Source organism: Pristiophorus japonicus, chromosome 3, assembly GCF_044704955.1.
Source record: "Pristiophorus japonicus isolate sPriJap1 chromosome 3, sPriJap1.hap1, whole genome shotgun sequence".
Lineage (NCBI taxonomy): Eukaryota > Metazoa > Chordata > Chondrichthyes > Pristiophoridae > Pristiophorus > Pristiophorus japonicus.
In genome coordinates this window covers 203,613,131-203,901,488 of record NC_091979.1, presented here as the reverse complement: position 1 = coordinate 203,901,488, position 288,358 = coordinate 203,613,131, and the positions used below count along the sequence as shown (strand labels likewise).

General features: G+C 48.8%; 2 protein-coding genes across 5 annotated transcripts; one reads left to right on the top strand and one right to left on the bottom strand.

The window, feature by feature from the left end:
- The first annotated feature begins 84,514 nt into the window (after window positions 1–84,514).
- On the top strand, window positions 84,515–144,848 carry atic (5-aminoimidazole-4-carboxamide ribonucleotide formyltransferase/IMP cyclohydrolase). The gene is made up of 16 exons (XM_070874912.1): window positions 84,515–84,670; window positions 118,660–118,786; window positions 120,708–120,784; window positions 121,220–121,286; window positions 128,313–128,401; window positions 130,358–130,509; window positions 130,984–131,140; window positions 132,015–132,140; window positions 133,566–133,673; window positions 134,698–134,783; window positions 135,594–135,683; window positions 136,025–136,153; window positions 137,337–137,429; window positions 140,002–140,181; window positions 141,017–141,172; window positions 144,505–144,848. Exons 1-16 carry the CDS (start codon window positions 84,652–84,654, stop codon window positions 144,622–144,624), a joined length of 1,776 nt encoding a protein of 591 aa, XP_070731013.1. The 5' UTR covers window positions 84,515–84,651; the 3' UTR covers window positions 144,625–144,848.
- Window positions 144,849–146,110: 1,262 nt separating this feature from the next.
- LOC139260078 (fibronectin-like) lies at window positions 146,111–253,134 on the bottom strand. Of its 4 annotated transcripts, none has more exons than XM_070876210.1 (46): window positions 252,830–253,134; window positions 250,805–250,933; window positions 249,220–249,357; window positions 247,049–247,180; window positions 245,480–245,617; window positions 244,425–244,580; window positions 242,887–243,060; window positions 240,877–241,053; window positions 238,777–238,959; window positions 237,672–237,824; window positions 233,611–233,739; window positions 229,803–229,946; window positions 223,557–223,675; window positions 218,843–219,011; window positions 217,590–217,781; window positions 216,143–216,268; window positions 215,956–216,045; window positions 215,085–215,279; window positions 209,224–209,496; window positions 207,802–208,068; window positions 205,680–205,774; window positions 204,415–204,583; window positions 202,000–202,086; window positions 198,447–198,638; window positions 197,148–197,420; window positions 192,989–193,171; window positions 191,669–191,758; window positions 183,358–183,624; window positions 182,260–182,376; window positions 181,120–181,284; window positions 178,572–178,727; window positions 177,362–177,475; window positions 176,010–176,279; window positions 174,012–174,199; window positions 169,114–169,201; window positions 168,191–168,367; window positions 166,925–167,014; window positions 165,316–165,495; window positions 163,681–163,770; window positions 158,798–159,333; window positions 156,800–156,938; window positions 151,428–151,598; window positions 150,579–150,704; window positions 149,370–149,476; window positions 148,261–148,383; window positions 146,111–146,805 (listed from the first exon to the last, which is right to left on the bottom strand). In XM_070876210.1, exons 1-46 carry the CDS (start codon window positions 252,945–252,947, stop codon window positions 146,737–146,739), a joined length of 7,464 nt encoding a protein of 2,487 aa, XP_070732311.1. In that variant the 5' UTR covers window positions 252,948–253,134; the 3' UTR covers window positions 146,111–146,736. The 4 variants fall into 4 exon arrangements, with proteins under 4 accessions (XP_070732311.1, XP_070732313.1, XP_070732312.1 ...); XM_070876212.1 differs by having other exon boundaries at window positions 158,798–159,192; XM_070876211.1 differs by having other exon boundaries at window positions 238,777–238,956.
- Window positions 253,135–288,358: the final 35,224 nt, after the last annotated feature.

The following is a 288,358-nucleotide window of genomic DNA, read 5'->3' as shown; positions in this document are numbered from 1 at the left end:
AATATCATTGACTGTAATACTGATATGGTTGTGGTCTGAGATAGTAATTATCCTTTATTGCGCTACCTGTGTCTACCTGGGGTTTGAAACAAAATGTCGAATCTTTCACTGGGCACCAAGTTTCCTGGTGTACTCTATACCGACTTTCGCTGGTGGTGACACAGTTTGTCCCATTCCCCTTGTACGCAACCTGAGGCAGGAGATGGTTGTGAGCCGTCACTTCCATGATACAGCTTATAGGCTGCCCGTCCATGTACTTGAACCCACAAACCGGCCGGTCGAAAAGATTCAAATGATAGGGGCAAAATATCACATGTGTGCCTCCTCTCTGACATCCCTCCAGACTAGCACCAGTTATTGAGTCTCCCAACTTTACCGCATACTGAGAGGTTTTATGATGTTTCACATGTACCCTGTTTTGAATTACCCCAATGTTTTCCACCCGGTATACCGGTACAGGTCGTTGTGACTGATCCATAACCGGTATTCTAAGCACTATTCCCATTATAGACTGTTTACTCTGACCACAGTTGACCAGGACTGGGTACGCTTCGGAGGCTGACCGTAGCTAACACGAATTCAGGAGGTTATTGTATACAATTAAAGCTTTTAGATGCTTGTTACTGACCCATGACGGTACGTGGCCTTGTTTTAAATTCTCTAAATTACTGCATCCTTCATTTAACAACCAAGCTCCGTACATGACGCACACGTCATTCTGAGCAGCTTGATCTGACGCGTTTCTATCCTCCTTTATTAAAGCATTGATGGTCTGAGCGTGTGTCTCCACCTCAGCTACCATCTTCTTAAAATGGATTGTCATTAACTGGTCTTCCTGTAATTTGTGACCCTCTATGTCACTACCCTCCCCTAGTATTTTCTTTAACTGGTCCCTTAAGGTGTTTACTGGGACTTGCAACTGTGTGTTGTCTACACTATTGACCAGTGATGTCCCTGTATTAAACGCCATAGCCACATCATTCATCAGTCCTCTTTTTCGTCTCCCTCAGCCCATTTGGCTTATCGGTTTGTACACTTCCCCCTGACTTTCGTCCCCGTAATTCTTCTGATAGAATGCTTAAACATTTCTCTTAAAAATTGTTCATATAACTTTTCCGTTTCTGGCGGGCACCACCGGGACGCTTGTAACTCTGTTAAATTCAGAATAACCGCTGCTACTTCGTAATACACACTATGATACAACATTTTCCCTGTTTGGATTAACACCAGCCCATTCTTAGGTCCGGGTGTTAGAACAGGGCATGGAACTTCGTGGTTTGGAATCTCCAGCATTTTAGGGAGAGGTTTTAATCTGCTCCCTTTTGGAGGATTCAAGGTCATTCAAGAATCAAAACCCTGCGTCCAATTCATACCCAACCCAGAATCCTGTCATTGTCATTTAAAAACAATCGGCACACCTCCCCTGCACTTGTTGCTTGATCCAACCACACAGACATAAATCCCTTGTTCCTCCTTTCACCATACCTCCCAACACAATTTCATCCCTTCTTTTGATTCAGTGGTCCACCTGTTTGAACTATTACCCAATTTCTCCTATTCGGTGGATGGATTAATTTTACTCCTGTCTGTCTTCCGTTACATAGAAACATAGAAACATAGAAAATAGGTGCAGGAATAGGCAATTAGGCCCTTAGAGCCTGCACCACCATTCAATAAGATCATGGCTGATCATTCATCTCAGTACCCCTTTCCTGCACCTTGATCTCCATACCCCTTGATCCCTTTAGCGGCAAGGGCCATATCCAACTCCCTCTTGAATATATCGAACGAACTGGCATCAACAAATCTCTGCGGTAGAGAATTCCAGAGGTTAGCAACTCTCTGAGTGAAGAGGTTTCTACTCATTTTGGTCCTAAATGGCTTATCCCTTATCCTTAGACGGTGACCCCTGGTTCTGGACTTCCCCAACATCGGGAACATTCTTCCTGCATCTAACCTGTCCAGTCCGTCAGAATTTTATATGTTTCTATGAGATCCCCTCTCATTCTTCTAAACTTCAGTGAATACAGGCCCAGTCGATCTAGTCTCTCCGCATACATCAGTCCCGCCATCCCGGGAATCAGTCTGGTGAACCTTCACTGCACTCTCTCAATAGCAAGAACGTCCTTCCTCAGATTAGGAGACCAAAACTGAACACAATATTCCAGGTGAGGCCTCACCAAGGCCCTGTACAACTGCATTAAGACCTCCCTGCTCCTATACTCAAATCCCCTAGCTATGAAGGCCAACATGCCATTTGCCTTCTTCACCACCTGCTGTAGCTGCATGCCAACTTTCAATGACTCGGTCTCGTTGCACCTCCCCTTTTCCTAATCAGCTGCCATTCAGATAATATTCTGCCTTCATGTTTTTGCCACCAAAGTGGATAACCTCACATTTATCCACATTATACTGCATCTGCAATGCATTTGTCCACTCACCTAACCTGTCCAAGTCACCCTGCAGTCTCTTAGCATCCTCCTCACAGCTTACACCGCCACCCAGCTTAGTGTCATCTGCAAACTTCGAGATATTACACTCAATTCTTTCATCTGAATCATTGATGTATATTGTAAATAGCTGGGGTCCCAGCACTGAATCCTGTGGCACCCCACTAGTCACTGCAGACTATCAGGCTCCGAGGATTTATCGACCTTCAATCCTATCAATTTCCCTAACACAATTTCCTCACTAATAAGGATTTCCTTCAGTTTCTCCTTCTCGCTAGACCCTCGGTCCCCTAGTATTTCCAGAAGGTTATTTGTGTCTTCCTTCATGAAGACAGAATCAAAGTATTTGTTCAATTGGTCTACCATTTCTTAGTTCCCCATTATAAATTCACCTGATTCTGACTGCAAGGGACCTACGTTTGTCTTCACTAATCTTTTTCTCTTCACATGTCTATAGAAGCTTTTGCAGTCAATTTTTATGTTCCCAGCAAGCTTCCTCTCATACTCTATTTTCCCCCTCCTAATTAAACCCTTTGTCCTCCTCTTCTGAATTCTAAATTTCTCCCAGTTCTCAGGTTTGCTGCTTTTTCTGGCTAATTTATATGCCTCTTCCTTGGATTTAACACTATCCCTAATTTCCCTTGTAAGCCACGGTTGAGCCACCTTCCCCATTTTGTTTTTACTCCAGACAGGGATGTACAATTGTTGAAGTTCATCCATGTGATCTTTAAATTTTTGCCATTACCTATCCACCGTCAACCCTCTAAGTATCATTCGCCAGTCTATTCTAGCCAATTCACGTCTCATACAATCAAAGTTACCTTTCGTTAAGTTCAGGATCCTAGTCTCTGAATTAACTGTGTCACTCTCCATCTTAATAATGAATTCTACTACATTATGGTCATTCTTCCCCAAGGGGCCTCGCACAACAAGATTGCTAATTAGTCCTATCTCATTACACATCACCCAGTCTAGGATGGCCAGCCCTCTAGTTGGTTCCTCGACATATTGGTCTAGAAAACCATCCCTAATACACTCCAGGAAATCCTCCTCCACCGTATTGCTACCAGTTTGGTTAGCCCAATCTATATATAGATTAAAGTCACCCATGATAACTGCCGTACCTTCATTGCACACATCCCTAATTTCTTGTTTGATGCTGTCCCCAACCTCACTACTACTGTTTGGTGGTCTGTACACAACTCCCACTAGCGTTTTCTGCCCTTTGGTATTCCACAGCTCTACCCATACCGATTCCGCATCATCCAAGCTAATGTCCTTCCTTACTATTGCGTTAATTTCCTCTTTAACCAGCAACGCTACCCGACCTCCTTTTCCTTTCTGTCTATCCTTCCTGAATGTTGAATACCCCTGGATGTTGAAATCCCAGCCTTGGTCACCCTGGAGCCATGTCTCCGTAATCCCAATTATATCTCATTTGTTAATAGCTGCCTGTGCAGTTAATTTGTCCACCTTATTATGAATACCCTCGCATTGAGACACAGAGCCTTCAGGCTTGTTTTTTTAACACTCTTTGCTGTAATGTGGCCCTTTTAGAATTTTGCTGTAATGTGGCCCTTTTTGATTTTTGCCTTGGGTTTCTCTGCCCTCCACTTTTACTTTTCTTCTTTCTATCTTTTGCTTCTGCCCCCATTTTACTTCCCTCTGTCTCCCTGCATAGGTTCCCATCCCCCTGCCATATTAGTTTAACCCCTCCCCAAGAGCACTAGCAAACACTCCCCCTCGGACATTGGTTCCGGTCCTGCCCAGGTGCAGACCGTCCGGTTTGTACTGGTCCCACCTCCCCCAGAACCAGTTCCAATGTCCCAGGAATTTGAATCCCTCCCTTCTGCACCACTCCTCAAGCCACATATTGATCTGAGCTATCCTGCCGTTCCTACTCTGACTAGCACGTGGCACTGGTAGCAATCCTGAGATTATTACCTTTGACGTCCTACTTTTTAATTTAACTCCTAGCTCCCTAAACTCAGCTTGTAGTAAGCACCTTCACCCTCCCATGGGGGTACTTCCTTTATATTCCAGACAAACTCGTCTACCCTCTTTCACCCGTACCCTTCGAGTTATGATGTTTACCCTTGGGCAGGACACTGATACCTCCCCAAGTTTACCCTCGATTTGTCTAGAGTACTTGGTCAAATTTGACCCTAACCACCTGGACAACTCCCAGTGTGTGCATAGGCATTTGTGCCCTTATTGCTCCCTATTGCTCCCCCTTGAGTTACGGTGAGGCCGGGTCTCCCCCTCACAGGTTCTCCTTCAGTTGTACACATATGTACATTTACATGATTTAGACCACTGCTTTCCTCTTATTTCATCCCGATGCTTGGGCTTTCGGAGACTTGGGGGTGGAAATGGAGGAGGCGTCCAGGGCACCCTAGGTTGCAGAACCCGACCACTCCGTCTTAATGCTCAGTCCCTTACGTCTCCATCATCATCATCCCACAGCATGGGTGGAAGGCTTACATTAATTAAACTCATCACAGTTCTTTGGGCCTTGACCTGCTTTTTACTTTTCTCTCCGGGGTTGTACAGCTTACGTTGGTTTATGTGAAACCACTTTATTCGTTTTGGCAGCTGGATCGCATAGACCATAGGGCTTGCCTTGTCTACAACGTTATTTGGTTCTTTGTACAACGGTTCAAATGTCCCTACTCTGGCATAATTCCTGACCATTACCTGATCCCCTACCCTCCATTTCTGTGTAACCCTTACAGCAATTTCCAAATCCTTTTCTGCTTCTCGGGGAAAATTATACTGTTTCTGGGGTCATGACCCACATTAGCTCCCTCTTGTCTCCATTCTCTCTTTGCTCTAACATCTCCTCTTACTTTGGGCACTTTCCCCTTTATTTTCTCCTCTTCCCCTTGTCTGGACTTAAATGCTAAAGTCCCCGTCTATCTTCACCTCTGCCCCAGTTACTCTCCCACAATCATGCTTGTGCGTTACAATTGCATCTATATTCTCTCGTACATGCCCTTGATACCTGGCCAGAATGTTATCGACTAATCTTTCTCAGTCATAACTCCCTTTCGGCTTCATCGTGCAGGTGCTGCCTCTACCTGTCTTGTCCCTGGGAATCATTACGATCTCACCCATCCTATCTGCAGCAACTGCCCCCTTGGACAATTGTTCTTCATATCCACTATAGTGTGATGTGCCAACATGCAGTCGGCCTCGAGAACTCCCGAACCGGGCTGTTTCCACTTCATTAAAATGCATTCCCATTTCGTTCTGTTAGGTCCTACCTCTATGGTTAAGGGTTTTGATAATGCCCCAACCTGCTCATTACCTGTAAAACTCGCCAGTGTAAATGGGACTCCGCTGGACCACGGGGTAGTGGTCGGATTCGGTGAGTGGACCACCGTGCTAGAGGCTCCTGTATCTACTAAATACCTTTCCCTAACAGCTTCCACCTTTACATCTACACATGGCCTGCCCCACTCATCATAGATGAGCAGACACAGGTATTCTGGCTGGGCACAACATCAAAGTGGGGGTGCAGACGCATTGGGTCCCTTTTTACCCACTGCAGCATCCAGCTTTCCTTCACTCTTGCCCATAACCTGCTGTAATGCGGCCACTAAAACCTATACTGGGTCGTTGGCTACCTTCCTTTGGACCTTCTCTGCCTCAGTACCCTCGCAACCTGGCTTCCCTCCTCTTGAGAGCCTACAATCTTTGTTCCAGTGTCTCAACTTCCCACAGTTAAAACACTCTCTGGATTGACCCACATTACCTCCCTCTTGTCTCCATTCTCTCTTTGCTCTAACATCTCCTCTTACTTCGTGCACTTTCCCCTTTGGTTTCTCCTCTTCCCCTTGTCTGGACTTAAATGCGAGAGTCAATCTTCTCAATACCCCTGCCTCAGTATTTTGGAGATCGTCTGGGTCAAACCATGCTTCAACCTTTGTTCTGAGCCGTGGTAAACTGTTAGCCATTATGGTTCTCGGCCAATTGATTTCTGGGTTCTCCTATTAAGCCTACCCGTATCAGATTTCCTCCACTAGCCCTTAAATAAATAGGCCACAGTCTATCTGCAAACATATCGGGTGACTTGCTGCCTAGTCTGTTCTCCTTGCAAGAATGGACTCCCTTGACTGTACCCTAATGCTGCCAAGATTTCTTCCTTTAAGCCCTGTGGGGTTCCTCCACCTAACTTCGTGGCTGTTGACAAACCCTGATATAGCTCCCCTTCTAGGCAGAGCAGTGTTAACTTCACTATCTCCTCCTCGCTGCAGTTATTGATACGCCCTATATGCTCTATATTGGCAAAATGAACGGAGGCATCCCCTCATTGCTTTAATTTTGCCACATCTGTCAGCATCTCTTGTAGCTGAAGCGGCATGTATGGGATCACATAGTCACTCTGTAATGGTACCAAACCATCATTTGGTGGGGGTGGACGGAACTTCTGCTGTCTTAAGGGATTCATTGGTTTCGGGAGTCCCGGTGCCTCAGGAGCCAGCGATGCTCGCTTTACTGGGGCGCATTGTCTGACTCCTTCCCCTCTGGGTCCCAATCTTCCTCGCCTTCCCCGGGTGCCATGAGACAAACCATCCCTTTGGCCCTGTCCAACTCTGCCGTTAGCTGGCGGATTGGGAGGATGCCAGCATCACGGGAGTGGAGCGGATGAGGGAGCACAAAGGGTGGCGGCAGCTTGGAGCAGCAGCAGATGGAAGGAGGCTAGCATCGCAAGAGCGGAGCGGGAGCAGGAGCACAAAGGGTGCTGGCAGCTTGGAGCAGCAGCAGTTGGGAGGAGGCCAGCATCGCAAGAGCGGAGCGGGAGCAGGAGCACAAAGGGTGCTGGCAGCTTGGAGCAGCAGCAGTCGGGAGGAGGCTAGCATCGCAAGAGCGGAGCGGGAGCAGGAGCACAAAGGGTGCTGGCAGCTTGGAGCAGCGGCAGTAGGGAGAAGGCCAGCATCGCGAGAGAGGAGCCGGCGTGGGAGTACAAAGGGCGGCGGCAGCGAGGAGCTGCGGAAGTCGGGAGGAGGCTGGGGCATCAGGGGCAGAAAGTAAACAAAAAAGTATAAAGAAATCAAAGTGTGATGTCACAGTTGCCAAGTGGGTAAGTGATTGGCTGGTGGATCAGTGAATATTTTATCTTTTTCCTTTTTCTTTTCTTATCAGTAGGTAACCTTTGGCATTGTTGCCAAATTAAGTTAATTTAAGGGTTAAGTCATGGCAGGAGAACCCAGACCCATGTTATGCTCCTCCTGTGATGTGTGAGCAAAGTGTCCCTGACTACTATGTCTGCAGGAAATGTGTCCTGCTGCAGCTCCTGACAGATCGCATTGCGGCACTGGAGCTGCTCATGGATTCACTCTGGAGCATCCACGATGCTGAGGATGTCATGAATAGCACGTTTAGTGAGTTGGTCACACTGCAGGTAAAGGTTACAAAGGCAGATAGGGGATGGGTGACCAGCAGGAAAAGTAGGGGAAGGAAGGTAGTGCAGGGGTCCCCTGCGGTCATCTCCTTCTAAAATAGATAAACCATTTTGGGGGAGATGGCTCATCAGGGGAAGGCAGCAGCAGCCAAGTTCATGGTGCCATGGGTGGCTCTGCTGCACAGGAGGGCAGGAAAATGAGTGGGAGAGCTATAGTGGTAGGGGATTCTATTGTAAGGGGAATAGATAGACATTTCTGCAGCCACAAACGAGACTCTAGAATGATATGTTGCCTCCCTGGTACAAGGATCAAGGATGACTCGGAGCTGCTGCAGGGCATTCTGGAGGGGGAGGGTGAACAGCCAGCTGTCGTGATGCAGAAAGGTACCAACGATATAGGTAAAAAACGGGATGAGGTCTTACAAACTGAATTTAGGGAGCTAGGAGTTAAATTAAAAAGTAGGATCTGAAAGGTAGTAATCTCAGGATTGCTACCAGTGCCACATGCTAGTCAGAGTAGGAATCGCAGGATAGCTCAGATGAATATGTGTCTTGAGGAGTGGTGCAAGGGGGAGGGATTCAAATTCCTGGGACATTGGAACCAGTTCTGCGGGAGGTGGGACCAGTACAAACCGGATGGTCTGCACCTTGGCAAGACGCAGGGAGGCAGAGGGAAGTAAAAAGGGGGCAGAAGCAACAGGTAGGAAGGAGAAAAACAAGAGTGGAGGGCAGAGAAATCAAGGGCAAAAATCAAAAACGGCCACATTACAACATAATTCTAAAAGGACAAAGAGTGTTAAAAAAACAAGCCTGAAGGCTCTGAGTCTCAATGCGAGGAGCATTCGTAATAAGGTGGATGAATTAACTGCGCAGATAGCTGTTAACGGATATGATGTAATTGGGATTATGGCGACATGGCTCCAGGGTAACCAAGGTTGGGAACTCAACATCCAGGGGTATTCAATATTCAGGAAGGATAGACAGGAAGGAAAAGGAGGTGGGGTAGCATTACTGGTTAAAGAGGAGATTAACGCAATAGTAAGGAAGGACATTAGCTTGGGTGATGTGGAATTTATATGGGCAGAACTGCGAAACACCAAAGGGCAGAAAACGCTAGCGGGAGTTGTGTACAGACCACCAAACAGTAGTCGGGAGATTGGGGATGGCATCAAAGAGGAAATTAGGAATGCGTGCAATAAGGGTACAGCAGTTATCATGGGTGACTTTAATCTACATATAGATTGGACTAACCAAACTGGTAGCAGTACTGTGGAGAAGGATTTCCTGGAGTGTATAAGAGATGGTTTTCTAGACCAATATGTCGAGGAACCAACTAGAGAGCAGGCCATCCTAGACTGGGTCTTGTGTAATGAGAGAGGATTAATCAGCAATCTGGTCATGCGTGGCCCCTTGGGGAAGAGTGACCATAATATGATCTTCATTCTTCATTAAGATGGAGAGAGACACAGTTAATTCAGAGACTAGGGTCCTGAACTTAAAGAAAGGTAACTTCGATGGTATGAGACGTGAATTGGCAAGGATAGACTGGCGAATGATACTTAAAGGGCTAACGGTGGATAGGCAATGGCAGACATTTAAAGATCACATGGATAAACTTCAACAATTGTACATCCCTGTCTGGCGTAAAAATAAAACGGGGAAGATGGCTCAACCGTGCCTAACAAGGGAAATTAGGGATAGTGTTAACTCCAAGGAAGAGGCATATAAATTAGCCAGAAAAAGCAGCAAACCTGAGGACTGGGAGAAATTTAGAATCCAGCAGAGGAGGACTAAGGGTTTAATTAGGAGGGGGGAAATAGAGTACGAGAGTAAGCATGCAAGGAACATTAAAAACTGACTGCAAAAGCTTCTATAGATATGTGAAGGGAAAAAGATTAGTGAAGACTAATGTAGGTCCCTTGCATTTAGAATCAGGTGAATTCATAATGGGGATCAAGGAAATGGCAGACCAATTGAACAAATACTTTGGTTCTGTCTTCACTAAGGAAGACACGAATAACTTCCCGTAAATAAAAGGGGACCGAGGGTCTAGCGAGAAGGAGGAACTGAAGGAAATCCTTATTAGTGAGGAAATTGTGTTAGGGAAATTGATGGGTTTGAAGGTCGATAAATCCCCAGGGTCAGATAGTCTGCATCCCAGAGTACTTAAGGAAGTGGCCCTAGAAATAGTGGATGCATTGGTGCTCATTTTCCAACATTCTATAGACTCTGGATCAGTTCCTATGGGTTGGAGGGTAGCTAATGTAACCCCACTTTGTAAAAAAGGAGGGAGAGAGGAAACAGGGAATTATCGACCAGTTAGCCTGACATCGGTAGTGGGAAAAATGTTGGAATCAATTATCAAAGATGTAATAGCAGAGCATTTGGAAAGCAGTGACAGGATCGGTCCAAGTCAGCATGGATTTATGAAAGGAAATCCTGCTTAACAAATCTTCTGGAATTTTGTGAGGATGTAACTAGTAGAGTGGACAAGGGCGAACCAGTGGATGTGGTGTATTTGGACTTTCAAAAGGCTTTTGTCCAGGTCCCACACAAGAGATTAGTGTGCAAAATTAAAGCACATAATATTGGGGGTAATGTATTGACGTGGCTAAAGAACTAGTTGGCAGATAGGAAGCAGAAAGTACGAATAAACGGGTCCTTTTCAGAATGGCAGGCAGGGACTAGTGGGGTACCGCTAGGTTCGGTGCTGGGACCCCAGCTATTTACATTAATGATTTAGACAAAGGAATTGAGTGTAATATCTCCATGTTTGCAGATGACACTAAGCTGGGTAGCAGTGTGAACTGTGAGGAGGAAGCTAAGAGATTGCACGGTGAATTGGACAGGTTACGTGAGTGGACAAATGCATGGCTGATGCAATATAATGTAGATAAATGTGAGGTAATCCATTTTGGTGGCAAAAACAGGAAGGCAGAATATTATCTGAATTGTGACAGATTAGGAAATCGAGGAAGTGCGACAAGACCTGGGTATCATGGAACATCAGTCATTGAAAGTTGGCATGCAGGTACAGCAGGCGGTGAAGAAGGCAAATGGCATGTTGGCCTTCAAAGTGAGAGGATTTGAGTATAGGAGCAGTGAGGTCTTACTGCAGTTGTACAGGGCCTTGGTGAGGCCACACCTTGAATATTGTGTGCAGTTTTGGTCTCCTAATCTGAGGAAGAATATTCTTGCTATTGAGGGAGTGCAGTGAAGGTTCACCAGACTGATTCCCTGGATGGCAGGACTGACATATGAAGAAAGATTGGATCGACTAGGCTTATATTCGCTGGAATTTAGAAGAATGAGAGGGGATCTCATAGAAACATATAAAATTCTGACGGGATTGGACAGGTTAGATGCAGGAAGAATGTTCCCGATGTTGGGGAAGTTCAGAACCACAATCTATGGATAAGGGGTAAGCCATTTAGGACCGAGATGAGGAGAAATTTCTTCACTCAGAGAATTGTGAACCTGTGGAATTCTCTACCACAGAAAGTTGTTGAGGCCAGTTCGTTAGATATATTCAAAACGGAGCTAGATGTGACCCTTACAGCAAAGGGATCAAGGGGTATGGAGAGAAAGCAGGAATGCGATACTGAAGTTGCATGATCAGTCATGATCATATTGAATGGTGGTGCAGGCTCAAAGAGCCGAATGGCCTACTCCTGCACCTATTTTCTATGTTTTCTATGTTTTTTCTTTACAAGGTCCGTGTTCTGCCCTCTCAAGACCCTGGTTCTGCGCTACCTGGTATGCTATGTTTATCTTTCTTAGCTGTTCTTCTGCTTCTTTGGCTCTCTCTCTGTGCCTTTCACTCTGCTCGATGTGAGCCTGCTGCTGCCTTTTGCACTCGGCGACCTGACACTGCAAATATTCTAGGTGATTATGCGCCATTTCTTCTTTAATACTTTGGTCCTGCCTTTCTTTACTCAAATCTGCCATTAACCACTCTATTACAGCATCCTTATTGCTTATCTCACCTTTTAATTCCCTACTCTCATCCTCCACTTGTCCAACCCTTTCCCTTAACAGTTGCATTTGCTTCTGCAGGCACATGAGCCAAATCGCCTTCTCTTTTGACACTTTGTGGTTATTACTAACTGTCCACTCTGCCACTTTTTCTTGCGGATCCCCAGAGTGCAGCCTTTCTCGTGCCCATGGCTCCGAAATGTCCAGTTTGTTGCATATATATGCAGCTGCCTTAGCCTCCATGGACTTCCTATGACTACTCTTAGCCGCTGGCTCTACCGTGTTTTGCTGCGGAAAGTCCATTTCCAGTGCCTCTGGCTGAGAAATGATCCCTGACTGCCTTGGTCTCTCTGAGACCACCTCGCATTGACCTGCGGTTACTGTTACTCAGGCTTCTCTCTGTGGCTACCCTGGTCGACCCGAGGCGACTCCTGCCTGTCTGAAACTGTTTCTCTCCTCCAGTTGCTCTACCCACCCTTGAGATTACCTTACCCTTCTCTGTGACTACCCCAGTCAACCCGAGATTACTCCAGCCTATCCGAGACTGTTTCTCTCCTCACATTGCCCTGGCCGTCCGTGAGATTATTTCTGGCCTCCCTGAGACCCCTTCGCAGCCTACCTGTGATTATTTTTCTCGTGGCTATCCTAGTCGGCCTGAGCTCTTCGGCTACCCTAGTCGCCCATGAGATTGCTTCGACACCCCTTCGCATCCTACTTGACACCAGCATTAGGGATATTTAGCTGTCCATTTATCTGCCTGTATCTACATTGCCGTACAGGACGGGCTTCTGTGAACTGACCACCTGGAAAGGATAGTTCATTATTTTTCCACATGTTGGGGAGTCCAAAACCAGAGGGCTATAAATATAAGCCTTCTGCCAACGTGATCTGTGAAAACCCGAAACTCGAAATGCTTTATGTAAATTGGGAAGAAATTGGTGTGCATTACACCTGTTTTTGTCAGGTGTTAAACAGGCATAAAGTCTACAATTTAGCAATGAGACGGTCTGCATCTGAACTGTGCAGCCATTGGTTCCACTGATAAACTCATGGCGATCTTTTTTCAGGCATCTATTGGATAAGAAGAAATAATTTTGAAATTAATTAATATTCAGATGTTTTCTGAAAAGCAGTCAAATTACACCTTCCTTATCATTTGAAACACTTCAATTTGATCAGCCCTCAACCTTCTAAATTCAAGGCCAAGTTTTTGCAACCTGACCTCAAAATTTCTCCCTTTAAACCCTGTGAAAATTCTGGTGAATCTGCGTTGCACCCCTTCAAGGCCAATATATTCGTCCTAGTGTTCGGTACCCAGAAGTGAACGCAGAAATCCAGGTAGAATCTGACCAAGGTTCTGCACAATTGAAGCATAACTTCCAAACCTTTTAATTCCAACCTCCTTGAGATAAACGCCAACATTCCTTTAAGATTTTTGATTAATTTTTGTACCTGTGCACTAGCTTTTAGTGATTTGTGTACATGAGCACCTAAACTCCTTTGCTCCTCCACAGCTCCTCGCCATTAAGAAATTAATGGAGTGAGTAGCTTTCTGCTAAACTCACAGCAGGCAAAATTGCCCCTTTTTATCGCTCCTAACAAGACAGTTTTTGTCTGGGGGAGGGGGAGTCGCTACCGCCACCCGGGAAATTGCCCGGGAGTTTGTGGAGGTGCTGCCACAGCACACGTGCCTTGCAGTTAGTGCCCCAGGCTGCGCGGCAACCAGTCACCACCCTGCACTAACCCCTTAACACCCCACATGGGAAATTGCCCTGCGGAACGTGAAGCTGGCCGACGTTTGCTCTCGGGGCAGAGCTTAAAGTAGAGGGTGCCAGCACCCTGGGCCGCCATCTTTTTTGTCAGCTTGATGATGGTGACCGTAGCATGGTCCGAGCCGCCATTGTGCAGCCTGGCACTCCATTTTGGGTGCGCACTGCCCTGGTTGCCCAGTGGAGGTCATCAGAGGCCGATCAGAGTGTGCAGTGGCTCTCCCCTTTAAGTGAAGGGGAGGGGCATTGAGACACGTCAGCACTACACAGGGCATCTGCGTAGTGCTTGACTCCCCGCCCCAGTAGCGCCCCCAAAGAAAGTGGAGTGCGGGAGATTGTGCTCCACTTCCTTTCAGGGGCTATAAGGGCAATTCCACGGTGGGGATGGGACTTCTGTGCCGGGCGCTAAAAGTCCCAGCTCCTGTAACTTTTTAACAAAGTGACTGCTGCCAATGAACCGGATGTGAGCGTCACTGGCAAGGCCAGCATTTATTGCCCATCCCTAATTGCCCTTGAGAAGTTGGAAATGAGCTGTTTTCTTGAACCGCTGCAGTCCGTGTGGTGAAGGTGCTCCCACAGTGCTGTTAGGGAGGATGTTCCAGGATTGTGACCCAGCGATGATGAAGAAACAGTGATATATTTCCAAGTCAGGATGGTGTGTGACTTGGAGGGGAACTTGGAGGTGGTGGTGCTCCCATGCGCCTGCTGCCCTTGTCCTTCTAGGATAGAGGTCGTGGGTTTGGGAGCTGCTGCCAAAGAAGTCTTGGTGAGTTGCTGCAGTGCATCTTGTAGGTGGTACACACTGCAGCCACGGTGTGCCGGAGGTGGAGGGAATGAATGTTTAAGGTGGTGGATGGGGTGCCAATCAAGCGGCTGCTTTGTCCTGGATGGTGTCGAGCTTCTTGAGTGCTGTTGGAGCTGCACCCATCCAGGCAAGTGGAGAGTATTCCATCCCACTCCTGACTTGTGCCTTGTAGATGATGGAAAGGCTTTCCAGCCGATGTGCACCAAAAGCCTCTTTGCATTACTGTGCAATCAATAGTGTTGCAGAGTAAAGGGACTTGAAGTTATAGCACAATTTAGCTTATCTATTTCTAAACACACCCACACCAATTGCAAGTGCCTCAGTTAAGATGTTGGGCGACTGAGCGTTCAATCCGAGAGTCCCAAGGATTGATGGAAATCAGTCTGCCTGCCTGGCTGGCAGTGGCCCTCAGATAAGTCCGGGAAGGGGTGGCTTGGGGCGAGCTATGGTGGTCATGGTGGGACAATCGCGACTGCTGTGGGGTTGGTGGAGCTTTTCTGCTTCTTCTGACTCCGCAGGATGGTTTAGTGCTGAGCGAAACAAGCCCGACACCTGTCCCACTCATTGCCGACTCAATGGGGTCCTTCAAAGGGCGTGAAGCACCTAATTTGCATATTTAAGGGGCCTAGCACCTATTTTCACCTGGAAAAATAAGGCCCCCACGAATTTATCAGTGGGACCAATGCCTGCACAGGTTTGGCGCAGCACCACCCCCGCTCCCCCCCCCCGCCCCCCACCTCCATTGCTAACTTGGTAACTTGGTACGTTCTGCGCCTGTTTAACACCTGAAAAAATGGGCGCAATGCACACCAATTTCTACCTAATTATGTATAAAGCATTTTGAGTGCAGTCTAATTTCACAGATCTCGTTGGCAGAAGGCTGACTAAAAGCCTTCTTTTGGATAAGAATAATTAGCTTTGAGATAAATTAACATTCAGCAAAGCATCTGACGTCTTCTGAAGAGCAGTCAAATTATACCTTCCTTATCATTTATAATTGTACACCCTCATTTTCAGTTATTACCATCAAATTACTGTTCCCACATTACGGGATGGCTGCTGGCTATGGTGGTGACAAGCCAGACACTAATTTACTCAAACTAAACCATAGTAGGACAACACAAGGAAAAGAATAAAGAATGTTGACAGTATATTCGGTTTAATTAAAACATATTCTATTATTAAGCAATTGCTGGCACATTGGAGAATTTGGTCTGAAAAGATTTAAAAATTGAAATTACCAATGTTTGTAACGGAAGTGCAATTAACTTTTCATTGACAGAATTAAATACTTAATTGAACAATTGATTCCCACTCGTCAGCCATCAAGCTTCTTTCTCGTATCTCCATTCTGGAGCAATTTGGATTTGTTGAAGTCACTAACCTTAGTTTCTCAAAATGGATGCTTGAATAATGCCTGGACTACCAATACATAACTAGCTAACAACCTGCATTCATATAACACTTGTAATATAGGAAAAACATCACAAGGTGCTTCACAGAAACTCAGTAAGACAGAAATGAATCCTGAGCCAAAGAATATTGGGGGTGGGGGGTAGGGGGTGGGATTTAAACCATGGTCAAATAGGTGAGTGTTAAGGAGGGTCTTAAAGAAGGAGAGGGAGGTTGAGAGGTTTAGGGAGGGATTTCCAGAGCATGGGGCCTAGACGACTAAAGGCACAGCCACCAATGGTAGGGCGATGGGAGTGGGGGATGCACAAGAGGCATGAATTGGAGAAATACAGAAATCTGAGGGTTGTGGGGCTGTAGGAAGTTACAGAGATAGAGAGGGGCGAGGCCATGGAGAGATTTGAACATGAGGATGAGAACTTTAAATTTGAGGTGTTCGTGGTCCAGGAGACAATCCAGGTCAGCAAGCACAGGGGTGATGGGTGAACGGGGCTGGGGTGCAGGATAGCATACGGGCTGTATCATAAATGACTCAGACATATCTTATGAATTTGAATATCCGGTATCAGAAATGTACAGAAAATTTCTACCGAAGAATGAAAAAGCACATCTAAGCCCATTTAAGACCTGTGAAAGGCAGCTCACAGTATATTTACCGATCAGTGAAGCTCAGGCATGAACACTGAATGCCTCTTTGTACCACATTTGTCTGTGTGCTAGATTTAGGCAGGAGTAACCCATTTATTTTAAACGGTGAATACCTATCTAACAATAGCATGCAATACATGCTGTTAATACCTAGGCTGAACCGATTAGAAAATACACCTTTAGGGAAGCATTGCTAGAAGTCAGTTATTAAATTACCGTGTTTTAGGTGTTTGCTGTGACTTGGTGGAAGCCCTCTGACCTCTGAGTCAGAAGGTCATGGGTTCAAGCTCTACTCCAGACTTTTGAGCACAAATTCTAGGCTGACTCTCCAGTGCCGCACTGAGGGATTGCTGCACTGTCGGAGGTGCCACTTTTCTGATTAAACATTAAACCGAAATGTCTGCCCTTTAAGGTGAACGTAGAAATTCCCGGTTATTTCTTCAGGAGGCCTAAATTTTAAATGTCTGAAGCTGGAATTCAAACCAGAAGACTTGGATGAAGGGACCGAATGTAATGTGGCCAAGTTTGCTGCTGATACAAAGATGGGTGGGAAAGCAAATTGTGAGGAGGACACAAAAAATATGCAAAGGGATATAGACAGGCTAAGTGAGTGGACAAAAATTTGGCAGATGGAGTATAATGTGGGAAAATGTGAGGTTATCCACTTTGGCAGAAATAATAGAAAAGCAAATTGTTATGTCTCAAGCAAAACAATGTGACTGAGTACTGTTGACTTTAGTAAGTGTGACCTTAGTCTCTTTATTCTGACTCCAGAGTGCTGGCACAGCATGGGAGGCCTGCTTATATGCAGTGCTCCCAAGGGATGCTGGGATCTCTTGGGACTCCAACAGATGCGCCCTCTGGTGGCGGTAGAATGCTGGTTACAAGGTGTTGCATATATAACATTACTCCCCCCAAAATGAATAGTACACTTATTTAGAGGGTGAGACGATCTGGGACTTTCTGCTCCCTCGTCGATCGTCTCACTTCAAACACAGGTGCAGGTGAGTTGGTTGGGCCTTCGCTGGGCTGTTGCGCAGCTGGCCTTGCTGGGCAGCTGTGGATGATGAATTCAGCTTCGTGGTCAACCGTGATGTCGGTTGCCACTTGGAGGGTCGAAGTTGATGGTATCCTCTTCAGGTTGCTCGTGGCTGTCTGTGAATCACAGTTTGGTTTGGTCCAAATGCTTTCTGCAAGTTAGTCCATTTGCAAGTTTGACCTCAAATACCCTACTTCCTCTTTGGCTACGACAGTGCCAGCAAACCATTTGGGACCATGTCCAAAGAAACATAGAAACATAGAAAATAGGTGCAGGAGTAGGCCATTTGGCCCTTCGAGCCCGCACCACCATTCAATATGATCATGGCTGATCATTCCCTCAGTACACCTTTCCTTCTTTCTCTCCATACCCCTTGATCCCTTTAGCAGTAAGAGCCATATCTAACTCCCTCTTGAATATATCCAATGAACTGACATCAACAACTCTCTGCGGTAGGGAATTCCACAGGTTAACAACTCTGAGTGAAGAACTTTCTCCTCATCTCAGTCTTAAATGGCCTACCCCTTATCCAAGACTGTGTCCCCTGGTTCTGGACTTCCCCAACATCGGGAACATTCTTCCCACATCTAACCTGTACAGTCCAGGCAGAATCTTATACGTTTCTATGAGACCCCCTCTCATCCTTCCAAACTCCAATGTATAAAGGCCCAGTTGATCCAGTCTCTCCTCATATGTCAGTCTAGCCATCCCTGAAATCAGTCTGGTGAACCTTCGCTGCACTCCCTCAATAGCAGGAACGTCCTTCCTTAGATTAGGAGACCAAACTGAACATAATATTCCAGGTCAGGCCTCACCAAGGCCCTGTACAACTGCAGTAAGACCTCCCTGCTCCGATACTCAAATCCCCTAGCTATGAAGGCCAACATGCCATTTGCCTTCTTCACCTCCTGCTGTACCTGCATGCCAACTTTCAATGACTGACGAACCATGACACCCAGGTCTCGTTGCACCTCCCCTTTTCCTAATCTGCCGCCATTCAGATAATATTCTGCCTTTGTGTTTTTGCCACCAAAATAGATGATCTCACATTTATCCACATTATACTGCATCTGCTATGCATTTGCCCACTCACCTAACCTGTCCAAATCACCCTGCAGCCTCTTCGCATCCTCCTCACAGCTCACACCACCACCCAGTTTAGTGTCACCTGCAAACCTGGAGATATTACACTCAATTCCTTCATCTAAATCATTAATGTATATTGTAAAGAGCTGGGGTCTAGCACTGAGCCCTGCGGCACTCCACTAGTCACTGCCTGCCATTCCGAAAAGGACCCATTAATCCCGACTCTCTGCTTCCTGTCTGCCAACCAGTTCTCTATCCATGTCAGTATATTACCCCCAATACCATGTGCTTTGATTTTGCACACCAATCTCTTGTGTGAGACCTTGTCAAACGCCTTTTGAAAGTCCAAATACACCACATCCACTGGTTCTCCCTTGTCCACTCTACTAGTTACATCCTCAAAAAATTCCAGAAGATTTGTCAAGCATTATTTCCCTTTCATAAATCCATAAGAATGTCCATAGTTGTGTACAAATGCAGGTCATTGACTTCAATATCACGTGACAAATTTGCGCGATCATGGTACATGCTTTGTTGATGCCGCCTGCCCTCGACATGATCGTGGTGATTGTTGTGGATGAGAGAGAGTCTTGTTTTGAGTGCCCTTTTCATGAGCAGTTCGGCAGGGGGAGTGAGTGGGGTCTTGTGCAGTAGCTGAACAGGACTCGAGTCAGGTGGGTCTGCAGGAAGCCTTCCGAAACGCGTTTCAAGATTTGCTTCATGGTTTGGACTGCCCGTTCTGCCTGGCCGTTTAATGTGGGCTTGAACGGGGCAGATAAGACGTGCTTGATCCCATTGTGGGTCATGAATTCCTTGAGTTCAGCACTGGTGAAACACGGCCCATTGTTGCTGATAAGGACATCAGGCAGGCCGTGCGTGGCAAACATGGCTCGTAGGCTTTCGATGGTGGCAGTGGACGTACTTACAGACATTATTACACAGCAATCCATTCTGAGTAAGCATCCACAACAACCAAAAACATTTTGCCTAGGAACGGACCAGCGAAGTCAACGTGGATCCTAGACCATGGTTTGGAGGGTCATGACCACAAACTTAGTGGTGCCTCCCTGGGTGCATTGCTCAGTTGAGAGCAAGTGTTGCATTGGCACACACAAGATTCCAAATCTGAGTCGATGCCGGGCCACCACACATGGGATCTGGCTATAGCTTTCATCATCACTGTGCCTGAATGGGTACTGAGTGTAATAGAAACATAGAAACATAGAAAATAGGTGCAGGAGCAGGCCATTCAGCCCTTCTAGCCTGCATCGCCATTCAATGAGTTCATGGCTGAACATGAAACTTCAGTACCCCCTTCCTGCTTTCTCGCCATAACCCTTGATCCCCCGAGTAGTAAGGACTTCATCTAACTCCCTTTTGAATATATTTAGTGAATTGGCCTCAACTACTTTCTGTGGTAGAGAATTCCACAGGTTCACCACTCTCTGGGTGAAGAAGTTTCTCCTCATCTCGGTCCTAAATGGCTTACCCCTTATCCTCAGACTGTGACCCCTGGTTCTGGACTTCCCCAACATTGGGAACATTCTTTCTGCATCTAACCTGTCTAAACCCGTCAGAATTTTAAACGTTTCTATGAGGTCCCCTCTCATTCTTCTGAACTCCAGTGAATACAAGCCCAGTTGATCCAATCTTTCTTGATAGGTCAGTCCCGCCATCCCGGGAATCAGTCTGGTGAACCTTCGCTGCACTCCCTCAATAGCAAGAATGTCCTTCCTCAAGTTAGGAGACCAAAACTGAACACAATACTCCAGATGGTCACTCTTCCCCAAGGGGCCTCGCACAATGAGATTGCTAATTAATCCTCTCTCATTACACAACACCCAGTCTAAGATGGCCTCCCCCCTAGTTGGTTCCTCAACATATTGGTCTAGAAAACCATCCCTTATGCACTCCAAGATATCCTCCTCCACCGTATTGCTTCCAGTTTGGCTAGCCCAATCTATGTGCATATTAAAGTCACCCATTATAACTGCTACACCTTTATTGCATGCACCCCTAATTTCCTGTTTGATGCCCTCCCCAACATCCCTATTACTGTTTGGAGGTCTGTACACAACTCCTACTAACGTTTTTTGCCCTTTGGTGTTCTGCAGCTCTACCCATATAGATTCCACATCATCCAAGCTAATGTCTTTCCTAACTATTGCATTAATCTCCTCTTTAACCAGCAATGCTACCCCACCTCCTTTTCCTTTTATTCTATCCTTCCTGAATGTTGAATACCCCTGAATGTTGAGTTCCCAGCCCTGATCATCCTGGAGCCACGTCTCCGTAATCCCAATCACATCATATTTGTTAACATCTATTTGCACAGTTAATTCATCCACCTTATTGCGGATACTCCTTGCATTAAGACACAAAGCCTTCAGGCTTGTTTTATTAACACCCTTTGTCCTTTTAGAATTTTGCTGTACAGTGGCCATTTTTGTTCTTTGCCTTGGGTTTCTCTGCCCTCCACTTTTCCTCATCTCCTTTCTGTCTTTTGCTTTTGTCTCCTTTTTGTTTCCCTCTGTCTCCCTGCATTGGTTCCCATCCCCCTGCCATATTAGTTTAAATCCTCCCCAACAGCACTAGCAAACACTCCCCCTAGGACACTGTATGAATGAATGTTTCCCGGCCTTTCTTAGGCAAAACCACGCGATTACCCCACAAAAGACAGTCCGCCTGTATGGACATTTCGTCTTTGCGCCGCTGGAACAGCTTGATCTCTTCATGCATCTCCGCTGGGACGCTGGACCAGCTCCCATGGAGGACACCGTTTTTTACAAGGGACAGTAAAGGATCCTGCCTGGTCCAGGTCCTGATCTGGCGGGCCATAACGGGTGACTTTTCATTTTCAATAGCATCCATCACCAAGAGCAAGTCTGCAGGCTGTGCCGGTTCCACCTCGGTGGTGGGCAATAGTCGTCAACTGAGAGCATCAAATGTGCCTGGCCTGTGGCGAATTACATAGTTATATGCAGACAGCGAGTGCGCCCATCTTTGGATGCGAGCAGAGACATTGGTATTAATACCTTTGCTCTCTGAGAATAGCGATATGAGCGGCTTATGGACAGTTTCTAACTCAAACTTAAGCCCAAACATACTGGTGCATTTTTTTCACCCCGTAAATGCATGCCAGAGCTTCTTTTTCAATCATGCTGTAGGCCCTTTCGGCCTTGGACAAACTCCTGGATGCATAAGCTGTCATGTATTCAACCAGCATTGTAACCCATGTATAATCTGACCTAAGTTGTACACTGTGAGAACAATGACCACTAGGTGGTGAACTTGTGGGAGACACTCCTAACCTGGACCTTCAGATATAAAAGGGGAAGCTCCACCCACTTCCATCACTTGAGTGCTATTGAATAAAGGACAGGTCACAGACTGACCTTCTCTCAAGCATGGGCCTCGTGTGCATTTATACTGTATAGTAAGGACATATCAATGGCGACGAGAAACTGGGATTTAAACCACGCGAGCATGGCCACGAGCAGAACAGACGAGAGGTACTGTGTTAAGGAATGGTTGGGACAGAGATTCAACATTGTTAAAGCAGCACACCGTTCTCCAGGCAAACAAGGGCAATCGGGCATGCCCCAACATTTAGTCGAACCCAGAGCGGGAGTTCGACAGAGACAATGGCAAGCTGAACGGTGATTCACGCCATTGCAAGGGACAATGCGGCCAGTAATGGGGCCATCAACACCTGTTAATGGCGCACTCAAAGACAATAACAGGGGCAGTCAGGGACGATCGACTGGCAAGGGACCTTTTGTTTCCAACAGCAGCTCATGTTGGAGGTGTGGAGACGCACACTCAGCCGGAGTTTGCAGAGATGAGCAAAATACCTGCAGAAATTGCAGAAATGAACGCTGGGGGAAATCGCTGGAAGCTGAAGTTCAGCGATTTCATGTGGAGCACGTATACAGTTCATACACCAGGACGCCACCGATAATGGTGAAAGTGCTCCTCAATGGCATCCCAGTATCAATGGAGCTAGACACGGGGGCCAGCCAGTCCCTGATGGGTATCAAACAGTTCAAAAAGTTGTGGGCATCCAAGGCTAAGAGGCCAAAATTATCGCAGATTGACGCACAGCTACGGACATACACAAAGGAGATCATTCCGGTGCTCGGCAGCGCCACGGTAGTCGTGACCCATAAAGATTCGGAGAACAGGTTGCCACTCTGGGTTGTCCCGGGGGACGGTCCCACACTACTGGGGAGGAGTTGGCTTGCTATCATGAACTGGAAATGGGGCGATGTCAATGCAATTTCCTCTGTGGAGCGAGTAACATACTCACAGATCCTGGACAAATTTGACTCATTATTTCAACCCGGCATTGGCACTTTCATGGGGGCCAAGATAGTGATTCACATAAACCCAGACGCCAGGCCAGTACACCACAAGGCCAGAGCGGTGCCATACGTGATGTGGGAAAAGATAGAAGGCGAATTGGACTGCCTGCTGAAGGAAGGCATCATCTCGCCAGTCAAATTCAGTGACTGGGCGAGCCCGATCATGCCGGTGCTCAAGGCGGATGGGTCGGTCAGGATATGTGGCGATTACAAGGCCACCATCAATCGGGTGTCACTCCAAGACCAGTACCTGCTACCGAGAGTGGAGGACTTCTTTGCGACGCTATCCGGTGGCAAACTATTTTCAAAACCTCAACTTACATGACCCAGGAGCTGGCGAGTGAGTCGAAGAAGCTGACCACCATCACGAAACACAAGGGGTTGGTTGAGTACAACAGATGTCTGTTCGGGATTCGCTCGACCACCGAGATCTTCCAACGAAATATGGAAAGCTGCCTCAAGTCGTTTCCAGGGATGGTGGTTTTTCAGGACGACATCCTCATCACGGGTTACGATACTGAAGAACACCTCCACAACCTGGACTGGGTAGGGCTGCGACTGAAAAAGGCGAAGTGCATCTTCCTAACTCCAGAGGTAGAATTCCTGGGGATGAGGGTAGCAGCAGACGGGATCAGCCCTACTGCGTCCACGATGGAAGCGATCCAGAGAGCACCCAGACCCTGTAACACGACAGAGCTGCGTTCATTCGTGGGGCTCCTGAACTATTTTGGTAACTTTCTTCCCAAATTGAGCACGCTGCTAGAGCCGCTACACGTGCTCCTACGCAAAGGTCGCGAATGGATCTGGGGGGACAGCCAGAAAAGGGCTTTTAATAGAGCACGCAATTTGTTATGTTCCAACAATCTGTTAACGCTATATGACCCATGTAAGAAACTTGTGTTAACGTGCGATGCGTCGTCCTATGGTGTTGGGTGTGTGTTGCAGCATGTCAATGCCAAGGGTCAGTTACAGCCGGTATCTTATGCCTCCAGAAGTCTGTCCCAGGCAGAAAGGGGCTACGGGATGGTAGAAAAGGAGGCGCTTGCATGTGTATATGCAGTAAAGAAAATGATTGGCAGGAAATTTGAGCTTGAGACAGATCACTAACCACTAACATCCCTTTTGGCCGACAACAAGGCCATAAATGCAAACGCATTGGCCCGCATACAGAGGTGGGCACTCACATTAGCAGCCTATGACTACACAATTCGGCACAGACCGGGCACCAAAAACTGCGCCGATGCATTCAGCAGGCTCCCACTAGCCACCACTGAGGGGGCTACCAAGCATGCTGCTGAGATGGTCATGGCTGTTGAAGCTTTCAGAAGCGAAGGCTTACCCATGACAGCCTGTCAGATTAAAGTCTGGACAAATAGAGACCTGCTATTGTCTCTAGTCAAGAAATGTGTCCTGAATGGGGACTGGGCAGCCACGTACAGGGCATGCCCTGAGGAATTTAAACCATTTCACAGGCGCAGGGATGAACTCTCGATTCAGGCTGATTGCCTACTGTGGGGAAACCGCGTAGTCATGCCCCAGATGGGCAGAGAGGTGTTCATCAGAGAACTCCAAAACGAGCACCCGGGCATTGTCACGATGAAGGCAATTGCCAGGTCACACATTTGGTGGCCAGGGATAGACGCAGATCTGGAACTTTGTGTTCGCAGGTGCAACACGTGTGCCCAGCTGGGCAATGCGCCCAGGGAAGACCCCCTTAGCCCCTGACCATGGCCCGCCAAGCCTTGGCCACGCATCCATGTGAACTACGCACGTCCTTTCATGGGAAATATATTTTTGGTTGTAGTAGACGCCTACTCCAAATGGATCGAGTGTGACATTTTAAATTCAAGCACATCCTCTGCCACGGTAGAAAGTCCACGGGCAATGTTCGCCGCCCACGGTCTACCGGACATCTTGGTCAACGACGATGGTCCGTGCTTCACAAGCACTGAATTCCAGGACTTCATGGCAGGCAATGGAATTAACCATGTCAAAACGGCACCATTCAAGCCGGCCTCAAATGTCCAGGCAGAACGAGCAGTGCAGATAATCATACAGGGTTGCTCAGAATCCAAGGGGGTTCCCTACAATGCCGCTTATCATGCCTCCTGTTGGCCGACAGATCCCGACCACACTCGCTCACAGGGGCTCCACCCGCAGAGCTGCTAATGAAAAGGATGCTCAAAACCCGGTTATCCCTTATATACCCCACCATGAAAGAAATTGTCGAGAGCAGGCGCCAGTCACAATATGACTACCATGACAGGAATGCGAGGGCGCGATGTATTGATGTAAATGACCCTGTTTTTGTCCTCAACTACGCTGCAGGGCCCAAATGGCTCGCAGGCACTGTGGCTGCCAAAGAGGGAAATAGGATTCTGGTAGTTAAATTTACCAATGGACAAATCTGCCACAAACATGTGGATCAAAGAAAAAGGAGGTTCAGCATAGAAGAAGCAGAGGAAGAAGCAGAGGAAGAACACGATATAGAGTTCACTCCTGCACAGGTGACCGAACACAGGAACCAAAGGGAGGAGAGCCCAGTCACTGTGGACAGTCCGGACAAGCCTGAGGCACTGCAAACAGCAGACACTCAGGCCAGCGCCCAACAACCGGAGCCCCAACTCAGGCGCTCTACAAGAGAGCGTAAACCACCAGAGAGACTCAACCTGTGATCCCAATAAGGCTTTGGGGGAGGAGGTGATGTCATGTATTCAACCAGCATTGTAACCCATGTATAATCTGACCTAAGTTGTACACTGTGAGAACAATGACCACTAGGTGGTGAACTTGTGGGAGACACCCCTAACCTGGACCTTCAGATATAAAAGGGGAAGCTCCACCCGCTTCCATCACTTGAGTTCTATGGAATAAAGGACAGGTCACAGACAGACCTTCTCTCAAGCATGGGCCTTGTGTGCATTTATACTGTATAGTAAGGACATATCATAAGCAACCGGTTGCAATGTTCCCGATTCGTTTGCTTGTTGTAACACACACCCAACCCCGTACGAAGATGCATCGCAAGCTAGCACTAAACGTTTACATGGGTCATACAGAACAAGCAGTTTGCAGGAACACAACAGATTTCTGGCTTTCTCAAAAGCAGTCTCTTGTGATTTCCCCCAAACCCAGTCATCTCCCTTGCATAGCAACACATATAGAGGTTCGAGCAAGATGATTAACCCGGATAGGAAATTACCAAAATAATTGAGGAGTCCCAGGAACGACCTCAGCTCCATCACGTTCTGTGGTCTCGGCGCGTTCTTGAAGACCTCCGTCTTGGCGTCGGTGGGTCTGATGCCGTCTGTCACGATTCTTCTCCCTAAGAACTCGACATCTGGCACCAGGAAAACACACTTCGAGCATTTCAAACTGAGTCGCACACGATCTAGCCGACTTAGAACTTCTTCTAGGTTCTGCAAGTGTTCGATGGTGTCCCGACCTGTGATCAATATGTCGTCCTGGAAAACCTTGATGCGCGGAACCGACTTTAGCAGACTCTCCATGTTCCTTTGAAAAATAGACGCGGCTGATCACATCTCAAAGAGGCATCTATTGTGCATGAACAGACCTTTGTGCATGTTGATGCAGGTGAGGCCTTTCGAAGATTCCACCAACTCCTGCAGCATGTAAGCCGAGATCAGGTCCAACTTGGTGAACGTCTTTCCTCCTGCCAGCGTCGCAAATAGGTCGTCTGCCTTGGGTAGTGGGTCCTAGTCCTGCAGCAAAAATCGGTTAATCGTTACCTTATAGTCCCCACAAATTCTGACCATGCCATCGCCCTTGAGAACAGGAACAATCGGACTGGCCCACTTGTTGAACTCAACCGGCACGATGATGCCCTCTCCAGCCTGTCCAGCTCGATCTCCACTTTCTCTCGCATCATGTATGGCACCTTGTGGTGGATGGATCGTGTACTGGGAACCAAGTGGATCTGTACCTTCTCCCCAGAGAAATTGCCGATGACTGGCTCAAACGACGATGAGAACTTGCTCAAAACCTAGGCACATGAGGCATCGGCGACGGACAAAAGTGCTTGGATGTCATCCCAGTTCCAGCGGATTTTTCCCAGCCAGCTTCTGCCGAACAGTGTGAGGCCATCTCCTGGTACAATCCATAGTGGTAGTTCATGTACCGTTCCATCATAGGAGACTTTTACTGCTGCACTGCCAATTACAGGGATCAGCTCTTTAGTATAAGTTCTCAGCTTGGTATGAATAGGGCTCAGCTTGGGCCTTTGTGCCTTGTTGCACCACAGCCTCTCGAAGGCCTTTTTGCTCATGATAGACCCGTGTCCAATTCCATGGATACTGGAATTCCGTTCAGTTCAACTTTTAACATGATCGGTGGACATTTCGTGGTGAAGGTGTGTACCCCGTACACTTCTGCCTCCTCAGTTCGAGTCTCTAGTTCAGTTTGATTCGCCATGGATCGGTCTTTCTCTGCAACGTGGTGGTTTTCAGGGTTTGCAGCTCGTCTGCACATTCGCTGGAGGTGTCCCATTGTTTCACAGTCTTTGCATGCATAATGTTTGAAGCGGCAATGATGGGCTCGATGATCACCTCCGCAGCGCCAACAAGGAGTTAATTGCCTCGCATTCACACTTGATGGCGGACTCTGAGTCATCTAAGGTCATGCAGCTGCAGGCATGAACATTCTGCCATATGCATTCCTGCCTGAAAACGACATTATTTTGTGTACAGTACTTGCCGATGCATCTTTATGCTGTGAAATCTGTTTGGTGTTATCGCTGGTGGACATAAATGCCTGGGCTATTGCTATGGCTTTGCTCAGGTTCTATGTTTCAACAGTCAATAGTTTGTGAAGGATAACCTCATGGCCAATGCCAAGCACAAAAAAGTCTCTTACCATTTGCTCCAGAAATCCACCGAATTCACAATGTTCTGCAAGGTACCTTAGTTCGGCGACATAGCTCGCTACTTCCTGGTCTTCAGACCGTTGACATGTATAAAATCGATACCTTGCCATCAGAACGCTCTCCTTCGGATTTAAGTGCCCCCGGACCAGCGTACACTGTTCTTCATTCGATTTGGTTGTTGGTTTCACCGGAGCAAGAAGATTCTTCATGAGGCCATAGATTGTTGTCCCGTAGACGGTGAGCAGGATCACCTTTTGTTTGGCAGCATTCTCATTCCCTTCCATCCCGTTGGCCACGAAGTATTGGTCGAGTCACTCCACAAAGGCTTCCCAATCATCACATTCTGAGAATTTCTCCAGGATACCAACAGTTCTCTGCATTTTCGCGTGATGGTTCGTTATCTTTTACTCATCGCCAGTTGTTATGTCTCAAATAAAGCAACGTGACTGAGTATTGTAGACTTGAGTAAGTGTGACCTTAGTCTCTTTATTCTGACTCCAGACTGCTGGCACAGCATGGGAGGCCTGCTTATATGCAGTGCTCCCAAGGGATGCTGGGATCCCTTGGGACTCCAACGAATGCGCCCTCTGGTGGCAGTAGAATGCTGGTTACAAGGTGTTGCATACACAACACAAATTATAATGGAGAAAAATTGCAAAGTGCTGTACAGAGAGACTTGGGGGTCTTGTGCATGAAACACAAAAAGTTAGTATGCAGGTACAGCTAGTAATCAGGAAGGCAAATGGAATGTTGGCCTTTAGGTGGATAGAGTATAAAAGCAGAGAAGTCCTGCTACAACTGTAAAGGCTATTGGTGTGGCCACACCTGAAGTACACAATTTTGGTCTCCGTATTTAAGGCAGGATATACTTGCATTGGAGGCTGTTCAGAGAAGCTTCACTAGGTTGATTATGGAGATGAGGGGGTTTTCTTATGAGGATAGGTTGAGTAGGTTGGGCCTATACACTATTCTGGAGTTCAGAAAAATGAGAGGTAATCTTATTGAAACTTATAAGATAATGAGGGGCCTCGACAAGGTGAATACAGAGAGGATATTTCCACTCATAGGAGAAACTAAAACTAGGGGACATAGTCTTAGATTAAGGGGCTGCCCATTTAAAACTGAGATGAGGAGAAATGTCTTCTCTCAGAGGGTTGTGTTATATATGCAGACTACAGATATACTCTCTGTGTAGACACTGTACAGTTGCATAAGATGGAGAGTTGTTTACCTGATGTACTGTCAATAAGTTTACACTGTGTATATACAATGCTGGTACTACTAGAGGGTGTAACTGGTGGAGACCGGGGTTTTCTGCCCTGGTGGCAGGGGCCGCTTGGTGGCTACCTCACTTTGGAGTTACGAATAAAGGACCAAAGTCACTACAGTTTGAGTCCAACACATTGCCTCGTGGAGTCATTCATAAGTACATTACAGACATAACAACTGGCGACGAGATTACGGACTTTCACATGATTATGGCTACCTTTGGCACACTAAATGACTTTGCAAAGGGTGATTTCTTCACGGAAAGGCTCAAGCTATATTTTGTGGCAAACGACCTGGCAGGGGAGATGGACGCATCGGCGGAGAAGCGCAAGACTATACTGCTGACCAGTTGTGGGCCCGAGGTCTACCGCCTCGTCAGGGACTTGCTGGCACTCACAAAGGCCAAGGATAAGACATACGATGAGCTGACTGAACTAATTCGAGACTAACTACAACCAAAAGAGAGCATCCTCACGGCCAGGCACAGATTCTACAATCACCACAGACCTGAGGGCCAGGAGATGGCAAAATATGCTGCCAACCTCAGGAGACTTGCGGCACCGTGTGATTTTGGCACGCACCTTAACGAAGCATTGCGAGACATCTTCATTATAGGAATTGGCCACGAGGGCCTCCTTCACAAGCTATTATCTACCGACACCACAGTCAACCTGCAGAAGCCCATTAGCATCAGTCAGGCGTTCATGACCTCGACCTGCAGCACCAAGCAAATTATTCATCCTGTGGACTCAAACCCAGCAAGTACTGTATACAAAATGGTGCCTTTCACAGGCAAGACTGTAGAACGTGGCTCTGCCCAGGGCAGAGAGCACAGACCTCAGGGTTCCAAAACTCCGAGTCCGCCGTGGGTTGCTAATCGAGTAGCACCATGCTGACGTTGCAGAGGAAACCATAGGGCTCACCAGTGTCGGCTTGCTGAGTACATATGCAAAGCTTGTAACACGAACGGTCACCTCCAGCATATGTGTAAAAGAAATACGACTTGCCATCTAGCAGAGGAGTCGGTAGATGACTTTGAATCCATGGAAGTGGACACAGGAGCGAGCCAGTCAGTAATGAGCCAGGATGCCTTTGAGAGGCTATGGAACGAAAAACGACCCGAGCTGGTTCCAGCACAGGAAAAGTTGCGTATCTACACCAAGGAGCTGATCGCAGTCCTTGGTAGCATGGATGTAAGTGTAATCCATAATGGCATAGTGCACAAGTTACCTCTGTGGATTGTTGCAGGTGATGGTCCAACGCTACTCGGAAGAAGGTGGATGGAGAAGATCCAGTGGAAATGGGAACACCTCTTCACTCCAGCAATCGATGTCCTCACCGTGCTCCGAGGCAGAGCAAAACCTCAGCTTCGCTTGGGCTGGGCACCAGAGAACAGACCAGCGCAGCACCTGAGGCACAGACCGTCCATCATGACTGCATGGCAATGATCCGACCGGAACGACCTAAAGTTCCTTCCCGGCTCCAATGACAGGACTCTTTACCCCAATCAAATCCTTTGTTAGACACCATATGTTGGTCCACTTCCTGATCACAACTGAGCTACTGAAAGAAGGCATACTTGAAAGGAATGAATATTGACACTGCTGCATCAGCCAATGAGATGGAGGCAGGGCGGGACTTTGAGAGTTTCCGAACTCCTGACCGAAACTACAGCAAAGTCTCCCGATAAAAGCAGACTTATTTCTCCAGCAAAATGCAGTGAGTGGAGGACAATTACATCACACAAATTATGTGGGTAAAGTCAATCATCACCATTCTGGCCGGGACTTGTGGTGCCACTGTATGCAGCCAAAGTTGAATTGTAGATGAGGGGCAGAAGGATGGAAAAGTTACCTTGCAATTTATAGATAATAAAATACATTACAATAGTGACTACTCTTCAGTAGCACTTCATTGGCTGTGCATCACTTTGGGACATCCTGAGGTTGTGAAAAGCGTGATATAAATGGAAGTCTTTCTGTCCTGTCTTTCTTACAGGAACAGGCCATTTGGTCGAACTGGTCCGTGCTGGTGTTTATGCTCCTCAAACACTCTTCATCTCACCCTATCAGTATATCTTTCTATTCCTTTCTCCCACATGTACTTATCTAACTTCCACTTAAATGCATCAACGCAATTCGCCTCAACCACTCCATGTGGTAGTGAGTTCCACATTCTCACCAACTCTGGGTAAAGAAGTTTCTCCTGAATTCCCTATTGGATTTATTAGTGACTATCTTATATTTATGGCCTCTAGTTTTTTGTCTTCCCAGAAATGGAAACATCTTCTCTATGTTTACCCTATCCAACCCTTTCATAATCTTAAAGACCTCTATTAGGTCACCCCCTCAATCTTCTCTTTTCTTTTAGAGAAAGAGCCCCAGCCTGTCCAATCATTCCTGATAGGTGTAACCTCGCAGTTCTGGTATCATCCTTAGATTCCATCCTTCTCCATGGTCACTGTCTGAGGCAGAACCAGACTGTTCACAACCTTGGCCACATAGCCGCTCCATCACCAAGTGCGTCTATTTCCACCTTCATAACATCACCCGTCTCCGCCCCTGCCCCAGCTCATCTGCTGCTGAAACTCTCACCCATGCCTTTGTTAACTCTAGACTCGACTATTCTAACGCACTCCTGGCTGGTCTCCTGTTATGTCTTGAATAAGGAGTCAGACTAGGTACTGCAAGCTCAAAGTAAGTGTGACCGTAGGCCTTTATTACAGATCTCAGAGTGCCTCTCCAGCCTGTGAGGTCTCCTTATATACAGGTGCTCCCAAGGGATTGTGGGATCCCTTGGGACTCAAGGGGATAAGCCCTCTGGTGGTTAGACATGGTAATTACAGGTTTACATACATAACACCTCCCATCTTGCACACTCTGTAAACTCATCCAAAACTCTGCTGCCTGTGTCCTAACTCGCATCAAGTAGCATTCACCCATCACACCTGTGCTCGCTGACCGACATTGCCTCCCGGTTAAGCAATGCCTCAGTTTCAAAATTCTCATCCTTGGTATCAAATCCCTCCAAGGCCTCGACCCTCCCTTTCTCTGTAATCTCATCCAGGCCCACCATCAACGTTCCCTCGAAGGTGCGCGGGTGCACACCTCGCATCAATCGGGAGGTCCAGCGCAGTCTGCTCACAAGCTGCTGCCGGCAGAAGATACTGCACATGAGTCGTCGCGCATGGAAAAAAAATTTAGAGGGAACATTGCCTACAACTCTCTGAGATCTTTACGCTCCCCCAATTCTGGCCTCTTGTGCATCTCCAATTTTCATCACTCCTCCATTGGCGGCCGTGCCTTCTGTTGCCTAGGCCCTAAACTCTGGAATTCCCTCCCTAAACCTCTCCCTCTCTCTACCTCACTTTCATCCTTTAAGATGCTCCTTAAAACCTACCTCTTTGGCCAAGCTTTTGGCCCTAATATTTCCTTAATTGGCTCGGTATCAAAATTTTTCTGGTAACGCTCCTGTGAATGTTTGACTACATTAATGGCACTTTGTTGTTGTCATGAAAAACTTTACAAAGGAGCCTCGATGATAAGGTTTCATGTAGGGTGTTGTGAAACTTCACACACAGAGGTCCTTAATCATTTTGTTGTGGCAGCCTAGTCTGGAATCCCATTAAACATGGGTTCGTAGTTATGGGAGAAATCAAACAAAAACTTATTACAACTAATCCAAGACTATGAGTGCAGGGCACATCAAAAGTCAGCAATGTTTGGCCATATTACAGATTGGTGTTGCTGAGCATGATTTGTAATGCTTCTTTTGACAAATGAAAACTTGTGAATGTTATTTGAATTGCTACTAGCTTGCCACATCTATTTAATTAAACTATTTTTGCAGTGTGCCGTTCAAAATATTCAAGGGAAACATAGAAACATAGAAAATAAGTGCAGGAGTAGGCCATCTGGCCCTTCGAGCCTGCACCACCATTCAATAAGATCATGGCTGATCATTCACCTCAGTACACCTTTCCTGCTTTCTCTCGGTACCCCTTGATCCCTTTAGCCGTAAGGGCCATATCTAACTCCCTCTTGAATATATCCAATGAACTGGCATCAACAACTCTCTGCAGTAGGGAATTCCACAGGTTAACAACTCCTTGAGTGAAGAAGTTTCTCCTCAGCTCAGTCCTAAATGGCTTACCCCTTATTCTAAGACTATGTCCCCTGGTTCTGGACTTCCCCAACACCGAGAACATTCTTCCTGCATCTAACCTGTCCAGTCCCGTCAGAATCTTATATGTTTCTATGAGATCCCCTCTCATCCTTCTAAACTCCAGTGAATAGAGGCCCTGTCGATCCAGTCTCTCCTCATATGTCAGACCAGCCATCCCGGGAATCAGTCTGGTGAACCTTCGCTGCACTCCCTCAATAGCAAGAATGTCCTTCCTCAGATTAGAAGACTAAAACTGAACACAATATTCCAGGCGAGGCCTCACCAAGGCCCTGTACAACTGCAGTAAGACCTCCCTGATCCTATACTCAAATCCCCTAGCTATGAAGGCCAACATACCACTTGCCTTCTTCACCGCCTGCTGTACCTGCATGCCAACTTTCAATGACTGATGTACCATGACACCCAGATCTCGTTGCACCTCCCCTTTTCCTAATCTGCCGCCATTCAGATAATATTCTGCCTTCGTGTTTTTGCCCCCAGAGTGGATAACCTCACATTTATCCACATTATACTGCATCTGCCATGAATTTGCCCACTCACCTAACCTGTCCAAGTCACCCTGCAGCCTCTTAGCGTCTTCCTTACAGCTCACACCGCCACCCAGTTTAGTGTCATCTACAAACTTGAAGATATTACACTTAATTCCTTCATTTAAATCATTAATATATATTGTAAAGAGCTGGGGTCCCAGCACTGAGCCCTGCGGCACCTCACTAGTCACTGCCTGCAATTCTGAAAAGGACCTGTTTATCCCGACTCTCTGCTTCCTGTCTGCCAACCAGTTCTCTATCCACGTCAGTACATTACCCCCAATACCATGCGCTTTGATTTTGCACACCAATCTCTTGTGTGGGGCCTTGTCATAAGCTTTTTGAAAGTCCAAGTACACCACATCCACTGGTTCTCCCTTGTCCACTCTACTAGTTACATCCTCAAAAAATTCCAGAAGATTTGTCAAGCATGATTTCCCTTTCATAAATCCATGCTGACTTGGACCAATCCTGTCACTGCTTTCCAAATGCGCTGCTATTTCATCTTTAATAATTGATTCCAACATTTTCCCCACTACTGATGTCAGGCTAACTGGTCTACAATTACCTGTTTTCTCTCTCCCTCCTTTTTAAAAAAGTGGTGTTACATTAGCTACCCTCCAGTCCATAGGAACTGATCCAGAGTCGATAGACTGTTGGAAAATGATCACCAATGCATCCATTATTTCTATGGCCACTTCCTTAAGCACTCTGAGATGCAGACTATCAGGCCCTGGTGATTTATCAGCCTTCAATCCGCTCAATTTTCCTAATACAATTTCCAGCCTAATAAGGATATCCTTCAGCTCCTCCTTTTCCCTCGGTCCCCTAGTACTTCCAGAAGGTTATTTGTGTCTTCCTTCGTGAAGACAGAACCAAAGTATTTGGTCAATTGGTCTGTCATTTCTTTGTTCCCCATTATAAATTCACCTGAATCTGACTGCAACGGACCTATGTTTGTCTTCACTAATCTTCACTAAGGAAAGGGAGGTGCAGCTTGAGAGCACTTGCAATAAAGTATCAGGAACATACTATTCTGCGCTATTCTGGTACTAAGATTTGCTGCCTGGTGCACCTCCGAATTGGTACCCAAAAAAGAAAGAAAGATTTGCATTTATATAACCTCTGGAGTTCTCCCAACCCCAACTAGCTCAAGTAACCAAAGCACCCATACAAAATCTATTCCCTTCATCATTTGAAAAACAATCAATCATATCTCCTTGAAGTCTGCGCTTCTTCAATGAAAAAGCCTTTTAACCCATCCAGCCGACAACTAATTCCACAGGTCTATTTTCTGCCAAAAGAATAACTGCCTAACATCTAACCTATGTCAGCTGTGGCACCCCTGCCTCAGAATCAAAAGGTTGTCCCATTCCCAGCAGGCTCTCATTCTGATGGTACAAATTCTCTTTGGCTGTATCCTGAGTCGCACTAAGTCCCATTCACCCGTCACTCCTGTGCTCGCTGACCTACTTTGGCTTCCGGTCTGGCAACGCCTCGATTTTTAAAATTCTCATTCTTGTTTTCAAATCCCTTCATGGTCTCGCTCCTCTCTATCTCTGTAATCTTCTCCAGCCTTACAACCCTCTGGGATCGCCACACTCCTCTAATTCTGGCCTCTTGTCCATCATCCACTTCCTTTGCCTCACCTTTGGGAACCATGATTACAGTCGTATAGGCCCAAGCTCTGGAATTCCTTCCCTAAACCTTTCCACCTCTCCATCTCACTTGTCTCATTTAGAACGCTCCTTAAAACCTACCTCTTTGACCTCAACCCTCCTAATTCTCCTGTTTTGGTTTGGAGTCAGCTTCTGTCTGATTACGCTCCTGTGAAGAGCACGTGACGATTCCATACATTAAATACAAATATAACTTGTTGCCGTCTGCTATATTGATTGTTGCTGAGATCTTCCCCCTGCTTTGCAGGATTACTGCTACAGGTAAATCGAGTAAATTATTCTCCCTCTATTCTCTCTAACATGCTGAGGACAAAAGCAAAAATGCATAAATCTGCCCCTGTCCTCCCTGCAGTCGCTGAAAACAACCCCAGGTGGAACCGTAACACATTTATCACCATGGCCTGTAGTCACCGAAATCGGCAGAAAGAAAAGAAAGCACTTGCATTTATTGCTTATCACAATCTCAGAATGTCCCAAAGTGCTTTACAACCAATGAAGTACGTTTTTTTTAAAGTGTAGTCACTGTTCTAATGTAGGAAATGTGGCAGCCAATTTGTGCCCAGCAAGATCCCACAAACAGCAATGAGATAATGACTAGATAATCTGTTTTTAGTGGTGCTGGATAAATATTGCCCAGGACACCAGAGAGAACTTCGAAATGGAGCCATGGGATCTTTAACCGTCTACCTGAGAATGCAGATAGGGCCTCGGTTTAACTTCTCATCTGCAAGGCAGGCTCACAGGCTCATATCAACCACTGATGAAATGGAATATACTTCTCAACCATGCAAGTCATGTCCCTCATTGGAGGAGATGACGGAAGTTGATGTGGATAAAATGGGGGATTCGACCACCCTGTGGGATAGTGCTTTGCAGCTAGGGTTGCTTGCTTTGCATAGAATTACACAGATAATTACAGCACATCAACAGGCCATTTGGCCCAACGAGTCCATGCTGGTGTTTATGCTCCTCACGAGCCTCCTCCCACCCCTCTTCATCTCACGCTATCAACATATCCTTCTCTTCCTTTCTCCCTCATGTTATCAAGCTTCCCCTAAATGCATCTATGCTATTCGCCTCAACCACTCCATGTGGTAGTGAGTTCTACATTGTAACCATTCTCTGGGTAAAGAAGTTGCTCTAAATTCCTTATTGGATTTATAGTGACTATTTTGATCCCTAGTTTTGATCTCCCCCACAAGTGGAAACATCTTCTCTACATCTACCCTATCGATCCCCTTCATCATTTTAAAGACCTCTATGAGCTTACCCCCTCAATCTTCTCTTTTCTGGAGAAAAGAGCCCCAGCCTGTTCAATCTTTCCTGATAGTTATATCCTCTCAGTGCTAGTATCAGGCTACCGAGGGGCAGCATGCGGTGGCAGCAGATCTAATATTTTTTTCCCTTTAAAGTTGTTTTTGCTAATTAAAACCAATTAACAACAACAACTACTTGTATTTATATAGCCCCACTTTAGAAGAAATTACGGCAGATGAGAGATAGGTTTTAAGGTGTGTCTTAAAGGAGGAAAGAAATGTAGATAGGCAAGGTGGTTTACGGAGGGAGTTCCAGAGCTTAGGGCCTAGGCAACTGAAGACACGGGCACTGATGGTTGAGCGATTATAATCAGGGATGCTCAAGAGGGCAGAATTTGAGGAGCGCAGATATCTCGGGGGGTTGTGAGGCTGAAAGAGATTACAGAGAAAGGGAGGGATGAGACCATGGAGGGATTTGTAAACAAAGATGAGAATTTTGAAATTGAGGCATTGCTTAACCGGGAGCCAATGTAGGTCAGTGGGCACAGGGGTGATGGGTGAGCGGAACTTGGTGTGAGTTAGGACATGGCCTGCTGAGTTTTGGATGACCTCAAGTTTACGTAGGGTAGAATGTGGAAGGCCAGCCAGGAGTGCATTGGAGTAGTCAAGTCTAGAGGTAACAAAGGCATGGATGAGGGTTTCAGCAGCAGATGAGCTGAGGCAGGGGCGGAGAAAGGCCGTACAGAGGTGGAATAGATGGGTTTAGCTATACCGCGGATATGTGGCCGGTAGCTCATTTATGACACCATGGTCAACATGGCTGTGAACAGTCTGGTTCAGCTTCAGACAGATGCTAGGGAGAGAGATGGAGTCAGAGGCTAGAGAACACAGTTTGTGGCGGGGATCAAAGACAATGGCTTTGGTCTTCCCAATATTTAATTGGTGAAAATATCTGCTCATCCGGTACTGGATGTCGAACAAGCTTTTCTGCCAATTTAGAGACTATGGAGGGGTCAAGAGAAGTGGTAGTGAGGTAGAGTTGGGTGTCATCAGATGCATGTGGAAACTTACGCTGTGTTTTGGGATGATGTCGCCAAGGGGCAGCATTGCAAGATTTTGTGATAGTTGGCTTAAAGTTGAATAAATTTTATTGACCAATATGCCTCACGATAAACAATATATTTTCTGTTGAACAAATGTGCCAGTTAAACTTATAAGCTGTTCTGTGGTTTCAAAGACCTGGACAGAACAAATGACTGTAGGGGGTGCTCATATATAAACAAATGCTTTTTTTATCTGGGAGAGTTCCAGACGATGCGTCTCCAATGGTCACCAAATTAGACATTTGGGGCTTAAGGGAGAAAGCATACCTTGGGAATTCTGCAAAAAACAGAATACAAGGTAACGACGTGTGATGTGACCATATGGTTTACTGCTCTTCTGTAAACTCTTATGAATAACTGGACAACCGGGAATTTGTTTGGAGGAACGCCCCTCACAATCCCTGAATGATTGATTGGGAGAAGAGGGAAGAAAAACAACATCGGCCATTTCCTATGCTGGATGAAACATGTACACACAAAAGGATGGCCCAGGTTTTTTGGGGGTATAAAACAGAGCTACGAAAAGACGTCGGGTACTGCTGCAGTTAAAAGGCAACCTGGTCAGTTGCCAGTTGAAGAGCCTCCTCTAGCCACTGCCAAATCAAGCACTCGCTGGTGTTAGCATGTCTGAGTTTTTGCTTACAATCACTAGAGTTTTAAGTAAAAGAATAGACCTGTGCATACTTATTCATAATCCAGGATTACTATGGGTAAAGGTACTATTACATGCTTACTTGTAATCTTTTGTTGATTTTAAGTAAAGATAACTTATTCCAGAAATCTTTACCTTGAGTTATCTGTTCCACAAGTCCGAACTCAATAAACTGTTGGACAGGGCAAGGGATTATTCCACACGACATTCAGCATGTGGATGAGAAATAGGAGGGGGCCAAGGACAGATCCTCGGGGGACACCAGAGGTAACGATGTGGGAGTGGGAAGAAAACCCATTGCATGTGATCTTCTGGCTACGATTAGATAGGTAAGAATATAACCAGGCGAGTGCAGTCCCACCTAGCTGGACGATGTTGGAGAGGCGTTCGAGGAGGATGAAGTGGTCAACCATGTCAAAGGCTGCAGACAGGTCGAGAAGGACGAGGAGGGATAGTTTACTTTTGTCACAATTGCAAAGGATGTAATTTCTGACTTTGATGAGAGTCATTTCGGTATTGTGGCAGGGGCAGAAACCAGATTGAAGGGATTCAAACATGGAGTTCGGGAAAGATGGGCATGGATTTGGGAGGTGAAAACACGTTCAAGGACATTGTAGAGGAAAGGGAGGTTGGAGATGCTAGCAATCACAGTGGGATCAAGGGTTGTTTTTCTGAGGAGAGAGGTGGTGATGGTAGATTTGAAGGAGAGGTGGAACAGTACCTGAGGCGAGGGAATCGTTAACAATGTCGGCAAACATGGGAGCCAGAAAACGAAGTTGGGTGGTCAGTAGTTTAGTGGGAATAGGGTCAATGGAGCAGGAAGTGGACGTCATGGACAAGATGAATGTGGAGAGGTCAAGAGGGGAGATCAGAAAGAAATGGGAGAAAGATGCGAATTCCAGGCTCGGGCAGGGGGGAACCTCAGAGGAAGTTTGGCCCGGTGGGCTGGGGAAGGGAGGGAAGTAGCACAGGCAGCTAATTGGATGGTCTCAATCTTTGAGACAAAGAAGTCCATGAGTTCGTTGCACTTGTTGTTGGAGGTGAGTGAGGTGGAGACAGGGGAGAGTGGTTTAAGAAGGCGGATAGTAAGGAAGGACATTAGCTTAAATGATGTGGAATCTGTATGGGTGGAGCTGTGGAATACCAAAGGGCAGAAAACGCTAGTGGGATTTGTGTACAGACCACCAAACAATAGTAGTGAGGTTGGGGACAGCATCAAACAAGAAATTAGGGATGCATGCAATAAAGGTACGGCAGTTATCCTTGGCGACTTTAATCTACATATAGATTGGGCTAACCAAACTGGTAGCAGTACGATGGAGGAGGATTTCCTTGAGTGTATTAGGGATGGTTTTCTGGACCAATATGTTGAGGAACCAATTAGAGGGCTGGCCATCCTAGACTGGGTGATGTGTAATGAGAAAGGACTAATTAGCAATCTTGTTGTGCGAGGCCCCTTGGGGAAGAGTGACCATAATATGGTAGAATTCCTTATTAAGATGGAGAGTGACACAGTTAATTCAGAGACTAGGGTCCTAAAATTAAGGAAAGGTAACTTCGATGGTATGAAACGTGAATTGGCTAGAATAAACTGGCAAATGATACTTAGAGGGTTGATAGTGGATAGGCAATGGCAAACATTTAAAGATCACATGGGTGAACTTCAACAATTGTACATCCCTATCTGGAGTAAAAATAAAACAGGGAAGGTGGCTCAACTGTGGCTAACAAGGGAAATTAAGGATAGTGTTAAATCCAAGGAAGAGGCATATCAATTGGACAGAAAAAGCAGCAAACCTGAGGACTGGGAGAAATTTAGAATTCAGCAGAGGAGGACAAAGGGTTTAATTAGGAGGGGGAAAATGAGAGGAAACTTGCCGAGAACATAAAAACTGACTGCAAAAGCTTCTATAGATATGTGAAGAGATAAAGATTAGTGAAGACAAACGTAGTTCCCTTGCAGTCAGATTCAGGTGAATTTATAATGGGGAACAAAGAAATGGCAGACCAGTTGAACAAATACTTTGGTTCTGTCTTCACGAAGGAAGACACAAATAACCTTCTGGAAGTACTAGGGGGCCGAGGGTCTAGTAAGAAGAAGGAACTGAAGGATATCCTTATTAGGCAGGAAATTGTCTTAGGAAAATTGAGCGGATTGAAGGCCGATAAATCCCCGGGGCCTGGTAGTCTGCATCCCAGAGTACTTAAGGAAGTGGCCATAGAAATCGTGGATGCATTGGTGGTCATTTTCCAACAATCTATCGACTCTGGATCAGTTCCTATGGACTGGAGGGTAGCTAATGTAACACCACTTATTAAAAAAGGAGGGAGAGAGAAAACAGGTAATTATAGATCAGTTAGTCTGACATCAGTAGTGGGGAAAATGTTGGAATCAATTATTAAAGATGAAATAACAGCGCATTTGGAAAGCAGTGACAGAATTGATCCAAGTCAACATGGATTTATGAAAGGGAAATCATGCTTGACAAATCTTCTGGAATTTTTTGAGGATGTAACTAGTAGAATGGACAAGGGAGAACCAGTGGATGTGGTGTATTTGGACTTTCAAAAGGCTTTTGACAGGGTCCCACAAAAGAGATTGGTGTGCAAAATTAAAGCACATGGTATTGGGGCTAATGTACTGACATGGATAGAGAACTGGTTGGCAGACAGGAAGCAGAGAGTCGGGATAAATGGGTCCTTTTCAGAATGGCAGGCAGTGACTAGTGGGGTGCCGCAGGGCTCAGTGCTAGGACCCCAGCTATTTACAATATACATTAATGATTTAGATGAAGGAATTGAGTGTAATATCTCCAAGTTTGCAGATGACACTAAACTGTGAGCTGTAAGGAGGACGCTAAGAGGCTGCAGGGTGACTTGGACAGGTTAGGTGAGTGGGCAAATGCATGGCAGATGCAGTATAATGTGAATAAATGTGAGGTTATTCACTTTGGGGGCAAAAACACAAAGGCAGAATATTATCTGAATGGCGGCAAATTAGGAAAAGGGGAGGTGCAACGAGACCTGGGTTTCATGGTATATCAGTCATTGAAAGTTGGCATGCAGTTACAGAAGGCGGTGAAAAATGCAAATGGTATGTTGGCCTTCATAGCTAGGGGATTTGAGTATAGGAGCAGGAGGGTCTTACTGCAGTTGTACAGGGCCTTAGTGAGGCCTCACCTGGAATATTGTGTTCAGTTTTGGACTCCTAATCTGAGGAAGGCCGTTCTTGCTATTGAAGGAATGCAGCGAAGGTTCACCAGACTGATTCCCGGGATGGCTGGTCTGACATATGAGGAGAGACTGGATCGACTGGGCCTTTATTCACTGGAGTTTAGAAGGATGAGAGGGGATCTCATAGAAACATATAAAATTCTGACGGGACTGGACAGGTTAGATGCAGGAAGAATGTTCCCGATGTTGGGGAAGTCCAGAACCAGGGGTCACAGTCTAAGGATAAGGGCTAAGCCATTTAGGACTGAGATGAGGAGAAACTTCTTCACTGAGAGAGTTGTTAACCTGTGGAATTCTCTACCTCAGAGAGTCGTTGATGCCAGTTCGTTGGATATATTCAAGAGAGAGTTAGATATGGCCCTTATGGCTAAAGGGATCAAGGGATATGGAGAGGAACCAGGAAAGGGGCACTGAGGTGAAAGATCAGCCATGATCTTATTGAATGGTGGTGCAGCCTTGAAGGGCCGAATGGCCTACTCCTGCACCTATTTTCTATATTTCTATGTTTCTAGCAGTTGAGAATAGTAGCCAGGAATTTTCTTTGCATTATTGAAAATGTTCTGATCAGAGACTCAGGGCAAAATTGGGCTCGATATTGCACTACGAAGCCACTTATGTGTCCAAAATGGCGTTCACTATGTGTGTGCACACTTCCAAAAGGAATTACGCTGGATGCCATATTTGTTAGTGCATGTGCACCCAACAGCTGCCGGCAACAGGCAGAGCATGACGTCAAGCAGTGTCTAACGTTGATTTGATGCAAGCGCTGCCATTTTGGAGCTCGACACTCCCACAGCTGAAAACGACATTAAGCAGCATGAAAGACCTACCACCAGCTCTATTTAAAGGGATCATGGTATATACTTGAATGCAAGGAGTATAGCGAGTAAGGCGGATGAGCTAAGAGCACAGGTAGACACTTGGGAATATGACATTATAGCCATTACAGAAACATGGCTGAAAAAGGGGCAGGTTTGACAGATCAATATTCCTGGCTACAGGATTTTTAGACAGGATAGAGAGGGGTACAAAAAGGGGAGGGGGTTGCGCTACTGATTAAAGAAACTATTACAACAGTGAAGTAGGCTGATATGTTAGAGGGATCATCAAATGAGGCCATATGGGTCGAATTGAAAAATAAAAAAGGGGCAATCTCACTACTGGGTGTGTATTATAGACCCCCAAACAATGGGAGGGAGATAGAGGAGCAACTATGTAGGCAAATTGCTATGAAGTCGAAAAACCATAGGGTAGTAATAATAGAGGATTTTAATTATCCAAATATTGATTGGGACAAATTTAGTGTGAAGGGTATAGAGGGTGCGGAATTCTTGAAATGCATTCAAGAGAATTTTTTTAGCCAGTATATAGCAAGCCCAACACAAGAGGGGGTGGTCTTGGATTTAGTTTTGGGGAATGAAGCTGGGCAGGTTGAAGGTATTAGTGGGAGAGCACTTGGGTGCCAGTGACCATAATTCAGTCAGATTCAAGTTGGTTATGGATAAGGACAAGAATAGGCCTGGAATAAAATTTCCGAATTGGGTAAAAACTAATTTTGCTAAGTTAAGGAGTGATTTGGCCATAGTGGACTGAAAACAGCTACTTGTGGGTAAATCAGTGTCGGAACAGTGGGAGGCAGTTAAGGAGGAGATCTGGAAGGCTCAGGCCAAACATGTGCCCTTCAAGAAAAAGGCTGGGAAAAATAATTCTCGAGCCCCCTGGATGTCTCGGGACTTACAGGGGAGGATTAAGAAAAAAAGGGATGCTTATGTCATATATCAATGGCTAAATACTATAAAATCTTTAGAGGAATATAGAAAGTTCAGAGGCAAAATTAAAAAGGATATTAGGAATGCTAAGAGAGAGCACGAGAGCCAGTAAAATTAAGGAAAACCCTAAGATGTTTTATAAATATATTAAGAGTAAGAGGGTAACTAAAGAAAGGGTAGGGCCTATTAGAGACCATGAGGATAATCTTTGTGTGGAGGCGGAAGATGTTGGTGGGGTTCTTAACGAATACTTTGCATCTGTTTACACAAAGGAAAAGGGCAATGCAGATACTGCTATCGAGGAGGATGAAATAAATATAGTGAGAGAGGAAGTATTAAGGAGTTTAGCAGCTTTGAAAGTAGATAAGTCCCCAGGCCTGGATGAAATGCATCCCAGGCTGTTGAGCGAAGTAAAAGAGGAAATAGCAGAGGCCTTGACCATCATTTTCCAATCGTCTTTGGATCCGGGCATGGTGCCGGAGGATTGGAGGACTGCTAATGTAGTACCCTTGTTTAAGAAGGGAGAAAGGGATAGGCTGAGTAATTACAGGCCTGTCAGCCTAACCTCAGTGGTGGGAAAATTATTGGAAAAATTATGAACGACAAGATAAATCTGCATTTGGAAAGGCAAGGATTAATTAGGGACAATCAGCACGGATTTGTTCAGGAAAGATTGTGTCTGACTAACCTGATTGAATTTTTTGAGGAGGTAACCAAGAGGGTCGATGAGGGTAGTGCGAATGATGTAGTGTATATGGACTTTAGAAAAGCTTTTGATAAGGTCCCACATGGTAGACTGGTCATGAAGGTTAAAGCCCATGGAATACAGGGCAAAGTGTCAAGTTGGATCCAAAATTGGCTTGGAGGTAGGAAGCAAAGGTAATGATTGATGGATGTTTTTGTGACTGGAAGGATGTTTCCAGTGGGATTCTGCAGGGTTCAGTACTGGGACCCTTGCTTTTTGTGATATAAATCAACGATTTAGATTTGAATATAGGGAGTATGATGAAGAAGTTTGCAGATGACACTAAAATTGGCTGTGTGGTTGATAATGAAGAGGAAAGTCATGGGCTGCAGGAGGTTATCAATCTACTGGTCAGATGGGCAGAGCAGTGGCAAATGGAATTTAATTCAGAGAAGTGTGAGGTGTTGCACTTTTGGAGGACTAATAAGGAAAGGGTATGGTTGGCCACTTAATAGTGTAGATGAACAAAGGGACCTTGGAGTGCATATCCACAGATCCCTGAAAGTAGCAGGCCAGGTGGATAAGGTGGTTAAGAAGACACACGGAATGCTTGCCTTTATTGGCCGAGGCATAGAATATAAGAGCGGGGAGGTTATGCTTAAATTGTATAATATTTTGGTTAGGCCACAGCTGGAGTATTGCGTGCAGTTCTGGTCACCGTATTATAGGAAGGACATGATTGCACTAGAGAGGGTGCAGAGGAGATTTACTAGGATGCTGCCTAGAATGGAGAATCTTAGTTATGAGGACAGATTGGATAGTCTGGGTTTGTTCTCATTGGAACAGAGGAGGTTGAGAGGTGACCTCATTGAGCTGCACAAAATATTGAGGGGCCTGGACATTGTGGATAGTAAGGATCTATTTCCATTGGTGGAAGGGTCTATTACGAGGGGGCATAGTTTTAAGGTGGTTGGTGGAAGGTTTAGAGGGGATTTGAGGGGGGTTTCTTTACGCAGAGGGTTGTGGGGATCTGGAACTCGCTGCCTGGAAGAATGGTGGATGCAGAAACCTTCACCACTTTTAAGAGATGGATGGATGGGCACTTAAAGTGCAGTAACCTGCAGGGTTATGGACCTAGAGCTGATAATTGGGATTAGACTGGATGACCTTTTGTTGGATGGAGCAGATATAATGGTAAGTACTGCAGGAAATAGAATACGGCCAGGGTGATCTCCTGGACTAGTTTTGATTGCCTGGATGGGTCAGAGAGGAATTTTCCCAGATTTTTTCTCCCTAAATTGGCCTAGGTTTTTATCTGGTTTTTGCCTCTCCCAGGAGATCGCATGGCTCCGGTTGGGGCGGATTGTAGAATGTTTTAGTATAAGGGTGTCGCAGTTGTGGTGGGGCGGACTGGTTGAGTTCGGTGCTCTTTGCCTTTCTCTCATTGTTCATGGGTTTATATGTAACCTTTAGGGCTGCTGACCAAGGGCCGTGTGGCTCTTTGTCGGTCGGCACGGACACGATGGGCCGAAATGGCCTCCTTCTGCGCTGTAAATTTCTATGGCCCCAAGTTTCCACACGCGGCAAAACAGGCGCCCCTCCGAGCTGGGTGCCCGTTTTTCGCGCCGAAAACGGCGCCTGAAAAAAAAACGCGCTATTCTCGAGCGCTTTGCAGCTTGATGTCAGCTTGGCGCGGCACCCAGGGGGCGGAGTCTACCACTCGCATCGATTTTGTAAGTAGGAGGGGGCGGGTACCATTTAAATGAGTTTTTTTCGTGCCGGCAACCCTGCGCGTGCGCGTTGGAGCGTTCGCGCACGCGCAGTGTGAAGGAAACATTGGCACTCGGCCATTTTTGTAGTTCTTTGTAGCTGTTCAATTTTTAAAATTTTTTAATAAAAGCACATTGCCCTTCCATGATCAGCACTGAGGCTTCTTGCAGCAGTGAGAAGGCTGCAGGAAGCCTCAGAAGTTGAGGCAGCCGTTTCCCGACGGGCCCGACCGACGGCAGGGGGGCCTCCTTCCTGCAGCCTTCTCACTGCCTCCCCCCCGCTGCCGTCGGTCGGGCCCTCACTGCCTCCTCCCCCCCCCCCACTGCCGTCGGGATCGGCTGCCTCAACTTGTGAGGCTTCCTGCAGCCTTCTCACTACCTCCCCCCGCTGCCGTCGGTCGGGCCCTCACTGCCTCCTCCCCCCCCCCCCACTGCCGTCGGAATCGGCTGCCTCAACTTGTGAGGCTTCCTGCAGCCTTCTCCCTGCCTGAAGCATTTTCACACAGGTAGGAACATGGTTTATTTAATCTTTTCTTTGCTTATAAATTTTTATTCAGGTTGGAATTATTTGTATAATATTTGTATAAGTATAACTAAGGATTTATTGTAGAATGTAATGACTTCCCTTCCCCCCCCCCCCCCCCCCACCTCGTTCTGGACACCTAATTTGTAACCTGCGCCTGATTTTTTAATGTGTAGACAAGGTTTTTTCAGGCCTACAAAAATCTTCACTTGCTCCATTCTAAGTTAGTTTGGAGTACGCTTTCACTGTGGAAACTTTTAAATCAGGCGTCAGTGGCCGGACATGCCCCCTTTTGAAAAAAAAATTCTGTTCAAAAGTGAAACTGTTCTACATGACTAGACCTGCAGAAAACTTAAATGTGGAGAATTGCGATTTCTAAGATACTCCGTTCTCCACCAGTTGCTCCTAAAAATCAGGAGCAAATCATGTGGAAACTTGGGGCCGATGTTTCTACATTTCTATGATCAACTACTTAAAGGTTCGTTGCTGGGTTATTTCTTCAGGCTGTTGCTGCAAGTGAGTTTTGAGTGCTTTCTATAGTTGGTTAAAACTTCAATAGTCTACAGCGAGTGGTGTGGCAGGTCCTGAGGTACATTGTTGCTGATTTCAAGGCTTCTGCACAGACCAGTTGCTCCCAGACATGGGTGGATTAGTAGGCATTTCTCTTGGCCTTGAGGATGAATGGGAGAATGAGGAGCGGTCATGCAGAGCTGTTCGAAGAGCAAGGAGAAGGAGGGCAGAAGGGCTCTCAGCAGGAGGCCAGATCCGCAGAGGGTGTTTAGAGGGTGATTCTCCTACCTGAACCTCAGCCATGACCAATGCTGGAGAAGTCTGTGCTTCACAAAAGAGGTCATTACTGAAATCTGCCACCTGCTGCAGCCACAACTTCAACCTCAGAGCAGGTGCCTGTGGCTGTCAAGGTAACAGTGGCTCTGAACTTTTGTGCGTCTGGCTCCTTTCAAGCTGCTGCTACAGATATATGCATCATCTCTCAGTTTGCAGTGCACTGCTGCATAAGGCAGGTCACTGAGGCACTCTATGCAAAGAATGACAACTTCATCTCTTGCTAGAGAGAAGCAGGCAGACCGAGCACAAAGGTTTGCAAGGATTGCAAGCTTCCCATGGTGCAGGGTGCCATTGACTGCGCAGACATTGCTCTGCATGTGACTCATGTCAATTCTGCCATCTACCTAGAATGAAAGGGATTCCACTCCCTGAATGTACAGCTGGTGTGTGACCACAGGCAGCGCATCATGCAAATCAATGCTCAGTATCCTGGCAGCAATCACGATGTGTTCATTCTGCGGCAGTCCTCTGTGCCAGCTGTATGTCAACCACCACAGCAAACCAAAGGGTGGCTACTGGGTGGCATGAAGACATGCCTCATGACTCCGGTGTGCAACCCACATACATGTGCACAGCAGGCATACAACGAGAGCCATGCTGCCACAAGAAATCTGACAGAGCAGACCATTGGCATCCTGAAGTAAGGATTCTGCTGCCAGGGACTGCAGTAGAGGAGCCCTGCAGTACTAGGCTTAACAGGTCTGAAAATTTGCCGTGGTATGCTGCATGATGCACAACCATGCCAACATGAGGGAACAAACCTTGCCACCAGGCGTAAAGCTGAGGAGCGGGAGCATGAGGAGGAGGTGTGGAAGAGGAGGAAGCAGAAGTGCAGGAATAGGAACATAAGAACATAAGAAATAGGAACAGGAATAGGCCATATGACCCTTCGAGCCTGCTCCGCCATTTAATAAGATCATGGCTGATCTGATCATGGACTCAGCTCCACTTCCCCGCCTGTTCCCCATAACCCCTTATCCCCTTATCGTTTAAGAAACTGTCTATTTCTGTCCTAATTTTATTCAATGTCCCAGCATCCACAGCTCTCTGAGGCAGTGAATTCCATAGATTTACAGCCCTCTGAGAGAAAAATTTCTCCTCATCTCTGTTTTAAATGGGTGGCCCTTCTAGTTCTAGTCTCCCCCATCAGTGGAAACATCCTCTCTGCATCCACCTTGTTAAGCCCTCTCATAATCTTATACATTTCGATAAGATCACCTCTCATTCTTCTGAATTCCAATGAGTAGAGGCCCAAACTACTCAACCCTTCCTCATAAGTCAACCCCCTCATCCCTGGAATCAATCTAGCGAACCTTCTCTGAACTGCCTCCAAAGCAAGTATATCCTTTTGTAAATATGGAAACCAAAACTGCACGCAGTATTCCAGGTGTGGCCTCACCAATACTTTATATAGCTGTAGCAAGACTTCCCTGCTTTTATACGCCATCCCCTTTGCAATAAAGGCCAAGATACCATTGGCCTTCCTGATCACTTGCTGTAGCTGCATACTATCTGCTTTATGTAAACTTGTATATTCCTTGTACAGCCACCAGAGTGCCCATCCCCTGAAGTCCCAAGGGATCCCATAATCCCTTCAGAGCACAGGTACTTAAGGAGGCCTCACAGGCTGGAGAGGCACTCTGGAGACCTGCAATAAAAGACTAAGGCACACTTTACTTTGAGCTCACAGTATCCAGTCAGACTCTTTATTCACACATAACAACTGGCGATGAGATACAGATGACAAAACCAATGATGCAGAGAACAGTGGGCATCCTGAAGAAATTCTCAGAGGGAGATGATTGGGAAACCTTCGTGGAGTGACTCAACCAATACTTCGTGGCCAACGAGCTGGAAGGAGAAGCGAACGCTGCTAAATGAAGTGCGATTCTCCTCACCGTCTGCGGGGCACCAATGTATGGCCTCATGAAAAATATGCTTGCTCCAGCAAAACCCACAGAGAAATCATGCGATGATTTGTGCACACTGGTCCAGAAGCATCTGAACCCGAAGGAAAGCATTCTGATGGTGAGGTATCGGTTCTACACCTACAAAAGATCTGAAGGCCAGGAAGTGGCGAGTTATGTCGCCGAGCTAAGACGCCTTGTAGGACATTGCGAATTTGAAGAACATTTGGAGCACATGCTCAGAGACTTTTTCGTACTTGACATTGGCCATGAAGTGACACTTTGCAAACTTTTGACTGTAGAGACCCCAACCTTGAGTAAGGCCATAGCGATAGCCCAGACGCTCATTGCCACCAGTGACAATACTAAGCAAATCTCTCAGCACACGAGTGCTGCTACAAGTACTGCGAACAAAGTGATGTTATTTTCAAATCGCAACGTACAGGGCAGGCCCACATGCCTGCAGCTGCATGTCCGCAGATGTATCAGAGTCCACCATCAAGGGTGATGAATGCAAGGCCATTAACACCTTGTTGGCGCTGCGGGGGTGATCATCATTTGCATTCATGCCGCTTCAAAGGGTACGTTTGTAAGAGCTGTGGAACAATGGGACACCTCCAACGAGTGTGCAGGCGAGCTGCAAATCCTGTTAAACCTGAAAACCATCATGTTGCAGAGGAGGACAGATCCACGGAGGATCACGACGAACCAGAGCCTCAGACCGAGGAGGTAGGGGTGCACACATTTACCACAAAGTGCACCCTGATAATGCTGAAGGTTGAACTAAATGGACTCCCGGTTTCAATGGAGCTGGACACAGGTGCGAGCCAGTCCATTATAAACAAAAAGACTTTTGAAAAATTGTGGTGCAGCAAGACCTCAAGGCCAGTCTTGACTCCCATTTGCACAAAACTGAGAACTTACACAAAGGAACTGATTCCCGTAATTGGCAGTGCTACTGTAAAGGTCTCCTACAATGGAAAGGTGAACAAGCTACCACTCTGGGTGGTACCGGGCAATGGTCCCATACTGCTCGGCAGGAACTGGCTGGGAAAGATACACTGGAACTGGGACGACGTCCGAGTGCTCTCGTCCGTTGATGACACTTCATGTGCCCAGGCCTTAAACAAGTTCCCTTCGCTGTAACCAGTCATCGGGATGTTCCAAGGAGCAAAAGTGCAGATCCACCTAATTCCGGGGGTGCGACCCATCCATCACAAGGTGAGAGCAGTACCGTACATGATGAGAGAAAGGGTAGAGATCAAGCTAGACTGGCTGCAAAGAGTGGGCATCATTTCGCCGATCGAATTCAACGAGTGGGCCAGTCCGCTTGTTCCAGTCCTCAAGGGAGACGGCACCATCAGAATCTGTGGTGATTACAAAGTAACTATCAATCGATTTTCCCTGCAGGATCAACACCCACTACCAAAGACTGACGACCTTTTTGCGACACTGGCGGGAGGAAAGACGTTCACGAAGGTGGACTTGACCTCAGCCTACATGATGCAGGAGTTGGAGGAATCATCGAAGGGCCTCACCTGCATCAACACACACGAAGGTCTCTTCATTTATAACAAATGCCCATTTGGGATTCGATCACCCGCAGCGATATTACAGAGAAACATGGAAAGCTTACTGAAGTCGGTCCCGTGCACAGTGGTCTTCCAGGACGACATCTTGGTTACAGTTCGGGACACAGTCGAGCATCTGCAGAACCTGGAGGAGGTTCTTCCTCCACTCAACTGCATGGGGCTCAGGTTAAAATGCTCGAAGTGCGTTTTCCTGGTGCCTGAAGCGGTGTTCCTGGGGAGAAGAATCGCGGCAGACGGCATCAGGCCCACCGATTCGAAGACGGAGACAATCGAGAACGCACCAAGGCCACAGAACATGACAGAGCTGTGGTCGTTCCTAGGACTCCTGAACTACTTTGGTTACTTCTTACCGGGTCTCAGCACACTGTTAGAACCATTGCACTCCTTACTGCGTAAAGGAGACAAATAAGTATGGGGCAACAGCCAAGAAAATGCCTTTGGAAAAGCTAGAAAATTGTTATGCTCAAACAAATTGCTTGTGTTGTATGATCCATGTAAGCGTTTGGTACTAGCATGTGATGCGTCGTCGTACGCCGTCAGGTATGTATTGCAACAAGCTAATGATTTCGGGAAATTGCAACCGGTTGCTTATGCATCGAAAAGTCTGTCTAAGGCTGAAAGAGCCTACAGCATGATTGAAAAAGAAGCATTAGCATCTGGCTATGGGGTAAAGAAAATACATCAATATCTGTCGGGCTAAAATTTGAGTTGGAAACTGACCATAAGACACCAATATTCCTATTTTCTGAGAGTAAGGGGATAAATACAAATGCATTGGCCCGAATCCAGAGATGGGCACTCACATTGTCCACAACTGCACCATCCGCCACAGACCAGGCACAGAAAACTGTGCCGATGCTCTCAGTAGGCTGCCATTGCCCACCACAGGGGTGGAAATGGCACAACCCGCAGATTTAGTCATGGTTATGGAAGCATTCGAAGTGAGCAGTCACCCGTCACAGCCCGACAGATTAGAACCTGGACGAGCCAGGACCCCTTACTGTCTCTAGTAAAAAATTGTGAGCTTCACGGGAGCTGGTCCAGCGTCCCAGTTGAAATGCAGGAAGAGATAAAGCCATACCAGTGGCGCAAAGATAAAATGTCTATACAAGCAGACTGCCTTCTGTGGGGCAACAAGTAGTGGTCCCCAAGAAGGGCAGAGACACTTTCATCAGTGACCTCCACAGTACTCACCCAGGCATCGAAATGATGAAAGCAATAGCCAGATCCCACGTGTATCCCAGATCCCGGTATCGATGTGGACTTAGAGTCCTGCGTGCACAGATGTAACACATGCTCGCAGTTAAGCAATCCACCCAGGGAGGCGCCACTAAGTTTATGGTCTTGGCCCTCCAAACCGTGGCCTAGGGTCCATGTCGACTACGCAGGCCCATTTTTCGGTAAAATGTTCCTTCTGGTTGTAGATGCGTATTCCAAATGGATTGAGTGTGAGAAAATGTCGGCAAGCACGTCCGCTGCCACCACTGAAAGCCTGAGGGCCATGTTTGACATGCACGGACTACCTGATGTCCTTGTGAGCGACAACGGGCCATGTTTTACCAGTGCCGAGTTCAAAGAGTTCATGACCCGTAACGAGATTAAACATGTTACATCTGCTCCGTTCAAACCAGCATCCAATGGTCAGGCAGAGAGAGCAGTGCAAACGGTCAAGCAGGGTTTGAAGAGGGTAACTGAAGGCTCACTGCAGACTCGCCTAACCCGAGTCCTGCTTAGCTACCGCACGAGACCCCACTCGCTCACTGGGATTCAACCCGCTGAACTGCTCATGAAAAGGGCACTTAAGACAAGGCTCTCGTTAGTTCACCCTGATCTACATGAACAGGTAGAAAGCAGGCGGCTTTAACAAAGTGCATATCATGGTAGCGCAAATGTGTCACGCGAAATTGAAATCAATGATCCTGTATTTGTATTGAATTATGGACAAGTGGCTTCCTGGCACCATTGTGGCCAAAGAGGGGAGCAGGATGTTTCGGGTCAAACTTCCAAATGGACTCATTCACCGGAAACATTTGGACCAAATCAAGCTCAGATTCCCGGACTATCCTGAGCAACCAACTTTGGATCCTAGCTTTTTTGAGCCTCCCAAGATACACACCAGTGGCAACTGACACCGCAGTTGGCCACTAAGCAGAACCCATCACCTGCAGCAGCCCAGCAGGACTCACCACACCAGGCTGCCCAGCAAGGCCAGCTGCACAGCAGCCCAGCGAGGACCCAACAAACGATTCACTAAAACCAGCATTTGCACTGAGATGGTCAACCAGGGAAAGAAAGGCCCCAGATCGACTCACCTTGTAAATAGTTACACAGTTGACTTTGTGGAGGAGTGTTGTTATATATGTAAACATGTCTATACCTTTTACAGCCACCAGAGGGCTCATCCCCTGGAGTCCCAAGTGATCCCACAATCCCTTGGGAGCACAGGTACTTAAGGAGGCCTCACAGACTGGAGAGGCACTCTGGAGGCCTGTAATAAAAGTCTAAGGTCACACTTTACTTTGAGCTCACAGTATCCAGTCAGACTCTTTATTCATACACAACAGTATCCTTTTGTGTTTCATGCACAAGTACCCCCAGATTCCGCTGTACTGCAGCACTTTGCAATCTTTCTCCATTTAAATAATAACTTGCTCTTTGATTTTTTCTCCCAAAGTACATGACCTCACACTTTCTAACATTATACTCCATCTGCCAAATTTTTGCCCACTCACTTAGCCTGTCTATGTCCTTTTGCAGATTTATTGCATCCTCCTCACACATTGCTTTTCCTCCCATCTTTGTATTGTCAGCAAACTTGGCTACGTTACCCTCAGTCCCTTCTTCCAAGTCGTTAATATAGATTGTAAATAGTTGGGGTCCCAGCACTGATCCCTGCGGCACCCCAATAGTTACTGGTTGCCAAACAGAGAATGAACCATTTATCCCGACTCTCTGTTCTCTGTCAGTTAGCCAATCCTCTATCCATGCTAATATATTACCCCCAACCCCATGAACTTTTATCTTGTGCAGTAATCCTTTATGTGGCACCTTGTCAAATGCCTTCTGGAAGTCCAAATACACCACATCCACTGGTTCCCCTTTAGCCACCCTATTCGTTACATCCTCAAAGAACTCCAGCAAATTTGACAAACATGACTTACCCTTCATAAATCCATACTGACTCTGCCTGACCGAATTTTGCTTTTCCAAATGTCCTGCTACTGCTTTTTTAATAGTGGACTCCAACATTTTCCCAACCACAGATGTTAGGCTAACTGGTCTATAGTTTCCTGCTTTTTGTCTGCCTCCTTTTTTAAATAGGGTGTTACATTTGTAGTTTTCCAATCTGCTGGGACCTCCCCAGAATCCAGGGAATTTTGCTAAATTACAACCAATGCATCCACAATCCCTGCCGCTACTTCTCTTAAGACCCTAGGATGCAAGCCATCAGGTCCAGGGGATTTATCTGCCTTTGGTCCCATTGGGCCCAAGTTTCCCTCGTCCCCCCTATAAAAACGGCGGACCTCCGTGGGGTGCGCCGACTTTCTAGACTAAAAAGGGCACCGAAAAGTTATCTTCCAATTCTCCCCGCTCCTCAGGACGTCTTCGGCCTCAGCGTGATGCAGCACATCCAGTGCGGGGCGGAGCTAGGTCACGGTGCTGAAAACAGTGCCGGGACCTCTGCACATGCATGCGAGAGTCTGCGCGTATGTGCAGTAGCTCCTCGCAGCTCGAATCTCTGCGACGCTCTGCAGGCTGTGTGGGAGGGGCCCGAAGCACGCTGCCCCTAGTCCTGGCCAAAGGGGCTCCCTCATCGGCAGCCCGCTGCTTTCCCGAAGGTAGGATTTCTAGTTTTTATTCGTTATATATTGATTGATGGATTGCTTATTACTTTGGTCTTGGTTCTTTAAGTGCAGGGTTACTTCTATTTTTTATTTGTTAATTAATTGCTTATTACTTTTTGTGCTTTGTTTAGTGCTTTGTAAGTCTTGGTGCTAGGTGCAGGTCCTCTCAGCTTCCTTGTATTTTTTTTGTTATTGAATGCTTATTTTTGCGCTTTGTTTAGTGTTTGGTGCTTTAAATGTATTTATGCTTCTTTAATGTTGTTGTGAAGTACTTTACAAGGTCCTCTCACTTCCCTTCACCGCCTGCTATCTCTGGCTACCTGCGTTGATTTCTTAGCTCACCCCAAGGTTTTTCTGTGCGGACACAAGTGGGCACATACGCTGGCCTAAGTTAGTTTGGAGTAACTTTTAGCTGTCTAAACTTACTTAAATGGCCAAAACAGACGTAACTGGCTGGTCAAGCCTCCTTTTGAAAAAAAAAATGATACTAAAAAAAACCTAACTAACTCACTTACACTGGAGCAAACTGGAGAATTGTAATTTTTAAGATACTCCAAAAAAATGTTGATGTTCCAAAAAAAGGGAGCAATTCCTGGGGAAACTTGGGCCCATTATCTTACTGAGTACCACCTCCTTAGTGATTGTGATTGTGTTAAGTTCCTCCCCCCAACCCTATAGTCCCTTGACTATCCACTGTTGGAATATTGTTAGTGTCCTCCACCGTAAAGACTGATACAAAATATTTGTTCAGAGTTTCTGCAATCTCTATGTCCCCATTACTAATTCCCCGGTCTCTTCTAAGGGACCAACATTTACTTCAGCCACTCTTTTCCTTTTTATATACCTATAGAAACTCTTGCTATCTGGTTTTATATTTTGTGCTCGTTTACTTTCACGGTCTATCTTCCCTTTCTTTGCAGGAAGGAAGGCTGCAACCTAGACAGCCCCTTTCTGGCCAGGCTCTATGTGAACAAATAATTAATGAACAACACCATTAGCCTCAACCCCAATTCTCCATCCACCAACTTGCCTCACTCCTTTACTGTTATATATGTAAACTTGTATTTATTCCGTACATCCACCAGAGGGCTCATCGCTTGGAGTCCCAAGGGATCCCATAATCCCTTGGGAGCACAGGTATTTAAGGAGGCCTCACAGGTTGGAGAGGCACTCTGGAGACCTGCAATAAAAGACTACGGTCACACTTTACTTTGAGCTCACAGTGTTCAGTCTGACTCTTTCTCCACACACTACAACTGGCGACGAGCTACAGATAGCGAACCCAAAGATGCAGAGGACAGTGGGCATCCTGGAGAAATTCTCGGAGGGAGGTGATTGGGAAACTTTTGTGGAGCGACTCGAGCAATACTTCGTGACCAACGAGCTAGATGGGGAAGAGAATGCTGCCAAACAAAGGGCGATCCTCCTCACCGTCTGTGGAGCACCAACGTATGGCCTCATGAAGAATCTGCTCACTTCAGCGAAACCCACGGGGAAATCGTATGACGTTGTGCACACTGGTCCGAGAGCATTTGAACCCGAAGGAAAGTGTTCTGATGGCGAGGTACCGGTTCTACATCTATAAAAGGTCTTGAAAGCCAGGAGGTGGCGAGTTATGTCGCTGAGCTAAGACGCCTTGCAGGACATTGCGAATTTGAAGGACATTTGGAGCACATACTCAGAGACTTTTTTGTACTTGGCATTGGCCACGCAACCATACTTCACAAACTTTTGACTGTAGCGACCCCAACCTTGAGTAAGGCCACAGCGATAGCCCAGTAGTTCATTGCCATCAGTGACAATACGAAGCAAATCTCTCAGCACACAAGTGCTGCTACAAGTACTGTAAACAAAGTGATGTTGTTTTCGAATCGTAACGTACAGGGCAGGTCACACATACCTGCAGCTGCACGTCTGCAGATGACTCAGAGTCCACCATCAAGGGTGATGAATGCAAGGCCATTAACACCTTGTTGGTGCTGCGGGGGTGATCATCGTTTCCATTCATGCCGATTCAAAGGATAAGTTTGCAAGGGCTGTGGAACAATGGGACACCTCCAACGAGTGTGCAGGCGAGCTGTTAAGCCTGTTAAACCTGTAAACCACCACATTACAGAGGAGGACAGATCCACGGAGGATCACGACAAACCAGAGCCTCAGATAGAGGAGGCAGAGGTACATGAGGTGCACACATTCACCACAAATTTTCCCCCGATAATGCTGAATGTTGAACTAAATGGACTCCCAGTGTCAATGGAGCTGGACACAGCGGAAGCCAGTCCATCACGGACAAAAAGACTTTCAAAAGATTGTGGTGCAACAAGGCCACAAGGCCAGTCTTAACTCCAGTTCGCACAAAACTAAGAACTTACACTAAAGAACTGATTCCTGTAATCGGCAGTGCTACCGTAAAGGTCTCCTACGATGGAGTGGTGCACAAGCTACCACTCTGGGTGGTGCCGGGCAATGGTCCCACGCTGCTCGGCAGGAGCTGGCTGGGAAAGATATGCTGGAACTATGATGACGTCCGAACACTATCACCTGCTGAGTACACTTCATGTGCCCAGGTCTTAAACAAATTTCCTTCACTGTTCGAACCAGGCATTGGAAAATTCCAAGGAGCAAAACTGCAGATCCACCTAATTCCGGGGGCACAACCCATCCATCACAAGACGACAGCAGTATTGTACATGATGAGAGAAAGGGTAGCGATCGAGATAGTCTGGCTGCAAAGGGAGAGCATCATTTCACCGATCGAGTTCAACGAGTGGGCCAGTCCTATCGTCCCAGTCCTCAAGGGAGATGGTACCATCAGAATCTGTGGCGATTACAAAGTAACCATCAATCGTTTCTCCCTGCAGGACCAATACCCACTACCAAAGGCTGACGACCTCTTTGCTGGCGGGAGGAAAGACGTTCACAAAGCTGGATCTGACTTCAGCCTACATGACGCAGGAACTGGAGGAATCAGCGAAGACCCTCACCTGCATCAGCACTCACAAAGGTCTTTTTGTTTATAACAGATGCCCGTTTGGAATCCGATCAGAGATGGCGATATTCCAGAGAAATATGGAAAGCTTACTGAAGTCGGTCCCGCACACTGTGGTCTTCCAGGACGACATCTTGGTCACAGGTCGGAACACAGTCGAGCATCTGCAGAACATGGAGGAGGTTCTGAGTTGCCTCAACTGCGTGAGGCTCAGGTTAAAATGCTCGAAGGGGTTTCCTGGTGCCTGAAGTGGAGTTCTTGGGAAGGAGGAACGCGGCAGACAGCATCAGGCCCACCAACGCGAAGACGGAGGCAATCGAGAACGCATCGAGGCCACAGAACGTGACGGAGCTGGGACTCCTGAACTACTTTGATAACTTCTTACCGGGTCTTAGCATGTCTTACTACGAAAAGGGGATGAATGGGTTTGGGGCAAAAGCCAAGAAAATGCCTTTGTAAAAGCGAGAAAATTATTATGCACAAACAAATTGTTTGTGTTGTATGATCCATGTAAGCATTTGGTACCAGCATGTAATGCGTCGTTATATGGCATCGGGTGTGTATTGCAACAAACTAATGATTTCGGGAAACTGCAACTGGTTGCTTATGCATCCAGGAGTCTGTCTAAGGCTGAGAGAGCCTACAGCATGATTGAGAAAGAAGCGTTAGCGTGTGTCTATGGGGTAAAGAAAATGCATCAATACCTGTTTGGGCTAAAATACGAATTGGAAACTGAGCATAAGCCACTTATATCCCTGTTTTCCGAGAGTAAAGTGATAAATACCAATGCATCGGCCCACATCCAGAGATGGGCACTCACGTTGTCCGCATACAACTGCACCATCCGCCACAGGCCAGGCACAGAAAACTGCGCCGATGCTCTCAGTAGGCTGCCATTGCCCACCACGGGGATGGAAATGGTGCAGCCCGCAGATCTAGTCATGGTTATGGAAGCATTTGAGAGTGAGCAATCATCCGTCACTGCCCGGCAGATCAAAACCTGGACAAGCCAGGACCCTTATTATCTCTAGTCAAAAGCTGTGTGCTTCACGGGAGCTGGCCCAGTGTCCCATTGGAAATGCAGGAAGAGATAAAGCCGTTCCAGTGGCACAAATTTGAAATGTCTATACAAGCAGACTGCCTTCAGTGGGGCAATCGAGTAGTGGTCCCCAAGAAGGGCAGAGACATCTTCATCAATGACCTCCACAATACCCACCCAGGCATCGTAATAATGAAAGCGATAGCCAGATTCCACGTGTGGTGGCCCGGTATCGATGTGGACTTAGAGTCCTGCGTTCACAGATGTAATACATGCTCGCAGTTAAGCAATGTACCCAGGGAGGTGCCACTAAGTTTATGGTCTTGGCCCTCCAAAACGTTGTCTAGGGTACACGTCGACTATGCAGGCCCGTTCTTGGGTAAAATGTTCCTTGTGGTTGTAGACGCGTACTCCAAGTGCACTGAATGTGAGATAATGTCGGCTAGCACATCCGCTGCCACTACTGAAAGCCTGCCGGCCATCTTTGCCACTCACGGCTTACCCGATGTTCTGGTGAGCAACAATGGGCCATGTTTTACCAGTGCTGAGTTCAAAGAATTCATGACCCGTAACGGAATCAAACATGTCACATCTGCCCCATTTAAACCAGTGTCCAATGGTCAGGCAGAGAGAGCAGTGCAAATCATCAAGCAAGGCTTGAAGTGGGTAACTGAAGGTTCACTGCAGACTCGCCTATCCTGCGTCCTGCTTAGCTACTGCACGAGACCCCACTCGCTCACTGGGATCCCACCTGCTGAACTGCTCATGAAAAGAGCACTTAAGACAAGGCTCTCATTAGTTCACCCTGATCTCCATGAACACGCGAGATTGAAATCAATGATCCTGTATTTGTGTTGAATTATGGACAAGGTCCCAAGTGGCTTCCCGGTACTGTCGTGGCCAAAGAGGGAAGCAGGGTGTTTCGGGTCAAACTTTCAAATGGACTCATTCACTGGAAACACTTGGACCAAATCAAACTCAGAATGACGGACCATCCTGAGCAACCCACCTTGGACCTTACCTTTTTTGATCCCCCAACATAATAGCAGTGGCAACCGACACTACAGTTGACCACAAAGCAGAACCCATCATCCACAGCAGCCCAGCAGGGCCCAACATACCAGGCAGCCCAGCAAGACCAGCTGCACAGCAGCCCAGCGAGGGCCCAACAAATGATTCAACAATACTAGCTTTCACACCAAGACGATCAACCAGGGAAAGAAGGGCCCCAGATCGACTCACATTGTAAATAGTTACACTATTGACATTGGGGTGGGGGGGTGGGGTGGTGTTGTTTTATATGTAAATTTGTATTTACTTTGTGCAGACACCAGAGGGCTTATTCCCTGGAGTCCCAAGGGATCCCATAATCCCTTGGGAGCATGGGTATTTAAGGAGGCCTCACAGGTTGGAGAGGCACTCTGGAGACCTGCAATAAAAGACTAAGGTCACACTTTACTTTGAGCTCATAGTGTTCAGTCTGACTCTTTCTCCATACATATCATTTACCTTCCCTCAGTCACTGACCATCATGTCATCCTCTTTCTCAGAATGCAAGAATAAAAGCCATCACAAAGTACACATTCCAATCCAAATTTATAAATTAAATCATACCGTAGTGCATACAAAAATAATCACCATTGTACATTCCCTTAGTGCCTCTTCCATTTGCCTTTGCCTTTTCTAGTGCTCCAATGAAATGCTGCAGCATGACTGGTGGGAGGCTGCTGACTTTGTGGGGGAGACTGCAGGCTGACCTCAAGCAGCTCTGGGTCTAGAAGGCACAGCTGCAGGCTGTACCACCTCGGCATGGGAGGCAGCAGTCTGGGCTGACTGGCTGACAGGCAACAGCCAGGGCACTGGCGGAGTGGCAGTGGTGGGAGGACGAATGCTGTCATCCTGAGAGAGGACAGCTAGTTCGTGTTCCACGGAGCCACTGCCACGCCACTGGAGTGGCGCCTCAGCAATCCGAGTCATCTTTTGGAGAGCAGATTGCTGTTGTGCTGTAATGTCTCAATGTTAATCTGGTTTCCAGAGCCTTGATGACAGCAGGCTGAGCTTGTATGACCACCGGTCTGAGCTTACGCTGCAGCACCCAGACGTTTGGTGGCTGCTGCTTGTGCTGCAATGGAAGCTGAGACATCGGCCATCCGACACTGCATCGTGGTTGGTTCCAAGGCGTTCTGCTGAAGGTAGCCACCCGTTCCACGCTGGAAAGGATGGGCTCCTAGCTCTGCGCAAAGTCCTGTTCAGCTTGGTGAGGGATTCCTCCATGCTCCTTGACATTGCACGCAAGATTTCAGGCAGGTGTTGTGTTCATACTCTATTTATTTGTTACAGCTCACTGAACGGGCATTAAGACCCTGTGGGAGCTAGTCACAGTTGCTGTACTCCTGCTGGTTCATGCTGGTTTGAGACTCCATTTTGGATTGTATAAAGCTCACGGTTTAAGTTACTTTACTCCTGGCTTAGTTTGTCAGTTATTTACGTGTACACAACACAATTTGGTGACGAGGATGATTCAAGTTAACGTCCCCTCACACCTCACCCTCCCTCTTCCCACCCCACCCCCCACCCCGCCTTTCCCCTCCACACCCAGGGACCCACCAATTCCATAGCCGAATTGGATAAAAAGTTTTTCTACATACATCAGGCGAGTGGGTTAGACGGCAATAACGTAACACCAGCTCTCCGCCGTGCAGACTGATTCCCGGGATGGCGGAACTGACATATCAAGAAAGACTGGATCAACTGGGCTTGTATTCACTGAAGTTCAGAAGAATGAGAGGGGATCTCATAGAAACGTTTAAAGTTCTGACGGGTTTAGACAGGTTAGATGCAGGAAGAATGTTCCCGATGTTGGGGAAGTCCAGAACCAGGGATGACAGTCTAAGGATAAGGGGTAAGCCATTTGGGACCGAGATGAGGAGAAACTTCTTCACCCAGAGAGTGGTGAACCTGTGGAATTCTCTACCACTGAAAGTTGTTGAGGCCAATTCACTAAATATATTCAAAAAGGAATTAGATGTAGTCCTTACTACTAGGGGAATCAAGGGGTATGGCGAGAAAGCAGGAATGGGGTACTGAAGTTGTATGTTCAGCCATGAACTCATTGCAGGCTAGAAGGGACGAATGGCCTACTCCTGCACCTATTTTCTATGTTTCTATGTTTCTATATTTATCCACTGCCTCCGCACCTAAGGCCAACGCAACTTTGGCCAAATCGAAGACACGGAGTCCAAAGACAAAACGGTACGCGTCCCAGAGAAATATTTGTGGCTAAAGAAAAGAATCGTGATGGAAAGGTACAAATTTGGTAAAAGGGGGCAAGGGAACGGTGAACCAATCAAACAGCACATCATTGCATTAACTGAACTGGCCGCTACGTGTAACTTTGGAGCACTCACAGAGGAAATGATCAGGGATGAAATTATTGAGAAAACAATGATCCCCTGCATTTGGGAATGCTTGCTAATGGAGGATAACAAATTGATATTGGGCAAAGCAACTAATTTTCCATCCAAATTGAATCAGCGCTTTCTGATTCAAAAACGATCAGATCCCCTGCTTCCCCCTATGCAGCAGACTGCAGCTACAGCCCATGTGCAAGGCATTTGTCCAGAGCGGAAATCACAGCAGAGACCCAGGGCTAATAATAAGCCACCCACTACAGATTGGGGGCTTAACTTCCACTGCTTTAACTGTGGGGACAAATCACACTCAGCAAAGAGTCCTACTGCCCTGCACGTGGGAAGAAATGCTCTGCATGTGGTAAAATGAACCATTTTGCTAGTGTCAGTCGCTCATTGCAGCATATTCGACATGTGGACAATCCCGATAGTGATGAACCCAGTATGGTTTACACCGTTAGTGGCATTTCACACATCAGTTTGTGAAAATTCAAGGACTGAGGTAAACATTGATAGCATGCCCTGCTGCCTCCTCATTGACCTTGGAGCCAAAGTCTCCATATTGAGCGAGGCTGTGTATGAAACCCACTTCATGCACTGTCAACTACAGCCCATAACTTCCACTCTACATGCGTAATCCGACTCCTGTCATGTATCTTACATTATATATAACTGTATCCTAACATGCTATACATGATTGTAATAAGATATGACCTGTAACCACCAGCATACCTTACCACCAGGCGTGCACTTGCAAGAGACAGGTATATAAGGACAGGTCTCAGGCAAGTGCAGCTTTCCAAAGCTGCGAAATAAAGGTGCAGGTCCAGAGTGACCTTGACTTCACTACATGCCTCGTGTGAATCTGTACTGAGGGGACAGGACTTTACAGTGGGGACGAGTTACGGGATTACAGAATCCACAGAATGGCGAACAACGGATCAGATGAAAAGTACAATGCGGGAGACAATTGGGAGGACTTTATAGAAAGGCTCCAGCAAAGCTTTGTAACCAAAGAGTGGTTAGGCGACGATAAGGCAGACAAGAGAAGAGCCCATCTCTTGACCAGCTGTGGCTCGAAAACATACGCTTTAATGAAGGATCTGTTGGCACCCAAGAAACCAGCAAGCAAGTCGTTTGAAAAATTGAGCACACTGGTAAGAGACCACCTGAAGCCAGTGAGCAGCCTACACATGGCCAGACACAGGTTCGACAACTACAGACGCTGTGTGGGCCAGAGCATACCCGACTTCGTGGCGGAACTTCGGAGGTTGGCTAGTTTATGTGAGTTCTCCGATGAACTGATGAGAGAAATGCTGAGATACATTTTCATTGAAGGAATAGGCCATGTAGGCATATTCCGAAAGCTCATAGAGAGCAAGAACCTGACCTTAGAGGCAGCAGCACTGGTTGCACAGACATTCTTGGCAGGGGAAGAAGAAACGAGGTTGATTTACAATCAGGTACGACAACTAACGAAATATCGGAACAAGAAGTTCACAGCACTAAACAAACTGCTACCCCCACACACAGACAAAACTGGGAGAACAGGCTCTCGACAGCAGGCAGAAGCCATCAAGGGCCACAGGAATGGCCGTTCACACCTCATCAACCCACAATGCGAGCAATCAACTACAAACTGAGAGAAGCTCAAGAGAGATCAGCCAGACGCAGCTCATTCTTTGGGAACACTTTGAACAATGGAACCGGTCTGTGCTGGAGGTGTGGGGGTGGGCACTCATCAAGGGGATGTCAATTTCAGCAGGCTGTTTGCAGAAATTGTGAAAATACAGGGCATTTGGCCCGCATGTGCAAAAAAACGGCAGCTCGGCTGGTATGCGACGAGGATGGGTCGGAAAGCGGTCCAGAAGATGGTGGGGACAGTACCCGGGACACCGATGTACAGCGGGTCAACACGATCAATGGCCACTGCTCCTACAACAGGATGCCTCCTATAATGATGAGAGTCCTACTCAACAGGATATCTGTCAACATGGAGCTGGATACGGGAGCGAGTCAATCTCTCATGGGCGCTCAACAATTTGAACAACTGTGCCCGCATAAAAGAGACAGACCAAAACTCACAAGGGTCAACACCAAACTAAGGACCTATACCAAAGAAATCGTACCATTCCTCAGCAGCGCCATGCTCTCTGTCACACACAAAGGGACAGTGAACTGACTTCCCCTGTGAATTGTCCCCGGAGACCCCTCAGCACTGCTGGGGAGAAGCTGGCTGGCAAAACTAAACTGGAAATGGGATGATGTCCATGCCATGTCATTAGAGGAACGGACCTCCTGCTCAACAGTTATAAAGCGATTTGAACATCTCTTTCAGCCAGGCATGGGCACTTTCAAAGGGGCCAAAGTCAAAATCTACATCACACAGGATGCTAGACTGGTCCATCACAAGGCCAGAGCTGTACCCTATGTGATGAGGGAAAAGATTGAACACGAACTAGACAGGCTTCTGCGGGAAGGCACTATATCACCTGTGGAATTTTGCGACTGGGCAAGTCCCATCGTCCCAGTCATGAAGCCTGATGGATCCGTACGAATCTGTGGGGACTACAAATCTACCATAAACAGAGTCTCCCTACAGGACCAGTACCCGCTGCCCAGAGCGGAGGACTTATTTGCCACATTGGCCGGAGGTAAACTTTTCTCAAAATTAGACCTCACATCTGCGTATATGACGCAAGAATTGACCGAGGAATCCAAGCTACTCACCACCATCAACACACATCGAGGCCTTTTCATGTACAATCGATGCCCATTCGGCATCAGGTCTGCAGCTGCCATATTCCAGCGCAACATGGAGAGTCTGCTCAAGTCCATCCCGGGGACGGTTGTATTTTAAGACGACATACTTATCACGGGCAGGGACATCGACTCCCATCTCCGTAATTTGGAGGAAGTACTACAGCGGTTGGATCGGGTAGGCCGACAAGTCAAGAAATCTAAGTGCCTGTTTCTCACACCCGAGGTTGAATTTTTGGGCAGAAGGATTGCCGCTGATGGAATCCGCCCAACAGAGTCCAAAACAGAAGCAATTCGCCTGGCACCCAGGCCCCGGAATGTCTCAGAACAGCGCGCCTTTCTCGGGCTACTCAATTACTTTGGGAACTTTATGCAGAACTTAAGCATGCTGCTGGAGCCTCTCCACGTGCTACTCAGGAAGGGGTGCGATTGGTTTTGGGGGGACGCCCAGGAACGCGCCTTCAATAAAGCACGCAACCTTCTGTGTTCCAACAGTGTTTTGACTTTCTTTGATCCAGGTAAAAAGCTAGTTCTCACATGCGATGCGTCAGCGTATGGGGTCGGGTGCGTTTTGCAACATGTCAATAGTGCGGGCAAATTACAACCCATAGCTTATGCGGGCGGAGCGCGGGTACAGAATGGTAGAGAAGGAGGCACTCGCGTGCATGTACGGTGTCAAAAAGATGCACCAATACCTTTTCGGGGCCAAGTTCATGTTAGAAACCGACCACAAGCCCCTCACGTCCCTCCTATCTGAGAGCAAGGCAATAAACGCCAACGCCTCGGCGCGAATTCAACGGTGGGCACTCATGCTGGCGTCCTACGACTATACCATAAGGCACAGACAACTGTGCCGACGCGCTCATCAGGCTATCCCTGGCGACCACGGAAGGGTCTGACGAACAGGACTGTGAGATAGTCATGGCAATCAATGCTTTGAGTCCACAGGTTCGCCCATGACGGCTCGCCAAATCAGAGCCTGGATGGCCAGCGACCCCACGTTATCCTTAGTAAAAAGATGTGTCCTAACCGGTGACTGGGCAGAGGCTTGCGATGCCTGCCCCGAGGAATTAAAACCCTTTCACAGGCGTATGCATGAGCTATCACTACAAGCAGACTGCCTGATGTGGGACAGCCGAGTAGTCATGCCTCTGCGAGGCAGAGAGGCATTTGTCCGGGAGCTCCACCGCGAGCATCCGGGGATCGTTCTCATGAAGGCCATAGCCAGATCCCACGTCTGGTGGCCTGGTATTGACGCGGACTTGGAGCTCTGCGTCCGAAGGTGCACCATTTGTGCCCAACTCAGCAATGCCCCCAGGGACGCTCCACTGAGCCCCTGGTCCTGGCCTACCAAACCATGGTCGCGGGTGTACGTAGACTATGCGGGCCCATTCATGGGCAAAATGTTCCTCGTAGTTGTAGATGCATTTTCAAAGTGGATCGAATGCACCATTTTAAACTCGAGCACAACCTCCACCACTGTGGAGAGCCTCGCAACCATGTTTGCAACGCACGGAATCCCTGACATATTGGTCAGTGACAATGGTCCGTGCTTCACCAGCGCAGAATTCCAAGACTTTATAATTGACCATGGCATAAATCACGTCAAGACGGCACCGTTCAAGCCAGCCTCCAAAGGCCAGGTGGAGAGACCAGTGCAAATCATTAAACAAGGCATGCTTAAAATCCAAGGTCCCACGCTGTAGGGTCGCCTGTCGTGACTGCTGCTGGCATACAGATCTCGTCCACACTCATTGACTGGGATCCCACCCCGCGCAACTGTTGATGAAAAGGACTTTAAAAACAAGGCTCTCATTAATCCTCCCAGACATGCACAAAATCGTTGAGGCAAAGCGCCGTAAGCTGACTGAGTACCATGAGAGAAATTCGAGGGGGAGATGGAATGAGATAGGGGACAAAGTGTTTGTACTAAACTATGGCAGGGGTCCCAAATGGCTTGCAGGGATAGTAACGGGAAAGGAAGGAAACAGGCTACTGGTAGTACCAATGGGCAATGGCAAAACCTGCCGGAGGCATGTCGACCAAGTCAAAAGCAGATTTACCAACAACACTGTGGAACCAGAGGCAGACTACAATGTGGAACTCGCACCACACCTGGTGGACAGACAGAGGGAACAACCTGAGGAAAGGACAATCCCAACAGACAGTCCAGGCGAGTCAACAACAATCATACCAATCGAAACAGACAGCCCAGGCAAGATACCAGCAACCACACCTAAAGAAAAACAGACACCAAGGCAAACAACTGAACCACAACTCAGACGCTCCACGCGAGAGCGTAGACCACCTGAGAGACTGAACCTACAAAGACAATAAGACCTTGGGGGAGGGTGATGTCATGTATTTTACATTATTATATATAACTGTATCCTAACATGCTATACATGACTGTAATAAGATATGACCTGTAGCCACCAGCATACCTTACCACCAGGGGTACACTTGCAAGAGACAGGTATATAAGGACAGGTCTCAGGCAAGTACAGCATTCCAGAGCTGTGAAATAAAGGTGCAGGTCCAGAGTGACCTTGACTTCACTACATGCCTCGTGTGAATCTGTACTGAAGGGACAGGACTTTACAACTCCAAAATTTGAGTTACTTGGGGTCATATCCGTCCCGATATAAGACAAGGACATAACATTGGAGAACTTTTCCTTTTATGTCGCAAAGGGACAAAGCCACAAGGGTGTTGACCTTTTTGACAAGCTTGGGTTCAAAGTTTACAACCCAACGGGCACACCTATGTATACGATGGACTTTGACAAGCAGCATTCCTCAATCTTCACAGGGTTTGGAGTGACAACAAAATTCTACCATCATCCCCGTTGACCCTTCCGTCAAACTGGTTACGGAGCGACTTCACCGTCTCCCATTCGCGTTTTGCGACCAAGTATCCATTGAAACTCAGGGAATCATTGAGAGCATCGACTCCTCATCCTGGATCTCAAACTTAGTTATTGCTTGGCATAAAAACGGAGAGATCCACCTATGCATCGACCTGAAAGGGGTCAACAAGGCGATCATCCCTGACAAGTACCCTCTTCCTACCATCGATGAACTGTCTTCAGAATTCCACGGCTCAATAGATTTTACAAAACTCGACATGCGCTGCAGTTACCTGCAAATAACCCTCACTATTATGTCTGTAGTGTACTTATGAATGACTCCACAAAGCAATGTGTTGTACTCAAACTGTAGTGACCTTTATTCCAAACTCCAGAGTGAAGCAGCTGCATGGTGGCTCCCCTTTCATACAGCTCCTTCCACCAGGGCAGGAAACCCCGGTCTCCACCAGTTGCACCCTCTAATGGTGCCAGCATGTACATACACAGTGTAAACCTTACTGATAGTACATCAGGTAAACATCTTATACAACTATACAGTGACTACACAGAGAGTATATCTATAGTCTGCATATATAACGCTAGCGGAGGACCGCATCCGCTCACAGCATTCACGACGCATGATGGTCTGTATCATTATCAACGCATGCCCTATGGACTATCTTCTGCACCCAAGAAAATTGTCACTACTATGCTAGCAGGCATAGAGGGAGCCCTGAATCCGCTTGACAATGTCGTCGTCTATGGACTGACAATTGAAGAACATGACCAGCGACTTCACACAGTTATAACTAGACTTGCTACTCATAACATTACACTTAATGGCGATAAGTATACATTCGCTGCTGGAGAAATAAACTTTCCGAGCTACAGAGTCACAACTTGACAACATTGACGTGATCCAGCGAATGCAGGAGGCTACCAACGTCAAAGAACTTTCATCATTCCTCTGCACTTGCAACTTCTATCTGAAATTCGTCCTGCACTACACACACATTGCCAAAGCACTTCACAAGTTGCTGCGTAAGGACGTCCCTTGGGAATGGACAGATTCCCAGGCTCAGGCATTCACCACGCTGAAGGAGAAAATCACATCCCCTCCTATCCTCGCGCACTTTGATCCGAATGCCACTACGTATGTCGCCATGGATGCATCAGGCACCGCCATGGGTGCTGTGTTCTCGCAATGGATTGATGGCCTGGAATGCCCAGTTGCCTTCGCCTCTCGCAAGCTCTCGTCTGCAGAACGTAAATACTCTACAGGGGAACGTGAAGCACTCCTTGCATCTATGGATGTGACGCTGGCACATCTACTTCTATGGCAAGAAATTTATCCTGCGTATGGATCACCAAGCGCTAACTACGCTACTGGCTGCAACTTGATCTGGGCACAGACCACTACAAATCAGCCAATGGTCAGATCGCCTTCATCAGTATAACTTTGATGTACAATACATCGCCGGCAGTCACAATTACGTAGCTGACATGCTCAGCCACTTGACACCCCTGTTTCGAACTCTGGTGTTGACTTATTCACAGATGACGACACATATGTCACGTCGATCATCACTCAGTTCATTAGAAAGCTTGTCTCCTGCGACTAACTCAAAACTGAATCACAGAGTGATGCTACGCTCCAGCACGTGTGCCACTTCCTCCAGACGGAGTGGCCTAAGCAAATTCCGGAGGAGCTGAAAACATTTGTGATGAATTTTCCATTTGGAACGATGGCTGCCTAGCTCGTGGTGATACAGCAGTAATTCCCAAGTCACGTCAACAGCGCATTCTCTCGACGGCACACGAAGGACACCCTGGCATTGTCCACATGAAGCAGAGATGTCGCGATTCAGTATGGTGGCCTGGGATTGACACTTGCATTGAGGAATTCGTCTCACACTACGAAGCATGCAGTCTGAGTGAAAAGGCCACAGACATCGGACCAGCGCCAATGAAGCACATTCCACGGTTACAAAGACAATGGCAACAACTTGTGTTCGGGTAATTGATGGGATTGAAGGCCGATAAATCCCCAGGACCTGATAGTCTGCATCCCAGAGTACTTAAGGAAGTGGCCCTAGAAATAGTGGATGCATTGGTGGTCATTTGCCAACAGTCTATCAACTCTGGATCAGTTCCTATGGACTGGAGGGTAGCTAATGTAACCCCACTTTTTAAGAAAGGAGGGAGAGAGAAAACAGGGAATTATAGACCAGTTAACCTGACATCGGTAGTGGGGAAAATGTTGGAATCAATTATTAAAGATGTAATAGCAGCGCATTTGGAAAGCAGTGACAGGATCAGTTCAAGTCAGCATGGATTTATGAAAGGGAAATCATGCTTGACAAATATAGAATGTTTTGAGGATGTAACTAGCAGAGTGGACAAAAGAAAACCAGTGGATGTGGTGTATTTGGAATTTCAAAAGGCTTTTGACAAGGTCCCACACAAGAGATTAAAGCACATGGTATTGGGGGTAATGTATTGACGTGGATAGAGAACTGGTTGGCAGACAGGAAGCAAAGAGTAGAAATAAACGGGTCCTTTTCAGAATGGTAGGCAGTGACTAGTGGAGTACCGCAAGGTTCAGTGCTAGGCCCGCACCTATTTACAATATACATTAATGATTTGGACGAAGGAATTGAATGTAATATCTCCAAGTTTGCAGATGACACTAAGCTGGGTGGCAGTGCGAGCTGTGAGGAGGATGCTAAGAAGCTGCAGGGTGACTTGGACAGGTTGGGTGAGTGGGCAAATGCATGGCAGATGCAGTATTACGTAGATAAATGTGAGGTTATCTACTTTGGTGGCAAACAGGGAAGTAGAATATTATCTGAATGGTGACAGACTAAGAAAAGGGGAGGGGCAACGAGACCTGGGTGTCATGGTACATCAGTCATTGAAAGTTGGCATGCAGGTATAGCAGGCGGTGAAGAAGGCAAATGGCATGTTGGCCTTCAGAGAGAGAGTTTTTGAGCATAGGAGCAGGGAGGTCTTACTGCAGTTGTATAGGGTCTTGGTGAGGCCATACCTTGAATATTATGTACAGTTTTGGTCTCCTAATCTGAGGAAGGACATTCTTGCTATTGAGGGAGTGCAGCGAAGGTTCACCAGACTGATTCCCGGGATGGCAGGACTGACATATGAAGAAAGACTGGATCGACTAGGATTATATTCACTAGAATTTAGAAGAATGAGAGGGGATCTCATAGAAACATATAAAATTGTGACGGGATTGGACAGGTCAGACGCAGTTTACTTTGAGCTTTACACTTGAGCCTTGAGCTCACAGTGTTCAATCTGACTCTTTCTCCATACACAACATACTCCATACACAAAGTAAAGTGTGACCTTCGTCTTTTATTGCAGGTCTCCAGAGTGCCTCTCCAACTGTGAAGCCTCCTTAAATACCTGTGCTCCCAAGGGATTATGGGATCCCTTGGGTCTCCAGGGGATGAGCCCTCTGGTGGCTGTACAGAGTAAATACAAGTCCACATATATAACACTGTACTCGTGCTGGTTCATGCCGGTTTGGGACTCCATTTTGGGTTGTATAAAGCACATGTTTAAGTTACTTTTCTCCTGGCTCAGCTTGTCGGTTATTTACGCATACACAACATAAGGCGACCCAGTGCACCAAACATTTGGCTGTGTATACCCATCAGCCTTCTTCCATAGGCTGCATCATCAAAGTGTTAATCTGAGTCCTCTGCAGCAGAGCTCGTGTGTGATCTCACCCTTCAGTGAGCTGGCACCTGCGCTATCCTTGCAGCACACTTGTGACTGGTCTCTCACCACGTGCAGATCCTGTCTCTATGCTGTCTTCTAAATTACGCGCAGTGTCAGTATCTGTGCTGATGGCTGTGAGTGACGGCGTCTTCTTGCTCTTCCTCCACTGCCTGGGCAGGTTGCAGTTCTTGGGTGTCTGAAAGGAAAAAGGGACAAGGGTAGGGTTGTTGTAAGTGGAGAGGAAAAAGTAAGAAGTGGATGCTTATATCATCAGCAGCTTCTCTGTCGTAAAAGATTGTGGGATGAGGGGGAAGTAGGATGAGAGATGGAGGATAGGTATGCAGATACCGAAATCTTCAATCGCTTCAGCCCCGCCAGTGGTCACGGCCTCAACAAATGGCATTCCCATGATGGCCAGCATCGTCTCCTCCATGAGGGTAAAGGCATGCAGGCGCACCTGTTCCCCTCCGGTAGTTCCTGCTACCTCCGGTTGTGTGACAGTGAGTGTCATGCAATCTGTGTGGGTAATGTGACTGGAGCGGAGGTCGGAAGCGGCGAGGAGCGGGGGCCGGAAGCGGCGAGGAGCGGAGGTCGGGACCGGTGAGGTCTGGAGGTCGGGACCAGCGAGGTCTGGAGATCGGAAGCGGAGAGGAGAGGACGGACGAGGCATGAAGGAATGGAGAGGTCAGAGCCCAGAGGTGGAGTAGCGTGGACATGACCAAGGGAAGGCGCAGCACGGGCCAATAGCGAGGCTGTGAGGTTGTGAGGCTCACATTGAATACTATGAATTCCACGTAGAGAGAGGTCCTGTGGCAAGGAGGAAGTAAGGAGGACAGTAGAAGTATGTTTGAGTTTGTGTGTATGTATTGGCACATGCGGTGGAGCCTGGTCTCCAGGCGTCTTGGATCCTCTTGGCACTGGACCAAGACCTTGCTCCATGAAGCCCGTGTGGTGGCTGGTGTGCAATGACCACCCCACGTGAAAAGAATTCATGCACAGGCATCTTCCACCATTTAAAATGAGTTAATCTGTCCCCACCGTCCTCAAAACTGTCCTGAATACGCTAGGGAAAAGGTAGACAGCCCGTACGGCACCGCAGCTATTGCCATTAAAGAAGGCATGCTGTTCGGGGGGGTGCAATGGGTAGTACCGCAACAACACTGCATTGAGTTTCTCGAGCTGGCCCACAAGGTTCCAGGAGCAGGACACCCCGGACCTGAAACCACCTGGCAACGGTGGAACAGACAGGGTGGTGGCCGGGACTCAGGGAAGATGTCCGCGAGTTCTGCTCGGCTGTCTGGTGTACGCTGCCAGCAACCCTGATCCCCAGAAAAGGAAGATATCTGTGGAACATATCAGGAGGGTAGAGGAACCCTGGCAGTTGATTCAGGTCAGTTACATCGGGCCCCTACCCACTGCCCAGGGAGGCTACAAGTACTGCGTAGTGTTGGTGGATGTGTTCACTAAGTGGGTGGAAGCCTTCCCATGCCATACAGCTACTGCGTTGGGAACAGCGAGGATCCTAGTCAGTTCTCCCGATGAGGATTACCCCAGTACGTGGAGTCCGAACAAGGGAGTCACTTCACCAGGCAGGTGATGCAGGAGACCCTTAAGGTGCTCGGCATTGAGGGGAAATGGCATGTCGCCCACAACCCGCAGTCATCCGGGCCTGTGGAGCGTTTAAACCGCACTATTAAAGAAAGGTTACGAAAAGAGATGGGGGACTCACCCAAGAAGTGCGTGGAGGTCTTGCCACTGGTCCTCATTGGGATCCGGGCCAGCCAGTCAAAGAGCACGAGGTACTTCCCGTACGAGCTCATTACCGGCAGAGCCATGTGTACTAGCCCCGGTGCTCACTGAAGGTCAGCTCAGGGAAGCGAGCCGGGACAGCTTTGTCAGGAATCTGTTTGAACACCTTAAACAGATTCACTGGCATGCCACTAACAATATGGGAAAACAGCATCGGAGCAACCAACTGCTGCTGGAGCCCCGCAAACACCATAAATGGGAGATAGGGGATCAGGTTATAGTACGGAACTACGCTCGAGTAGGGGCTTTTGAGGCACTGTGCATAGGGTCGTACCACATTGTCGACAAATCAAATTTTCTTGCACTAAAACCAGTTGTCTGCTGCACTTTGTCACATCCCTAAATAAATCCAAAGTCTAGAACCCAGGGAGTGGGTGCGATTCGAACCGCTCAGAAGGTCAGAAGTAAACCTAACCCCCACACCACCCCCTATACCAGATACTGTGAGCTCAAAGTAAAGTGTGACCTTCGTCTTTTATTGCAGGTCTCCAGAGTGCCTCTCCAGCCTGTAAGGGCCTCCTTAAGTACAGGTGCTCCCAAGGGATGTGGGATCCCTTGGGACTCCAGGGGATGAGCCCTCTGGTGGTTAAACAAGGTATTTACAGGTTTACATATATAACAACACTCCCTCCGAAGTCAATAGTGTAACTATTTACAAGTTGAGTTGATCTGGGGCCTTTCTTTCCCTGGATGATCATCTCGGTGAAAATGCTGGTTTTGGTGAGTCATTTGTTGGGCCCTCGCTGGGCTGCTGTGCAGCTGGCCTTGCTGGGCTGCCTGGTGTGGTGAGTCCTGCTGGGCTGCTGCAGGTGATGGGTTCTGCTTCGTGGTCAACCGCTGTGTCGGTTGCCACTGGTGTGTGGGTTGAGGGGTCAAAAAAGGTAGGGTCTATTGTGGGTTGTTCTGGATAGTCCGTGAATCTGATTGGTCCTGTAGATGAGTCCATTTGAAAGTTTGACCCGAAACACCCTACTCCCCTCTTTGGCCACGACAGTGCCGGGAAGCCACTTGGGACCTTGTCCATAGTTCAACACAAATACAGGATCATTAATCTCAATTTCACGTGACACATTTGCGCTATTATGATATGTACTTTGTTGAAGCTGCCTGCTCTCTGCCTGTTCGTGTAGATCAGGGTGGACTAACGAGAGCCTTGTCTTAAGTGCCCTTTTCATGAGCAGTTCAGCGGATGGAATCCCAGTGAGCGAGTGAGGTCTTGTGTGGTAACTAAGCAAGACTCGGGATAGACGAGTCTGCAGTTAACCTCTTCAAGTTCTGCTTGATTGTTTGCACTGCTCTCTCTGCCTGACCATTGGATGCTAGTTTGAACGGGGCAGATGTGACATGTTTCATCGCACTGCGGGTCATGAACTCTTTGAACTCGTCACTGGTGAAACACGGTCTGTTGTCACTCACAAGGACATCAGGCAGGCCGTGCATGGCAAACATGGCCCGCAGGCTTTCAGTGGTGGCAGCAGACGTGCTTGCCGACATTATCTCACATTCAATCCATTTGGAGTACGCATCTACAACCACTAGGAACATTTTTCCCAAGAACGGGCCTGCATAGGCGACATGGACCCTGGACCATGGTTTGGAAGGCCAAGATCATAAACTTAGTGACGCCTCCCTGGGTGCATTGCTTAACTGTGAACATGTTACATTTGTGCACGTAGATCTCTAAGTCCGCATCGATACCGGGCCACCACACATGGGATCTGGCTATCGCTTTCATCGTTACGATGCCTGGGTGAGTACTGTGGAGATCACTAATGAAAGTGTCCCTGCCCTTTTTTGATACCACTTCCCGATTACCCCACAGAAGGCAGTCTGCTTGTATAGACATTTCATCTTTGCGCCGCTGGTACTGCTTTATTTCTTCCTGCATTTCTAATGGGACACTGGACCAGCTCCCGTGAAGCACACAATTTTTTACTAAGGACAGTAAGGGGTCCTGGCTCGTCCAGGTTCTAATCTGTTGGGCGGTAACGGGTGATTGCTCACTCTCGAATGCTTCCATTACCATAACTAAATCTTCAGGCTGTGCCATTTCCACCCCCGTGGTGGGCAATGGCAGCCTACTGAGAGCATCGGCACAGTTTTCTGTGCTTGGCCTGTGTCGGCTGGCGTAGTTGTATGCGGACAACATGAGCACCCATCTCTGGATGCAGGCCGATGCATTTGTATTTATCCCCTTACTTTCAGAAAAGAGGAATATCAGTGGCTTATGGTCAGTTTCCAATTCAAATTTGAGCCCAAACAGATATTGATGCATTTTCTTTACCCCATAAACACACGCTAATGCTTTTTTTAAAATCATGCTGTAGGCCCTCTCAGCCTCAGACAGACTTCTGGATGCATAAGCAACCGGTTGCAATTTCCCAGATTCATTAGCTTGTTGCAATACACACCCGACACCATATGACGACGCATCACATGCTAGTACCAAACGCTTACATGGATCATACAACGCAAGCAATTTGTTTGAGCATAACAGTTTTCTAGCTTTTACAAAGGCATTTTCTTGGCTTTTACCTCATACCCATTCGCCCCCTTTACGCAGTAAGGCATGCAGTTGTTCTAACAGTGTGCTGAGACCTGGTAATAAGTTACCAAAGTAGTTCAGAAGTCCTAGAAACGACCGCAGCTCCGTCACGTTCTGTGGCCTCGGTACATTCTCGATTGCCTCCGTCTTCGACTCAGTGGGCCTGATGCCGTCCGCTGCGATTCTTCTCCTCAGGAACTCCACTTCAGGTGCCAAGAAAACGCACTTCAAGCATTTTAACCTGAGCCCCACACGATTAAGCCGACTAAGAACCTCCTCCCGGTTCTGCAGATGCTCGACTGTGTCCCGACCTGTAACCAAGATGTCGTCCTGGAAGACCACGGTGCGCGGGACCGACTTCAGTAAGCTTTCCATGTTTCTCTGAAATATCGCTGCGACTGACCGAATCCCAAACGGGCATCTGTTGTAAATTAAGAGACCCTTGTGCGTGTTGATGCAGGTGAGGCCATTCGATGATTCCTCCTGTTCTTGCGTCATGTAGGCCGAGGTCAAGTCCAGCTTCGTGAACGTCTTTCCTCCTGCCAGCGTCACAAAAAGTTCATCTGCCTTTGGTAGTGGGTATTGATCCTGCAGGGAGAAACGGTTGATAGTTATTTTGTAATCACCACAGATTCTAATGATGCCGTCTCCCTTGAGGACTGGAACAATCGGGCTGGCCCACTCATTGAATTCAATTGGCGAAATGATGCTCTCTCGTTGCAGCCGGACCAGCTCGATCTCCACCCTCTCTCACTGCTCTTGTGATGGATGGGTCGCGCCCATGGAATAAGGTGGATCTGCATTTTTATTCCTTGGAACTTCCCGATGTCTGGTTTGAACAGCGAGGGGAACCTGTTTAGGACCTGGGCACACGAAGTGTCGTCGACGGGCGAAAGCGCTCGGACGCCATCCCAGTTCCAGCGTATCTTCCCCAGCCAGCTCCGGCCGAGCAGCATGGGGCCATCGCCCGGTACCACCCACAGTAGTAACTTGTGCACCGCTCCATCGTAGGAGACCTTTACAGTAGCACTGCCGATTATGGCAATCAGTTCTTTTGTGTAAATTTTCAGTTTAGTGCAAATGTGAGTCAGGACTGGCCTCGAGACCTTGCTGCACCACAACTTATCGAAAGTCTTTTTGCTCATAATGGACTGGCTCATGACCGTGTCCAGCTCCATTGACACTGGGAGTCCATATAATTCAACCTTCAGCTTTATCGGGGGACACTTTGTGGTAACTGTGTGCACCGCATGTACCTCTGCCTCTTTGGTCTGAGGTTCTGGTTTGCCATGATCCACCGTGGATCTGTCCTCCTCTGCAACATGATGGTTTGCAGGATTAGCAGGGTTTGCAGCTCGCTTGCACATACATTAGGGGTGTCCCATTGTTCCACAGCCCTTGCAAACGTATCCTTTGAAGTGGCATGAATAGAAATGATGATCACCCCCGCAACACCAACAAGGTGTTAATGGCCTTGCATTCATCACCCTTGATGGTGAACTCAGACATCTGTGGAAGTGCAGCTGCAGGCATGTGGGGCCTGCCCTGTACGTTACGATGCGAAAACAACATTACTTTGTTCACGGTACTTGTAGCAGCACTTGTGTGCTGAGAGATTTGTTTGGTATTGTCACTGATGGTGATGAACGCTTGGGCTATCGCTATGGCTTTACTCAAGGTTGAGGTCTCTACAGCCAAATGTTTGCGAAGTATTACTTCATGGCCAATGCCAAGTACAAAGAAGTCCCTGAGCATGTGCTCCAAATGTCCTTCAAATTCGCAATGTCCTGCAAGGCATCTTAGCTCGGTGACATAGCTCGCCACTTCCTGGCCTTCAGACCTCTTGCACGTGTAGAACTGGTACCTCACCATCAGAATGCTTTCCTTCGGGTTAAGATGCTCCTGGACCAGTGTGCACAAATCACCATACGATTTCTCTGTGGGTTTCGCTGGAGCTAGCAGATTTTTCATGAGGCCATATGTTGGTGCCCTGCAAACGGTGAGGAGAATCGCCCTTCGTTTGGCAGCGTTCACTTCTCCTTCCAGCTCGTTGGCCACGAAGTATTGGTCGAGTCGCTCCACGAAGGTTTCCCAATCATCTCCCTCCGAAAATTTCTCCATGATTCCCACTGTTCTCTGCATCGTTGCGGTGGGGTTCGATATCTGTATCTCGTCGCCAGTTGTAGTGTATGAATAAAGAGTCTGACCAGATACTGTGAGCTCAAAGTAAAGTGTGACCTTAGTCTTTTATTGCAGGTCTCCAGAGTGCCTCTCCAACTTGTGAGGCCTTCTTAAGTACAGGTGCTCCCAAGGGATTGTGGGATCCCTTGGGACTCTAGGGGATGAGCCCTCTGTTGGTTAAACAAGGTATTTACAGGTTTACATACATAACAGTTGGGGTCCTGCCTGCACAGACGCAGGTTAATCACACATGGCGATCCTTACGCCTGTTTTCAGGGGTTATCCAATTTAACCTCACTTTATGTTTTAAGTTTGACCCCATATTTGTCTTTCACTGATCTCACCTGATTTCAGAAAAACAAACCTGAGAACAAGAAGGACTAAGAAGAACAAAGCATTAAAAACCTAAGACTACAATTGGAAAATTGGAATACTGTGCACAGTTCTGGTGTCCATTTTATAAAAAATAATCTAGAGGCATTGGAGAAGGTACAAGAAAGAATAACAAGGTTGATAACAGAACAGAGGTTGTAACTATCAGGAAAGTACGAACAGGCTGGATCTCTTTTCTCTACAATACAGAAGCATGAAGGGTGACCTCATAGAAGTGTTTAAAATTATGAAGGGATTCGAACCAGATGGGAGATGAGCAGAATGTTTTTTAGCCAGCGAATTGTTGTGATCTGGAATGCACGGCCTGAAAGGGTGGTGGAGGCAGATTTAATAATAACTTTTTTTTTTTTTTTTTAAATTCGTGTCCAATCGTTCCAATCGTTCCAATTCTTTGTCAAACGCCAGAGGTCACCCTGCACCAGTCAAGGATCACTCTGCGCCAATGCTCTTAGCCAAAAGGCCTAGAGCCACTGCACCGTTCCTGGAAGTACTGCAATACCAGGTTCGTGCCATGGAGGTGGATGGGTCAGGTCCCCCACACACCTCCGTGGAGGTGGATGGGTCAAGCCATCCCACCCACCTCCTGTTTACAAAAATGTAAGCATATACCTTCCTGACCAGGGAGAAACCACCCGGAGGTCATGGTGGCTGGTCAGGTTAGTTATGCAGATCTTAGCCAAAAGGCATAACTTTCAAAAGGGAATTGGATAAATACATGAAAAGGGAAAGTATTTGGAAACTATGGGGAAATAGCAGGGGTGTGGGACTAACTCTTTCAAAGAGCCGGCACAGAAATGAATGGGCCAAATGTCCACAGTCTGTGATGTATCATTCTATGATTCTATATATGATTCTATGATAGGGTAGACATAGAGAAGATGTTTCCACTTGTGGGGGAATCAAAACTAAGGGCCATAAATATGATAATCACTAATAAATCCAATAGGGATTCAGGAGAAACTTCTTTACCAAAGAGTGGCAAGAATGTGGGACTCGCTACCACAGGGAGTAGTTGAGGCGAATAGCATGGATACATTTTAGAGGAAGAAAGGAATAGGAGGAGAGCATGCCGGGAGATCTCAGAGATGCAGTAATCGTGACCATCTTTAAAAAAGGGGCCAATTCCGACTGCGGCAACTATAGAGGAATCTCCCTGTTGTCGGCCACTGGGAAAGTCATCGCTAGAATCCTCCTCAACCATCTTCTCCCCATGGCTGAGGAGCTCCTCCCGGAGTCACAGTGTGGATTCTGTCCTCTGCAGGGTACAATGGACATGATATTTATGGCGCGACAACTGCAAGAGAAATGCAGGGAACAACACCAACCCTTGTACATGGCCTTCTTTGACCTTACAAAGGCCTTTGACACTGTTAACCCCGAGGGACTATGGAGCGTCCTCCTCCGTTTTGGCTGCCCCCAAAAATTTGTTGCCATCCTCCGTCTGCTCCACGACAACATACAAGCCGTGATCCTGACCAACGATCCATCACAGACCCAATCCACGTTCGGACCGGGGTCAAGCAGGGCTGTATCATCACGTCAACCTTCTTCTCTATCTTCCACACTGCAATGCTCCACCTCACACTCAACAAGCTCCCCGCTGGAGTAGAACTAAACTATGGAACCAGTAGGAACCTGTTCAACCTTCGTCACCTCCAGGCTAGATCCAAGACTGTCCCATTCTCTGTCATCGAGATACAGTACGTGGACAACGCTTGCGTCTGCGCACATTCAGAGGCTGAACTTTAAGCCATCGTCAACATCTTCACTGAGGTGTATGAAAGCATGGGCCTTACACTAAACATCCGTAAGACAAAGGTCCTCCTCCAACCTGACCCCGCCACACAGCACTGCCCCCCCCAGTCATCAAGATCCACAGCGCGGCCTTGGACAACGTGGACCACTTTCCATACCTCGGGAGCCTATTATCAACAAGGGCAGACATCGACAACGAGGTTCAACACCGCCTCCAGTGCGCCAGCGCAGCCTTCGGTCGCCTGAGGAAGAGAGTGTTAGAAGATCAGGCCCTCAAATCTGGTACCAAGCTTATGGTCTGCAGGGCTGTAGTGATACCCGCCCTCCTTATGGCTCAGAGACTTAGACCATATACAGTAGACACCTCAAATTGCTGGAGGAATACCACCAACGATGTCTCCACAAGATCCTGCAAATCCCCTGGGAGGATAGACGTACCAACGTCAGTGTTCTCGATCAGGCCAACATCCCCAGCATCAAAGCACTGACCACACTCGACCAGCTCCGTTGGGCGGGCCACATTGTTCGCATGCTCGACACAAGACTCCCAAAGCAAGTGCTCTAATCGGAACTCCTGCACACAAGCGAGCCCCAGGTGGTCAGAGGAAACATTTCAAGGACACCCTCAAGGCCTCCTTGATAAAGTGCAACATCCCCACCGACATCTGGGAATCCCTGGCCAAAGACCACCCTAAGTGGACGAAGTGCATCCGGGAGAGTGCTGAGCACCTCGAGTCTCATCGCTGAAAGCATACCGAAAACAAGCACAGGCAGCGGAAGGAGCATGCGGCAAACTAGACTCCCCACCCACCCTTTCCTTCAATGACTGTCTGTCCCACCTGTGACAGAGACTGTAATTCCCATATTGGACTGTTCAGTTACCTGAGAACTCACTTTCGAGGGACTGCCTAAAATTATGATGTTTCCACTTGTGAGGGAATCAAAACTAAGGGCCACAAATATAAGATAATCACTAATAAATCCAATATGAATTCAGGAGAAACTTCTTTACCAGAGAGTGGCAAGAATATGGAACTCACTACTACAGGGAGTAACTGAGGCGAATAGCATGAATATATTTCAGGGGAAAGTAGATATGTACAGGAGGGAGAAAGGAATAGAAGAATATGTTGAAATAAAAACAAAAAGTGCTGGAAATACTCAGCAGGTCAGGCAGCATCTGTGGAGCGAGAAACAGTTAACGTTTCAGAACTGGGAAAGGTGAGAGATGTTTAGAGGCAGGAAAAGGGGGGAGGGAAGGAAATAACAAAAGGGAAGGTCTGTGATGGGTGGAAGGCAGGAGAGATTAAAAAACAAAAGGGATGATGGGCAAATGGGGATAATAATGGGACAAGTAAAGAAACAAAAGATGGGCTGAGAAGAGGTGTAAATGGCAATGGCAGAATCACTACTGCTGCTGTGCAAAAAAATAGGAGCAGTGGTTATGATCTGAAATTTTTGAACTCAAGTCTTAAAGGCTGTAAAGTGCCTAATCGTAAGATGAGATGCTGTTTCTCAAGCTTCCGATGAGCTTCATTAGAACAGTGTAGGAGGCCGAGGACAAGGAAAGAAGAAAGACTTGCATTTATATAGCACCTTTCACGATCACTGGATGGCTCAAAGTGCTTTACAGCCAATGAAGTACTTTTGGAGTAAAAACAGACCTTGAACGAACTTTTGGAGTGTAGTCACTGTTGTAATGTAGGGAACACAGCAGACAACTTGCGCACCGCAAGCTCCCACAAGCAGCAATGTGATAATGACCAGATAATCTGTTATTTTTATGATGTTGATTGAGGAATAAATATTGGCCAGGACACCGGGGATAACTCCCCTGCTCTTCTTTGAAATAGTGCCATGGGATCTTTTACGTCCACCTGAGAGGGCAGATGGCACCTCGGTTTAACGACTCAAACGAAAGATGGCACCTCTGATAGTGCAGCACTCCCTCAGCACTGCAGTATCAGCTGAGATTTTTGTGCTCATGTTCCTGGGGTGGGACTTGAACAGAGAGATCAGAGTGGGAGTGGAGCAGAGAATTAAAATGACATGACCGAAAGCTCGGGGTCATGCTAGCGGGTTGAATGGAGGTGTTCCGCAAAGCGTTTGGTCTCCCCAATGTAGAGGAGGACACACCGTGAGCAGCGAATACAATATAGTAAATTGCAAGAAGTACAAGTAAATCGCTGTTTCACCTGGAAAGAGTGATTGGGGCCCTGGGCAGTGGGGAGGGAGGAGGTAAAAGGGCAGGTGTTGCATTTCCTGTGCTTGGATGGGAGGTGCCATGGGAAGGGGGTGTGGTGTTGGGGGTGATTGAGGAGTGTACCAGGGTGTCATGCAGGGACCGGTCCCTTTGGTATGCTGAAAGGGGAGGGGAAGATGCATTTTGGTAGTGGCATCATGCTGGTGGTGGCGGAAATGGCGGAGAATGATCCATTGAATGTGGAGGCTGGTGGGGTGAAAGGTGAGGACAAGGGGAACCCTATTGTGGTTCTGGGAGGGAGAGGAAGGGCTGAGAGCAGAAGGGCAGGAAATGGGGACCGAGGATGCCCCTCCACCGTGGTTGACAAGGCCCTCGACCTTGTCCGTCCCATTTCCTGCACTTGGAAAGCTAAATCATAATCTTATTGCTCATGTTGATAAGAGATTCTGTGCCCTGCAATGCCCACTGATCACGAAATGCCTCAAACCCACCGGTGAGCATCACATGCACCCTCTCCAGGGCCACCCAGGCATGGAGAAGACCACGGAAGAGAGGCAGGCAACCAGAGTGATCCACCACTCATCCATGGGCTGCATCCATCCTGGACCTATTCATGACCACCTTGGCCAAGCCCAGTAGCAGACCCAATAGAAAGTCTGAAGATCAGGAGCATGGAGCTAAAGTGAAACAAGTTGGAGCATGTGACATGGCCTAATGCAGACATTCAGAGGGGATGACGAGAGGTGGGCACCGGAGGGACTGGAGTGCATCATCACGCCCGGCAACCAAATTTTAATTTGATTTTACGTTTTTTAAGTTTAATTTGTTTTAATTGCCGGTGCTTTTAGTGTCCCCCTTCCCTTTTATAGGGGGCACTGGGGAAAATTGTGAATCTAGTGCCCAAAAAAAAACCAAAAAAGAAAAACACAAAAAAAAACAAAAAAAGGGGGGGAAAAAAAAGGGCCTTGTAAATGTCTGGAGTGTCACCCAGGTCGGGTGGCACCGTTTAATGTTTTTATGTTTTGCAGGTAAACTCAAAAGAGTTTCAGAGGGGATGAATGACATGCAGTAAACTCAGTGCAAGGAACTGTAACTCCTTTGTCATGGGGTAGAGTCTTGTGAATTCTATTTGATATTGATAGAAATGGGGCCATCCATAAGCAATTAGATAATGACCCTCACTTAATTGAACCAAATCATTGTAATTCATGGTCATGGGAGGGCAATTAGCAGGATGCAGGCAGACCCTGAGGCATACAAACAGTGCAGTTAATCTCTTGTGCATTATTTGGATTTTGCTGCATAAGTTAAAACTTGTAATAAGGGAGATGGGAACATTGAGGACAGATGCACTGGGCTTGATCCCAGAGTAACAACTTGCATTTATGTGGTACCTTTATAACGACCTAAGGCATAATCAGATGAAATGTGATGCACACAAGGAGCTATTAGGACAGGTGACCAAAAGCTTGGGCAAAGAGGTAGGTTCAGTGGGTAGCACTCTCCTCACCGAGTCAGAGGGTTGTAGGTACAAGTCGCACTGAAGAGCTTTGAGCACAAAATCTCGGCTGACACTCCGGTGCAGTGCTGAACTGTCAGAGGTGCCGTTAAATCGAGGCCCGTTTCTTCTGCGCTGTCAGGTGGATTTAAAGACCCCCACGGCACTATTTCGAAGAAGAGCAGGGAGATCTGCCTGGTGTCCTAGTCAGTATTTATCCCTCAACCAACATCACTAAAAACAGGTTATCTGGTCATTATCACATTGCTGTTTGGGGGAGCTTGCTGTGCGCAAATTGGCCGCCCCGAATCAGACATTACAACAGTGACACTTCAAAAACTACTTCACTGTAAACCGCTTTGGGACATCCTGAAAGGCGCAGTAGAAATTCAAGTTCTAAAAGAAAGACATACACTTATATATCGCCTGTCACAACCACATTTTAGGCTTTCAGGTTTTAATACTAATATTATTCAAACTTAGTCACTCTTCAGCATTGACAGAGTCAGGGGCTGAGCTTTGTGGTGTGAGTGTGGAGTGTGCTCTCTGCTCCCGGCGGGATCGCCCCGCCCCCCTCTGCTCCCGGCGGGATCGCCCCGCCCCCCTCTGCTCCCGGCGGGACCTCCCCGCCCCGCCCCCCTCTGCTCCCGGCCCCGCCCCGCTCCCTGCTCCTCCCGCCGCTCTGCCCAGCCACCAGTAGCAAAGTTTAACGCTGGAGTCGAGCTCCGCCCCGGCAGCATCTTGCCCGGCCCGAACACACACAGGGACGGCAGCTGGAACACAACACGCGGCAACAGTATGGCACCGACCGAGCTGGGTACGGGACCGGCACCGGGGCTGTTACACGGCCCGGGAATTTATATCCGTCCGGCGGGGAGGAGCTTCCACCGGGGATTGCAGGGGAGTTTGTCCAGTACAGGGGGACTGTGGGGGTGGGGAGTTTGTCCAGTACAGGTGGACTGTGGGGGTGGGGAGTTTGCACGGTACAGGGGGACTGTGGGGGTGGGGAGTTTGCACGGTACAGGGGGACTGTGGGGGTGGGGAGTTTGCACGGTACAGGGGGACTGTGGGGGTGGGGAGTTTGTCCAGTACAGGTGGACTGTGGGGGTGGGGAGTTTGCACGGTACAGGGGGACTGTGGGGGTGGGGAGTTTGCACGGTACAGGGGGACTGTGGGGGTGGGGAGTTTGTCCAGTACAGGTGGACTGTGGGGGTGGGGAGTTTGTCCAGTACAGGTGGACTGTGGGGGTGGGGAGTTTGCACGGTACAGGGGGACTGTGGGGGTGGGGAGTTTGCACGGTACAGAGGGATTGTGGGGGTGGGGAGTTTGCACGGTACAGGGGGACTGTGGGGGTGGGGAGTTTGCACGGTATAGAGGGATTGTGGGGGTGGGGAGTTTGCACGGTACAGGGGGACTGTGGGGGTGGGGCGTTTGCACGGTACAGAGGGATTGTGGGGGTGGGGAGTTTGCACGGTACAGGGGGACTGTGGGGGTGGGGAGTTTGCACGGTGCAGGGGGACTGTGGGGGTGGGGAGTTTGCACGGTATATGGGGGCTCTTGGGGTGGGGAGTTTGCATGGTACAGGCGGACTGTGGGGGTGGGGAGTTTGCATGGGACTGTGGGGGTGGGGAGTTTGCACGGTCCAGGTGGACTGTGGGGGTGGGGAGTTTGCACGGTCCAGGTCGACTGTGGGGGTGGGGAGTTTGCACAGTCCAGGTGGACTGTGGGGGGTGGGGAGTTTGCACGGTACAGAGGGAATGTGGGGGTGGGGAGTTTGTCCAGTACAGGGGGACTGTGGGGGTGGGGAGTTTGTCCAGTACAGGGGGACTGTGGGGGTGGGGAGTTTGTCCAGTACAGGGGGACTGTGGGGGTGGGGAGTTTGTCCAGTACAGGGGGACTGTGGGGGTGGGGAGTTTGTCCAGTACAGGGGGACTGTGGGGGTGGGGAGTTTGCACGGTACAGGGGGACTGTGGGGGTGGGGAGTTTGTCCAGTACAGGGGGACTGTGGGGGTGGGGAGTTTGTCCAGCACAGGGGGACTGTGGGGGTGGGGAGTTTGCACGGTACAGGGGGACTGTGGGGGTGGGGAGTTTGTCCAGTACAGGGGCACTGTGGGGGTGGGGAGTTTGTCCAGTACAGGGGGACTGTGGGGGTGGGGAGTTTGCACGGTACAGGGGGACTGTGGGGGTGGGGAGTTTGTCCAGTACAGGGGCACTGTGGGGGTGGGGAGTTTGTCCAGTACAGGGGGACTGTGGGGGTGGGGAGTTTGCACGGTACAGAGGAATTGTGGGGGTGGGGAGTTTGTCCAGTACAGGTGGACTGTGGGGGTGGGGAGTTTGCACGGTACAGGGGGACTGTGGGGGTGGGGAGTTTGCACGGTACAGGGGGACTGTGGGGGTGGGGAGTTTGCACAGTACAGAGGGATTGTGGGGGTGGGGAGTTTGCACAGTACAGGGGGACTGTGGGGGTGGGGAGTTTGCACGGTACAGGGGGACTGTGGGGGTGGGGAGTTTGCACGGTATATGGGGGCTCTTGGGGTGGGGAGTTTGCATGGTACAGGCGGACTGTGGGGGTGGGGAGTTTGCATGGGACAGTGGGGGTGGGGAGTTTGCATGGGACAGTGGGGGTGGGGAGTTTGCACGGTCCAGGTGGACTGTGGGGGTGGGGAGTTTGCACGGTCCAGGTGGACTGTGGGGGTGGGGAGTTTGCACAGTCCAGACTGTGGGGGTTGGGGAGTTTGCACGGTACAGAGGGATTGTGGGGGTGGGGGGTTTGCACGGTACAGGGGGACTGTGGGGGTGGGGAGTTTGCTTGGTACATGGGGTCTGTGGGGATGGGGAGTTGGCCCTGTGTATGGGACTGTGGGGGTGGGGAGTTTGCATGGTACAGGCGGACTGTGGGGGTGGGGAATTTGCACGGTGTATGGGGGCTCGGGGTGGGGAGTTTGCATGGTACAGGCGGACTGTGGGGGTGGGGAGTTTGCACGGTACAGGGGGACTGTTTGGGTGGGGAGTGAGTAGGTTGGCTTTGGGGGTGGGGAGTTTGTCCAGTACAGGTGGACTGTGGGGGTGGGGAGTTTGTCCAGTACAGGTGGACTGTGGGGGTGGGGAGTTTGCACGGTACAGGGGGACTGTGGGGGTGGGGAGTTTGCACGGTACAGAGGGATTGTGGGGGTGGGGAGTTTGTCCACTACTGGTGGACTGTGGGGGTGGGGAGTTTGCACGGTACAGGGGGACTGTGGGGGTGGGGAGTTTGCACGGTATAGAGGGATTGTGGGGGTGGGGAGTTTGCACAGTACAGGGGGACTGTGGGGGTGGGGCGTTTGCACGGTACAGAGGGATTGTGGGGGTGGGGAGTTTGCACGGTACAGGGGGACTGTGGGGGTGGGGAGTTTGCACGGTGCAGGGGGACTGTGGGGGTGGGGAGTTTGCACGGTATATGGGGGCTCTTGGGGTGGGGAGTTTGCATGGTACAGGCGGACTGTGGGGGTGGGGAGTTTGCATGGGACTGTGGGGGTGGGGAGTTTGCACGGTCCAGGTGGACTGTGGGGGTGGGGAGTTTGCACGGTCCAGGTCGACTGTGGGGGTGGGGAGTTTGCACAGTCCAGGTGGACTGTGGGGGGTGGGGAGTTTGCACGGTACAGAGGGAATGTGGGGGTGGGGAGTTTGTCCAGTACAGGGGGACTGTGGGGGTGGGGAGTTTGTCCAGTACAGGGGGACTGTGGGGGTGGGGAGTTTGTCCAGTACAGGGGGACTGTGGGGGTGGGGAGTTTGTCCAGTACAGGGGGACTGTGGGGGTGGGGAGTTTGTCCAGTACAGGGGGACTGTGGGGGTGGGGAGTTTGCACGGTACAGGGGGACTGTGGGGGTGGGGAGTTTGTCCAGTACAGGGGGACTGTGGGGGTGGGGAGTTTGTCCAGTACAGGGGGACTGTGGGGGTGGGGAGTTTGCACGGTACAGGGGGACTGTGGGGGTGGGGAGTTTGTCCAGTACAGGGGCACTGTGGGGGTGGGGAGTTTGTCCAGTACAGGGGGACTGTGGGGGTGGGGAGTTTGCACGGTACAGAGGAATTGTGGGGGTGGGGAGTTTGTCCAGTACAGGTGGACTGTGGGGGTGGGGAGTTTGCACGGTACAGGGGGACTGTGGGGGTGGGGAGTTTGCACGGTATATGGGGGCTCTTGGGGTGGGGAGTTTGCATGGTACAGGCGGACTGTGGGGGTGGGGAGTTTGCATGGGACAGTGGGGGTGGGGAGTTTGCATGGGACAGTGGGGGTGGGGAGTTTGCACGGTCCAGGTGGACTGTGGGGGTGGGGAGTTTGCACGGTCCAGGTGGACTGTGGGGGTGGGGAGTTTGCACAGTCCAGACTGTGGGGGGTGGGGAGTTTGCACGGTATAGAGGGATTGTGGGGGTGGGGAGTTTGCACGGTACAGGGGGACTGTGGGGGTGGGGAGTTTGCTTGGTACATGGGGTCTGTGGGGATGGGGAGTTGGCCCTGTGTATGGGACTGTGGGGGTGGGGAGTTTGCATGGTACAGGCGGACTGTGGGGGTGGGGAATTTGCACGGTGTATGGGGGCTCGGGGTGGGGAGTTTGCATGGTACAGGCGGACTGTGGGGGTGGGGAATTTGCACGTTACAGGCGGACTGTGGGGGTGGGGAATTTACACGGTACAGTGGGACTGAGGGTGGGGAGTTTGCATGGTCCAGGTGGACTGTGGGGGTGGGGAGTTTGCACGGTCCAGGTGGACTGTGGGGGGTGGGGAGTTTGCACGGTACAGAGGGATTGTGGGGGTGGGGAGTTTGCACGGTACAGGGGGACTGTGGGGGTGGGGAGTTTGCACGGTACAGGGGGACTGTGGGGGTGGGGAGTTTGCACGGTACAGGGGTACTGTGGGGGGTGGGGAGTTTGCAAGGTACAGGGGGACTGTGGGGGTGGGGAGTTTGCACGGTACAGGGGGACTATTTGGGTGGGGAGTGAGTACGTTGGCTATGGGGGTGGGGAGTTTGCACGGTACAGGAGGACTGTGGGGGTGGGGAGTTTGCACGGTACAGGGGGACTGTGGGGGTGGGGAGTTTGCACGGTACAGGGGGACTGTGGGGGTGGGGAGTTTGCACGGTACAGGGGGACTGTTTGGGTGGGGCGTTTGCACGGTACAGAGGGATTGTGGGGGTGGGGAGTTTGCACGGTACAGGGGGACTGTGGGGGTGGGGAGTTTGCACGGTGCAGGGGGACTGTGGGGGTGGGGAGTTTGCACGGTATATGGGGGCTCTTGGGGTGGGGAGTTTGCATGGTACAGGCGGACTGTGGGGGTGGGGAGTTTGCATGGGACTGTGGGGGTGGGGAGTTTGCACGGTCCAGGTGGACTGTGGGGGTGGGGAGTTTGCACGGTCCAGGTCGACTGTGGGGGTGGGGAGTTTGCACAGTCCAGGTGGACTGTGGGGGGTGGGGAGTTTGCACGGTACAGAGGGAATGTGGGGGTGGGGAGTTTGTCCAGTACAGGGGGACTGTGGGGGTGGGGAGTTTGTCCAGTACAGGGGGACTGTGGGGGTGGGGAATTTGTCCAGTACAGGGGGACTGTGGGGGTGGGGAGTTTGTCCAGTACAGGGGGACTGTGGGGGTGGGGAGTTTGTCCAGTACAGGGGGACTGTGGGGGTGGGGAGTTTGCACGGTACAGGGGGACTGTGGGGGTGGGGAGTTTGTCCAGTACAGGGGGACTGTGGGGGTGGGGAGTTTGTCCAGTACAGGGGGACTGTGGGGGTGGGGAGTTTGCACGGTACAGGGGGACTGTGGGGGTGGGGAGTTTGTCCAGTACAGGGGCACTGTGGGGGTGGGGAGTTTGTCCAGTACAGAGGGATTGTGGGGGTGGGGAGTTTGCACAGTACAGGGGGACTGTGGGGGTGGGGAGTTTGCACGGTACAGGGGGACTGTGGGGGTGGGGAGTTTGCACGGTATATGGGGGCTCTTGGGGTGGGGAGTTTGCATGGTACAGGCGGACTGTGGGGGTGGGGAGTTTGCATGGGACAGTGGGGGTGGGGAGTTTGCACGGTCCAGGTGGACTGTGGGGGTGGGGAGTTTGCACGGTCCAGGTGGACTGTGGGGGTGGGGAGTTTGCACAGTCCAGACTGTGGGGGGTGGGGAGTTTGCACGGTATAGAGGGATTGTGGGGGTGGGGAGTTTGCACGGTACAGGGGGACTGTGGGGGTGGGGAGTTTGCACGGTACAGGGGTACTGTGGGGGGTGGGGAGTTTGCAAGGTACAGGGGGACTGTGGGGGTGGGGAGTTTGCACGGTACAGGGGGACTATTTGGGTGGGGAGTGAGTACGTTGGCTATGGGGGTGGGGAGTTTGCACGGTACAGGGGGACTGTGGGGGTTGGGAAGTTTGCACGGTACAGGGGGACTGTGGGGGTGGGGAGTTTGCACGGTACAGGGGGACTGTTTGGGTGGGGAGTTTGCATGGTACAGTGGGACGGTGGGGATGGGGAGTTTGCACGTTACGGCGAACTGTTTGGGTGGGAAGTGAGTACGTTGGCTTTGGGGGTGGAGAGTTTGCACGGTACAGGAGGACTCTGGGGGTGGGGAGTTTGCACGGTACAGGTGGACTGTGGGGGTGGGGAATTTGCACGGTATATGGGGGCTCGGGGTGGGGAGTTTGCATTTTACAGGCGGACTGTGGGGGTGGGGAATTTGCACGTTACAGGCAGATAGTGGGGTGGGGAATTTACACGGTACAGTGGGACTGGGGGTGGGGAGTTTTCACGGTCCAGGTGGACTGTGGGGGTGGGGAGTTTGCACGGTACAGGAGGACTGTGGGGGTGGGGAGTTTGCACGGTACAGGGGGACTGTAGGGGTGGGGAGTTTGCACGGTACAGGGGGACTGTGGGGGTGGGGAGTTTGCACGGTACATGGGGTCTGTGGGGGTGGGGAGTTTGCACGGTACAGGAGGACTGTGGGGGTGGGGAGTTTGCACGGTACAGGGGCACTGTGGGGGTGGGGAGTTTGTCCAGTACAGGGGGACTGTGGGGGTGGGGAGTTTGCACGGTACAGGGGTACTGTGGGGGTGGGGAGTTTGTCCAGTACAGGGGCACTGTGGGGGTGGGGAGTTTGTCCAGTACAGGGGGACTGTGGGGGTGGGGAGTTTGCACGGTACAGGGGGACTGTGGGGGTGGGGAGTTTGTCCAGTACAGGGGCACTGGGGGTGGGGAGCTTGCATGGTACAGGCGGACTGTGGGGGTGGGGAGTTTGCACGGTACAGAGGAATTGTGGGGGTGGGGAGTTTGTCCAGTACAGGTGGACTGTGGGGGTGGGGAGTTTGCACGGTACAGGGGGACTGTGGGGGTGGGGAGTTTGCACGGTACAGGGGGACTGTGGGGGTGGGGAGTTTGCACAGTACAGAGGGATTGTGGGGGTGGGGAGTTTGCACAGTACAGGGGGACTGTGGGGGTGGGGAGTTTGCACGTTACAGGGGGACTGTGGGGGTGGGGAGTTTGCACGGTATATGGGGGCTCTTGGGGTGGGGAGTTTGCATGGTACAGGCGGACTGTGGGGGTGGGGAGTTTGCATGGGACAGTGGGGGTGGGGAGTTTGCATGGGACAGTGGGGGTGGGGAGTTTGCACGGTCCAGGTGGACTGTGGGGGTGGGGAGTTTGCACGGTCCAGGTGGACTGTGGGGGTGGGGAGTTTGCACAGTCCAGACTGTGGGGGGTGGGGAGTTTGCACGGTACAGAGGGATTGTGGGGGTGGGGAGTTTGCACGGTATAGAGGGATTGTGGGGGTGGGGAGTTTGCACAGTACAGGGGGACTGTGGGGGTGGGGCGTTTGCATGGTACAGAGGGATTGTGGGGGTGGGGAGTTTGCACGGTACAGGGGGACTGTGGGGGTGGGGAGTTTGCACGGTGCAGGGGGACTGTGGGGGTGGGGAGTTTGCACGGTATATGGGGGCTCTTGGGGTGGGGAGTTTGCATGGTACAGGCGGACTGTGGGGGTGGGGAGTTTGCATGGGACTGTGGGGGTGGGGAGTTTGCACGGTCCAGGTGGACTGTGGGGGTGGGGAGTTTGCACGGTCCAGGTCGACTGTGGGGGTGGGGAGTTTGCACAGTCCAGGTGGACTGTGGGGGGTGGGGAGTTTGCACGGTACAGAGGGAATGTGGGGGTGGGGAGTTTGTCCAGTACAGGGGGACTGTGGGGGTGGGGAGTTATTCCAGTACAGGGGGACTGTGGGGGTGGGGAGTTTGTCCAGTACAGGGGGACTGTGGGGGTGGGGAGTTTGTCCAGTACAGGGGGACTGTGGGGGTGGGGAGTTTGTCCAGTACAGGGGGACTGTGGGGGTGGGGAGTTTGCACGGTACAGGGGGACTGTGGGGGTGGGGAGTTTGTCCAGTACAGGGGGACTGTGGGGGTGGGGAGTTTGTCCAGTACAGGGGGACTGTGGGGGTGGGGAGTTTGCACGGTACAGGGGGACTGTGGGGGTGGTGAGTTTGTCCAGTACAGGGGCACTGTGGGGGTGGGGAGTTTGTCCAGTACAGGGGGACTGTGGGGGTGGGGAGTTTGCACGGTACAGAGGAATTGTGGGGGTGGGGAGTTTGTCCAGTACAGGTGGACTGTGGGGGTGGGGAGTTTGCACGGTACAGGGGGACTGTGGGGGTGGGGAGTTTGCACGGTATATGGGGGCTCTTGGGGTGGGGAGTTTGCATGGTACAGGCGGACTGTGGGGGTGGGGAGTTTGCATGGGACAGTGGGGGTGGGGAGTTTGCATGGGACAGTGGGGGTGGGGAGTTTGCACGGTCCAGGTGGACTGTGGGGGTGGGGAGTTTGCACGGTCCAGGTGGACTGTGGGGGTGGGGAGTTTGCACAGTCCAGACTGTGGGGGGTGGGGAGTTTGCACGGTATAGAGGGATTGTGGGGGTGGGGAGTTTGCACGGTACAGGGGGACTGTGGGGGTGGGGAGTTTGCTTGGTACATGGGGTCTGTGGGGATGGGGAGTTGGCCCTGTGTATGGGACTGTGGGGGTGGGGAGTTTGCATGGTACAGGCGGACTGTGGGGGTGGGGAATTTGCACGGTGTATGGGGGCTCGGGGTGGGGAGTTTGCATGGTACAGGCGGACTGTGGGGGTGGGGAGTTTGCACGGTACAGGGGGACTGTTTGGGTGGGGAGTGAGTAGGTTGGCTTTGGGGGTGGGGAGTTTGCACGGTACAGGAAGACTGTGGGGGTGGGGAGTTTGCACGGTACAGGGGGACTGTGTGGGTGGGGAGTTTGCATGGTACATGGGGTCTGTGGGGATGGGGAGTTGGCCCTGTGTATGGGACTGTGGGGGTGGGGAGTTTACATGGTGCAGGCGGACTGTGGGGGTGGGGAATTTGCACGGTGTATGGGGGCTCGGGGTGGGGAGTTTGCATGGTACAGGCGGACTGTGGGGGTGGGGAATTTGCACGTTACAGGCGGACTGTGGGGGTGGGGAATTTACACGGTACAGTGGGACTGAGGGTGGGGAGTTTGCATGGTCCAGGTGGACTGTGGGGGTGGGGAGTTTGCACGGTCCAGGTGGACTGTGGGGGGTGGGGAGTTTGCACGGTACAGAGGGATTGTGGGGGTGGGGAGTTTGCACGGTACAGGGGGACTGTGGGGGTGGGGAGTTTGCACGGTACAGGGGGACTGTGGGGGTGGGGAGTTTGCACGGTACAGGGGTACTGTGGGGGGTGGGGAGTTTGCAAGGTACAGGGGGACTGTGGGGGTGGGGAGTTTGCACGGTACAGGGGGACTATTTGGGTGGGGAGTGAGTACGTTGGCTATGGGGGTGGGGAGTTTGCACGGTACAGGAGGACTGTGGGGGTGGGGAGTTTGCACGGTACAGGGGGACTGTGGGGGTGGGGAGTTTGCACGGTACAGGGGGACTGTGGGGGTGGGGAGTTTGCACGGTACAGGGGGACTGTTTGGGTGGGGCGTTTGCACGGTACAGAGGGATTGTGGGGGTGGGGAGTTTGCACGGTACAGGGGGACTGTGGGGGTGGGGAGTTTGCACGGTGCAGGGGGACTGTGGGGGTGGGGAGTTTGCACGGTATATGGGGGCTCTTGGGGTGGGGAGTTTGCATGGTACAGGCGGACTGTGGGGGTGGGGAGTTTGCATGGGACTGTGGGGGTGGGGAGTTTGCACGGTCCAGGTGGACTGTGGGGGTGGGGAGTTTGCACGGTCCAGGTCGACTGTGGGGGTGGGGAGTTTGCACAGTCCAGGTGGACTGTGCGGGGTGGGGAGTTTGCACGGTACAGAGGGAATGTGGGGGTGGGGAGTTTGTCCAGTACAGGGGGACTGTGGGGGTGGGGAGTTTGTCCAGTACAGGGGGACTGTGGGGGTGGGGAGTTTGTCCAGTACAGGGGGACTGTGGGGGTGGGGAGTTTGTCCAGTACAGGGGGACTGTGGGGGTGGGGAGTTTGTCCAGCACAGGGGGACTGTGGGGGTGGGGAGTTTGCACGGTACAGGGGGACTGTGGGGGTGGGGAGTTTGTCCAGTACAGGGGGACTGTGGGGGTGGGGAGTTTGTCCAGTACAGGGGGACTGTGGGGGTGGGGAGTTTGCACGGTACAGGGGGACTGTGGGGGTGGGGAGTTTGTCCAGTACAGGGGGACTGTGGGGGTGGGGAGTTTGTCCAGTACAGGTGGACTGTGGGGGTGGGGAGTTTGCACGGTACAGGGGGACTGTGGGTGTGGGGAGTTTGCACGGTACAGGGGGACTGTGGGGGTGGGGAGTTTGCACAGTACAGAGGGATTGTGGGGGTGGGGAGTTTGCACAGTACAGGGGGACTGTGGGGGTGGGGAGTTTGCACGGTACAGGGGGACTGTGGGGGTGGGGAGTTTGCACGGTATATGGGGGCTCTTGGGGTGGGGAGTTTGCATGGTACAGGCGGACTGTGGGGGTGGGGAGTTTGCATGGGACAGTGGGGGTGGGGAGTTTGCATGGGACAGTGGGGGTGGGGAGTTTGCACGGTCCAGGTGGACTGTGGGGGTGGGGAGTTTGCACGGTCCAGGTGGACTGTGGGGGTGGGGAGTTTGCACAGTCCGGACTGTGGGGGGTGGGGAGTTTGCACGGTACAGAGGGATTGTGGGGGTGGGGAGTTTGCACGGTACAGGGGGACTGTGGGGGTGGGGAGTTTGCTTGGTACATGGGGTCTGTGGGGATGGGGAGTTGGCCCTGTGTATGGGACTGTGGGGGTGGGGAGTTTGCATGGTACAGGCGGAGTGTGGGGGTGGGGAATTTGCACGGTGTATGGGGGCTCGGGGTGGGGAGTTTGCATGGTACAGGCGGACTATGGGGGTGGGGAGTTTGCACGGTACAGGGGGACTGTTTGGGTGGGGAGTGAGTAGGTTGGCTTTGGGGGTGGGGAGTTTGCACGGTACAGGAAGACTGTGGGGGTGGGGAGTTTGCACGGTACAGGGGGACTGTGTGGGTGGGGAGTTTGCATGGTACATGGGGTCTGTGGGGATGGGGAGTTGGCCCTGTGTATGGGACTGTGGGGGTGGGGAGTTTACATGGTGCAGGCGGACTGTGGGGGTGGGGAATTTGCACGGTGTATGGGGGCTCGGGGTGGGGAGTTTGCATGGTACAGGCGGACTGTGGGGGTGGGGAATTTGCACATTACAGGCGGACTGTGGGGGTGGGGAATTTACACGGTACAGTGGGACTGAGAGTGGGGAGTTTGCACGTTACAGGGGGACTGTGGGGGTGGGGAATTTGCACGGTGCAGGCGGACTGTGTTGGTGGGGAGTTTGCGCAGTGCAGGCGGACTGTGGCGGTGGGGAGTTTGCTCAGTACTGGGGGACTGTGGGGGTGGGGAGTTTGCATGGTACAGGGGGACGATGGGAGTGGGGAGTTTGCATGGTACAGGGAAACTGGGGTGGGGAATTTGCACGGTACAGGCGGACTGTGGTTGTGGGGTGTTTGCACAGTGCAGGCGGACTGTGGGGGTGGGGTGTTTGCATGCTGCAGGGGGACTGTGGGGGTGGTGAGTTTGCATGGTGCAAGGGGACTGTGGGGGTGGGGAGTTTGCACGGGGACTGTGAGGGTGGGGAGTTTGCGCAAGGACTGTGGCAGTGGAGAGTTTGCATGGTACAGGGGGAGTGTGGGGGTGGGGAGTTTGCACGGTACAGGCGGACTGTGGGGGTGGGAAGTTTGCACGGTACAGGTCGACTGTGGGGGTGGGGAGTTTGCACAGTCCAGGTGGACTGTGGGGGGTGGGGAGTTTGCACGGTACAGAGGGAATGTGGGGGTGGGGAGTTTGTCCAGTACAGGGGGACTGTGGGGGTGGGGAGTTTGTCCAGTACAGGGGGACTGTGGGGGTGGGGAGTTTGTCCAGTACAGGGGGACTGTGGGGGTGGGGAGTTTGTCCAGTACAGGGGGACTGTGGGGGTGGGGAGTTTGCACGGTACAGGGGGACTGTGGGGGTGGGGAGTTTGTCCAGTACAGGGGGACTGTGGGGGTGGGGAGTTTGTCCAGTACAGGGGGACTGTGGGGGTGGGGAGTTTGCACGGTACAGGGGGACTGTGGGGGTGGGGAGTTTGTCCAGTACAGGGGCACTGTGGGGGTGGGGAGTTTGTCCAGTACAGGGGGACTGTGGGGGTGGGGAGTTTGCACGGTACAGAGGAATTGTGGGGGTGGGGAGTTTGTCCAGTACAGGTGGACTGTGGGGGTGGGGAGTTTGCACGGTACAGGGGGACTGTGGGGGTGGGGAGTTTGCACGGTATATGGGGGCTCTTGGGGTGGGGAGTTTGCATGGTACAGGCGGACTGTGGGGGTGGGGAGTTTGCATGGGACAGTGGGGGTGGGGAGTTTGCATGGGACAGTGGGGGTGGGGAGTTTGCACGGTCCAGGTGGACTGTGGGGGTGGGGAGTTTGCACGGTCCAGGTGGACTGTGGGGGTGGGGAGTTTGCACAGTCCAGACTGTGGGGGGTGGGGAGTTTGCACGGTATAGAGGGATTGTGGGGGTGGGGAGTTTGCACGGTACAGGGGGACTGTGGGGGTGGGGAGTTTGCTTGGTACATGGGGTCTGTGGGGATGGGGAGTTGGCCCTGTGTATGGGACTGTGGGGGTGGGGAGTTTGCATGGTACAGGCGGACTGTGGGGGTGGGGAATTTGCACGGTGTATGGGGGCTCGGGGTGGGGAGTTTGCATGGTACAGGCGGACTGTGGGGGTGGGGAGTTTGCACGGTACAGGGGGACTGTTTGGGTGGGGAGTGAGTAGGTTGGCTTTGGGGGTGGGGAGTTTGCACGGTACAGGAAGACTGTGGGGGTGGGGAGTTTGCACGGTACAGGGGGACTGTGTGGGTGGGGAGTTTGCATGGTACATGGGGTCTGTGGGGATGGGGAGTTGGCCCTGTGTATGGGACTGTGGGGGTGGGGAGTTTACATGGTGCAGGCGGACTGTGGGGGTGGGGAATTTGCACGGTGTATGGGGGCTCGGGGTGGGGAGTTTGCATGGTACAGGCGGACTGTGGGGGTGGGGAATTTGCACGTTACAGGCGGACTGTGGGGGTGGGGAATTTACACGGTACAGAGGGATTGTGGGGGTGGGGAGTTTGCACGGTACAGGGGGACTGTGGGGGTGGGGAGTTTGCACGGTACAGGGGGACTGTGGGGGTGGGGAGTTTGCACGGTACAGGGGTACTGTGGGGGGTGGGGAGTTTGCAAGGTACAGGGGGACTGTGGGGGTGGGGAGTTTGCACGGTACAGGGGGACTATTTGGGTGGGGAGTGAGTACGTTGGCTATGGGGGTGGGGAGTTTGCACGGTACAGGAGGACTGTGGGGGTGGGGAGTTTGCACGGTACAGGGGGACTGTGGGGGTGGGGAGTTTGCACGGTACAGGGGGACTGTGGGGGTGGGGAGTTTGCACGGTACAGGGGGACTGTTTGGGTGGGGCGTTTGCACGGTACAGAGGGATTGTGGGGGTGGGGAGTTTGCACGGTACAGGGGGACTGTGGGGGTGGGGAGTTTGCACGGTGCAGGGGGACTGTGGGGGTGGGGAGTTTGCACGGTATATGGGGGCTCTTGGGGTGGGGAGTTTGCATGGTACAGGCGGACTGTGGGGGTGGGGAGTTTGCATGGGACTGTGGGGGTGGGGAGTTTGCACGGTCCAGGTGGACTGTGGGGGTGGGGAGTTTGCACGGTCCAGGTCGACTGTGGGGGTGGGGAGTTTGCACAGTCCAGGTGGACTGTGCGGGGTGGGGAGTTTGCACGGTACAGAGGGAATGTGGGGGTGGGGAGTTTGTCCAGTACAGGGGGACTGTGGGGGTGGGGAGTTTGTCCAGTACAGGGGGACTGTGGGGGTGGGGAGTTTGTCCAGTACAGGGGGACTGTGGGGGTGGGGAGTTTGTCCAGTACAGGGGGACTGTGGGGGTGGGGAGTTTGTCCAGTACAGGGGGACTGTGGGGGTGGGGAGTTTGCACGGTACAGGGGGACTGTGGGGGTGGGGAGTTTGTCCAGTACAGGGGGACTGTGGGGGTGGGGAGTTTGTCCAGTACAGGGGGACTGTGGGGGTGGGGAGTTTGCACGGTACAGGGGGACTGTGGGGGTGGGGAGTTTGTCCAGTACAGGGGCACTGTGGGGGTGGGGAGTTTGTCCAGTACAGGGGGACTGTGGGGGTGGGGAGTTTGCACGGTACAGGGGGACTGTGGGGGTGGGGAGTTTGTCCAGTACAGGGGCACTGTGGGGGTGGGGAGTTTGTCCAGTACAGGGGGACTGTGGGGGTGGGGAGTTTGCACGGTACAGAGGAATTGTGGGGGTGGGGAGTTTGTCCAGTACAGGTGGACTGTGGGGGTGGGGAGTTTGCACGGTACAGGGGGACTGTGGGGGTGGGGAGTTTGCACGGTACAGGGGGACTGTGGGGGTGGGGAGTTTGCACAGTACAGAGGGATTGTGGGGGTGGGGAGTTTGCACAGTACAGGGGGACTGTGGGGGTGGGGAGTTTGCACGGTACAGGGGGACTGTGGGGGTGGGGAGTTTGCACGGTATATGGGGGCTCTTGGGGTGGGGAGTTTGCATGGTACAGGCGGACTGTGGGGGTGGGGAGTTTGCATGGGACAGTGGGGGTGGGGAGTTTGCATGGGACAGTGGGGGTGGGGAGTTTGCACGGTCCAGGTGGACTGTGGGGGTGGGGAGTTTGCACGGTCCAGGTGGACTGTGGGGGTGGGGAGTTTGCACAGTCCAGACTGTGGGGGGTGGGGAGTTTGCACGGTACAGAGGGATTGTGGGGGTGGGGAGTTTGCACGGTACAGGGGGACTGTGGGGGTGGGGAGTTTGCTTGGTACATGGGGTCTGTGGGGATGGGGAGTTGGCCCTGTGTATGGGACTGTGGGGGTGGGGAGTTTGCATGGTACAGGCGGAGTGTGGGGGTGGGGAATTTGCACGGTGTATGGGGGCTCGGGGTGGGGAGTTTGCATGGTACAGGCGGACTGTGGGGGTGGGGAGTTTGCACGGTACAGGGGGACTGTTTGGGTGGGGAGTGAGTAGGTTGGCTTTGGGGGTGGGGAGTTTGCACGGTACAGGAAGACTGTGGGGGTGGGGAGTTTGCACGGTACAGGGGGACTGTGTGGGTGGGGAGTTTGCATGGTACATGGGGTCTGTGGGGATGGGGAGTTGGCCCTGTGTATGGGACTGTGGGGGTGGGGAGTTTACATGGTGCAGGCGGACTGTGGGGGTGGGGAATTTGCACGGTGTATGGGGGCTCGGGGTGGGGAGTTTGCATGGTACAGGCGGACTGTGGGGGTGGGGAATTTGCACATTACAGGCGGACTGTGGGGGTGGGGAATTTACACGGTACAGTGGGACTGAGAGTGGGGAGTTTGCACGTTACAGGGGGACTGTGGGGGTGGGGAATTTGCACGGTGCAGGCGGACTGTGTTGGTGGGGAGTTTGCGCAGTGCAGGCGGACTGTGGCGGTGGGGAGTTTGCTCAGTACTGGGGGACTGTGGGGGTGGGGAGTTTGCATGGTACAGGGGGACGATGGGAGTGGGGAGTTTGCATGGTACAGGGAAACTGGGGTGGGGAATTTGCACGGTACAGGCGGACTGTGGTTGTGGGGAGTTTGCACAGTGCAGGCGGACTGTGGGGGTGGGGTGTTTGCATGCTGCAGGGGGACTGTGGGGGTGGTGAGTTTGCATGGTGCAAGGGGACTGTGGGGGTGGGGAGTTTGCACGGGGACTGTGAGGGTGGGGAGTTTGCGCAAGGACTGTGGCAGTGGAGAGTTTGCATGGTACAGGGGGAGTGTGGGGGTGGGGAGTTTGCACGGTACAGGCGGACTGTGGGGGTGGGAAGTTTGCACGGTACAGGCGGAGTGTGGGAGTGGGGAGTTTGCATGGTACTGGGAGTGGGGAGTTTGCACGGTTCAGGCGGACTGTGGGGGTGTGGAGTTTGCATGGTACAGGTAGACTGGCGGTGGGGAATTTGCACGCTAAAGGCGGTCTGTGGGGGTGGCGTGTTTGCATGGTACAGGGGCACTGTGGGGGTGGTGAGTTTGCATTGTGCACGGGTCTGTGGGGGTAGGGAGTTTGCACGGTACATGGGGACTGTGGGGGTGGGGAGTTTGCATGGTACAGGTGGACTGCGTGGTTGTGGAGTTTGCAAGGTACAGGCGGACTGTGGGGGTGGGGCGTTTGCACGGTACAAGCGGACTGTGGTAGTGGGGAGTTTGCATGGTACTGGGGGACTGTGGGGGTGGGGAGTTTGTACTGTACAGGGGGGCTGTGGGGGGTGGGGAGTTTGCCCTGTGTCTGGGACTGTGGGGGTGGGGAGTTTGCACGGTATAGGGGGACTGTGGAGGTGGGGAGTTTGCATGGTACAGGGGGACTGTGGGGCTGGGGAGTTTGCACGGTACAGGCGGACTGTGGGTGTGGGGAGTTTGCATGGTGCAGGGGGACTGTGGGGGTGGGGAGTTTACACAATACAAGCGGACTGTGGGGGTGTGGAGTTTGCCTTGTGTACGAGACTGTGGGGGTGGGGAATTTGCATGCTGCATCCTGACTGTGGGGGTGGGGAGTTTGCATGGTACAGGGGGACTGTGGGGGTGGGGAGCTTGCCCTGTGTCCGGGACTGTGGGGGTGAAGAATTTGCACGGTACAGGGGGACTGTGGAGGTGGGGAGTTTGCACGGTACAGGCGGACTGTGGGTGTGGAGAGTTTGCAAGGTACAGGCGGACTGTGGGGGTACGGAGTTTGCATGGTACAGGGGGACTGTGGGGGTGGGGAGTTAGTACATTGGCTGTGGGGATTTGCATGGTACAGGGGGACTGGGGTGGGGAGTTTGCACGGTACAGTCGGACTGTGGGGGTGGGGAGTTTGCATGGTACAGGGGGACTGTGGGGGTGGGGAGTTAGTACATTGGCTGTGGGGGTTTGCATGGTACAGGGGGACTGGGGTGGGGAGTTTGCACGGTACAGTCGGACTGTGGGGGTGGGGAGTTTGCATGGTACAGGGGGACTGTGGGGGTGGGGAGTTAGTACATTGGCTGTGGGAGTTTGCATGGTACAGGGGGACTGTGGGTGGGGAGTTTGAATGGTACAGGGGGACTGTGGGGGTGGGGAGTTTGAATGGTGCAGGGGGACTGTGGGGGTGGGGAGTTTGCTTCGTTTGGACGGATTGTGGGGGTGGGGAGTTAGTACGTTGGTTGTGGGGGTGGGGAGTTTGTCCGGTACAAGGGTCTGTGGGGGTGGGGAGTTTGCCCTGTGTCCGGGACTGTGGGGGTGGGGAATTTGCATGATACAGGGGTACTGTGGAGGTGGGGAGTTTGCTCGGTACAGGTGGACTGTGGGGGTGGGGAGTTTGCATGGTATAGGTGGACTGTGGGGGTGGGGAGTTTGCATGGTACAGGGGGACTGTGGGGTGGGGAGTTTTACGGTACAGGGGGACTGTGGGGGGTGGGGAGTTTGCCCTGTGTCTGGGACTGTGGGGGTGGGGAGTTTGCACGGTACAGGGGGACTGTGGGGGTGGGGAGTTTGCATGGTACAGGGGGTCTGTGCGGGTGGGGAGTTTGTACGGTACAGGGGGGACTGTGGGTTATTGGGGAGTTTGGCTGTGTCTGGGACTGTGGGGGTGGGGAGTTTGCATGCTGCAGGGAGACTGGGGGTGGGGAGTTTGCATTGTACAGGGGGACTGTGGTGGTGGGGAATTTGCACGGTACAGGCGGACTGTGTTGGTGGGGAGTTTGCACAGTGCAGGCGGACTGTGGGGGTGGGGAGTTTGCACAGTACAGGGGGACTGAGGGTGGGGAGTTTGCATGGTACAGGGGGACTGTGGGAGTGGGGAGTTTGCACGGTTCAGGCGGACTGTGGGGGTGGGGCGTTTGCATGGTACAGGGAGACTGGGGGGTGGGGAATTTGCACAGTGCAGGCGGACTGTGGTTGTGGGGAGTTTGCACAGTGCAGGGGGATGTCGGGGTGGGGAATTTGCACGGTACAGGGAGACTGGGGGTGGGGAGTTTGCACGGAACAGGGGATCTGTGGGGGTGGGGAGTTTGCATGGTACAGGGGGTCTGTGGGGGTGGGGAGTTTGCATGGTACAGGGGGACTGTGGGGGTGGGGAGTTTGCACGGTACAGGCAGACTGTGGGTGTGGGGAGTTTGCACAGTACAGGCGGACTGTGGGGGTGTGGAGTTTGCCTTGTGTACGAGACTGTGGGGGTGGGGAGTTTGCATGCTGCAGGGGGACTGTGGGGGTGGGGTGTTTGCACAGTATTGGCGGATTGGGGGTGGGGAGTTTGCACGGTACAGGCGGACTGTGTTGGTGGGGAGTTTGCACAGTGCAGGTGGACTGTGGGGGTGGGGAGTTTGCACAGTACAGGGGGACTGTGGGTGTGGGGAGTTTTCATGGTACAGGGGGACTGTGGGAGTGGTGAGTTTGCACGGTTCAGGCGGACTGTGGGGGTGGGGAGTTTGCATGGTACAGGGAGACTGGGGGTGGGGAGTTTGCACGTTACAGGGGGACTGTGGGGGTGGGGAATTTGCACGGTGCAGGCGGACTGTGTTGGTGGGGAGTTTGCGCAGTGCAGGCGGACTGTGGCGGTGGGGAGTTTGCTCAGTACTGGGGGACTGTGGGGGTGGGGAGTTTGCATGGTACAGGGGGACGATGGGAGTGGGGAGTTTGCATGGTACAGGGAAACTGGGGGTGGGGAATTTGCACGGTACAGGCGGACTGTGGTTGTGGGGAGTTTGCACAGTGCAGGCGGACTGTGGGGATGGGGAGTTTGCACAGTGCAGGCGGACTGTGGGGGTGGGGTGTTTGCATGCTGCAGGGGGACTGTGGGGGTGGTGAGTTTGCATGGTGCAAGGGGACTGTGGGGGTGGGGAGTTTGCGCAAGGACTGTGGCAGTGGAGAGTTTGCACGGTACAGGGGGAGTGTGGGGGTGGAGAGTTTGCACGGTACAGGCGGACTGTGGGGGTGGGAAGTTTGCACTGTACAGGCGGAGTGTGGGAGTGGGGAGCTTGCAGGGTACAAGGAGACTGGGAGTGGGGAGTTTGCACAGTTCAGGCGGACTGTGGGGGTGTGGTGTTTTGCATGGTACAGGAAGACTGGCGGTGGGGAATTTGCACGCTACAGGTGGTCTGTGGGGGTGGGGTGTTTGCATGGTACAGGGGGACTGCGGGGGTGGTGAGTTTGCATTGTGCACGGGCCTGTGGGGGTGGGGAGTTTGCACGGTACATGCGGACTGCGTGGTTGTGGAGTTTGCACGGTACATGCGGACTGCGTGGTTGTGGAGTTTGCACGGTACAGGCGGACTGTGGGGGTCTGGAGTTTGCATGGTACAGGGGGACTGTGAAGGTGGGGAGTTTGCCCTGTGTCCGGGACTGTGGGGGTGGGGAATTTGCACGGTACAGGGGGGGCTGTGGAGGTGGGGAGTTTGCACGGTACAGGCGGACTGTGGGGGTGGGGCGTTTGCACGGTACAGGCGGACTGTGGTAGTGGGGAGTTTGCATGGTACAGGGGGACTGTGGGGGTGGGGAGTTTGTACTGTACAGGGGGACTGGGGGTTGGGGAGTTTGCCATGTGTCTGGGACTGTGGGGGTGGGGAGTTTGCACGGTTTAGGGGGACTGTGGGGGTGTGGAGTTTGTACTGTACAGGGGGACTGTGTGGGTTGGGGAGTTTGCCCTGTGTCTGGGACTGTGGGGGTGGGGAATTTGCACGGTATAGGGGGTCTGTGGGGGTGGGGAGTTTGCACAGTGCAGGCGGACTGTGGGGCTGGGGAGTTTGCACAGTACAGGGGGATGTAGGGGTGGGGAATTTGCACGGTACAGGGAGACTGGGGGTGGGGAGTTTGCACGGTACAGGCAGACTGTGGGGGTGGGGAGTTTGCATGCTGCAGGGAGACTGGGGGTGGGGAGTTTGCACGGTACAGGGGGACTGTGGGGGTGGGGAATTTGCACGGGACAGGCGGACTGTGGGGGTGGTGAATTTGCACGGTACAGGCGGACTGTGGCGGTGGGGTGTTTGCATGCTACAGGGGGACTGTGGGGGTGGTGAGTTTGCATGGTGCACGGGGACTGTGGGGGTGGGGAGTTTGCACGAGACAGGAGGACTGTGGGGGTGGGGAGTTTGCACGGGACTGTGGGGAGTTTGCACGGTACAGGGGGACTGTGGGGGTGGGGAGTTTGCACGGGACAGAGGGACTGTGGGGGTGGGGAGATTGCACGGTACAGGGGGACTGTGGGGGCGGGGAGTTTGCACGGTACAGGCGGACTGTGAGGGTGGGGAGTTTGTCCAGTACACTGGGACTTTGGGGGTGGGGAGTTTGCCCTGTGTCCGGGACTGTGTGGGTGGGAACTTTGCACAGTACAGAGGGACTGTGGGGGTGGGGAGTTTGCACGGTAGAGGGACTGTGGGGGTGGGGAGTTTGCACGGTTCAGGGGGATGTGGGGGTGGGGAGTTTGCCCTGTGTCCGGGACTGTGGGGGTGGAGAGGTTACATGTTACAGGGAAATTGTGAGTTTGTGGTGTTTGCACGGGGACTGTGGGGGTGGGGAGTCTGCAGGGTTCATAGAAACATAGAAAATAGGTGCAGGAGTAGGACATTCGGCCCTTCGAGCCTGCAACGCCACTCAATGAGATCATAGCTGAACATGCAACTTCAGTACCCCATTCCTGCTTTCTCATCATACCCCTTGATCCCCCTAGTAGTAAGGACTTCATCTAACTCCTTTCTGAATATATTTAGTTAATTAGCCTCAACAACTTTCTGTGGTAGAGAATTCCACAGGTTCACCACTCTCTGGGTGAAGAAGTTTCTCCTCATCTCGGTCCTAAATGGCTTCCCTCTTATCCTTCGTATGTGAGCCCTGGTTCTGGACTTCCCCAAGATTGGGAACATTCTTCCTGCATCTAACCTATCTAAACCCGTCAGAAATTTTAACGTTTCTGTGAGATCCCCTCTCATTCTTCTGAACTCCAGTGAATTCAAGCCCAGTTGATCCAGTCTTTCTTGATATGTCAGTCCCGCCATCCCGGGAATCAGTCTGGTGAACCTTCGCTGCACTCCCTCAATAGCAAGAATGTCCTTCCTCAAGTTAGGAGGCCAAAACTGTACACAATGCTCCAGGTGTGGCCTCACCAAGGCCCTGTACAACTGTAGTAACACCTCCCTGCCCCTGTACTCAAATCCCCTCGCTATGAAGGCCAACATGCCATTTGCTTTCTTAACTGCCTGCTGTACCTGCATGCCAACCTTCAATAACTGATGTACCATGACACCCAGGTCTCATTGCAACTCCCCTTTTCCTAATCTGTCACCATTCAGATAATAGTCTGTCTTTCTGTTTTTACCGCCAAAGTGGATAACCTCACATTTATCCACATTATACTTCATCTGCCATGCATTGGTCCACTCACCTAACCTATCCAAGTCACTCTGCAGCCTCATAGCATCCTCCTTGCAGCTCACACTGCCACCCAGCTTAGTGTCATCCGCAAATTTGGAGATACTACATTTAATCCCCTCGTCTAAATCATTAATGTACAATGTAAACAGCTGGGGCCCCAGCACAGAACCTTGCGGTACCCCACTAGTCACTGCCTGCCATTCTAAAAAGTACCCATTTACTCCTACTCTTTGCTTCCTGTCTGACAACCAGTTCTCAATTCACGTCAGCACACTACCCCCAATCCCATGTGCTTTAACTTTGCACATTAATCTCTTGTGTGGGACCTTGTCGAAAGCCTTCTGAAAGTCCAAATACACCACATCAACTGGTTCTCCCTTGTCCACTTTACTGGAAACATCCTCAAAAAATTCCAGAAGATTTGTCAAGCATGATTTCCCTTTCATAAATCCATGCTGACTTGGACCTATCATGTCACCTCTTTCCAAATGCGTTGCTTTGAGATCCTTAATTGATTCCATCATTTTACCCACTACCGATGTAAGGCTGACCGGTCTATAATTCCCTGTTTTCTCCCTTTTTTAAAAAGTGGGGTTGCATTGGCTATCCTCCACTCCATAGGAACTGATCCAGAGTCTATAAAATGTTGGAAAATGACTGTCAATGCATCCGCTATTTCCAAGGCCACCTCCTTAAATACTCTGGGATGCAGACCATCAGGCCCTGGGGATTTATCGGCCTTCGATTCCACCAATTTCCCCAACACAATTTCCCGACTAATAAGGATTTCCCTCAGTTCCTCCTTCTTACTAGATCCTCTGACCCCTTTTATATCCGGAAGGTTGTTTGTGTCCTCCTTCGTGAATACCGAACCCAAGTACTTGTTCAATTGGTCTGCCATTTCTTTGTTCCCTGTTATGACTTCCCCTGATTCTGACTGCAGGGGACCTACATTTTTCTCTTTACATATCTATAGAAGCTTTTGCAGTCCATCTTCATGTTCCCTGCAAGCTTCCTCTCGTATTCTATTTTCCCTGCCCTAATCAAACCCTTTGTCCTCCTCTGCTGAGTTCTAAATTTCTCCCAGTCCCTGGGTTCGCTGCTATTTCTGGCCAATTTGTTTGCCACTTCTTTGGCTTTAATACTATCCCTGATTTCCCTTGATTGCCACGGTTGAGCCACCTTCCCTTTTTTATTTTTACGCCAGACAGGAATGTACAATTGTTGTAGTTCATCCATGCGGTCTTTAAATGTCTGCCGTTGCCCATGCACTGTCAATCCCTTAAGTATCATTCGCCAATCTATCCTAGCCAATTCATGCCTCATACCTTCAAAGTTACCCTTCTTTAAGTTCTGGACCATGGTCTCTGAATTAACTGTTTCGTTCTCCATCCTAATGCAGAATTCCACCATATTATGGTCACTCTTCCCCAAGGGGCCTCGCACAATGAGATTGCTAATTAATCCTCTCTCATTACACAACACCCAGTCTAAGATGGCCTCCCACCTCGTTGGTTCCTCGACATATTGGTCTGGAAAACCATCTCGGTGAGATGACTCACTACTGGTCAGTTTACAGAGCTGGTTTTAACTAGCTGCTAATTGCCTCCTACTGGAGAGTGACCTTGTTTTTCTCTGTCTAAACCTGAAAGATTCCCAACTATTTAACTTTTCCCCATTAAATTAAACTGCTACTTACTTAGAAGCTACTGGCAATTGCCACTAACAATTTACTCCAGCCTCCAAATGGTTTGAAGAGAATAACCCTACAGGGGGACTGTGGGGGTGGGGAGTTTGCGGGGGGGCTGTGGGGATGGGTCGTTTGCACCGTACAGAGAGACTGGGGCTGGAGAGTCTGCATGGTGCAGGGGGACTGCGGGGGTGGGGAGTTTGCACGGCGACTGCGGGGGTGGGGAGTTTGCACGGCGACTGCGGGGGTGGGGAGTTTGCACAGCGACTGCGGGGGTGGGGAGTTTGCACGGCGACTGCGGGGGTGGGGAGTTTGCACGGCGACTGTGGGCATGGGGAGTTTGCATGGTACAGGGGGACTGTGGGCGTGTGGAATTTGCACGGTACAGGGGAACTGTGGGGGTGGGCAGCTTGCACGGTACAGGGGTCTGTGCGGATGGGGAGTTTATAAGAACATGGGATGGGGGTAGTGTGCTGACGTGGATTGAGAACTGGTTGGCAGACAGGAAGCAAAGAGTAGGAATAAATGAGTGCTTTTCAGAATGGCAGGCAGTGACTAGTGGGGTACCACAAGGTTCTGTGCTGGGGCCCCAGCTGTTTACATTGTACATTAATGATTTAGACGAGGGGATTAAATGTAGTATCTCCAAATTTGCGAATGACACTAAGTTGGGTGGCAGTGTGAGCTGCAAGGAGGATGCTATGAGGCTGCAGAGTGACTTGGATAGGTTAGGTGAGTTGGCAAATGCATGGCAGATGAAGTATAATGTGGATAAGTGTGAGGTTATCCACTTTGGTGGTAAAAACAGAGCGACATAATATTATCTGAATGGTGACACATTAGGAAAAGGGGAGGTGCAACGAGACCTGGGTGTCATGGTACATCAGTCATTGAAGGTTGGCATGCAGGTACAGCAGGCGGTTAAGAAAGCAAATGGCATGTTGGCCTTCTTAGCGAGGGGATTTAAGTACAGGGGCAGGGAAGTGTTACTACAGTTGTATAGGGCCTTGGTGTGGCCACACCTGGAGTATTGTGTACAGTTTTGGTCTAACTTGAAGGGCGTTCGTGCTTTTGACGGAGTGCAGCGAAGGTTCACCAGACTGATTCCTGGAATGGCGGGACTGACATATCAAGAAAGACTGGATCAACTGGGCTTGTATTCACTGGAGTTGAGACGAATGAGAGGGGATCTCATAGAAACGTTTAAAATTCTGATGGCTTTAGACAGGTTAGATGCAGGAAGAATATTCCCAATGTTGGGGAAGTCCAGAACCAGGGGTCACAGCCTAAGGATAAGGGGTAAGCCATTTAGGACCGAGATGAGGAAAAACTTCTTCACCCAGAACCTGTGGAATTCTCTGCCACAGAAAGCTGTTGAGGCCTATTCACTAAATATATTCAAAAAGGAGTTAGATGTAGTCCTTACTACTCGGGGTATCAAGGGGTATGGCGAGAAAGCAGGAATGGGGTACTGAAGTTGCATGTTCAGCTATGAACTCATTGAATGACGGTGCAGGCTCGAAGGGCCGAATGTCCTGCTCCTGCACCTATTTTCTATGTTTCTATAACATAAGAAATAGGAACAGGAGTCGGCCATAAGGCCCCTCTAGCCTGCTCCGCCATCCAAATAAATCATGGCTGATTTAATCATGGGCTCCGCTCCACTTCCCTGCCCGCTCCCCATAACCCCGTCTCCCCTTATCAGTTAAGAAACTGTCGATCTGTCTTAAATTTATTTAATGTCCCAGCTTACACAGCTCTCTGAGGAGGCGAGTTCCACAGATTCACAATCCTCTGAGAAGAAATTTCTCCTCATCTCATTTCTAAATGGGCGGCCCCTTATTCTAAGATTATGTCCTCTCGTTCTAATCTCCTCCACCAGTGGCAACATCCTCTCTGCATCCACCTTGTCAAGCCCCCTCATAATCTTATACGTTTCAATAAGATCACCTCTCATTCTTCTGAATTCCAATGAGTAGAGGCCCAACCTACTCAACCTTTCCTCATAAGTCAACCCCCTCATCCCCGGAATCAATCTAGTGAACCTTCTCTGAACTTCCTCCAAAGCAAGTATATCCTTTCGTAAATACGGAAACCAAAACTGCACGCAGTATTCCAGGTGTGGCCTCACCAATACCTTGTATAGCTGTAACAAGACTGCCCTGCTTTTATGCTCCATCCCCTTTGCAATAAAGGCCAAGATTCCATTGGCCTTCCTGATCACTTGCTGTACCTGCCTGCGATCCTTTTGTGTTTCATGCATAAGTACCCCCAGGTTCCGCTGTACTGCAACACTTTGCAATCTTTCGCCCTTTAAATAATAACTTGCCCTTTGTATTTTTTTTTCTGCCAAAGTGCATGACCTTACACTCTCCAACATTATACTCCATCTGCCAAATTCTTGCCCACTCACTTAGCCTGTCTATGTCCTCCTTCAGCCTCTATGTCCTCCTCACACATTTTCCTTCCTCCCATCTTTGTATCGTCAGCAAACTTGGTTACGTTACACGCAGTCCCCTCTTCCAAGTCATTAATATAGATTGTAAATAGTTGGGGTCCCAGCACTGATCCCTGCGGCATCCCACTCGTTACTGATTGCCAACCAGAGAATGAACCATTTATCCCGACTCTCTGTTTTCTGTTTGTCAGCCAATCTTCTCTCCATGCTAATCTATTACCCCCAACCCCGTGAGCTTTTATCTTGTGCAGTAACCTTTTGTGTGGCACCTTGTCAAATGCCTTCCTGAAGTCCAAATACACCACATCCACTGGTTCCCCTTTATCCACCCTTTTCATTACATCCTCAAAGAACTCCAGCAAATTTGTCAAACATGACTTCCCCTTCATAAATCCATGCTGACTTTGCCTGACCGAATCTTGCTTTTCCAAATGTCCTGCTACAGCTTCTTTAATAATGGATTCCAACATTTTCACAACCACAGATGTTCTGCTAATTAGTCTATAGTTTCCTGCTTTTTGTCTGCCTCCTTTTTTAAATAAGGACGTTACATTTGCAGTTTTCCAATCTGCTAGGCCTCCCCAGAATCCAGGGAATTTTGGTAAATTACAATCAATGCATCCACAATCCCTACCACTACTTCTCAAGACCCCAGGATGCAAGCCATCAGGTCCAGGGGATTTATCTGCCTTTAGTCCATTATCTTACTGAGTACCACCTCCTTAGTGATTGTGTTAAATTCCTCCCCCCACCCGCAACACTGCTGGAATATTGTTAGTGTCCTCTACCGTAAAAACTGATACAAAATAATTGTTTAGAATTTCTGCCATCTCCATGTTCCTCATCACTAATTCCCCGGTCTCATTCTCTGAGGCCAACATTTACATTAGCTACTCTTTTTCGTTTTATTTCCCTATAGAAACTCTTACTATCTGTTTTTATATTTTGTGCTAGTTTACTTTCATAGTCTTATATTCCCTTTTTTAATCATTTTTTTAGTCATTCTTTGCTGGCTTTTAAACGCTTCCCAATCTTCTGTCCTCCCAATAGTTTGCCCTTGTTTTTAATCGGATACCGTCCTTTATTTCTTTAGTTAGCCACGGATGGCTTTATTTTCCCTTGCACCCTTTCCTCCTGACTGGAATAAATTTTTCTTGAGAGTTGTGAAATATCTCTTTGAATGTACACCACTCTTCATCAACCGTCCTACACTTCAATCTGTTTGCCCAGTCCACTTTACCCAACTCTGCGCTCATATCTTCATAGTCTCCTTTGTTTAAGCTTAGTACGCTGGTTAGAGATCCAACTTTCTCACCCTCCATCTGAATTTGAAACTCAATCATGCTACGATCACTCATTCCAAGGGGATCCTTTACTAAGAGATTGTTTATTAATCCTATCTCATTACACAAGACCAGATCTAGAATAGCCTTCCCCTTGGTTGGTTCCGTTAATACTGCTCAAGGACAGGGGGACTGTGGGGGTGGGGAGTTTGCACGGTACAGGGGGACTGTGCGGGTGGGGAGTTTGCACGGTACAGGGGGACTGTGCGGGTGGGGAGTTTGCACGGTACGGGGGGACTGTGGGGGTGGGGAGTTTGCACGGTACAGGGGGACTGTGCGGGTGGGGAGTTTGCACGGTACGGGGGGACTGTGGGGGTGGGGAGTTTGCACGGTACGGGGGGACTGTGGGGGTGGGGAGTTTGCACGGTATGGGGGGACTGTGGGGGTGGGGAGTTTGCGCGGTATAGAGGGACTGTGCGGGTGGGGCGTTTGCATGGTTCCCGGGAATTTGGGAGATCCGTTACAGTTGTATAAAGATGTGGTTAGACTGCCTGGAGCACTGCGTTCAGTTCTGGGCACGGTATCTCAGGAAGGATATATTGGCCTTGGAGAGGGCGCAGCGCAGATTCACCAGAATGCTAATTTCTTTTTTCAAAAATATACTTTATTCATATAGAATTTTCACAATACATTGGAAAATAGCTCAGTACCTTGCGATCAGTAATTCCATACAATTCGTTTGGATGCTGACAGCAGTTCCATACAGTGCACTTGCGTGCATTTCATTTCAAGGTACACTTCAGTACAATCCGTAAATCACATTACATGTAGTACTGTGCAAATGAGGGTATTACATGGAGCAGATGAGAACAGGTTTACGTTAGATTCCAGGATACATTTCAATACCGATCATGAATCACGTTACATGTAGCACTATGTAGATGAATGCAGTACACAGACCGGAGGGGGATACATTTACATTTCTTTACAAGTTACTAAACAGTGCAGAGACTTTCATTATACATGGCACAACACAGGTGTTTTTCAGTACATGGTGCTCTATGTATACAAGCAGATTAACAAGTACAGCCCGAGGCGGGTCTGATTCCATCCCCTGGGTTTACCGTGGCGGAAGAGCCTTAAACTGTGGCTCTTCCCCATCGTGCCTTTGCGGCGACTGCACCAATCTTTAGTGCGTCCCTCAGCACGTACTCCTGGACCTTGGATTGCGCGAGCCTGCAACACTCGGCCGTGGATATCTCCTTGCTCTGGAAGACCAGCAAGTTTCAGGAAGAATCTGTCGTGGGGAAAATGCTTGAAACTATCATTAAGGAAAAAATAGCGAGCCATCTAGATAGGAATAGTGCAATCAAGCAGACGCAGCATGGATTCATGAAAGGGAAATCATGTTTAACTAACTTACTGGAATTCTTTGAGGATATAATGAGCATGGTGGATAGAGGTGTACCGATGGATGTGGTGTATTTAGATTTCCAAAAGGCATTCGATAAGGTGCCACACAAAAGGTTACTGCAGAAGATAGAGGTACGTGGAGTCCGAGGAAATGTATCAGCATGGATAGAGAATTCGCTGGCGAACAGAAAGCAGAGAGTCGGGATAAATGGTTCCTTTTCCGGTTGGAAATCAGTGGTTATTGGTGTGCCACAGGGATCAGTGCTGGGACCACAACTGTTTACAATATACATCGATGACCTGGAAGAGGGGACAGAGTGTAGTGTAACAAAATTTGCAGATGACACTAAGCTTAGTGGGAAAGCGGGTTGTGTAGAGGACTCAGAGAGGCTGCAAGGAGATTTGGATAGGTTAAGCGAATGGGCTAAGGTTTGGCAGATGGAATACAATGTCGGAAATTGTGAGGTCATCCACCTTGGGGGAAAAAAAACAGTAAAAGGGAATATTATTTGAATGGGGTGAAATTACAACATGCTGTGGTGCAGAGGGACCTGGGGGTCCTTGTGCATGAATCCCAAAAGGTTAGTTTGCAGGTGCAGCAGGTAATCAGGAAGGCGAATGGAATGTTGGCCTTCATTGCGAGAGGGATGGAGTACAAAAGCAGGGAGGTCTTGCTGCAACTGTATAGGGTATTAGTGAGGTCGCGCCTGGAGTACTGCGTGCAGATTTGGTCACCTTACTTAAGGAAGGATATACTAGCTTTGGAAGGGGTACAGAGACGATTCACTCGGCTGATTCGAGAAATGAGGGGGTTACCTTATGATGATAGATTGAGTAGACTGGGTCTTTACTCGGAGTTCAGAAGGATGAGGGGTGATCTTATAGAAACATTTAAAATCATGAAAGGGATAGACAAGATAGAGGCAGAGAGGTTGTTTCCACTGGTAGGGAAGACTAGAACTAGGGGGCACAGCCTCAAAATACGGAGGAGCCAATTTAAAACCGAGTTGAGAAAGAATTTCTTCTCCCAAGGAAGCAGTTGAGGCTAGCTCATTGAATGTTTTCAAGTCAAAGATAGATAGATTTTTAACCAATAAAGGAATTAAGGGTTACGGGGAGAGGGCGGGTAAGTGGAGCTGAGTCCACGACCAGATCAGCCATGATCTTATTGAATGGCGGAGCAGGCTCGAGGGGCTAGATGGCCTACTCCTGTTCCTAATTCTTATGTTCTTATAAGACCAAAGTGCGTCTTTCACCGAGTTGATGGCTCTCCAGCAGCAGATGATGTCTGTCTCGGTGTGCGTCCCTGGGAATAGTCCGCAGAGCACAGAGTCCTGTGTTACAGAAATGCTTGGGATGAACCTCGACAGCAACCACTGCATCTCCTTCCAGACCTGCCTTGCAAAGGGGCAGTCCCAAAGGAGATGGATGAGTCTTGTCCACACCACAGCCAACTCGGGGGCAGAGTGCCGTGTCTCTGAAACCCCGGCTGTGCATGAGGGATCTCACGAATAGGGCCCTTCTCATCGCCAACCAAGCTACGTCTTGGTGCTGGTGTGAAAACCCTGGCGATGAGACATTCTGCCAAACGAGTTCGACAGTCTGCTCAGGGAACCGTCCGACAGGATCCATCATCTCCTCCTTTTGTCGGGCGCCCAGGACCTTGTGTGCCGACCACTGCTTCATGGCCTTATGGTCAAAGGTATTTTTCTTGAAAAACTTTTCCACGAAGGACTGGTGCTGAGGCATGGTCCAACTGGTTGGAGCGTTCCCCGGCAGCCTGGCCAGACCCATCCTTCGCAACACCGGGGACAGATAGAATCTCAGCACATACCGACACTTGGTGTTTGCGACGAAGGGTCTATACACAGCTTGATGCAGCCTCATACAAAGATGGCCATCAGGATGAGGGCCACGTTTGGAACGTCCTTTTCCCCCTTGTCCAGAGATTTGTGCGTCGTGTCTCTGCGGACACGGTCCATTTTCGATCTCCAAACGAAATGGAAGATGGCTCGGGTGACTACCATGGCACAGGAGCGGGGTATGGGCCAGACCTGCGCTACGTACAACCATACCGAGAGCACTTCACTCCTGATAACCAGGTTCTTTCCTGCAATGGAGAGTGAGCGCAGCTTTCACCATCCCAGTTTATGTTTGGCTTTAGCGATACACTCCTTCCAGTTTTTGACGCACGCCCCATCTGCTCCGAACCATATTCCCAAAGCCTTCAGGTAATCTGACTTCATGGTGAAGGGAATAAAGGATCGGTCGGACCAGCTTCCAAAGAGCATGGTCTTGCTTTTGCTGTGATTTACCTTCGCTCCTGAGGCCAGTTCAAACTGGTCACAGATTGTGAGCAATCCGCGGACCGACTGTGGATCCAAGCAAAAGATGGTGATGTTGTCCATGTACAAGGAGGTCTTGACCTGAGCGCCTCCGCTGCCTGGAATTGTCACCCCTCTAATGCCCGCATCCTTCCTGATGGACTCGGCAAAGGGCTCGATACAGCACACAAGCAAGACAGAGGAGAGGGGACAGCATTGCCTGACTCCAGATCTAATCGGAAAGCTTTCAGTTTCCCACCCGTTGATTAGAACTGTGCTACTGATGTCTGTGTAGAGCAGTGGATCCAATTGCGGATACCCTCCCCAAACCCCATCTTGGAGAGCACGTCCATCGGGTACGTGTGCGATATCCTGTCAAAGGCCTTCTCCTGGCCCAAGCTGATTAAACAGGTGTCCACCGTCCTGTCCCACATGTAGGCGATCGTATCCCTGAGTAGCGCCAGGCTATCAGAGATCTTCCTGCCGGGGACAGCGCAGGTCTGGTCCGGGTGGATCACCAGCTCCAGAGCAGACTTGACTCTGTTTCCGATGACCTTCGACAGGATCTTGTAGTCCACATTGAGCAGCGAGATGGGCCGCCAGTTTTTGATTTCCTCCCTCTCCCCCTTCTGCTTGTAGATGAGGGTAATGATGCCTTTCCTCATTGATTCTGACATACTGCCAGCCAGGAGCATACCCTCGTACACTTCCAGCAGGTCTGGGCCCATCCAGTCCCACAGAACCGAATACAACTCGACCAGTAAGCCGTCGCTTCCGGGAGTTTTACCCATCGCGAGGGTCCGGGCGGCCTTTGTCAGCTTGTCCAGAGTTAGCGGATGGTCCAGACTCTCCCGCTCGCTGTCGTCTAAGACCTCTGAGATCGACGACAGGAAAGACTGGGAGGCCGCGCGGTCTGTGGGCTTGATGTTGTACAGCCCGGCATAGAAGGATTTGCTGATCATCATCTTCCATAAGGCTATTGATCACAGAACTCCCCCTGTGTACCTTTTGGAAGAAGAAACGCGAACACATCTCGTCCTCCTTGACGGAGTGGACTCTGGAGCGGAAGATGATTTTGGACAACTCTGAGGCAAAGAGCGAGGCTTGCTGGCCCTTCACGTCTTGGAGTTGCTCCACGACATCGACCCCCATCGATTGCAGTAGGAGCAGGTTTTGCATACTCTTCTGAAGTTGGGACAATTCTCTCTGTCTCCCTCTTGCCTCCTGAACACCTTTGAGGATGTTTGTCTTGATTGTTTCCCACCAGTGCATCGGGAAATCACAGAGAGGTTTTACGGTTATCCAACTTTTGTAATCCCTCTTGAGTTCCTCAACGTTTTCCGGGATCAACAGTTTCACGTTGAGCTTCCATATCCCCCTGCCAACTTTCTGGTCTTCCTGTGGGAGGCAGTCGGCCAGTAGGAGGCAGTGGCCAGAGAAGGACATCGGCGTGACATCGGTGGATCTGACCTCGAGCGTGTGGGACGGATCCGTCTGGTCTCGACCAGGTGTATCTCCATCTGCAGGGTTGCTGAGGACGGATCCATCTGGTCTCGACCAGGTGTATCTCCATCTGCAGGGTTGCTGAGGACGGATCCGTCTGGTCTCGACCAGGTGTATCTCCATCTGCAGGGTTGCTGAAGACGCCGCACAGCTTAGCATCTTTTACCACGTCCATCAGGAGTCTGGACGTGGTGTCCAGTTTGCTGTCAGCTCTGCTGGATCGTCCATCCGCATCGATGATGCAGTTGAAATCATCGCCCAGAACGACCGGTCTGGATGTCGCCAGCAGCAGTAGGAGCTGCTGGAGGAGGGCCAGCCTTAGAGGGGAATTTTTATACAAAACATCTGCTACGAGGAGGTGGCCGTCCACCACCTCCTTAACTTCGGTGATGGTGAAGTGGCCTCCCCGCAGCAGAATGCCCAGGCCGGAGGAACGGCAATCGTTGCCTCCTGACCACCATTGCGACCACTGCCGATAACTGCTGAAGTCTGGCAGGCCGCACTCCTGAAAAAATAGCAGGTCTGCCTTGAACTTGGCGAGGTACCCCAAGGTGGAAACACATCGCGTAGTCGACTTAGTGCTACGCACGTTAACGGATGCAATCTTTAAACCCATTTTTAAATTGGTGATTACAATCCAAACATTACATTTCGAACACTCAGTCCTTTGGCCCTATGGCCTGTTCCTGTATACATAGGTTAGCTTTAAACTCTTCTACTGCACCTTGGCTGAGATATGGGTTGTCCTCTGCCTTGAGGATGCTTCGACCAGGGAATGCCAGCAGTGTCAACTGGGCTGCCCTCACCTGGTGTTGGTTGTTCCTTGTGTGCATCCCCTGTGGTGTCATCGCTCACAGCGTTCTGGATCGAGGCTGCATCTGTTGCTTCGTCGCTCCCAGAGATCCGGAGCGGGGGTGCATTGGTGGCTTCGTCGCTCCCGGACATCCAGAGCAGGGGTGCATCGGTGCCATCACTGCTCCCGGGGTCCCGGAGCTGGACCGCGCTGGTCACATTGGCGTTTTGCCTCTTCTTCTGGTGGTAGTGGGGGCTTTTGCATCGCCCTTCGTAATCGGAAGAGCTGCAGCCACTGCTGTCCGTCGTGGACTCTAGCCGTCTTTTGCCTCTCGTTTCTGCAGGAGGCCTCTTTTCCTTTTCCTTGCGGGGGCCGCCTTCATCTTGGTGACACGCTGCCATCCCTGTTCCTCTTCTGCTTCTGCGTCCTCCTCTTCCATGGACTCGGTGTCTCGGGGGGGAGTTTCACTGCTGGGTGCTAGTGTCTGGCGGCTTGCCGTGGCAGACTTTCCTTCCTCCTCTCGGTCAGTGTCGACTAGGGCGGTGGTTTGTTCGCACAGTGTCTTGGAGGGGAGGGAGGTGTCGGTCTCCTCTGGGGTGTTGCACTCCTCAACTTTCTCCTCACATGTCACCATGTTCTTTGCTGCCTGTACATAGCTGAAATTGCGCTTGGGGGCAGGCCTTATACAGATGTCCAGCCTGACCACAAAGGTTGCAGCACTTGCTCTCTTTGCAGACCTTTGTCTGGTGTGTCCTTCCTTCTTGCAGTTGCGGCAAATGATTGCTTTGCAGCTTGCCGCCACTTGGCCTGCTTTCCCGCAGGTTCGGCACACATTGGGTTGTCCGGCGTGCACCATGTAGCCTCGACTTCCTCCGATGGCAAAGCTGGAGGGAGGGATGCAGGATGGTTGCGCTGGCGTCCACTTTCAAGGTGACCTGGATCTGGCGCTTGCTGGTCCAAATCCCATGGAAATCCTTCAGGTCGATGCTGTTTCCTGCCCCATTGCCATACTTGGCGAGGAATGTCAGCTAATGGGACTAAAAGGTTTAAATTATGTGGCCAGGTTGCATAGCCTAGGCTTGTATTCACCTTGAGTGTAGAAGATTAGATGTCAATCTAGTTGTGGTGTTTAAGATGTTTAAAGGAATTGATGGGGTAGATAAAGAAAAACTATTTCCTCCGGTGCGGGAGTCCAGAACAAGGGGACATAACCTTAAAATTAGAGCTGGGACATTCAGGGGTGATGTCAGGAAGCACTTCTTCACACAAAGGGTAGTGGAAATCTGGTGCACTCTCCCCGAAAAGCTGTTGAGGCTGGGGAGCAATCGACAATATCACAACTGACTGGTTGAGTTTTGTTAGGCAAGGGTATTAGGGGATATGGAATCAAGGTGTTCCCCGCTTCTCCCACACCCCCCCCCCCCCCCCCCCAAAATCTTACTGAGCTGTATAATCCTGGCTCTGCTCTGCGGTTTGAGACATTGACACCAATTTGTATTGCAGCTTTGCTGAGTGTCTCCGATAAGACTGGAGTGGTGGACTTCGCCAGGCGCCTCGTTTCTGCTGGCCTCTCTCTCGTGGCTTCCGGCGGGACAGCGAAGGCTCTGCGGGACGCTGGTCTCGCTGTGAGGTGAGGACCGGGGATGAGAAGTAAGGCAAGGCGTTTGTTCACGCCTGGTTCTGCTCGGAGACTGGCCACGTTGTTCAGGCAGTCCGAGATGCTACACGCAGTCACTGCTTAGAGCAGGGAAGGTTCAGGAGTGCTTAAAGAGGTGTCGAGATAAACCATTGGATTAACATTGGTTACTTCAAATCTAAGCAGAGAGATTCAAATTACCACAAAAGACTGGAATTTTTTGAACAATGCAGAAGACAATTAATAATGTTATTTTGAACTGGGAAAAATAATTCATTTTGCCAATCTTACAATTCGCCTTATTTTTTCTAACAGCCCTCTATATCCACAATAGGATAATACAAGTATAGTGAAGGCTCTTAAGCTACCTGCTCTGTGCTGAAGTGCCCTAATTAATGTATTACTGAGAATATGTGAAATATTTGGAACTTGAATGATGAGCGTTAGCCACAAGTAACTTCAATAGTATCTTTCAATGGGGAATTGGATAAATACTTGAAGGGAAAAAAATTACAGGGCTATGGGGAGAGAGCAGGGAAGCGGGACTAATTGGATAGCTCTTTCAAAGAGCTGGCACGATGGGCCGAATGGCCTCATGCTACGATTCTAAGTATGTATTGGTGGGATCTGTCACGCTACCCCACAACAGCTCATCCGCATTAATGATATATCCCTGTTGCAGGAGACCAGGATAGAATGGGTGACCCTTGCAAAGCAGTCCCCTGCAGTGTTTGTGCAGGGAATCCTGATGTGAAAGAAAGCATCCATTGTGCACAGCCACTGGGCCGTTTTCATGTAAATTGGGTAACTTTTGGGGCAGGGCTAAATTTTCAAGAGTGAGAGCTTACCTGCACTGTCAGAAGTGCCGTCTTTTGGATGAGATGTTAAACCAAGGCCTTGTCTGCTCTCAGATGGACATAGAAGATCCCATGGCACTCATTCTCCCCAGTGTCCTGGCCAATATTTATCCCTCAACCAATATCACTAAAACCGATTAACTGGTTATTTATCACATTGCTGTTTTTGGGAACTTGCTGTGTGCAAATTGGCTACAGCGTTTCCTACATTACAACGGTGACTACACTTCAAATGTACTTCATTGGCAGCTGTAAAGCGATTTGGGACATCCTGACTTCGTGAAAGACACGATAGAAATGAAAGCCTAACCCTCTCCTTATCTCCGTTAAGACTGGGACAGAAGAAATGCTTGCACGTTACTACTGTAAATTAGGGCTGCTGCCTTTTGTGGGCCAAACATTGGTGTTTGAGTTGGTGAGCGCACACTGAAAAGGTACACGAGGACCACAACCGGAGCTACATTCTAGCATTACTGCTGCAAGTTAATTGTATACTTGCCGTTATGTAATAAAGCTGCCTTACTGGGTTTAAAGCAGCTTCTGTACAGTGACCAGTGATGGAAATCGCTGAGTTGACCAGTCTCCCATGTTCACACTAACTTGCTGGTGAAAGAACAAACTGATGATCCTGTGAACTATATTCCCCCTTCACGAGTAAATTCTTTGACTTCCTGTGTTTGACAGAAGTGAACACCAGCCGGAGTACTGGCTGGGTATGTCCTGAGCAGGCAAAGATTTCCCCAAAAGGAAAATTGAGGGAGATCTTGTGACTGCCAGTGAAGTTTGGGATAGTTCTGTGGTCTGCGTTGGTGTCCTGAGGCATCTTTGGGTCCTCCATATTTGATACTGGCAAAATCAGAGTCTGGGCATGATCAAGGCACAGCGTATAATGTGCTAGTGTGTAGTTTTGTTTTTGGCTCTGTTGGTTACATTGTCTGTTGTACACGTACAAGGTCCCTATTGGTAACTGAGCTGGACAAGTATGCCAGCTCCTTTGTCACACAGCGATCCTACTTGTGCAAAGAAATGAAGTTGTGCCATTTCTGTCTCCTCCCAAGGGATGTGTCTGAGATTACTGGGTTTCCTGAAATGTTAGGTGGCCGAGTGAAGACTCTACATCCTGCTATTCATGGAGGTGAGTGATTTAACCGGGTTTTTTATTGGGGGGGGTGGGTGGGTGGCGTCTGTGCTGGGGTACTGAGGGTCATGCCTTGAATCTTTCCGCCCCCAAATGAAGTGTTCTCCAACAATCTAGGCCCACCAATGGAGCTGGAATGCGCTTTGGTGCCAGGTATGAAGCTGCTGAATGTTGTCTTCTGATGAATACAGAGGTCAGGCTTCTGTCGGGGGTGGACTTCACTTCCCAGCCCAGTGGTCAGGGCAAGGAGGAGGATGTGAGATTTCACTTGGTGAACTTTGTGGAGCATCAGTCCCTGATCTGAAATTCCCCCCTCATGTCTTTTAATAAGTGCTGTAAGATGTAGTGTGAAACCAAATAACCAACATCTCACCAGTGTGAGATGGTTCAGAAGTTTTATAAAAAAGTTCTCCACCTTGTTTCTGTATTTAGGTATCTTGGCACAGAATATTCCAGAAGACAAGTCTGACGTTGAAAAACTTGGTTTCAGCTTAATAAGGTAAGACAGGTGTGTGGTCGAGAGCTCTTTGTTTTCATGAGAGATGAGTGCCTGAAGGTATAGGTGACACGGAGTGGGGTCGGGGTTTCACCTGGTGACCCCCAACTGCTGCAGGAACCGACTCAGCCTTGGTGTTGGCAGTTGGAAGGGAGCTGTCTTTTTCCCCTGCTCTCTAACGTATTGACGATGACTTTCTTTATGGTAGTAGCAATTCAAATGTCAGTATCCAAGTTGGATATCCAGGCCACAGCTTCCACTGCAACAGCATAGATATCTTGCAGGCTGCCTGCAAATTTCATCTGAGGGTGGTGCTCAATGACATGCTCCAGGGTCTGATTAGGAGTTTCACCGTCACATGATGGTGATGCTTTAATCTTCCATCTATGAAGAAGGTGGCAGCATCTACCATGACTGGTTCTGAGGTGGTTGATGGGTTGTCCACTGTTTGTGAGGAAGGTTTGATCCTTCAGGTTATACTCTGGGATCCTCCATAAGGAACCCATTCCGTATGTCACAGTTCATCACAGATAGATTTTTAACCAATAAGGGAATTAAGGGTTACGGGGAGCTGAGTCCACGGCCAGATCAGCCATGATCTTATTGAATGGCAGAGCAGGCTGGAGGGGCTAGATGGCCTACTCCTGTTCCTAATTCTTATGTTCTTATGTTCTTATTTTGCTATTGGCTGGAGTGGGGCTGTTGGCCCATCTTGCTGACAGCCCTGCAGTTCCTCACCAGGCTTTTATGTTATGGTGTTGGCTTGTTATTGGTCTGTGGGCCATTGCAACCAGGAACGACCTTGGTCTCGCCTCGTGTGTGCGCGGCTCCGTGGTCACCCCTCTCGCCTCTGAGTCAGAAGGCCGTGGGATCAAGTCCCCCACACCAGGGACTTTAGTACAAAATCCAGGCTGGCCCTCCAGCCTCGGTTTAACGACTCATCTGAAAGATGGCACCTCAGTCAGTGCAGTGCTCCCTCAGGACTGGTATTGGAGTGTTGTGCTCAAGTCTCTGGAGTGGGGCTTGAACCCACAAACTTCTGACTGAGGTGAGAGTTGTCATCATAGGCAGTACCTCGAAGCGAGGATGATTTGCTTCCAAACCAAAAAGGGATGAGTTCACAGATATTTCAATGAAGGACCTAACATTCCAGGTCCCGAACTACATGTTGAAGGGTGGAAGATGCCTGTGCATGGATTTTTTTTTAACGTGTGATGGCCGTTGCACACCAGCCACCACACAGCCTTGTCCAGTGACAAGGATTAACCAAGATGGCTGGAGACCAGCTCTGCTGCACAGACCGAGTGTGCACACGTATCAGTATTTTGCTATCAGTATCAGTGTGGGTTGGCCCGTGCTACCCCTGGGCCCTCGCCTCAAACTCGTGCCTCTCCTGGGCCCTGATCACATCACTCCATGATCTCTCGCCACTCCTTTGTCCCGTCCTCGTCACTCCTTCGCCCCGACCTCACCGCTCCTGTTGTACCTGCCCGCGCTCCAATCAGTGACCTGCGTTTTGGTGACGTCCAATCCAGTCGCGAGGCGAGAGTGCTACCACTGAGCCACGGCTGACACCAAATAATGTGTGTCTTACATTTACACACAGCCCTCTGGGAGGAGAGATTTGTTTTCTGCAGACTATAGCAGCCGATGAGGCTTATAAGGGTTTTGTATCTGACCTGTTCTTTCTGATGGCATCGCACTGGAGTGGGACTGTTCCAGCTGCCCTTTGACCTTCATCCCTGACAATTGGCGTCCTTGAAATCTAGGGACAGTAAGTAAATGTTATATTAGATACACCAGCACAGCAGTGTCTGAAGCTGAGCAAGCAAACTCCAAGATAAGCAAGGGCCGTTTGACCCACTGCAGCTCACCCCGTGAGCATACTGAGATAAAATGAGTGAGCTTTTAGTTCGTCAAGGACAACCAACATGGATTTGTTACCAGAAAATCATGTTTGACAAAGTTACTCCGTTTTCTTTTGGAAGAAGTGATAGAGCAGATAAAGGAAATTTAGTGGATGTGGTGTGTGTGTGTGAAATTTCAGACTGAAAGGAAGAAAGACTTGCATTTATACAGCGCATTTCACAACCTCAGGACGTCTCTAAGCACTTTACAGTCAATTAAGTACTTTTTAAAGTGTAGTTACGGTTCTAATGTGGAAACGCGGCAATCAATTTGCACTCAGCAAACTCCCACAAACCCGATAATAGAAACATAGAAAATAGGTGCAGGAGTAGGCCATTCGGCCCTTCGAGCCTGCACCACCAGTCAGTAAGATCATGGCTGATCATTCCCTCAGTCCCGCTTTCCTGCTTTCTCTCCATACCCCTTGATCCCTTTAGCCGTAGGGGCCATATCTAACTCCCTCTTGAATATATCCAATGACCTGGCATCAAAAACACTCTGCGGCAGAGAATTCCACAGGTTAACAACTCTGAGTGAAGATGTTTCTCCTCATCTCAGTTCGAAATGGCCTACCCCTTATCCTAAGACTGTGTCCCCTGGTTCTGGACTTCCCCAACATCGGGAACATTCTACCTGCATCTAACCTGTCCCGTCCCGTCAGAATCTCTTATGTTTCTATGAGATCCCCTCTCATCCTTCCAAACTCCAATGTATAAAGGCCCAGTTGATCCAGTCTCTCCTCATATGTCAGTCCAGCCATCTCTGGAATCAGTCTGGTGAACCTTCGCTGCACTCCCTCAATAGCAAGAACGTCCTTTCTCAGATTAGGAGACCAAAACTGGACACGATATTCCAGGTGAGACCTCACCAAGGCCCTGTCCAACTGCAGTAAGACCTCCCTGCTCCTATACTCAAATCCCCTAGCTATGAAGGCCAACATACCATTTGCCTTCTTCACCGCCTGCTATACCTGTATGCCAACTTTCAATGACACCCAGGTCTCGTTGCACCTCCCCTTTTCCTAATCTGCCGCCATTCAGATAATCTGTCTTCGCGTTTTTGCCCCCAATGTGCATAACCTCACATTTATGGAGATATTACACTCAATTCCTTCATCTAAATCATTGATGTAAATTACAAAGAGCTGGAGTCTCAGCACTGAGCCCTGTGGCATTCCACGAGTCACTGCCTGATATTCTGAAAAGGACCCGTTTATCCCGACTCTCTGCTTCCTGTCTGCCAACCAGTTCTCTATCCACGTCAGTATATTACCGCCAATACCATGTGCTTTTACTTTGCACCCCAATCTCTTGTGTGGGACCTTGTCAAAAGCCTTTTGAAAGTCCAAATACACCACATCCACTGGTTCTCCCTTGTCCACTCTACGAGTTACATCCTCAAAAATTCCAGAAGATTTGTCAAGCATGATTTCCCCTTCATAAATCCATGCTGACTTGGACCGATCCTGTCACTGCTTTCCAAATGCGCTACTATTTCATCCTTAATAATTGATTCCAACATTTTCCCCACTACTGATGTTAGGCTAACCGGTCTATAATTACCTGTTTTCTCTCTCCCTCTTTTTAAAAAGTGGTGTTACATTAGCTACCCTCCAGTCCATAGGAACTGATCCAGAGTTGATAGACTGTTGGAAAATGATCACCAATGCATCCACTATTTCGAGGGCCACTTCCTTAAGTACTCTGGGATGCAGACTATCAGGCCCCAGGGAATTTTTGGCCTTCAATCCCATCAATTTCCCGCCTAATAAGGATATCCTTCGGTTCCTCCTTCTCACTAGACCCTCGGTCCCCTAGTACTTCCGGAAGGTTATTTGTCTCTTCCTTCGTGAAGACAGAACCAAAGTATTTGTTCAATTGGTCTGCCATTTCTTTGTTCCCCATTATAAATTCACCTGAATCCGACTGCAAGGGACCTACGTTTGTCTTCACTAATCTTTTTCTCTTCACATATCTATAGAAGCTTTTGCAGTCAGTTTTTATGTTCCCTGCAAGCTTCTTCTCGTACTCTATTTTCCCCCTCTTAATTAAACCCTTTGTCCTCCTCTGCTGAATTCCAAATTTTTCCCAGTCCTCAGGTTTGCTGCTTTTTCTGGCCAATTGATATGTCTCTTCCTTGGATTTAACACTATCCTTAATTTCCCTTGTTAGCCACGGTTGAGCCACCTTCTCCGTTTTGTTTTTTACTTCAGACAGTGATGTACAATTGCTGAAGTGCATCCATGTGATTTTTAAATGTTTGCCATTGCCTATCCACAGTCAACCCTTTAAGTATCATTTGCCAGTCTATTCTAGCCAATTCACGCCTCAAACCATCGAAGTTACCTTTCCTTAAGTTCAGGACCCTAGTTTCTGAATTAACTGTGTCACACTCCATCTTAATAAAGAATTCTACCATGTTATGGTCACTCTTCCCCAAGGGGCCTCGCACAACAAGATTGCTAATTAGTCCTTTCTCATTACACATCACCCAGTCTAGGATGGCCAGCCCTCTAGTTGGTTCCTCGACATATTGGTCTAGAAAACCATCCCTAATACAGTCCAGGAAATCCTCCACCGCATTGCTACCAGTTTGGTTAGCCCAATCAATATGTAGATTAAAGTCGCCCATGATAACTGCTGTACCTTTATTGCATGCATTCCTAATTTCTTGTTTGATGCTGTCCCCAACCTTACTACTACTGTTTGGTGGTCTGTACACAACTCCCACTAGCGTCTTCTGCCCTTTGGTATTCCGTAGCTCCACCCATACCGTTTCCACATCATCCAAGTTAATGTCCTTTCTTACTATTGCATTAATTTCCTCTTTAACCAGCAATGCCACCCTGCCTCCTTTTCCTTTCTGTCTATCCTTCCTAAATGTTGAATACCCCTGGATGTTGAGTTCCCAGCTTTGGTCACCCTGGAGCCATGTCTCCGTAATGCCAATTACATCATACCCGTTAACTGCTATCTGCGCAGTTAATTCGTCCACCTTATTCCGAATACTCCTCGCATTGAGGCACAGAGCCTTCAGGCTTGTCTTTCTAACACACTTTCCCCTTTAAAATTTTGATGTAATGTGGCCCTTTTTGCTTTTTGCCTTGGGTTTCTCTGCCCTCCACTTTTAGTTTTCTTCTTTCTATCTCATTCTCCTTCCCTCTGTCTCCCTGCATAGGTTCCCATCCCCTTGCCATATTCGTTTAACTCCTCCCCAACAGGACCAGCAAACATTCCCCCTCGGATATTGGTTCCGGTCCTGCCCAGGTGCAGACCATCCGGTTTGTACTGGTTCCACCTCCCCCAGAACTGGTTCCAATATCCCAGGAATTTGAATCCCTCCCTTCTGCACAACTCCTCAAGCCACGTATTCATCTGCGATTCCTACTCTGACTAGCACGTGGCACTGGTAGCAATCCTGAGATTACTACTTTTGTTTTAGGTGTTGGTTGAGAGATAAGGATTGTCGAGGTTGCCAGGAAGAACTCCCCTGCTCTTTTCCAAAATAGTGCCATGGGATTTTACAAATTCACCTGAGGGGTTTAACATCTCATCTGAAAGACGGCACCTCCGACAGTGCAGTGCAGCAATGCACTGAAGTGTCAGCCCGGATTTTGTGTTCGGGTGTCTGGAGTGGGACTTCAATCCATGACCTTTTGACTCAGGTGAGAGTGCTACTCATTATCACATGGCGAACAATGGGTGAGCAATCAGTGAAGCAAAGTGAACACCGGGCACACTCGAGAGTCTCTGCCCAGGTTAATGGGCGCAGGAACATAGGATCTCTGCTCTGGTTTTAAGGTCTCTTAATGTATACATTGCATGAAGTGTCGAGGTTCAGGTGATTTCCCAACATATATTGGTGTGTCTTTGTACAGAATGTGGAATTATATATCTTCACTTCAAAATTGCTTTGGGTTTGTCTCTTCCCTCATTCCGTCCCCCTGTGCCACAGACCATAGAAGCGCAGAAGAGGCCATTTCGGCCCATCGTGTCCTCGCCAGCCGTCAGAGCCACACGGCCCTTGGTCAGCAGCCCGACAGGTTACATATAAGCCTATGAACAATGACGAAAAGGCAAAGAGCACCCAGCCCAACCAGTCCACCTCACACAACTGCGACACACCTTAGACTGAAACATTCTACACTCTACCCCAACCGGAGCCATGTGATGATCTGGGAGAGGCAAAAACCAGATTAAAAACCCAGGCCAATTTAGGGAGAAAAAAAATCTGGGAAAATTTCTCTCCGACCCATCCAGGTGATCGAAACTAGTCCAGGAGATCACCCTGCCCGTATTCTATTCCCTGCAGTACTTACCATTATATCTGCGCCGTCCAACAAAAGGTCATCCAGTCTAATCCCAATTACCAGCTCTAGGTCCATGACCCTGCAGGTTACTGCACTTTAAGTGCCCATCCAACCATCTCTTAAAAGTAGGAGGGTTTCTGCCTCCACCACTCTTTCAGGCAACGAGTTCCAGATCCCCTGCATAAAGAAGGCCCCCCTCAAATCCCCTCTAAACCTTCCACCAACCACCTTAAAACTATGCCCCCTCGTTATAGACCCCTCCACCAATGGAAATAAGCCCTTGCTATCCACTATGTCCAGGCCCCTTAATATTTTGTACACCTCAATGAGGTCTCCTCTCAACCTCCTCTGTTCCAATGAGAACAAACCCAGACTATCTAATGTTTTTTTAAATAAAGTGTTGGCATGGTCAATGCTTCTCTTTTCCCCTCCATTTTCTCTCGCCACTCCCCAGGCGTAGACCCTTGCTGGGGTTGTCAGCTGCTCCAGTCACGTTTCTTCCTGTGTGGGGCCGAGACGGTGAATATCGACGAGTGATTTGGCCACAGATGGTATAACAGCCGAGATCCATCCCCAAAAGGGCACACCTTGTGGCGAGGTACCGATAGGTACAGAGACCAGTTATCGTCCCTGTTCTTGCCCAGGTTCCCGAAGCACTTTGGTGCCCCTGGACTGAGCTCTGCGAACTGGGCAGTGCCAGCCTCTTCCCCTCATAGTTGGCACCTGCTGACGGGCATTTTTTGTGTGTGCTGTTTGTTTGCTAGAAGGCCCAGCTAATCTTCACGTTTATCCTTTTGTTTCCCTCCCCTCAGGGTTGTGGCTTGTAACCTGTACCCGTTTGTGAAAACTGTTTCTGCTCCAAATGTGACCCTGGCAGAGGCTGTGGAGCAGATCGATATTGGTAGGTTTTAGTTTTGAGTTTTAATGCAATTGGAGACGGGCGGATTTGACCTCCTCTTCAGTTTTTTCATTGTTAATTATCTCCCCTGCTCTCAAGGAAGGACTTGCATTTCTACAGCGCCTTTTACCACCTCCGCATGTCCCAAAGTGCTTTACAGCCAATGACGTAGTTTAGAAGAGACGTCATTGTAATGTAGCAAACATGCCAGCCATTTCGTGCAGAGCATGACCCCACCAACAGAAAAATGACCAGATAATCTGGTTGTGATGTTGGTTGGGTGATAAATATTGGCCAGGACACAAGGAAGAACTCCCTCGCTATTCTTCATATAGTACCATGGGATCTTTTACATCCACCCGAGAGGGCAGATGTGACCTTGGTTTAACACAATCTATATCAGTGGTTTGGATGAGAGGACCAACTGTGATATATCCCAAGTTTGTTGATACAAAGCTAGGTGGGAAGTTGTGCGGAGGATGCAAAGAGGCTTCAAGGGGATATAGACTGGCTAAATGAGTGGGCAAGACCATGGCAAATGGAATATAATGTAGAGAAATGTGAAGTTACCCTCTTTGGTAGGAAAAATAGAAAAGCAGAGTATTTTTTTTAATTGTGAAAGATTGGGAAATGTTGGTGTTCAGAGCGACCTGGGTGTCCTTGTACATGAATCACTGAAAGTTAACATGCAGATTCAGCAAGCAATTAGGAAAATAAATGGTACGTTGTCCTTTATTACAAGAGAAGTTGAGTATAAGAGTAAAGATGTATTACTGTAATTATATAGGGCCCTGGTGAGACCAGTACAGTTTTTGTCGTCTTATCTAAGGAGGGATATACTTGCCACAGAGGAAGTGCAAAAAAGGTTTATGGGATTCCTGGCATTTGGGGGGGTGGGGTGGCGGGGTGGTCGGGGAGAGGTTGTCCTATGAGGAGAGATTGAGTAGACTAGGCCTATATTTTCTAGAGTTTAGAAAAATGAGAGGTGATCTCATTGAAACATAAAAAATAATTTCAGAGCTTGACAGGGTAGATGCAGGGAGGATGTTTCCTCTGGTTGGGGAGTCGAGAACCAGGGGGGTCACAGTCTCAGAATAAGGGATCGGCCATATAGGGCTGAGATGAGGAGAAACCTCTTCACTCAGAGGGCGATGAATCTCTGGAATTCTCTGTCCCAGAGGGCTGTGGAGGCTCAGTCATTGAGTATATTCAAGACACAGATCGATAGATTTTTGGATTAAGGAATATGGGGATAGTGCAGGAAAGTGGATTTTAGGTAGAAGATCAGCCATGATCTCATTGAATGGAGGAGCAGGCTTGAGGGGATGAATGGCCTACTCCTGCTATTTCTTGTTAACATCGCTTCTGAAAGACAACAGCGCCGATATTAACGGGTGGGGCAGGGAGTACGATCCAATCGCAGGGATGGTTAACAGATTAGTTTGGTGGGCCAGGGGTAAGCATTCCTGCTCCTCTTGGCCCACAAGCAGTGCTGTAAAAGCACTGAGCTGTTCCACACAGCAGTCCTCGCCACCCTTCAGCTGCCGGATTTCCCGAGGAACAGGGAAAAAATCTGAGGCACACGGCCTTCTTAAAATATTTACATGAGCAACCCGCCTCCTGAGAGTGGGTTGGTCGCCCATCTCTCATCCTGCCTCCGTTAAAAACGGAAGTGGTGGGTGTCAGGCGGGCTGGGTTTGAGAATGTTTTTATATTTTTACTTCCCGACCCAAACCCACCCATTTATGAGGGTTCAAATTCCTTCCGACACCTTTGACAGTACAGCACCCCTTCAATACTGCAATGGGAGTGTCAGTCTAGACTCACTATAGACGGGTAAACATTAGCTCGTAGAGCCAGTTCAACTTTGTGCGGCATCCTGTTTCGGGGCTGGGTTCACTGAGCCCACGTTCCTTCTTGTGCTGTGCTGAGTGCACCGTGTAATTCTCTGTCCTGAAGGTGGAGTGACACTGTTGCGAGCGGCGGCGAAGAACCAGGCCCGTGTGACCGTGGTGTGTGATCCCGCCGACTACCCGTCTGTCACCCAGGAAATGGAGACGTCGGAGCAGAAGGACACTTCCGCGGACACGAGAAGGGCCTTGGCGTTGAAGGTATTCCGGGTTCATCACATTGCAAACGATTGCCAACCTTTGACCCCCCCCCCCCCCCCCCCGTCAATGTCCTGAAAGGATCGAGTTCTTTTGGGGTACGAGTCCATAACCCCCCCCCCGCCTCCAGTTTGGTTCCTCGCCTCTCCTTCCCGTACCTCATTCCCAAATCCTGTGTGCCAACCCCGTCTCGGAGAGACTGCCTTGCTCTTCTAGGGCCTATTAAAAGCCAAACTTGGCGCCACCTAATAACTCGTGTTTCCCTCAGCTTTTGTGGCTTTTCTCAATCTTGGTGCGATCCTGCTCGGTGCTATTGGATCTCCACCTTTATCTCTAAATTTAAGAACTGAATCCTTAGTGTGAGACATTTTGGTTAAAAATGCTGTATTGCGGTATGCTTTCCGTCATGCTCTGACTAGATTTACTCCAGCTCAGTGAAATGATTGGTTTCTCTTATTCTCCTCCCCCTTTCTCGAGGCCTTCACACTCACGGCCCAGTACGACGAGGCGATTTCCGATTACTTCCGGAAGGAATGCGGCCAGGGAGAGTCGCAGATTCCCCTGAGATACGGGATGAATCCTCACCAGACTCCTGCACAGATCTACACGCAGAGGCCTAAGCTGCCGATCAAAGGTTAGGCGAGCAGCTTCAGGGGTGCAGGCATTCAAAAGAAACACTGTTTGCGGTCAGTAGAGGTCAGCAGTCGTTAGTGAGATAAGTTTCAGTGCGCAGTCACTTTAAGAAAGAAAGACTTGCATTTATATCGTGCCTCTCTCAATCTTGGGACATCCCAAAGTGCCTTGCGGCAACCAATTTGCGCACAGCAAGATCCCACTAACAGAATTGTGATAATGACCAGATAATCTGATCTTGTTGAGGGATAAATATCGGCCAGGACACTGGGGAGAACTCCCCTGCTCTTCAAAATAGTGCCGTGGGATTTTTACATCCACCTGAGAGCAAATGAGGGGCTTTGGTTTCACGTCTCCTCTGAACGACAGCACCTCCGACAGTGCAGCACTCCCTCAGTACTGCACTGAAGTGTCAGCCTGGATAGAAACTTAGAAACATAGAAAATAGGTGCAGGAGTAGGCCATTCGGCCCTTCGAGCCTGCACCACCATTCAATAAGATCATGGCTGATCATCACCTCAGTACCCCTTTCCTGCTTTCTCTCCATACCCCTTGATCCCTTTAGCCGTAAGGGCCATATCTAACTCCCTCTTGAATATATCCAATGAACTGATATCAACAACTCTCTGCAGGTTAACAACTCTCTGAGTGAAGAAGTTTCTCCTCATCTCAGTCCTAAATGGCCTACCCTTTATCCTAAGACTGTGTCCCCTGGTTCTGGATTTTGTGCTCAAGTCTCTGGAGTATGACTTGAACCCACAACCTTCTGGTACCAACTGAGCCACGCTGAGACCATAAAATGTTGGACCAGGCGAGGTTTTTTATTTGATGCTTGCCTGTAATCTCTCTCTCTCTCTCTCTCTCTCCCCCGACAGTGTTGAATGGATCGCCCGGCTTCATCAATCTGTGTGATGCTTTGAACGCCTGGCAGCTGGTCAGAGAACTGAAGCAAGCCCTGGGCCTCCCTGCCGCCGCCTCCTTCAAACACGTCAGCCCTGCAGGTACGGACTGTACTGGCAGTACTCAGTGTGACGTGGTACTGCCCACACCGCTCAAGAAAACGAACTCGACCAGCCCGCCTGTTGAATGCCAGTCTGATGCCCATCGCTGACTTTGTGCCACACCCAATATAAAAGGGCCAAATAATGCATTGTTAATGCACAAATCAGCCAGTAAGTTCAGGGGGCTCAAGAAATATGCCATGAGTTGCAAACCTCAGAACGTTCTGGTTGATTTACGACACTCTGCTGTTTGCTTCACACAAACTGCATCTTGCTATTAGCCCAATGTTTCCTGTAACTTTTTTTGGGGGTGTACTGGCCATTCAAACCTCCGCGCACGTGCGGTTTTTCCATTGAGAAACCAGTAAATGGCCTGTGGGGGAGCTTCAGACAGCTGCGCGGCCTAAAGGGAACCTTGCCTTAGCCTCTCCGGTATTTTTATGAACTGGTTGGATTTACACATAAATTGCCTATTGGACTCACCACAGAAACTTGGGGCTCATAATTAACAGCGTAACTACCATTTTAATAACGTGATAATTGTTACTGCAATGCCAATCAACCTTTCTGGTGTAGAAAGGGAGCAATTTAAACAATTGCATCTCATTCCTACATGCAGTAAATTCTTCTGAGATCTTGAGCATTTCCAACAAAAATTCCTACTTTTCTATTCTGTCTCTCTCAATCCACTCGTTCTTTCTCTTTACTTCTCTTTCTGTACCTGACTTGACTCTCTTATTCACCCAATTTCCTTCTTTCCTCTGTTTCTTTCTCCATCCATTAATCTCCGTGGTTAAGGAGATAGACTGTTGGGCCTGTCGTTCAGAGGTCCCCGATGCCCTCGCCCTGCTATCAGCTTGCACTTCCAGCACGCTATAGTGCAAAATGTTTTGAGCTGGAGTGTGCAGGAGAAGGTGTGACAAAATCCGCACGCTGCAAGATGCCTCGTTGCAGCAAGATCTGGGCCGAGTTTGTTTTGCTGTCATGCGTTCTGTTACACGGTATCTCACTCCATTGCGATCATTTAGATGTAATGGCTCCTCTTTCCCTCCTCAGCCTCGTGCACCTGCTGCCCCGATAGAATTTAATTCGAGCGGGCGCCAGCAATTATTTCATGCTGAATATGGCATTTTTTGTGTAAAGAATATATTGAATAAGAAACATCTCCTCACCTGATATTTAACCTTTAAATATGGTCAGAAGAAAACTGGAAGGGGGGAGGAAAGAGGTCAGCAAGTTTTGTTTTTTTAAAAAAGCAAGCTACCTTTATCCGGCCATTTTGCTCAGTATCCGGTGAGTCTGCTCCAAATGAATTGTTTTTAATTCGCGTGCCTTTTTGTTGTTGAGAATTTACAAGCATTTGAAACTTGAGAGAGGAAAACTATTCAATGTCCGAATGTTGTAGTGTTGATGTTTTGCCACTAGGTGCTGCTGTTGGCGTGCCACTGACTGAGGATGAAGCCAGGGTCTGTATGGTGCACGATAAACACAGTGATCTCACTCCACTGGCTGCAGCGTATGCCAGAGCGAGGGGTTAGTATCTACACTTTCTTCTGCACGCTGCCGGTTTTAAAAAAAATGAAAATGAGGAAAATCAGAGCCATCGGCCAAAAATGCTGGAAATACACAAAGTATCTGTAAAACATAGGAAAGAACATTCGAGCAGGCGTGGGCCAATCAGCCCTTTGAGCCTGTTCCACCATTCAATTAGATTATGGCTGATCTGTATCTCAACTCTATCCGTTTTGTTTCCGCAACCCTTAATACCCATGCCTAACAAAAATCTAACAATCTCAGTTTTGAAATTCTCAACTGACCCCTGGCCTCAACAGGTTTTTGGGAGAGAGTGTTCCAGATTTCCACTACCTCTTGTGTGAAGAAGTGCTTCCTGACATCACCCCTGAGCGGTCTGGCTCTAATTTTAAGGTTATGTCCCCCTGGTCTGGACTCCCCCCCCCCCCCCCCCCCAAACACAGGAGGAAATAGTTTCTCTCTTTCTACCCTATCAACCCCTTTAATCACCTTTAAACACTTCAATTATATCACCCCTTAATCTTCGAGAATTCAAGCCGAGTTTGTGTAATAGGTCCTCATAACCTTTTTGGTCCTGGTATCATTCTGGCGAATCAGAACTGAGGGCAGTACTCTAAATGGGGTCTAACCAGAGCTTTATATAAATGTAACATAACTTTCCCCCTCTTCACATAAAGTACAACGTTCCATTAGTCTTTTAAATCATTTCTTGTACTTGTCCACTAGCTCTTGGGCACGGCACAAGAGTAGCTTCTGCTCCAGAAAATTGAATTAATAAATAATTTTAATTCAGAGGAGTGGACTATTCAGCTGTAGGCGATTGAATATATATTTTATTTTATTTTCTATTCGCCCTCAAGAATCTCAAATGTTCCCCGTTTGCGCTGAGCCACGTTGTTTCGGAAACCTTCTCCCTTGATTGACAGCAGCGACTCTTCGCCCACCCCGGCCCAGGTGTGTGGCGGTTGTAGTTTGAACCGGGTTGCCATGGAAACCCACCAAAGCTGTGCCGTTTGCTCCACAGGTGCTGACAGGATGTCCTCCTTTGGTGACTTCATCGCCGTCTCTGATGTTTGCGACGTTCAAACGGCCCGGATAATCTCCAGAGAGGCGAGTTCGAGAAATAAGGCACTTGAATAGAACTCTTAAATTTGCAGTAACAAAAACTCCAGCAGTTATTTTTGACTTGACAAAAACGAAGGGGGCGTGCGAGCTTTGGTACAAATTGAGCAAAACAAAATGATCTAAACGATTGGCAAAATTGTGCCATCCATATTTATTAGAAAGAAAGACTTGCATTTATACAGAGCTTCTCATAGCATCAGGATGTTCCTAAGCACTTTACACTTCAAAAGTGCTGTTTTAGCTGTAGTTACTGTTGCAATGTAGGAAACGCCGCAGTCACTTTGCACACAGCAAGCTGCCACAAACAGCAATATGATAATGACCAGATAATCTGTTTTTTTAGTGATGTTGGCTGAGGGATAAATATTGACCAGGTCAAATCCCCCGATCATCTTCAAACTTGGGATCTTTTACATCCACCTGAGAGAGCAGATGGGGCCATGGTTTAATGTCTCATCTGAAAGATGGCATCTCTGACATTGCAGCACTCCCTCAGCACTGCACTGAAGTGTCGGCCTAGATTTTATGCTCAAGTCTCGAGCGGTACTGTGAACCCACAACCTTTTGACTCAGTCACGAGTGCTACCACTGGGCCATGGCTGATACTTTCCTATGTGAATGAGAATGCAGGTCAGGAGCTAAATGTGCCATTCCTGGGTAGCTGTATTGACGGTTCAAATTGGGATAAAATAAATGGAAGAGAGGGTTTTATAATTGGGAAAGAGGGTGGGAATCCTGAGTGTGCAGGTCCAGGCGCTTGGGCCTGCTGCTACTAAACTGCTACCTGAATTACAGGTGTCGGATGGAATCGTTGCCCCGGGTTATGAGCAAGAGGCCTTGGAAATCCTGTCCAAAAAGAAAAATGGAAATTATTGTGTCCTGCGGGTAAGTGGGTTAATCCTCTTTTACCCCCCACCCCCACCTTGACCAGTTTGTGTTTGTGATGTTGGTTGAAAGAGAAACATTGGTGAGGTCACTGGAGAACATTTGGAGTGGGGGAAACCTAACTGGCTTCCCCTGCACCCCTCCACCCCTTAAATCCAATGGGCGAATTGTAGCCTGGCTATACTGGTGAACTCTGAACAGGATCAGGCTTTGGGCTCAGTTGCACTCGGCCTGTGTATTTACACGCCGAGCGGTCGAGGGGGTGTGGTGCGCTGCCGTAAACACGGGGATTGCCGCTGCGTTTACCATTCCAGATTTTGAAACTCTTATTTTTCCTGCAGATGGACCCAGATTACGAACCCGATGAGCTTGAAACGCGGACCATTTTTGGATTGCATCTGGCCCAGAAGAGGAACAGCGCAGTTATCAGTCGATCGTTGTTCAAAAACCAGGTCACCTCGTCCAGGGATGTAAGTGATTAGAACGGGTTCGCTCTGATTATTAAGCATGGGATCTTTTACATTCACCTGAGAGCAGGCCTTGGTTTATCGACACCTGCAACAGTGTAGCACTCCCACTGCACTGGAGTGTCGGCCGAGATTGTGCTCAAGACTCTTGGAGTCTCTGAAGGCTGTCCCCTGTGCTTGGTAGGGGTGTGCGTGCGTGCCTTGAGTGTATAAAGTGCCAGAACTGAGGCAGAAAACATGTTCCAACCGTACATCCCGATAGAACTGGTTTAAATTGCCGAGGCAGCAAAATCTGATTGGCAGAAAATGTCGGGTTTCACCAGTGATCGGGGGTGGAAAGCCTGTTTAAGATTCTGCGCGCACCTGCACGGCCTCGCAGTTAGGCCACAATCTTAACCTCTCTTGCCGGCCAGAATGGTGTGAGGGAGCAGTCAAAATTAGGCCGAGTTCACTGACGGGCCTGAGGTCGCTCTCCTGCGCCATTTTATCTTTAAAGTCGGCTGAGGCTCCCGCTTCAGGCAGACAGGGTCCTGTTTAACATTCATCACTCGTGGTGCCACGACCTGATCGTAACTAAACGTCAGGGGGAGTCCTGTACTCCTGGCAGCAGAGCTGCGGTGGGACAGCCTGATCAGCCGTAAGAGTAGGAGTCCATGGGCCTCCACTCCCCTCCTCTCTCCCTTTCCGCACTGGCATTGGCTGCCACAGTCCTTGCCCATCGCTGAGGTTATGTTGAGGACCGTTTTCTTGGTTCCCCGGCATCTGAAGGCGACCGACCCAATTTACCGTTCATGCCCGCCGGTCCTGCCGTCAGTTGTGCCAGTTCTGGAAGGGGGAGAGGACCGGGGGCTAAAATGGCCGTGGGGCCTCAAGCTGAGATCTTCGTGGGAATCCAGCCCAGCACCTTCAGTTAAAATCAAGGCCTCTTCAGCCCGAAAACCGCACACCAGTCTGTGTCCAAATCTGTAGCGGCACACCTCTCCACCTTGAACTCTTGTCTCCTACATCAGTTCTGGATCGGTCTTCCCAAACCAGCCACAACATGGCCATGTTTCTGGGACCTGGCTGTTCTGCACCCAAGCCTTCACTAAGTTATAAGGAGGGTCTTTCAGTTTCTATTCTCAGCCTATTTTCGTGACTCGCCTTTTCTCACTCTCTCTCTCTCTCTCTCTCTCTCTCTCTCCAGCTGCCGGAGTCTGCCATCCGTGACCTGATAGTAGCCAGCATCGCTGTAAAGTACACGCAGTCCAACTCGGTGTGCTACGCAAAGGACGGCCAGGTGAGGGCGGGGGGTGAGACGTGTCTCCGTTCAACTATTGAAGGGATTTTGTCGGCGAGCAGGCTTCACCTCTGAGCTTCTCCGCAGTGACTTCAGTCACGATGCCTGCCTCCCTTCCTGCTGCCCAGTCCCTCGGTCATCACCTCGGGCATTGACATCTCCAGTGCCCTGCTGGCTGGCTTCAAACTTCCTACAAGCTTTAACTCATCCAAACCGACACAGCCCTCACCAAGTCCCTCCACCCCCCCGTCATCCCTCCACCCCCCCCCCCCCCCCAACACCTTCCCCCTTCCCCCCCCCCCCCCCCCCCAACACCTTCCCCCTCCCCCCCCCCCAACACCTTCCCCCTCCCCCCCCCCAACACCTTCCCCCCCCCCCCCCCAACACCTTCCCCCTCCCCCCCCCCCCAACACCTTCCCCCTCCCCCCCCCCCCAACACCTTCCCCCTCCCCCCCCCCCAACACCTTCCCCCTCCCCCCCCCCAACACCTTCCCCCTCCCCCCCCCCAACACCTTCCCCCTTCCCCCCCCCAACACCTTCCCCCTCCCCCCCCCCAACACCTTCCCCCTCCCCCCCCAACACCTTCCCCCTCCCCCCCCCAACACCTTCCCCCTCCCCTCCCCAACACCTTCCCCCTCCCCTCCCCAACACCTTCCCCTTCCCCTCCCCAACACCTTCCCCCTCCCCTCCCCAACACCTTCCCCCTCCCCTCCCCAACACCTTCCCCCTCCCCTCCCCAACACCTTCCCCCTCCCCTCCCCAACACCTTCCCCCTCCCCTCCCCAACACCTTCCCCCTCCCCTCCCCAACACCTTCCCCCTCCCCTCCCCAACACCTTCCCCCTCCCCTCCCCAACACCTTCCCCCTCCCCTCCCCAACACCTTCCCCCTCCCCTCCCCAACACCTTCCCCCTCCCCTCCCCAACACCTTCCCCCTCCCCTCCCCAACACCTTCCCCCTCCCCTCCCCAACACCTTCCCCCTCCCCTCCCCAACACCTTCCCCCTCCCCTCCCCAACACCTTCCCCCTCCCCTCCCCAACACCTTCCCCCTCCCCTCCCCAACACCTTCCCCCTCCCCTCCCCAACACCTTCCCCCTCCCCTCCCCAACACCTTCCCCCTCCCCTCCCCAACACCTTCCCCCTCCCCTCCCCAACACCTTCCCCCTCCCCTCCCCAACACCTTCCCCCTCCCCTCCCCAACACCTTCCCCCTCCCCTCCCCAACACCTTCCCCCTCCCCTCCCCAACACCTTCCCCCTCCCCTCCCCAACACCTTCCCCCTCCCCTCCCCAACACCTTCCCCCTCCCCTCCCCAACACCTTCCCCCTCCCCTCCCCAACACCTTCCCCCTCCCCTCCCCAACACCTTCACCCTCCCCTCCCCAACACCTTCACCCTCCCCTCCCCAACACCTTCACCCTCCCCCCATTATGTTGATTTCAGAATTTACATCCTGTTTTCTGATCCCACTCTGCCTTTCCCTCTCCTGATGTCCCTGAAGCTGGCCGTCTCCTCGCCCCTTGCTCACTCTGCAGCCGGTTGTCCACTCCAGCCCGCAGGAGCCTCCTGCCCAGACCCTTGCACCTTCCCACCTCCTTGTTTTCCAAAACCCTTCCCATTGCTTCCCTACCCCAGCTTCTCTATTCGTCTTCCTGTTGCCAATTCCCCCTCCTCGTTGTAAAGTGCGATGCGACTTCTGTCGTGTGGGGAACCCGTTGTATAAATCCCGGTTATCACTGCTGTTGAGCTTTGGAGGGAGACCAGAGTGGCAACACACTGATTTGTGGCCTCTGCTCTCCACACCTCCAGTTCCAATATTGGGTGGACTGTTGTGGGAGGAGGGGTGTGGAATGATCTGCGGGGGTGGGGGCAAAGGACATAAAACTAGGCCTCAGGGCTGGAACCCATGACCTTCTGACTCTTGAGGGGAGAGTGCAACCAATTGAGCCAATGCTGGCACTTGAATGGGGCCTGTGGGTTAAAATGGCTAGGGTGGGCCTTGCATTGAGATCCCCCCCAAACCTGTCTCAGCCTGAATGGCCCCCAGTTAAAATCAAGGCCTCTGTGTCTAGCCACAAAAAGTCCCGCCAGTCCGTGTTTGAATCTGCAGCGGCACTTTTCTCCGCCATGATCTCTCATCTCCTACATTGAACTCCAGAGCTCCGTTCCAGATGGTCTTCCCAAGCCAGCCACGGTTGTGGTTCTGGGGGCTGATTGTCCTCCTGTGCCCAGCCGGCACTAAAGGGCACAGAATATTTGCAGCCTCGGAAGAATGAGAGAGGGGGAGCGAGTCATCTTCTGTAACCCTCATCCTGATTCTGATTCCTGTCCGGTGCCCATCACTGGCATGGCTCAATGCCTCCCATTGCCCATTAGCTGACATGTGGTGTATGTGAAGAAAGAGCCCTTTGGGTGCTGTACCGTTGGGCTCTAACTGCCCGTGGAGCACAAGTCTGCACCTTTGGGACAGGAGGATGTGGGGTGAGATGCGTGGAACAGCATCTGTCTGCAGTCTGGAGCTGGTTTGTGTTGGCGCCGGGTTCTCATGGTTGTACCCTTGGCTGCTTTCCCCAGGTGGTTGGCATCGGTGCAGGCCAGCAGTCCCGCATTCACTGCACCCGATTGGCTGGCGACAAGACCGATCACTGGTGGCTCCGGCACCACCCCAAGGTGCTGGCCATGAAGTTTAAAGCGGGCACCAAGCGGGCCGAGATCTCCAACGCCATCGATCAATACATTGGCGGAACGATGGAGGTAAACGCGGTGTCTGCGCTGACCCTGGGTCACTGTGGTGGGGCGGGGGTGCTGATGATTGCGTTGCTCCACTGATGGGAGGCACACCTACTTCGGCGAGAGTCTTATCCTGCTTGAAGGCCTCTGAAGTTCTCGTACCTCGGCCTAGTTAATATCGAGACGAGGGCACAACCATAAGACTTGATTGCTCTGTATGAAAATGCAGCTTTTTTTTCGAATATTGCCTTTTTGCCAGTAGGTTTATGTTTAGAAAACAACAAGCGTTGTGTTTTTGTATCCTCTGAGTAAGAAAGATTTGCATTTATATAGCGCCTTTCACAACCTTGGTCCCAAAGCGCTTTACAGCCAATGAAGTACTTTTTGAAGTGTAGTCACTGTTGTAACATAGGAAACATGGCAGACAATTTGCACACAGCAAGCTCCCACAAACAACAACGTGATAATGACCAGACAATCTGTTTTAGCAATGTTGGTTGCGGAATAAATATTGGTCAGGACACCGGAGAGAACTCCCCTGCTCTTCTTCAAAATAGTGCCATGGGTTCGTTCACATCCACCTGAGAGATCAGACAGGGCCTCAATTTAACATCCGAAATACGGCACCTCCGACAGTGCCGCCCGCACTCCCTCAGTACTGCACTGGAGTGTCGCCCTAGATTTTGTGTCTGGAATGGGACTTGAACCCATAACCCTCTAACTCGGTGGCACGAGTGCTATCCACTGAGCCATGGCTGACACATCTGAGACGCCGTTTTCTGCACGTCTGTTTGTTTGAGGAGCTCGCTGCTATTGGGTAGCCAGGAGATGATTCGGCGTTTGCTTGCTGACCCGTTAGGACGAAGATCTGCCCAAGTGGTGGGAGATGTTTGAGGAGATCCCTGAGCTTCTGTCGGACACCGAGCGCAGGAACTGGATCTCCCAACTGAGCGCCGTTGCTCTGAGCTCCGACGCTTTCTTCCCGTTCCGTGACAACGTCGAGCGAGCCAAGAAGGTCAGTGTTGCCCGCGAGCGCTTGTCCATAGCTCGTGTTCTCGCGCGATTTTAAACGTAGGAAAATGTGGGGGGGGCGGGGTGGGGGCACGTAATGTGTGCAACCTGGCAGGCACCAGGCTCGGGCCAGTGCTGAGGTGGTTGGTCTTGAGCAGCCGGTGGGGGTCCAATACTCGCCCTCAGTGTCCCAGGAAAGTACGTGCACGCGTTAGGTTGGCCTCATTAAACTTGACTGAATACATTGGGACGGCCTCACTGGCACATGAGGAGCCTCGAGTACACTTGGGGTTCCACAGTAGCCCGAGGCAGTCGGGGGAGTTGGAGGGGAGAAACTGGAGTGAAACGGAAATTAATTGGGTGCGAATTCCTGTGGATCCCAGTGTGTCCAGGATTGGACCCACTGCTGATAACCTGCCAACATTCACTGTTCAGATCCATACATCAAGAAAGCCCCTGGGTCAAGGTGCTGGAGGGTCACCAGCAGCCAGGGTTACTGCACCTCAGTACCTTCGGAGGAACCAGGAGAGAAAAGGGGACGAACACGCAGTAACTGCCGGAAGGCGTTTGTTGGCTGAGGTTTACTAATATCTGGATCGCAGGAAACCTGACCATTTTTATGCCTCATTTTAAGATCGGTCTTTGGAGGATAGTGATGAAGTAAACTGTAGAATAATGAACTGAATAAACCCGCATCTGCAAAGATTTGCATCTGATTATTGAAATTGCAGGTTTTTTTAAGAACACAATGCCAATTTTCTTCACCTCGTCTCCCCTTCCCTCAGAGGTGCAGCACAGTGGACGCTGGTCAGACTCCAGTCCCTTGTCCAAAGGATTTGTTTCATCCACGGGCTCAGGACAATGAACATGTGATGCATTGGCACAAGATGTTGGTCAAGCAACAGTTGGGGGTTTTGGCCGATCTATTGTGGAGAGAATCCTGGACTCAGAAAAGATGCATTGTAGATTTACTTGGGATGTTATCAGAGATGAGATGGTACAGTTGCACTAAGAGATTGGAAGGAATAGTGTTGTAGCATTAAGAGCAGAGAAGGTTAAAGGGGCTTGAAGAGGAATGTATCAGAGTGACTAGTGAAAGACTGTCAAATTTGAAATGAGGTGAGAGTTGGTGCTGGAACCATGATGGGAGAGGGGAGAAGAAATGTTTCCAGTCAGTGGGCTATTGGGATTTGGCAAACATTTTCCTAAATGGCTGTTGAAGCTGAGGGAATCCAGGAGGGAAATGGCAGGAAGGCCACATTAGACTAGTCCGCATTGATGCAGAACAGACACAATGTGCTGACTGGGCCGCCTGTGCTGATATTTCTGCAGCTTATTGTTACTTTTTAGCCTTTAATCATTCCAAATGATTTAGAAACATAGAAAATAGGTGCAGGAGTAGGACATTCGGCCCTTCGAGCCTGCACCGCCATTCAATGAGTTCATGGCTGAACATGCAACTTCAGTACCCCATTCCTGCTTTCTCGCCATACCTCTTGATCCCCCTAGTAGTAAGGACTACATCTAACTCCTTTTTGAATATATTTAGTGAATTGGCATCAACAACTTTCTGTGGTAGAGAATTCCACAGGTTCACCACTCTCTGGGTGAAGAAGTTTCTCCTCATCTCGGTCCTAAATGGCTTACCCCTTATCCTTAGACTGTGACCCCTGGTTCTGGACTTCCCCAACATTGGGAACATTCTTCCTGCATCTAACCTGTCTAAACCCGTCAGAATTTTAAACGTTTCTATGAGATCCCCTCTCATTCTTCTGAACTCCAGTGAATACAAGCCCAGTTGATCCAGTCTTTCTTGATAGGTCAGTCCCACCATCCCGGGAATCAGTCTGGTGAACCTTCGCTGCACTCCCTCAATAGCAAGAATGTCCTTCCTCAAGTTGGGAGACCAAAAGTGTACACAATACTCCAGGTGTGGCCTCACCAAGGCCCTGTACAACTGTAGTAACACCTCCCTGCCCTTGTACTCAAATCCCCTCACTATGAAGGCCAACATGCCGTTTGCTTTCTTAACTGCCTGCTGTACCTGCATGCCAACCTTCAATGACTGATGTACCATGACACCCAGGTCTCGTTGCACCTCCCCTTTTCCTAATCTGTCACCATTCAGATAATAGTCTGTCTCTCTGTTTTTACCACCAAAGTGAATAACCTCACATTTATCCACATTATACTTCATCTGCCATGCATTTGCCCACTCACCTAACCTATTCAAGTCACTCTGCAGCCTCATAGCATCCTCCTCGCAGCTCACATTGCCACCCAACTTAGTGTCATCCGCAAATTTGGAGATACTACATTTAATCGCCTCGTCTAAATCATTAATGTACAGTGTAAAAATGTAATAATTGTCCACACTCTTGTGTATCAAAGACCAAGTTGGTTTCAACTATATCCAGTGAAAAATCAAGTTTTATTTCCATGTTTCTGCTTGTTAACTATTAATGCGGGGAGCTGTCTGATCCAAGGCCTAGACCTAAAATGTCCAAAATGGGCCTGTAAATTCTTCCATCGGTCTGTCAGTGCTTTATAAATTGGGTAGGCCTGTGTGACACCTTGTTGTGACAAAACAAATGACCATAATTTGTCTTAAAATACAAGTTTCCCTTTTGAGAACAGAAACATTGGCATTTATGCACCACATTTCAAAGTTCTTTACATGCGATTAATTGCTTAGAAGTATAGTGACTGCTTTCTAGGAAACCACAAGATCGACAAACAATGGCCATTTTGTGCTGTCTGCCCACTGGATGTATGGGACACATGGCATGACGATCAAATAAGAACAGGAGGCCATTTGCCCCCTTGAGCCAGTTTCACCATTCAATTAGATCATGGCTGATCCGTGTCTCAACTCCATTTACCTGCCTTGGTTCCCTATCCCTTAAAACGCTTGCCTAACAAATAAATATCTCAGTTTTGACATTTTCAGCTGACTCTCAGCCTCAACAGTTTTTTGGGAGAGTGTTCCAGATTTCCACCACCCTTTGTGTGAAGAAGTGCTTCCTGACATCACCCCTGAACGGCCTAGCTCTAATTTTAAAGTTATGCTCCCTTGTTCTGGACTCCCTCGCCAGAGGACATAATTTATCTCTCTCTGTCCTATCGACTCCTTTAATCTCAATTATATCACCCCTTAATCTTCTATACTCAATGAAATACAAGCCTAGTCTATGCGACCCCCTCATAATTTAACCCTTTTAGCCCTGCACCTCTTCCAAGCGCAGTGCCCAGAACTGAACATGGTACGCTAAATGGGGCCTAATAAACAATGCATATTAATTCATCTTTTCTTTCTCTTTACCCCCCCCCCCACAGAGCGGAGTAGATTTCATCGCTGCCCCGTCTGGATCAGCAGCTGATGGGGTGGTGGTTGACGCATGTGAGCAGCTGGGTATAACCCTGTTCCATACCAACCTGCGACTCTTCCACCACTAGGAGCCCTGCCCTGCGTCGCCCACTCCCGGGTCGAGCCACAGCGACAGTAACCAGGTGTTAAAGATGGAAACTGCGTCCGGTGTTGTACTGATGGCAGAAATGGGACCACGATCGACTTCAGAAAGTAAACCGTTCAGAAGTAGCGGCGACCTTTTCCACAATTTAAAACCGCTCGGAGCAATGTCACTTGTGTTGGTTTACAAATAAATACGTACAGGCCGGAAGTGAGTCGTAGGTTACTGTGGGAACCGGGAGTTAATCAGTGGATGTGGGCGTGGGGCTGATATTTGGCAATGAAGGAGTCTGATCATCACAAGTCTCATTCATGGGGTGTGAACAGAATTGGGCATTGTGATGATGCTCTCTGTGGTAGTCTGCTGACATTCACAGCCGCTGAATGGCCACTCGGGAGCGGTATTGAAAGAGTTGGTGGGCTGTGTGCATGAACCTGGTGCCCCTCCCCCCGCATTCAGGAACAGGAGAAAATGGGATTGGCGACACAGGATCACAATCACCAATGGGCGGAGGTGTCAAGTCTGCCAATATCACGTCACCAGCAAAACCTCCTCCATGGGGCAAGGATGTGTAAGGTTAAATACATCACAGGCGTCTTTAGACCAAACCCTACAAAATGCATACACAATTCTTACAGGGCTCGACAGGGTAGATATAGGGAGGATGTCTCGAACCAGGGGTCACTGTCTGAATAAGGGGTCGGCCATTTAGGACTGAGATGAGTAGAAACTTCTTCAATCTTTGGAATTCTCTACCCCAGAGGATGCTCAGTCATTGAGTATATTGAAGACAGATCAATAGATATTTGGATATGGGGACAGTGCTGGAAAGTGGACTTGAGGTAGATCAGCCATAGTCTCATTGAATGCCAGAATAGGCTTGGGGGCCAAAAGGCCTACTCCTTTTTCTTATGTCCTACCTGTTTGTACTTTCTACCGAAGTCAAAATCAGAATTACAGAATGACACAGCACAGAAATCGTGCCCCTGCCGGCTTTTGAAAGAGCACTCCCAATTAGTCCCAGTCCCTTACTCTTTCTGGCTAGCCGAAACTAGGGCCCATCAACATCAGATAGTCACTAATAAATTTAGGAGAAACTTTGTTACCCAGAGAGTGGTGAGAATGTGGAATTCGCTGCCACAAAGCGTGGTTGGGGTGAATATCATAGATGCACTTGAGGGGAATCTAGATAAACACAAGGGAAAAAGGAATAGAAGGATATGTTGATGGGGTGAGATGAAGTAGGGTGAGAGGAGGCTCGTGTGGAGCATAAACATCAGTACAGAGCAGGTGGGTTGAATGGCCTGTTTCTGTGCTGTACATTCAATGTCATTTCCCTTTCGAAAGTTATGAATCTGCTCCCTTTCAAGCAGTGCATTCAACTCCGGGTTCAAACACACATCAAATCAGTCCATGAGCCCGTTCGAGAGGCCTGTGTGTAACGTGCCTGGGGTGGGCGAAGAAAACACAGGTTTTTTTCGTTTAAAAGTTTTATTAAAAGGAGGATTGTCTGTCCATGATTAGAAAAGCACTGGTGCCTATAAACAGTCACCGATCATGAAAAATATACCAACAAACAAAATAATGTCTTATGGCGCCAATTGCATCCTTGTTTATGTTGACAGTATAAAAGTTTAAGATAGAATAACACTGCATTAGGGGGAGGGGAAAAAGGTTTCGATAAATAACAGCTCGTACAGTTACACAATTACAACATTGATCACTAGACACTCGGGAGGGTCCTGCAGCATTTGTAGAAGTAGAAGGGTGTGCATTTTATTAATTAAGTAGCTTTGTCGTTCATTTAACTCTTTATTGTGTAGGTTACGATAAGGGGAGTGAGGAAAGGGCTTGGTCCTGTAAAGAGGGGAGGGGGGGGTGGTTTCAAGTTGCCCCATTGCATCTGGGAAAGAAGTCTTTAGTTGCCATCGGCTTTCCGTGGCAGACACTGATTGACTGTGCGGGTGAAGGAAGCAGAGAGGCTGTGAGTGTGGTGCTGAAGCTGGAAGAATGTAGCCGCGCGCGCTAGACACGCACAATCCCGGGAGCTCCGTCACTTTTCAAAGTATCCATCGCTTGCAGCTTTGCTCTTTCCACCTTACTCTAGCTGGTAGGAGTCGGCCAGCAAATCCCTCGGGACTCCACATTCCACCGGGCAATGTACGTACTGTGGGGGGGTGGGGGAGGGAGGGAACGCATATCGTTAGAAAGGCTTGCAACACTAGAACTGACGTGCATTTAAGCTAGAGTTTCATCTGGGAAAATTGCCTCGACAGATATCCGGGAATCAGACCGGCCTAGAGCCGGACTTTGGAGTAGGTCTGCCTCAGAAAAGACCCAGCTGATAGATAAATAATGGCCAGGACACTGGAACTCCCCTGCTCTTCCCTGGGTGATCTCTTCATCCCCCCAGACTGGTCCTTGGATTAACATCTCTTTGGAAAGATAGCCCCTCCGATTGTGTAGCAATCGCACATCAACCTAGCCTGTATGCTCAAGTCTCTTGATGGGCTACAGCCTTCCGACTCAGCATGAGAATGCTACACACTGAGCACTCTAATACTGGAAGCATACAGGGGGTGGGGGGGGGGAAGACATTTTTAGCACGTGGAATTATCAGAGGGCGAATTGCATCACCAGCTTGGCTGCTGAAGAAAAGGCAATTTGACGGTGAAAAAGTCAGGGCTACAGGGAAAGAGATGGAAATGGGATTGGAACAGACAGCTTCAGCATATTATGAACTGAAATTTCTAGTGTGTTATGGCAACTTGACTTGCAATTGTTTTACTATTGGTCAGTAGACTGTATGGGGAGTTTCAGACCAGGACCTTGCTAATGCCACCTGTTTACAATATGCTATGGTTGCAGGGTAGCATAGTCATTATGTCACTGGACTAGTAATCCAGAGATCTGGACTAATGACCGGAGACACAAGTTCAAATCCCACCACAGCAGCTGGGGAACAACAAAATAGTTGTAGTCTGGTGTTCAATTACCACCACCCTCGTATTCTCTGGGATTTACTATCCCAATTTATTACTGATCGGTTTATTGGCCCAGAGGCCAAGACTCCCCGCTTTCTCTACATTTCATAAAACATAATTCTCAGGGTGAGGGCATCTCTGTCAATACTAGCATTTATTGCCCATTCCTAGTTGCTTGAGAAGGTGGTGATGTGCCGCCTTGATACGCTAGTAGCGGCTTGATAGCTTGCTAGGCCACGTAAGAGGGCAGTTAAGAGTCAATCGCGTTGATGGTGGGATTGGAGTCACATATAAGCCAGACCGGGTAAGGACAGCAGATTTCCTTCCCCAAAGGGACATTAGTTGAACCAATTGGGTTTTTACAACAATCTGACAAGCTTTGTGGTCACTTTTATTGATGGTCACTTTTTATTTCCAGGGGTTTTCTGAACTTGCGCATTCTGGATTATTAGTCTAGGCCTCTGGCTCATTTTTCCAGTAACACAATCACTACACCACCGCAACCTGAATGTAAACAAACGCCAACACATTCTCCATGCCAACACAGATGTGAACACTGATTAATGTGCTTACATTTTAGTTTATAAGGAGAAGCCACCCTCCCTCCCCCACAGTGCACTAACTGGATTTATACTCACTCTTGTTCCGTATCTCGTCAACGTGTGCTGGGATGTGTGGCTGGATGTCTCGGATGAGTGCGAATTGGTTCCGTCTATCGGGGGGTCAAGGCCAGGTCTTCGGCAGTTCTTGCAGCGCCAGCCCTGTAACAAAGAATCAATCGATTATTGAAACAACAGTAACGCATTTATATAGTGCCTTTGGCGTCCCAAGGTTCTTTACACCGAGCTACATAGAGATATTGGGACAGGTGACCAAAAAGCTTGGTCAAGCGATAGATTTTAAAAAGTGTCTTAAAAGGAGGAGAGACGTTAGGGAGGGAATTCCAGCGCTTCGGGGCTCGGTAGCTGAAGGCACGGCCACCAAGGTAGAGCGATGAAACAAGTTGCCAGAATTGGATGAGCGCAGAGATCTCGGCAGGTTGTTGGGCTGGAGGAGATTACAGAAATTGGAAGAAGCAAGGCCTAGACGGAACATTAGGATGAGAATTTTAAAATCAAGGCCGGAGCGGGAACCAATGTAGATCAGCGGCGGGGGGTGAATGGGATCTAGTGCAATTTTCAAGTGATTGGGGCTGTGCCAGGTGGTGTTCACTTTCAAATTTGCTGCTGCAGCCCTTTAGATGGTGGGAATTAAGACAATCCTAAGAACACAAAGGAATATTTTTCCCATTGTGTGTGCCATTGGTGAGGGGTCTCCTCGCATGTCGACAGTAGCCAACATCTTCGATTCGTGGTCAGAAAACTGCACCCTTCCCTCTTTCTCCCCTGCCCCGCCCCCGCTCCAAGAATGTGCTGCTGACTAGAGTTGAATTGTGACCCCCAGACTGGCAGCGTTCATTCAGAAACATGCCTTTGTAATTGGCTGGAGTAAACCGATTTAGAATCAGTGAGATGTTACGGGTACTAGTTTACAAAAATATTCATTATTTGTGGTGTGAGGGGCGTTGTTGACCAATTCATGCCCGTTAGCATCAAGATCGGTCTTGTTTGCCCATATGACTTTCAACACAGACCCTTGGTGGTTACTGGGGAGAGAACGTCTCTTGCTTGGCTAAGTATCTCACTCATGTTCTTAATGCTAAACTCTAAATTGGTTAAGACATTCAACAAAAGTCCCATCAATGTACCTGTTGTCCTCCCAAGCAGGTGCAGGTACAGATGGCACCAAGATACTCCTTCTGCCACTGTTCTCCGATGTTGTACATGTTCCCCTCGTCAAAGCAAGAGGCTTCATCTGCACGTGAAATGGACACTCTGTTAGCATAATCTATGACCAACATTTCACAAAGTGTTAGAAATGTTTTTGTTTGCCACACCTGTTTATCTAGTCACTGACATTAAGAAATTATCTGAAATCACGGACTGTGCAACAATAACTTGCATTTATATAAAGACTTGGATTTATATAGCGCCTTTCATGCCCACCGGATATCTCAAAGCGCTTTACACCCAAAGTAGTAGTTTATATGGCGCCTTTAAAACGTCTCCAGGCGCTTCACAGGAATGTTAGCAAATAAAATGTGACACTAAGCCAGCCGCGAGATTCTAGGACAGGTGACCAAAGCTAGATCAAAGAGATAGCTTTTAAGGAGCGACTTAGAGATGGAGAGGTTTAGAGAGAGAGAATTCCAGAGCTTGGGATCTAGGCAGCGAGTGATTAAAATCTCGAGATACCTTGGAGGTTTGGTTATAGGCTATCACGGGCTGAGATTGCTGATCTCAGCCAAGGTGCTGGTGTTATTAAGCTGATGGAGGGTGACGGGTTCAGGGAATTGGCCTGGCTTCCCCACTTTTTTCAAGTACTAATCAGTAACTTGTATAGGAAAGATAACTGTTGAGGAAGGACATGATGACCAGCAGGATGGTGGGCAGTCTACCTTGGACTGCTGGCCTCCATTTTTGAGCTACAAGTCAATCCTGATTGGCCCGAATACAAATATTTGACCAACCATGTTTGTGTTAGGTAAGGGTATTGCGGGATATGGAACCGAGGTGGGCAGTTAAGACACAGATCAGCCATGATCTCATTGAATGGCCAGAGAAGCTGGATGGCCTCCTGTTCCACTGTGGATATTACGTGGAGTTCCCCTGTCACAGTGAGGACGGGATTGGACTTGGTCTCAGATGCTCTCTAAGGCAGAACACCCTGCTGAGCTTGGCCTATCTAGGCCTACGTGTGACGAATTATTTCCCCCTGTCGGTGAGGAGCTGAATGGCTGCCTGTCAAGGGTGAGGTGAGTGGAAAGCTGGATTTTAAAAAGTGCGTAGAACAATGTTGGCATTTCGCTGGCTTTTGGAGGCGACAATCTGTTGGTTTTTGAAGATAACCAACTTACGCGGTTCACATTTATATTCTCCCTTTCCATTGCCCAGACAAGTACAGCTGATCATTTGGCCGTTCTCACTGCGACGGTTCCATTTCTCGCCAACTCTGTAGTTCATGCCATTATCGTGGCACCATTCTGGACAGGGGGGGGAGCGGAAAGGTGAAAGCAGTGGTTACTGATGGTGCTCTAAGCATTGAATCAAACTTAACATAAGCAAATACCGATACACTTTACAATCGTTTTACCTTGAATTTATACGGTACCTTCCTTTTGCATTCATCTTTTGACCAACTCACTGGGTTACACAAGTCTTAAATGTGACTAAAAACATTTGACTGTTCACAGTCAGCCAACTGCAAGATTAGTGGCTCAATGACAACTAAAGAGATGTGTTTCCCCTTTGATCACTACACAAGGCAACATATCCTTTACCATGGTTTTCAGTATACTCCCTCAGAATCGTGAGAAACCAGTCCCTCCATGTGTGCGCATTAACTGCCCTCTGATCATTCCGACCGTTATTGACACTTGGCTTTCGGCCAAAGTTCCGATTTCCTAGTCTGGTCGAGCTGCAGAAGCAAGGCAATTCCCATGTGACCACTAAGATCGCATGTCAAGTGGTCATCTCCAGTCATGTGACCCCGCAGGGTGTGAAAGCTTGCATTGGCCTTGGGAGGAGGAAGGGCCAGGCCGATGCACCCCGTCCATGTTTGTTCATTTCAGTGCTTTATACAGAAACATTTTCTCTCAAACATGCCGAAGGACACTTGTGGAAAGAAATAGGAGAGGGGTGGAGGGGAGAGGGGTGGGAGCGGTGGAGGGAAGAGGTGTTTGGACAATTCGCAACAAACTACTCACTAGATGAATCACATCTGAAATGACCACTTCCATAGCCTAAGCATTTACACCACAGTTTGAAGCCAGTCTCAGACAACCGTTCCCACTCCTGACCAACAACGTAGTGGGAACTTGTGGTGGAGTCGTAGCAGGTGTCGTCAGAGATGGGCAGGCGGCTTGTATCATCGGTAGCTGCAATGTAGAAAGAAAGTGGGGTCAATTAGTTGGAAAGATACCGACATTTGGACCTTGATCATACCCTTGGAATCAAATCCATAGCCGTACAGTGTCAGCCGTGGCTCAGTGGTGAGCGCTCGCGCCTGAGTCACAAGGTTGTGGGTTCAAATCCCACTCCAGAGACTTGAGCACAAAATCTTTGCTGACACTCCAGCTCACTACTGAAGGAGTGCTGCACTGTCGGAGGTGCGATCTTTTGGCTAAGATATAAACCAAGACCCAGTCTGCGCTCTCAGATGGATGTAAAAGATCCTGTGGCACTATTTCGAAGAAGAGTTCTCCATGGCCACTTGGTCAACATTTATCTCAAACCCAAAACAAATCATCTTGTCATTATCACATTGCAGTTTGTCGGAGCTTGCTGTGCGCAAATTGGCTGCCATGTTTCCTACATTACAACAGTGACTACATTTCAAAAAGTACTTAATTGGCTGCAAAACTCTTTGGGACCTTCTGAGGTTGTGCAAGGTGCTATATAAATGCAAATTGTTGTCGAGACTGAGCCCAAACTGCAGCCAGCTACTAACTGCGATCTCTCCCTCCCAATGCCAGAGCTCAGTGTAATGTCAGGGGCAGCGGATCTGCCAGGTAGATTCGGGTGGTGCGAGCTTTAAAGTCAGCAGGAGGGAGAGCTGCCATTTAAGGGAAAAAAGTGCCGAAGAGGTGGATAGGAACACACTGGTGGGGATGTGAAAAGAATGAACAAACGAGCTTGTGTTTATATAGCACCTTTTCACGTAGTCCAAAAGGGCTTTACAGCCAATGAAGTACTTTTTGAAAATATTTTGTGTAGGCAAAGGCGGCAGCCCATTTGCTCACATCAAGATCCCACAAGCAGCCTTGAGCTAATAACCAGATGACCTCTTTTAGTGATGTCGATTGAGGGATAAATATTGGCCAGGCACCGGGGAATACTCCCTTGCTGCTCTTCAAAATAGTGCCATGGGATCTTTAAGGTCCACCTGAGAGGAAGGTGGGGCCTTGGGTTTAACGGGTTCTCCAAAAGATGGCACCTCCAACAGTGCAGCGCTCCCTCGGTACTGCACTGGAATGTCAGCCTAGATTTTGTGCCCAAGGAATGGGACTTCAACCCCCGACCTGCTGACTCAGAGGGGAAAGGGCTACCCACTGAGCCACAGCTGACACAGAGAACACAGATGTACATTTGGTTGTCGGCTGACATGAGGTAAGGCATTTTAATGAACAGAAGCTTTGTCATAGGGGAGTGATGAATTCTCTGGAGGCAGGACGCTCTGATATGCAGATCGACTGATACAGGAGCATATACAGTACTCCTAATCACAAGGGCAATCTTTCATACTCCGGCCATGTAGATCCTCCCATCCCCAGCTCTTGCCATTACTCGTGTGGTTAGTTTATCCATCTGCCCTGGGCTAATCCATATTGACTGACAAATTAAAGATCGTTACTGTCAGCTACCTGACTGCACCACTGTAAACAAGACTGCATAGTTATAAATATTTGACTTCCAAAGAAACACGCATGAACTGAGTGTGTGCTCCAGTCAGCTTCATTGAATGGAAGCAGGCTGGGTAACAGCACATACAGGGCCGTGATCTTAGCACTGATTCATCTAAAGGAGACAACACGGACTCCCGAGGTTGGCCAACCTCGCCGCAGCCCTTGGCCTGAGGCCTGGTCCAACTCTTGAGTCACACGGAGGGCAGCCAATATTAAAAATAACTTTTCCGGCAGCGTTCGGTTGCCAAAGCAAATGGCCTGACTGCTCTTACCCTGCCACGCAGAGAGTTGCCTCAGTGTCCTTCTGAGGTGATACCACTCGAAGGGTCACTGTTCAATCGGCACCATTTTAAGTGTGTGGCAAGAGATGTTTAACTATGGGCCCCAAATGTTCAGTGGCCATCACTTAAAGCTGAGCCCAGTAACGCAGAAGAATAATAAGCTGGGTAGAACAGCCATAGGAACAAGAGAAGGCCATTTCAGTCTCTCAACCCTGCTCCGCCATTCAGTTAGATCACGGCTGAATTGTACCTCAACTCCCATTTTCCCACCTTTGCTCCATATCCCTTGATAACCATACTTAAGAAAAATCTATCGATCTCAGTCTTGAAAGCTCCAATGCCAGATTTCCACTATCCTTTGTGTGAAAAAGTGCTCCTCCACCCAGCTGTTCCTCTCCTCTTGAACACTCTTCTCAATCCAAATTTGAAACCACACCAATATTTAGAGACGCAAGTGTGAACAGGAAGTGGCAGTGTAGAACCAGGCTGGCTTCCCCTTTATACCAACTGTCTCACAGAAAATGGACCAGGCCCTAGGCTTCATGCCCTAAAGTGTGCCAGACGTGCAGTTCTAAGTTCACTTGTGTAAGCCTAGTTCCATTGGACTGGCTACAACAGCTGATCTGTTAGACGTGCATCGAGTTCCCATCGGTGCTCGGATAAGTCCACAGCCAACGAGTGAAAGAATACTGGCGCGCTGGGCACAGGCATGATGACTAGTGTGAATCTCTGCCCTCCTCTGCCCCCTAGTGCTAAATCAGAACCAATGCTGAGCTGCCCTAAGCACACAACTGGTACCAATTTATTAAGTTTACAGCGGTGTCCATAAAGCAGGGGGTTGGACAGTATGTGTTGGCGAGGGTGGGGCGGATAGAAGAGGACAACTGGGCAGAATTTAGCCATCTCCCTTGACACACTTGCAATTGGTACACGTTGAATGGCCAACTCTACAGTCGTTGGAAGAAGAAGAGAGGGTAGAGGCTAGGCTTGGTGTTTCTCTGCCCCTTTTCCCTCCTCAGTTTCTATAATGAATCCAACACTGCTTTATATTGGATTAAATGCCCTGCTCCTGCCAGTACCTCCCAATGTGCAGATCTCGAGTAAACCTGACGAATTTGCTTAGAGTTAGTAGCCACGGTTTCAGCAGAAAGTAACTCTTCCTGCCAGTTGGCCTCAAATTTTAAATCCTCATCCTTGTGTTCAAATCCCTCCATAGCATCGCCGCCTCCCCATTTCTGAGACCACCTCCAGCCCCACAACCGTCCAAGGACTCTGCGTTTCACCAATTCTGGCCTCTCGGGCATCCCTCATTTTAATCGCTCGGCCATTGACAGCCGTGCCTTTAGCCATATAGGCCCTAAGCTCTGGAATTCCCTCCCTTGACCTCTCCGCCTTCCATCTCTTTCTCCTCCTTTAAGACGCTCCTTAAAACCTACTTCTTTGACCAAGCTTTTGGTCACCTGTCCTAATATCTCATGTGGTTCGGTGTCTATTTTGTTTTATAATGCACCTGTGAAGCACTTTAGGACCAAGATACCATTGGCCTCCTGATCACTTGCTGTACCTGCATACTATCCTTTTGTGTTTCATGCACAAGTACCCCCAGGTCCCGCTGTACTGCAGCACTTTGCAATCTTTCTCCATTTAAATAATAACTTGCTCTTTGATTTTTTTTCTCCCAAAGTGCTCACACTTTCCAACATTATACTCCATCTGCCAAATTTTTGCCCACTCACTTAGCCTGTCCAAGTTCTTTTGCAGATTTTTTGTGTCCTCACATATTGCTTTTCCTCCCATCTTTGTATCGTCAGCAAACTTGGCTATGTTACACTCAGTCCCTTCTTCTAATTCGTTAATATAGATTGTAAATAGTTGGTATTCCAGCTCTGATCCCTGCAGCACCCCACTAGTTACTGGATGCCAACCAGAGAATGAACCATTTATCCCGACTCTCTGTTCTCTGTTAGTTAGCCAATCCTCTATCCATGCTAATATATTACCCCCAACCACGTGAACTTTTATCTTGTGCAATAACCTTTTATGTGGCACCTTGTCAAATGCCTTCCTGAAGTCCAAATACACCACATCCACTGGTTCCCCTTTATCCACCCTGTTCGTTACATCCTCAAAGAACTGCAGCAAATTTGTCAAACATGACTTCCCCTTCATAAATCCATGCTGACTCTGCCTGACTGAATTTTGCTTTTCCAAATGTCCTGCTACTGCTTCTTTAATAATGGACTCCAACATTTTCCCAACCACAGATGTTAGGCTAACTGGTCTATAGTTCCCTGCTTTTTGTCTGCCTCCTTTTTTAAATAGAGGCGTTACATTTGCAGTTTTCCAATTTGCTGGGACCTCCCCAGAATCCAGGGAATTTTGGTAAATTACAACCAATGCATCCACAATCCCTGCCACTACTTCTCTTAAGACCCTAGGATTCAAGCCATCAGATCCAGGGGATTTATCTGCCTTTAGTCCCATTATCTTACTGAGCACCACCTCTTTAGTGATTGTGATTGTGTTAAGTTCCTCCCCCCTATAGCCCCTTGACTATCCACCGTTGGAATATTGTAAAGACTGATACAAAATATTTGTTCAGAGTTTCTGCCATCTCCATTTTCCCCATCCAGTAGATCCTCTCTGTGAGCTTTAGGGTCTCGCTCATGGATTATAAACTGAGGCACACTGGTTGGTAGCGGGGCAAATTGCCTTTTCGTTACAGGACCTCTGGATATTTCCTCTGCCCATTTTTTCCAGTGAAAATCACAAATCAGAGGGCAGCCTCCCTCACCGGGGAAGCCTCAGCCGATTTTGCCGACTGCAGACGCCGGTGAAGAATAGCGCTGGCAAATTGCCCATACGTCCTGTGTATGCGGCACAAGAGATCCATGGATCTTAAGTGGAGTTTCCCATCTGGGTTGAACAGTGCAATATGGAAAATGGCAACAGGGGGGCGGGTGCGATGGTTTGGTATGGGGAAGAGGCCCCAGTGAGGGGTGAATTGGGGGGGGGGAACAGGAGAAGACGTGATGAGGGGATTTGGTTGGGAATGGGGAAGAGGCCATGGTGAGGGGAGTGTGTGCACGTTTGTTTGGGGTGGGGGGGGGGGGGCGGGGGAGGTGATCCTGATGAGGACGGTGGGTATTTGGTTGGGGGAGGGGAAGAGGCTCTGGTTAGGAGGAGAGGGCTGGGTTGGTGGGGGGTGGGAACATGTTGGCTGGGGGAGGAGAGGCAGTTCTGGTGAGGGTATATTGGTGCAGGGGAGGGGAAAGGGTGCAGAGATGGTGCAATGCCACTGAACTGCAGAAGAGTCTTCCCATCTCAATCACGATTGCTGTGTCACAGTAACACTTGGAAATTTGGTTGAGTTTGCAACAAAATGGTACTTACAGGCATGTCCGACTGTGATGACATCCTGCAGAATTTCGTGCTTCCCATTCCTGTCCAGAGCTTCGACTATAATGTTGTACTGTGCCCCTATCGGAAGGCCGGGCAGCACGGCATAATGTGACGTTCCTGGTACCCGCAGCTGGAAGTCAGATTAAAATGAGATTAAGTTTGAACTCATTCCTCGTTACATTCTTGAGCACAGCTATCCTTTTTGTAGCCCAACAATGAGGTGCCTCACTAAAGGCACCTCCAATACCGTAAACACCACAGGATTAAACCTCGGAAGGAGGGACGCTGGGGCCTCCTTCTGATTGCTCAGAGAGCTTGGCCAGTGAGCCAGACTGGGTTCGGAGGACCCGGTGTGACACTTGGTTGGTGTGGACGGAGTTTTATTGATCTCAGTACGCTATAATAACTTGGGCAAGGAGGTGAAATCAAGTTATTTCCCTTATTCCTTTCTTTCATTGATCCTCCCCACCCCCGCTATTGATTTTACACTATACCGAGGGAACTGCTCCACTAATTCCGAGATTAAGACTCTGTTCTACTTTGGAGCTCCGTGCCAGTCGGCTGCAACCAGGAACTCCTCACACTGACATGCCCAAGGCTGTGACATGACCTGTGCTGCTCATTGTAAAATCAGGTGGAATCATGGAATGTGATCTCCAAAAGACAGGTGAAAATCTCATCATTCCCTTCAATGGAAATGGACGTTCTGGCCTCGGGAAAGTCCGAACTCAAGCTCTGAGATTCTCGAGCCGCTTACTGGGGAAAAATAGCTTAGATGGCTTACCATTGCCTTCGTCATGGTTTTTTTAATCTTCAGAGTAGGTGGACTGCAACCAAGGCTATAGAGTCCCACCTCCCCTCCCATAGTGTACCCTCGCTGGATGTCCGCTCTCTGCCAGCTGGGGTCTGTCTGGACTGGGGCCTCGAGCCCAACCCTTCTGACGTGGGAATAATACTACTCCGTTTCTCACACTTGGTACCCGCAGCCTCTCTGAGCCAGAGTGCCAATTTTGTGCTCGGTTAACATCCAATCCTCGTTCAGTTACAGACTGATTTGTCTGGAATTCTACATGTTGTAAACAGATCCGGGAGCAGCCGGTTGTCTCTTAACATCTGCCAGATGGATTTCTAGAGATTTCACCAGTTTATTTATTCATTCATGGGATGTGGACGTCGCCAGCATTTATTGCCCATCGCTAATTGCCTTCGAGAAGGTGGTAGTGAGCCACTTTCTTGAAGAGTCACATATAGGCAGACCGGGTAAAGACAGCAGATTTCCTTCCCTAAAGATGAGTTTTTACAACAATACGGTAGTTTCATGTTCAGTATCGATACAGGTTAAACCTCTCTTATCCGGCACCCTCGGGTCGTGGCCTATTCCGGATAAGGGATTTTGCCGGATAAGGGATTTTGCCAGACATGGGAAGGTCACGTTAAATTGGATGGTACAGGTACTGAGCAAGGGGATATCAGGCTGGCTGGCTTGGGGCTGGAAGTGCAGCAGAGAGATGGTGGGGTCAGACCAGCGATTGTGGGAGTCGACAGCAAGGTAGGACTTCAATTTGTGCATGTCGGAGTTCTGCTTGTGCACCACCCAGTGCTGGACGAGGGTTGGTGCCAGATAAGGGAGTCCCGGATAAGGGAGGGTCGAACAGTACTAGCTTTTCGTTCTAGATTTATTTAATTAACAATTTAAATTCCCCAGCTGCTGTGGTGGGATTTTTAGTCCAGCGCTCTGGATTACTAATCCAGTAACATAACCACTATGCTACCCGCACCCCACATGTCATCACATCTCCAAATGTCAGTCAAATAGCCCTTTTTCTCTCCACCCTTTTCCTGGATTTTTATAACTCATAAATCAAAGTGTTTCCCGCTGCAGTTAATTAATCTTAAATTCCTGGAGACTCCAGGACAATCCTGGAGGGTTGGCAAACCCCTCTCTGCAAAGCATCTATTGACTGGTGCAATTGAGGAATGACCAAATACCTGGAAGGCTTTGTCCTTGTGGCCTACGGGATAACATGTGACCAGGTACTCCGAGGCGACGGTGGTTGGCGTCCAGGAGACGATGGTCTTGGCCTGCAGCGCCTCTTCGCCGGTCGGGAGGGGACCGGGTTGCTGTGGTTGGCGCCTGTGCCCGTTGGGAAGATTCTGCTCCGTCACTTCCACCCTGTGCCAGTGGGAGGGCCAGGTCGGGTTCTGGCTGTGGGGTCCCACTATGTCGTCGTCGTGCGGTGAGATTGGCTGCTGCTCGTCGTGGTCTGGCCGGAGCGGGGTCACAGGGGCTTGTTGCCGCCTCTCTTCATCAGTCTCGCCTGGCATATTTTCCTCACGATGGCCCACCTCTTGGTCGGTTACTGGCCTCTGGCCCTCTTCCGACCCTGCAATCGGTACAGCATTCCCCTCATCATACCTGGTCTCTGAGGACAACTCTGACTGGTCAAAAAACGAGGGGATATCCAGGTACTCAGGCTGCCGATGGCTTGCAAATGGGGAGAAAGTGGCAAGCTGTGGAAAGAGGGCTTGAAAAGCAGAAGACCAACGGTAGTTAATGATCAGCTGGCAGTGTTAATAAGCAAAGTTGAAGCTTTTTTAGTTGCTGCGCACAGCAGGATTAAAGCAAGCTAAGAATCAGTTGCTAACTTGCAGTTACCAGCTCGCATGTTGCGCACCCTTCCAACACACAGCATGCACTCTGGGCAACACCAGCTGTGCAGAAGCATCTACAGCAAGAGGATGCGGGCAGAGGCATTAACGAAAGCTCGCATTGGTTGAAGCAAGTGCTCGGCATGAGAGTTCAACCAATGTCTGCCAGCCAACTTCAGCGAGCTGCAGTGAACTGCCCAACATTACTTCAGGTTTTACACAAGCTAGAGGTTTCTGGCCATTAGCAATTCAGTGACAAACCAGGGCACAGTATATGAAGAACAGTGGACCCTTATGGGGAAACAAAATCCAAAAAAGACTTGAACATTTCTGTGTTGTATCACACAAGAGAAACTCGACAGTTTACCAAGACATGTTTTAAATGAGAACACTTGGGAACCGTTACAGGTTAGACGGGTATTTGACTCCGGTTAGAGTGGTGTTTGACTCCGGTTAGAGTGATGTTTGACTCCGGTTAGAGTGGTGTTTGACTCCAGTTAGAGTGATATTTGACACCGGTTAGAGTGGTATTTGACTCCAGTTAGTGATATTTGACTCCGGTTAGAGTGGTATTTGACACCGGTGAGAGTGATATTTGACTCCGGTTAGAGTGGTATTTGACTCCAGTTAGAGTGATATTTGACTCCGGTTAGATGGGTATTTGACACCGGTTAGAGTGGTATTTGACTCTGGTTAGATGGGTATTTGACTCCAGTTAGAGTGATATTTGACTCCGGTTAGATGGGTATTTGACACCGGTTAGAGTGGTATTTGACTCTGGTTAGATGGGTATTTGACACCGGTTAGAGTGGTATTTGACTCCGGTTAGAGTGGTATTTGACACGGGGTTAGAGTGATACTTTTCAGAATGGCAGGCAGTGACTAGTGGGGTACCGCAAGGTTCTGTGCTGGGGCCCCAGCTGTTTACATTGTACATTAATGATTTAGACGAGGCGATTAAATGTAGTATCTCCAAATTTGCGGATGACACTAAGTTGGGTGGCAGTGTGAGCTGCAAGGAGGATGCTATGAGGCTGCAGAGTGACTTGGATAGGTTAGGTGAGTGGGCCAATGCATGACAGATGAAGTATAATGTGGATAAATGTGAGGTTATCCACTTTGGTGGTAAAAACAGAGAGACAGACTATTATCTGAATGGTGACAGATTAGGAAAAGGGGAGGTGCAACGAGACCTGGGTGTCATGGTACATCAGTCATTTGAAGGTTGGCATGCAGGTACAGCAGGCGGTTAAGAAAGCAAATGGCATGTTGGCCTTCATAGTGAGGGGATTTGAGTACAAGGGCAGGGAGGTGTTACTACAGTTGTACAGGGTCTTAGTGAGGCCACACCTGGAGTATTGTGTACACTTTTGGTCTCCCAACTTGAGGAAGGACATTCTTGCTATTGAGGGAGTGCAGCGAAGATTCACCAGACTGATTTCCGGGATGGTGTGACTGACATATCAAGAAAGACTGGATCAACTGGGCTTGTATTCACTGGAGTTCAGAAGAATGAGAGGGGATCTCATAGAAACGTTTAAAATTCTGACGGGTTTAGACAGGCTAGATGCAGGAAGAATGTTCCCAATGTTGGGGAAGTCCAGAACCAGAGGTCACAGTCTAAGGATAAGGGTAAGCCATTTAGGACCGAGATGAGGAGAGACTTCTTCACCCAGAGAGTGATGAACCTATGGAATTCTCTACCACAGAAAGTTGTTGAGGCCAATTCACTAAATATATTCAAAAAGGAGTTAGATGTAGTCCTTACTACTAGGGGGATCAAGGGGTATGGCGAGAAAGCAGGAATGGGGTACTGAAGTTGCACGTTCAGCCATGAACTCATTGAATGGTGGTGCAGGCTCGAAGGGCCGAATGGCCTACTCCACCTATTTTCTATGTTTCTATGATATTTGACACTGTGTTAGATGGGTATTTGACACCAGTTAGATGGGTATTTGACACCGGTTAGATGGGTATTTGACACCGTGTTAGATGGGTATTTGACACCGTGTTAGATGGGTATTTGACACCAGTTAGATGGGTATTTGACACCAGTTAGATGGGTATTTGACACGAGTTAGATGGGTATTTGACACCAGTTAGATGGGTATTTGACACCAGTTAGATGGGTATTTGACACCAGTTAGATGGGTATTTGACACCAGTTAGATGGGTATTTGACACCAGTTAGATGGGTATTTGACACCAGTTAGATGGGTATTTGACACCGTGTTAGACGGATATTTGACACCGGTTAGATGGGTATTTGACACCAGTTAGATGGGTATTTGACACCAGTTAGATGGGTATTTGACACCAGTTAGACGGGTATTTGACACCGTGTTAGATGGATATTTGACACCAGTTAGATGGGTATTTGACACCAGTTAGATGGGTATTTGACACCAGTTAGATTGGTATTTGACACCGTGTTAGATGGGTATTTGACACCCTGTTAGATGGGTATTTGACACCCTGTTAGATGGGTATTTGACACCGTGCTGGATGGGTATTTGACACCGGTTAGATGGGTATTTGACACCAGTTAGATGGGTATTTGACACCGTGTTAGATGGGTATTTGACACCGTGTTAGATGGGTATTTGACACTGTGTTAGATTGGTATTTGACACCGTGTTAGATGGGTATTTGACACCGTGTTAGATGGGTCTTTGACACCGGTTAGATGGGTATTTGACACCGGTTAGATTGGTATTTGACACCGGTTAGATGGGTATTTGACACCGTGTTAGATGGGTATTTGACACCGTGTTAGATGGGTATTTGACACCGTGTTAGATGGGTATTTGACACCGTGTTAGATGGGTATTTGACACCGGTTAGATGGGTATTTGACACCGTGTTAGATGGGTATTTGACACCGTGTTAGATGGGTATTTGACACCGTGTTAGATGGATATTTGACACCGTGTTAGATGGGTATTTGACACCGGTTGGATGGGTATTTGACACTAGATCGACTGATTTTGACATTTAAAAATGCACTTCAAACCTGAATGACCTAACCACATCTTAATAAACAAGCTGTGTTTCTGGCCGCACTTCAAACGTGCGTCATAAATAAACATTATGTTAATGTATCTTTTTACATATTTGTGTGATTTAAGTCATAGAATCTCACAGCACAGAAGGAGGCTATTTGGCCCATCATTGGATATATTCAAGAGGGAGTTAGATATGGCCCTTACGGCTAAAGGGATCAAGAGGTGTGGAGAGAAAGCAGGAAAGGAGTACTGAGGTGAATGATCAGCCATGATCTTATTGATTGGTGGTGCAGGCTCGAAGGGCCGAATGGCATACTCCTGCACCTATTTTCTATGTTTCTATGTGCCTGTACCAGCTCTTTGAAAAACCTACCCAATTAGTCCCACTCCCCTGCTCTTTCACTATAGATCTACAAAATATCTCGCTTTCCAAGTATATATCCAATTCCCTTTGGACAGTTACTATTGAATCTGCTTGCACCACAGTTTCTGGCAGTGCATTCCAGATCACAGCAACTCGCTGCGTAAAAGAACTGCATCTCACCTCTGCGTCAGTTGAAATTTGGCCGTGCCTTTGAGGAGGTAAATACACTGCATCGCGTGCAGGTGGGTCCCCAGGCCGGTTTGGCTTGGTCAATCTCCGTCAGAGGGGTGCTACCTGCTCAGCCACCCCAGTCTGGAGAAATTAGTCAAGAGTTCCCCATCTTGGTCACTATCAAGTTTCCCGTCCTCCTCACACACACCCATGCAAACACATACACGCACACACGTGCACATGCACATACACACACGCATACATGCACGCGCGCACTCACACAGGGCAGGGGGCACTAAGGGTTCGGTTAATGAAACACGTCAGCCCCTCTCCCCATTATGTACCCGGGCAGTTGGAAGCAGTTATCATTTAATAAGACTTTACTGGTAATTGCCAAAACAGTCTTGCTAATTAAACCCAGCACTTTCTGAAATATAAACATCTGGCTTCAGTTTTGATCCAATCTTTCCTTGTAAGTAATTACACTCAATTTGTGACCTGTCCTCAAGGCAAACAAAATCCAGAAATGTTGGTGCCTCATTTTCAGTTGTGATGGGTTACAACAGAATCTCATGTTATTGGGTTGAAGTTAAAGTGCGTTGAATACCTTGTACAATACTTAAGACAAAGTGATGCTCGGATCTCTCCAGCCTTCCTCTTGCTTGTTGTGAGAGATCCCTTACCTGTACTTTTCTTCCCGCTCAGTGGCTCACTCTGTAGAGAGTTCTGAATAGCTTTAATGTAGATGCTGTATTCAGTGCCAGGCTGTAGTCCTGTTGGGAGGGAGAAAGCCCAAAGGTTTAAGTTTTTGGAATTGAGAACATTTGCAGGAATACTATTCCAGATACTTCCTAACATTAGTGATGTTGATTGAGGGATAAATATTAGCCAGGACACCGAGAACTCCTCTACTCTTCTTTGAAATAGTGCCATGGGATCTTTTACGTTCACCTGAGAGGGCAGACAGGGCCTCGATTTAATGTCCCAGTGAAAGACGACACCTCCAACCATGTAGCGCTCCCTCAGCACTGCACTGGAGCATCAGCCTAGATTCTGTGCTCAAGTCCCTGAAATGGGACTTGAACTCACAACCCTCTGACTCAAAAGGCGATAGTTCTACCAACTTAGCCACGGCTGACACTATTGATTTACCTCATCTCCATTGCAAACATTCCCAACTCCTATAGCCCTGAGTCTTGGATGAAGAGTGCCCTATGACCTATTTGATTCCACCCTCCCAGAGTACCAAACCCAACCCTCTTCCTATTACAGCACCTAATCGTCTCTTAAAGGGGCCATCGGGCTGGTGTCAAGAGGTCCTCCTGACCATTTGTGGCAGTTTCCTTCAGCCCATGAGAAAAGATCGGAACCAGTTCAATGTAAAACCCTCTGCAATGAACACTTCGGGACTAATATTTCTAGTCTCTGAGCCTTGCCAGCTAGTGGCCGACATCAGAAATCCGGGCATGCACTCCCCATGATTTTCCATCCATTGTGGAATTTCTGCTGGGCTCCCACAAACCCTTTAATGCAGGCGAGTAACTATTAAAATAGGGGTAACCCATAATAAACAGCGTGTTAATGAATAACACGGTCCCACTCTCTGTTGCCCTCTGTGGTGGGTGCGAAACTCATAGGATCGTACAGCACAGCAGGAGGCCATTTGGCCCATCATGCTCTTTGAGCCACCTTAGTTCCATTCCCTTGCTCTTTCCCCAAAGCATTTCAATGTTTTTATATTTCAAGTATATGCCCCATTCCCTTTTGAAAACTACTACTGAATCTGCTTCCACCATCCTTTCAGGCAGTACCTTCCATAACAACTTGCCTCATTCTCCTCATCTCCCCCTCTCTATCAAAACACCTCAGAATTTTGAACACCTCCATTAAATCTCCCCTTAACTTACTCTGCTCTAAGAAAAACAACCCCAGCTTCTCCAATCTCTCCATGTAACTGAAGTCCCTTGTCTCTAATGTAGGAAACAAGGGAATGTCACTGTATTATTTTTTTAATTTGTTCATGGGATGTGGGCGTCACTGGCAAGGCCAGCATTTATTGCCCATCCCCAATTGCCCTTGAGAAGGTGGTGATGAGCCGCCATTTATCGCATGACCCAAATAAAGTGCCCAAAGATCCCATCAACAAGATGACAAAGAGCTCCCGTGGAGGTTTTAAGATTGAGTCTACTGAAAATGGTAGACCGTGGTCCTCCAACAATCTCGATGCGGCCTAGTCAGCGAGCAACTCCGCCAAGAAGTCAGTGCGACCCGCTGCCGTGCGTTTGCAACGGGTGCTGGTGGGCGGGGGAGGTGGTTACCTGTGATCACCGCTTCTTGGTCGTTGGCCGACGGCTGCGGGTGGAGCTCCAGAGGGCGCTGCCCCTTTGCGTGGTAGGTGACGAGGTACCCGGTGATCCGGGAGTGCGGCCGTTGCCATGTGAAGATGATGGTGTCGGCGGTCGTGGAGATGAATCGGAGGTTCGACGGAGAATCAATGGCTGAGGCGGGGGGAGGTGGAAACAGGAGAGATGAGGGTTATTTTGCCTGCTTGCCCAGGAGAATTGGAACAGCCATCCCACTTCCTTGCCCAACGGCCCCTCACAGCATCTAGAACTACAGCCGTGCTGCTCCCGACTGCAGCTGGCAAGGCCGTCACTCCCAGCGACCTCCCAGGGGTGTTCAATCCGTTCTCCGAGGTCCCGATTTACCAAGCAGAAATTACACATTGCCCTTGCCCACAGGGATTGGCCACCGGCTTCTCCCACCCCCCCACCGCCCTCTCACTCCCCAAAATCCCGCAGTGGGTCTTGGGGATCATAGGACACCGAAATAAAGTCAGGCCGGTCCCTCTCCCTATACGCTGTGAAGAATAAAAGGCTGATCCCGCTGCTGATGATCGCTCAAAGACTTCATTTGAAAATGGTCGCTCTCTTCAGTTCTCGGCATTCGCTCGAGATCTCTGCTCACCCGGCTGGTGGTTACCGTCGTGCTGGTTCTGCGACAGAAGCACGCGGGGACGCTGACCTTAATATATCTGGATGGCCACATGACAGCTAAACCCCCGAGATTGATTCGGCCCTGCATTTATTGAGCACCTTGACAAGGCAGACTGGAGGAGCCTAATATCAAATTGGCAATATTGAAGAGATAAGGGTGCCATTCCAAGCCTTGCGGGGCTTTGTAAACATCAAACCTCCTTGAAGCCAATTGTTGAAAGATTCTTATATGACATGCTTCTATAGTGATCACTAATGCAAAGCACTGTCAGTGATGTGAGTCAGCAACTAATAAGCAATATATTAAATTTACCACATATGTCAGGCACTCCTTATTTGGGCATCAGTGGTCTGCTGTGCCCCTAGCAGCCTCCTTGATGGGGTTTCCCCATTATTAAGCTGCCCAACATGCAGTCGGTAGCTGTAGTTGGAGCTACAGATCACCATACCTAAAGCATCACTGAAGCACTGACTCAGACAGCAATGCCAGGGGAGGTTGGTTAAAACCAACCCCCTTTTCTGGCTCAGGGTTGGATTTTGTGGCCATTCCTTTCCTCGCCATGATGGCTCAATTGGTAGAGGCCGTGTTTAAATTGTGGGGAGTATCAGGATATGCAGCACAATCTGGGTGAGGGTGGGGTTGAAGAAGTTATGGGAGACGTTGGGAATCAAAGAGTATAGAATTTAACCCAGGAGGACTGAGTGAAGTACAACACAGGTTTCCCCTGAGAACGTGGTGAAGCTAGAAGACCTTCAAATAAACTAAGGGAGATCGATAGGGTTATGCTCAATTAAAACTCTAGTGAAGTGGTGGTTCCTTCCAATTGGGTGCAGTTCGTAAATGAGCAAAAAAAACCAAATTAAACTGGTATCTTCACTCAGCGACAAAAACACAACAAGACTCATCCTCTCATGGGAATGGGTTACTCACCGGTTCGAGCAGTGACTGTGGAGGGCGGGCTGCGAGAATCGCCGCTGAGGGTGTATATGTGTATATTGTATTCAGTGCCCGGCAGAAGGCCTGCAAAAGGAGGGGAAGAAAAATATCAGTATTAAATCAAAGGGAAAGTGTGCAACCAACATCAAAGGAATAAAACACGACAATCCTCCCAGTGTGTCTAATAACAGGCAAGATCAACGGCATGTATGTCAGGACTGCTTATGAGTAACAGACAAGAACATAAGAAATAAGAGCAGGAGTAGGCCATTTGGAGCCTCAAGCCTGCTCTGCCATTTAATAAGTGTGAACAAGTTGGTGTGAAGTGAGGTTGGTTAACTCGGTGAATCCCTCCCCATACACAGTGCAGGTGAACGGCCTCTCCCAATTGCGAACTTGCTGGTGTGTCAGCTCAACAATAACAACTTGTATTTATATAGCGCCTTTAATATAGCGAAATGTCCCAAGGTGCTTCACAGGAGTATTACGAGATAAAAAATTTGACACCGAGGTACATAATGGGAAATTTGGGCAGGTGACCAAAGCTTGGTCAAAGAGGTATGTTTTAAGGAGCGTCCTGAAGGAGGAAATAGAGGTAGAGAGGCGGAGAGGCTTAGGCAGGGAATTCCAGAGCTTAGGGCCTTGGCAACCGATGGCACTGTTTATAAGTCACTGGTCTGGCATCAGCTGCAGCATTGTGGCCAATTCTGGAAGGCGTCAGGGCCTTAGAGTGCCGAGGAGATTTACTGGAATGGTGCCAGGGATGAGAGGTTTCAGTTATCTGAGAGACTGGAGAAGCTGCGATTGTTCTCCTTAGAGCAGAGAAGGGTAAGGAGATAGAGATGATCAAAATAATCAAGTAAATAAGGAGAAATTGTTTCCACTGGCAGAAGGATCGGCAACCAGAGGACAAAGGAGAATTTAAAAAAAAACTCAGCGAGTGGTTATGATCTGGAATGCTCGGCCTGAAAGGGTAGTGGAAGCAGATTCAATAATAACTTTCAAGAGAGAATTGGATATATTCCTGAAGGGAGAAAATCTGCAGGGCTATGGGGAAAGAGCAGGGGAGTGGGATTACTTGGATAGATCTTTCAAAGAGCCGACACAGGTATGATGGGCTGAACGGGCCCCTCCTGTGCTGTATCATTCTATATTTGAGATGCAGCAATGTGGCAGCAGAGCAAGTGCGAAGAACGGTAGGGAAACTAAAAGCTCTTGCGGTATTTAATGTGAAGACACTGCGTATCTTCCTGACGTTACCTGTGATGGTGAATGTGCGATGATCGGGACCCACTGTCCTCTGCACTGTACCCCTGCTGCCGGAGGGAACTGCGTCAATCTGGAAGCCCGTGATGGTCTCGACCTTGGTGCGCCACTGTAGCGTGATGCTTGTCTCTGTCACCCCAGTGATGCGGATTCTGCGTGGCGAGCTGACATCTGGCACAGAGGAGCAAGATTAGAACAAGAAGAAAATCTTGCATTGAGCATAATAAGGCACTTCACAGGAGCTTTCATCCTTCAAAACATTGACACCAAGCCTCATAAGGAGATATTCGGACAGGTGACCAAAAGCTTGGTCAAAGAGGTAGACTTTAAAAAGTGTGTCTTTAAAGGAGTCGAGAGGTAGAGAGCGGAGAGGTTTAGGGAAGGAATTCCTGAGTTTAGGGCCCAGACAGCTGAAGGCACAGCCTCAGTGGTGGGGTGAAGGCAATCGGGGATGGACAAGAGGCCAGAACTGGAGGAGCCAGCGATCTCGGAGGGTTGTTGGGCTGGAGGAAGATTACAGAGATAGGGAGGGGCGAGGCCATGGAGGGATTTGAAAACAAGGATGAGAATTTTAATGCTGAGGCATTGCCGGACTGGGAGGCAATGTAAGTCAGCGAGCACAGGGGTGATGGGTGAACAGGACTTGGTGTGAGTTAAGATACGGGTAGCAAAGTTTTGGATGAGCTTAAATTTACTACGGGTGGAAGGTGTGAGGCCAGCCATTAATACATCGAGTTTGGAGGTAACAAAGGCATGAATGAGGGTTTCAGCAGCAGATGAGCTGAGACAGGAGCTGAGGTGGGCGATGTTACAGAGGTGGAAGTAGGCGATCTTGGAGCTGGAGAAAGAGTTTACACAGCTCTCCAAACAGTAGGCATCAGCTGTGGGGGAGTGGAGGGTGCAAACAAGATACTCACTGTCCAATGTCGCTTTGATGCCTTGCAGAGGCTGACTTGTCAAGGAGTCCTTGATGGCGTACACAAAGATGTTGTATTTAGTCGCGACCTGCGTCAAGAAAGAATTACACAGAAATTATACAGAATGTACGACATAGGAACAGGCCATTCGGTCCAACAGGTCCATGCCGGTGTTTATACTCCACATCAGCCTCCTCCCACCCCTCTTCATCTCACACCATCAGCATATCCTTCTATTCCTTTCTCCCTCGTGCACTTATCTAACTTCCCCTTAAATGCATCTCTGCTATTCGCCTCAACCACTCCATGTGGTAGCAGGTTCCACATTCTAACTAATCTCTGGGTAACAAAGGTTCTCCTGAATTCCTTATTGGATTTATTAGTCATTATCTTTATAGCCCCACGTTTTGGACAGCCCACAAGTGGAAACATAGAAACATAGAAACATAGAAAATAGGTGCAGGAGTAGGCCATTCGGCCCTTCTAGCCTGCACCGCCATTCAATGAGTTCATGGCTGAACATTCAACTTCAGTACCCCATTCCTGCTTTCTCGCCATACCCCTTGATCCCCCTAGCAGTAAGGACCTCATCTAACTCCTTTTTGAATATATTTAGTGAATTGGCCTCAACAACTTTCTGTGGTAGAGAATTCCACAGGTTCACCACTCTCTGGGTGAAGAAGTTCCTCCGCATCTCGGTCCGAAATGGCTTACCCCTTATCCTTAGACTGTGACCCCTGGTTCTGGACTTCCCCAACATTGGGAACATTCTTCCTGCATCTAACCTGTCTAACCCCGTCAGAATTTTATATGTTTCTATGAGGTCCCCTCTCATTCTTCTGAACTCCAGTGAATACAAGCCCAGTTGATCCAGTCTTTCTTGATAGGTCAGTCCCGCCATCCCGGGAATCAGTCTGGTGAACCTTCGCTGCACTCCCTCAATAGCAAGAATGTCCTTCCTCAGGTTAGGAGACCAAAACTGTACACAATACTCCAGGTGTGGCCTCACCAATGCCCTGTACAACTGTAGCAACACCTCCCTGCCCCTGTACTCAAATCCCCTCGCTATGAAGGCCAACATGCCATTTGCTTTCTTAACCGCCTGCTGCACCTGCATGCTAACCTTCAATGACTGATGTACCATGACACCCAGGTCTCTTTGCACCTCCCCTTTTCCTAATCTGTCACCATTCAGATAATAGTCTGTCTCTCTGTTTTTACCACCAAAGTGGATAACCTCACATTTATCCACATTATACTTCATCTGCCATGCATTTGCCCACTCACCTAACCTATCCAAGTCGCTCTGCAGCCTCACAGCATCCTCCTCGCAGCTCACACTGCCACCCAACTTAGTGTCATCCGCAAATTTGGAGATACTACATTTAATCCCCTCATCTAAATCATTAATGTACAGTGTAAACAGCTGGGGCCCCAGCACAGAACCTTGCGGTACCCCACTAGTCACTGCCTGCCATTCTGAAAAGTACCCATTTACTCCTACTCTTTGCTTCCTGTCTGACAACCAGTTCTCAATCCATGTCAGTACACTACCCCCAATCCCACGTGCTCTAACTTTGCACATCAATCTCTTGTGTGGGACCTTGTCGAACGCCTTCTGAAAGTCCAAATATACCACATCAACTGGTTCTCCCTTATCCACTCTACTGGAAACATCCTCAAAAAATTCCAGAAGATTTGTCAAGCATGACTTCCCTTTCACAAATCCATGCTGACTTGGACCTATCATGTCACCTCTTTCCAAATGCACTGCTATGACATCCTTAATAATTGATTCCATCATTTTACCCACTACCGATGTCAGGCTGACCGGTCTATAATTCCCTGTTTTCTCTCTCCCTCCTTTTTTAAAAAGTGGGGTTACATTGGCTACCCTCCACTCCATAGGAACTGATCCAGAGTCAATGGAATGTTGGAAAATGACTGTCAACGCATCCACTATTTCCAAGGCCACCTCCTTAAGTACTCTGAGATGCAGTCCATCAGGCCCTGGGGATTTATCGGCCTTCAATCCCATCAATTTCCCCAACACAATTTCCCGGCTAATAAGGATTTCCCTCAGTTCCTCCTCCTTACTAGACCCCCCGACCCCTTTTATAACCGGAAGGTTGTTCGTGTCCTCCTTCGTGAATACCGAACCAAAGTACTTGTTCAATTGGTCCGCCATTTCTTTGTTCCCCGTTATGACTTCCCCTGATTCTGACTGCAGGGGACCTACATTTGTCTTTACTAACCTTTTTCTCTTTACATATCTATAGAAACTTTTGCAATCTGTCTTAATGTTCCCTGCAAGCTTCTTCTCATACTCCATTTTCCCTGCCCTAATCAAACCCTTTGTCCTCCTCTGCTGAGTTCTAAATTTCTCCCAGTCCCCAGGTTCGCTGCTATTTCTGGCCAATTTGTATGCCACTTCCTTGGCTTTAATACTATCCCTGATTTCCCTTGATAGCCACGGTTGAGCCACCTTCCCTTTTTTATTTCTATGCCAGACAGGAATGTACAATTGTTGTAGTTCATCCATGCGGTCTCTAAATGTCTGCCATTGCCCATCCACAGTCAACCCCTTAAGTATCATTCGCCAATCCATCTCAGCCAATTCACGCCTCATACCTTCAAAGTTAGCCTTCTTTAAGTTCTGGACCATGGTCTCTGAATTAACTGTTTCATTCTCCATCCTAATGCAGAATTCCACCATATTATGGTCACTCTTCCCCAAGGGGCCTCGCACAACGAGATTGCTAATTAATCCTTTCTCATTACATAACACCCAGTCTAAGATGGCCTCCCCCCTAGTTGGTTCCTCGACATATTGGTCTAAAAAACCATCCCTTATGCACTCCAGAAAATCCTCCTCCACCGTATTGCTTCCAGTTTGGTTAGCCCAATCTATGTGCATATTAAAGTCACCCATTATAACTGCTGCACCTTTATTGCACACACCCCTAATTTCCTGTTTGATGCCCTCCCCAACATCACTACTACTGTTTGGAGGTCTGTACACAACTCCCACTAATGTTTTTTGCCCTTTGGTGTTCTGCAGCTCTACCCATATAGATTCCACATCATCCAAGCTAATGTCCTTCCTAACTATTGCCTTAATCTCCTCCTTAACCAGCAATGCTACCCCACCTCCTTTTCCTTTTATTCTATCCTTCCTGAATGTTGAATACCCCTGGATGTTGAGTTCCCAGCCCTGCTCATCCTGGAGCCACGTCTCCGTAATCCCAATCACATCATATTTGTTAACATCTATTTGCACAGTTAATTCATCCACCTTATTGCGGATACTCCTTGCATTAAGACACAAAGCCTTTAGGCTTGTTTTTTTAACACCCTCTGTCCTTTTAGAATTTTGCTGTACAATGGCCCTTTTTGTTCTTTGCCTTGGGTTTCTCTGCCCTCCACTTTTCCTCATCTCCTTTCTGTCTTTTGTTTTTGCCTCCTTTTTGTTTCCCTCTATCTCCCTGCATTGGTTCCCATCCCCCTGCCATATTAGTTTAACTCCTCCCCAACAGCACTAGCAAACACTCCCCCGAGGACATTGGTTCCGATTCTGCCCAGGTGCAGACCGTCCGGATTGTACTGGTCCCACCTCCCCCAGAACCGGTTCCAATGCCCCAGGAATTTGAATCCCTCCCTGCTGCACCATTGCTCAAGCCACGTATTCATCTGAGCTATCCTGCGATTCCTACTCTGACTAGCACGTGGCACTGGTAGCAATCCCGAGATTACTACTTTTGAGGTCCTACTTTTTAATTTAGCTCCTAGCTCCTTAAATTCATTTCGTAGGAACTCATCCCTTTTTTTACCTATGTCATTGGTACCAACGTGCACCACGACAACTGGCTGTTCTCCCTCCCTTTTTAGAATGTCCTCCACCCACTCCGAGACATCCTTGACCCTTGCACCAGGGAGGCAACATACCATCCTGGAGTCTCGGTTGCGGCCGCAGAAACGCCTATCTATTCCCCTTACAATTGAATCCCCTATCACTATCGCTCGCCCACTCTTTTTCCTGCCCTCCTGTGCAACAGAGCCAGCCACGGTGCCATGAACTTGGCTGCTGCTGCCCACTCCTGATGAGTCATCCCCCTCAACAGCACTCAAAGCAGTGTATCTGTTTTGCAGTGGGATGACCACAGGGGACCCCTGCACTACCTTCCTTGCACTACTCTTCCTGCTGGTCTTCCATTCCCTCGCTTCTCTATGTCTATCCTATCAAATACCATCATAATTTTAAAGACCTCAATCAGGTAACCCTTCAGCCTTATTGTTTCTAGAGAAAATTGGTCAATAATTTGTGTTATTTATAAACCTTTGGCACATAGGGCATTCAGCCCCTCGAGCCTGTTCCAATGTTCCCATTAAGTTGTGCAGTTGTGCGTCGCTCCAGGGGTCTTGCGCGGCCTAGGTGTAAATAGAGAACCAACCACACATGCGCGGTATTTTGAATGGGCCGCATAGCCCCCCAAAATGTTAAAGGGAACATTGGCCTGTTCCATTAAATCAGTAATGGCTGATCTGCATCTTAACTCTTAAAAAACTCTTGGTTCCATAACCCTTAAAACCAGAACCACAACTTGCATTTATATAGCGCCTTTCACATTTGACACCAAGGAGATATTAGGACAGATGTCCAAAGCTTGGAGCTTGGAGTGTCTTACAGGAGAAGAGCGAGGTAGAGAGACAGACAAAAATCGACCTGTGTTTTGAAATTTTCAATTGACTCGCAGTCTCAAAGCTGTTTGGGGGAGAGAGTTTCTGATTCCCACTACCCTTCTGTGAAGAAGTGCTTCCTGATATCATCTCAAACGGCCTAGCTCTCATTTTAAGGAACTTTGCTTTACAGCAGTAAAAGAGTTGAAGGAGAGACTCACCATGAGACCAGAGATGGTGGCGCTGGTGTTATCTGGACCCAGGTTCAGCTCCTTGCTGGGGCCTGTTTTCTCCCTTGGTTTCACCATCACGCGGTAACCGGTTAGCTGAGCAATAGGCGCGTGCCAACTAATGGTCATGCTTGTCGGAGTCACTTGCACAAACTCAAGGTCACTCGGAGGAGGAATGGCTACAAGGCAACAGAGTTGGCAGAATGAAAGACTTGTCTTTGTAGAGCACCTTTCAAGACTTCAGGACATTCCAAAGCACTTTACATCCAAAGAAGTACTTTTGAAGTGTAGTCACTGTTATAATATACAGGAAATACGACACGCAATTTGCGCACAGCAAGGTCCCACAAGGAGCAATGAAATAACGACCGGATAATCTGTTATAGTGGTGTTGGTTTGGGGATAAATCTTGGGCAGGACACCGGGGAAAATGCCCCTACTATTCTTTGAAATAGTGCCAGGTGATCTTTTACGTCTACCTGGTTTAATGTCTCATTCAAAAAACAGCACCTCTGACAGTGCAGCACTCCCTCAGTCATCCTAGATGTCAGCCTAGATTTTGTGTTCAGGTCCCTGGAGTAGGGGCTTGAACTCACAACCTTCTGATTCAGAGGCAAGTGTGCTACCCACTGAACCACAGCTGACAACACAAGGGCCCCGCCTGAGTCTAGCTCGAACTGCTTTGAGATGAAGTCTGCACTTTGCAACTTGAGGCTGAGAAATCTTTAATGGAGTAGAAGACAGCACTTAAGCTGAATCACAACGCAAGCCCAGTTCGAGCACTAGTCATGACCCTCGCTGATCGACCCCTGCCCCATTACAATTGGCTACATGCTGGTAAATGGACAATTGACCGCTGGCTTTTCAGTCTCCGCTCCCATTGTAGCTCGCAACTCCTGCCAAGGAATTAGTTAAACCATTTTGGCAAAGCCCAGACATTGAGGTTTTCATTAAAAGTCTACCGTGGAGGACACCGGGTGGCACAGTGTGTTCAAACAGTGTCCTTCCTTCTTAGGGAACTACACCGGAGTCTAGCTCAGACCGCTCCGACAACGTTCCTTTGTGAACTGACGTTGGGCCAGTCTCAGTGAGTGGCTAAAGGGCCTGTGATTGAGTAGTGACTGGAGTTAGCCCACTGGCCTCATTCACAGAGAGAGGCTGGCGTGAGGGAGGTGAAATGGCGCGAAATGGGCCGATAGTGAATCATCCGCGCGTGTTACACCCCGCCTGGTTTTCTTTTCCCCTGACTCCAGAGACCTGGGCTAATAATCCACAGTATGGGATTTCAAATCTCAGCATGGAAGTCTGAGAATTTGGATTGCATTTCAAAAATCTGGAAAGAACTGGTATCAGTAAAAGTGACCAGGAAGCCGTCGGATTGTCGGAAACACCCAACTGTTTCACTCATGTCCCTTTAGGGAATGAAGCCTGGCACCCTTACCCTGTCTGGCCTATATGTGCCTCCAGTCCCACGCCAGACTGGTTGAGTCTGAAGTAGTCCAACAAGCCACTCAGTTACATCAAATCACTTAGTATGCTCGGCTGTCAAGCTCCTCGAGTTAGACTGTCATTCTCCAGCAAACACGCAAGCACACACACAAAGCAAGCAGCGCAGTAACAGCGCTCCAATCGGCTTTTTCCCACCGCCACTGGGTCACTGAGTCAGCCAATGAGCTGGAGGCGGGATATACAGCAGAGTCTATTTAAACAGAGCCTTTACAAACTACAGCAAACAGGACTCATGACCGAAACTACAGCAAAGTCTCCCGTCAAGGCAGGATTATTTCTCCAGTAAAATGCAGTGAGTGAAGAATAGTTATATAATGCAAATTATGTGGGTAAAGTCAATCCCAGTCACTTACAGCGGTGCGGTCTCCAGCCGTGATTGATGGGGGAATTACCCAATCATCGCCATTCTGGCTGGGACTTGTGGTGTGTCACTGCACACGGCCTTTTTGTACTTACAGAACGTCAGCTGCAGACACCTACCTGTACTCTGCGTTCCTATCAGAGGGGGGCTCTCCTGGTCATCGTACAGGGCGTACACTTGCACCGTGTACTCCGTGCCCGGTCGCAAGCCGACCAGCTCGGCGGAATCATCCTCGGATTCAGGGGTGGGCGCAAGCTCGTGGATTCCATCCTCGGGGCTGGAGTAGATCACTCTGTACGCGGTGACCTGACCCTCGGGACTCTCCCACGCCAGCCGGATGGAATGCACCTCCACGTCCGTGAACGTCAGTCCTTTCGGACGGTCGATGGCTGCCGGACGAAAAATAAAGGGAAGCAACAGAGAAAAAAAAAGGCTGTTAAGCGTCTCCTCCCAACCGGCTGCCTCCGGCCTCAGGGCGCTCGGGAATGGCTTGACATGGCACTGAATCATCGAACTGGAAGAGGACCAAACGGAACTCGATGAGAAGCGCAGGTTTGAACCGGGTCTTCTCGGTCCTTTTCAGCACAAAATAGGCAGGAACCACTTGCAAACCATTCCCATACTTTTTTTTTCATTCTGCAAAGCATTAGCATTTTACTTCAGAATAGACAAGCGAGCTACGGCAATGTGCCTTTAATGATCCAACAGCTTCGACGGGTCAGCAAGAGTAGCTGTCCGATATAGTGAGGCCACATAGAGCTCGCCATGCATTATCCAGGGTAGCTGATCAATGGAAAATAAGGGCATCAATTTTCCATTCCGCTCCGAAAGCAGAGGCTGGGTCTTGACAGAGGTAGGGGGAGCGGAGGGATGCAAGCAAACAGCGACGAAAATAAATCTGCCAAGTTACAAAACAGCTTGCGACGCAGCACTTCATTTGAACTTTGAAGCAATGGACGGGTGTGTAAGTACCTCCTTCCCAAATGTGGGGGACTGGACTACTGTGGGATAGGGTCTTACTGCTGTAACTCAGATGTCCAGTTTAGGAAAACATAGTCGGGCTGACCACACTGCCAGCGAGAAGGCCGCACTCAAAGGGAGCATGTAGCAAAGACCAGGACTACTTCTGGATGCGGCTCTTTGTTGGGAGCTCTTATGTTAACCCTTACATACAAGTCCGTCATTGCTGTTCAAATTATATGAAGGTAATGGGGGCAACGAAAGGCAAAAGAAAATGCAAGCCTGTCAAAGTGGTTTACCAAAGGCTGGGTAGGCCTCAAGCTTGTCAAAGTAGTTGGCCAAAGGCTGGGAAGGCCACAAGCCTGCCTGTGGTTTTAAATTCACCACCACACCCATGTTCTTTTTAAACCTGAGAACTAACTGACTGGCTGAACAATGTCCCGGACAATGGACAGGGAGTTCTGTCACAGTGCAAAACTGCCACTGCGCACACAGGTTATGAAATACTTACTGGTGACTGCTGTTTCGGTGAGGGGCGCACTTTCTCCGCGCTCTCCCTGGGCGTACACGCTGACCATGTACTCGACTGTTGGCAGCAGACCCTCGATAGTCAGGTGAGTTTGACCTAAATGTAGACGACACGCAAGTTGATTTTTCTGTGTTTTCCTGCCCGCCTCCCCCGCCCCCCCCCCATCCTCCAACATTCAAATACCTTGTAATTGCCGTTCCATGTATTCAATATTCTCATACACTTAGAGCTTGTACAGTGCACTTGTTTTCAGCCAGATTTCCAGATTCAAATTCCCACCACCATCTGTCCACATTGATCCCCTTCAGCAAGGAACTCGCCATATATAGGGTTGCCAGCTCTGGCTGCAGGTATTCCTGAAGGATTCATCACCTGACCGCCCCCCCCTCCCGTCCAACAGCCCCACCCGGTCAAACAGCCTCTATTCCCAACGTCAATATTTTTATAGGAAAAAAAAATGTTCAAAGAAAATGAAAACAAAAAAAAGCCCAATTTGATTTTTCTCTCAGGTTTTTGCTCGCAGCAGTGCCCGTGAGATTAATCTTATAATTCCTGGAGACACCAGGCCTCCCTAGCTCCGATTAAATGGGTGTCAACCCAGCGCAGTCAACAGGTACCCAATTTACGAATGACTGGGCTTCATCTACAGAGGCTGATCACGCCTGACCCAGGGTCTTTGAAACAGGTGGACAACCCATCCCCCAGCCGGCTACGAGATATGTATAGAACAGTTGTGCACTGGATTAGGTTCAGCGAGTGATCGGCCGGGGTTCCCCCCCCCCCACCCCCTTATGCTCCAGAAACCCCAATGGCAGCGAGCACCCTATCGACTGTCTGGTCCGATCGCCCGCCGGCATTTCGGTAGCTACAGTCCCCCAGCACCACCGAGGTGGCACCGTTATCCCACAGCTCCCCCACTCTCCCGCCTCGCATTAGGTTGTCCTCACGGTGGTAAAACAAACCACCGCCCCCCACGCACCCCCGATCCCAACTTTCTGCCCTCCTCTTCTGATGGCGTGGCTCTTACCGGGGTGCGATGGGCGTACTTTGAGGATCAATAGCCACCTTTAAATAAAATGTATCGCTGTAGTTAAGAAGTCCATGACACTACTGCAATGTCACCCGATCACCAACTGAAGTCCCAGCCCCATTATCACAAGGCCCGCCATTGAGTGTAACTCAGCTAACTGACCTGCTGGAACAGTCTGAGTTATAACTGGGCCGTGGCCGCTCTTCGGGGCGCTGGTCACCCTGTAACCGGTAACCGGGGCGATGGGGGGAGTCCAGCTGACGGTCAGGCTGTTGTCGTGCACTTCTTTCACCTCCAGCGCAGTCGGCATGTCAATCTCTGGAAAAAAGAGAGGGGAAGTGGCCCCTGGTGAAATGGACGCAGCACCAAATCTAGGGCGGTTCGCATTTTCCCTCACTGGCTGTTGGAAACGGCTCCGTCGCAGGTGCGGGGCAGTGGAGAGGTGGCAAACTTAGGGCATGGGCCCGACAGGCCACCATGCTCTGCTAGATTGTGTTCAGTGTATGGCAATTAAACCCCAGTGGGTACCTCCAGCAGTTTTCTCTTTGAGCTGGGGGTGGATGGAGATACATTGATTCATAGCACAGGCCCGACTTCCACCTCGACAAAGACTGGTGGTGACTCGACTACAGCTCCAGCAAGCTTCTGGTGGGAGTGTGACTGGAGCCCAGTAGGCCCAAGGCTTGGCTGAGCTGAGCGAACTTCACTCTGAAGCAGATGTACCTGGCAGAGGTGTACGAGAATGTGGAAAAAGATTCCGTCCCCCAGCAGTGCTGCCTCTTTGTCTTGACGAGCACAAAGTAAGTGAATGGAAGTTATACACAAGCGGCATACATGATGTGATCCTCGGAACAGGAGACCATTCAACCCGCGAGCCTGTTCCGCTATTCAGGTAGATCTTAACTCCATTTACCCATCTTGGTTCCATATTCTTTGATACACGTGCGGAACAAAAATCTATCAATATCAGTCTTCAACGTTTCAATTGACCCCAAGCATCCATAGCCTTATTAGGGGAGAGTTCCAGATTTCCACTACCTTTGTGTGAAGAAGTGCTGCCTGACATCACCCTGAACGGCCCAGCTCTAATTTAAGGTTATACCACCTTGTTCCGGACTCTCCCACCAGAGGAAATAGTTTCTCTCTACCCTATTGAATCCATCAATCATCTTAAATACCTCGATTAGATCACCCCTTAATCTTCTATACTCAAGAGAACACAAGCCAAGTTCATGCAACTTGTCTTCATAATTTAACTTTTTTAAGCCCTGTTATCATTCTTGTGAAACTCCACAGAGAATGGTGAGATATTGAGGTCAAAAACAGTGGAAAAATATTCAACTCATTTGTAGCTACGCTACTCATGTTGAGTGAGTTGTGTGTTGTACACAGTAAGCCTCCCCGTGACCTCCAGTGAGCCTCCCCGTGACCTCCATAGTAAGCCTCCCCGTGACCTCCACAATAAACCTCCCTGTGACCTCCACAGTAAGCCTCTCTGTGACCTCCACAATAAACCTCCCCGTGACCTCCACAGTAAGCCTCCCTGTGACCTCCACAGTAAGCCTCCCTGTGACCTCCACAGTAAGATACCCCGTGACCTCCACAGTAAGATACCCCGTGACCTCTACAGTAAGCCTCCCTGTGACCTCCACAGTAAGCCTCCCTGTGACCTCCACAGTAAGATACCCCGTGATCTCCACAGTAAGATACCCCGTGACCTCTACAGTAAGCCTCCGTGACCTCCACAGTAAGGCTCCCTGTGACCTCCACAGTAAGATACTCCGTGACCTCCACAGTAAGGCTCCCTGTGACCTCCACAGTAAGATACTCCGTGACCTCCACAGTAAGGCTCCCTGTGACCTCCACAGTAAGATACTCCGTGACCTCCACAGTAAGATACCCCGTGACCTCTACAGTAAGCCTCCCTGTGATCTCCACAGTAAGCCTCCCTGTGACCTCCACAGTAAGATACCCCGTGACCTCTACAGTAAGCCTCCCTGTGACCTCCACAGTAAGCCTCCCTGTGACCTCCACAGAAAGATCTGGTGCCGTCTCTTTGCAGGCTGAAATACCGATTTTGTGCTGTAGGCCCACGATTACTAGCAGCTGGTCTCTCCAGATTCATCTGACAGAGAAGCCTTGTCAGTCAGTCTGGCCAAAACCGAAACCTTGGAACCAGTCCCAGGGCACAGTGTGGCGTCACTGCGTGTAACTAGTGACCAAATGCTGGGTCAACTTGTTAATGTTAACCAGGTACACTGCCTACTGGGGCAACACTGCCCTTCCAGCTCACAGACTGGAATGACAAAATCAGGAACCAGAGGACACAGATTTAAGATAATTGGCAAAAGAGCTGGGGGTGGGGGGGCGGGGCGGAGGAGGAGATGGAAAGAATATTGTTTACACAGCGAGTTGTTTTGATCTGGAATGCACTACCTGACCGGTTGGTGGAAGCAGATTCAATACTAACTTTCAAAAGGGAACTGGATATATACTTGAAGGGAAAATCAGCAGGGAAAGAGCAGGAGAGTGGGACTAATTGGGTAGTTCTTTCAAAGAGCCGACATAGGCACGATGGGCTGACTGACCTCATTCGATGAGTCCATGACAGAGTTCAACATTTCAAACACAATATGACACATTGGGCAAGCAGTTACCAGATCGCGCTCCTCGACCTACACCCCTCCCCTCCCCTCCCCTGCTCCCTTACCTGTCCTCTCAGAACCAACAACAGGTTTGCTGGTTGCCGGGCTATCACCCCGGCCAGTGACAGCGTACACGGTTACGGTGTAGTCGGTGCCGGGGCGCAGGCCGGGTATGGTGGCGGTAGACTCTGCCCCCGGCACGGTGATCTCCGTCACTGGGCTGCGGCTTCCTGTGAGAAAATGGGGGATTGGAAAAAAAAAGGATGTGGTAGGCAGAGTATTTAAATCACAACGTACAAGGAGCTACGTGGTGGGATACGCAGCTGTACAAGACATTTACTCATTTCACGTGTTTGCCTTAAGTAAACACTAGGGCCTAGAAACTCCCTGGTGCTGCGTCCGTTTCACAGGCGTCACTGCAGGCGCCTTCTGACGCGCCGCCTGCCATTCTGATGAAGGCTGCTCAGTAGGCCTCCAGGGCATATGCTTGAAACTGCACCTGCTGGGCCCGAAGCCTGTTTCGGGCATGCTTTTGCCAGATTGCTCTGCCAATGAGCACGGCCAGCACCGTTTCAGCTGCTCAGCAGCCTCAAAGGGACTGCCATCTCCCAGTTGAAAGTTTATTACTTGCTCCACACTCTGCCGACCACCGCTTGCTTACCCCACCACCCCACCTATGGTCACCTCCACAACGCCCCCCTCCCACCCCTCCCCGATCACCTCTTCCCCCCCCCCTCACCCCCACCCCTCGATCACCTCCACCCCCTCTGCCACTCCCTCGATCTTCCTGCGACCTTCAACAATCTGCCCTGGGCCTGCCCCAGGTCTCAGTGGGCGCAGGAGCTGCACCAGCCTTGCGCCGAGGTTTCTCTTTTAGCCTTTACAGTGTATGAGTTCCTAATTTTGGTGCTCCTTTTTCCGCCAGCAGCTACCATAATTTTAGCCCTGGTATCATTTTGGTGAATCGGTGCTGCACCCCCTCCAAGGACAGTATATCCTTCCTGTGGTGCGGTAGGGTAGCCACAACTGACGGTAGTACTCGAAATGAGCTTTCTACAGCTGTGACAAAGAAGGCACCGGGCGTACACCTAATCTGATCCCACTGCAGTCGCTGGGATTCTATGTCGACAGCTCGGGGAAGGTGTTTTCCCCCGGCATTGTGAACAAAGAACCATTTCAAGGGAGGAAGCTGGGACGGGACCTACCTGACTCTCCGAATGCAATGCGGTAGTATTTAACAGTCACAGGTGGCGGGTTCCAGCTGATGGTCAGGCTCTTGGGAGTGGACCGGGTGAACTCCAGATCGGTCGGGGAATCAGAGACTGGAGGGGAGGTAACAGAGTGCAAACATTCAACGGAGTTAACGCGACAGCCAAAGCCAGACAGACATTTTCAAACATTCAAAAATATTAAGACTAGTTGGTCCTTCGAGCCTGCCCCACACTGCACCCCCCCGCCCCAGCCATACAATCTCCTGGGAGAGGCAAAAAAAGTGAAACATCCAAGGCCGGTAAGGGAGAAAATGCTCTGGAAAATCCCTCTCCAACACCCCCCTCAGGCAATGGAAACACAGGAGATCAGTCACCAAGTGTTATCTGTACAGACACTTTTCCAACCACTTCCAACACAATGGATGCATCTTTCAAATATATAAAATTAGCCCAGCTCCCGTGGTGTTGCTCGCCGTGATTGTAAAGTGTGACAGGAAGTAAGCGTGACCCTTACAGGAAATGCATACCGCGCACAAGTCTTCAATATCATATCATAGAGACAAAACAGTACAGTTGTGGTATATTGTCGGTTTTTCTTTCTGTGCCGGTTTCACCCCATTGCTCCTCTGTGAGAGGCATCAATGGCTCCCGGTTGTAACATGGCCCAGCTCCTTGCCCAAGTGGACATTGGGCTAGCTATTCAACCACAGGAGGCCTCACACCACCCCGTCCAAACCTCGCCTCCACCCAGCATTTTCCAGCGCAGATTGGTTTGGTTTTTTTTTTAATGCCAAAACATTGCGGCAAGTTCCAGCGCCCCCTGCCCCCCACTGCCATGTCTGGCCAACTTCAAGCTCACCCAAAGCGCAGACCAAAGACTGGAAGCCGCTCTATGAGGCATGGCTGACACGTTGCCCTTTTATATAGCTGGGCCCAACCCACAGAACTGCAGTCACCTCACTGTCAATAATACCCAGAGGCCATGGTGAATTCTAACAAACCAATGACAGCCACATAACATACAGTCGGAATCGAACATTCGTCAGCTTTGGCCCCCCTGATGGTGGTTGGGATCAGGATCCCATCACTTACTTGTAGACTGCTGTCCGACCAGGGGAAGGCTTTCCTGCCTGCCGCTGAATGCGTAGATGCTGATGACATACTCTGAGCCGGGGGCCAGGTTGGTCAGTAGCAGGGATGTGCGGAAGCCTGGTACCCGCTCATCCTTTGGTCTGGCCCCACCCTCGAGGTGGTACCGCACCCTGAATCCAGTGACTGGGGCCTGGGGCGGCATCCAGTGCACGGTAAAAGAGGTGGTCGTTATATCGGAGAAGTCGATACCGGTTGGCGAGTCGATGCCTGGGACAAACAAATAAAGGGCACGTGTCAATTAGAGAGAAAGAACTATCACATCTTCTGCCGCCTCAAGACCTCCCAAATCACTTTACAACCAATGATGTACTTCTGACGTGTAGTCACTGTTGCAATGTAGGAAATGTGGCAGCCAATGTGTGCACAGCAAGATCCCACACGCATTAATGAGATAATGACCAGATTAATCTGTTTTTAGTGATGTCGGTTGAGAGATAAATATTGGTCATGACACCAGGGAGAACTCCCCTGCTCTTCTTCGAAATAGTGCCACGGGATCTTTCACATCCGCCTGAGAAGGCAGACAAGGTCTCAGTTTAACATCTCATCCGAGAGATGGCATCTCTGACAGTACAGCACTCCCTCAGTACTGCACTGGAGTGTCAGCCTTGATTTTGTGTTCTAGTCTCTGGAGTGGGACTTGAACCCACAACCTTCATGACTCAAAGGCGAGAGTGCTACCCATTGAGCCATGGCTGACAGAAAAAATCATCCCCATTTAAGAGTTAAAATAAATAAGAACAATTTCAATTCTGTGTCATTCAAGGGTTAGCTCAGTTAAAAATGAATACCTCAACCTGTGTCAGCTGAGAGTAAAAACAACTGTTACCTTATTACAGGGGGGGTTTGCAGTAGGTGAGGGAAGCAGACAGGACATTCAGGGCGAGTTCTCAGTGGGTAGCTACCAGCAGGGATCCTTCCCTCTAATGCTTAAATCAGGAAATCCCTCAGCTGCATCACTCGTGATTTTAAAGCACGCAGGTAGCACGGGGGTGGGGGTGAAGAGACGGGTTTGTGGCTGGCTTGTCTATGATTTCCTTACTGCCGCAGCTTGAGGGCGAAGTAGCCACCCTGCCCACAGTGCCCATCTGTAAGCTGGGCCTCTGTTGGCACAGGCGCGATATAATGCCACACATGCAGACAGGGAAGTCAGGTAGAGTTCTCAGTGGGTGGCCTATACAGTATGATAGGAGTTCAGGGAGGTATGTGCGTCCAATTGAACTGAAAATGACCCTTGTTCGTTAAGGGCACTAAGGCTTACAAAACCAAGGCAGGTGGATGGGAATTAAGATAGAGGTCCGCCATGATCCTACTGAATGGTGAACAGGTTGCACTTGCTCATACAGCGACAGGTTTTACACCCTGTCACACTTGGATTTGGTACCTGGCGAGGGGTTGGAGCTGTATAGCGCTGGGAAGGCGTACTGGTGGAATTGTGTCTTTCACTGCTGTAAGCTACTTGCTGATGCATCACAGAGTATCACACAAGAAGTGTATCATACAACATTACATCACAATGGGCTCGGTGCAATCACTGTAGTAGCGCCTGGTTAACAATGCATTAAAGGTGCCGCAGCTTGTGTGGACCATAAAGACCAGCATAGACCATAGAATCATAGAAATTTACAGCACGGAAGGAGGCCATTCGACCCATCATGTCCATGCTGGCCAACACAGAGCTATCCAGCCTATTCTCACTTTCCAGCTCTTGGTCCGTCCGTAGCCCTGTAGGTTACAGCACTTCAAGTGCACATCCAAGTACTTTTTAAATGTGGGGAGGGTTTCTGCCTCTACCACCCTTTCAGACAGTGAGTTCCAGACCCCCACAACCCTCCGCATGAAAAATATTCTCAACTCCCCTCCAATCCTTCCACTCAGAATAATCTGTTTCTGTGCTGCAAATTGTAAATAATTTTATGTAACACTCAATAGCTGGCTACAAAACAGGAAACCTAGAGCAGGGTTTAAAGTTAGTAACTCAGATTGGCAAATGGTGGAAAGTGGTATTCCACAGGAATCGATACTGGGACCACTGTTGTTCACCATTTACAGAACCTATTTAGACTCGGTAATCAGAAGTACAATTTCAAAATTTGCAGATGGCACCAAATTGGGTGTGGGGGTAGCTGGTGTGGTTAATACAGAGGAGAATTGCCACAAAACACAGGAAGACATAAATAAACTTGCATAATGGATGTGCAATTGGCAAATGAACTTCAGTACAGACAAATGTGGTATAGTCGGAAGAATAAGGAGGCCACATACTTTTTGGTAAATAAGTGTTTAAATGGGGTAGAGGAACAGAAGGATCTGGGGTTCAGATACACAAATCACTAACAGTAGCGTCGCAGGTTAATAAGGCCATAAAACAGCAAACCAAGCCATGGGGTTCATTTCTAGAAGGATAGAATTGAAAAGCAGGGAAGTTATGTTAACATTTTATAGAACCTTGGATAGATCACACTTGGGAGTACTGTGAGTCTCCAAATTACAAAAAAGGATATAGGTGCAAAAAAGATTTACTAGAATAGTACCATAACTGAGAGGTTATAACCATCAGGAAAGGTTGAACAGGTAGGGGCTTTTTTCTCTAAAAAGAGAAGACTGAGGGGTGACCCGATCAAGGTCTTTAAGATTATGGCAGGGCTTGATAGGGTAGACATAGAGATGATGTTTCCACTTGTGGGGAGATCAGAACTAGTGATCATAAATATAAGACAGTCACTAATAAATCCAATAGGGAATTCAGGAGAAACCTTTTTACCCAGAGAGTGGCGAGAATGTGGAATCACTACCACAGTTGAGGCTAATAGCAGAGTTGCATTTAAGGGGAAGCTAGAGAAACACATGAGGGAGGAAGGAATAGAAGGATATGCCGATAGGGTGAGATGGAGTAGGAGCATAAAACTGATTGAATCTGTTAGATCGAATAGCCTGTGTCAGTGCAATAAATACTATGTAATACCTATACTACTTGAAGGAATATTCTGCATAAACATCGTTACATTATCTTAGAGTAGTTAGAAAATAACTGAGAATCAATGGGGACAATTGTCACACTGGTGCAACACCCGTCTGCGCAGTGAGGGAGTGGAATATTAGCTGACAACGCAGGCTGGGTGAGGATCCCTGCTCTCCTGCTCAGGGACAAGTTACTTGGCGGGAACTGCAAGCAAATTTGGAGCTGCTTTCTCTTCAGCTCAGACTCTGGGATGGCTCCATTTGGAATAGTCTACTTGTTCCTTGGCGAGATACACTGGATTAAATGCTCGTGTCTCTCAGTATCCTCACTTAAAGGAAATCAAGTGTGCTTTGTGGGCGAGTGAAGCAGTCGTAATGACACTGTAAATGTAGCTGACGATTTTATTGAAAATAAAAAGATCTAGGGGCGGTAGCGTTTCAGGCGTGGGAAAGTGCTAGGCGGAAGCTCCTTTGGTGGCCGCCACTGGGTCACCAGGGACATGCTCGACCAGGCCAACGGCCCGGCACCTTAAAGGGAGTGCCGGGCTGCACGATGGCGGCCCGGTCGAGGTGAGGGCCGCCATTGTCGGGCTGACCGAAGAATCGGCCGACAAAATAAAATGGGGGCCCCGAGACGCACACGGCCTCCCCTTTAAGGGGCGCCCCGGGCGGATGTCAGCGCCCCATGAAGTAATTTCCCCCGTAGAGCGCAAAGGGGTCAGCGGGCACGGCGATGATGTCATTGCCTGTTACACGCCGGCCCGGGGCACTAATCGTGGGGCGTGAAGCTACCGTCAAATTGTCCCCAAAATCTCTGGGGCAGTTTCGCCTGAGGTGCTACCACCGGCTGCCCCCGGGCAGAAAGACCCTTGTGCCCCGTTCACGCCTCTATATCCTTTTATAATATGGAGACTAGGACCATGCACAGGACCCCAAGGGGCTGAAATTACCTCTTTTTTGCACCCCCTTGGAGTAATGTGCATAGTTCTAGTCTCCTTATTATAAAAAGGATATAGAGGCATTGGAGAAGGTGAAAAAATGGTTAGAGTGGTTAGAATGTGGAACTCACGACCACAGGGAGTAATTGAGGTGAATGGCATAAATGCATGAAAAGAAGCGAGATAAACAGATGAGGGAGAAAGAAATATGCTGATAGGGTGAGATGAAGAGGAGGTTCATGTGCAGCATAAACTGTTTCTGGGCTGTAGACTATGTAATACTTTTCTGTTGTTTGCTTTAACAAAAGGCAACCTGTTGTATATATCCATCGATCTCTTTGCAGCTTTGTCACAAGGTACATACAGGTGCTAGAGCGCACACTAGGAATGATACATGGTGCCGTAGGCCACGGCCCCAGGCTGAACTTTGAGTGCTATCTTTCGAATGAGAGGTCAGCACAGCGGACTGTGAGTGGAAGTACAGGTCTGGGGCACAGAAGTAGAGGGAACATAGGAACAGGAGTAAGCCATTCAGCCTCTCGAGCCTGTTCTGCCAATCAATCAATTAGATCATAGAGTACTGTGTCCAATTCTGAGCATCGCACTTTAGGAAGGATATTAAAGAGGGTGCAGAAAAGATTTACGAGAATCTTGGAAAGAGGTGACATGATAGGTCCAAGTCAGCATGGATTTGTGAAAGGGAAATCATGCTTGACAAATCTTCTGGAATTTTGTGAGAATATTTCCAGTAAAGTGGACAAGGGAGAACCAGTTGATGTGGTATATTTGGACTTTCAGAAGGCTTTCGACAAGGTCCCACACAAGAGATTAATGTGCAAAGTTAAAGCACATGGGATTGGGGGTAGTGTGCTGACATGGATTGAGAACTGGTTGTCAGACAGGAAGCAAAGAGTAGGAGTAAATGGGGACTTTTCAGAATGGCAGGCAGTGACTAGTGGGGTACCGCAAGGTTCTGTGCTGGGGCCCCAGCTGTTTACACTGTACATTAATGATTTAGACGAGGGGATTAAATGTAGTATCTCCAAATTTGCGGATGACACTAAGTTGGGTGGCAGTGTGAGCTGCGAGGAGGATGCTATGAGGCTGCAGAGCGACTTGGATAGGTTAGGTGAGTGGGCAAATGCATGGCAGATGAAGTATAATGTGGATAAATGTGAGGTTATCCACTTTGGTGGTAAAAACAGAGAGACAGACTATTATCTGAATGGTGACAGATTAGGAAAAGGGGAGGTGCAACGAGACCTGGGTGTCATGGTACATCAGTCATTGAAGGTTGGCATGCAGGTACAGCAGGCGGTTAAGAAAGAAAATGGCATGTTGGCCTTCATAGCGAGGGGATTTGAGTACAGGGGCAGGGAGGTGTTGCTACAGTTGTACAGGGCCTTGGTGAGGCCACACCTGGAGTATTGTGTACAGTTTTGGTCTCCTAACCTGAGGAAGGACATTCTTGCTATTGAGGGAGTGCAGCGAAGGTTCACCAGACTGATTCCCGGGATGGCGGGACTGACCTAGCAAGAAAGACTGGATCAACTGAGCTTGTATTCACTGGAGTTCAGAAGAATGAGAGGGGACCTCATAGAAACGTTTAAAATTCTGACTGGGTTAGACAGGTTAGATGCAGGAAGAATGTTCCCAATGTTGGGGAAGTCCAGAACCAGGGACACAGTCTAAGGATAAGGGGTAAGCCATTTAGGACCGAGATGAGGAGAAACTTCTTCACCCAGAGAGTGGTGAACCTGTGGAATTCTCTACCACAGAAAGTTGTTGAGGCCAATTCACTAAATATATTCAAAAAGGAGTTAGATGTAGTCCTTACTACTAGGGGGATCAAGGGATATGGCGAGAAAGCAGGAATGGGGTACTGAAGTTGCATGTTCAGCCATGAACTCATTGAATGGCGGTGCAGGCTAGAAGGGCCAAATGGCCTACTCCTGCACCTATTTTCTATGTTTCTATGTTCTCCTTAGAACAGAGAAGGTTGAGAGGAGATTTGATAGATCAAAATCATGGGGGGCCTGGACAAAGTAGACAGAGAGAAACTGTTCCAATTGGACAAAGGGTCGAGAATCAGAGGACACAGATTTAAGGTGATTGGTATGAGGAAATTTTGTTTTACACAGAGACTGGTTAGGACCTGCAATGCATGGCCTGACAGGGTGATGGAGGCAGATTCAATTGTGTCTTTCAAAAGGGAGCTGAATAATTAGTTGAAGGAAAAAGATTTGTGTGCGGGGGAAAGGCGGGGAAGTAGGACTAGCTGAAGTGCTTTTGCAGAGCACCGGCATGGGCTCGACCGGCCGAGTGGCCTGTTCTGTGCTGTAACCATTCTATGATTCTCTGATCTGAATCGTAACTCCATTTATCCACCACTAATGAAATTCTATCAATCTCAGTTTTGATATTTTCAATTGGCCCCCAGCCTCAACAGCTTTTTGGGGGAAGAGAGATCCCATTTTCCACTGCTCATTGTGTGAAGAAATGCTTCGTGACATCAATCCTAAACACCCTAGGGCCGAAATTGCCCCTTCCGATAAGGCCTCTGGCCACAGGACGGTGCCAAATGACCGTTGAGTTTCCGCAGAGGGGCAGCCATTTTGGAAATTGTCCTCGTTTACTTTTGGAGCGGTGTAGGGGACCGCTCTGCCCGCTTTCCCACCGTGGCATGCATACGCCGACCCCCTTACCGACAGGCGGGGACCCCTTCATGAAATTGCCCCTCTGGAAATTGTCCCTATCCCGGTATTGCCCGCCGCCGCTCAATGCCCCCGACAACGCTCTGTGCATGACGGCCCAACTGCCCTTAAAGGGGAAGGCACACTGCCGCGGCCACCATGTTATTTTTTTTTTGTTGGCTAACTGCCAGGTCGGGCCGACAATTATGGCCATGGGTTTGGCCGGGCTGCCAACAGGCAGCCTGGCACCCGCTCTTGGGTGCCAGGCCACTGGCCCGGCTGAAACTCTCCCTGGTGGCCCAGTGTTTGCCACTAAAGTGGCTGTAGAGTTTGCAGCGGCCCTCCCCTTTAACTCAAGGGGAGAGATATTGTGACACGCCAATGCAATGACTTCATCAGCGCGGCATTGATGACTGGCAGCGTCGGCCACTCTGCCCTGTCCCCACTTCTGCCCCGCCTTTGATGGCCACTCTGCCCCATCTCCATGATGATGCCACTTCCGACCTGCTCCAAAAAAATCCCTAAAGTGCTGAATTTTGATGGTTCGGCTGCCCTATGCATTGGGAGGAAGGCCACACATTTGCTGCATGGGATATGGTGTGATTGGGCCCTGCAGGAATCGCTCCATTAGGAGACCTGCAGGAATCGCTCCATTAGGAGAGACGGAGTCTGCGAAGGTTTGGCCCCCACCAGACGGGTGCCAGGTTCAGAGTCCGGCCCTGCTGCATGCGCCTGGCTGTGCAGGTTAGGGAGTGCGTGAAATCCTAACTTTAGCGTCATCAATTAATTAAATATTAGACGGATTAATACTTTGGCCCACTGTTCATTTGGTCCAACTCTGGGGGTATGGTCTCATCGTGATTATGTTACTGGACTAGTAAGCCAGAGGCCTGGACTAATGATCAGGTGACATGAGTTCAAATCCCACCACAGCAGCTGGGGAATTTAAATTCAGTTAATTTAAAAAATCTGGAATAAAAAGCTAGTATCAGTAATGGTGACAACGAAACTGCCGGGTTGTTAAAAACCCAAATGGTTTTCTGATGACCTTTAGGGAAGGAAATCTACCGCCCTTACCTGGTCTGGCCTGTATATGACTCCTGTCCCACAGCAATGTGATTGTCTCTTAACTGCCCTCTAAAATGGCCTAGCAAGCCACTCAGTTGTATCAAACTATAATAAGACCTTCACCACGCAGACTGCAGCGGCTCAAGAAGGTAGCTCACCACCACCTTCTCAAGGGCAATAAATGCTGGTCTTGCCAGTGACACCCACGTCCAATGAATTAAAACAACCTTTTAGAAGCACGGAAGGTTCCACCATACACTCTAGCTGCCGTTAACAGGACCCAAATACGCGTGAATTCACAAGGCCTCCTCCTGTTTGGAGGTGCGCCTCATCCGAATGCTGGTTAAAACGGGAAAGGGCCCTTAAGCCCCAAGCGGAAAAGGGGGGCGGGGGGGAAGAGCATCCTGCTTGCTTTGTAATTGGGAATCAGGCATTTGGGGTTAGTCTTGCCCCAACCCCCACCTCCCCGGATGAATCCAAGAATATGACGGCAAGGTGCTGTAGAAACACAGCCTCCGTTAGCATGAACTCCCGTCACACACCGAGGACTGTGTGCCTCCGGCTCTGCTAAAGCCACAAGTTGCCGGTTACCTGTTCGTTGGGTTCCACTCAATGGAGCACTCTCCCTCTCATCGATCACGCAGTAGACCTGAACCAGGTATTCAGTACCAGGCTGGAGCCCTGAGGGACAGTCAATGCCTTTAGATTAGATCAAAATGTAGGCCACGACCCACCCAAACAAAGAAAACAGCCGAAGTAGTTCTGTTCTATATAAATCGGGAAACAGCTCTCTCGGTGTCCTTGGGGAGAGAGGGAATGCTGACCGCTGACTGAGTGAGATCCGGTCTCCTCATCGCCCAAAGGCCACAGCACCGTTCCATGGCATACCATCCCCACCTCACCCAAGTGTCCTTTCCGTATGCGGTGTAGAAAGGGTTGGCCGACTATTTGACCACAGTAGGCAGTCCAATCTCATTTTCACCCCAAATCCACTCATGTGAACGGTTCGACCAGGGTCAATTATTTCTCCCCCCCCCCTCCTCCAGCTTAAGGAGTGCTGAGGCCAACTGTGGTGGCCATGGGCCGAGATCAGAATGTGGTTGGAACAATCCCCCAAACACTAAAGATTAGTGTCTTACTCATGGAGTAGCGGAAGCACACGTGGAACAGAATCCCAGCAAAGGGAGCTGATGCCATGCTAAGGAAATGCTTCATCGGGCAGCCGGAGTGGGAAGTTAAAGCGATGGCCTGAGATGACGCACTGCTCCAGTGGGCATGGTGCGTCCCAGTCGGTGCCTCTGGGCCTGGCTGGAGGGGCAGGCCTGTGGCATCAGGTGAATACGGAGATCTCGGGATGGTGAGCTTCCCTCAGGAGATTCATGGATTGGGTAGAGTCCATGGTAAGGCCAGTGGTAGGAATGAGACTGATGGGCTGAACGGCCTTTTCGCATTTGGTTGTTTATCCTGGAAATGACTGGAGAGCTTTGATGATCCTGGTCGGGGTAACGTGCTGGTTGTCAGGAGGCGAGATCATTGTCACACTGTGAGCTCCTGAACTCACTACAATACCTAGCACGAAGGACAGGTCACATCGACCTGTGTCACAGTGCTAGGCATTGCCTCAATGTCCATTGAAGAATAACATGGACAAACGTCTAAGCTCAACAATACACAAATACACACATATATATAACACACTAACACACGCACAAAAATAGATGCACAAGCACGCAATTACACACTTGCTCGAACACGCACAAATGTGCACATTCATGCAAGCACACACATGTGCGCATGCACACAAGCATGCCTACATCCATACATACATCCAAGCACACACACGCAGACGCACACTGACATGCACACATGCAGGTTTCCAGAACCTGCCTGCACATTACTCTCCGCCCTTACCTGTCAGTACGACCATGCTGTTGGAAGGTGCGATGGTGAGGTCGGTGCTCCCCTTCTCGTCTCCCACTGGGCTGTAGCGCACGAGGAAGTTGCTGAGGTCGATGGAATCGGGCGGCGACCAGCTGACCCTCATGGTGTCTGCGCCCACGTGGGTGAAGCGCAGGTTGGTGGGAGATGGGACCGCTAGGAGGAAAGAGAAAGGCACCCCGCGTCACTGACAGACCTTGGTGTGGGCCAATGGGTGGAGCCACATAGACACGTGCCCCATGCATCTGAAGTCAGACCGTCGGGTTTGCATGCACACACACACACACACACACACACACTTCCAAATACCGGACACCGGGCAGGTTTAACCTTGGTTGGGGAAGGTCAGTGACATCCAGGCCTCAGGTCTCAAGATGGGGGTGCCGAATGTTACATTGCTAAATATTCCCCACGAAGCCATATCTTCACAGAAAGGATTTGGAAATCACAGCCAATATTCTCAGCCACTGTGCGTTCCCCAGTTCAAGCACCCACTCCCATTTCCCAGTCCCATTAAGTGGGTTCCCCGTTAGGAAATTTATGCACAGCAAGCTCCCACAAGCAACAATGACCAGATAATCTTTTTTTTTTAATGTTTTTTTGATGTTGGTTGAGGGATAAATAATAAGGACACTGGGGAGGACTCCTCTATTCTTCTTTGAATAGTGTCGTGGGATCTTTTCCGTCCACTTGAAAGGGCAGATGAATGGCCACGGTATTGATAGACTGGGAAAATAGATTAAAAAGTGTGGGACGGTTGATGAGCAGTGGCAGACATTTCAGGAGATATTTCATAACTCTCAACAAAAATATATACCAATGAGAAGGAAAGAATGTAAGAGAAGGGAAATAAGGGATGGCATCAAATTGAAAACAAGGGCATAGAAAGTGGCCGAGACTAGTGGGAGACCAGACGACTGGGAAACTTGTAAAAGCCAGCAAAGAACGACTAAAAAAAAATAAGAGGGGGAAGATAGATTATGAAAGCAAACTAGCAAGAAATATAAAAAGATAGTAAGAGTTTCTACAAGTACATAAACAGGAAAAGAGTGGCTAAAGTAAATGTTGGGCCCCTAGAGGATGAGACTGTGGAATTAATAATGAGGAACAGGGAAATGGCGGAGACTTTGAACAAATATTTTGTATCGGTTTTTCACGGCAGAAGACTCCAAAAACATCCCAATAGTGGATAATCAAAGGGCTATAGGGAGAGAGGAACTCAATACAATTACTATCACTAAAAAAGTAGTACCCTTGGTAAAATAATGGGACTAAAGGCAGACAAGTCCCCTGGACCTGATGGCTTGCATCCTAGGGTATTAAAAGAAGTGGCTGCAGAGATAGTGGATGCATTGGTTGTAATCTACCAAAGTTTCATGGATTCTGGGAAGGTCCCAGCGGATTGGAAAACCGCAAACACAACGCCCCTAATTAAAAAAGGAGGCGGACAGAAAGCAGGAAACTATAGACCAGTTAGCCTAACATCTGTCGTTGGGAAAATGCTGGAGTCCATTATTAAGGAAGCAGCAGCAGGACATTTGGAAAGGCATCATTCAATCAATAAAATGGTTTTATGAAAGGGAAATCATGTTTGACAAATTTGCTGGAGTTCTTTGAGGATGTAACAAGCAGGATGGATAAGGGGGGACCAGTGGATGTGGTGTATTTGGATTTCCAGAAGGCATTCGATAAGGTGCCACATAAAAGGTTAGAAATGGATAGAGGATCGGCTAACTAATAGAAAACAGAGAGATGGGATAAATGGGTCATTTTCCGGTTGGCAAACAGTAACTAGTGGGGTGCGGCAGGGATTGGTGCTGGGGCCTCAACTATTTACAATCTATATTAATGACTTGGGTGAAGGGACTGAGTGTAATGTAGCCAAGTTTGCTGATGATACAAAGATGGGTGGGAAAGCAAATTGTAAGGAGGACACAAAAAAATCTGCAAAGGGATATAGACAGGCTAAATGAGTGGGCAAAAATTTGGCAGATGGAATATAATGTGGGAAAATGTGAGGTTATCCACTTTGGAAGAAAGAACAAAAGGGAAGGTCTGTGATAGGTTGGAAGACAGGAGAGATTCGAGAAACAAAAGGGATGATGGCACAAATTCAAATGATAATGCCACGAGTTAGAAAAACATTAATCAAGATAGGGTGCGAATGGCGGGATAATGACCAGCTGCCATTTGAGACAAGGAGAAAAAAAGAAACAAGCTCTGGGGGGTGGGGAGGGGGCAGCGGCTAGGCTCTAAAATTGTTGAACTTGATGTTGAGTCCAGAAGGCTGTAAAATGCCTAAACGAAAGATGAGGTGCTGTTCCTCGAGCTTCCGTTGAGCTTCGTTGGAACAGTGTAGGAGACAGAGGATGGAGAGGTCAGAGTGGGAATGCAGTGGAGAATTAAAGTGACAGGCGACCAGAAGCTCAGGGTCACACTTGCAGATTGGAGGAGGTGCTCCACAAAGCGGTCACCCAATCTATGCTTGGTTTCCCCAATGTAGAGGAGACCACATCGTGAGCAGTGAATACAATATACTAAATTGAAAGAAATACAAGTAAATCGCTGTTTCACCTGGAAGGAGTATTTGGGGCCCTGGATAGTGGGAAGGGAGGAGATAAAAGGGCAGGTGTTGCGTCTCTTGTGCTTGCTCGGAAAGGTGCCGTGGGAAGGGGAGGGGGTGCTAGGAGTGACCGGAATGGACCAGGTGTCACGGAGGGGGCGGTCCCTTCGGAATGCTGAGAGGACTTAACTGCGGAATGGACCAGGGTGTCGCGGAAGGGAATGTTGGCCTTTATTGGAAGGGGGATGGGGTGTAAAAGCAGAGAAGTCCTGCTACAACTGTACAGGGTATTGGTGAGGCCACACCTGGAGTACTGCGTGCAGTTTTGGTCTCCGTATTTAAGAAGGGATATACTTGCATTGGAGGCTGTTCAGAGAAGGTTCACTAGGTTGATTCCGGAGATGAAGGGATTGACTTATGAAGATAGGTTGAGTAGGTTGGGCCTATACTCATTGGAGTTCAGAAGAATGAAAGGTGATCTTATTGAAACTTGTAAGATAATGAGTGGGCTTGGCAAGGTGACTGCAGAGAGGCTATTTCCACTCATAGGGGAAACTAAAACTAGGGGGAATAGTCTCAGAATAAGGGGCCGCCCATTTAAAATGAGATGAGGAGGAATTTCTTCTCTCAGAGGGTTGTAAATCTATGGAATTCTCTGCCCCAGAGAGTTGTGGACATCATTGAATATATTTAAGATGGGGATAGACAGATTTGTGAGCGATAAGGGAATAAAGGGTTATGGGGAGTGGCAGGGAATTGGAGTTGTTCATGATCTGATCAGCCAAATGACCTACTCCTGCTCATATTTCTTATATCTCATCTGAAAGATACACCTCTGCTAGTCCAGCACTTGATTTATGTGCTCATGTCTCTAGAGTGGGACTTGAACCCACAACCTTCTGACCCAGAGACAAGAGTGCTACCCACTAAGCCATGGCTGACACCTAGGGAATCACCTGGGGTGGGGACCTTTAAGCTTGTGTTTCGATTGGATTGATCCAGAGATTACATTTTTAACCCCTTTCGATTAAAAGCGAACAGAGGAACAGGAGGCCATTCAGCCCCTCGAGCCCCTGTTCCACTATTCAATTAGATCATGATTGATCTGTATCTTAACTCCATTTACCTGCCTTGGTTCCATATCCTTTAATACCCTTGCCTGATAAAAATCTATCAATCTCAGTTTCGAAATTTTCACTGAGCCCCCAGCCGCAACAGCTTTTTTGGGGAGGTAGTTTCAGATTTCCACTACCCTTTGTGTGAAGAAGTGCCTCCCGACGTTACCCCTGAACGGCCCAGCTCTAATTTGAAGGTGATTCCCCCTTGTTCTGGGCTGCCATCATGGACGCAACTCCCAGCATGCATTACCCGTTGACATCAATCACAGGCACAAACAGATCTCATGCACACCGGGGGAATGAGAGAAAGCACCCCAGCGCTACACACATTCAGTTGGCCAGAGCTCGCGGAGAGTAGAGGACACAGGCCACCCACTTCCGCAAATGCATGTAGCGCTGGGTGGGGGGAGGTATCAGAGCAGGGACAAAAAAACGAGCTGAAAGAATTCACCGGTTTGCTGTTTTCGAGTGGTCGCGACACTCTCGCCACCCTCTATCAGGGTGATAACACTGATGTCGTAATCTATCCCGGGCTCCAGGCCTTGTACGGTATAGTATCCTGTCGACGAGCTCACAAAGTCTTCGAAAATGGGAACGGACTCCCCCGCCGCTATGACAGTGATGCGGTAGCCAGTAATGGCCGAATAGTTAAGCGGCGTCCATCTCAGGCCGATGGTCGTGTCGCTTACATCAACGAAGGTGAGGTCAGTGAGTTGGGGGATTTCTGGTCAGTTAAATGGCAACAAGGAAGCGTTAAAAGGTGCAAAAAAAACTAAAAATGGAACAGCACGATTTTGTTTTTAAAAGATGATTCAACTGCAAAAGTCGCAAGCATTCAAAAGGTGATATGCAATGGGATCCCCTCCTAATTATTATGCATGTGGAATACAAGCTCTCATTATGACGCATGCTATCTAACACAGTGTGAGGTTTTCATTATTGATTCTTAGAGATGTTAGTTTTCATGTCAATAAATTTAGAATGTTTCCACTTCCCCTGTAGGCCTCACTGTGGGATGTGCCTCCAACCAGTGCCGGATGCCTTGCCCAAAGAGGCCATTCTTTGCACAGCAGGTGTTGAGAAACCATTTTGTTCCTCCCATCTAGACCCCCTCCACCCCCACCTCAAGCCAGTGCAGTGTCCGAGCATGCCTGCATTTTCCAGCAAGCATGTCCAGGCAGCTGGCGAGGAGCGGGAAATCCTGGCCGATTGCCTCTCGTTCTCCCCGTGGGCTGCTGGGCATTAACTCCAGTGCTCTGTGACATCCGAGGTCACCTGACTCAGCTCAGGCCCCGAAATCCAAGTCCAGAACCTTTACCGACCTCAGTTAACATGCTTTTCCAGCTCCCGCTGGCCTCTAAACATAAATGCCCCATTTGATACAAATTTAGAACCTTTATCATATCACCTTTACAAACAGTAACGGAAAGCTTTCAATTACTGAATGATCAAAGTTAGTGAAAGGCAGAGCACGCTGCAATGGATTTGTTTTTTAACTGAAGCAAAATAAGCACAGCTCTCAATGGAAGCCATTTTGTGGTGTGGCGTCTGCATTTTAAGCATGAAAATAAAGTGCTTCAAATATGGCATTGAGAGAAAGCAAGCGTGAAGGTTCAGAAGCTAAGTTAAGGGCTCCCTGTGTAGGATCTTGGCGTGTCACAGTCTCAGTCCTCGCGCCTATGTTTTAAAAAAACACAATAACTGTCATGGCCGCCGAACCGCCATGGCCGCCGCAGCTGCTCTCAATTACCTTGGGTTATCGTCTTGGATACCGGACGGCTTTCCATGCCGTTCTTGAGGGTATAAACGCTGACGTTGTATTCAATGCCGGGACTCAGGTTCTCCAGGGTCCAGGAAGTCTGTCCGGGTTCAACGAACTCCTCCAGCAGGTTACCCTGTTGGCCTTCTCTTGGAGCACAGGTCACCCGGTAGCCAGTGATACCTGAGGGGGCAAACGCACACAAAAAAACATCGCAGTCAAAATGAAAGCACCACCCGCTCGGTGTGTATAAAACCCTTCAGAAGCAGGAGAAACGTGGGCTCATAGGCTTTGGTCACCCGATTACTCTCACATGGTGCAGGAGGTGGAGAAGGTGGGTTTCAAAACCCCAACCAAGCGGGCAAACAAAATTAAAAAGGGATGTCTCCAAGGCAACCGGCCCTGGATTTTACTGTAGGCCGAGTGGCAATTATAGAGCAGTTCTGTGTTCTGATACCTGTACGAAGCTGTGCCTCACTTGGCAACATGACATCGAACGCTGGGAGAATGTGGACCTGAGGGGAGGCCCCACACTGTATTAAAACCGCACGGGGCACTTCTGAAATATGGCTAGACTTGTGATGCATCCTGAACCGCTGCAGTCCGCGTGTTATTGGCGTGATTTGAAATGACTGAAGGCAGTTAAGTGTCAACCACGTTGGTGTGGGACTGGAGTCACGTAGACCAGAACGGGTGGAACTTCGCCAGCGCTTTGAGGTGTCTACTCTATATGGTCCACATCTCTGAGTCATATAGGAGGGCAGGTATCACTACTGCCCTGTAGACCATAAGCTTGGTGCCAGATTTGAGGTCCTGATCTTCGAACACTCTCTTCCTCAGGCGACCGAAGGCTGCGCTGGCGCACTGGAGGCGGTGTTGAACCTCATCATCGATGTCTGCCCTTGTTGATAGTAGGCTCCCGAGGTATGGAAAATGGTCTGCGTTATCCAAGGCCGTGCTGTGGATTTTGCTGATTGGGGGGCAGTGCTGTGAGGCGAGGTCAGGTTGGTGGAGGACCTTTGTCTTACGGATGTTTAGCGTAAGTCCCATGCTTTCATACGCCTCGGTGAAGATGTTGACGACGACTTGTAGTTCGGCCTCTGAGTGTGCGCAGACACAAGCCTCGTCCGCATACAGTAGTTCAATGACGGAGGATGGGACGACCTTGGATCTAGCCTGGAGGCGGCGAAGGTTGAACAGATTCCCATTGGTTCTATAGTTTAGTTCCACTCCAGCAGGAAGCTTGTTGAGAGTGAGATGGAGCATTGCAGCGAGGAAAATCAAGAAAAGCGTTGGTGCGATGACGCAGTCCTGCTTGACCCTGGTCCAGATGTGGATTGGGTCTGTGGTGGATCTGTTGGTCAGGATCACAGCTTGCAGGTCAGGTCATCATGGAGCAGGCGGAGGATGATGACAAACTTTTGAGGGCAGCTGAAATGGAGGAGGATGCTCCATAGTCCCTCCCAACGCTGCCTCCACCAACAACGCTGCCTCCGCAAGATCCTATAAATCCCCTGGCAGGACAGGCGTACCAACATCATTATTCTCACTCAGGCCAACATCCCCAACATCGAAGCACTGACCATGCTCGACCAGCTCTGTTGGGCGGGCCACATCGTCCACACGCCCGACACGAGACTCCCTAAGCAAGCGCTCTACGCGGAACTCCTACACGGCAAGCGAGCCCCAGGTGGGCAGAGGAAACATTTCAAGGACACCCTCAAAGCCTCCTTGATAAAGTGCAACATCCTCACCGGCATGTGGGAATCCCTGGCCCAAGACCGCTCAAAGTGGAGGAAGAGTATCCGGGAGGGCGCTGAGCACCTCGAGTCTCGTCACCGAGAACATGCAGAAATCAAGCGCAGGCAGCAGAAGGAGCGTGCAGCAAACCAGACTCCCCACCCACCCTTTCCTTCAACCACTGTCTGCCCCACCTGTGACAGAGACTGTAATTCCCGCATTGGAATGTACATCCACTTGAGAATTCACTTTTAGAGTGGAAGCAAGTCTTCCTCGATTCCGAGGGATTGCCTATGATGATGATGAGAGCGGGTAAGGTTTTCTTCCCTAAAAGACCTGTTAAAATTTTTACAACAATCTGACAGCTTCATGGTCACTTTTATTTGTACCAGTATTTTTTTTAAGCTAAATTCAAATTCTCAAACTGCCATGGTGGGATTTGAAAGAAAGCCTTGAATTTATATAGCATCTTTCACAACCACCAGACATCTCAAGGAGCTTTACAGCCAATGAACTACTTTTGGAGTGTAATCACTGTTGTAATGTAGGAAACGTGGCAGCCAATGTGCACACAGCGAACTCCCACAAATAGCAATGTGATAATGACCAGATAATCTGTTTTTAATGATGTTGGTTGAGGGATAAATATTGGCTAGGAGACCGGGGAGAACTCCCCTGCTCTTCTTCGAAATAGTGTCATGGGATCTTTTACGTCCACTTGAAAGAGCAGACAGGGCCTCGGTTTAACGTCTCATCCAAAAGACGGCACCTCCGACAGTGCAGCATCCGCTCAGCACTGCACTGGAGTCTCAGCCTAGATTTTTTTTCTTTTGTGCTCAAGTCCCTGGAGTGGGACTTGAACCCACAATCTTCTGACTCAAGAGGCGAGAGTGCTACCCACTGAGCCACAGCTGGCACATTCTCTGGGCTATTCGTCCAAGGAAACCCTTTTGAGAGAACACAATGGTGGTGGTGGGGAAGACAACTTCCCAGGGTGAAAAGCTCCTGTTTTCTGCTGGTGCCTTTATTGGTACCGGTCAGTGTACTAATTTGACCACAGAGAGGTGGGGGGGATGGGGAGGTGTCCCCGATGGAGGAAGGGATCAAGGCCACGAGCTAACTTTGGGATGGCGAATGGTGAGTCGCGGGTCCACAGGGCAGCTAATGGCAAGTAATGGGCGCAGAGATTGGTCGGAGAAAAGATCTGACCAAGGCTTCAGGCTGGCATTGTGTAGTAGACGGTGACTGTACCAGGAGGAAGTCACATGCAGAAGGTGGCTTTTTGCGGCGTAACACCACCATCTTCATCCCTGGTGCTTGGACAGGAAAATCGGAAGCTGAGAGGACTAAAAAGGTAAGTAACAGTGGGCAAATATGTGGGATATTTAATCCTCACCAGCTTAAACACAATAACCAGATGTGATGTAAAATAGAAGCAGCCTGCGCTTATATATTATTATATATTAGTAGCATGGCGCTGCTTGGCCAAGTCTGTAGGAAAATGGCAGGAACACGACACCATTCTGCTGCTAAGGGGAAGGCGTGTATCCCTTTAAGGAGCCAACGGCGTGACTGAAATGCTCGAGTCAAGTACAAGTCGCACTGGAGATCTGAACCCGACTTTGTTGTTAGGTGGGGAGATCATTTAGGAGGCTTCAGACATTCTGGCTCCAGTGCTGAATGTGATACAGAAATGTGCATTCGACCACAATTACTCCCGTAGATTTCCAAGCGAAAGCACCCCCCCTTCCCCCCTCCCCCAGTCAAAAACAATAAAAACACCCACATTTTTGTTGGCCCTTACCTGGTGATGGTCCCACTTGCCAAGTCACGGTCAGTTCACCGGTGTCGGGATTGGAATGGACTTGCAGGTCGGTGGGTGGGGAGAGTTCTACATAGACACAAGGAGAGAGAGCTCACACAATGGCAATTACAACAACAACCTGACTTAAATAGCGCCTTTAACATAGTAAATACATCCCAAGGCACTTCATGGGAGTGTTATCAAACAGAACAGGTTGGGTCTCTTTTCTCTTGGAAAAAAGGCTGAGGGGTGACCTAATAGAGATCTATAAAATTATGAAAGGTTTTGATAAGAGTGGATACAGAGAGAATGTTTCTACTTGTGAGGAAGAGCATAACTAGAGGTCATCAATATAAGATAGTCACCAAGAAATCAAATAGGGAATTCAGAAGAAATTTCTTTACCCAAAGAGTGGTGAGAATGTGGAACTTGCTACCACAGGGAGTGGTTGAAGCGAATAGTATAGATGTATTTAAAGGGAGGCTAGACAAGCATATGAGGGAGAAGGGAATAGAGGGTTATGCTGATAGATTTAGAGGAGGAAAGACGGGTGGAGGCTCGAGTGGAGCATAAATGCCGGCAAGGACTGGTTGGGCCGAATGGCCTGTTTCTGTGCCGTATGCAATCCTATGTATGTAAAAATTGACACCGTGCCACATAAGGAGATATTGTCGGTGATCGGGTGGGATCGGGGCTTGGGAGAGGGACAGAGCATTGGAGCTTGGCAATCGGAAGGGAGGGAAGGAAAGATCAGCGTTTGGGGGGCAGCGAGTGGGCAAGAACAATAAAATAGACTAGTCCTAAACAAGGCAATACAAGAGCCGGCACAGGCACGATGGGCTGAATGGCCTCCTTCTGTGCTATATCATTCTATGATACTATGAGTTAGTACCAGTGCCACTACTAGTACTGGTACTGGCAAAGTAGTCAGAGCTCTTGGTCATAGTAGTATCAATTTAAGATGCAGAGCGGCAGCGCGACCCCGCTGAGCTTCGCAGGGTCCATCGCTTTACACAATTACAGTAAACACATCGAGTCACGGGGCTTAATCTGGACTTTGGCGAGAGTGAAAAAGGGCCGATCGATATCAGATCAGGCACCCATGATACCTCTCTCCCCATTATCACTTCCCAATTTCCGTTTCCACTGAGGATAATAGACAAGAAAATCAGGAGAGACACCTGCCCACGACGATAAAACCAGTTTTGTGACACAAAAACACCGTAAAATGCGACGCAAGGAGTTATTGGCTGATCAAAGGCCTGATAATGTGACAGCAACTTGCATCTATAGATCTGTAATGTATTTTTAATGTAGAAAAATGACCCAAGGTGCTTTGCAGGAGCACTATCGGACAAACATTGATACTGAGCCACATAAGGAGATATTAGAACAGGTGACCAAAAGCTTGGTCAAAGATTTGGACTTTAAGAACATAAAAATTAGGATCAGGAGTAGGCTATATGGCCCTTTGAGCCTGCTCTGCCATTCAATAAGTTCATGGCTGATCTTCGACTTCAACTCTACTTTCCTGCCCAATCCCCAGATCCCTTGATTCCCTGAGTGTCTGAAAATATATCTATCTCAGCCTTGAATATACTCAACCACTCTGCTTCCACAGCCCTTTGGGGAGAGAGAATTCCAAAGATTCACAATCCCGAGTGAAGAAATTCCTCCTCATCTGACCGGCCCCCTATTCTGTGACTGTGCCGCTTAATTCTCGACTTTCCAGCTAGAGAAAACTAACTCTCAGCATCTACCCTGTCAATCCTCTTCAGAATCTTAAATGTTTCAATGAAATCACCTCTCATTCTTCTAAACTCCAGAGCGTATAGGCCCATTCTACTCAATCTCTCCTCATAGGCCAGCCCTCTCATCCCAGGGATCAATCTAGTGACCCTCGACTGCCTATAAGGCAAGTATGCCCTTTCTCAGATGAGGAGACCAAGACTGTGAACTGTATTCCAGGTGCGGTCTCAACAAAGCCTGTACAATTGTAGTAAGACTTCCTTACTCTTCTACTCCAACCACCTTGCAATAAAGGCCAACATGCCATTTGTCTTCCCAATTGCTTGCTGTACCTGCATGCTGATTCGCTGTTTCCTGTACGAAGATATCTAAATCTCTTTGAAGAAGGAGCGTCTTAAAGGAGGAGAGAGCGGAAGAGATGCGGAGAGGATTAGGGAGGGAACTCCAGAGCTTAGGGCCTAGATGGTTGAAGGCACGGTGGAGAGAAGGAAATCGGGAATGCACAAGAGGCCAGAACTGATGAGATTCGGAGGACTGTAGGATGGGAGGAGGTTACAGAGATAGGGAGGGACGAGGCCATCAGCTTATAATCATCGTACATTCCTCGCTGGAGCGAAATGTCGAAATCTCCCTGTTTTGCGAGATTGCGGTTGGTGAGTGACTCACCGGTGATGACGTTCTTGGTGATAGGACTGTCCCGTTCCTGGTCATTCACCAGCAGTGTAATGGAAATGGTGTACTCTGTGCCGGGCGTCAGGCTGGAGATGATGATGCTCCCGGAGTCGGTGGTCACTTCTCGGGGGGTTTCTCCGCCCTGGGAGGGCCTGACTCCGACCTAACGAGAATAAAATGGAATGGCGAAAGAGAATCAGTTTCCTGCCGCACACAGGAGGCTGTTCGGCCCATCGTCCCTGTGCTGACTCTTTGAAAGAGCTATCCAATTAGTGCCATACCCGCTCTTTCCCTATATCCCTGCAAATATCTTCTTTTCAAGTATATATGCAATTCTCTTTTATAAGCTACTTTGAGTCTGCCTCCACCACCCTTTCAGACAGCACATTCCAGATCGTAACAACTCGCTGCGTAAAAATTCTCCTCATCTCGCCCCCTGGATTTATTTTCCAATTATATTAAATCTGGATCCCCTGTTTACCGACTCTCCAGCCAGTGGAAACAGTTTCTCCTATTAACTCTATCAAAATTCCTCATAAAAGCAACGTCCAATTTCCCTCTCCCCCACCACTGACTCTCAAAAGTTGCACAATTCACAACCATACATCCAAAAACTATTTCCTGGGTTTTACATTGTGTTTTAAAAAACAAAAGGCCTAAACACCTTTCATAACCTCAGGATGTCTCAAAGCGATTTACATTCAATTAGGTACTTTTGAACTGCAATTTTATTCTAATGCAGGAAACATGGCAGCCAATTTGCACACAGCTAGGTCCCACAGACAGCCTTGTGATAATGACCAGATCATCTGTTTTAGTGATTTTAGTTGAGGGATAAATACTGGCCGGGACACCGGGGAGAACTCCCCTGCTCTTTTTTAAAATAGTGCTGTGCGATTTTTTACGTCCACTTGAGAGAGCAGACAGGGCCACGGATTAACATCTCATCCGAAAGGTAGCACCTTTGCAGTGCAGCACGCCCTCAGCACTGCCTAGATTTTATGCTCCAAGTCTCTGGGTTGGGGACTTGAACCCACAACTTCTGACGCTATGGCGAGAGTACTACTCACTGAGCTATGGTTGAGTCGGAAGAAGTTTCTCCTGCCCTCTTGTTCTAAATTTTAGATTTAATCTTGTATCTATGCCTCCTCATTCTTGACCCCTCAAATACTGGAAAAAATATCCCTCTATCTGCCCTGTACCATTCTTTCAAGTTCTTCATACTGAACATATATTCTAGAATGAATAAATGCTCTTACCTTGAACGATACCCTGGGCATGGGCGTCCAGGTGATTATGATAGCTGTCTCGGTCACCTCAGTGTTAAAGTTAGGTACTGGGCCCATAGCCTCCACTACAATACAAAAAAAACAAATTAAATAAGGTTTTGATGGGCTTTAGTCCCGAGTTTTTATTTGGGTGGGGTACCAGGGGCTGGATGATAAATCTCCTAGTACGTGAGCTCCATTTCCAAGCCTGATAAACTGGATCTTGGCGCAAACGTTTGGAAAATTTGGACTGTGGAAGAAACCAGTTTTGTTCATTGGCTCGTTCGTCAAACTGGTGTGGCCAAAACAATAGGCCAATAAAGTAGAAAGGGACCAGTGCTTGTAATTGGCCGTGATCCACAGCATCTCTTGGTGACCTTGTTCTAAACTGGCAGAGCCAGAAGGGGAGGAAGGAGTCATGACCACTCCCTCTTTCAGCCTTTGGGTTGGCCAACTTTGTAAAGACTTGGCTAAATTTGACTGACAATAATTTACTTGCATAATAGATAAGTGGAGGAAGAGGGCAACATACCAGCGGTACAAGGGAACCTGAGAATAAGTCTAGGGGAAGAATTTAATGCATTTAGTCTAAGTTTTTTTTAATGATAATGGAGAAAATAATGGGACTTAAAAAGGACAAACTTTCACGACCTGATGGTTTCCACCCCAGGGATTCAAAACAACAGGAGAGGGAATTGACAGTGCATTAGTCATAATTTTCTAAAGCTCTCTAGATTCAGGGATTATAACTTTGCAAAACTGTAAAATTGTAAATGGTACTCCAGACCGATAAGTTTAACATCAGTTGTGCGGAAGTAATTGGAATCTATCATCAGAGACACAAGAGTGACTGAGCACTTGGACAAGGATCAGCTGATCAAAGGACTCCTCCCCATCACCCGAGCAACATTCCCCTCAGACCCCATCCCTACCCGAGTAAAGGGGGCCCGTCTGCACAGATTTTCCAAACAGAGTCTACTCATTTGTCGTAACCACCCCCGGCAGACTGACGGAACTCCCCACACCAGGCCCGACTTTCACTTTGGGGTTGGAGCTAGCTGTACAGTCAGCCGTACCTGTGTAAAGCAGGGGGGGGGGGGCTATTTTGAGGCCCCAACTTACTTTGTGTTGAACTGGGGAGCTGCGAGCACCAGACGGGTGTCCGGATGCAGCTGGCCGGAATAAGAATGGCCAATATCAGGCCTTCCTGGCTGGCAGCAAGGTAGATGCGGAGCATGGGCGGGGATGGGGGCCATGGCCCCCCTCCCCAATAGTTAAAGGAGCTATATAAATGCAAGTTGTTGTTGATGATCTATAGCCTGCTGTCACTGAAGGACCACACTTGGTGGAATGGCCAGTTGGGTGAGATACCAGAGGTTGCCGGTGAGCCCCAGGAAGAGTCAGTGGGGTGGGTTGGGGGGAGAGGAAGGTGACGGTTGTAGGGATGGCAAAAGGAGAAATAACGTAAGAACATAAGAACAGGAGCAGGCCATTTGGCCCCTCGAGCCTGCTCCGCCATTCAGTAAGATCATGGCGGATCTGATCATGGACTCAGCTCCACTTCCCTGCCCATTCCTTTATTCCCTTATCGCTCAAAAATCTGCTTATCTCCGCCTTAAATATATTCAATGGCCCAGCTTCCACAGCTCTCTGGGGCAGAGAATTCCATAGATTTACAACCCTCAGAGAATAAATTCCTCCTCATCTCAGTTTTAAATGGGCGGCCCCTTATTCTGAGACTGTGTACCCTAGTTTTTGTTTCGCCTATGAGTGGAAATATCCTCTCTGCATCCACCTTGTCGAGCCCCCTCAGTATCTTATATGTTTCGATAAGATCATCTCTCATTCTTCTGAACTCCAATGAGTATCGGCCCAACCTACTCAACCTATCTTCATAAGTCAACCCCCTTATCTCCGGAATCAACCTAGTGAACCTTCTCTGAATAGCCTCCAATGCAAGTATATCCTTCCTTAAATAAGGAGACCAGAACTGTACGCAGTACTCCAGGTGTGGCCTCACCAATACCCTGTACAGTTGTAGCAGGACTTCTCTGCTTTTATACTCTTATCAGAATTAAAGACATAGGGAGGTGACAGAGAGCAGAAGACTTACGAGTTGTGAGCATATTGTGGACCCTCTGGCTTGGCAGGTCGCCTTGCTTTGCAGTGAGAGTGACCACATACTCAGTCCCAGACTGCAACCTTTGCAGCCGATGTTGGGTAGCAGTCGGCTTGAGCTTGAGCGTTTTGGGTTGCCCCCCAGTCGTCAGGCCCCAGGTCAGGAAGTAGCCGGTAATTCGGCCTTGAGGCACTGTCCAGGTCACCAGCGCCGAGGTCTCGGTGATGTTTTTGAACTTAAGGTTGGTTGGAGCGTCGAGTTCTATTTGAAAAATACAAAACACAGTGGGTATTACGTGACCAAAACAGTGCAATATCTTGAATGGGAGCACAAGGCCTGAAGGGATTACAAGGACAAGGCCAAGTTCCCAGTAGTAAACAACTCTAAATAAGGACCCCAGGTCCGGAAGGAAGGAATGACAAGCTTGCATTTATATAGCGCCTTTCATGACCTCAGGACGTCCCAAAGTGCATTACAGCCAATGAAGTACTTCACTGGGCTGTAAAGTGCTTTGGGACGTCCTGAGGTCATGAAAGGTGCTAAATAAATACAAGTTCTTTCTTTAAACAATTTTGTCACATTTGTATTCAGTCCCAGTGCTAATCCTCGGTAGGAGGTCTATGGCCATTCAGATTATGAGCTTCTGGCCTCTTTCATCAGAGCAGTTTAGATACGGTAGGTTGCCAGTACAGCAAATGACTGCAAGCAGCTGGGCTCAGGTGAGGAGAGGTTAACAGCCAGTCCAACAGCGGGAGTGGGGGGGGGGGGGGGTGGTGGTGAGATGCCGCTCGCCCCTGCCCAATGACGCTGGAAGTTCCCGGCTCCCCAGGGCAGCAAGTCCACTCACTCTCGCAAATCAATATAGACGAAAGAAGTTCAAAACCAAACCAATGGGATTTGTGCAACTATAACAGAACAATAGTTATTTACTAACTGGAATCTTTAGAGAGCCACAAAGGGAAATGGATAAATACTTGAAAAGGATAAAGTTACAGGGCTATGGGGGGTGGCACTCCTTCCAAGAGCCAGCTGAGGCACGATGGGTCGAATGGACTCCTTGTGTCTACAAAGTAATCAAAATGTGATTAATATTTTTCTCATTCCTCTCTCCTTCTTTCTCTCTTATGGCATATGTTTCCACAGTGCTGGCAGCTCTTGCTGTTCTTTGCCCGAGTACCCATTGAGGGAGACTGGACGATTGAGTGCCGAGCGCCATCCGACCGTGAGAGGCGTCACGCCCGAGCCCAATCCTGTCATCGTGTGGTGTCTCGCAGGTTTGCTTCCCAGCAGGAAGTCCCCGAAAGGCAATCATGAGCAGGAACCCCCTTAGTGATATCCCACCCTCCACCCACTCCACCCCGAGCTGAAAGGGTGCTGGGGTCAATTGTAAGCGGCCTCGGCTAGCTCAGCACTTACTGGTGGTTTGCTCCCCGATCAGCGGTGTGCTCTCAGCCTCACGGTTCACCGCGTACACCTGGAAGCGGTAGGTGGTCCCGGGCAGCAGGTTGGTGACCTCGGTAAAGCTGTTCCTGGAGCTGGGCAGCTGGAAGGTGGGCTGGCTGGACCCGCCCAGCGGAATGACGGCAATGCGGTAGCCGGTGATCTCGGTATTCGGCGCGATCCACATGATGGTAATCTGGGTTTCGCTGACGTCGATGAACTGCAGGTTCGTGGGTGGCTCCACAACAACTGGAAGAGAGACTCGCGGTGAGAAAGGCAGAAACCCGGCCATTTTACCCTTCTCCTCACCTGCTCTTCCCCATCTTCCTCCTCCTTCTCCCCTTCCTCTCCTCCAGCTCTCCTTCTCCCCTTCCTCTCCTCCAGCTCTCCATCTCCCCTTCCCCTCCTCCAGCTCTCCTTCTCCCCTTCCCCTCCTCCAGCTCTCCTTCTCCCTTTCCTCTCCTCCAGCTCTCCATCTCCCCTTCCCCTCCAGCTCTCCTTCTCCCCTTACCCTCCTCCAGCTCTCCTTCTCCCCTTCCTCTCCTCCAGCTCTCCTTCTCCCCTTCCCCTCCTCCAGCTCTCCTTCTCCCCTTCCCCTCCTCCAGCTCTCCTTCTCCCCTTCCCCTCCTCCAGCTCTCCTTCTCCCCTTCCCCTCCTCCAGCTCTCCATCTCCCCTTCCCCTCCAGCTCTCCTTCTCCCCTTACCCTCCTCCAGCTCTCCTTCTCCCCTTCCCCTCCTCCAGCTCTCCTTCTCCCCTTCCCCTCCTCCAGCTCTCCATCTCCCCTTCCCCTCCTCCAGCTATCCTTCTTCCCTTCCCCTCCTCCAGCTCTCCATCTACCCTTCCCCTCCTGCTACTCTCTTTCTCCCCTTCCCCTCCTCCATCTTTTCTTCTCCTCCTCCACTTCCTCGCCTCCATCTTTCCTTCTCCCCTTCTGCTCATATTCTCTTCCTCCTCCACCTCTCCTTCTTCCCTACCCCGCCTCCATATTCTCTTCCTCATCTTTCTCTCCCCCTCCCCCATATTATTTTCCTTCTCCTCCTCTACTCCTCCCCTTCCCCCATATTTTCTTCCTCCTCCTCCCTCCTTCCCTTTCTACATCCTCCTCCTCCAGTCTTTTCCTCTTCCTCCCTTCCCCCTCACCCTCCCCTTCCACCCTCCTCCCCACCTCTATCCCCCTCTTCTGAGAAAGCTTTCCATTATCTCCGCTACTACGGACAGCACGAGACATAACCTTATCACCTTAAAATCCACTTTACCCTCTCCCCCACTCACCCCAGTTCTATTCACATCACACCACTTAAATGAAAGCAACTATTTCCTGTCCCTTCCCCGCCCCTATATTGTGCCCGCAGTCAACAGGTTTTCCAGAAGCACTTCACTCAGTAGGCCACTCTTCCAGTGTGAGTCCATGCATCAGCCGGAAATTTATTCGGGGAGGTGAGTTGGAGGCGGTGGTGGGGGGTGGGGGGGGGTGAGGGTCCGAGGCAGGCTGGAAACCCGGGAGGGGCGGAGGATCGGGCCGACATCATCATCATATTTTGGGGGGTGTGGGGAGGCAGTCGGGGGCCTCATGGCAGGGTTGGGCTAGGCAGGGACCCTGCATCCAGGAGGTGGATATAAAGCCACTTCCCTCCTGGATGCAGCAGTTCTTTCAACAGCTCTGTTCAACTGCTGGGTTTCACAAATTGTGAAACCCGTCCACAGGCAGTTAAATTCAAGATGGAGGGGAGAATAGAGGCTTCAAGGCTCATTATAATATTTAAATTGAGGTACCGTCCCCTGGGAGCGGGTTGGTCATCCGCCCCCACTCCTCCTCCAGGAAAATCGACAGTGAGCGGGTTCAGGTCAGGAATTCCATCTTTAACAATTTAACTGCTCCTCACTGCTCCAAACACTCCCGTTTTTTCTGGGAAAATTCCGGCCAAAGCCTCAGCAAAGTATTTGACCCCGATCACAGTTCACCCTCGCCCTGTGCTTAACTGTTGCCTGTACACAAATACACTTTCCTGCTCACTTGCTAAGTCGGTAGCGGAAACTATGGCTGATGTTTTTTCTCTCCACCCTACTGAGGCAGATTGTACCTGCCACCAATGTTGACCTGGCTGAGAACCCTGGACGCTGCACGGACCTGGCGTGCAAAGGTCAGCAGCATCTTCAAATCCCCTCCAATTTTAATGCCTCCAGGAAGCTTTACCTCTAATACTTCACCCAGAAGGCCATTCCCTGTATTGATTGCATTGTGAAAAACTTCCTGACATCAGTCCTACATTAGGCTGGTCACAGGCTGAATTGGCACAGTGTGAATGGCATACTCTTGTCCTGTCAGTCTTTCATACGATGCAGATACTCCTTGAGCCACTTAATGGAAGCAATACTTCTGGGATCTTAACTCCCTTTGTTTCTAATCTATATTAATTACAGTTTGCTGCCGAAATTTCATTATAAATTGATTGATAAATTATGGTTAGAATTGTTGCACATTTTAATGTAACTGAGGTGAATTTCCTCAGAGATTCTTCCGCTCCACCGTAATTTTGTCTGAACCTGCCCGGTTTGGGTTTTTAAACCAGGTATCTGCCTAGTTTACAGAGACGGAGTGGAGTGGTAGACTACACCTGGAGTACCACGTACAGTTTTGGTCTCTGTATTTAAGGAAGGCTATTCTTGCATTGGAGGCTGTTCAGAGAAGGTTCACTAGGTTGATTCCAGAGATAAGGGGGTTGACTTATGAGGAGAGGTTGAGTAGGTTGAGCCTGTACACATTGGAGTTCAGAAGAATGAGAGATGATCTTATCGAAACATATAAGATAATGAGGGGGCTTGACAAGGTGGCTGCAGCGAGGATATTTCCACTCATAGGGGAAACTACAACTAGGGGGGCATAGTCTCAGAATAAGGAGCCGCCCATTTAAAACTGAGATGAGGAGGAATTTCTTCTCTCAAGAGGGTTGTAAATCTGTGGAATTCTCTGCCCCAGAGAGCTGTGGAGGCTGGGTCATTGAATATATTTAAGGCAGAGATAGACAGATTTTTGAGCGATAAGAGAGTAAAGGGTTATGGGGAGCAGGGAGGGAAATGGAGCTGAGTCTATGATCAGATCAGCCATGATCATATTGAATGGCGGAGCAGGTTCGAGGGGCCAAATGGCTTACTCCTGCTCCTATTTCTTATGTTCGTATGGTAGGTACCTTGAGGGAGTTTGCCCCTGTAGTTCTAATAGGAAAAAACTTCAAACTTAGAAAAAAAGTTATCAAATGCCAGCCGTGGCTCAGTGGGCAGCACACTCGCCTCCTGAATCCGAAGGTTGTGGGTTTATGTTCACTCCAGAGACTTGAACGCAAAATCTGAGCTGACACTGCGGTGCAGTACTGAGGGAGCACTGCACTGTCATCTGCAGGAGGCATTAAACTGAGGCCCTGTCTGCCTGTTCAGGTGGATGTAAACGATTCCATAGTACGGTTCGGATGAAGAGCAGCAGAGTTCTCCCGATGTCCCTCTAACCAACACCTCCTGCTTAACTCATTGCTGCAGATGGGAGCTTGCTCTGCACAAATTGGCTGCCGCGTTTCTCTACATTACAACAGTGGCATTTCAAAAGTACGTCATTGGCTGCAAAGCGCCTTGGCACGTCCTGAGGCTGTGAAAGGCGAGGAGTCCGAACTAAAGCTCAAAGGAAGGCTACTGGAAAAGGGCCCACCAAGAACAGGAAGTGTTGGGACTGGAGAGGATTTTGAACCCAGTACCGACAGTTCATTCCTCAGCACTCTCACGAAAACAGCACTACGCCTGGACAAGGACAAGGCAGATTTTATCATCAGGCAATAAGCTTCCTTGCGGATTCCTGACCGCAGACAGGTCGCTGCACTGAGTAATCATTTGTCAGTCTCACTCGGAGGCAGGCAGACAGCACAATCTTGATATCATGAGGCTTCATCAGACAAGGGAGATTGCTGGCAGAATAGTTTTGCTCCTATATGATCATGGAGGGTTGCAAGAGGCCAGGCTGAGGCAGAACAGAAACCCGGAACTTTCTGTGCATTCCTCTCTCTCCCTCTGTTCTTGCGGTCTAGCCACCCGATTATTCCCAAAGGAACGTAAGCCGATGCTTCAGGGCGATCTCAATTACAGTATGGAGAAAGGGCATGGAGTCCGTTAGGATTTTCTCTCAACAATCTCAGCCCGCGTGGTCTTTGGGACCGTGTTCACTGACCCCTGACCCCTCCAGCTGTGCCTTGCGAGACAAGTCCCCTAACTTCACCAGGCGGGCTGGCCCAGCTGCTTTCTGTCCACTCGCTCTCCGCACCTCCCCCCACCCGCCCCCCCCCACCCCAACCCATGTTCTTGGTGACAGCTCCATTATTGACCTCCTGTCCAGTAAGTTCACTTCAAATTACTTTCTGCCAAAACAACATTACACAATTTTCGAAAGAATCTCGTCTCAGCAGAACACTTCAAAGCAAAAACAGGTTTTATGACCGAAAGTTCACTAAGTCTTTCTGCTCCCAGGGAACTGTTCCCTGAAAAGGATAGATCTAACTCCATGAACGCCCCACACAATGCACAGAATGTACAGCACAGCATAGGCCCACCCGTGCCAGTGTTTATGTTCCACACGAGCCTCCTCATGCCCCTCTTCATCTCACTCACCATCATTAGCAGCATGTCCTTCACTTTTGATTCCTTTCCCTGTTGCCAAAAGGCAAGAGTGCCACAGATAGAGACTTTATTGGCTGCAAAGCGCTTTGGGATGTCCTGAGATCGTGTGAAGCGCTATATAAATGCAAGTTCTCTTTAATTCAAGTTGCTTATGCAGGTGAAACCAAACCCTGCCCCCACATCACCACCCCCACTCCACCCAGCCCGACTCCAGCCTCTTGGGTCTAGCCAGATAAAGGCATTTAAATCACAAGACCACCCATTCCCTGACCTCGTGACCTTTGGTGGGGTTGTTGGCGAAAATCCAAGGCAGTCACAGCAAGATGTGTCACCCCGTGGATTTTCAGTTAGAAAGAAAGAACTTGCATTTCTGGAGCATCTTTCACTACTTCAGGACGTCCCAAAGCGCTTTACAGCCAATGAAGTACTTTTGAAGTGTAGTCACTGTTATGTAGGCAAAACGGCAGCCTATTTGCGCAAAGCAAGGTCCCACAAACAGCAATGTGATAATGACCAGTGAGCTTTAGTGATTTTGGTTGAGGGATAAATATTAGCCAGGACAGCGGGGAGAACTCCCTTGCGGGAAAATATTGCAATGCGATCTTTTATGTCCACCTGAGAGGGCAGATGGGGCCTCAGTTTAACATCTCATTTGAAAAATAACGCCTCCCTCAGTATTGTACTGCAGTGTCAGGTAGATTTAAGCTAAAGTATCTGGAGCGGGGCATGATTCCACGACCTTCTGACTCGGAGGCTAAAATGCTGCCCACTGAGCCATTTTGGTCCACTAGTGGGCAATTCTTCTCATCGAACATGCAGTTGGGAGTTTCGCTTTTGCAACATGAATCAGTGCGCAACCCGAGATCCCATCTCGACTACGGGCAACTCAATCCCCATTCACGGTCGCTTCCCACCAGCCTTTACCGCTTGTGCCAGCTCCAGCCATTTGAAGCTGAGCCTTTGGAATACTCCCTCTAACCCAATCAGCTCTGCTAATGTCTCTCTTCCTTCGAAAAGGCTCTTCACAAAACTAACCACTTCAACCATTTCTTTGGTTCTTCGCCCCTCCTCACCCCATCCCGACCTTCCCTTCATCGACCTGTCCATCTACTAGTAATCTTCCCATCCTCCTCGCTGAGCCCTCAGATGGTCACCTCCCCCCGCGACTGCCACTTGGTACCTGGACGTGGAACACCATCAGTTGTCTGCTGGATGACCAGCGGGACACTCTCCTGGCTCTCCTCCACGGCATAGATGCTGATGTTGTACTGGACGCCAGGGTGCAGGTCAGTGAGGGTCAGGTTGGTGGTGGTACTCGGCAGAATGATCTCGGTGCTAGCCCCTTCCACCGAGGGCGTATACACCACACGGTAACCTTTAGATTGAAGCACAGTTGAGACGTCAGCTACACCCAGTGATGCTGTTGCTACCTCCCATTTCGTGGCGAGCCATTAAAAAAAACTCGTCAAAACTTTCGATTCGCCGTTTTTACTTCTTTTCCCCCCGCACCCCTGAGTTTATCCCCATCCTTTCTCCTCTCCTCGTCACAGTGTTTGTGGCAGGGTTTCAGTTCCACGAGCACTGCCATCTGCCAGTAGCAAGCTCAAATGCCCACTGCATCATGCCAGAGAGTCTCGTGGGCTATTCGTCCATGAGGGGCATCACAGTCTACTCCAATTCTGTCGAGCGATGCCCCAGGATAGAGACCAACCAGTGACCCACCAGAGACAGGCCAGTGATCAGCCAGGTGAACACCACGCATGATGTTGGTGCATTATTCGCCTCTTATTCTCCAGAAACAAAAGAATTTCTAATTCTGAGTTCTGATTTGCTCTTCTAATTAATATTGCATGAATCTATCTGCAAAACTTGTCTTATTTTAATTAAATAAAACATTAGTTTGGTAAAGTTTAAAATCTTGGTTGATCTTACCTGTGATTACCTTAAAAGAGTTAATAGCTCACACAATCCCTACTGAACATTGCTTTTTTAAGAACAGCTAGATCTGTAGAGGGGCCCCACCCCAGTGTATCCACCATATCACAACGTACCTGTAATTGGGGCTTGAGGCGTGGACCATCTAACGGTGATGGAGGTCTCGGCGACAAGGTCTACACTGTACTCAGTGGGAGCGTCAGGTGCTGTGAGGAAAGGTGGAAGATTATTGAAGGAAATGACGAGTGTTCCTGATCAACAACAAAAAAAGCAGCAATTAAAGGTCTCTCCTCGGTGACCAACCTGTCGTGGGCGTCCTGGTTAGAATCAGCTTCTCTCCATCATCCGAAACTTCAAAAACATTCACCACGTATTTGCGACCAGGCAGCAGGTCAGGAATGGAAACAGATGTGACTGTGTTTTCAACATCTGGAAGTGCAAAAGAAATAAAAGACAGTTAAAAGAAGAAAGATCTGTCTTATCACAGCCTCCCAGATACATCGCAAAGCTCCTCACACACAACGTATTGCTTTTTTGGATTGAGAGTACCTTACACCAAGTCCCGTTCACCCATAACTCCAGTGCTCCCAGTCAGGTAACACCTCGATTTTAAAATTCTCATCCTGGTTTCCAAATTCTTCCATGGCCTCATCCTTCCCCATTTCTCTAACCTCCTCCAGCCCTATAACCATCCGAGATCTCTGCGCTGCTCTAATTCTGGCCTCTTGTGTAACCCCGATTTTCATCGCTCCACCATTGAGGGGGCGGTCCTTCACCAGCAGTGAGACCAGGACACCAGGAGAACTTTCTCACCTGCTGAGTACCACGTACCACCAAAACAGGCCTTGTCGCTGTAGAATGGATTCCTACCAGTTTTCAGCTGTAGCTCAATGAGTACCACTCCAGTCTCGGAGTCAAGAAGGTCGTGGGTTCATAATCCCACTCCAGAGACTTGAGTGCAAAATCGAGGCTCATACTTCCAGGGCGGTACTGAGGGAGTGTTGTACTGTCGGAAACGGCATCTTTTGGATGAGAAGTTAAACCGAGGGCCCGTCTGCCCTCTCAGGTGGATGTAAACGATCCCACAGCAATATTTTGTGAAGAAGAACAGGGCAGTTCTCCCCGGTGTCCTGGTCAATATTTATTCCTCAACCAACATCATTAAAACAGATTACCTGGTCTTTATCTCATTGCTGTTTGTGGGAGCTTGCTGTGCACAAACTAACTGCTGCATTTCACTACATTGCAAAAGTGACACTTCAAAAGGACACCATTGACTGTAAAGTGCTTTGGGACGTCCTGAGGTTGTGAAAGGCGGTACATAAATGCAAGTCTTTCTTTTTTTTTCTATGATTTTTCTCCTGGTGTTTTTGCTCGCAGCAGTGTCCTGGAGATTAATATTCCATCCCTGGAGACTCCAGGGCAATCCTAGAGGGTTGGCCACCCAGCACAGCTGAGAGGGAACAGTTCTAAAATCCAGGTTCCCACAGTCCACAGGGCTACAAGCACACGGAGAAATAAGTCCTTTCAGGGCCACCGGCGACGAGGAGATGGGCTGAAAATGGATCCTGGGCTGAGAAGGCCACTGGGAGGTGTGACGGGAGATCAAGAGAACTTACTGAGGAAATTCCAGCTCCTTGACCTATATAGGATTGAGGCAAGAACCTGAGGAGGTACAGTTATGGCCTTCACTTGGTCCCCAAGTCACATGGTTCAAAACAAAGTGGGTACAGCTACTGAAAGGTCTTACCGAGGTACTGAGGCTGGGCATCGTCCTCGCTCAGCTCATACTTGATTCTGAATCCAGACACTGTGTCAGAGGCGGACACCCAGGACACCACAAAACTGCTGGAGGTGATCTCCGTGATAGACTCGGTCATTGAGGACTCGATAAATCTGTCTTCGATGGCATTCTGTGCCGTTTCACCCGCGTACGGGGACACTGTCAGGGCAGAGGAGAGAGAGAGAAGCACACAGTCAGAGTTACAGAATTAAGAATTCACCTTGAGGTGGAAGGCAGATTGATCAGAACAATACTGGGACTAAACGGCTTAAATTATAAGGACAGATTGCGAAGACTAGGCTTATATTCCCTTGCATATAGAAGATTAAGGGGTGATCTAATGAGTTGTTTAAGATAATGAAAGGAGTTGATAGGGTAGATAAACTATTTCCTCTGGTGGGAAAGTCCAGAACAAGGGGACATAACCATAAAATTAGAGTTAAGCCGTTCAGGGGTGATGTCAGGAAGCATTTCTTCACACAGAGGGCATTGGAAATCTGGAAGTCTTGCCCCTAAAAAGCTGAGGAGGCTGGTGGTCAATTGAAAATTTTAAGAGTACGATTAAGGGTATTCAGTGTTACGGAACCAAGGAGGGTAGATGGAGTTATGATACAGATCAGCCATGATCTCATGGAATGGCGGAACAGGTTCGAGAGGCCGAATGGTCTCCTCTTGTTCCTATTAAAGGCACTCCCAACGCCGGCCAGATTTATCCGGCATGCGGCTAAAGCCCAACGTGGCTTTGGTGCTCGGTCTGTGGTCAGAATTGGCCTCAGCTCCCGTGTCGCCATGCCGGTCTGCCACCACTACCTCACTGCTGCCACGCGGGATAGCAGGATTGCTTTGCCTCTCCTGGTTCAATAGCCCGACGATGCGGACTGTCGCGGCTCACCGTTTGAACGAGTCAGAGGTCACGAGGGGGAGGGGAGGGGCAACTGCGGAGCAGTATCCTATTAAGGACCTGGGGGGGGTCCCACAGAGGAGTTATAACTGGGGTGGGGTGGGATGGATTTGGAGAGAGGAGAGAGATAAAAATAAATCTCTTCGTGTATTTGTTGTTGTTAAATTGCAGCACGGTTTACAAGCAGCTCCAGGTCCATTTCTCTCGAGCAGATGCACTACCTTTCATTAGTCACGCCTGATTATGTTTGACAAAGGGGGAGGCCGAGAAGGGTTGGGGAGGAGGAGGGGAATGCGGACCCACGGAGTGCATTACTTACGAGACACATATGAGGTTGTGAATTCGAATCGGGTGATGTCTCTCTGGCCATAGTGCAGGATGCTGACGAGTTGGCCTTCGTACGTGAGGCCCGATTTCAGGCCATCAATGGTGTAGGAGTGCATGTTACCCGGGACGGTCACCTCCCTCCATCGGATCCTCGAGTTTTTCTGCATGCAAGCACAAACAAAGCTAACTTAAAACCTGGTACGATAGCGAACAAAAAACCCAAGGTTGTGTGTGCACGTGTGTTTGTGTGTGGGTGAATGTGAGTGTGTGTTTGTAGACTGTATGTGTGTGTTTGTGGAATGTATGTGAGTGAATGTGAGTGTGTGTGGGTGAATATGAGTGTGTGTGGGTGAATGTGAGTGTGTGTGGGTGAATGTGAGTGTGTGTGGGTGAATATGAGTGTGTGTGGGTGAATATGAGTGTGTGTGGGTGAATGTGAGTGTGTGTGGGTGAATGAGTGTGTGTGGGTGAATGAGTGTGTGTGGGTGAATGTGAGTGTGTGTGGGTGAATGAGTGTGTGTGGGTGAATGTGAGTGTGTGTGGGTGAATGTGAGTGTGTGTGGGTGAATATGAGTGTGTGTGGGTGAATGAGTGTGTGTGGGTGAATGTGAGTGTGTGTGGGTGAATGTGAGTGTGTGTGGGTGAATGTGAGTGTGTGTGGGTGAATATGAGTGTGTGTGGGTGAATGAGTGTGTGTGGGTGAATGTGAGTGTGTGTGGGTGAATGAGTGTGTGTGGGTGAATGTGAGTGTGTGTGGGTGAATGAGTGTGTGTGGGTGAATGTGGGTGTGTGTGGGTGAATGAGTGTGTGTGGGTGAATGTGAGTGTGTGTGGGTGAATGTGGGTGTGTGTGGGTGAATGTGAGTGTGTGTGGGTGAATGTGAGTGTGTGGGTGAATGAGTGTGTGTGGGTGAATGAGTGTGTGTGGGTGAATGTGAGTGTGTGTGGGTGAATGTGGGTGCGTGTGGGTGAATGAGTGTGTGTGGGTGAATGAGTGTGTGTGGGTGTGTGTGGGTGAATGTGAGTGTGTGTGGGTGAATGTGGGTGTGTGTGGGTGAATGTGGGTGTGTGGGTGAATGAGTGTGTGTGGGTGAATGTGAGTGTGTGTGGGTGAATGTGAGTGTGTGGGTGAATGAGTGTGTGTGGGTGAATGTGAATGTGTGTGGGTGAATGTGAATGTGTGTGGGTGAATGTGTGTGTGTGGGTGAATGAGTGTGTGTGGGTGAATGAGTGTGTGTGGGTGAATGAGAGTGTGTGTGGGTGAATGTGAGTGTGTGTGGGTGAATGAATGTGTGTGGGTGAATGAATGTGTGTGGGTGAATGAGTGTGTGTGGGTGAATGTGAGTGTGTGTGGGTGAATATGCGCAGTCTGTGCGGCCCCCGGCCTGTGAGCACCATCGGAGCAGGCCGGGGAGCGGAAGGAGCAGCATGGCGGCATATCACTCCAGGGAGCAGTACGCGCTGGAGCAGAGCAATGGCAGTAAAAAGGGACATCACCAAGGTCCAGGTAGGTGATTGGTGCATGGGCAGATACAGCAGAAGCGGCGAGGTAGGGGCAAAGGAGTGGCGAGAGATTGCAGAGGGGCGTGATCGGGGCCCAGGAGAGGCGAGGGTCCAGGGGCAGCACGGGCCAGCCCACACTGCGATATATGTGCGCACTAGGTCCATGCAGCAGAGCAGGTCTCCAGTCATCTTGGGTAACGCTTGCTACTGGACCAAGACCTAGCTCTGTCAAGCCCGTGTGGTGGCTGGTGTGCAACGGACACCACACTTTAAAAAAATTCCAAGCACAGGCATCTTCCACCCTTCAAGATTTAGTTCGGACCTGGAATTTTAGGTCCTTCATTGAAACACCTGTGAACTTTTTGACGTGGAAGCAAGTCATCCTCGATTCGAGGGATTGCCTATGATGATGATGTGTGGGTGAATGTGCGTGTTTGTGGAATGTATGTGGGTGAATGTGTTTGTGCACGTGCAATTGTGCTTGTGGGTGAATGGGTTTGTTTGTGCTGTCTGTGTATTTAAGCGTGTGGGTACATACATTGATTGAGAACGCCATTGGATATGACTGCTCTTGGATCGCCAGTCTGCCGACACTTAGCCCAGGCTCACATGTACAAGGATGGCTGTGTGAGTGAACGTTCTCAGATGGCTCAGTTTTTAAAATGGTCGGCAAGTTACTTCAAGCCCCAGTTTTGATTAACAGTTGGTAAAATGCCAAATCATAAATTGTTTCAGTCTAATGAACTATTCCAGCACTGCTGAGGGGCTTTTTATAAAAGTTATTAAGTACCAGCAGGAAGCATGCAATGAGGATGCAATTACCGACGTATTTTTTACATATAATGGATGCTTTTCCAGTCTCTTAAGTTTTATTTTAAATACAATGCGCCACTCGGTTTCACATACAATTTTTTTTAAGCAACAGTTCTCTACTCCTCTCCTGAGGCCAATTTGGTACCTTATCCAAGTTGCTATAGTTCATGTGAGTCTCAGCAGGCTATTCAACTGCAGGGGCATCATAGGCCAGCTTGTCATTCTTTTCTAGTGCACGTGCTCCCTTGCAGCAGGAGTCAGCGGATATCATTGAGGAACAGGAAGCCTGGACGATTTTCTTTACCCCCTTCTCTACTCACTGGCCTCGATGCAGGGTGGAGGGCAGAGACTCGTATCGCCCAGAGATAGTGGAGGCCAGAATCATCCACAGCACCCTGGCACAAATGGCGTGAAGTTAACAGCGGGCAATCGCGAGAACCTAGCGAGGAAATTCCAGCCAAGCGATCGTGCATCTGTGAGCCATCTTGGAGGGGGAGGGGTGGGGAGGGGGAGGGGCAAGAGGGATGGCTCTGACTTGTTTTTCAATGTAATACATGCATCATAGGCAAAAAAAAACTTTTGTTGAATTGAAATCTTTTGGCCACGTACCACAGGCCTGTCTCAAGCCTCATTCCCCGATGTAAAGGAGATGTGTGTCAACACTGCAATTTGTTGATGTTAAAATAAGACTCACTTGGCTGGCTCCTGTGCTCCTGTTTGTACGCCAAGAGCAAGCGGGAAATGACTCCCACTTTACCAAGTAGTGCATGAGCAATGGAACATTGCCTGGACTCTTTCGCAAAGCCTGGCAGACCGTTTGCACGGCGACAGCAGAGATCATAGGGCAGGCAGGCTACAAGCCGGCCTGTGTGTAAAACATTTTTTTGGGTTGGGGAAGGATGTAACTGGGTGAACAGAACGTTACAAATGATAAGTTTCCTGTCTGTATAATGGGACGGTGAGTTCTGACATGTTCTTATGTCTGAGGAGAGTTTGGATAAACTCTGCCAGGGTGAAGCAGACAAATGGGACTTTCATTCCCTCTGGCAACACACTGGCTCAATGCACCCATTAATTATCTTCGGCTACATTTTGCATGTACCAGCTCTGGTAGGTTGATGTTTATGATACTGGGAGCTCAAAAAGGTTGGTAGTTTAAAGCCCACCGTGGTAAAATAAATTAAATAAATCGGGCAATTTGTGGGCTGGCACTACAGAAACTGACTATGAGAGGCCGTGGAGTGCTATAAAAACATTTTAAAATGCACTTGTTCACAAATGTGAGCTCTGTCTCACCCTCTGTGGTTGACCAGCGAAAAGAAAGAACATGCATTTCATGACCTCAGGACCCCAAAGCACTTCATAACCAATGAAGTACTTTTGAAGGGCGGCCACTGTTGTAATGTAGGAGATAAGGCAGCCAATTTGTATACAGCAAGCACCCACACACAGCAATGTGCTAATCACCAGATAATCTGTTTTCAGTGATGTTGGTTGGGGAATAAATATTGGCCAGGACATCGGGGAGAACTTCCCTTGCTCTTCTTCGAAATCGTGCCATGGGATAATTTACGTTGACCTGAGCGGGCGCCTCTAACAGTGCAGCACTCTCCCGGTACAGCACTGGAGTGTCAGCTGAAACTATGTGCCCAAGTGTCTGGAGTGGGACTTGAACCCATAACCTTCTGACACAGAGGTGAAAGTGCTACCCACTGAGCCACAGATAATAAATAAATCCTGCTTTGCCAGCAGTGCCCACATCCCAAGAACAAGACAATGGAGGCGTGTTAAAATGGTACACGGTGGCGGTAGTTTGCGTCTTCCCTCACAATGCCTGCCTGATGCTGCTAGTGAGGCACTCAAAGCAGGCAGATGGGGCCATTTTCTCACCCTAGGACTTCCTCACCAGTTGAAAAGGCGCAGTAAAGGAAATAAAGTGGCCGGCACAGCAGTCTGTCGGGATACTTTGCGCCGGGAGCGGAGCTTCGCAATCTCCCGGCTTTGAACCTTTTGCACATACAAAAGAATTGTGTTTCCTTTCACAGAGGCTTTGGCGGCCGTCGAGCCCAGGCCAGCCTCGGCGAAACACAGAGGGCACCAACGGGGGTGGAAGGAAGGACCTCCAGGCCAAAGGCTCTTACCCCCCGCTCCGTGGTCTCCCGCTGGAGTTAGTCAGACCCCGGCAGGGTTTCCAAGCCTCAGTATTCCACTCGGTTTACACTCATCGCAAGCCGGAGCGAATCCCCTCTCCCACCTCCCCCACCCAATCCCGTGACACCTCCCTGCCTTTCTCTTGTGCGGTTTCGGCTTACTTGGCACAAGGCAGCGGGAGATATTGTGGCCCGCCGAACACCGTTAGTCATTGGCCAATTGGTGGATTTGTTTACTTACAGGCCTCCATCGCAGGATGTACTGCTTGATGTGAGAGGATGCTGGTGTGTTCCATTGAATGGGATGGGAGTCAGTCTGGTTCCCTGTCTCTGTGATCAGCACCTGCACAGGCCCAGATCCTGCAAGACAAACAGTACAACAGCCCAATGAACCTGCATATATATTTTTACATAGAGAGTGTACAGCACAGAAACAGGCCATTCGGCTCAATTGGTCTATTGAGCCTCCTCCCACCCTACTTTATCTCACCCTATCAGCATATCCTTCTATTCCTTTCTCCCTCATGGACTTATCTAGCTTCCCCTTAAATGCATCCATGCTATTCATCTCAACTACTCCTTGTGGTAGGTAGCAAGTTCCACTCGCTGGGTAAATAAGTTTCTCCTGATTTATTAGTGACTATCTTATATTTATGACCCCTAGATTTCAACTCATACAAGTGGAAACATCATCTCTATCTCTACCCTATCAAACACTTTCGTAATCTTAAAGACCCCTATCAGGTCACCCCTCAGTGGTCTTTTTTCTAGAGAAATGAGACCCAGCCTGTTCAGTCTTTCCTGATAGTGATTACCTCTCAGTTCTGGTATACTCTTGTAAATCTCTTTGGATCTTCTCTAGTGCCTCTATGTCCCTTTTAAAATATGGGGACCAGAACTGTGCACAGTACCCCAAGTATGGTCCACCCAAGGTTCTATACAAGTTTAACATAACTCTTCTGCTTCTCACTTCTAAGCCTCTAGAACTAAACCCAGGGCTTTGTTTGTTTTTTTATGGCCTCATAACTTTTAGTGATTTTTAACTAATTTCCACACTACATACACCTCTGACCCATTGGCAACGGCTGAGGGCATCACTGGGCATGACCTCACAGACACCATTCAATGCCTGGGCTGTACTCCACTACCTGTTCACCATGGGTTAGATTATGGGAACAGGTTGCACAGAATAGGCTTGTATTCCCTTGAGTATAGAAGATTAAGGGGTGATCGAATTGAGGTGATTAAGATTTGATAGGGTAGATCGAGAGAAACTATTTCCGCTAATGGGGAAATCCAGAACAAGGAAGATAGCCTTAAATTAGAGCTAGGATGTTCAGAGGTGATGTCAGGAAGCATTTCTTCACAGAATGGGTAGTGGAAATCTGGAATTCTCTCTCCCAAAAAGCTGTTGAGGCCAGGGGTCAATTGAAAATTTCAAAACTGAGATTGGTAGATTTTGTTGGTAAAGGGTATCAAGGGATATGGAACCAAGGTGGGCCGATGGAGTTAAAATACAGATCAGCCATGATCTAATTAAATGGCGGAACAGGCTGGAGTGGCTAAATGGCCTCCTATGGGGGTCAGCTACAATCCTATGGGGGATGCTATAATCAACATTGGTATTTCTGGGCAGGGGTACCATTAGAAATCATAACTAATCTCACCTAGTTATTAGACATTAGAAGCCATTAGTTTCCCTTACTTGCTAATTTGTTGATTATATAATGACATTTTACGAGTCCTGCCTAGTTACTAACCTGGTGACATTATAAATCAGTACTAGTCTCAATTAGCAATTCATCTGATGATGACGTATGATCATTACTGGTGTCGTCTAGTTACTAATCTGGTTGACTATGTATTAAAATCATTACTAATCTTGTGTAATTACTAACCTGGTTACAATAGATATCATTAGTAGCCTCACATAGTTACTAACCTGATGACTACATATTGAAGTCTTTACTAGTCGTTCCTGTTTACTAACCTGGTGACTACATTTTGAAAACATTACTAGTCTCGCCGGATCACTAACCTTGTTACATTAGAAGCCATTACTAGTCTCACTTAGTGACGAACCTGGTGATTATATATTGAAAGTATCATTACATGCAAGCCCTTGCATTTTATAATCTCCATAGAATTAGCACTCGGCCTAGTGACAACACACGGGGAAGGCCTGGTTTGTTTACACATTTGGCAATCTGGTTCAACGTACTGTCAATGAACTGGGCAGGAAGCAGCATTAACCTCGATGAAAGTTGAAGGGAAATGTGCCTCAGAATGCCTGTGCTGCAGCACGCACTGTCCACTTAGGTCAACAGAAGATTGTGCAGTGCTGATAGCTCGTAAATCATGTGTAACAGAAACCAGAGTGAAAACAGGCCTGGGGGTCGGGCGGACAGACAGAGAACACAGAGCGGTTCCAAAAATACAATCCAATCTGAAATCCGACAGACTCTTCAGCATTACTGATTCAAATTGCTCAGAGCGTGTTGCGCACTTTGACTTCTCCTTTAGTATTTAGAAAGCCCTCAAATGTAAGAGCAATTTACCTGTGCTACTTAACAATGTCTGAATTAACCACGAGGCCTTTACCCGACCCAACGGATGGCCAAGCTCGACTATTCAATCAGAGCAGAACTGGGAGCACTCTTAGGTTTATAGCAGGGGCCCTTGACACCTCTCCGAGAGATTTCTGATCAAACAGATACACCAGAAAAGAAGTTGAGGGCAGTGTTAGTGGCCCCACCACTAACAGCAGAGGCAGTCAACGGCATCTGCCCACACTGACTTCAGTGGTGATTTAAATTGCAGCCCGGGTCTCGGGAAACACTTGGGAATATTTGGTTCGGAATATTGCTGCCGTTCCCTCCTGCCGCCGCGAGTTCAACGTGCGGATAACCTGGCGGTGATGCTTCAACCGGCGCACACGCTTCACTGCGAAATGGGTGCGGTGACATTCGTCCTAGATACATGATATCGCCATGTCCTGGGGTTGTAACAATGCGCCTTCCTGGGGTCGTGACCCCACTGCGTCGTAGATAAATAATATCGGCAGGTCCTGGGGTCACGACCTTGCCATGTCCTGGCTACGTATCATCGCGGACGATACAAAAGAGGCTTCGATTCATATTAGCGCGCGCACACTTGCGGGGCTCAGGACGGCCATTCTGGACCCTTTAGTTGCAAGGTAAAAAGTTCATAAGACTCATGAGAAAGGGGAAAAAAGACTGCTCTGCTCTGCCAGATTGTATAAATCAGCTAGTTTATGAAGGATAATTACTTCACAACGATTAAATGCTATTCCCTCTAGGCAGTGTAGCCAGTCACAGTAATCAGCACAAATAACAAACTGCCTTACTTCTTTGCTGGATTTGGATTATAGGTCCATAGAAGCATCATCGAGGAAAAATGTGCAGGGCTATGGGGAAAGAGCAGGGGAGTGGAACTGATTGGATAGCTTTTTAAAAGAGCCGGCCTCCTTCTGTGGTGCAAGATTCTATGATTTCCCCCTCTCTCACCACCACCATCCCCACCCCGATAACTTACGTCGCCAGATTCATTAATTTAGGAACAGGAGGAGGCCATGCAGCCCTTCGAGCCTGCTCTGCCATTCAACTTGATCGTGGCTGATCTTTACCTCCTTGGTTCCGTATTCCCAAAACCCTCACCTAACAAAACCTATCAATCTCAGTCTGAAGTTTAAAGTGACCCCCAGCATTCACAGCTTTTTGGGAGAGTTCCAGATTTCCACCACCCTTTGTGTGAAGAAGTGCTTCCTGACATCACCCCTGAACGGCCTAGCTCTAATTTTAAGGTGATGTTGCATTGTGCTGGACTCCCCCCACCAAAGGAAATAGTTTCTCTCTATCTGCCCTATCGAATCCCTTAATCATTTTAAATACCTAGATTAGATCACCCCATAATCTTCTATACCCAAGGGAATAGAAGCCTAGTCTATGCAAACTATCCTCATAATTTACAACAACAACTTGCATTATCTTTAACATATTGGGCCCAAGTTTCCACAGGATAAAAAACGGGCACCCCTCCGAGCTGGGCGCCCGTTTTTCGCGCCTAAAACGGTGCGAGAAAAAAAACGCGCTATTCTCGAGCGCTCTGCAGCTCCTTGTCTGTTTGGCGCGGCGCCCAGGGGGGCGGAGCCTACACTCGCGCCGATTTTGTAAGTGGGAAGGGGCGGGTACTATTTAAATTAGTTTTTTTCCTGCCGGCAACGCTGCGCGTGCGCGTTGGAGCGTTCGCGCATGCTCAGTGTGAAAAAAAACATTGGCACTCGGCAACTTTTATAGTTCTTTGTAGCTGTTTAATTTTTGAACATTTTTTAATAAAACCACATTGCCATCAGCACATCAGCACTGAGTCTTCCCTTCTCATTGTCTCCTTCCCCTCCCTCCCCTCCGCGGCAACAAGCCGCTGTCTCCTTCCTCTCCCTCCCCTCCCCGGCAACAAGCCGCTGTCTCCTTCCCCTCCCTCCCCTCCCCGGCAACAAGCCGCTGTCTCCTTCCCCTCCCTCCCCTGCGCGGCAACAAGCCGCTGTCTCCTTCCCCTCCCTCCCCTGCACGGTAACAAGCCGCTGTCTCCTTCCCCTCCCTCCCCTGCACGGCAACAAGCCGCTGTCTCCTTCCTCTCCCTCCCCTCCCCGGCAACAAGCCGCTGTCTCCTTCCCCTCCCTCCCCTGCGCGGCAACAAGCCGCTGTCTCCTTCCCCTCCCTCCCCTGCACGGCAACAAGCCGCTGTCTCCTTCCTCTCCCTCCCCTCCCCGGCAACAAGCCGCTGTCTCCTTCCCCTCCCTCCCCTGCACGGCAACAAGCCGCTGTCTCCTTCCCCTCCCTCCCCTCCCTCCACGGCAACAAGCCGCTGTCTCCTTCCTCTCCCTCCCCTCCCCGGCAACAAGCCGCTGTCTCCTTCCCCTCCCTCCCCTCCCCGGCAACAAGCCGCTGTCTCCTTCCTCTCCCTCCCCTCCCCGGCAACAAGCCGCTGTCTCCTTCCTCTCCCTCCCCTCCCCGGCAACAAGCCGCTGTCTCCTTCCTCTCCCTCCCCTCCCCGGCAACAAGCCGCTGTCTCCTTCCCCTCCCTCCCCTGCGCGGTAACAAGCTGCTGTCTCCTTCCCCTCCCTCCCCTGCGCGGCAACAAACGGCGGTTTCCTTCGAACGATGGCTGAAGCACTTTCACACAGGTAGGAAGATGGTTTATTTAATCTTTTCTTTGCTTATAAATGTTTATTCAGGTTGGATTTATTTGTATAATATTTGTAGAAGTATAAATAAGGATTTATTGTAGAATTCAATGAGTTCCCTTCCCCCCCCCCACCCCCCACCTCGTTCTGGACGCCTAATTTGTAACCTGCGCCTGATTTTTTAATGTGTAGAACAGGTTTTTTCAGTTCTACAAAAATCTTCACTTGCTACATTCTACTTTAGTTTGGAGTACGTTTTCACTGTGGAAACTTTGAAATCAGGCGTCAGTGGCCGGACACGCCCCCTTTTGAAGAAAAAATTCTGTTCTAAAGTAGAACTATTCTACCCACTAGAACTGCAGAAAAAAAATGTGGAGAATTGCGATTTCTAAGATAGTCCGTTCTCCACCAGTTGCTCCTAAAAATCAGGCGCAAATCATGTGGAAACTTGGGCCCAATATAACCATTCCAAGATGCTTCACAGGAGCCTAATAAGAGCAAATTTGAGCCACATATGGACAGGTGACCAAAAGCTTGTTCAAAAAGGTAGATTCTAAGGAAGGACTTAAAGGAGGAGGGAGAGCTGGAGAGCGAAGAGGTTTAGAGAGGGATTTCCAGAGTTTAGGGGCTTGACAGTCCAGAAATCCACCCGGTTACACACGGTGAAAGCCAAGCAGGTCAGGCAAATCAACATGTCCGCCTACTTACACTGCAGCATTTCAGTTAAAAAGTCCTGAGTCTCGACAGTTTGTCTAACAAGCCAGGTGTGCGTTCTTGCCCAAGTTGTGCCTGAAAGTATCAGCGGTGGCTCAGTTTGTAGCAGACTTGCCTCAACAGTCAGAAGGTGGTGGGATCAAGTCCCATTCCAGAGATTAGAGCACAAAAGCTAGCCAATTTGTGCACAACCAGATCCCACAAATAGCAATTTTATAATGACCAGGTAATCTGTTTCTAATTAAGTTGGTTGAGGGATAAATATTGTCCAATACACCAGGGGGAATTCCCCTGCTCTTCTTCGAAATAGTGCCATAGGATCTTTTATGTCTACCTGAGAAGGCAGATGGGGCCTCAGTTTAATATCTCATCTGAAAGACACCACCTCTGACAGTGCAGCACTCCCTTAGCACTGCACGAGAGTGTCAGCCTAGATTGTATGCTCAAGGCTCTGGAGTCGGGCTTGAATCCCACGATCTTCTAACTCAGAGGCGAGAGTGTTACCCACTGAGCCACGGCTGAAACTTCGAAAAGGATTTGCTCGGGGGCATGGCAGCGATGGGGCCCTACCTGTGAAGGGTTGCTGGGGCTCACAGGTCCATTCCCCAACTCCCCGGCCGTAACAGTGACACCGGTACCCGATCCCGTTGAGACGCTTTTCAAATGATTCGCCTATCTGGTAAAACTGCCGCGTGTCGGTGTCCTGGCACTGATCTAGAGAGAGAGAATGAAACGATCTTACAGAGTTGCATAGTCTACAGTACAGAAACAGGCCATTCGGCCCAACAGGTCTATGCCGATGTTTATACTCCACACGAGCCTCCTCCCACCCCTCTTCATCTCACCCCATCAGCATATCCTTCTATTCCTTTCTCCCTCATGTGTTTATCCAGTTTCCCTTTAAATGCATCTGTGCTATTCATCTCCACTAGCCCCTGTGGTAGTGAGCTTCACAGTTTAACCACTCACTGAATAAAGATGTTTCTCCTGAATTCCCTATTGGATTGGTTAGTCACTATCTTATATTTACGGCTCCCTAGTTTTCAACTCCCCCACAAGTGGAAACACCTTCTCTTAAGTCTACCTTACACCACTTCATCATTTTAAAGACCTCTATTAGGTCACCACTTAGCCTTCGCTTTTCTAGAGAAAAAAGCCCCAGCCTGTTCAGTTCTTCCTGATAGTTGGAACCTCTCTGTTCTGGTGTCATCCTTGTGAACCTTTCTCAGTCAGTACTGGTTCCAAAAAAGTTTCAAAGCAGACCATTTCACAATAGGGAACACCTTCCTGTCCCAGATATGATCACAGATTGGAACCTAGATTGAAACCACTGGAGCATTCGGCCTACTTATGCACCATTTAATGACAGGAAAGTGAGCGCAGGAAGACAGATTAAGCCTCGATCAGGACTGTCTCACCGCAGAGGAGAAAGGAAAAGAGAAAAAAAAAACTTGCTGAGTTGCGCTTTTAGCAGGGATTATGCTGAAATCATGCACACATGTTTCCCCATGTTGTAAAACACTGATTGCATTTAATATCCTGTTGTTATGACACACTTGGGAGTGGGTCTGCGCTTTGCCACAGATTTTGTAAGCTCACTCCCAGCTGTGTTAAGCATAACGCTGTCTACAGACTGCCCCTTTGATGATGCCCTGCCAAAAGGGACACTCGAGGGAGACGGGAATTGGGTGAAGGGGGAGATTTCCAGCATTTTGCTTTTGGAAAATTTTGGGGAAAAAGTGGGAAATCATGTCCATGCTGATTGGAATCCCAGACACTTGGGGCTAGACTTTCCTACCATTTTTGGCAGGTTCCCGGTGATTTTCTCGGCAGTACAGCTGTTTTTCTGCCCAGCGAAAGTTTCCCCCTTAGTTTTTTAGTGGTTATCGCCCAAATCTGAAAACGGCCGCAAGGACCAAACCGCCAATGTGCAACACCGAGAAAATCACCAGGGCGTAAGTTTGGCCTCAACGGAAGCCCGTCCAGATCGCCGAGGGAACCGCTTTGTAAAAGCTGTTTAAACAGGGTGGTAGGAGAGTAGTCTGCAACGAAAGCTAAGTTAAAGGTTCGTTATTTTTTTAATGTTAAAATGGCGATTAGGTGTAAAAGTGTCTTGGGAATGCTTTTTACGTTTTTATTTTTTTTATTGACTTTTTAAAAAAAGTTTTCCCCCCTCCCGAGGCCCAACCGCAGCCTCGGATTACATTTTTTTAAAAATGCCTCTTTTACTTAGTTTCCTTTTAGCCACCGGGAAAACCACCGAGAATAAAGGTGCAATGCCCAGTTTCTCGCCGGACGAGTAGTTTTAACATAAAAGTGGAAATTCTCGCCAGCGTTACTTACCAAACATTAGCGGTTTTTCTGAGCGGGCAATCGGGCGTTGAGGGGCTCATAGGAAAGTCTAGCCCATGGTGCTGCAGGTGAGGAGGTGCAAGGGGAATCCATTCAGAGCAGGAATCAAACTTCAAAAGGACTTGGAGTAGCCTACCTCTGACTTGACCTTTATTTTCTTTGAAATGGGGATTTGATTTATGAGTGGGGGAAGGGGTCAACCCTGCCAGACAGCTGCTAAGAGTGCCAAGCTTTTATAAGGGTCGGAGGGTCGGTAACCAGGAGACAGATTTAATGTAATTGGCAAGAGAACCGGTGAGTGAGATGAGGAGAAATGTTTTTACACTGCAAGTTGTGATGATCTGGAATGCACTGTCTAAAAAGGTGGTGCTCTAGCCCTGAACTCCCATCTTTCTCCAGTTTCTCTGCTATCTCCCCTCATGCCTCTCCGAGGTCATCTTGTCCAGGAGACCCACCTCCTGCTCACTCGACCCTATTCTCTCCAAACTGCTGACCACCCAACTTCATTTCCTGGCTCCCATGTAAGCTGACATTGTTAACGGTTCTCTCTCCTTACGTGGAGAATCTTAGTTATGAGGACGGATTGGATAGGCTGGGTTTGTTCTCATTGGAACAGAAGAGGTTGCGAGGAGACCTCAGCAAGGTGTACATAATACTGAGGGGCCTGAACATAGTGGATAGTAAGGGTCTATTTCCATTGGTGGAGGGGTCTATAACGAGGGGGCATAGTTTTACGGTGGTTGGTGAAAGGTTTAGAGGGGATTTACGCAAAGGGTTGTGGGGATCTGGAACTCGTTGCCTAGAAGAGTGGTGGATGCAGAAACCTTCACCACTTTTAAGAGACAGTTGGATGGGCACTTAAAAGTGCCGCAACCTGCAGGGTTACGGACCTAGAGCTGGTAATTGGGATTAGACTGGATGACCTTTTGTTGGGACAGCGCAGATATAATGGTAAGTACTGCAGGGCATAGAATACTGCCGGGGTGATCTCCTGGACTAGTTTTGATTGACTGGATGGGTCAAAGAGGAATTTTTCCAGATTTTTTCTCCCTAAATTGGCCTGGGTTTTTATCTGGTTTTTGCCTCTTCCAGGAGATCACATGGCTCCAGTTGGGGTGAAGTGTAGAATGTTTTAGTATAAGGGGTGTCACAGTTGTGGTGAGCAGATTGGTTGGGCTGGGTGCTCTTTGCCTTCCGTCATTGTTCATAGGTTTATATGTAACCTTTAGGGCTGCTGACCAAGGGCCGTATGGCTCGTCGTCTGCCGCAGACACGATGGGTCGGATTGGTCTCCTTCTGCGCTGTAAATTTCTATGTTTCTATGTACTGCCCCCTCCTCTTCAAATCTGCCGTCACCACCCCTCTCCTCAAAAAAACAACTCTCGACTCCTCTGTCCTTGCAAACTACTGCCCCATCTCCAACCTCCCTTTCCACTCCAAAGTCCTTGAACGTGTTGTCGCCTCCCAAATCTGTGCCCATCTTTGCCGCAACTCCATGTTTGAATCCCTCCAATCAGGTTTTCACCCTGCCACAGTACTGAAACAGCTCTCATCAACGTCACAAATGACATCCTTTGTGACCTTGACCGTGGTAAACTAGCCCTCCTCCTCTTTCTCAACCCGTCTGCAGCCTTTGATACAGTTGACCATTCCAGCCTCCTCCAACGCCTCTCCACCAACATCCAACTGGGTGGGACTGCAGTCGCCTGGTTCCATTCTAATGTATCTAATCTCTTCCCACTCCCGCATCATTACCTCTGGTGTCCCCCAAGGATCTATCCTTGACCCCCTCGTATTTCTCATCTACATGTTCTCCTCGGCGACATCATCTGAAAACACGTTGGGTTCCACATGTACATCGCCCCATAGCCATCCAAAATCATCCTACACTGGCCAATGCTCCGGGCTGGATTCAAAACCAGGTTCAAGAGGCCCTAGACCAGAGTCTAACCCCAGCTCTAGACCAGCCAGGACATTCGTCAACCACTCTCGTCGACTAAAACAATTTTAAAGTGTGAAAACTTACCAATGGCGTCACACTTCCATCGCCCTCTGCCTTGGCCAAAGCAGGTGCAGTTCATCTCGTGTCCCTCATTGTGCTGTTTGTGGAAGGTTTGGTTCACTTCGTATGTTGTTCCGTCCACCACGCACTGATCTGTGAGCAAAAGATGACAGGCTGATCCCTGGCGAGTTCCATCAAATCTACAGCACAGGAATAGGCCATTCAGCCCAGCTAGTTTATGCTCCACATGAGCCTCCTCCCACCCCGCTTCATCTCAGCATAACCTTCTATTTCTGTCTCCCTCATATGTTTATCTAGCTTTCCCTTAAATGCATTATTGCTACTTGCCTGAGCTACTCCATGTGGTAGCGAGTTCCAAATTTTAACCGCTCTCTGGGTAACTATGTTTCTCCTGAATTCCCTATTGGATTTATTAATGACTATCTTATGATCCCTAGTTTTGGACTCCCCACAAGTGGAAACATCTTCTCTATGTCTACCCTACCTAACCCTTTCATAAGGCTTACCTCTCAGAAGTCTCTTTTCTAAAAGAAAAATTGCCCCAGTTGGTTCAATCTTTCTTGATAGTTATAACTTCTCAGTTCTGGTAATATTGTTATGAATCTTTTTTGCATCTTCTCCAGTGCCTCTGTATTCTTTTTATAATAGAGACCAGAACTTTTCGCAGTACTCCAAGTGTGTTCTAACCAGGGTTCTGTATAAGTGTAACATAACTTCTCTTTTTGTAAATTCTGCCCCTCTAGAATTAGACCCCAGTGCTTTATTTGCTGTTTTATGGCCTTATTAACCTACATTGCTATTTTGTACGATTTGTGAATCTGTACCCCCCAAGTCCCTTTGCATCTCTACCCCATTTAGACTCTTAAGGGAAGACGTTCGGGAGAATTCCAGGAGGCGTTAACGGGGTACAAGCGACTTTTTGCCCGGGCGAGGCGCTCACTAAATTCCGCAGGAGTTTAGATGCGGTGGTAACTGGTAGCGCCCCGCTCGGCTGGTGATGATGACATCAACACTGTGCACAGCGACCCATTTTCGCCCCAGAGTGGAAATTCAGGAAGGTCCCCTGAAGCTGCGCCAGGCGATGCCAGCGACAGCTTCAGGGTATGCTGTAGGCCGCTCATAGGGCCGACTTACCGGTCATGGCCTGTTGCATGGTGGATCGCGGGTTCCGTACTGCGGTCTGGCAGCCCGGCACTTCACTTGAGTGCTGGGCTGATGCTACGGCAACCCGCTCCCCTGTGGTCCAGGTAGCGACCTGCAATGTCGGCCCTCCCGGATTCCTTCCAGCCTGCTCGCGTCCACAGAACAAGTGGAGCGTGTTATTTTGCGCCTTGTGGCTGTTACCGCCCCCAAACAGGGCGCTACGCAATTTCCCCAGCTTAGTATCCAAGGAGTATGTGACCTCTTTATTCTTCCTACCAAAATATATTACCTCACACTTATCTATCTATAATAATAAGTCATTTTATGTCTGTCCTGGGGCAAAGCAGGGCCGGGGGCTGGGAGCACGTGGTCTAGACTGAGTGACAGTTGCACTGACGAATGGGCGATCAGGGCCCACCTGGCCTCACAGCCAATCAGGGCAGGGAGCGATGGCACAAATTTTAAAAGTTTGATTAATGCTGGGTCTGCTCCAATGAGGAGGCGGCAGTGAATGCGGCGGGGCCAATGGGCCCAAGGAGCAGGTGGCGGGTGAGAGAGAGAGCAAGAGAGAAAGAGGGTGGAGGAGAGAGAGAGAGGGGGAGGGAGAGAGAGGGAAGAGGGAGGGAGGAAGGGGGAGAGAGGGAGGGGGAGAGAGAGGAAGGAAGGGGAAGAGGGGGAGGGAGGGAGAGGTTAGGAGGGGGAGGGAGAGAGAGGTTGGGAGGGAGAGGGAGGGTGGGAGGAGAGAGACAGAGAGAGATGGAGGGAGAGAAAGAGGAGAAAAGGAGGGGGAGTGAGGGAGGGAGAGTGATACAAAGATGGGTGGGAAAGAAAATTGTGAGGAGCACACAAAAAAATCGGCTAAGGGATATAGACACGCTAAGTGAGTGGGCAAAAATTTGGCAGATGGAGTATAATGTGGGAAAATGTGAGGTTATTTATCCACTGTGGCAGAAATAATAGTAAAGCAAATTATAATTTAAATGGAGAAAAATTGCAAAGTGCTACAGTACAGAGGGACCTGGGGGATTTTTGTGTATGAAACACAAAAAGTTATTATGCAGGTACAGCAAGTAACCACGAAGGCAAATGGAATGTTGGCCTTTATTGCAAGGGGGATAGAGTATAAAAGCAGAGAAGTCCTCCTACAACTATACAGGGTATTGGTGAGGCCACACCTGGAGTACCACGTACAGTTTTGGTCTCCGTATTTAAGGAAGGATATACTTGCATTGGAGGCTGTTCAGAGAAGGTTCACTAGGTTGATTCCTGAGATGAGGGGGTTGACTTATGAAGATAGGTTGAGTAGGATGAACCTATACACATTAGTGTTCAGAAGAATGAGAGGTGATCTTATTGAAACTTATAAGATGAGCGGGCTCGACAAGGTGGATGCAGAGACGACATTTCCACTCATAGGGGAAACTAAAACTAGGGGACATAGACTTAGAATAAGGGGCCGCCCATTTAAAACTGAGATGAGGAGAAATTTATTTTCTCAGAGCGTTATAAATCTATGAAATTCTATGCCCCAGAGCGCTGTGGAGGCTGGATCATTGAATATATTTAAGGCGGAGATAAGACAGATTTTCAAGCGATAAGAGAGTAAAGGGTTATGCTGAGGGGCAGGGAAGTGGAGCTGAGTCCATGATCAGATCAGCCATGATCTTACTGAATGGCGGAGCAGGCTCGAGGGGTCAAGTGGCCTGCTCCTATTTCTTATGAGAGAGAGAGGGAGAGAGAGGGAAAGTGAGAGAGAGGTCGAGAGGGAGAAAGAGGGGAGGGAGAGAGGGAAGCCGAGGGAGGGGGAGGGTGGGAGAGAGGGGAGGGATGGAGAGAGGGAAGGAGGACATCAGCGTTGATTCTATAGACGAAGAAGACAATAACAGTCTAAATAAGTACTGTTGCAATAAATATACTAACTTGACTGCAAATGTTTTGCAGGTCTCTGCTAGTATTGAAATTAATTTGCCAATTACACACATTAATGTCTTCTTGTATTTTGTCGCAGTTTTCCTCATAAATAACTATACCACCCGCGTGGTCTATATCAGCATTACTTTAATGCATTTGAACTCAAGTTCTATAACATAATCCTTCGAGAAATAGTGCTTGCTGCAGCATCTCTAAATGTTCTGTATCATTTACTTCTGTATTTGCTAGCACATTGGTTTTACTGCATTTAGGGGCATCTCTGAAATAAGGCACATTATTTTTAAACATATAATTACAATTAAATTAATTTCTTTCGCTCTGAATGCAGTTCCATACGCGCTGGCAGCCATTCCGCACCTGAGCCCCAAGCAGGCTGCGAGTGACCGGAAGAAAAAGAGATGCAGATACAGAGAGAGAGAGAGAGAGACAGAGACAGAGTCAGAGATAGACAGAGACGGTGAGAGAGACAGACAGGGAGCAAGAGACAGAGAGAGTGGCAGAGAGAGACAGTGAGAAAGACAGAGAGGGGGAGAGAGACAGAGAGAAAGAGACAGAGGCATAGAGAAAGAGACACAGAGAGAGAGGCACAGAGACTGTCACAGACAGACAGAGACACAGACAGACAGAGAGACTGTCACAGACAGACAGAGAGAGACACACAGAGACAGACAGACAGAGGGAGGCAGAGAGAGAGACAGAGACTGTCACAGACAGACAGAGAGACAACAGAGACACAGACAGACAGAGAGACTGTCACAGACAGACAGAGACAGACTGACAGAGAGACAGACAGACAGAGAGGGAGACAGAAACTGTCACAGACAGAGTCAGACAGACAGACAAAGACTGTCACAGACAGAGAGAGAGACAGACACACACACATACATATAAGCTCTTAATATGGTATCAAGCCCACAGCGATAGTCCATAGACAGCAAACAGAACATGGCATGAGTGGATTGGCTGCCGTTCGAACCGAGCAGACTGACCGCGAAGCTGAGTGTGTGCAATGCAGCTCCATTCGCCGCGGCCATTCCCGTTACAGGTGCATCTCATCATGTGGCCTTGGTCGTGGCGCTTGTCCCACTGGTCGCCAACGTGATACATGACCCCTTCCGGAGTGGTGCAGACCTCTTCGTGTTCTAGTAATAGGTGATGGGTGTAAGTGGCAAAGTCAGTATCAGGCTAAGTCTAAAGATAAGCGATAAGAGTTAGAGACAAAATCAAGTGTAATGATTCAAAATAATTAAGCATGCATTCATTCATTCATTCATTCACATTACACACATTTGAGAAGTGCACTGATATGGTTCATTGCATTATAATACTTCCCCTAAACTATGGACTTCAAATGACATTTTGCCAGCTAACATAGGAACAGGTGGAGGCCAGTCAGTATATTTAAGCTCAAATTAAATTTGGAACGCTTTTTTTAGTATGCAATATTCTTTTAGCATATTCTCTTGAGTATAGAAGATTAAGGGGTGATTGTATTGAGGTGATGATTAAAGGATTTGATAGGGTAGAGAAAGAGACATTTTTCCACTGGTCGGAGAGTCCAGAACAAGGGGGAAAACTTTAACCAGAGAGCCGGACCATTCAGGGTGATGTCAGGAAGCACTTCTTCACACAAAGGGCAGTGGAAATCTGGAACTCCTGCCCCAAAAAGCTGCTGAGACTGAGAGTCAATTCAAAATTTCAAAACTGAGATTGCTAAGATTTTTGTTCGGCAAGGGTATTAAGGGATATGGAACCAAGGCAGATAAATGGAGCTAAGATACAGATGAGCCATGAACTAACTGAATGGTGGTACAGGCTGGAGGAGCTGACTGGCCTCCACCTGTTCCTATGTTAGCTGGCAAAATTAACAATACATATTACAGTACGTTAGTTCATTCGATTCATTCACAAAAGATTCCCCCATGTGCCAGAGTCAGATTTTAACGGTCGTTATAGGGCCAACGAGACAAATTGTAACTCGTCAAGTTGACAGCCTCCATTGCTTTGCGACTCAGCCTGCTCTAAGTTACCATGATGACCGAGACCAGGAGGGAAAAGAATCAGTAAGAGGGGCTGGGGAGGTCTGAGCCATACCTGCCATTGGACAGAAGCCAAACTTCCCGTCGGCATCATAGTTAGCAGTTGTCCCGCACCACTTCATGTTATCCTTTCTGCCATCAGCTGTGCACTCGGTATAGTTTCGCATGTTGTACAGGTAGGGCAAGTGACACAACGCACCATTGGAGTTCCCTCCCCGGGTTTGCACCAATGAGGCTACTTGTAGCGAAAGGTGAACAAAAAATGAGGGGATAAAAAGTCAGTCGTTTCACAGTAGACATTTACTAAGAACAAATTTAAATGGCTAAGAACAGACTCCCATCTTCTCTCCCGTCCCTTCTCCCTGACCCAGCTCCTAACCAAAGAAAGTTTACTAGCCAGCGCGCCAGTTATATCTGGTACTGTATTCAACTGATGGGACTGCATTTAAAATGGGTTTTAAGAGTCATTATTGCAACATTTGTACCATGCTGCTGATTAAAAGTAGTTTATTAGCTGACAGACATTTGGTAGAAATAGGGTGTTACTAAAGGATTGCGGCCTACTCTGTAAAAAGGGCTTGAGGGTAAATTTTACAAATGTAGGTCTTGGGCCTAAACCCACACCTACCAAGAAGGGTGTGTTTGCAACCGAGTGTCCGCCATTCCTGTCTTATGAGTGCACAGTCGGAAAATTTATCCCATAGAAGTATGATTAAATCTTTCGCCTCCCCTTCCTGTCCTAAAACTCCTGCTGGAATAAATCTCTTACCGGACCATTCTTCACACGCATACAGTAAGCATTGACGAGCAATTCAACCACAGTGGGGGAAGGGAGGGGGGCATCACGGGCAAACCACTCCCACCATTCCTCCCCCACCCCCATCTTGCCCTCACCCCACAGACACTCACTTTTCCAGCAGTGGGTTAATAGATATCTATCACCCGACAATTCCAGGGCAAGGCACCATGGCACCTGAAAGCAGGCCCCAACTGCCATCATGACTGGGATCAGATAGTCCCAGCGTGGAACAGTTATCGTGGGGTGAGGGTGGACCTGCATGTCTGTGTGGTTTCCGACCCCCAACCAAGTGAGTTATCCGGTGTGTGGGGGTGGGAGGGCTCACATCACAGTTTGTGATTGAACTTTACAATAAAACAGGCAGAGGTAGTTGTAATGTATGCACCTGTGAGTATGCTCACAGGTTTGTAGAGCCGCCTGGAGAAGGTGGGGGTCCCCAATGGAGGGCTCTCTACGCAGGAGTCCTTCCTTTATTTATTGGGGACTTGGCCTGGAGGGTGTTGCACGGAGCAGTCCCATGCAATAGGTTTATAAGTCGGTTCACGGACTCCCAGGCCGCCTGCAATTTCTGCGACCTGGGAGAGTCTGTGTTCCATGTCTATGTTCAATGTGTGAGGTTGCAGCCCTAGTTTCATTGTTTAAAGGGGCTGCTCCTTGACTTTTGGCAGCACTTCAGTCTCACGCTCCTGATCTTTGGGCACCCTGTGCGGAGGGGAGCAGGTAGGTCGGAGGGCCTCCTCCTGGGAATGCTCCTGGGCATGACCAAGGGGGCCATTAACGGGTCCAGGCAGCGGGTGGTCGAAACAATCGTTCAGTCCGACTGCCTGCCTCTCTTCCGTGGTTACATTTACGCCAGGTTGTCCCTGGAGATGGAGTATGCAGTGTCCACCGGTATGCTTGCGGCCTTCCACGAGAGGTGGGCACCAGAGGGACTGGAGTGCATCATCACCACCAGCAACCAAATTTTCATTTGATTTTAGTTTCTGGTAAAGTTTAATTTGAAATTTGTGGGTTCTAGTGCCCTTGCCAAAAAGAGGCGCTTCATTTTACGTTATACTAAAATAGTTGTAGAGCTGTTGAATTGTGAGTGGCTTAGCCAGTCACATGATGTTCACAAGACTCAATAAAACCCCAGTCAGTTGGGTTTAGAGGATCCACAATGAGGCAGGTGGTTGTGAGCCTAGTGGATGAACTGGTAATGTGTAGTGTGATTGCTAAACCTTTGTTAATAAACCATCTAGTTCTTAATAGCAATGGGTTGCTATGAATGTTTAAGCAACTAATCCATGAAGCAAATGCATTACAGTAGTAATTGTGTTTAGAAAGATAGCTTCAGGGAAAGGCATCTTAACTTACAAGCCTGCTGGCTGCAGAAAGAGTAACTACGATCCCGGTTAAAGTCTGTGCTCGTACTGCACCACAACTTGCCGTCTTGTCGTCCTTCATTAGTGCAGGAGTGGTAAGTCTTGCCCATGAATGTGAACGGAAACATACACGGCTCTCCATTGGCATTTCCCCCGTAGGTCTGTGATGCTGGTTAACACAAAGAAATTAAAAAATAAAGAACATCCATTTCTATAGCGCCTTTCACAACATCAGGATGTCCCAAAGAGATGTACAGCCAATTGAGTACTTTTTGAAGTGTAGTCACTGTTATAATGTAGCAAACATGACAGCCAATTTGTGCACAGCAAGCTCCCACAAACACCAAAGTGATAATGAATGACCAGATAATCTGTTTTAGTGATGTTGATTCAGAGATATTAGCCAAGACACTGGGGATAACTCCCCTGCTCTTCTTCAAAATAGTGCCATGGGATTTTTTACGTCCACCTGAGAGGACAGACAGGGCCTCGGTTTAATGTCTCATCCAAAAGACAGCACCTCTGACAGTGCAGCACTCCCTCTGCATTGGCACTGGAATGTCAGCCTAGATTTTGTGCTCAAGTCTCTGGAGTGGGACTTGAACCCATGACGATCTAAGTGCTAAGCACTAAGCTACGGCTCGACACTATATGGGTCAAAAACATTACTAGATTGTATAGTACTATGCCCTCAGGTGATGGGAAAATAAGACATGGAGGCAGGGTGAAATTAGTCTCATGTAGGGAAGCATGGAGTAGGTTGTGAATGGCGCAGGGGGGCGAATGGGGCGGGAGGGGGCGAATGGACAGGTGTGAATGGGGCGGAGGGGGCAAATGGGGCGGGATGTGAATGGGGCGGGGTGTGAATGAGGCAAGACAGATTTCGGCCCCCCAAGGTCTCACAAACGCCAGTGGTAAATTTCCATCTGAACGCAAAGCGCTGCAGTGTACCCCACTGAAGAGTGATTAGTGTTCGGGAGTGTGAGAGATTCATGGCTGGACATGGCATGCCATCTCTGGGTGTATTACTGCGTTTAGTTAATATTTTTTTCCTGCAGTATATGCAATCTTTAACTCAAGCCAAAAGACTTAATTCTGCTGATGACCAGAGAGGTTTGTATCATGCCGGAATAATTAAAATTTGATCTCCAAAGGAGGAAAATGGTTGATATTAAACCAATTTGGACACTTGTGTTGTTACACCAAAACATTTCCATACTAAGACCCAAATAAGGGCCACTTGAGCTCATCCTCCCAGAATAACCAATTTTACCAATTGTAGTATCAAGTTGCTTCTTCCTGCTCCAGCTGCTGATCATCCTGCCAACTGCCCACATCTGGGAACTGGTGTCCTACTGTTTGAGAATGCAACTAATTGGCAGACTGATGACAGATCACGCAGCAGAGTGCGCAAAGGTCTTGGGCACATCTTGGTTAGAAAAAGAGCAACACTCAACCTCAAGTCCTGGAGCCCTGCACCAGCACCAGATCGTCTGCAGTCACTATTACAATGCTGAAAAGCAGCCATCTTCAAGTATTCATGTAATACCAACATACCTTAAGAATGTTTTAGTTGCTAAATATCATGACTCTTCAAACTTTTATGAACAAATTTTTACAGGCATCCCCACCCCCCCACTCCGCCACCTGTGTATGCACTCCCAAGACTTGTGCTTGGCACAAGACTGCTGACCACCGGGAATGTTAGATACTTGATGGGGAACATGTAGCCCTCAAACCCAGCAAGCCCCAGCCTGTGCTTCTGCACACTTCGAAACATTGCCCCTCTTCCCCCTCCCAACCTCGACCAGACTTGGGCCCGAGCTTGCCAACCATGCCAATGAACAGAACGGTAACCTGACAGGCATTCTGTAACAGCCAACAAGCCAAGAGAGCAAGTCACTTTTTAAGCAATGTAAAACTTAAAAGAACATACATGTGGTACTCACACTAGTGACTTATGTTGCTGCTGATCAGAGATGGCGTAGGCGCTAATACTTACACAATTCCCGGCAGCTCACACCATTACCCAGACAGGTACACAGCATACGTGTGCTGCCTTGCATTTTGATCCAATTCATCCCATCACTGTATAAAATACCACCGTCACTGACACACTGGGGTTGGGTTTGGTAAATGGCAGGATGCAGCTTGTGCGGTAGGTGAGAGCCAACATCTAGAAAAGAGGAATGAGATGAATATTTTTAATAGGTAATAAATATTTCCTCGTTTTTAAAAATTGAATACCCCAGAAAATATTCCAGATCTGAGCAGCAAAATGAGAGGCAGAACAAACCCATGGAATTGATTGAAATGTTGCAGGATCGCAAGTTATCACACTCACGAAGAGCCTTGGGGGCCAAAATTGCCCCCCAACTAAGATTAGGCGCACCGACTGTTCTTGAAGATTTTTTTCCGCCCCAATCCATGGGGCCTGCCTGCTTTTACATCCATTTTGAATTAATGGGGCAGGAAAATCAGGTGGACACCACACCCAGTATTCTGACCCGTGATGCTCGGAGGAGGATTTTAATTTCCTCAGTTCGGAGAATGGATTTAAAACAGTTATGATTGTACCTTATGGCCAATATTGCATGGGTGCAGTTTTTTTCCCTCAAGAACTAGTTATTTTGTAGATGTTTCCACTTATGGGGAATCCAAAACAATGGGCTATAAATATAAGATAGGCACTAATAAATCCATTAAGAAATTCAGGGTAAACTTCTTTACCCAGAGAGTGGTGAGAATGTGGAACTCGCTCCCACACGGAGTGGTTGAGATGAATAGCAGAGATGCTTTAAGGAGAAGTTAGATAGAGGAAAACCAAGTCTACATGTGGCCTAACTGATGGTCTTTAAATGTAAGATTTTAAAATATCCCACAAGGGCCACTGCTCCCCATCCCCCCACAAATTGCGACCTCGACCCACCACTCTGATCATCACCGTCGCACTCCCTCCCAATCCTCTGAGGCCCCTATCCTGGTTGCCCCCACCCCTCCTCCCACTATCCTGGTCACCATCCTCCTCCCCGTCTCTCCCAGGTGACACAGGAGCCCGATTTTCGAGTTTCTTACCTGGCATGCTGCCTAGTCACCCATTGGGTGTCCACAGCTCGCTGCCAGATGATAATGAGGCCTGAGGCCCAATATTAGGTGGGCCTCGGGCCTATGCATTCAGGTGCAGGGACTGTTTCCGCTCGAATTGCTAGGGATTGAGCTGTCCAGCTCTTTAATTATGTGAATAGGTTTAACATCAGTACAATAGATACGTAGAAGAGATTTCAAATCACTGTATTATCACTACATGAAATCACTAAAAGTTACGACACAGGTTAGCAAGGCCATAAAAAAAAGCACGAGGGTTTATTTCTCGAGGTATAGAATTGAAAAGTAGGGAAGTTATGCTAAACCTGTATCAAACCTTGGTTAGACCACACTTAGAGTACTGCCTGTTTCTGTGCCGTATATCCTATGTATTTGTGTTAAAACATGCCCTCATTTACAATAAGTGCTGATCCTCTGCCTGCAGCCCACACTTACCAACAGCCGATGCCAAAGATGCATGGCGTTCACATTCCCACACTCCGCGCCCTTTGCCAGTACAAGAACAGTGAAGTAGATTTCCCCGGCTGTCTGTCTTTGTCCAGGTGTCTCCAATTCTGTAGGACATCCGGTTATCCTGGTCATTGCACCGGTCTGTAACAGGTGGGGAAAGGAGCAATATTGTAACCACATTCAACACATTGTCAACACCTCAGGTGCTAAACAACAACTTGCATTTCTATAGCCCCTTTAACCTGGTAAAACATCCCAAACGCTTCACAGACAAAATTTGACACTGAGCCACATAAGGAGATATTACAACAGGTGACCAAAAGCTTGGTCAAAGAGGCAGGTTCTAAGGTGCATCTTAAAGGAGAGTGAGGTATGGAGAGGTTTAAGGAGGGAATTCCAGAGCTTAGGGCCTCGGCAGCTGAATGATGGAATGATGAAAATCGGGGATGCTCAAGAGACCAGAATTGGAGGAGCGCAGAGATCTCGGAAGGTTTAGGGCTGGACGAAGTTATCATATTGGACCCATAAACAGATTAACACATACAAGTGCATTGGTTGTGTATTTTTCATCTCCAATTTTGCCTTCGGAACATTAGTGGGCCATTCAGCCCCTTGAGCCTGATCCACCATTCAATTAGATCATGGCTGATCTGTATTTTAACTACCTACCCGCTTTGGTTCCATATCCCTTCATGCCCTTAACTAAGAAAAATCTATCAATCTCAGTTTTAAAATGTTCAATTGACTCCCAGCCTTTTGGGGTCGAGAGTTCCAGATGCCCAATGCTCTTTGTATGAAAAAAATGCTTCCTAACATCACCCTGAATGAACTAGCTTTAATGTTAAGGTCATGCTGTTCTGGGCTCTCCCACCAGAGGAAATAGTTTTTCACTATCTACCCCATCAACTCCCTTAATCATCTTAAATGCCTCAATTAGACAGATTGGATTTCATAAACAGCCAGTTCCACGCTCAATGGTTTAACTAAAAGTTCAAATCTAAGGGTCATAAGATCGCGCTAAAGGCAAAAGCTGAACCTACTCCGCGAACTGCACGTAATACGTCCACTGCCTTCTCCCAGACAGGTGCACTCCATCATCATCCAGCCTTGGTATGGCCTTTCCCAGGTCTCTCCAACCACATGGGTAGTCCCCGCAATATTGTCGTAGCATCGTTCCGCTGTATAAACACAAGGCGTACAATTAAGTTCTGAGGCAAGTTAAGACTTTCTTTTATCCATCTTTCTCTCCTTGTTGCTCCTCTTTTGGTGGCAGTGACTTTGCACTGATTCCATGGGTACTGGCTGCAGCTATCTATGTGCCTGAGCCTGGGCACTAAATGCCAATGGGTTATTCCACGACAGGGCAGTGTTAGCCATCCCAATCCTGTCCTCACCCAATGGCCACACACTAACGGAGGCTGTCCTTTGCCCTTTCCTGGGGACTGAAGCCAGTTCTAACAATCCTACTGACACCTGGACTGAAATCAGCAGAGAGCACGGATTGAACTCAGGTCCTTCCTGGCTCAAATGATGCATTGACTGGCTGAGCTATTGCATTTTAACCCCTTTTGCTATCAAACTGCATTCTCTTCACAGAAGGAAGTTTTCAATCTATAGTCTTTTTGCAAAGGAAGGAAAAAAACGACTTGCATTTATACACCTTTCACAATCTCACAACGTTCCAAAGTAGTTTTCAGCTAATTAAGTACTTTTTGAAGTACTGTTATAATGTAGAAAACACAGCAGCCAATTTGCGCACAACAAGCTCCCACAAATAGCAATGTGATAATGACCTAACAATCAGTTTTAGTGATGTTAGTTGAGGGATAAATATTGGCCAGGACACCAGGAAGAACTCCCCTGCTCTTTTTTGAAATACTGCCATGGGATCTTTTACATCCACTTGAGAGGATTTCAGTTTAACGTCTCATCTGAAAGTCGGCACCTCAGACACTCCCTCAGTACTGCACTGGAGTGTCATCTTAGATTATGTATTCAAGTCTCCGGAGTGGGGCTTGAACCTACAACCTTCTGACTTAAGAGTCGAGAGTTGCAGCACGAAACCACTGCTGACACTATGATTAAACCATCAGCAAAAAACAGACCTTCACCAACTAACACAAATAGCAGAAATACATAGGGACACTGATCCAGAAATAATGGCGGACTGCACAGTACTGGGAATGGGAAGGGCAGATTCATTCAGTGAGCTAGAGCTCTACTCCACTGGACAGTATGGTCCGTCATGTGGCCATCTAGCCTCCGCTGGACAATGTTGATCATCATATGGTCATCTGGCTCTCATCAGACAATGTTGTCCATCACATAGCCAGTTGGCCTGCTTTCTCACTGAAGGTATCCTGTCCCTATGTTTGAGTGTACCAGCCTATTCCAACCAGGCCACGCTGTTTGATATTGCAGAATTTAATCTGACCTCAGGGCTGACAGCAATCTTGCAATGAGATACAAGCAATTTGAAGGATCTCTTTTAAAGACTGAACCCTATCTTCAGCACAATAGTTTTGTACTGAAGGTCAACAAGCATTGTGCTATGAAAAGTAGAAAATGTGCTCATGCTCAAGTTTGGATTCTGATGCAGAACGGTCTACCTATTGGTTTGCAAGTCCACTCTCCTTTCCCATTTCCAAGGCAAACACACTCCAGCATGTGGCCACCTGTCTCATGGGGTCTCCGCCAGGTATCACCAATCTTATAGGACTGACCACCTTCATGGCAGCGATCTGAGAAACACAAGAGAACAACAAGTGTTGATTGACTTAAACTGTCCTTAAAGTTACATTCGCAGTTTGATCAGTTCTTCCTGGTTAGACTCCCACATTCCACGAGTGTTTCAGAAGTATTTATGTTCTTGCAAGACAGCGTTTTGGTCGATCTAATTGTGTAGAGTTTATGTCTTCGCTCTGATATAGACCTACTCCAAGGAAGAGACAGGGCAGTTGAACCATGTGAAAATGACCTGGGTTGGCCATGGAAGGGACATTTTCTGCTTTCAGGAATCAGCAGGCAAATGTCGGTGGGACAAGATGATGGAGGAGGAGCCCGGGAGATTGGGGGAGAAGCCCGGGGACCTTGGGGGAGGAACACACAAGGAGTTTGGAGAACGAGTCAGGGTGTCACTCGGAAGTAGAGACCGGGGGGGATTGGGCGAGGAGCCCTGGTGCGGTGGGAATGGGGAAGAGTCCGGGGGGAAAGGGGGACGAGCCCTGGGAGGAAAGGGGGAGGGGCCCAGGCAAGAAAGGGGGAGGAGCCCAGGGGATTGAGGGAGGTGGCCCACGGGAATGGGGAGGAGCCCTGGGGGAAAGAGGGAGGAGCCCTGTGGGGAAAGGGGGAGGATACTAGAGTATTGGTGGAGGAGCCCAGGTGGCGGGGAATGGGGAAGAGCCCTGGGGGGAAATGGGGAAGAGCCCTGGGGGGATTGAGGGAGGCGCCCCAGGGGAATGGGCAGGAGCCTGGGGGGAGTGGGGGAGGAGCCGCAGGGGAATCAGGAGGAGCCCTGGTGGAGGGAATTAGGGAAGAGCCTGGGAACTAAGGGGTGATTGGGGGAGAAGCCCCAGAATGGGAATTATTCCTGGAGAGGGTTGGGGTTTATAACAGGAGAGCGATGGGGTTCATTGTAAACAAACCCTCACATGTAAACTTCCTTTAATGGCTGGGGCTTGGTGCCAAGAGCCTTCTTAAAAATCAAAATTTGCTGCACCTATCCTAAGCTTGAAAGCGCAAAATTAGGCAGTCCCCCACTCCCCAAACAGATACGCCTCAACTTGGTGATGACAGAAGAAAATGTGATGAGAAAAATCCATTGGGCATCTGAACAGAGAACAGATCAAAAGATTCTGAAATGAATAGATCATAAAAAAGGATTTTGATGATAGGAAGCTGCAATGTAATTGGGATCTGGAACTTTCTCAGAATAGGGACATTTCTGTTCCCATCCCATCCAATCCCTGCAATACTAGGTAGGAAGAATAGAATAGAAAAGCAAAATATTATTTAAATGGAGAGACACTACAGAATGCTGCGGTACAGAGGGATCATGTCCTCATACATGAAACACAAAAAGTTAGTATGCAGGTACAGCAAGTGATTAGGAAGGCAAATGGAATGTTGGCCTTTATTGAATGGGGGATAGAGTATAAAAGTAGGGAAGTCCTGCTACAACTGTACAGGGCCTTGGTGAGACCACACCTGGAGTACTGCATACAGTTTTGGTCTCCGTATTTAAGGAAGGATATACTTGCATTGGAGGCAGTTCAGAGAAGGTTCACTAGGTTGATTCCTGGGATGAAGGTGTTGTCTTATGAGGAAAGGTTGAGCAGGTTGGGCCTATACTCATTGGAGTTTAGAAGAATGAGAGGTGATCTTATCGAAACAAAGAAGATAATGAGGGGGGAGATGCTGAGAGGATGTTTCCGCTTGTGGGCGAATCTAAAACTAGGGGACATAGTTTCAGAATAAGGAGTCGTCCATTTAAGACAGAGATGAGGAGGAATTTCTTCTCTCTGAGGGTCATGAATCTTTAGAATTCTCTACCCCAGAGAGCTGTGGAGGCTGTGTTATTGATTATATTTAAGGTGGAGATAGACAGATTTTTGAACTATAGGGGAGTCAAGGGTTATGGGGAACAGGCAGGAAAGTGGAGTTGAGGCCATGATCAGATCAACCATGATCTTTGAATGGCAGAGCAGGCTCAAGGGGCTGTTGGGGCTACTGCTCCTATTTCTTATGCTCTTATGTGATGCTCGGCACTCATTTTCCTTACTTGCAATGGTACAGCTGATCCTTCCTCGGCCAGCTCCGATACAGGTGCAGTCCCAAATCATGCCATCCTTGGGGCGTTCCCAGGTATCACCAACATGTTGCCTGTTCCCAGTGTACTGGTCGAAGCATATCTCTTCAACTGCACCAATCAAAACACAGTCAAGGTCAGCTGATTAAACCCATCCTCTTGAAGGTCCTTTCATCTGAGAAGTGACTCTCTGTTTTCCCCCTTCGCTCCCCACTCTCACCAAAATGTTTCTTCCTCTCCTCTCCCGAGGGGTACAATACCTAGACACTAGCAGTCCTCTGGATCCCGACCCATTCTCAATGAGCTTAGCCTATGAGTGCAGGCCTGTTCCACACCTTGACATCAAGCCAATCAGGTGTGCTGAGGTGAGCTGTACTGTTTCCCCAGCTGAGATAAGCAAACTTAGCATAGGCTGGAGTCAAACCTGGAACTTGTGAGGGCTATGACCCTCACCCACTCTGCTACTGGGGGAGCTGTGACAACATCTGGTCTGTTGTACAGTGGAAGGACGTAAAAGGTTGCTTCAGACATCAGAAAGAAATAACTTGCATTTCTACAGTGCCATTCACGACCTCAGGACATCCCAAAGCACTTGACAACCAATGAAGTTTTTTTGAAGTGTAGTCACTGTTGTAATGTAGGAAACATGGTGACCAATTTGCACACCGCAAGCTCCCACAAACAGCATTAACCAGATAATCTGTTTTAGTGATGATTATTAAAGGATAAATATTGGCCAGGACACTGGGAGAATTCCCCTGCTCTTTTTGGACAATGTTCATGGGCAATGTTCCTTTTAACTTGGTGGGTGCACGGCCACTTTAAGGGGCTGCACAGCCCATTCCAAATGCTGCACAGGTGCGGTTTTTCCTATTTAAAAGCCAGTGAGCTGGCTGCGAGGGAGCTGCAGGGTACTTTTTTTTAATATACACCTGAGAAGGCAGACGTGTCCTCGGTTTAAGATCTCATCCAAAAAACTTATCCTACAATGCGAGCCTAGATTTTGTGCTCAAGTGGGAATTAAACTCACAACCTTTTGCAAAGCTGCAGGTATATTTAAAATGTCTCCCCAATTACAATATTCTATTTATTTCATCAACAATATCAGCTAAACGTTCCTTCAAAATAGAGAAAATAACCGACATACTGGGACCGTACACTGGCACTATAACACACTGGCACTGTAACACACTGGCACTATAACACACTGGCACTGTAACACACTGGCACTATAACGCACTGGCACTGTAACGCACTGGCACTGTTACACACTGTAATAATACACTGGCACTGTAACACACTGACACTGTAATGCACTGGCACTGTTACACACTGGCATTGTTACACACTGGCACTGTAACGCACTGGCACTGTAACGCACTGAGACTGTAACACACTGGGACTGTAATACATTGGGACTGTACTTAAAACAAGCTGTAAAAATGGGAGGAAAAATGTATTGTTACATCTGTTGGGACTCTGCAGTTAGAGGTAGTGTTAGATGCCAAGATACATTACTTGGAGCCCAGTGATATTGGCTCCTTAATTGCTGACTTACCGTCAGGTTTCGATTCACAATTCCAGCCTCGACCTGCCCCGTAACAGGTACAGATCATCACCCGGCCCAGGTAAGTTCGCTCCCATTGCTGGTTGACCTGGTAAACCTTTCCATTGTCAAAACAATAATCTGAACAGAGAGAGGAAATACACACAGATGCATCAAATCAAATGTTTCCCAAAAGATCAAACCTATTATAAAATTAGAAGCACTCAGCAGATCAGTCAGTATCCATGGAGCGAACAGGCGAGATTGTGTGTCAGATGTGGACCCTTGGTTCATGAAGGGGCCATGCCTGAAACATTAACTCATCTTTTCTCTTCACTGATGCCTTTTCACAACAAATCCGTAAGGATTACACTGTTGTGTCCCAAACAGAAACCCAATTTACATCGTCATCCCTCCCACCCCACTCTTCTTTTTAAAGAGGCACAACTAATAAAGAAACATAACCATAAAATCAACTTTCAACAAAACATAAGGAACCTCATAAAATTAAATATTATTTTGCTTCACAGATACTGACTAATCTATTGAGTGTTTTCAGAATGCTCCCTTTCCCTTTCAAATTTCCACATCCACAAGTATCATTTTTATTTACTTCTATTTCAGGATTATATAATTTAAGCAATTTCTTCAGAAAGGCTCAAAAAACAATTTATTTCTCCTGGCCATATAACTTCCAGCTCATGGCCAATAGACATTTAAAAAGATAATATATTTCAGTGGGCTCTCCCCGCCCCTCACCACTACCTCGACCCTCTCCGATATCTCGGTGAGTAGCCAAGTCATAAGCTGTCTTTGAAGTTGTGTGTTTTAGGGAGCTGAGATGCAGCCCTCTCCCATCACAGGCAACAAAACCCCAGGGTAAACTTGCTCTTAGGATCCGCCAGGTTTACTCCAGAGTTTGGGCTCCACTTGCACGAGGCCAGTTTGACACCCACGCATCGAACCCCGATATAAATAAAAGCAAGTGTGTGTAAATCAGGGCAGATCCGTGGGTTCGATCCCAAGACTGTAACAAGTCACATGTGAGCTATGCGAGTGGGTGGGAGGGGGTCTACAATCACCGAGTTTAGGAAGGGGACAGCGACGGCTGCTGATCCCGAATCCAGCTACCCCAGCGGATGCACCACCAACGGGATGGGACTTGGGTGTGATGGCCTATGTAGTCGAATAGCCGGTCAAGATTCAGGGTCAAAAGCTTACACGTGTGGGATGGCTCCTTGGGCGAGGCAGCAAACAGACTCGCAACATGAAAGTTTGTTCATCGGATTCTTAGCCAAATTAGCAGGTTTAAGATTACAATAACCCCCCCATGAAGAACGGAAAGATGCAATTGTACCAAAAAACTGCTAAATATCGCATTTGATATTGAGATTTGAAATGTACACAGAATATGCTGGAAACACTCCACAGGTTAGGAAACATCTGTGGAGAGAGGGAAAGGTCGGTCGATGGTCCTTTGTCAAAGAGTGTCCTTAAAATGTGCAGTGGAAACTTAAATATGGTTGAAATTATAGAGGGGGGTTCAGAGTGTAATGTTTAACTTTCTGTAGCAGGGATAAATTCTTGCAACCCCAAAGGAAACACATAGGCTGATGAACAAGACCCAGCCACATGCATGTTGCATTAACCCCTTGTGCTGTGCGCTCCAGTTTCTGCTCGGAATTAACTCTGGAAATAAACAGCGCAGGAGGCCATTCGGCCCCTCGTGTTTTGTGCCGGCTCTTTGAAAGAGCTATTTTAATAATACACTCGGTCAAATTATTCACCTCATTTACTACATGAATAAAAATTGATTTACTCCAAATCCACCCCGGGAGGCATTTCAAACACGATATAGCCATTTATAAATGTAGGGTTGATTTATCAAACAGCGGTCTTCTCAAACTGTGCAACATAACAAAAGTTAACGGGATACATGTTTAGCAAACCTTGCAAAGGGGTTTTATATACAAGTTTAGAACACGCTTCAGAGGGTTTGTAATAAAAGTTTAATGGAACTTTTTTTTGAACACTTACTTTGGTTCTGGGTAGCTCCATCGTACGGGTTCTGGGCTTGCCTCTTATCCTTGGTGCTCTGGCCGCTGGCTGCGCTCAGACACACGGCCAGTAGTAACAGGAGTGTGGAGTGGCGCATTCTCCCAGCACCGTCCGCCTTTACAGCAGTCAGGATGCTCTCTGTCCCCCTCTGTTCAAAGGAGCGGAGAGACAGCGGGCACTGGCACGGGAGGTGCTATGCAAGGGCAGACAGAGATAGAGGGTGGCAAAGGAACCAATACCAACCACCTCTCACTACACCTCTAGCCAGTGAGTGAACGAGTGGCTGCCTCTCCAGCCCCCTTTATAACATTCTCCACCCCACCAGCCAGGGAGGATGGGTGGAGCCTTGGGGGTGAGTTAGGGAGGGATTTGCACTGGGGCCACATCAATAATATTTACAAGTCTGCCTCTGACATCACTGGAGAAATTATTAGGACTTTGTGAAAAAAAGCTGTTCAGACACTGATCAGACACAAGGCGTCTCTCTTAAAGGAGCACTGCATCCTTCAGACAACCCCCATTTGACAAGAACCATCTGCAAATTTAAAAAATCAGTCATTATATAAAATGAATCACTGTCAGTCTGCAAAGAGAATTAATATCTATATATATTACAAAACAGATTTAATTTAACTCAGATTCTTGCCAGCTCATTACTGGGAAGCGTTGAAAGAATATTTTTTTTCAGATAAGCCTAAAATGGGCGCCTTATATCAGCAGTTCTGTTCTGAGTGTGCGCTTGAATCTCAATCGACCAACAAGAGTTGCAGCAAGTCTGTAAACCGCTCCAACATCACCAAAAGACGGTTAATTTAGTTTTAGAGCAGCTCCAAACTCTCAAAAAAAACTTGATCAGATGTGCACAGTTTGCAGAATGAACACATAAATATCAAGTACATATTTGTGCAACATGTATGCAAATCTGTTAACAGTCTTTTCCGTGAGACTTTTCTATAAACTTGCTTTCTGAAAACGGTTCTTGGTGGGGTGGGGAGCTGGAGACAAAAGGGTGGAAGGTTGGGGGAGGGGGTTGCAGACAGGAGGCGAGACAGACTGGGGTTTCATACTGAACTAGTAACAGCTTTCCCGCCGCTTACGTGCACTAGGCGCTCACTATTAGGAAGTGTGAGCCAGACACCGAATCAATAAACTCACTCTCCTAATACTTGCACTCTTTAAAAAAAATAAGTAGGGTTTAGGACCGGTTTTTTCTTGTTGCACTTCCATATGATTTTGATGCACAGTGAGGGAAGCCTGATTCGAAACACTTTATTAAACAATCACCTTATGCATCAAGTCCCAGCCGGACTGAAACCAGCATCAGCCCAAATACAGTCTGAAATAAAACAAACTCTTATATTGCAACAGTGACTACACTTCGATAGCACTTTATTGGCTGTAAAGCGCTTTGGGACGTCCCGAGGTCGTGAAAGGCGCAAGTTTTAACAGTGAGAAAGGATTTGGGACAATGGCACAAAATCAAGGTTGAGAACAATGTAACGCTGCGTGGGTCTCAGAGCAAAAAGAATATTAAGACAAGAACATCTGCAAAAGAAGGAACTACCTTTTATTTTATGTAAAAGGGACATCAACATATATCAACACATCACAAAATACAGTGAAACCTATTGTGCTTTTTTAAAACCATCATTTTCTTTAAAAGAAGTAAACTGTCTTCGAGCACGGCTTTAGGTTGCAAGGGAGTTTTGAGTCTGATCTGTGCTTGTAAGTCTAATGTCAGCACTTCAGTATGTGATTGCGTTTCTTGATAAGGGAGAGGAGACGCCGCTTGTTTATCGGTTAATCGGAGGACAACATTGCGAAAGTATTGAATGGTGTGTAGTTCCTGTGCGGGAATACTCTCCCAAAAGACTGGTTGGAAAGACTCAGTGAGACTCTCCCTCCCCCCATCTAGCCAAAGAAATCTGCCCTGTCAGAAAAGCACAAGCCCCTTGCAACTAAATACCCAGATTTACCCGGCAAAGTCTTGGTTTAAATATGAAACAAAAAGTATCACTTATTAACGATCTGAATTTTGTATGTACATCTTTAACAGAACTTCACACAACAGGCCCCCCCTCCCCCGCCAAACATCAATTTTAAATTAAATATTTATCAAGCAAAGTTTATTTATTGCACAACCATTCATTCGAACTGGTATGATTCCCAGCCATCCGAGCCAATTACCCGCCCTCCTGTATGGCTCACCTCCTGTATGGCTCAGAGGCCTGGACAATGTACAGAAGATACCTCAAGTCGCTGGAGATATATCACCAACGATGTCTCCGCAAGATCCTAAAAATCCCCGAGGACAGGCACACCAACATCACTGTCCTTGTCCAGGCTAACATCCCCAGCATTGAAGCACTGACTACACTCGATCAGCTTCACTGGGCAGGCCACATAGTTCGCATGTCAGACACGAGACTCCCAAAGCAAGTGCTCTATGCGGAGCTCCTTCATGGCAAATGGTGGGCAACCTCAAAATCTCCCTGATAAAGTGCGACATCACCACTGACACCAGAGACCTAAGTGGAGAAAGTGCATTCGGGAGGGCGTTGAGCACTTCACGTCTCAATGCCAAGAGCGTGCAGAGGTCAAGCGCAGGCAGCAGAAGAAGAATGCGACAAACCAGTCTGACCCACCCCTTCCCTCAACGACTGTAAGACTTGCCACTAGGGGCACACCTGTGGGAGACCTAAGAGTCACCTGTGCGCCCTGGGGCAGCGGGTATAAAAGGTGATTCACCATGCTGCTTCTCCACTCTGGAGTCTGAATAAAGAATAAAAAGAATAAAGCCCTATGTGTGCAAGGGCTGTGGAACAATGGGGCACCTCCAGCGAATGTGCAAACGACCTCTGACTCACCACGTGGCAGAGTCAGGAGAGGACGACCGATCCAGCGATGATCACGATGAACGAGCAGGAGAGGCAACTCAACCTGAGGATGAAGAGGAAGTATATGGGATACACACCTTCACCACCAAGAGCCCACTGATAATGTTAAAAGTTGAACTTAATGGCACTCCAGTCTCCATGGAACTAGACACGGGGGCGAGTCAATCAGTTATGAGCCAGAAGGCACTCGAGAGGCTGTGGAGCGATGAAGCACAGCGACCCGAGCTGATCCCCATTCAGGCAAAGCTGCACACCTACAACAAGGAACTGATACCAGTTATTGGTAGTGCGGAAATAAGAGTATCTCATGAGGGAGCAGTGCACGATTTACCACTGTGGATTGTTTCAGGTGATGGGCCAATGGTAGAAGGTGGGTGGGGAAGATTCGATGGAATTGGGAAGACCTCTGCGTACCTTCTCTGGCGAACGACGTCTCCCCTTCTCAAAGGCTGAGCAAACCCCCACCTTCAGCTGAACCAAGCATCGAAGTGCAGATATATTTGCAGATCCCCGAGGCACAGGCCGCTCATCACGAGGAGGTGAAGATCAACCGAGCAGCGGTACAGGCGCGGTACACTCCACCCAAAGCTGACGACCTCTTTGTGACGATGGAAGAGGCTCCAGGTCGACCAAGCAGAGTGGGACTCCGGCCAAAACGATACGAATGCGTCTTCCCGACACCAGAGGCCAAGTCCCTGGGGATGAAGATCGTGGCAGTTGGCATCACGGATACAGACGAGAGGGCGTACAGACCATGGGACGAGAGTGCGTCCAGACCACAGGATGAGAGAGCGTCCAGACCACGGGATGAGAGAGCGTCCAGGCCACGGGAGGAAAATGCATCCAGACCACAGGACAAGAGAGCGTCCAGACCACGGGAGGAAGATGCGTCCAGATCACGGGACGAGAGAGTGTCCAGACCACGAGAAGAGAGAGCGTCCAGACCATGGGACGAGAGAGCGGCCAGACCACGGAAGCTCGCCACAACAGAACGGAGGAATGTGTTGCCCAGCAAGGAAGACGACTGGGTTTGGGGCAAAGGTAAAGGGGCGGCCGCTGAGAAGGCCAGGAATCCACTATGTTTCAATAAGTTGTTTGCACTATGTAATCCATGTGAGCGATCTTTCGCGGCCAATGATGTACCATTATATGGAGTCGAGGGGGACCTTACAACAAGCCAAAGTAGTGGGCGAACACCAACCGGTCGTATATGTATCTGACAAAGTACTTGTAACAAGTGATGTGTTATCACACAGTGTCGGGAGTGTTGTGCAGCAAGGTAAAGTAGCGGGCGAGCCCCAAACGATTGAACATGTATCCAATAAGTTACCCAAGGCAGCAGCCTGTATTCATGGGACCAAAGAGACGTACCAAAGAGTGTCCCAAAATGTGCTCGAGTCAGACAAGCTGCCCATCCCACAGTTTTGGGAGAGCAGAGGCACCATTATCGACGTGTTGTTTCGAGAATGTCTAACACTGTCTGTGCACTGTAACATGATCTGCTATGGACCAGGCACTGAGAACGGTACTAATGCCCCCAGTTGGCTACCGTTGCCCACCACCAGGGTGGAAACGACGCAGCCTGCAGACCCACTCACAGTCGTGGAAGTGCTAGAAAGTGAGGGGTAAACCACAACGACCCCCCAGTTTAGGACCTGGACCAGCCAGGATCCCACGTTACCGCCTGCCAAAGGTGAACTGCTGACGGAATGTTGCAACCTATCCGTCACAAAGACGAAAGGCCCATCCCAGTGTTGCAAAGTAAGGCAGGGAGGCTACACACAGTCCGTGGTCCGGAGCCCTTGTACTGTGGCTCAGGATCCACAGGGACCACGAGGCCTCCCGCCACTACCGAAAGTCTCAAGGCCATTGTGGCCATCCTGGGCTTGCTAGTCCTGTGGTCAGCGACAATAGTCCGAAGCAGAAAGCCCAAATCACTAAACCTAGCACCACACATGTCACGATAGACTCCCTACGGACACGGCTATCCTGGATGCTACGCAGTCACCAGACAGAATCACTCGGAACCGAGCCTTCCATATGCTATCAGCAGAGAATGTACCATGATTGCATGGTCCCTCCACGCGACATCAGGATAAATGATGTAGACCATGTTCAGGGCCCCAGTTGGGCCGCTAGCACCGCATTAGCCAAGGGGGGGGCGGGGGGAACTGGAGTGTATGTGATGAAAACGGAGCGTTTGATTGTGAAACGATGTACTAGGCTAAAGCGTAAAGCATTTGGACCAGACCAAACTGCGAACTACAGATAACCAGGAACCACTGTGAAAGGACCTGGCCCCCAGTGACCCACTAACACAAGCGACCTCACCGTCAACCACAAGGATGAACCCATCATGTCAGACTTCAACCCAGGCGATCGACTCGGGGACACAGGGCGCCAGATCGCCTCAACTTGCAAATAATTTGTACATAGACTTTGAGGGGTGGGGGGGGGGGGTGAGAGTGATGTTATGTATGTATGTAAACCTCACCAAAATATAAGATTTGCCACTAGGGGGCACATCTGTGGGCGACCTAAGGGTCACCTGTGCACCCTGGGGCAAGCAGGTAGAAAAGGTGATTCATTGTGCTGCTTCTCCACTCTGGAGTCTGAATAAAGAGACCAAGGTCACAACTATTTGAGCTTGCAATACAGTCCTGTGGATTTATTCTGAACATAACAGAACTCACTTCAGGAGTGGAAGCAAGTCTTCCTCGATTCCAAGGGACTGCCTATGATGAACAGAGAGGTAATGACCCTCTGCCCACTTCCCACCACCTCAAAAATATCAAATTAAATCAATACCATTAGTATTTAGCTCAGAGGCAAATTATCACCCATCCCATCACTATGACAAAATATGTACAGCATGTTACATAGAATCTACAACATGGAAACAGGCCATTCGGCCCAACAGGTCCATGCCGGTGTTTATGCTCCACAAGAGCCTCCTCCCACCCCTCTTCATCGCACCCTATGAACATATCCTTCTATTCCTTTCTCCATGTGATTATCTAGCTTCCCGTTAAATGCGCCAATGCTATTCACCTCAACTACTCCATGTGGTCATAAGTTCCACATTCTTAGCACTCTCTGATGAAAGAAGTTTCTCCCGAATTACTTATTGGATTTATTTATGGCCCCTAGTATTGGACTCCCCAGAAGTGGAAAGATCTTCTCTACGTCTACCCTATCAAACCCTTTCAGAATTTTAAAGACCCCTATCAGGTCATCCCTCAGCTTTCTTTTTGCTAGAGAAAGGACCTCCAGCCTGTTTATCTTTCCTGATAGTTATAACATCTCAAGAACTGTTCACAGTACTCTTAAGTGTGGTCTCACCAAGATTTTATACACGTTTAACATAATTTCCCGGCTTTTCAATTCTATCCCTCTAGAAATGAACCCCAATGCTTTGTTTGCTTTTGTTATGGCCTTATTAACATCTGTGATTTGTGAATCAGTACCTCTCGATCTCTTTGCTCCTCTACCTCATTTAGACCCTTTATTTTCCAAGGAGTATGTGAGCTCCTTATTTCTCCTACCAAAATACACCAACTCATGCTTACCTATATTGAAATGAATTTGACCATTTAAATGCACTTTCTGCAAGTTTGTTAATGTCTTTACTTTAACAGCTGCTCTCACAAGCAGTGTTTAATGCCAGTCCCATACGTCAGTCTGGCAGTAAGGGTCGGACAGGCTGCTGTGGGCTGTTACTGTGTGAATGAATCACACGAGCTTCGGTGTTTTGGTAGGAATGTTCCAGCTGTTTTCAGCCCCTGCCGTGAAAGGTTTAGTCTTCCCTCTTGACTCATCGGCTGGCGGTGGGAGGGAGTGGGCAGGGGGAGGGGGGAAATTGCAACAGGACACCATCATGGCTGGGATCTGTCAGTCTGTAGCTCACACTAACCACAGAATGACCGAGAATGAGAGCTGACTTGGATTTTTTTTAAAGTCTGTGAGCTTCTATTTTGAACAGTCTAACTCACCAGCACTAGAACCACCTTTCCCTTCTAGATATGCACCAGACAGAGAAACATGTGCTGGTTAATAAATATACAAAGGGACAGGCTTTATTCCAAGAATGTGTGAAAATCCCTTGCCAGAGATCTACGATGAGTATAGTCAGTGGAGAATAAACATTATATATTTATGTAATAAACATCTTTCTAAACCTATTAAAAATAAATCCTTGTTTATACGCTTTTGAGACATCAGCATTGAGGGAGTGGGGCGGGAGGACAGATAAATTATAACAATGGAAATTTATCTTGAAATGTCAATGGCTTGATTATGTCTGTGTCTTTGGACTGCCTTCAGCTGCCTAGGCCCTAAGCTCTGGAATTCCCTCCCTAAACCTCTTCACCTCGCTACCTCTCTCCTCTTGTAAAACGCTACTTCAAACCTCCCTCTTTGAACAAGTGTTTGGTCACCAGTCCTCATTTCTCTTTATGTGGCTTGGCGTCAAATTTTGTTTTGTTATGCTTTTGTGAAACACGTTTTGCCGCTTTAAAGGCGCTATATAAATGCAAGTTTTTGCTGTTTGTTCCTCTGGAGTCAGATCCTGGAAAAAAAACAGGTAGTGAGTCTGTCATTAAAAATACAGAGAATGCTGGGAATACTCAGCAGGTCAGGCAGCACATATGGAGAAATAAACAGAGTATCGTTTCAGCTCGATGACCTTTCACCAGAACTCCCATCGACCTGTAACGATAACCTCTGTTTCTCTCTCCACAGATGCTGCCTGACCTGCTCAGTATTTCCAGCATTTTCTATTTTTATTTCAGATTGCCAACATGCACCATATTTTGCTTTTATATTAGTGAGTCCAGCACCTTTTTAGGTGATTTTAAATTGCCAATTTCCCATCGGTTCCTCCCTAGGGACAGTGATGAAAGAGACACCTTCCCCTTTATTTTTCAGTCAGGTGCTCGTCACTCTCAACTCTTCTGTATCACGTGGAGAGCCGATTGCTTTAATCATCATCATCATCATCATAGGCAGTCCCTCGCAATCGAGGAAGACTTGCTTCCACTCTTAACATGAGTTCTTAGGTGGCTGTACAGTCCAATACGAGAACCACAGTCTCTGTCACAGGTGGGACAGATAGTCGTTGAGGGAAGGGGTACGTGAGACAGATTTTCCGCACGCTCTTTCCGCTGCCTGCGCTTGATTTCTGCATGCTCTTGGTGATGAGACTCGAGGTGCTCAGCGCCCTAACGGATGCGCTTCCTCCACTTAGGGCAGTCTTTGGCCAGGGACTCCCAGGTGTCAGTGGGGATGTTGCACTTTATCAGGGAGACTTTGAGGGTGTCCTTGTAACGTTTCCGCTGCCCACCTTTGACTCGTTTACCATGAAGGAGCTCCTAGTAGATCGCTTGCTTTGGGAGTCTCGTGTCTAGCATGCGGACTATGTGGCCTGCCCAGAAGAGCTGATCAAGTGTGGTCAGTGCTTCAATGCTGGGGATGTTGGCCTGGTCATAGAAACTAACGTTGGTGCGTCTGTCCTCCCAGAGGATTTGTAGGATCTTGCGGAGACATCGTTGGTGATATTTCTCCAGCGACTTGAGGTGTCTACTGTACATGGTCCATGTTTCTGAGCCATACAGGAGGGCGGGTATTACTACAGCCCTGTAGACCATGAGCTTGGTGGCAGTTTTGAGGCAGTTTTAATAGAGTGTAATTGTCAGCCATGGTCAGTTAGGTATCAGCCATGTCTCAGTGGGTAGCTCTCGCGCCTCTGAGTCAGAAGGTCATGGATTTCAGGTCCCACTCCAGAGACTTGAGCACCACATCAAGGCTGACACTCCCCATTGCAGTACTGAGGGAACGCTGCACTGTCGGAGGTGACTACTTTCGGATGAGACACTAAACCTAGTACTCGTGTGGACGCAAAATATTCCACAGCATTATATCAAAGAATAGCAGGGGAGCTCCCCCGGCAAGGTCCCCCCGCCATCCCCCCCCCCCCCCCGTAAGCTACACTGCCTCCTGCGGGCCCATTGAAATTTTTGCACTTGCACAGTACCTACAATGTAAAAACCAGTGAGCAGCCTATGCGGGACCTTGCAGATAACTGTGCAGCCACGCGGCTGCATAACTTAGCGGGTACATTGTTCCCCGGTGTCCTGGGCAGTATTTATCCCTCAACCAACATCACTAAAAAAAGTGATTATCTCATCGTAATCAGTGCTCCGCCATTCAATGAGATCATGGCTGATCTTCTACCTCAACTCCACTTTCCTGCACTATCCCAATATCCTTTGATTCCCTTAATGTACAAAAATCTATCAATCCCTGTCTTGAATATACTCAACGGCTGAGCCTCCACAGCCCTCTGGGGCAGAGAATTCCAAAGATTAACCACTCTCTGAGTGTAGAAATTTCTCCTCGTCTCAGTCCACAATGGCCGACCCCTTATTCTGAAACTGTGACACCTGGTTCAAGACTCCTCAGCCGAGGAAACATCCTTCCTGCATCTACCCTGTCAAGGGAGCTTGCTGTGCGCAAATTGGTTGCTGCGTTTCCTACATGACAACAGTGACTACAATTCAAATGTACTTCACTGGCTGTAGCGCTTTGGGACATCCTGAGGTCATGACAGGTGCTAGATAAATGCAAGTTCTTTCTTTGTGGGGACCGATCCACCTCATTTACTTCACTGAAACCGCGTCCCTTAACCCGACAACAGACCCACAATCGCATGCCCTCTGTACGTTCAACAACGGAGCAGTTATACCACGGAGTGCGGTCCACCAGAGAGACCCGTCCGTCTGCCATTGGCCGCTTTCCGGAATATAAAAGCTCCTTTGTCTTTGCAAAGTGCACAGCTACAGGAGAATGGAAAAGGCCACGGAGCCTTTGATCCTCGCGATGTTTAAATTGAGGAGTGTGCAGCTGCAGTGAGCTGAAACAGAGCAGCACTCAATTGTTGCAGGTCAGTTCTTTTCATCATAGGTAATTGCCCTTTAAACGTCACATGAATTCATTGTGGATGTCTTTAAGTTTAGCGTTTAGTGGAAGACTGCAGGTTATATAGGTGCAGCAGAACATTGATGGGCCCTTTGTTAAAGACGTGTGTGGTCAAAGTGGTATTATTTCGTTGTGGGTTCAAGTCCCACTCCAGAAACTTGAGCACAAAATCTAGGCTGACACTCCAGTGCAGTACTGAGGGAGTGCTGCACTGTCGGAGGTGCCGTCTTTCGGATGAGGCACTTAACCGAGGCCCTGTTTGCTCTCTCAGGTGGATGTAAAAGAACCCATGGCATTATTTCGAAGAAGAGCAGGGGAGTTCTCCCCGGTGTCCTTTCCAATATTTATTCCTCAACCAACATCAGTAAAACAGCTTATCTGGTCATTATCACATTGCTACGTTCAAATTAGCTGCCGAACACTTCAAAATTACTTCATTGGTTGTGAAGCTCTTTGGGGCATCCTGAAGTCGTGAACGGCATATATAAAGGATGCCTTTATTTGTACTAACTAAAAAGCCGTTTCTCTGATTGGCTCTCCATTATCACATGATCTATTGCTAATTGGTCACCTTCCAGGATAAGCCACATCCTGAATTTCCTCTGGAATGTGTGACTTGAACCACCCAGCCCAAGTTCTGATTGACTTTCCAATTTGTAATTCGATCCATTTTGACTTCAGAAGCCACAGAGGATAGATCTCCCCAAAAGACACCGAGTTCCAGCCGAAGTCCATTACCCCAGCGCAAGTGCATCCCTCCCCCAGCTGAAGATCCTTACCCAAGCACAACTTACCCCCACTCCCACCCCCCCACCATAGATGGAGCATTGTGTCCGGATTGTTAACATGTTTATTGGGTATGAGGTGAATAGTGACAGTATCGTGACGTCTGGATTTCATCCACTCCAATGATGTTCTTTGTCACACACGCACCAAGCTTCCAACCACGTTGGAAGAACGTGATCCATCTTCCCTGAGTTCCCTCCCTCCTCTCCAATCCCACCCCCACGGTGCTCTCTCTACCACCCACCCCCCACGTGTCTCTCTCTCTCCCCCTCCTCCCACCCCCCCAGGCTCTCTCCCCGCTCGGGACTCGGCAGCTTACAGCGCTGCGGGTAGCTTGGCGGGTGGCTCAGTGGATGCATTCGGCTGCTCGGGCCTTGGGGCTGCTTCTGAATGTATCGGAGGTAACGTGGTGTTTCAACTCGGGCGCCAGGGGGGCGGCGGGGGGTACGGGGGGCTAATGGGAGAGGTGGACGCATGCGTAGAAGGGAGACTTAGTACAAATCATTACTCCGCTACATGAATGCAAGTCGTTCTTTCTAAGTCTAGTCAATTAAAGCAATCCTTAAGGAAAGGGAGATAGAACCCTGTTAATATCCCAAAGTTTGTTTATCAAGGGCAACTAATTAACTTTGCATCTCCACCTACTGAAAGCCAAGCTTCAAAGAGTTTCAGGAAGCCAATAGATACTCTCTACAAGAAAGTCCGTGGACCAGATGAGCTTTCCATTGAATTCTACCAAATCTGATGGATCTGGTAACCTCAGTAATAGTTCAATGTCTTGCTCAATGCAAAACCATTAGAGAATGGGCAGTACAGGTCAACTGCAATCACCTCTTTGATTCTAAAACCACAGGGATCAGCCTCCCATCTTCTAGCCTGCGTAAGTAAACTTGAGATGTCCCGTGTCCTACCTCGCATTCATCCCGTTCACCCATCACCCCGGTGCTCGCTGATTTACATTGACTCCCAGTCCAGCAATGCCTCGATTTTAAAATACTCATTCTTGTTTTCAAATCCCTCCATGGCCTTGCCCTCTCCTTATCTCTGTAACCTCTTCCAGCCCCACAACCTTCAAAATCTCTGTGCTTCTCCAATTCTGGTGTCTTGTGCATCCCCGATTTTCATCGCTCTATTATTTGTGGCTGTGCCTTCACCTGTCTAGGTCCCAAGCTCTGGAATTCCCTCCCTAAACCTCTCCACCTCCCCCCCACCCCCGCCCCCACCACCCCCCCCCCCCACTTTAAAATGCTCTGTAAAACCTACCACTTTGACCAAGCTTTTGGTCAACTGTCCAAATATCTCCTTATGTGGCTCGGTGTCTGATAACGCTCCTGTGAAACACCGTGGGACATTTTACAATGTTAAAGGCACTAAATAAATGCAAGTTGTTGTTGAATGAATGTCCCTGTGTCTCTTTCAAAATAGTTGAAGTCAAGCATGCTTTAACAGTTCTCCGCTGTACTTGGAACAATTAGTACCATTTATGAAATCCTTTTTTTGTGAAAAATATAAACTCCCACAGAGTCCTCCATTTGCTTTAGCCTATGCAGTGAATAAAAGATAACTTTAAAAGAAAACTGGAAGAAACATACCATCCTATCCCTGTTAAGGGATGATCTAATTGAGGTGTTTAAGATGATAGGGTAAATAGAAATAAACCATTTCCTCTGATGGGGAGTCCAGTTGAAAATTGGAGCTAGGCCATTCAGGAATGATGTCAGGAAGGGCTTCTTCACACAAAGGATAATGGAAATCTGGAACTCGCTCCCCCAAAAAACTTGTGGCTGGGGTTCAATTGAAAATGTAAAAACTGAGATTGATGGATTTTTGTTCGGTAAGGGTATTAAGGGAGGGTCGATGGAGGTAAGATACAGATCAACCATGATCTATTGAATGGCGGTTCAGGCTTGAGGTGCTGACTGGCCTCCTCCTGTTCCTCTGTTCCTATCATCAGTTCAGGCATTTTCTAGCTGCTGAGATGTAAAGTTAAGATAGTTGTCCTTTGAAGCCTCTTTCCAGCTCTTCAGTCACTTCCAGGACAAAGCAGAACTGTGTATCTGATAACCCCCTCCTCACCCCACGCACCCCCCCACCCCCGCCCCGCCTCAACTGTGCAGACTGCTATCACAGCGAGTGGGCTCTCGAAAATAGCGACTGCAAATGTGGGAAGATAAGAGACCCTTTGATCCATTTTAGCTATTTCTAACACCTGAGTAAACTTTGCTTCTAACACTCATTAAGCTGCCCACCTAGACTTTCTTTGAAGTGTTTTTTTTTGCATTCCAGCCAGAGATGTGGATTCCCTCCAATCTAGAGAAGTCAGATCAATAGAACATCGCCCTCAAAACATCATCATCATAGGCAGTCCTTCGGAGTCGAGGATGACTTGCTTCCACTCTAAAAGTGAGTTCTCGGGTGACTGAGGAGTCCAATGCGGGAATTGCAGTCTCTGTCACAGGTGGGGCAGACAGTGGTTGAAGGAAAGGGTGGGTGGGGAGTCTGGGTTGACGCAAGCTCCTTCCGCTGCCTGCGCTTGGTTTCTGCATGCTCTCGGTGATGAGACTCGAGGTGCTCAGCGCCCTCCCGGATGCTCTTCTTCCACTCTGTGCGGTTTTGGGATTCCCAGGTGTCGATGGGGATGCTGCACTTTATCAAGGAGGCTTTGAGGGTGTCCTTGAAGTATTTCTTCTGCCCACCTGGAGCTCGCTTGCCGTATCGAAGTTCCGAGTAGAGCGCTTACTTTGGGAGTCACAACCCCAGCCCGGCACGAGGTAGAAAAGGCCATCCATCAACTGAAGAATAACAAGGCTACAGGAGCAGATGGAATTCCCGCCGAAGCACTAAATCATGGTGGAGAAGCACTATTGGCATGAGTACATGACCTCATTTCTCTTATATGGAAGGAGGAGAGCATGCCGGGAGATCTCAGAGATGCCGTAATCGTGACCATCTTCAAGAAAGGGGACAAGTCAAACTACGGTAACTACAGAGGAATCTTCCTGTTGTTGGCCGCAGGGAAAGTCATCGCAAGAATCCTTCTCAATCGTGTTCTCCCTGTGGCTGAAGAGCTCCTTCCAGAGTCGCAATGTGGATTCCGTCCACTAAGGGGTACAATAGACATGATCTTCACCGCGCAACAACTACAAGAGAAATGCAGGGGCCTTCTTCGACCTCACAAAGGCCTTTGATACTGTCAACTGTGAGGATTATGAAAAACCCTCCTCCATTTTGGCCGTCACCATCCTCCATCTGCTCCACGATGACATGCAAGCTGTGATCCTGACCAATGGATCCACCACAGACTCAATGCATATCTGGACCGGGGTCAACCCTCAAAGCACATGATCCCAGAAACCATTTTTAAGTAACCACAAAGCTGACACACTACAGATTCTTAACAAAATGATATTAAACTTATAAAAAAATAAGGTGTAAGCCTTGGCACAGTGGATAGCACTCTTGCCCCACTCCAGAGTCTTGAGCACAAAATCCAGGCTGACACTCCAGTGCCGTCCTTCGGATGAAACGGTAAACCGAGGTTCCATCTACCTTCTCAGATGGACATAAAAGATCCAATGGCACTATTTCAAAGTGCAAGGGTGTTCTCCCTTGTGTCCTGGCCAATATTTATTCCTCAACCAATATCACTAAAAATGACCAGATAATCTTTTTTATTATTCGTTCCGGGATGTGGGTGTCGCTGGCAAGGCCAGCATTTATTGCCATCCCCAATTGACCTTCTCATCCTGAAATGAATAAAAAAAACAGATTATCTGGTCATTTTCACATTGCTGTCTGTGGGAGCTTGCTGTGCACAAATTCTTACATTACAATATGACTACACTTCAAAAGTACTTAACTGACTGTAAAGCGCTTTGGGACATCCTGAGGTCCTGAAAGGTGCTATATAAATGCAAGTCTTTCTTTCTGATTGAAATGCCCCGGATTTTCGCTGATGACCCGACCAAAGGTCAATGAGGTCAGGGGGGGTCTTGTGATTTAAATGCTTTCAGCTGGCTTGATCTAAGAAACGGCAAAGTCCAGCGGAAGAGTGCTAATTTGGTGTGGGGGATGAGTGGGGTGCAGGTAGAATAGAGTATTCCTCCAGAATAAACATGTAAGAAAGAAAGACTTGCATTTCTACGATCCCTTTCACGACTTCAGGACATTCTAAAGTCCTTTACAGCCAATGAAGCACTTTTTGAAATGTAGTCACTTTTGGAATGCTACAATTGACTCTGGACTCTTGAGTTAGGGGAGAAAAGTTAGTCAGGGTTCCCTTTCCTGATCACTCTCCAGTGATATGTGCTGGTAAGTGTATACGTGTGGGCATTGGGTGAGGGGAGGAGGTGTATGTTGTGCTGTGATGCCCTCCATGATTGAATGGCCTGCTTAATCACAATTTTCTGGGCATGTACATGAACAACAGGAACTTGGGTGACGTATGTGAAGAAAAACCGGAGCGCATGGAACTGTAGCCAAGAGTGGAAGAGGGGAGGAGGCAACTAGATCCCAATCCTTTCTGAATGAATGACGGTTGGAAGTATACCTCACGACTGAAGTGAGATGAAACACGATCATCGCATTTTGAAGGGAGTTATGGTTAATGTAGTGCCCATCGTCCACTAAAGAGAAACAGCATTAAACAGAACGGAAACAAAATAGCCTTACTTCAAGTTTCCCTTACCACCATCCCCTGTGAAGTCTCTTGATAAAATTGCCGAACACAGTTACCTCACACCAGTCTTGCCACCTCCCCTATTAGCCTTGAGGCTAGAAAAACACTGCAAAGCTGGAGGTAAGTGACGTGAAACAGAGCCTCTGCAACAGAATGTAGAATTAGGTCGCTTCGCAGAGGCTTCAATTTTCTTTTATTATGGAGCACCACACACTCGCAGCTGGGAGCTCCCACAGCACTTCTACACACAAGAGCAGACCCTAAATCACTTACAAATGTGTCTCGTACAACCCAGGAATCAACGTTCCAAGGAACAAGCAAGGGGGCACCTCTGTCTGAGGCTGGTTTTCTAAAATTACAACGCGCAGTTTCCTATTAAGCAAATGGGACTCTTCCTCCACACATTGAAAACATGTTGGTAACCACAGATTTAATATAATTGGGACAAAAAGCCAGGGGAGAGATGAGGAACAAGTTTTTTACTCAGCGAGTTATTACGAATGTGCTACCTGAAAGGGTGGCGGAAGCAGATTCAATAGTAACTTTCCAAGGGAATTCGCTAAAAACGTGAAAAAGAAAAATGTGCAGAGCCATTGGGAAAGAGCAGGGGAGTGGGACTAATTGATAGCTCTTTCAAAGAGCCGGCACAATGGGCCGAATAGCCTCCTTTTGTGCTTTATGATTCTATGTTGGCTACTTTATTTCAGTGAATTTCTCCACAACAAAGCGCTCACTTTGCAAAAGCAAACCATCACGTGGGGTATTTGTGATGAGGTAGCAGCCTGTTTATGGACCCTTGCTTGGATTTAAAATAAACCATCTGTAGGACTACTGGAGCAACCCAGTTGCAATGCATCTTGGGTAGATTTTCCAAATGTTCGCTCCCGGCACAGACCTCCAGCTGCCAGGAACGCAGATCAGGACTAGGGTTGTCAACTTTCCAGGATCGCCCTACAGTCTCCAAAAATTAAAGGTTCATCTCCAGGACACTGCCGCAAGTAAAATCTGGGAGAACAATCATAGGGCATAAAGACATTTTTAAAAGAAATCTTGGAACACTTCTGGAGGTGGGAAAAAGAGGCTGTTTGACTAAGTGTCAAGAATAATCCAAATGGGTAATGAAGACTATATTTGGTTTCTGATTGGATTGGGAAGGTGGAGCACCGCAGGGGTGGACGTGTTGGGCGACCACAGGATACAACAAAGGCTGTGGGCCCCGACAACATCCCAGCTGTCGTGCTGAAGTACTGGTGTTCCAGTACTAACCGCACCTCTAGCCAAGCTGTTCCAGTACAGCTACAACACTGGCTACAAACTGCCCAGGTATGTCCTGTCCACAAAAAGCAGGACGAATCCAATCTAACCAATTACCGCTCAATCAGTCTACTCTCAATCATCAGCAAAGTGATGAAAGATGTCGTCGACAAGTATATAAAAATGAAGAGAGTAGCTAAAGTCAATGTTGGTCCTTTAGCGGATGAGACTGGTGAATTAATAATGGGAAACAGAGAGATTGCAGAGACTTTGAACAAATACTTTGTCTTCATGGTAGAAGACACTAAAAGCATCCCAATAATAGTAGAAAATCAGGGGGCAAAAGGGAGGGAGGAATTTAAAACAATCATTATCATTAGATAAAAAGTACTAGGCAAACTAATGGGACTAAAGGTGGACAAGTCCCCTGGACCTGATGGCCTGCATCCTAGGGCCTTAAAAGAAGTGGCTGCAGAGTTAATGGATGCATTGGTTGTAATCTTCCAAAAATCCCTAGATTCTGGAAAGGTCCCAGTGGATTGGATACCCGCAAATGTAATGCTCCTATTCAAGAAAGGAGGGAGACAGAGAGCAGGAAACTATAGGCCAGTTAGCCTAACACCTGTTATTGGGGAAATGCTGGAATCCATTATTATGGTAGTAGCAGAACATTTAGAAAATCATAATACAATCAAGCAGAGTCAGCATGGTTTTTTGAAAGGGAAATCGTGCTTGACAAATTTATTAGAGTTCTTTGAGGATGTAATGAGCAGGGTGGATAAAGGGGAACCAGTAGATGTAGTGTATTTGGATTTCCAAAAGGCATTTGATAAGGTGCCACATAAAAGGTTACTGCACAAGATAAGAGCTCATGGTGTTGGGGGTATATATTAGCATGGATAGAGGATTGGCTAACTAACAGAAAACATAGAGTTGGGATAAATGGCTCATTTTTAGGTTGGCAAACTGTAACTAGTGGGGTGCCACAGGAATCTGTGCTGGGGCCTCAACTATTTACAATCTATATTAATGACTTGGATGAAGGGACCGAATGTATTGTAGCCAAATTTATTGACGATACAAAGATAGGTGGGAAAGCAAGTTGTGAGGAGGACACTTGAGGCTGGACTTTCGCTAGGCTTGCGCCTCTATTGACATCCCGGAGGGCGGTACTGGATATGCATATGATTGCTGGCCGGATGGCCAGCTTCCAGCGCCCCTCTGGGATATTCAGATGCTGGTTTAGCAGGAGTGCTGAGCAGTACCGCCCGGGAGTGTCGAGCGGCACTACAACGCCCCCGGTTTCGACAGTGCTCTGTAGCGCACTGTAGTGGGCGGTCCGAGCTGTTCCGGCGGTGGTGAGGGAAGGAATGACTGCATGAGGTGAGTGTGATTGTTTTTTTTTGTTTTATTTTTACGACTTATCTTTATGTGGGGGGAGCAAGGCATTGGGAATGTTTTTTGTGGTTTTTTTGTCAATTTTCTTTTCCAGGGATGCCTCACTTAGGGTGCTCCGAAGCTGGCTCTTCAGTAATGGATTTTCAGTTGCTCAACTGGCCGAGCACTCTAAGAAAGGTGTGGAACGCCTCCCTTAGCGCTCCGCTCCACACTCAAGGCCCAGTTGCTGAATTTTGTGGCTGCAGACGCAAACCATTTCCTGGCGCATACTTTACCGCCCCGCTGCCATTATCACCCGAAAAAGCCTCCAACCGAAAATCCAGCCCAAAGAGTCTGCAAAGGGATCTAGATAGGTTAAGTGAGTAGGGAAAACATTGGCAGATGGAGTATAATGTGTGAAAATGTGAGGTTATCCACTTTGGTCGGAATAATAGAAAAGCAAGATATTATTTAAATGGAGAGAGACTACAGAAGGCTGTGGTACAGAGGGATCTGGATGTCCTCGTAAATGAAACACAAAACGTTAGTATGCAGTTACAGCAAGTAATCAGGAAGGCAAATGGAATCTTGGCCTTTATTGCAAGGGGGATAGAGTATAAAAGCAGAGAAGTCCTGCTCCAACTGTATAGGGGTTGGTGAGATCACACCAGAGTACTGCGTACAGTTTTGGTCTCTTTATTAAAAGAGGGATAAAATTGCATTGAAGGCAGTTGAGAGAAGGTTCACTAGGTTGATTCTTGGGATGAAGGTGTTGTCTTATGCGAAAAGGTTGAGCAGGTTGGGCCTATACTCATTGGAGTTTAGAAGAATGAGAGGTGATCTTATTGAAACATATAAGATTCTGAGTGGGTAGATGCTGAGAGGATGTTCCCCCTCGTGGGAAAATCTAGAACTAGGGGGCATAGTTTCAGAATACGGGTAGCCCATTTAAGACGGTGATGAGGAGGAATTTCTTCTCTCAGAGTGTTGTGAATCTTTGGAATTCTCTACTCCAAAGAGCTGTGGAAGCTGAGTCATTGAATATATTCAAGGCGGAGATAGACAGATTCTTGAACTATAGGGGAGTCAAGGGGTATGGGGAACAGGCAGGAAAGTGGAGTTGAGGCCAAGATTCAGATCAGCCATGATCTTATTGATTAACGGAGCAGGTTGAGAGGCCATATGGCCTATTCCTGCTCCTATTTCTTATGTTTTTATGTTATGACAGTGCTATCAAGCAGCACTTGCTCAGCAGTAACCTGCTCACTGATGCCCAGTTTGGGTTCCACCAGGACCACTTGACTCCAGACCTCATTACAGCCTTGGTCCAAACATGGACAAAAGAGCTGAATTCCAGAAGTGAGGTGAAAGTGACTGCCCTTGACATCAAAGCAGCATTTGACTGAGTGTGGCATCAAGGAGCCCTAGTAAAACTAGAGTCAATGGGAATCAGGCAGAAAATTCTCCACTGGCTGGAATCATACCTAGCACGAAGGAAGTTGGTTGTGGTTGTTGGAGGTCAATCATCACAGCTCCAGGACATTGCTGCGGGAGTTCCTAAGGGCAGTGTCCTAGACGCAACCATCTTCAGCTGCTTCATCAATGACTTTCCCTCCATCATAAGATCAGAAGTGGGGGATGTTCGCTGATGACTACGCAGTGTTCAATGCCATTTGCAACTCCTCAGATAATGAAGCAGTCCACGCCCGAATGCAGCAAGACCTGGATGACATTCAGGCTTGGGGTGATAAGTGGCAAGTAACATTTGCACCATTCAAGTGCCAGGCAATGGCCATCTCCAACAAGCCAGAGTCTAACCACTGTCCCATGACATTTAACGACATTACTATCGCCGAATTTCCCACCATCAATATCCAGGGAGTCACTGATCAAAACCTTAACTGAACCAGCCATATAAATACTGTGGCAACAAGAGCAGGTCAGAAGCTGGATATTCTGTGGCGAGTGTGTCATCTCCTGACTCCCCAAAGGCTTTCCACCATCTACAAGGCACAAGTCAGGGGTGTGATGAAATACTTTCCACTTGCCTGGATGAGTGCAGCTCCAACAACACTCAAGAAGCTCAACACCATCCAGGACAAAGCAGCCCGCTTGATTGGCACCCCACCCACGCCCTTAAACATTCACTCCCTCCACCACCGGCGCACCGTAGCAGCAGTGTGTACCATCTAAAAGATGCACTGCAGCAACTCGCCAAGGCTTCTTTGACAGCACCTCCCAAACACGTTACCTCTACCACCTCGAAGGACAAGAGCAGCAGGTAAATGGAAACACCATCACCTCCACGTTCCCCTCCAAGTCACATACCATCCTGACTTGGAAATATATCGCCGTTCCTTCATTGTCGCTGGGTCAAAATCCTGGAACTCCCTCCCTAACAGTGGGAGTACCTTCACCACACGGACTGCAGCAGTTCAGGAAGGTGGCTTACCACCATCTTCTCAAGGGCAATTAGGGATGGGCAACAAATGCTGGCCTTGCCCACGAGGCCCACATCCCAGGAATGAATACATTAGGGATGGGCAATAAATGCTGGCCTTGCCAGCGACGCCCACATCCCAGAAATGAATAAATAAAGCAATTGTGGGTGCCTGGAGGCGGGACGGTTGGATTCAGGAGGTCATGTGATGAAACGCCCAGGAATATGGCCAACCAAGGTTGGCAACCCTCATTTCTGCCACAGAGCTCTATCCGCCGGAAACCCAGCTCCCCACGATTCTCCATATACTGTATCTGCCTTCACGTGTCCCTTTGCAGCATTGGAAGAATATACTAGAAAGTAATCTCATCAGCCGTGGCTCAGCGAGTAGCACTCTCGCCCCTAAGTCAGAAGGTTGTGGGTTCAAGTCCCACTCCAGCGACATGAGCACAAAGTCTAGGCTAGCACTCCAGTGCAATACTGAGGGAGTGCTGCACCGTCGGAGGTGCCATCTTTCAGACGAGATATTACACCAAGGTCCTGTCTACCCTCTCAAGTGGATGTAAACGATCCCATGACACTAATTCGAAGAAGAGCAGCAGAGTTGTCCCTGGTGTCCTGGCTTGAATTGATCCTTCAACCAACTGATTATCTGGTCATTATCACATTGCTGTTTGTGGGACATTGCTATGCACAAATGAGCTATTTTTAATTCATTCACTGGATGTGAGTGTCGCTGGCAAATCCAGCATTTAATGCCTATCCCTGGCTGCTGTGTTTGACTTATGAGGATAGGTTGAGTAGGTTGGGCCTATACACATTGGAGTTCAGAAGAATGAGAGGTGATCTTTTTGAAATATAAGATAATGAGGGGGCTCAACAGGATGAATGCAGAGAGGATATTTCCACTCACAGAGGAAACTAAAACTAGGGGACATAGTCTCAGAATAAGGGACCACCCATTGAGATGAGGAGGACTTTCTTCTCTCAGAGGGTTGTAAATCTATGGAATTCTCTGCCCCAGAGAGCTGTGGAGGCTGTGTCATTGAATATATTTAAGGCGGAGATAGACAGATTTTTGAGCGATAAGGGAGTAAAGGGTTAAGGGGAGTGGGCAGGGAAGTGGAGCTGTGTCCATAATCAGATCAACCATGATCTTATTGAATGGCGGAGCAGGTTCGAGGGGCCAAATGGCCTACTCCTGCTCCTATTTCTTATGTTCTTATGTTTCCTACATTAAAAGCACTGTAAAGCGCGTTAGGATGTCCTGAGCTCATGAAAGCTGCAATATAAATGCAAGCCTTTCTTTAATTTAACAGACTGTAGTTAGCAAGAACTCAGCCCAAAAATACTATTTCCCTGAAGGGTTGAATTGAAATATAGTTGTGGTGGGGTGAAGGAAAGGTTGGAATTTTCTCTGGAAATGGATCCACTGGTTTTCCATTCCTCTCATAAATTAGTCCAGAAATTCCAGCCTGGTTTAGGGGGACCGACCTTCAGCCTGTGCCCTACTTCCACCCTGGAAGCATTTTGGAGCCATTCCGTGGATCCCCTGTGTTATGTATGTAAACCTGTAAATATCATATTTAACCACCAGAGGGCTCATCCCTTGGAGTCCCAAGGGAGCGACTCGACCAATACTTCGTGGCCAACGAGCTGGAAGGAGAAGTGAACGCTGCCAAACGAAGGGCGATCCTCCTCACCGTTTGTGGGACACCAACCTATGGCCTCATGAAAAATCTGCTCGCTCCAGCGAAACCCACAGAGAAGTCGTACGATGAATTGTGCACACTGGTCCGGGAGCATCTAAAGCCGAAGGAAAGCGTTCTGATGGCGAGGTATCGGTTCTACACATACAAGAGGTCTGAAGGCCAGGAAGTGGCGAGCTACGTCGCCGAGCTAAGGCGCCTTGCAGGACATTGCGAATTTGAAGGACACTTGGAGCACATGCTCAAGGACTTCTTTGTACTTGGCATTGGCCATGAAGTAATACTTCACAAACTTTTGACTGTAGAGACCCCAACCTTGAGTAAAGCCATAGCGATAGCCCAGGCATTTATCGCCACCAGTGACAATACCAAACAAATCTCTCAGCACATGAGTGCTGCTGCAAGTACTGTGAACAAAGTAATGTTGTTTTCGAATCGTAATGTACAGGGCAGGCCTCACATGCCTGCAGCTGCATGTCTGCAGGTGACTCAGAGTCCACCATCAAAGATGATAAATGCAAGGCCATTAACACCTTGTTGGCGTTGCGGTCGTGATCATCGTTTCGATTCATGCCGCTTCAAAAGGTACGTTCGCAAGTGCTGTGGAACAATGGGACACCTCCAACGTATGTGCAGGCGAACTGCAAACCCTGCTAATCCTGCAAACCACCATGTTGCAGAGGAGGACAGATCCACAGTGGATCACGACGAACCAGAGCCTCAGACCGAGGAGGCAGAGGTATATGGGGTGCACACATTTACCACAAAGTGTCCCCCGATAATGCTGAAGGTTGAATTAAATGGACTCCTGGTGTCAATAGAGTTAGACACGAACGCGAGTCAGTCCATAATGTGCAAAAAGACTTTCAATAAATTGTGGTGCAACAAGGCCTCAAGGCCAGTCCTGGACCCATTCGTACTAAACTGAGAATGTACACAAAGGAACTTATTCCCGTAATCGGCAGTGCTACCGTAAAGGTCTCCTACAATGGAGCGGTGCACGATTTACCACTCTGGGTGGTACCGGGCGATGGCCCCATGCTGTTCGGCAGGAGCTGGCTGGGAAAGATACGCTGGAACTGGGACGACGTCCGAGCGCTCTCGTCTGTCGATGACACTTCATGTGCCAGGTCCTAAACAAGTTCCCCTCGCAGTTCGAACCGGGCATCGGGAAGTTCCAAGGAGCAAAAGTGCAGATCCACTTGATTCTGGGGCGTGGCCCATCCATCACAAGGTGAGAGCGGTACCGTACATGATGAGAGAGAGGGTGGAGATCGAGCTGGACAGGCTGCAAAGAGAGGGCATCATTTCGCCGATCGAATTCAACGAGTGGGCCAGTCCAATTGTTCCAGTCCTCAAGGAGACGGAACCTGTGGTGATTACAAAGTAACTATCAATCGTTTCTCCCTGCAGGATTAATACCCACTACCAAAGGCAGACAACCTATTTGCGATGCTGGTGGGAGGAAAAACGTTCACAAAGCTGGACTTGACCTTGACCTACATGACGCAGGAGCTGGAGAAATCATCAAAAGGCCTCACCTGCATCAACACGCACAAAGGTCTTTTCATTTACAACAGATGCCCGTTTGGGATTCGAATGGCCGTGGTGATATTCTAGAGAAGTCGGTCCCTTGCACTGTCTTCCAGGACGACATCTTGATTGCAAGTCGGGACACTGTCGAGCACCTGCTGAACCTGGAGGAGGTTCTTAGTCGGCTTAATCGTGTGGGGCTCAGGTTAAAACGCTCGAAGTGCATTTTCCTGGCGTCTGAAGTGGAGTTCCTGGGGGAGAAGAATCGCAACGGACGGCATCAGACCCGCCGATTGGAAGACGGAAGCAATCAAGAACGCATCGAGACCACAGAACGTGACAGAGCTGCGGTCGTTTCTAGGACTCCTGAACTACTTTGTTAACTTCTTACCGGGTCTTAGCACATTGTTAGAACCACTGCAACTCTACAGCGTAAAGGAGATGAATGGGTATGGGGTAAAAGCCAAGAAAATGCCTTTGAGAAAGCTAGGAAACTATTATGCTCAAACAAATTGCTTGTGTTGTACGATCCATGTAAGCATTTGGTTTTAGCATGTGATGCGTCGTCATATGGTGTCGGGTGTGTATTGCAACAAGCTGATGAATTTGGGAAATTGCAACCGGTTGCTTATGCATCCAGAAGTCTGTCTAAGGCTGAGAGGGCCGACAGTATGATCGAAAATGAAGTGTTAGCGTGTGATTATGGGGTAAAGAAAATGCATCAAAATCTGTTTGGGCTCAAATTTGAATTGGAAACCGACCATAAGCCACATATCTCTTTTTTCTGAAAGTAAGGGGATAAATATGAATGCATCGGCCTGCATCCAGAAATGGGCACTCATGTTGTCTGCATACAACTATGCCATCCGCCACAGAACAGGCACTGAAAACTGTGCCGATTCTCTCAGTAGCCCGCCATTGCCCACCACAGGGGTGGAGGTGGCACAGCCTGCAGATTTAGTTATGATAATGGAAGCATTCGAGAGTGAGCAATCACCTGTTACCGCCCGACAGATTAGAACCTGGACGAGCCAGGACCCATTTACTGTCCTTAGTAAAAAATTGTGTGCTCCACGGGAGTTGGTCCAGTGTCCTGTTAGAGATGCAGGAAGAAATAAAGCCGTACCAGCAGCGCAGAGATGAAATGTCTATACAGGCAGACTGCCTTCTATGGGGTAATCGGGTAGTGGTGCCAAAAAAGGGCAGGGACACCTTCATCAGTGATCTCCACAGCACCCACCCAGGCATCGTAATGATGAAAGCGATAGCCAGATCCCACGTGTGGTGGCCTGGTATCGATGCAGATCTGCGTGCACAAATGTAATACATGTTCCCAGTTAAGCAATGCACCCAGGGAGGTGCCACTAAGTTTATGGTCCTGGCCCTCCAAACCGTGTTCCAAGGTCCATGTCAACTATGCAGGCCCATTCTTGGGAAAAATGTTCCTATTGGTTGTAGATGCGTACTCCAAATGGATTGAATGTGAGATAATGTCGGCAAGCACGTCCGCTGCCACCATGGAAAGCCTGCGGGCCATGTTTGACACGCACGGCCTGCTTGACGTCCTTGTGAGTGACAGTGGGCCATGCTTCACCAGTGCCGAGTTCAAAGAGTTCATGACCTGCAATGGGATCAAACATGTCACATCTGCCCCGTTTAAACCAGCGTCCAACGGTCAGGCAGAGTGAGCAGTGCAAACAATCAAGCAGAGCTTGGAGAGGGTAACTGAAGGCTCATTACAGACTCGCCTATCCCGAGTCATGCCCAGTTACCGCACAAGTCCCCATTCGCTCACTGGGGTTCCCCCCGCTGAACTGCTCATGAAAAGGGCACTTAAGGCAAGGCTCTCATTAGTACTCCCTGATCTACACGAACAGGTAGAGAGCGGTTTCAACAGAATACATATCATGATCGCGCAAATGTGTCACGCGAAATCGAGATTATTGATCATGTATTTGTGTTGAACTATGGACAAGGTCCCAAGTGGCCAAAGAGGGGAGTAGGGTGTTTCTGGTCAAACTTTCAAATGAATTCACCTGCAGGAAACACTTGGACCAAACCAAACTCAGATTCATGAACTATCCAGAACAACTCACAATGGACTCTACCTTTTTCGACCCCCCAACACACACACAAGTGGCAACCGATCCAGCGGTTGACCACGAAACAGAACATATCACCCGCAGCAGCCCAGCAGAACTCACCACACCCAGCAGCCCAGCAAGGCCAGCTGCGCAGCAGCCCAGCGAGGGACCAACAAATGACTCACCAAAACCAGCATTTACACTGAGACAATCAACCAGGGAAAGGAAGGCCCCAGATCGACTCACATTGTAAATAGTTACACTGTTGAATTTGGGGCGGGGGTGGGGGGGACTGTTGTTATATATGTAAACCTGTAAATATCATGTTTAACCACCAGAGGACTCATCCTCTGGAATCCCAAGAGATCCCACAATCCCTTGGGAGCACCGTATATAAGGAGGCTTCACAGGCTGGAGAGGCACTCTGAGACCTGTAATAAAGGACTGCGGTCACACCTTACTTTGAGCTTGCAGTATCTGATCTGACTCTTTATTCAAGACATAACACTCTGGGATTTCCGCCTGCTGCATTCAAGTTCCATTCATCCATCGCCCCTGTGCTCACTGACCTACATTTTTATCCTCATGTTCAAATCCCTCCATGGCTTCGCCCCTCCCTATCTCTGTAACCTTCTCCAGTCCTACAACCCTCCGTGATCTCTGCGCTCCTCAATTTCTGGCCTCGTGCTTAACCCCGATTCCTCCACCATTGGTGGCTGCCTAGGCCCTAAGCTCTGGAATTCCCTCTCTAAACCTCTCCGCCTCTCTCTCCTCCTTTAAGGTTTGTGTAAGAATTACAGCTAGTTTGGATCTAACATGTCTACATTTCAGCTGTTTAAGGTGTGATATTTCTAACTATGCAAAATTGTCTTATTATCTGCATAAACCTGAGCCTAGGTTCCAGTGAGACTGGAGTGTATGTGGTGTGGCATCGCCATCTACTGGTGCACTGTCACATAAAGATCACATGACAGTTATCTCCGAATTGATAGGTTTAGAGCAAGACAGCTGTCATTGTCCATTGAGATGTGTAAATCGGGTCACTGTGCCGTGCCTGGATTGTAATTGGAGTTAATTTCAGATTCAAGAGCAATATAACATACTTATACCTTCTGTCTTATCAATAAAACCAACAAGTTGATTTATCACTGGTGTCCGAACCTACATAATTTGGACTAATCTGCTACGTTGATCTAACACAAGATCCCACAAACAGCAGTGTGATGAATGACCAGATAAATATTGGCCAGGACATCAGGGAGAACTCCTCTGCTCTTCTTCAAAATAGTGCCGTGGAATCTTTTGCAACCACCTAAAAGGGCAGACGGACCCTTTGTTTAATGTCCCATCTGAAGGACAGCACCTCCGACGACACTCCCTCGGTATTGCACTGGAGTGACAGCCTGGATTATGTGCTCAAGTCTCAAGATGAAAGGCCTGTTCCTTTAAGGCTACTTCTTAAGTAATCCCTGTGGGAATCCAGGTAATTGTTGCTGATTGTACCCACCTGAGCTCAATTAGAGGTCAGGAAATTGTTTGTAAATTTCAGGCTGTGGCTCAGAGATGTCGGCCATCTTTCTAATTTATCTTAATATTGTTTTGCATCTGTGGAATATCTGGAGTGTGATATGTGGTGTGTGACATGTGGGGAGTGATGTGTGGGGGGGTGATACGTGGGGAGTGATGTGTGGGGAGTGATACGTGGGGGGTGTTGTATGGGGGGGTGATACGTGGAGAGTGATGTGTGGGGGGGGGTGATCCGTGGGGAGTGATCCATGGGGAGAGATGTGCAATGTGTGGGGAGTGATGTGTGATGTGTGGGGAGTGATGTGTGGGGAGTGATATGCAATGTGTGGGGAGTGTGATGTGTGGGGAGTGTGATGTGTGGGGAGTGTGATGTGTGGGGAGTGTGATGTGTGGGGAGTGTGATGTGTGGGGAGTGTGATGTGTGGGGAGTGTGATGTGTGGGGAGTGTGATATGTGGGGTGTGATACGTGGCGTGGGACGATTGATGCAAGACGACCCAGATTAGTGGATCCCCATGGGTTTGCTCACTGGAAGTTGGATGCTATGCTACATAAGGACACCAGTGTTTTGTTTAAATCATTCTCGGGATGTGGGCATTGTTGGGAAACCCGGCATTTATTGCCCGTCCCGAGTTGGCCATGAGAAGGTGGTGGTGGGCCTTCTCTTAAATCGCTGCAGTCCGTGTGAAGAAGCTACTCTCACAGTGCCATTAGGGAGGGAGTTCCAGAATTTTGACCCAGTGAACATGAAGAAATGGCCGCGATGGTGTATGACTTGGAGGGGACTTAGAGGTGACAGTGTTCCCATCCACCAGCTGTGGTGGATGCCACAGGTTTGGGAGGTGCAGCCAAAGGTGCTGTTATATCATGAGAAAGTGCAACATCCCCACTGACACCTGGGACTCCCTGGCCAAAGACTGCCCTTAAGTGGAGGAAGAGCACCTCGAGTCTCGTCGCCGAGAACATGCACAAAACAAGTGTAGGCAGCAGAACGAGCGTATGGCAAACCAGTCCCACCCACCCTTTCCTTCAACGACTGTCTGTCCCACCTGTGACAGAGACTGTAATTCCTATATTGGACTGTACAGTCACCTGAGAACTCGCTTCTAGAGTGGAAGCAAATCTTCCTCGATTTCGAGGGGCTGCCTATGATGATATAATGTGAAATGCACTAGGCCACAAAGTCTTTTGTCTCATCAAAGTTTAATGTCTCATCTGAAGGTCAGCACCTCCGACTACATTCCCTCGGCACTGCACTGGAGTGTCAGCCTGGATTATGTGCTCAAGTCACAGGATGAAAGGCCTGTCCCTTTAAGACTACTTCTTAAGTAATCCCTGTGAGAATCCAGGTAATTGTTGCCGATTGTACCCACCTGAGCTCAATTAGAGGTCAGGAAATTGTTTGTAAATTTCAGGCTGTGGCTCAGAGATGTTGGCCATCTTTCTAATTTGTCACTCGGCCAAAAAGTCTAATTGCTCTTAAGTGAACTGAGGATCAGTTTATTCAGAGTGCAATTGTTGTTTGTTCAGGAAAGCCCTGCAGATTGAAATGTCCTTGGGTAGTTTTATGACAGGAGGTTGGCAGTGTGGGTCAAGGGCACCCAGAATTTCAAGTCTTTTGTATCCGTCACAAAGTGTGCTATCCCAAACATGGTACCTGGAGCGTGACACCGGGAATGTAATATCTGAAACAGATGATCCCAAAGATATTTCTGCTGATTGTTTGTTATGTATTATGATGGATATATAGATAGATTGGATTGAGAAAATAGAAAGCAACTCGCAGTCTATCTCATTGGGAAAAACATTCAGATATTTCCTTGACAGCTATTAATCCCTGCTTGGTAATATTTCCTTTTAGAGATCTCAGATAAAAAAATATCACTGTGCTGGTTTACAGATTCATTGTGCAGTTTTTAATCTTGCCCTCTTAAATTAAACTGGTAGAAAACACACAGAATAAAGGACAAGACACAGGGGTGGAATATTGGATAGAAGCCATAACCAATAGTCTTCGAACTGGCTCATAATTGAACTCAAAATGTAAAACTAGTCATAAAAATCCAATTATGGTGAAATTAAGTTAGATCAAAGCTACATCAAGTAAACACAAGGCACAGAGTCAAGGCTTCACTTAAAGCTTTGAAGAAACCCACTGTCCCCTCAGTGCTATGCATTGATCTCTTATCTTGCCAAAATGTGCGTGGGGCTATCCCACAGAAATGTCCAACTTTCTGAAAACAAACGTGCTCACGTTATTTATAATGGACGCATCCCCAGCGAAGTCAAATCACATTGCTCTGCTCAGCCTTGTCTATGGAGAGATTAATCCGATCTCACTGCTATTCTTGGCCCGTCTGCCATGTGCATAAGTGTGTAAATAAATATAGAAAATTCATAGTCCACTGTGTTGCTCAAGTTTGGTTTCCTGGCAGTGTTTTGAATCATTGCCTTGAAGTTAGGCAAAACCCAGATTCTTGGGGCTCAATTTTCCCCAAAGGCGTTTTTTGGCATATTGCCAGAGTTACGCCCATTTTTCTAGGCCCCAACTACTCCAAAAATAAATGTGGCAAGTTTCCCCGTTCTATTTTTTGAAATTGGAGCCACGCAGCCTGTCCTGTAACCTCGGGGGGTGGAGTCTAATGTCCGCGCCGAAAAAACGATGCCGCCCCTTCGGCGCATGCGCGGAAAAAAAATGGATGTTTTTGATGTGATTCCTATGGGCGCACATGCGCAGTACAGCTCCCGGTCTGCAATCGGCCATTTTTAAAGAGCCAGTTGTGTGTGTGAGAACTTTAAGTGCTGTGTGAGAACTTTAATTATCTTGGAAAAATCGGAGTTGCAATACAAGATACAAGAAAGACACCCTCTCTAATAGTTATATTTTCATTTTTGCAGCGGAAAGTGGCACACAACAAACGAGAAAGAACTCGAACAGGAGGAGGCCCGGCAAATCTGCACTCACTGACACCCTTGGAAGAGAGGATCGCTGCTTTGATGGGTCCTGCCTGGAGAAAAGCAACCATCGCTGCACAAGCTGAGCCTACACTCGAGGGAGAGGGCAAGTCCTGCAAATTCCACAGTCTGGCTTTGCTAAATGTTAAATACTACGTGGGCTAGCCATGCTTTGATTCATGGGGTTGTCTCCGTCAGCTACGCTTCGGTTGATGCAATGTGCTATCATTCATCGTGGTCCTTCAAATCAGCCTGCTGCCTGTGCTGTGTGAGCCTACTCATGCCACCCACCCTGCCCCCTCCTCTGCTGTTAACCATTTGTCTGTTCTGTTATATTTTGCAGAACTTGAGGCCAACCCTGACGATGCAGAAGAAGATTCAGACGTGGACGAGCCTGAAGAGGAGAACATCTTCCAATCCCACCTACCAGACCAAGAGCATGGGGTGAGGAGGAGGGGGAGGGGATGGATGAAGCCCCCACTGTTGTACTCACTTTGGAGGAGCTGCAGTACCACCCGTTGAGGTCCCAGTGGGATGCAGCGAGCCACACCCGGGGTGAGGAGGGGATGGAGAGCTCGACCGCACTCTCCTGAGGTGCAGGATCTAACAGGTGTGGTTCAGATGATGGCAATGAATGCGGAGAGCATTGATCTTACGCGATCACTCCTGGACACCATCAATGGGGTGGATGGTGAGGTATCGGGATTGGCGGTAGAAGTAACAATACTCTCACGAGAAATGGGAACGCTGTCCGGGAACATGAGGGAGGGAATGTCTCAGGCAGCTGAAACAATGTTGGTGCACATGAGGGAGAGTAAGTCGCAGGTAGTTCAAACACTGTCAGTGAAGCTGAGGGAGGGAATGTTGCACGTAGTTGACACATTGTTGCTCAACATGAGGGAGGGAATGTCATAGGTAGGTGAGACACTGTCGCCGAACATGAGGGAGGGAATGTTGGAGTTACGTGCTGCAATAAGGGAAGACGCCCATACTCTGTGCCCATTGACAGAATCAACTGCCACTCCAATCCCAAGACCAACCTCTGAAGAGGCCCAAGCCAGACGCTCCACATTACCACCTGCCACCTCCCCCCCCACCCCCCACTGCCCCTCCGCCCCCACTCCCCACCATCAACAAGTATGCATTACCCGAGATGTTCAAAAGAATAAGCTTGGTACCAACCTGAGAATCGCTGCGCCACTGCCTGCGGGCAGGGGTGAAGTCACCAACACCAAACGCAGTGGGTGGTCTTAGAATGCGGAGGAGAGATGGGTGCAGCCTTTCTTTGCTGCTGCTGTTGTTGTTGTTATTATTATTGTTGTTACTGTGGTAACTGTTCTCAAATTAAAAGTTTTTTGTAAGTTATGTAAATTTACAAGTTTAAAAGTTAGTAAGTGATCTTAAAGTTTGTAAGTGAGCTTAAGTGAAAACTTTAATAAAAAATATTCTTGTATCAAACTTTAAAGTTAAGTTAAGTGCAAACAAATGTTTGTTAAACTTTTGAATAAAATATATTTTAAATTATAACTGAATTATTTACATTATTTGTTCCATTATTAACACAACTTTTTGAAGTAAACAAGAATCATTTCCATCATTTTTTCCATTAACACAACACAACATTACAAAACAGGTCCAAACAGAAAACATGGTCCATGTGAAATAATTGCCACTGAGCCTTCAGGCAGCAAAGCGTTCACAGATGAGCAACAGGCATAAGGCTCGAGCAATCATAAAAGGGGCATGACGACCCGCGCTCCTCCGCCGTCGTCCTCTGGGTTCAGGTAGTTGCATAGCTTCCTCGTCCTCTTCCTCCTCCTCGTCATCTGCATCTTCCTCATCATCTGTACACTGCAGGTAACCCAGTAGAAAAGGGAGCTCACCTCTTGGTGTCCTCACTGTAGGAGCTGCAATAAAAGAATACAGTCTGTACAGTTCAAGTGCCATACCCCTGCCTTGTGGAGTCATTAACAGAGTGCTTACATACACAATAATATCGTCAGCCACTCTCACCTCAGGTCCAGTTGCTGCTGCTCTTGATGACTAAGTTATGCAGCATGCAGCACACAACAGTGAACTGACCAACAACCTCAGGGGAGTATTGCCAGTAGCCTCCAGAATGGTCCAGGCATCGGAAATGTTGTTTCAAGATGCCAATGGTCCTCTCTATTAAAGTGCAACATGTTGTATTCCCGGTCAGCTTCCATCCGGGTTACGTGTAGGGGTGTCACGAACCAGGTGGCGAGGCCGTGACCTTTGTCTCCCAGTAGCCAGCTCTGCCCTTCTGGCTGCTACTGAAACATGGCAGATGTAACGCTGTTGCGTAGGATGAATGCATCATGGGTGCTCTCAGGGTATCTTGCATCAACTGACATGATGTAATGCATGTCACACACAAGCTGCACATTAATGGAGTGGAAGCCTTTTCTGTTCCTGTACATTTCGGAATCCTCCAAAGGTGTTTGCAAGGCGATGCGGGTACAATTAATGCAGCCCTGTACCTTGGGGAAGCCAGCAATCCTGGAGAGCCCACAGCTCTGTCACGCATTGCCTGGGCAGTCATGGGGAACTTTATGAAGTCATTTCTCCAGGCATATTGTGCAGCAATCACCTATCAAATGCAGATATGTGTTGCATGTTGCAAGTAGCCTCCAGAATGGTCCAGGCATTGGAAATGCTGTTTCAAGATGCCAATGGTCCTCTCTATTATAGTGCAACATGTTGTACTCCTGGTCAGCAGCCAGAAAGGCAGAGCTGGCTGCTGGGAGACAAAGGGTGCATAACCCGGACGGAAGCTGACCGGGAATAAAACATGTTGACCTTTAATAGAGAGGATCATTGGCATCTTGAAACAGCATTTCCGATGCCTGGACCATTCTGGAGGCTACTTGCAATACTCCCCTGAGATTGTTGGTCAGTTCACTGTTGTGTGCACACATCCCCAGTAGTAGCTTGGAATAATCCAGATGCATAGAACGAAAGTGCAGCTGCACCCTTCACTTCAACTGACAAAGTAGCCCTCCTGACACTCCTAGCTTGCAGGTCTGCTTTCACTAACTCACAGATCTCAGTTATAACTTCTTTGCAGAAACGCAGCCTTCTGACACAGTTTGCATCACTCAAGTGCAGGTACGAACGCCTATCTCAATATACCCGATGTGGGTAAGGCCTCCTGCTCTGAGGGTCCTCATGTGATGACATCAATCAATTGTCTCCTCCATCACCATCATGCGAAGACTTGCACAAGATATGGCATTGCCCCCATGATTACATTTTATCTTTACAAGAAGCTCAAAATGGCAAGCAGGCAGGACAAGGTTCTTTGTTCTCTCTCCCCACAATGCCTGTATGGACCATGTTGTGTATCTGTAAAGCATGCACTCCCATGTTCCACCACCAGGGAGCTCATCCCCTGAAGTCCCAAGGGATCCCAGCATATAAGCCGACCCCTAAGGCCTGTACCTCACTCTGGAGAGTCTTATTAAAGACTGAGGTCACTGTTACTTTAACCTCCCTGTGTGCAGCCTCATCTGTGTTAGGAACACAATAACTGGCGACGAGAATACGAATCCAACGCAAAGATGCAGCAAACTGTGGGCATCCTGGAGAAGTTCTTGGAAGGTAGGACTGGGAAGCCTATGTCGAACGGTTAGACCAGTACTTTGTAGCCAATGAGCTGGACGGAGAAGGAAGCGCTGCAAAAAGGAGAGCGGTCCTCCTCACGGTCTGCGGGGCACCGACCTACAGCCTCATGAAGAATCTTCTGGCTCCGGTGAAACCCATAGATAAGTCGTATGAGGAGCTGTGTGCACTGGTTTGTGAGCATCTTAACCCGAGGGAGAGCGTGCTGATGGCGAGGTATCGGTTCTACAAGTGCCAGCGATCTGAAGGTCAGGAAGTGGCGAGCTACGTTGCCGAGTTAAGGCGACTTGCAGGACAATGTGAGTTTGATGGCTACCTGGAGCAAATGCTCAGAGACTTTTTTGTACTGGGCATTGGACACGAGATCATCCTACGAAAACTTTTGACTGTAGAGACACCGACCCTCAGTAAGGCCATTGCGATAGCACAGGCGTTTATGTCCACCAGTGATAACACCAAACAAATCTCTCAGCACACAAGTGCTAGCAAGGTTCATAAATTAACTGGAACTGTGTTTGCGAGCAGAAATGTACAGGGCAGAAACCACGAGTCTGCAACTGCCAGCAGGCCTCAGGCGACCCAGATGACTCAGAGTCCGCAACAAAGGATGAATGCAAGGCAATTCACATCTTGTTGGCGTTGTGGAGGCTTCCATTCAGCCTATTCATGCCGCTTCAAAGGCTATGTTTGCAAGAGCTGTGGAACAATGGGGCGCCTCCAACGAGCTTGCAAACAAGCTGCAAGCTCTGCAAAACCTGCTAACCACCACGTGGCAGAGGAAGATCGGTCCATGGTGGATCAAAGCAATTTTGAGCCTCAGAGAGAGGAGGCAGATGCTGAAGTACACAGGGTGCACACATTTTTGATGAAATGTCCACCGATGATGCTAAATGTACAATTGAATGGCTTACCCGTATCCATGGAACTGGAGACTGGCGTTAGCCAATCCATCATGAGTAAAAAGATGTTTGAGAGACTGTGGTGCAACAAGGCATTCAGACCAGCCGTGAGCCCCATCCACACAAAACTGAGAACGTACACCAAAGAGCTTATCACTGTCCTGGGCAGTGCCATGGTCAAGGTCACCTACGAGGGCACGATGCACAAACTGCCACTCTGGATTGTCCCAGGCGATGGCCCCACACTGCTTGGAAGGAGCTGGCTGGGCAAAATCCACTGGAACTGGGATGACATCCGAACGCTATCACATGTCGGTGAGGCCTTATGTACCCAGGTTCTTAAAAAATTTCCTTCCCTTTTTGAGCCAGGCATTGGAAACTTTTCCGGGGTGAAGGTGCGGATCCACTTGGTCCCAGAGGCACAAGGCGCGACTGGTACCTCACATTATGAGTGAGAGAGTGGAAATTGAGCTGGACAGGCTGCAACGCGAGGGCATCATCTCCCCAGTGGAGTTCAGCGAGTGGGCCAGCCCGATTGTTCCAGTACTCAAAAGTGATGGCACGGTCAGGATTTTTGGCGATTATAAAGTAACTATTAATTGTTTCTCGCTACAGGATCAGTACCCGCTACCTAAGGCAGATGACCTATTTGCGACGCTGGCAGGAGGCAAGACATTCACCAAGCTCGACCTGACTTCGGCCTACATGACGCAGGAGCTGGAGGAGTCTTCGAAGGGCCTCACCTGCATCAAC

Excerpts from the sequence above, each read along its gene's own strand:
- atic (XM_070874912.1), top strand. Across the intron at positions 134,784-135,593 it reads CCCGGATAATCTCCAGAGAG|GTGTCGGATGGAATCGTTGC; the intron begins GCGAGTTCGAGA and ends CCTGAATTACAG. Across the intron at positions 140,182-141,016 it reads ACATTGGCGGAACGATGGAG|GACGAAGATCTGCCCAAGTG; the intron begins GTAAACGCGGTG and ends CTGACCCGTTAG.
- LOC139260078 (XM_070876210.1), bottom strand. The coding sequence starts at position 252,947 with ATGCGCCACTCCACACTCCTGTTACTACTGGCCGTGTGTCTGAGCGCA. Across the intron at positions 193,172-197,147 it reads CACTCGAAAACAGCAAACCG|CGGTCCCATCTCCCACCAAC; the intron begins GTGAATTCTTTC and ends CTTTCCTCCTAG. Across the intron at positions 151,599-156,799 it reads CATCACAGTCGGACATGCCT|CTACCGATGATACAAGCCGC; the intron begins GTAAGTACCATT and ends TCTACATTGCAG.